Source organism: Megascapheus bottae, chromosome 27, assembly GCF_031878675.1.
Source record: "Megascapheus bottae isolate mThoBot1 chromosome 27, mThoBot2.hap1, whole genome shotgun sequence".
NCBI lineage: Eukaryota > Metazoa > Chordata > Mammalia > Rodentia > Geomyidae > Megascapheus > Megascapheus bottae.
This window is the reverse complement of record NC_143535.1, coordinates 10,795,735-11,047,770: the sequence shown is the minus strand read 5'-3', so window position 1 is coordinate 11,047,770 and position 252,036 is coordinate 10,795,735. Positions and strand designations below refer to the sequence as shown.

Sequence of the window (252,036 nt, the reverse complement as noted above, 5' to 3'; positions counted from 1 at the left end):
TGAATCACAGCTCTGCTTCTGACTTTTTTTTTTGGCTGGGTATTTGAAGATAAGAGCCTCATAGACTTCCCTGCCTGGGCTGGCTTTGAACTGTGATCCTCAGATCTCAGCCTTCTGAATAGCTAGGACTAGCATGAACCAGCAGTACTCGGCTATATTCCCCTCTTACATGACATAGATCACCACAGAGCTGGAGAGTTTGGATACAATGACCGGAGTGTATAGAAATAGTCTTCTGGGGCATATTTGTGGAGGTGTAAGTAAAATTATTGTTTATTTGTAATTTCTCAAGGACAATTGGTTATATGAGAAAAAGCTGCTTCTTTTTTCTCTTTTTTTCATATATTTTTTATTGTAATTAATAGAAGGGTTACATTATATTCACCAGATAGAATGTACATTACTTCACAAATATTGATACCCCTTTTCATGTCATGGTCCTCATTTCCCTCCTTCCCTCCCCCCGCTCATCTTGATTTCCCCTCTTCCCTATCTTATTTCAAATAACCAATTAAGCATATATAAAATATATCAGATAACAAGGTGAAATATTGTGACAATATGAGATAACCAAGGGACAGCAAAAGAGATGAGAGATAACATAGTACATTAAGGACAACAGTCACTCATTATATGGCTTTTGTTTCTATATCCTGGAGGTCCTTACATTTAGCATCATACTATATGGCCTTATGTATCTAGATTTTATTCTATTGTGAATCTCTGCTAGGAGAGCCCAAGATTTCTACTGCTATGACAAATGAGGGAAACCATTGAGCCTATGTTCCTTTGAGTCTGGCTTACTTCACTTAATCTGATTTTTTCTAAGTCTTTCCATTTCCTTACAAATGGGGCAATATCGTTCTTTCTGACAGCAGCATAGAATTCCATTGTGCAGGGGCCCGGGAGTTTGGCCTAGCGGTTAAAGTGCTTGCCTAGCATGCACAAGGACCCGGGTTCGATTCCTCGGTATCCCACATACACAACCAAGCAAGTGCCAGAGACGAGACTGCAACAAGCGACAGAGAGCGAAAGCAAGCAAGCGGAGCCCAACCGAGTGGTGGCCGGAGCGAGCGGGGCCAGGAGCGTGAGGGAGCGAGCCTGACCGGAGCGAGTGGGGCCAGAAAGAGAAGGGGGCCAAAAAAAAAAAAAAAGAATTCCATTGTGTACAAATACCACATCTTGTTGATCCACTCATCAACTGAGGGACATCTGGGTTGGTTCCATATCTTTGCTATGGTAAATAGTGCTGCCATGAACATCGCTGTGCTAGTGGATTTAGTATGTCCTTGTTTCTGGATGATTGGGTAAATGCCAAGTAGTGGAATTGCTGGGTCATAGGGGAGCTCTATGTTTAGTCTTATGAGGAACTGCCATACTGCTTTCCACAGTGGTTGAATGGGTTTGCAATCCCACCAACAGTGGAGTAGTGATCCCTCCTGGCTACATTCCCTCCAGCATCTGTTGTTATTAGATTTCTTGATCCTGGCCATTCTAACTGGAGTGAGGTGGAATCTTAGAGTTCTTTTGATTTGCATTTCTTTTATGACCAGAGATGTGGAGCATTTCTTCATGTGTCTATAGGCCATTTTTATTTCTTCTTCAGAGAATACTCTCGAAAAAGCTGCTTCTAACAGAGGGTTGTTTGAATACTTGAATGTTTAAGATAATTTCTACAAGGTACTAACAGAGGTCTGGCCTGTTAAAGGTGAGAAATACACTAAATCCTTCCCATGAAATGCATGCTGGTCACCAAATGTGTGGAAGGCACTTCGTGGAAAACCAAATTGCTAAATTCCCTGAGCTTATGTCTACTCAGAGGTTGAAAAGACAGGGAACATGATGGACACTCTCTCTCTCTCTCTCTCTCTCTCTCTCTCTCTCCTCTCTCTCTCTCTCTCTCTCTCTCTCTCTCTCTCTCTCTCTCTCTCTCTCTCTCTCTCTCGCCAGTCCTGGAGCTTGAACCCAGGTCTGAGCACTGTCCCTGAGCTTCTTTTTGCTCAAGGGTAGCCCTCTAGTACTTGACCCACTGTGCCCCTTCTGGCTTTTTCTGAGTATGTGGTACTGAGGAATTGAACCCAGGAGTTCTTGCATGCTATGCAAGCTCTCTACCATTAGGCCACATTCCCAGCCCCTCCTGTTTCTTTCTTGGTAAAACACAGGAAAAAGCTTTGCTTATTGACAATATTAATATGGTTCTGTGTTACTTTGTTACTATTCCAATCTTTTACCATTGTGATGAGTTTTTTTTAAATAAGTTATATTGCTTTAGAGATAATAATTCATATTATCTCAAGATCTCATAACCATGCCAATTATGCTAGGAGATGGCTTTTCTTTGGAAAAGTTGAACTGTCCCTCCTCACTTACAACAGCCCTTGACGATAATTTAGGATATGCCCAGCCCTGGGCCTTTGTTTTTGTTTACACGTTTTTTTCCTTCTTCTGTATGGTGGCATGGCTGCCTCTGATTTAACTGAGGAGCAAAACAGCCTGGATACTCACACTTAAAGACTGACTCCTGTGATTCATCATTCCCATTGTCCAGCAGCAGCCTCCTCAGAACTCTGTGATTCATCGCCTTCATGAAGCAGAAGGAGGTCTCCTGGTTTCTCCCAAGAGACTGTTCCCTGTGCTTGTGGTCAGCATCTGTCACCAGGACACATCAGCCAATCAGCACATTCCAGAGAAGAGGCTGGTGGACAGAAAAAGGAGGCCGGGTTGGAAATAGTACCGTTTCTTGTAATCCTTAACTATTAGGCCAGTGTCAGCCCAGTGCAATGCTCAATGTCATACTCTGACAAGCTGAGCCTGTCTCTGGTGCCTCATGCCTGTAATTCTAGCTCCTCAGGAGGCTGAGATTTGAGGATTCCAGTTTCAAGCCAGCTTGGGCAGGCAGGAGAGCCTTTGAGAGTGTGATCTATTAACTGGCAAAAAGACACACAAGGAGCTCAAGTGGTAGAATGCCAGCCTTGAATACAAAAAGTTAAGGGACAGCAAACAGGTCCTGAGTTCAAGCTCCAGTCCTGGCACAAACAAGCAAACAATAACAGCAGAGCTAGCAGAAGAGTAGAAAAAGTAAGGGTGCAGATAAATAAAATGGGCAAAGGCAAGAGGTTTAAATAAAACCCCTCTGAAACGGACTCTCAATGACTGACCTAAACCAGAAGGTGCTCCTACCTGGGACCAGAAATTCTCAGATAGTTCACAGGATTCCTGTATTTTATTTTGTTTGTTTTTGCCATTCCTCCTGGGGCTTGAACTCAGGGCATGGGCACTGTCCTTGAGCTTCTTTTGCTCACAGCTAGCTAGTATTCTACCACTTAAGCCACAGTGCTACTTCTAGCTTTTTTTCTGTTTATGTAGTACTGAGGAATTGAACCCAGGGCTTTAAGAATGCCAGACAAGCACTCTTACCACCAAGTCACATCCCAACCCTACTCCTGTATTTTAACATTGGACTAGATGCATAGTTCTATGAGAAACTTAGGAGTTTCTCAATTCTAAGAACCAATAGGCACTCTTTGAATTTTATATCTGTCCTTTGCAAATAAGACTTGAACTAGGGCTAGGCGTGGTGGCTCATGCCTGTAATCCTAGTTACTCAGGAGGCCAAGATCTGAGGATGGTGGTTCAAAGCCAGCCTAGGCAGTAAAAAGTCTGTGAGACTCTTATCTCCAATTAACTACCAGAAAAGCGGAAGTGGCACTGTGGCTGAAGGGGTAGGGTGGTATCCTTGAGCTGAAGAGCTCAGGGACAACACCCAAGCCCAGAATTCAAGTTCCACAACTGACCCCCCCCAAAAAAAAATAAGACTTGAACTAACAGAAAGATTCTATTAATATAATTATGATAGAAAGAAGACAAGTCCTTGTTGTCCAATATCCTTCTTCTCAATGCTCTTAACATATTCTTCATTCATAGAGCACCATTATGTTTGGGTATAGAGAAGCTGGGTTAGAGGAGAAGGGAAGTGGAAGAGTAGGATGACTTACGGATTGGTGATACTTTCATAGTTCCGAAGGAGATGCAAGCTTTACTTGTTCACTCATTAGTCTGGTGGGTGACGATGTTGCTAATGGAAATGAAAGGCTGAGTCACCTGCACAGATGAGGGAAGACCTTTTTCTATCTGCTCTGAATATCTTTTTTTTTTTTCTTTCTATTTTGTCAGTCGTAGGACTGGAACTCTGGGCCTGAGCATTGTCCCTGAGTTCTTCAGCTCAAACCTATCACCCTACCTCTTGAGCTACAGTGCCACTTCCAGTTTTCTGGTGGTTAATTGGAGATAAGAGTCTCATGAACTTCAGTGCCCAGGCTGGCTTTGAACCATGATCCCCAGATCTTAGCCTCCTGGGTAGCTAGGATTACAGGCATGAGGCATCATGCCCCGGCCAGCTCTATATACCTTCTGTTAACCTGTAGTTGTATATCAGAGCTCTACATCTGCTTAGAATCCTGCTGAGATTATATCTGCTTTCTGAAGACTTCATGCATGTGGCAGAATTTTGGGTAAATTGAAAAGGAGTGTCAGAGAAAGCAGAAGTTACACAAGCCTTCCGTACCATAAAAATGTACAAACATAAACTCAGGCGTAAACATCTGGTTCATGTAGCTTTATTAAACTACATGAACAATAAGCTGAAGTAAAGAGGAAACTAAAAAACAATAAGTTTATCAATATTCATAATAAAATGGATAGTATCACCTTTTGCTGAAAGAAAACAATGCTCCAAATTCTTTGTTTTTAAAGAAAAAAATCACAAAATCATTACTTTAATATCATATTAATTCATGTGAAGAAAGAAATAGCTTAAAGACATTTTTCCTTGTTTATTTACTACGGGGCATACACTGTTAAAAGCTTCCATGCACAAGGATGGATTTATGTTATACAGCTGTTCATTTATGATGTCTTTTATAGTATTTGCTCTGTGTGAGTCAGTTCAGTTCTTCTACCACTTGTCTCTGTTCCCACTACTTGTAAAACTTTCACTCACTTGTATATTAAGCCTTCACTTGGTTTCAACCCATCACTTGTGTATTATATTTACTTCTTGTAGATTCTGCCCCCTACCCCTGCCTTTTGGCCTAAATCAAAGTGGTTGATCACTCCATTGCATCATAGAGTGATTTTCATACAGATGAATGAAAATGAATCTTAATGGATTAAAATTTTATGGCATTAAAATAACCAGAGGTTTAAAAACAACACTAAAAACAAAAGTTAATCAAAATAGCAATAGACTTTTCAACAGAAATTACTAAATTGATAGATTAAAAGTTTCAAAAATGTCAACTTAAAATTCTGTCTCCAATTATACCACCATTCAATTGTGGGGGTAAAGTAAGGTCAAATAAACATTTTAAGACAGAATAGAGTTTACCTTTTTCAAGTCCTTGCTGAAAGAGCTATAAGTGACTTTAGGAAGGAATAATTGTAATAGAGAAGGAAGGAAAATGAAGAAGGAGCCAGGCATGATGGAGAAGATGGAGGAAATTTTTATCCTCTTGCTTTATTTCCCCCATTTGTTCATTCTTTTTTTTCCATTTCAGAAGGATTACTTTGTCTCTTTCTATTTTTAATTTTTTAATTGTAATGTATAGAGGGGTTACAGTTACATTAGCCAGATAGTAGGTGCATTACTTCTCACACATTGATGCCCTTCTCATGTTTTTTCCCCCCATTTCCCTCCCCTCACTCCCTCCCAATCATCTTATTTTCCCCCTTTCCCTTTCTTATTTCAAATAATCAAACATATATACAATATACCAGGTAACACAGTCCGGTATAGTAACAATATGAGATTAACCAAAGGGCAACAAAAGAGAAGAGAAATAACATAGCATATTAAGAAGAACAACCATGTAAGCTCTTGTTTCTATACCCTAGAGACCCTTTCATTTAGTCTCATCCAATATGACCTTATGAATCTAGGTTTTGTGCTATTGTAATCCTCTGCTAGGTGAGTCTTAGATGTGTACTAATTATTACAAATGATGGAAACCACTGAGCCTGTGTTCCTTTGGGTCTGGCTTAATTCACTTAATATGAGTTTTTCCAAGTCTTTCTATTTTTGTGACTTAGGGCTTTCCCTTTCCATGGAATTTCCATCCACCTTGTATTTTCTTCTTTCGGCTTTCCACTGAGCTTTGCATGATTTTTTTTTTGCCAGTCCTGGGGCTTGAACTCAGGACCTGCGCTTTCTCGAGGCTAGCACTCTACTACTTGAGCCACAGCACCACTTCCAGCCTTTTCTGTGTATGGGGTACCAAGGAATCGAACCCAGGGCTTCATGTATTCTAGGCAAGAACTCTACCACTAGGTCATACTCTTGGCCCCTGTCTGAATATGATTAATGAGGAGAATAAGAAATCACTTGCTTAATATTTTTCAATATTTTATCCTGTAATACTTACATTCAATCACTGGATAATTATAAAGGTGAAAATAAGAAATTTTAAAGTCTTATGTCCAATGATTCAAAACCAACTTGAAAGATCTGCTCCATAACCTTTGGCCTCTTCACTCTTGGTCTTTAGCAGTGGATTCATTTTTATTATGGTTGCAGGTTTGTCCCAACCCAGCAGGTCGACATATGTTCATTGTTTTGTCAAAATATTTTTCCTTTGAGGTGGGGCTTGTGTGTCAGAGACATGGTGTGGTGTCACTTGCATTACTGTTCAAGATATACTTGTCTAGAATTCTCCACAATGCTGGCCAGCAGGCTTTCTGGGTGCTGTGTTTATATTGGTGTGCTGATCTATGGGTGATTCTGTTTCCAGGCTCTTCCTTATTCAAAGCTAGCACTGTATCCACAGTGGATACAGCTCCACTTCCAGCTTTTTTGTTAGTTAACTGGAAATAAGAGACTTATGGATTTTTCCTGCCTGGGCTGGCTTCAAACTTATGATCCTCAGATCTCAACCCCCTGAATAGCTAGGATTACCAGTATGTGCCACTGGCACCTGGCTACAGCATGGTTCTTGTCGTGCCAGAGGATGATAAGTAAGCACAGAGAAGTAGGGGCAGCAGTAACAGTAATGGGAACAGTGTGGTATCTTTGAAAGGATCCCAGGTAAGAGCTATAATTTCTTTTCAGGTGGCCCTGCTTAGGTAGTAGAAAAGGTTACCTAGAAAGGGAAGACGGATTCACATTTCCTATGGTATGTGCAAAACCAGCTTGAGGATTACAGGAAGATATTAAGGGATTTTCTTAGTTAACTAAATATTTTGGTTGCTTCCATGAAACGTACTGTCTTCATAAAAATGACAGAGCACCCTGTTTAAAATACAAGGAGTTTTTAATCTACTCTTAATTAAAGAGTAGATTGAATACCTGCTTTTATCTGTACTTTTTCCTAAAATCCCCTTAAAATTATAGTTAAAAAAATTCACAAGGACAAAATAAAAAGAGAGAAAAAAGGTGTGTGGGTGGCTGGGGGAGGAAAACTGATGGAAAACAAACTGGCTTAAAGCAGTTATATATACACACACATACACATCTACACAAATAGATACATACACACAAATAGACATCCCTGCCTTCATGGTGTCTGCCTCATTGTAAGTGGAGGGAAGTGACTGAGTCAAATGCTGAACAATAAGAAGGGTAAATACGTTGATCACACAGTGTGTGGGAGACTCAGAAGGTAAAAAACACGATGGGAGATTTGGAGCTGGGAGTCAGAATTAGTTGCTGTAGGAGGCACTGCTGTTTTAAATACTGTGACCAGAAAGAGGCTGCATTTTGAGATCTTTGCATTTAAACAGATAGATGGGAAAGAGAAACAACCAGCATACAACATCCCTCGGCCAGTGGCATGCTTAATTGCATGTGTCTAGTTGACTGGGTCATGGTGCCCATCATATAGATGAGACCTGCATCTGCTCACAGCTATCTAGTCTCATACCACACATGTCACTAGCTGGGGAGAAGAGTGGAATTTGGAATGTGAATGTTGCTTTGTATTGCTGTGAAGTTGAAAAATCACGACCAAGTTATATCAAGTTGAGGGATACCCCCCCCCCCGCACTGTGTGTGTGTGTGTGTGTGTGTGTGTGTGTGTGTGTGTATGTGTGTGTTTCATCTCCCTCTCCCAACTTTCCTCAGTATTTTCAGTGGAAGCCATTGGGTTGCTCAGTCTATTACATTTTTTTCCTCCTCCACCATCTTTCCTCTTGCTATTGAAGCTTTGAATGGTGTTATTCCTCTTACTTTCAGTAAGCTAATTTCTGCCCCAGGAGGTAGGCCTACTCTGGTGACTCACTAAGTCTCATTTAGATTTGCCTCTTTTCTGGCCCTGTGACACCATGTTTTTAAATGGTTCAACCCAAGACGAAACCTCTGATGGGTGGAGATCTTTTCTCTAAGTTTTATGTCCATGATCTCTAGGAAAAGTCTGGCATACAGTACTGATTTACCAAATGCAAAATTACGGATTTACAAAATTACAGCAAATTTTCTCTGTGTTGGACTTTGGAGGAATTTGATGAGACTTGGACAGTCAAGAAATATGCTTTTATCTTCCAGTTTCAAGACAGACTTGAATGTACAATAAGGCAAGATGGAGTAACAATTCTTCCTCCTCTCCCTTTCTCTCTCCCTCTCCCCTATTGTTCTTTCTTCCTCTTCTTTCTTGTTCCTCCTCCTTTGCCTCCTTGCTGACTTTTCCCATTTAAATCTGTAGGAAATCCACCCTCAGAGGCACACCTGCCACACTAGAGCTACTTTGTCATTGACTAATGGTTCTTTCTTTTCTTTTCTTTTTTTAAATTTTAGTTTTTGCCAGTCCTGGGCTTAAGCACTGTCTTTGGACGTTCTCAAGGCTAGAGTTCTACCACTTGAGCCACAGCACCACTTCTGGCTTTCTTTCTACATATATGGTACCGAGGAATTGAACCCAGGTCTTCATACATTCTAGACAAGCACTGTACCACTAGGCCAAACTCCTGGCCAGGTTATTTCTTTTCTTGCTGCAAGTTTCTTCCAACATGTTCCAGCATCCAGAAAAGCCAACAAAGATTACCTGGTGATCATGATGTCATTTAGAGATCATTACTTCAACTCTAGGTGAGGTGGCTCACGCCTGTAATCCTAGCTACTGAAGAGGTTGAGATCTGAGGATTAAGGTACAAAGCCTGGCTGGAGCAACAAAAGGACCTAAGACCCTTACCTCTAATTAACCTCTAGAAAATGGGAAATGGGGCTTGGCTCAAGGGTAGGGCGGTGGCCTTGAGCTGAAGAGTTGAGGGACAGTGCCCAGGCAGAGTTCAAGCCCCATGACTCCCTCGCCCCCCCCAAAAGAAGAAACGAAAAAGAAATCATTACTTCAATTCACACATTTTATCATTAACTTATTATTTATTGACACTTCAACATTTTTTACTTCCCAACATAAGCCCATAAAAATTAATTCTTCCTGACTGTCCTTATTTACTTCTTACTTCCTGGCAAATCAAAGTGCTGAAATTATACCATTGACTTTATCTTCTATAGATGAGTTGATTTAGGCTTTATTTTAGTTTTGTTCCTGTTTGGTACCGCTTCCTTTTTTCCTTTCACCCTCTAGACCTGCATTACAGCCTGTCATTTTCATTGTTTGGCTGTGGAGTCTTCCATCTGTATTGACAGATGGCCCAGCCAGCTTCCTTTTCCCCATCCTCCCCCACTGCATGCTTCTATGGTTAGTACAATTAAAGTTCCAATGGCTTGCCAGGCTTGTGTGGCTCATGCCTTTTATCCAAGCTACTCAGTAGGCCAAATCCAACAAGTAAAGTGAAACTCTATATTGAACATAACCAACACACACAAAAAACTGGAAGCATCGATTAAATGAGAGAATGTCTGCTTATTAAGCATGAAGTCCTGAGTTCAAACCTCAGTACCACCAAATTTTAATTAATGAAGTAAACTAGTGATTGCTAACTTAGTAATGGTTTACATCTATTCAGAGCTTAGTAGGTGCCATGCATTGCTTTATAAACATCATGCAATTCATTTTCCATGTCATCAAACTAAAGTGCTGGGTTACCAGTCTTGCAAGTGACATTATTGTTATTCTGTCAGTTTGTGGAACTACAAAACATATATAATTTTGTTCTAGAAGACTGCTCATGTTTTTCTGCTCTATAGAGAATATGGATTTTCACAAATAGCAATTTATTTTCTATTGGAGCCGTTTGTATTGTTTCTAACATGAGACATGATATTGTGTTTATTGTTTGTTTATTGTTTTATTGTGGTACTGAGGTTTCAGTGTAGAACCTTTCATTTTCTAGGTAAGTACTCTACCACCTGAACCACTTCATCAAACATCTGAGAAACAAAGAGGAAAAAAACAAACACACTTTAATGGCTAGTGGAACAAGAATTAGATTTACCTTAGGAACTTTGTAAGCAAGAAGATGAAGTAACATAGTTAAAATGTTAAAAAGAAAATATTACACAAGCCAGAAAACATAAGCAGTCTTCAGTGATGAAAAATACCAACATGCTTTATGCCCAGACCAGCTTGTATTATGAACTTTCTTTTTTTTTTTTTTTTGCCAGTCCTGGGCTTGAGCTCAGGGCCTGAGCACTGTCCTTGGATTTTCTCAAGGTTAGAGCTCTACCACTTGAGCCTCAGCACCACTTCCGGCTTGTTTCTATGTATGTGGTACCAAGGAATCGAACCCGGGTCTTCATGCATGCTAGGCAAGCACTCTACCACTAGGCCAAACTCCCGGCCGTATTATGAACTTTCTATTTGTGCTTTTCTTTGTCACTGGAATGACAGGCTAGTGCCACTTTATCTAGCTGTTGATTGAGATGTAGTCTTTCAAACTTTTATGTTTGGGTTGGCCTTATACCATTTTTCCTAGCTCTCCACCTGGATTCCAGACTTGAGCCACCATGCTGAGTAGCAATCATTATTCACTAAAAAGATATGGGGAGAAATAATTTAGACACATTCCAGAGAATTTGAGGAATACTAATTATGAAACAAATCTAAAAGGCTCAAAGTTGTAAAGAGGTAGATAAACTAAACAGTAAACATGGGCTTGACAGCTATAAAAACCTTGGCTTAGTTCAATACCTAGGGCAAGGCAGTCTGTATTCCTATACTTCCACCTGCTGGCCTATTATGGAATTTAAAAATGTCCCGAAATTCCTAGTCTTACTAAGTCAAAATAGTGTAGAAACTAAGGTGACCCAAGATGTATGGTATTTCAAGGTTTTTTTTTTTTTTTTTTTTTTTTTTTTTTGTAAGTATAGGTCAGTATTTGCTAAATACAAATGAACTGATGATGACATCAAAAGAGTTAGTGTATCAGAAACTATAAATACTTCCTTAACTTTGGTATTGATGTTTTGCCTATATCACCTCGCGTATACTCCCCCTCCTTGTACTGAGAGGTTTGAATTTAGGACCAGTTCTTGGTAGGCAAATGCTCTACTGCTTAAGCCATGCCTATAATCCTTCCTAGTTTTTGTCTTTCTTTTTCTTTGGGTCACAGGGCTTGAGCTGGGCCTGGGTGCTATCCTTGAGCTCTTCAGCTCAAGGCTACCCCCCTATCCTTGAGCCACAGCCCCACTTCTTATTTTCCAGTGATTAATTGGAGATAAGAGTCTCAGGGTCTTTACTGCCTGGGCTGGCTTTGAACTGTGATCCTCAGATCTCAGCCTCCAGAGTATCTAAGATTACAGGTGTGAGCTACCATGCCCGGCTTTAGTTTTTAATACTTTATGAGTTGTATGAATTTGGGTTGGTAGTGGAGAATATAGAGCCTTAATGTTAAAAATTGTCAAAATTATTTAATGCCTTCAGTATCACAAGGAAACATCAAGAAGTCATTTGTACAGAAAACAAGATAACAGATGGAACAAATAAGCACAAAAAATAGCCATTGTAGTTGGGTGGGGTGGTGCATGTCTGTAATCCTAGCTACTCAGGAGGCTGAGATCTGAGGATCAAAGTTCAAAGCCAGGCCAGGCACAAAAGGACCTCAGAATCTTATTTCCAATTAATCTCTAGAAAATGGGAAGCCGAGCTTGGCTAAAGGGTAGGGCTGTAGACTTGAGCTGAAGAGTTCTGGGGACAGCACCCAGGCCTAGTTCAAGGCCCAGGCCTTGTTCAGGCTTAGTTCAAGCCCCACGACGCACAAAACAAAAACAAAAAACAACAACAAAAAAACCCCATCGTTCCATTCTCACACATATTTTGACCATGTTCACTCCATTTGTTCTCCCACCATTTTCTTTTCTTTTTCTCTTGGTACAGGTTTGAACTTGGTTTGGTGCTTTCCAGGCAGGTGCTCTATTCCATGAACCCATGCCTCAAGCCACCTTTTAAATGCTAGTCTCAGTGCTTGAAACTCAGAGCATAGGGCTCTGTCCATGAACGGCTTTTGCTCAAGGCTGGCTCTCTTACCACTTGAGCCCTGGCTCCACTTCCAGCTTTTTGGTGACTAGTTGGAGATAAGACTTTTCTGCCCAGACTGGCTTCGCACCATGAACCTCAGATCTCAGCCTCCTTAAGTAGCTAGGATTTCAAGCTTTTACTCCCTGGAGCCCAGCTCTCACATTTTCTTTTATTATTATTATTTTTTAATGATAACGCTTCGAACTAATTAGATTGTTTCAGTTCCCAAGTTGCTGCAGCTGGAGTCTGAAGGGCTGAGGAAAAGGAAAAATCTGGTGAGACATAATTCTAAAGAAATGCCCATTTTTTAGCTGGGTGCCAGTAATCCCAGCTACTCAAGAGGCTGAGATCTGAGGACAGAGATTCAAAGCCAGCTTGGGCAGGAAAATCGGTGTGGCTCTTATCTTCAATTATCCACCAGAATAATCGGAAGTGGCGCTGTGGCTCAAGTGGCAGAGCACTAGACTTGAGCCAAAAGAGCTCAGGACAGCACCCAGGCCCTGAGTTTCAAGCTCCACGACCCACCAAAGAAGAAATCCCCCGAAAGAATACCATTTTTATTTCCCTTTTGTCCACTGCAGTAGATTGAAATAAGTCAATATTTGATTCTGGACAAATCTTTTCTTTCCCTGGGATGAAAAAAGCAAATCGAGGATCACAAGTCCATGGCCCAGCCCGCGACAGTGGAAGCTCAGCAATCCCGAGCTCCAAGCGTTCACAGCCTCGCGTGACGTCACCAGAGCGACAGCCACGAGCGCGCATGCGTCCTGTTAAAGAGCCGGCAGCATGCTCCTCAGACCTCTTCCTGAGCTCTCAGCCCGCCCTCTCCGTCAGACCGCCCCGCCCTGCGGAAGCCAAAGCACCAATCACCATTCGCACCCATCTTACGTCATCTCTGCGCGCCCCAGCTTTAAAAGCTCAGGGTGGGCCGGGCTCCTAAGCGTGCGCATGCGCATCCCGGCGCTTTCCACTCCATGCCGGTTTGGCTACCTGAGACCCGGACCCTTAGAGAGGCGCTAGGTTTCTCGGGTCCCTCTCACCATGGGCAAAACTCCTAACTCCCTGGGCTCGGGAGCCCGACCCGACCCGGTGAAGAGCTTCAATCGCTGGAAGAAAAAACATAGCCACCGGCAGAACCAAAAGAAGCAGTTGAGGAAGCAGCTGAAGAAGCCCGAATGGCAGGTCGAGCGCGAGGGCATCAGCCGCCTGGTGCAGAGCTACGAGAAGGTGAGGGTGGGGTCGCCGCGGGTTCCCGGGAGGGCGGGCCGGGCCTGTCACGGGGCCCAGCCCGGGGTTGGGTGAGGAGGAGTCCCGGGAGCCTCGTCGAGGCCTAGCAGGTGGCCTGCTAGGGGTCATTCACAGCCCAGACCCTCTGCCGCTCACCACCATGCTCTGGGGTGGAAAAAAGAAGGAAGAGAAAAGAAATGGCAGTGGAAGTTAAGGGCAGGGAGCCTAACGCTGTAAGAGACCCCGATGGTAAGTTTAATGGCGTAACTGACGTACTGGGAGCTTGAAGGGAGAATAATGGAAATGATATCTATCTTTTAAAGTACTATCCTTGTGCTTGTACAGGATTTTCCTCCCTTCGCCCCCCCCCCCCGCCCTCTCCCTTTCTTCCTTCCCTGATCTGAGAAGCGGATCCTAATGTGCACATTTTATAGATGAGAAAATTAAGTTTGGAGAGGACAAGAAACGTGCCCCAGGCTCTCATATCTAATACGTGGTACGGGAATGGGACCTAGGCCTGTGTCTTCCCAATGAAAGCCAAACTGGATTCTTTCCTCAATCATCCTCTCCTGTGCCAGTCTCATTTTCTGCCTTCGCTTTTGTTCTTATCTAAAAATCAGTGAGGAAAAGCTCACTGGACTGTTCCTTTTGGTTGTCATCCCCACCAGTGCGCTGGAGGTATCCAGATGATTCTCGTTTGTAGTCACCTTTTTGACCTGCTGATTTCTTTTCCTACCTGGACTCCTTAGAAATGTCATTATCCTTTTTTTCTCTCCCATAAATCCCATATCCACTCTTCACATACATTACACTCAGTCTCTTTGTGTCCGCACTTTCTCTGTTTGGAGCATACTAGGAATTAAAGTCATCCCTTGTTCTCCTTGGTATAGTTTTCTTTGAAATGACATTGAACCCACAGTAAAGTTAGAGATTGGAGTTTAAAGGTTTGTTTGTCTTGAGTTCAGATTCCAAAAAGGCGTAATAATAGTACCTACCTTATAAGTTGTTCTGGATAAATAGACAGATAGTGCATGAGAGTATTCTGCACAATGCCATTCATGTGAAAATACTTTGTATATATACTTCATGTATTATTGAGCACTGTCCTTGGACTTTCTCAAGGATAGAACTCTACCACTTGAACTTCAGCACCACTTCTGGCTTTTCTCTATGTATGTGGTACTGAAGAATTGAACCTGGGTCTTTGTGCATGCTAGGCAAGCACTCTACCACTAGGCCAAACTCCCCGGCCCACACTTCATGTATTATTATTTCCACTATTATGTACAGAGCCCTTGAAGCCATCATTAAACAAATTAAATGTGGGTTTTGTTTTGGACTGTGCCTAGATTTGCTTAGGGAGTATAGAAGCAGCCCTTCCTTTGTTTTCGTCCTCATTTTTCTGAGTTTATATTCTTATTTTCTGAGTTTATATTCTTATCTTTACCCAATTGAATCATGAGATATCTTGAGAAATAAAGGAATCATGAGTTATACTGGAAGTCATTTTCTTTTCCATTATACCTCAGCAATTCTTCCTAAATTCATAATTCTCTTCATTTTCTGCTGCCATAGTAATAAATTGCCATAAACTTTGTGACCTAAACAGGAATTTATGCTTCCATAGTTTTCGAAGTTAGAAGTCTGAAATGTAGTTCATTGAGTCAAAAGCAAGGTGTCAGTAGGTCATGTGTCCTGTTGAACAGAGGCTCTTGGGGTCATTGTTCCATAGCTTCTCCAGTTTTTTTGTGACCACTGATATTTCTTGCCTTATGGCAATGTAACTAATTTCTACCTCCACATTCATGTTGCTTCCAACATGTCAAATAATCTACCTCATTAAAAAAAAATTTCTTTTTTAAGGCCAACTCAGGATAATGTTGCTTCTAAAGATCTTTCAAAACATCTGCAAAGCTTTTTTTTTTATCCCCCCCGTGGAAGGTAACATTCACAGGTTCTAGGGATTAAGACATGGTGGATATATTTGGAGACTGCTTTTTCTCATTCTCTATCTAAGCAAGTTACATGTTTGGACTGAGGAGTGATCCATAGTACTTTTCCTCTTACCTTCTTTTACATCCAGTTTGGTAATGCTTTTTATCTCTTTTGCTGCTCTTAAATTTCTCACATGCATCTCCATCGCTTACTGTAACACAAAAGCTGCCGTAGAAATACTTTTACAGACATAGGTATTATGCTCTAGTAAAACTTTAATGAGTGAAACAGGTGGCTGATGGACTCTGGCTCTTGTGTCTTATATTCTTGAAAGTATTTTCTATACTGCTGCTAAAATGTTTCTTTCCATGAGAAAAACTCCAAGCCTTCTAAAACTCTTTTAACTAAGACCCTTCTTTGCCTCACAGTTACTGGGTAGTGTGGTGAAAGAGTGTATAGTCAGAGACAACTGAAATTTTACTCAGCTTGGATTTTTAACAGATTTGAACCTGGTTTTTACATGTAGGGAACAGGTTAATAAGCAGTAGAAGGGATTTAAAGTTCAAATGAGATAATGTATATAAAACAAGCTATACATAATGGCCACACATGAAGGAACCACTTTCAATTCTATGAATTGGCTGTTTCTTGTCCTGGTTCTTGCAGTTTCCACTCCTTGCCAAAAGAATATACCTTCTTTCACATTACTACCTATGTTGGCCTTTCAAGATTTAGGCCAGACTTGTTTTTATTGACTCCATAGGTATGAATCATTAGCATTTTGAATATGCCTTCAGTATAGTATTTGTCATTTGGGTATGACTGGCTTCTTTAATTTTAATTTTGTAAATACTCCTTGTGCAACATGAACCTGAAAGGTTAGTGACCAATGATTAGATCAAATAAATATTAGTAAATTTAAGTTTTGTTTTTTGGCCAGTTCTGAGGCTTGAACTTAGGGCCTGGGCACTGTCCTTGTGTTTTCTCAAGGATAGAGCTCTACCACTTGAGCCACAGCACCCCTTCCAGCTTTTCTATGTATGTGGTTCCAAGGAATTGAACCTGGATCTTCATGCATACTAGGCAAGCGCTCTACCCCTAGGCCAAACTCCTGGTGACATTAGTAAATTTAATGAGATTTTTCTGCTATCACCGGTTAGGAATTCCCTATCCTATGGTAGTATTGTCACTGTCTCCCCCCCTTGCCTATGAGGAATTCACTGGAACAGGTGTTATATGAGGAGCTGAAGAGGGTGGTTAAGTGATAGCCACCCTGTTCTCCCCTCACAGCCCTCTAGCTTTTTCAGGCATATAGGTGTCTTTAATAAGGTATGTCTCTAAGCTATCTGTTGTCCAAAGTCCCGAGTTTTACAGAGTTTGTAGAGACTGTGAGGCTGGAAGTGGTTGTTTCTTTGTTCCCAAGGAAGGAATAAAGGCAGAGGCAAAGGGTGGTGTTTTATTTTAGTAACTGTAGCCATCTTCTGCTGTAGCTTTGAGGACTCTTTAAAACATATCTGAGAGTCTTCTAGAGTAGGTGTTGACAGACTTTGTGTGAGAGGCCAGCGTATTAGGCTTTGGGGGCCATTCAGTAGATAATGTCTGCATGAACTGTTGCTTCATTAACACACTACAACACCAGGCAGCCAACTGGACTTGACCAGTAGGCCATTGGTTGCAGATCCCAGTTGTAATGGGTCAGCAGAATGAAAACTTCTTTTCTTCCTTTGGTAACGTCTTTGAAGATGGTGGTACCCAGCTCTATGGCATAGTGACTGGCAGTAGCAAGCTGAACATCTTCACTTTCCCTGGAGTAGGAAATGTTTTTCTGCCACTGACTATGTATAACATAATTTGTGAACTATACACAATTATCAGTACAGGTAGATGGCCACGGGCAGCCAATGAGACTCATATGAGAAACATAGATGTTCATCTTGTTATATGTTTCTTGGGTCTCATATGGTCAGTAGGCTAGATGTCCCCTGTCTGTGAAGGGGATGTGCTGTCCTTTGAGTGACCAGCCCCCTAGCCTCAGTTGTGATTGGTAGATTGCAAGGGGGAGAGGGGACAGGATCCCTCTTGATGGCAGAGCAGCCATTCCCTGTGAGAAGGACTGAGTAGCTGATGGCTCCATAGCTGAAAGAAGGAATATGCATCATTTCAGTGTTCTGTTGGGAAGATTTCCTAATTGAGACTCCTTGCTGGGACTGTAGATTATCTGGATAAAGGATTCTTTAATGCTGTCTCCTTTCCAGTGGTATCTACCAAGACTTGCAAATATTAACAGTGTGTTAATCCCTACATTTCTCTTAATTTTAGAGCAGAGAGTAATCCTGCCTAGGCTACCTTAAGAACTGTGGGGAAATGGATGTGTAGACTCTAAATCCCTTTATTGCTTTGAGTGTCATTTAAATAAATGAACCTTCCAAACTTTTGTGAGTCATGAATAATTAGGCTGCATATTCCCAGATTTGAAGTCTCATTATCTGTAATGAAATAATTATAAATGTCTAAAATGAAATTCAGGAAATTAGTTTGATTCCACTGAAGAACAGCAGTGATGAACATTAGACTAATGTATAGTTAAAGGACAAAATGTTACTTACTGTGGCTCGGAGGCATAACCAGATTATTTTAATTCTATTGAAATAATGTCTCTTGTTCACTGTATCCTCAAATGAGTAGTAATTAGGTTGAATTTCATAGGTCACTTTTATGTGGATAAAGCTTTGAGGTGTCTTTGCTCTCAACTTATACTTCTATTAGCTACATCACTCTTTAATGTAAATAGAACTGTTCTCATCTTGGTCTCTGGTTTGTAGTCATTTTGCCTCTTATTTGTTAAACTGTCAGTCCTTAAGGATGACTAAATTAAGTTTTCCTCCTATAGTTGATATGGTGATAACTTAATGTATCAATATTTGGGAGATAAGGATGTTTGAGATAATGTGTCTGATGTGTTTTGAATGTTTTTTTGACCAGTTGGGATAAAATTTATATAAAATATACATTGATTCATGATAGCTTTCCCCAAAATATATTTCATATCAGAAGGAATGATGGCTTTTGTTTACAAGTGATGGTTGAATCTAGACTTGTAGGTACCAGGTATCAAAGTGAACTAGGCAGCACAATGTAGAGAAAAAAGTGGTTTATTATCCAGGAGGATATTTTGTCTTATCTGACATTCCTTTCTTTTTAAAATCTTTTTTCCAGATAAATGTAAATGATATTACAAGATTTTCAGATTTCCCTTTGTCGAAAAAGACATTGAAAGGTAAGTAGATGATTATTTTAAGATATGTTATTAATTTTCTTTTAAAGAAAATGGCTTGGACAAAGGTTAACCTGAAAAATTACACATTGACAAATAATTTTGATGTTTTGGAAACCTATAAACTTCTACTTTAAAATGATTCCTCTCAGGACTAGCAGTTTTGCCTAATGGTAGAGTGCTTGCCTAGCATGCATGAAGACCCAAGTTCCATTCCTGGTACCACATACACAGAAAAAGCCAGAAGTGATGTTGTGGCTCAAGTGGTAGTATGTTAGCCTAAGGACAGTGCTCAGGCCCTGAGTTCAAGTCCCAAGACTGGCAAAAAAAAAAATTCCTCTAGGTTCATCCACGTTGTCACCAATCATCACATTGTCACCTGTGCTGCGTCTTTGTACTTTAAGCCCTGCGCCTCTGCTTTGAACACTTAGAACAGTGCGTCTCCAGATTTGGAAACTTGGAATTATATGTTTCTACTTCTCAGGGCTTAGAGCTGAAAAACTCTGGGTTTAGAAGCTAAGCCTGGGAACGTATGGAAATGAAGGTTGTCACTACTGCTTGTTTATCTGTAATTTCTATCCAGCGACAGCAGAAGAATCCCCGGTCAGCCATTTGTGACGGGGGAACCAACATACAGGTCTCCTGTAGTAGCAGGCTATAGAAATTTTCTGAAGTGTCTTTCTTACCTTCACATTGCCAGGTTTGCAAGAAGCCCAGTACCGATTGGTAACAGAGATACAGAAGCAGACAATTGGGCTGGCTTTGCAAGGCAAAGATGTTCTTGGAGCTGCTAAAACTGGATCTGGCAAGACTTTGGCTTTCCTTGTTCCAGTAAGTATAGTTATGTAGAGTCAAATCTTCTGTTATATAGGTTTATAACACTCTGTGCCTTGCAACAAATGAATAATTATATAAAGATTTGTTTTCATGTTGCATTTCCCTGGCTTACAATATAATCTTCTGTTGGACAGAAAGTACCTCTGTCTTGTCCCTCTCCCTCCCTGGATCCTAACACAGTGCCTTGCATATAGCAGGCACTCAGCAAGTTCTCGTGAATAAGCCACTGTGCCTCCTCTGATTTCTACGTTCCTGAAGATGCAGTATTCTGGTGTGGCTCTTCAGAACTATTCTTTGCAATAGGACTGATGGGCAAACTTGTCTGTACTCCTCAGCCTTCCAAGGCACTACCCTTGGCATTTTATACTAATCACCATTTTCAATAAGGCTGAAATATATGTGCTTCAAGGAAAACTAGGCATTTGTTGATAATTTTCTGGACCTTGGTAGTGATGCTTTGTAGCAGTTGAACAGTAGAACTACTTATAAATTAATATGTTTACGTGTCAGTTACACAGTTTGGCTCCTAGTTTGATTTCTGCAAAATCACCAGCACAATGACAATTTTTATTTCAAGAAAAACCACACTAGTTCTGTATTTTTAAGCAATATCTTTCTGCACTTAGATAATTTAGTCACTATAAATATAGCAGCTATGTAGAAGATGCCAATCATATTGTAATCTGGTTTCTGTTAAGAAAATAAGTGACTTTTTAAAGCCTGTTTTCTTCTGTGGGTTACACCTATCTTTCTCTAATAGCCTTTCACCTGAGCAGGGGTCTGGCATCAGATGAAATACCCTGCAATTTCTTTTCTCTTCTCTCTGATTTGGGAATGAATGTGGTAGGTGGGAGAAAGTTTCTTTTGGGGTATCAGTGTGCGAGAAGTAATGCATCCACTACCTGATGAACGTGACTGTAACTCCTCTATATATTACCCCGACAATAAAATAAAATAAATTAAAAAACAAAAAGTTTCTTTCAGACTGGGTAGTTTTTGTGAGTTTTATACTTTCTGTTTGATGAGTATCTTTGATTTGGAGGGGAAAGGTGGAAACTCAGGTCAAAAATCTGACTTCTCTGAGGCATTGTCTTCATGGTGTTGATTTTTGTCTTTAAGGTGTTGGAAGCCTTATATCGTCTGCAGTGGACATCAACAGATGGCCTGGGTGTTCTGATAATATCACCTACCAGAGAGCTGGCCTATCAGACTTTTGAGGTTCTTCGAAAAGTAGGGAAGAATCATGATTTTTCAGCTGCTCTCATCATTGGTGGGAAGGTTTGTCCCTTTGTCCTGTCCATCCTTCTTTCCTTCAGTAACCTATATTGAAGAACCATGGTAGTTGCCATGAAGGCTTCAGCTGTGTACACTGGCCTCTTAGGCAGGGCCTCATGGGGTGGTGACACCATGGTGCAGTCACTCATCTAAGTGTGCTTGTCATTTTTGGAAGGTTGGGGAAAATCCATTTATGTCAGGCTATCTGTATTGATGAGGCTATGAGACAGGCCAACTAGAATAAAACCACTTGTTAATAAGGTTTGGGAGAGGTAACATTCCATTATACAGACCAAGTCTCTTTTCAAAAGTCTTTGTGGCTGATTAATTCAGATTTGCCGTGCAGAAGAAATCAAGCTGTGCATTTGTGGCTCATACCTGTAATCCTAGTTACTCAAGAGGCTAAGATCTGAGGATCATGGTTTGAAGCCAGCCCAGGCAGAAAAGTCATTGTGAAGCTCTTATCTCCAGTTAGCCATTCAAAAACTGGAAATGGTGCTGTGGCTCAAAGTGGTAGAGTGCTAATCTTGAGCACAAAAAGGCTCAGGGATCAGGCTGTGAGTTAAAGCCCCAGGACCAGCGAAAGAAATGAAACAGCATGAATCATTTTGAGGAAGGGTGATTATAGATCATGATAAAACCTGTTGCTCAAATTTTGCTCCCCCTTATAGTAAACCTACAGTGGTTGAATTTTATTTTCTTATTTATTTGTGTGTGTGTGTGTGTGTGTGTGTGTGTGTGTGTGTGTTATGGGGCTTGAATCTGGATCTGGGTGCTGTCCCTGAGCTCTTCAGCTAGAACTCTACCCCTTGAGCCACAGCACCGCTTCTGGTTTTCTGGTGGTTAGAGATAAGAGTCTCATGGACTTTAGTACCCGGGCTGGCTTTGAACTGTGATCCTCAGATCTGAGCCTCCTGGAATAGCTAGGATTACAGGCATGAGCCACCACACCCACCAGTGCTTGAAGTTTCTAGTCATTTTTAGACTGTAGGAATACATACTTGAATTCTTAAATATCTATGCAGTCATACAAAAAAGAAGAAAATACCATCATACATTGTCATGTACTTGTGTTCTTGTCACCCAGCTTTAATATTTAATAATAGTCTATGTTTTTTCTCTCAAGGAGAGAAAAATATGTAATACTCAGCTCTTTAGTCCAGTCCATGGAGTGTGGGGACTGGTGTGGGAGTCAGTTTGGTGCCCTTGAGTCTTGACTTCAAGAACAGAAGTAATTCAGTTTTTAGCAAACTTAATAGGAAATCAAGCATTGAAGACTTACTGAATAGTTTTTCTTGCACTGAAAATTTTGGTCATGATTAAGTTCCTTGAAGACATTAGGTCTTTGCTAATTTTATTTAGTCCAATGATGTGGGCAGGTTACAGAAATGAAATATCTGTTTATTTTTAAAAGTATCTAGACAGCTAGGTTGACATGCCACTCACAGATGGCTTGTACAGTTTTGGTATAGCTTGCTTTGAGACATGTATGTGTAATCAAAAGAAACCCTGTTTTCAGGATCTGAAACATGAAGCGGAGCGGATCAACAACATAAATATACTTGTTTGCACACCAGGTCGGCTTCTTCAACACATGGATGAAACAATATGTTTTCATGCCACCAATCTTCAAATGCTAGGTGAGTTTTATTTCTTCACTTAAGAGAGAGTTGGCTGGGGGGGCCGGGAGTTTGGCCTAGTGGTAGAGTGCTTGCCTAGCATGCAGGAAGACCCGGGTTTGATTCCTTGATACCACATACTTAGAAAAAGCCAGAAGTGGTGCTGAGGCTCAAGTGGTAGAGTTCTAGCCTTGAGAAAAATCCAAGGACAGTGCTCAGACCCTGAGCTTAAGCCTAGGACTGGCAAAAAAAAAAAAAAAGAGAGTTGGCTGGGCTCTAGTGACTCACACCTGTAATCCTAGCTACTCAGGAGACTGAGCTCTGAGGAAGGATAATGATTTGAAACCATCCTGGGCGTTAAAATCTATGAGACTCTTACTTCCAGTTAATCACCAAAAAACCAGAAGTAGAGCATGGGACAAAGTAGTAGGGCACTAGCCTTGCGCACAAAAGCTCAGGGATAGTGTCCAGGCCCTGAATTCAAGCCCTATGACTGACTAAGGTGGGTAAGTGGGGAGAGAGGAAGAGAGAGAGGGAGAGAGAGAAGCCTGGAAATGTTATATTGTTAAATGCAATGATGAAAATGATGTGATAATTTTTTGACATCTGGGTTCTAATCCTAGGCAATACATGGTAGGTTTTTTAAAAAAGAAACAAAAACTGGAATGAAGAATGTATGTACCCTTTTTACATGTGAAATTAAGCCCTTTGAAATTAGACAAGATTTTTTTTGGTAGTTGTTGGTTGTGTGGCTTGACTTCTGGGCCTGGATACTGTCTGAGCCCTTCAGCTCAACTAGCACTCTGCCACACTGGGCCATGATGCCACTTCTGGTTTTCTTCTGGTGGTTAACTGGAGATAAGAGTCTCAGGGACCTTGTGTCTGGATTGGCCTTGAACTGTGATACTCAGATCTTAGCCTCCTGAGTAGCTAGGATTATAGGCATAACCCGCTGATGTCCAGCTTCTTTTTTCTTTTCTTTTTTCTTTTTTGCCAGTCTTGGTCCTTGAACTCGGGGCCTGAGCACTGACTGTCCTTGGGCTTTCTCAAGGCTAGAGCTCTACCACTTGAGCCACAGCACTGCTTCCAGGTTTTTTTCTATGTATGTGGTACCAAGGAATCGAACCCGGGTCTTCATGAATGCTAGGCAAGCTCTCTACCACTAGGCCAAACTCCCGGCCCTTCTTTTTTCTTTTAAGTAACACTCATTTCTAATAACTTAAAAGATCAAATTGTCCTTTTTTTTTTTTTTAAAAAAAAATAAAGTTTATTTTTTAACATGGTAATAGAATCTAGTATGTATTTTAATAAATGTTATTTATTTTTATGTATTGTTCCTAGTTCTTGAATTCAGGGCCTAGATGCTGTTCTTAGTTTTTGTGCTCTTCCAGTTACTGGCTTTTTTTTTTTTTTGCTGGTTCAATTGGAGATAAGGCTCTCAGACTTTTCTGTCTACGCTGGCCTTGAGCCATGATTCTCAGATCACTGTCTTCTGAGTAGCTAGGATTATAGGCATGAATGCCATTAGCACCTGGCTAAATTTTTATTTTGAGTGCTTCGAGAAAAATTACAGTGACCACTTGGGTTCTGGTATACTGTGGTACCTTTATTAAAGATTAGATTAATATTGCTATGTTAATTAAATTAAACTCTGTAGTTACATTCAAGTTACATCAGTTTTCCCACTAATGTTTTCTCTCTTTTTGTAGTTGTGTGGCTGGAATTGTACAGAGCTTTTATATCCTCAGCCCAGCTAATGTCCTTTTTCTGCTCTACAATCTAATTCTGAGTATTTGCATTTAGCTTATTGTATATTGCAAACATTATAGTCCATCTTGTATTTTCCTTTTTTAGTTCTTGATGAAGCAGATAGAATCTTGGATATGGGCTTTGTTGATACTATGAATGCTATTATTGAAAATCTTCCTAAGAAACGCCAGACTTTACTTTTCTCAGCCACACAAACCAAATCTGTAAAAGACCTTGCACGCTTGAGTTTGAAAAACCCTGAGTATGTGTGGGTTCATGAAAAAGCAAAATACAGGTATGGCCTCTTTCCAATAAAAACAGTGTTCTTTTAGTTTTGCATTTGCTATTCTACATTTATATTGTCTAGGAAATAAAATACATTTTATTCAATGTGCAATGTATACTATGTGTATCAGTTAAAATGACACAGATTCTACATATATCTTTAAATGTTAGGATACTCTAGTATTTTTTTCACCCTTCCACTTCCATCATTCTTCCTCTGAGAGCTCATTTTTTTTTAAAGTACTGAACACTATTCCATTGTTTTATTTATTTATTTATTTAATTTTTTTGTGGGTCGTGGGACTTGAACTCTAGGCCTAGGCGTTGTCCTAGAGCTCTTCAGCTCAAGGCTTCTGCCCTACCCCTTGAGCCACAGCACCACTTCTGGTTTTCTGGTGGTTAATTGGAGATAAGAGTCTCACGGATTTTAGTGCCCAGGCTGGCTTTGAACCACGATCCTCAGATCTCAGCCTTCTGAGTAACTAGGCTTACAGGTGTGAGCCAATGTACCTGGCTTGTTTTATTTTCTGTTTTTATTTTTTGCCAGTCTTGGGCTTGAGTTCAGTGCCTGAGCCCTGTCCTTGGGCTTTCTCAAGGCTAGAGCTCTACCACTTAAGCCATAGCACCACTTCTTGCTTTTTCTGTGTATGTGGTACCGAGGAATGGCACCTGGATCTTCATTCATGCTAGGCAAGCACCCTACCACTAGGCCAAACTCCCAGCTCCTTTATTATTTTTCTTCTTATTTTTTTGTTTTTATTTTTTGCTAGTCCTGGGGCTTGAACTCAGGGCCTGAGCATTGTCCTTGGGCTTTCTCAGATCTAGAACTCTACCACTTGAACCACAGCACCATGTCCAGGTTGTTCTATGTACATAGTACCAAGGAATTGAACCAGGGTCTTTGTGCAAGCACTCTATCACTAGGCCAAACTCCTAGCCCTTTCTTTCTTTCTTTCTTTCTTTCTTTCTTTCTTTCTTTCTTTCTTTCTTCCTTTCTTCCTTTCTTCCTTTCTTCCTTTCTTCCTTTCTTCCTTTCTTTCCTGTGCTTGAACTCAGGGCTAGAGCTCTACCACTTGAGCCACAGCACCAGCCTTAGCACCACTTCCAGCTTTTTTTCTATATATGTGATATTGAGGAACCAAACCCAGGGCTTCATGCCTGCTAGGCAAGCACTCTACCACTAGGCCATACTCCCCGCCTAGCCCTTTCTTTTTTACTTTTTTTTTTGGCCAGTTCTGGGGCTTGAATTCAGGGTCTGGACACTATCCGTTGACACTCAAGGCTAGCTCTCTGCCACTTGAGCACCACTTTTGGCTTTTTCTGTGTATGTGGTATTGACGAATTGAACTTGGGGCTTTGTGCATGCTAGGTGAGCACTCTACCACTAGGCAACACTTCCAGTCACATTCCATTGTTAAACTAGCAGAGTGTCTGTAGAGGGCCTGCTCAGCAAGCATGAAGCTCTGTGTTCAAACTCCAGTACTATCTGCCCACTTCTTAACACCCTCCCCCAAACTAGTTGAATAGTATTCTATTGTCTGAAATAGCATTTTTATCCATTTACTTACTCTAGAATATCTCGATTGTTTCCAAGTATGGCAGTTATAAATAAAGCTGCTATAAACATCCATGTGCAGGTTTTTGCTATGGATATGTTTCAGTTCCTTATGGTAAACACCAAGGCATATAGAACAAAGGGGCTGTGATGTGTGTGATATGTGTTCTCCATTTTTTAAATGTAAATTTCAGTGACAAGAATGTGTCTGACTGTATGTGTGCATATATACGTATCTATGCATATGTGTGTGCGCCTATCTATCTATCTATCTATCTATCTATCTATCTATCTATCTAAATATCTATCTAAATACATTTTTTTCCTTTCAAGCACTCCAGCTACTTTGGAGCAGAACTACATAATTTGTGAGCTGCATCAAAAGATAAGTGTGCTCTATTCCTTTTTGAGAAGCCACCTGAAGAAGAAGAGTATTGTATTTTTCTCCAGTTGCAAAGAGGTACCAAATGTTTATCTTTTTCTTGAACTTACTCATGTTGAATCATCTACTTTGATCTATCAAATTGCTGTTAAACAAATAATTATATATGACATACAGTGCTGGCTAGGTGATAAATATACAAAGAGAATCCTGTGCCTTGTTATAAAAGAACCATTGATGACACTTTTAAGTTCTGTGCAAGCAGAAGTGATGTATTTTCTTTAGTACTGTGTTAGGTACTAGTGAATCTGGAATGTAGTACCTTCCAATAAGTAATAGAAGAAAGAAGAATTTCATGTCTGAATTTTATCCATAATCTGACAACTGCAAAATCTAAATCTCAAATCCTGGCTCCAGACTTGTATATCCCCTTGATTAACAGGTATTTCCCATTATGTCTAGAGGCATCTGAAATTTGACACGGGAAAAGCAATTTAAGAGCCGCTATTTCTTGATAGACTTTCCCAACTCATGACTGAAATCTCAGTTCCTGTTTGTTTTTACTCCATCATGATAAATGCCATTACTTCTTACCTCCCACGCTCCAGTACACTGTGGCCCATACCTAACCTTCTCTTAGCCTCCTATCTGGTCTCCTTCTTCATTCATGCACTTTCCTTACTTTAGCATTCCTGCTGCATAGCCTGACTGGCCTTTGGAAAGTGAACATTGAAATATACCATTGCTATACTTAAAACTGTCCAGTGATTTTTGGTGTGAATCAAATGTAAACTTCATGTTTTTTCCACTTGTATCTTCTGCCTCAGCTAGTTAAAAAGCAAAATTCAGGTTCAGTCTTATTTATGAGTCAGATTGTAGAAAGTTCATGAATTCAGTTTATACTTACTAAATATAAGAACAAATTTGCCGGGGGGAGGGTGGGAGGAAAATGGGGACCATGTCATGAGAAAGGGTATCAATGTTTGTGAAGTTATGCACCTTCTATCTGGTGAATGTAATGTAACCCTTCTATTAATCACAATAAAAAATTATTTTTTAAAAAAAGAACAAATTTGCCTTATTCCCCCCCAAAAAATTCTTTTAGACAATAAGTGAGCAGAAATATTTGAGGACTAGATTATACCATAGAGTACATTTCTGCTTTGTATTAAAGCACTTGCAACAGGTGAAATTTCTGTTTTTTAGCATTTTTGCTGTGTATCTCATGAGCTGCACTGTTGTCATTCAGAGGTTCCAAGATCTTTCTCTCCACTCCCAGGTGCAGTACCTATATCGAGTGTTCTGCCGCCTCCGTCCTGGAATTTCCATCCTTGCTCTCCACGGCCGACAACAACAGATGAGAAGAATGGAAGTCTACAATGAGTTTGTCCGCAAGAGAGCCGCGGTACTCTTTGCTACTGATATTGCAGCCAGAGGGCTAGGTGAGCAGATCTCCTGGGCTGAAATTTCTGTGGTCATGGGAAATAAAACTTCCTTAAAGAGTTCTTTTTGGGAAATTAATAGATTGGGAAATAAGGCTGGAGTCATGGATTAGGTGATAGAGTGCCTGCCTAGGCACCGATCCCCAAAAAAGAAACAAAAATAGACTCAAGTAATTGGACTTCCCTCAGAATAGGAAAACTAAGTACATTGATAACAGCTGACTACATTAAGGATTTGTCAGGGAAACATTCTGTTCTATTTTTGCTTTTTGTATTCTTCTGTTTCATGACAATGACATCATAGCATCCTGAGTAGCTACACAATCATGGAAGGCAGATTAAAGGCTTAAGATATGACAGACAGCTTCTTGTTTCATTGAAAATTAGGAAGTTGTTGAAGCTGTCACACATTAAAAAATTTATTTATTGGGGCTGTGAGTTTGGCCTAGTGGTAGAGTGCTTGCCTAGCATGTATGAAGACCCGGGTTTGATTCCTTGGTACCACATACATAGAAAAAGCCGGAAGTAGTGCTGAGGCTCAAGTGGTAGAGCTCTAGCCTTGAGAAAGTCCAAGGACAGTGCCCAGGCCCTGACTTCAAGGCCCAGGACTGGTCAGAAGAAGAATCATTTTAGTATTATCAGAATCTGAACTCAGATTTTTGTACTCCTTAGACTTCTTGAGTCTTACCCAAGCCTTGAATACTTTTTGGAACAATATCTCATGGTTATGCCTGGACTGGCCTGGACCATGAACCTACCATTTACACTGTGTAATGGGGACAACAAGCGTGCCCAGTGTGCCCAGGGCTTTCATGATATTTAATCTCATGAGTGAGAATTATGTAATGAGATAAGTATATGGCATAATTAATGGTAGGAAGAACGGAAAGGATCTAGAAAGACATAAATAGTTCAGTTGGAGGTAGGACTAACTGGAAAAGCAAACCTCATTTAAATTCAGAAACCAGTTTTATAGTTTTCTGGGACCTTGTAAATTATTTTGTAGGTTATTAAGCATCAGGGTATTTCATTACTGGTTTGACAAAGCAATCTGTCTCTTCTGTGTGTGTCTCTTCTATATTGGCTATGAAGAAATCCTCACATTCAAACATTGTCATTAATTTTAGTTCACTTTGTCAGTGTAGAGAAGTGTTTGTCATTTCTTAGTTTATGCAATTAATTTTATTTTTAATTGAGTTCACTGTTGATAGCTATCAGTTTGATGGGATAGAAAGTCCTGGCAAGTCATGGTGAAATAAAAATAGAACAATAGGGCAGAGTTTTGAAATTGATGTCATTCATTCCTTCTGTGTAGATTTCCCAGCTGTTAATTGGGTTCTTCAGTTTGATTGTCCAGAGGATGCCAACACATATATTCATAGAGCCGGTAGAACTGCCAGGTAAGTAACTACCCCACCCCTTTTGGTTTTGTCATAACTGTCTAGTAATAAAACATGTATTCCCAAGTGCATATAAACAAAAACGAGGCAGGTAGGTGCTAGTTTGGCTTTTTCCTCAATTCTTTTCTTTTTCTTTTACTTTTTTTTTTTTTTTGCCAGTCCTGGGCTTGAGCTCAGGGCCTGAGCACTGTCCTTGTACTCTCTCAAGGCTAGAGCTCTACTACTTGAGCCTCTAGCACTTCCAGCTTTTTTCTATGTATGTGGTACCAAGGAATCGAACCCGGGTCTTCATGCATGCTAGGCCAACACTTTAACCACTAGTCCAAACTCCCGGCCCCCTTTTTTTTTTTTTGAAACATGGCCTCACTAGGTAAGCCCAGGTTGGTCTTGAACTTGCAGTCTTTCTCAGCCTCTCAAGGCTTTAAAAATAAGTTTTATTCTACTATGATCCAAAAGCAAGGGTTTTTTTTTTTAAATTATTGTTTTTGAGGTGATATACAGCAGTGTTACCTTTACATGCTTCAGGTAATAAGTGCATTTCTTTCTTTTTGCTTCGTACCACCTGTTCTCTCATTCTCTGCCTTTTGCTTCTTCTCGTCTGAGCCCACAAGTTGCTTGGTTCACTTTTGTCAATGTCCAGTGCATCCAGTGGGTCCCGCTAAAAAGCAAGTCTTATGATCAGAGCTAAGAATACATTTCGCATGTGCAATAAGACTTGAGGTCATGTTCTAGTGTCACCGTGTATTCAGATAAACCAGTCTTTAGGATTTTGTTTTCTACTGAGATGTAATCAAAACAGGACGCTGGGAGAAGAGCAGTAACATGTTCCACTTCCTGCTTTAGGAAAGTGCATGGTATATGCGTGGTTTCTGACATACTGGATTACTTGTCACAGTGAGTTTCCTAAGAAGTCATTGGGTGGGACAAATTTTCTTATAGTTTAATCTGTCCCCAGCAAGCAGGTAGTGTGTATAAATTTGAACCTGTATCTTTGTGTAGGTGAGATTGGAGTGGTATCTCATAAGCATATTAGACCAGATTGTTACTTATAACCCAGTGTGCCAGTGGTGTATGGTTATGGACTGGGCAGGATGATTCCTTTATAGAATCCACGTAGCTGAAGTTCCAAATCTCCTTACGTGAAGATTAATAAACATTAGTACGTTTGGATAAGGTCTAGGTGGAACATACCTTAGGGGCTCTCAGTTCTTGAGAAGTTGTTGGAAATCTAATGTAGCTGAACATGCTGTAGCAAGCATTAAATTGAATCCTGATGGCTGTGGAGATGAAGGAAACTTGGAACAACAATATACTGTATCTGAAGAGTGCATACTAATTTTAAAGAATGTCAATGTAGGGAGGTGCGGTGGCTCACATTTGTAATCCCTAGCTACTCAGGAGGCTGAGATCTGAGGTTCATGGTTCAAAGCCAGCCCTGGCACTAAAGACTGTGAGTCTCTTTCCTCCAATTAACCACTGGGAAACTGGAAGTGGCATTGTGGCTCAAAAGATAGGGCAGTAGCCTTGAGCTGAAGAGCACTAGGACAATACCCAAGCCCAGAGTTCAAGTCTCCTGACCGACAGGAAAAAAAAAATCAATGTATTTCTAATCTGGCCATTAATTTTTGAAATTGAGGCATGACTCTTCATAACAAATACATTGTGAATTGACTGTTTTAGATGTGTATAGTTAATGGAAAGATTAGCACATACAATGCTTATTTTTTTCCTCTGGAAGTTTAAAGTTGCCATTTAGGGGCTTGGAGATAATTAGGAAGTTTTGGAGCCATGCATCTGAATAATTGAGTTGAATAAAGGCTAAATTAAAAATTGAAACTAATTGAAATCTTGTGTTAGGCTGTAATTAAAACCAGGTTGTCAGATAATGTTTGCTTTTGGAATTAAACTGTAATATATAAAAGTGAGTATTTTTAGCAAGTGGCTAAGATTAAGAGTTGAATGAACCTTTTGTTTTTTTCCTTCTGTTTGTTAGCCAAATAAAAATACTTGCCTTCAAGTATTTACTTCTTTCTTTTAACAAAAGGTCTCAGTAGCTGTCTAGAGCTGTTCTCAACTTTGCAATTCTCCTGTCTCAGCTTTCTGTATATTTCTACTCTGTCACCATGCCTGGCTTTTATTCTATTTTAATTGATTTATGTGTCTAAAACTCTTTGATCTATGGCAGCGGAGCTCTCTCTATTGTTTTAGCCATCCATATTCCCTTTAAAGCAAAATAATCTTTTAAGACAAATGAGTCAGAGACTGAATATAATTTTGTAATGTAGTACATTGTGCTACTTAAAAATCTTTATTCCAGTTTTTGGTACGAAACAAAAGGAAAGTTTTAAAATTGATTATAAAAACATGCAGTTGACAATAGAAAAAAGTTGGAATGGGAAGTAAATATACCTTTTTTGAGTAGAATGACTGTGGGAGTTTATATATGACCCATTTCTATTGTACAATATAGAAAGGAAGATCATTTCAGCAGTCATCCCATTCAACCTCATTTGACTTTTGGATCCTGTGGCTCCAGGGTTTTGTAATTTAGGGAACAAACTGTGCTTTCACTAGGGGGCAGCAAAGGCTACATCATTATGTTGCAACTTGGAGTATAAATCTTCATAGCAAATATGAACTTGTAAACTGGTTAAGTTTCCTGGCTTGGGGAAGGGTTCTTGATTTTTAGGAGATACTGGTATTTTAAAGAATCAGAGTTTTAAAAAAGTCTTGGGTTGATGTGTAACTTGAAATGATAGTGAAATGACAGTTTCCATGTACATTAAGTTTACTGTGAATTTCTTTTTAAACTTATTATAAAGGTGATGTGCAGAGGGGTTATAGTTACACAAGTAAGGTAATGACTTACTTCCTCCCTTCCTCCTCTCTCTCTTTCTCTCTCTCTCTCTCTCCCTCCCCCCTCTCCCTTTCTTTCTTTCTTTCTTTCTTTCTTTCTTTCTTTCTTTCTTTCTTTCTTTCTTTCTTTCTTTCTTTCTTTCCCTCCCTTCCTTCCTTCCTTCCTTCCTTCCTTCCTTCCTTCCTTCCTTCCTTCCTTCCTTCCTTCCTCCCTCCCTCCCTCCCTCCCTCCCTCCCTTCCTCCCTCCCTCTCTCCCTCCCCCCCCCCCCCTCTCTCTCTCTCTCTCTTTCTTTCTTCTTTCTTTCTTTCTGTTGTAGGGCTTGAATCTAGGGCCTGAGCTCTTGAGCTTTCTCAAGGCTATTACTCTTAAGACTTGAGCTAAAGTGCCACTTCTGGCTTTTTCTGTGTATGTGGTATCAAGGAATCAAATGCAGGGCTTCTTGCATACTAGATCACACTCCCAGTCCTATATATTTTAAATTACTACACCAGAGTTGGTCTCAATAGACCCTTGGGTAACCTGACTTGTAACTAGAGACTCAGGCTGGCATACTGAGGACAACAGGCAGTTGTAAACAGATTGTAGTAAGACAGCTGTTGTAGGTATGAGTGGGAAACTTATAATGGAGAGAAACTTAACTATAATAGAATGGATATGTTGGGGAATCTGAATTGGAGTAGTTAAGGATTAGAAGCTCTTGGCTAAAAGGTGAAGAAAAGCAGGGCTGTGTTTCTCTTTTTGTCTTTAGTGTAAAGATTATTGGAGGTGCATGAGAACCCATGTCTAATTATTTTATGTAGAACTAGGAGTGAGCTGTAGATAAGATATGAAGATAAGCTTTTTGGTCTGTCTGTCTCGAGTATCCTTCTTCCTGATATAATTGAAAAAGCAGCAGATTAGAAGTTTAGGTTTTTTTTTTTTTTTTTTTTTTTTGCCAGGCTTGAACTCAGGACCTGAGCACTGTCCTTGGGCTTTCTCAAGGCTAGAGCTCCGCCACTTGAACCACAGCACCAATTTGGCTTTTTCTATGTATGTCGTACTGAGGAATCAGACTCTGGTCTTCATGCATGTTAGGCAAGCACTCTACCACTAGGCCAGACTCCCAGCCCCGTATAGTTTTTGACATAAGCTCCAGCTGATTTTTAGGCCAACTTCTTGGTTTCAGTAATTTAATTTGTATTGGTTTCCTCTTTCAGAACCTTGTTTTTAAAACTGGCAAATATAAAATGAAGTTCTTCAAAAACTTTGAAAAGTTGTATAAATGCAGCCTATTAACACTGGTAGTAAAAATAACAATTTTGTTTCAGATGCAGAGCTTTTAATGTGGTGCCGGAAATGTCTCTTAAAATAAATTCTAAATATAAGAGATTTTAAACTGTAGGCCTTTTGAGGAACATTATGTTTCTTAGACTTGAGCTTAGGGTATTGCCTTTGAAATCTAAAAGTTACCTCATGGATAAATAGGCTTTATTCTTGTAAATATTAAATAAAGTGAAATGTGATTGTTTTCTTTTTAAAACTACTTTTATTCTTGAAATGAAAGCTTACTGGAAAGTTTTGCGTTTGAGCATGTGGTAGATAGTTTGAGCTTCACTATCTTTTGGGGCAAGTTCTATGTATAGATTTAGATAGATGCTTGGATGGGTAGGTAGGTAGATAGGTAAAGTGGCTATTGATGGCCTTTAATAAGTTCTTGCCACATGGGATTTAACTTTTTCTTTTCCTTAATTTATTTATTTGGTAATATTCTCTTAAATGGCATGGTAGCAGCCTGTATTAACTTGTGTTAACCTACTGTTATCTATAGATGTAAAGGATTTGGCTATGGCTCCTTCGATCTGACTCATTCTCCTAGGTTTTCTCTGGATGCATGGATGGGCAGACAAGACAGATGTAGGTGATGATCCCCATTCCCCATCATGAGTCAACTGGAAGATCACAGAACATTCAGTGGATGCCTTTGCTCTCCTAGAGATTTTTCCTACTCCACGATCACAGTTCTTGCACAGTATAGGTCTATGGGTCTATTTATTTAATCTTGCTCTCTGATTTTGAATATAGAAAGTTAAAAAAGGTTGTTAGTTCCTAAGCCACTTTCTCCCTCTTTCCCAACTATTCCTGTCTGGGCCACACAGAATACCAGAAATAGAAAAACTTACTTTGATAGCAGGAATCTGTTTACACAGACAGTGTTTTTGGTAAAAGCATTGCTTAGTAGTCAATGTTAATGTATCTTCTCCTATTTGATTCTTATGGTGTTCCTGGTGAGGCTGTAATGTCTGTCACCTTATTACTTTATATCCTACAACTTCGGCTTTCTTGCATGACTTAGTTGCATACTGCTAAGGTAGACTGTTTTAAATTCATATTTATTTGTAGTAAAAGAAGGTGAACAACTTTGAGTCATATAATTTGGCATTCATAATGAGGAAGGTATTTGTTACCAGATTTTTCATCTATAAAACGTAATTAAGACTAATTATATATTTAATTTTATGCTCTTCCTTTTGTTTACTAGAAAAGCAAATAATCAGAAAGGCAAAGTATTCACTGGGCTTTTAAAATGTTGCCTTTTCCCCATAAGAAACTGAATTCCCTACCCATGATCTGTGCCCCTAAAATATTAGAGTAATTGGTAATTCTTTAGGTATCAGATGTCATTTCCTCAGGGCAGTTTGTGATCCTAGACTATTACAGTTCTTTCTTGTTCTTACTGCTTCCTGAGGTCTTCTGTATTATTATTTTTATTTATTAATTTAAAAAACCTCACTATTTCATTGCCTGGCATATATTGGCCCTTTTATAAAAAAAATTATATAAAAGTTAATGAATTAACTAGAAGAAAACTTAACATTCTGACATGTTTTATTTAATGTTGCATACATGACTATTTGCTTCTTTCTTTTAGACTGAGATTTAAAAATTGTAGGTTGAGCTTTTAAGTTACCTTGAAAAGTAAAAATTACCCTTCAGTCTTCAAAATAAAATGCAATGCCATCTCTCAGTAAACTGTTAAAGGCAGTTTTCCTCTCCATCATCAGTGATAAAATTTTACTTGCAGACTGTTACTGAACCTCTGAAGAAGCATCCACTGTTCTCCAAAAAAGTCTCCAATGTACTTTTGAAATAATTTTTCCTGCTGTCCATTTTTGTATATTGGTTTGGAACACTTAGCTTTTTCCATCTTTTTTTTTTCCCCTTTTTTCATATTACCTTTTAGATACCTGCCTGAAATTCCATCTGCGGTGTCATCCATTTTCCCCCAATCTGGTCATTCCTCAGTAGTCTCTTTTCACTGTTGAGTTGGTGGCATTTACTGCCCATGCTGTCTTTCGGTACCAACTTAACATTGTTTGGACATTCTCCTGAAAATCTTACTTGGGTGCTTGTCCTCCCTAGTTAACTTGAGTTGTAGATCACTGAAAATGAGAATTTTCTTCCTTGGTTTATGGCCTTAAAGTGACTAAGAACTATACTATATGGAAAAAAAAAATTGGTAGAGTGTGGTCACATTGGTAGTTTTCTGTTGTCACAGAAGATTAATGAACTAAATTGCATGTTATGTACCTATTATGCTGTTAGAAATATAAACTGCATATTGTGTTGATTTTTTTTTTCGTTAGGTACAAGGAGGGTGGTGAGGCATTATTAATTCTGCTTCCTTCAGAAGAGCAAGGGATGGTGCAGCAGCTTCTCCAGAAGAAAGTACCTGTGAAGGAAATCAAGTATGAGCCAATAGTGTTTATGGTCTTGTTACTCCTGACAATAAGGCATGAAGCTGGGGTGCAGTGGATCATACCTATAATCCTAGCTACTCAGGAGGCTGAGATCTGAGGATCGAGGTTCAAAGCCAGCTCGGGCACTAAAGTCCATGAGACTCTTAGCTCCAGTGAACCTGTAAAAAATGGGAAGTGGCACTGTGCCCAGGCCCAGAGTTTGAGCCCCATTACCAACAACAAAAAAAAGGCATAAAATCATTTTGCCCTTTGTTGCCTTTGATGTTTCCTACCTTCCTTACAATACATTTAGCTTTCTGGTTTATGATTTTGAAGGGGAAAAAAGATTTTTTTTTTCTGCCTCTAGGACATTTAAGTTTGTGGCAAGATGGAGAGAAAGTACAGAGAGTTCTCCTATGTTCCCTGCTTTCACATACATAGCCTCTCCCAGTGTTGGTATCCCTCTACAGATGGGTGTCTTTATTACAGTTTATGACCCTCTGTGATGCTTCAGTGTCACTGACATCCATTGTGTATGGGTTTCTCTTGTATGTTGAGAGGTTTGTACAGATGTGTAATGACATGTGTCTCCTGTTATAGGATGATATTGTCAATGCCCTAAAAACTCACATATGTGTCCTACATCATCTTCTTTCCACTAACCCCTAGCAACCACTGATTTTTTTTTTTATTGCTTTCTTTCTTTTTTTTTTTTCTGACTGCACAGTGTACACTTTCCAGTTTGGCTTCTTTCACTTAGTAATAATATGCATGTAAAGTTTCTCCATGTCTTTTCATGTCTTAATTGCACATTTCTTTTAGTGCTGAGTAATGTTCCATTGTCTGGATGCAACAGTTTGATTATCTATTCACCTACTGTAAGACACCTTCTCCCACCCCAGCACTGAGATTTGAACTCAAGGTCTTGTGCTTGTTTTACAGGCATTCTATTGCTGAGCCATGCCTTCAGCCTTTTTTTGTAGTGGTTATTTTTTGAGATATGGGTCTCATTTCCTACCAGGCCCTATACTTGGACTGGATTATAAGCCCCTTATTTTATACTTTCTGCTGCATCTGGGATGACAGATGCATGTCATCACACCCAGCTTCTTTTGTTGAGATCAATTTGTGTAGCCTTTTCTGCCCAGACTGTCTTATAACCATGATCCTCCTGATTTCAGCATCCTGTGTAGTTGCATGGCCCTGTCCCCAGCTTTGGGTGGAGAAGGGCTCCTGCAAACTTTGTAAGAGAGAAAATGAAGTTGGTAACACCTGCCATTAACAAAAAAATGGCATTAGACTTTATTTTTTCCCCTATTTCATTGTTCTGTCTCCTGTGGGAGGCTGCATTTAAACTTTATATAAGTTTAAGAAGAAATCAGTACTGATTGAACATTAATCTGCATGTCCTTTTGCATAAGGTGTATTCAGAGAAATCACCAGCCCTGCCCTTCCTTTTCTCCTGTATTACTCATAATATGTAGGAATCAGATATATGTATTGTGTGATATTGATTCCCTAAAGAATGTTAGACATTTAAAAATATACTGAAAGAAACAGGAAAAGGCGGTGTGCTACTTATAATTTTTAAAATTGAGTTTAACTGTTCCTTTTTGTTGTTAAAAAAGAATCAATCCAGAAAAGCTTGTAGATGTCCAGAAAAAATTGGAATCCTTTCTAGCTCAAGATCAAGATTTGAAAGAAAGAGCTCAAAGGGTAAGTTATATTTAAATTGGATACTTTCATTTTGGAATGTGATACATGATAAATTTTATCTTTTTTTGCTTCTTTATTTTATGCTTCAAATATTCAAGCAGTGTAGTTTTAAAAATTGTATCTTAGAAGCTTTGAGAATAGTACATGCATTACAAAACATGCCTGAATTTTATGATATTGTGACTTAATTGATAATCAGAAGGTCATTCCATTATTACTCATGAAATAGATACCAGAAGAATGTTGGCTTATACATAATAGCACCTGAGGCTTTCAGAACAAAGATTCCAGAATATCACACTGAAATAAATGATGTGATTTAGTGGGTGTCACACATGATTTAGCAGAATGGCTGTGTTGCCAGCAGCAACAAGGTATCTAGTTTTACAGACGTGATTTCCTACCTTTGATTACAATCTGGAGAGAACACAATGATAAACAACGAGAATGAGTTCTTGTGGATAGATGTAGGGTAGAAAATATCTCTGACTTGGTGTTATTCATTGTTTGTCATGCCTAAGAAGTGAGAGAAAATGGCTTAGAGGTTACTTGATAGAAGGGATTAATGTAATGCTAGAAGAAAAGGCTAAGTTAAAGGGAAAGGAAAGAAATATTTTTCAAGTGATATTTTGTTACTTGTTTGTTATAAACTAACAAAAGATCAGGACTATACTTACAGTGAAATAAATAAATATAATTTTGTTTTGTTTAAACAAAAATGGAAGAAAAGAATTCCAAGTTGGTGATAAATGATTTTGATAAAATAGAAAAGCTACAGGAACCTTTTTTTGGTCACAATTTAGCTTCACCTAACATTTTGCTGGAAAAAAAAAAAGAACTATCAGAAGAAGTAGTAGTATTGTCTGTGAGTTTTCTCATTCTCATAGCATTGCACATTCCAGGTATGAATACTACCTTTTTAATAGCAAAAGAGAAGGTCATTTAGAGAAATAAGAAACTTGCTCAGCTAATAAGATATTTCAGTGTAAGTCTTCTGTATTATTATAATGTCTATATTTTCCTGTTATACTTTATTGCAATTAAACTTTTACAATCATGTTCTGTTGGGCTGGCTTAATGAAGCCAAATGCAAATAAAGTCTTTTCTAATATTCCAGTTGTAAAAGGTAGCTTTTCTTTTCGGGTATGTGATAAACAGGGATAAGCTGACCTATCTTATTTTTTCTCCCCCACTCCTATTGACCTCACTCCTTTGATTAGTTTTCTGTTTTGCTCAATTGCATTTTCCATATCTGTTACCATTTACTTTACAGTGTTTTGTCTCCTACATACGTTCCGTATATCTTATGAAGGATAAAAACGTATTTGATGTAAGCAAGTTACCTGTTCCTGAATATGCATTGTAAGTATTCATAACATACTGTAGTAATAAATCATCCAAGTCAGGGAAATTTGTTTTCAGCCTGATTCTCAGAATTCTTGGTTATACTACTTTACCTTAAAGATCTACAGAGAAAAAGATGAAATCAATTCTGTAGAAAATAGTTCTTGTCAGGAAAAGGTTCATTATTTGTATCCTCTGTTTATTCTTTCTAATGTGATTTTCTTTTCTTTCTGCTTTAAAATAATTTTACTGAAAAACCAACCAAATACAGAATTTTATATAACTTTTAAGTTAATTCTCAAAAGTTCAATTAATTTTCACAAAGTGAATATATCTGTAAATAGCATGAACATAGAGGATCAGGAAATCACCAGAGATGTAGCAGCTTCCTCTTTCCCTCCTCTTCCTTCCCTTCTTCCCTCCTTCTCTCTTTCTCTCCTTCCCTCATTCTGCCTTCCCAGTTATAATATTTTACTCTTCACATTTTACAAAGAGCAGTCACTCTTCTGCTTTCTAATATCATGGATTATTTTCACTATAACACCTTCGCTCCGGTTTCTTCATCATTCTAGTGGCCTTAGAGTTTATTAATGTAGAGGTCTTTTGCCCCCTTGGTTAGGTTTATTCCCATATATTTTATTATTATTTCTTTATTTTGGGGCCATAAAGAACAGGATCATTTTCTTGATTTCATTCTCATTATTTGCACTATTAGTATATATAAAGGCTACTGAATTTTGTATGCTGTTTTTAAATTCTGTTTTTGGTAGAGTCTTTAAGGCCTTTTAAGTATAGGATCATATTATGTGTAAATAGGGATAAGTTGACTACTTCCTTTTTTGTTTGTATTCCTTTTTCCTTCTTTTTCTTGTATAATTTTGCTTTGGCACTGGTGGTTCATGCTTGTAATCCTAGCTACTTAGGAGAATCACGGTTCAAAACCAGCTCAGGCACCAAAGTCCAAAAGACTCATCTTCAATTAACCACCTAAAAACAAAGTGGATGGAGCTGTGACTCAAGTGGTAGAGTACTACCCTTGAGCTGAAGAGCTCAGGGACAGTGCCCAGGCTCTTGAGTTCAAGCCCTAAGACTGACCAAAAAAAAAAAAAAAGGCTTTGATAATCTCTATCCTTGAGAAATGATTCCATTATGTCGTAAACATACATACCATTAGTGCAATGAGATAATTCTTTTTTTTTTTTTCCCTTTCTTTTTTTTCTTCCCCTATCTTTTAAGATCTCTTGGTCTTGCTGTGGCACCTCGGGTAAGATTTCTTCAGAAAATTCAGAACAAGCCCACCCAAGAGTCAGTAAGGAGCCAAGGTAGTGATGTCACCGAACCCAGAGCTCCGTCCCTCACCACTGATGAAGTAGAAGAATTTAGAGCCTATTTCAGTGAGAAAATGTCCATCCTTCAGAAAGGTGGAAAAAGTCTAGGAGGATCAGAGTGCAGAGTGGCTAGTGACAGTGATGATGAAGAAGAGGAAGAAGAAGATGAAGAGGAGGAGGAGGAAGAAGAGGATGATGTCCAAATGAAAGAGAAATTAAGAAAAACAAGAGAATCTCAGACTGAATCTGTTCCCAGTACTGATAAGGTAAAGAAGGTCAAGGAAGTTCCTGTGCAGTTCCTGAGTGGCAGAGATGAAGAGGAAGAAGATGAACCTGATGCTGATTTCCTTACTGTGAAGCGGCGTGATGTATTTGGGTTGGATCTTAAAGAGAATAAAGGACTATCGGTAAGTTTATTCTCAGTAGAGTCTTTTTTTAATGCTTTTTTTTTTTTTTTGTCAGTCCTGGGGCTTGAACTCTGGGCTTGGCTTCTGTCTCTGAGCTCTTCAGCTTGAGGCTATCACTCTATGTAAATATATTTCTCTCTCCCGTCCTTTACTTTCTTTCGTATGTGTGTCCTTTATATTTTTGATTATCTTTGAAAGATTTGAGAGAAAAATGCAGCCCGACTCATTCTTTATGCAATATTTTGAAAAATATCATGACTCTTAACAGAAATACTACATTTTGAACCATGAAACTTTAGAAAAGTTAATACTAATAATGATTTTTCATTCACTCTGTATATTGCTGAGGCATTCTCTCTCTGTCTCTCTCTGTCTCTCTGTCTCTCTCTGTGTCTCTGTCTCTGTCTCTCTGTCTCTCTGTCTCTCTCTCTCTCTCTCTCTCTCTCTCTCTCTCTCTCTCTCTCATCTCACTTTCTCTCTCTGCCAATCCCAGGCTTGAACTCAGGGCCTTGCTGCTATCCTTGATCATTTTTGCTCAAGCTTACTGCTCTATCCCTTGAACCACAGCTCCTTTTCCAGGTTTTTGAGTAGTTAATTCCAGACTGGTTTCACACTACGATCTTCAAAGCTCAGCCCTCTAGGTAGCTAGGATTACAGGTATGAACAACCGGGTGTCTGATGACATGTTATTTTTTTTTCTCTGTTGTAGAGTGTGTGTGGGAGGGTGTGTGTGTGTGTGTGTGTGTGTGTGTGTGTGTGTGTGTGTGTTTGTTTCTCCTGCATCTTCCTTCCTTTATGATAATTGGTTTCTTTCATGGTGGCTCTCAAGGTATTTTCAAACATTAAAATCATGGTCTCTGGCTTTAAATGTTCTTGGCTTTTTTGCCAGTCTTGTGGCTTGATCTCAGGGCTCTTTTGCTCAAAGCTCGTGTTCTACTACTTTGAGTCCCAGCTCAGGTTTTCTAATAGTTAATTGGAGATAAGAGTCTCACAGACTTTCTTGCACAGGCTGGCTTTGAAACATAATCCTTACATCTCAGCCTCCTGAGTAGCTAGGATTATAGGCATGAGCCACCGGTGTTTGGCTTAAACATTTTTTAAGTCTTTGTACTCTCAATATAATATCCTTGCTTTCTGCTTTACTTGCTGGGTTCCAAGTTTCCTGGAAGTGGTATTTCATTGGGATGTCTGTGTTCATCTCTTTGTGTTTGGGGTCTGGAACAGTGTCTGACATCAGGTGCACAATTTGCCAGTGTTTCAAAGAGAAAAATTTAGTTAAAATTTTTTGTTTGCTGTGACTTACATAGAACTCAATTGTAAAGTTTGTTCTGGGGAAATCTGTATCTGGAAGCTGTGGATTTATAGTGATTTAAAAGGTAATGTTGAACTTTGAATAAACATGAGCATGAATAACTTAGTACATGATGGACCCGTAATGCTTCATCGTTGTAATTTAGGCAGTAAATAGTAGCTGTGAATTAGACAATCTGATTAGAAAAATTCTGTTTACTAAATTTATATCATACTATTATAGTATCTATTAAATATCTACACTGTTTTTGACTGTAATAATTTTGACATGTATTTTTGTATTGGAATATATTGGAGTAGTTGATATGAGTCTGTAATGTTGGTGAAGGAATTTTTTGTTTCTTCCTGTGTACTGCCGACTATTATATAGAAATAATAGAGTTGAAATAGCTGACTCTTCAGCTGACATAGAAATAAACTATTTTTTTGCTGCCTCATCTTATTTTTTCAGCGTAACTGTTACTTGCCTTTGAATTTTTTTTTTTTTGTGGGTTGTGAGGCTCGAACTCTGGGCCTGGGCTCTGTTCCTGAGCTCTTCAGCTCAAGGCTACCGCCCTACCCCTTGAGCCACATCGCCACTTCCTGCCTTTGAATTTTTTTTCATATATTTTTTATTGTAATTAATAGAAGAGTTACATTATATTCACCAGATAGAAGGTGCATTACTTCACAAATATTGATACCCTTTTCTCATGTCTTGCTCCCCATCTCCCTCCCCGCACCCCACCCCTCATCTTGTTTGCCCCCCTTCCCTATCCTATTTCAAATAATCAAATAAGCATATATGCAGTATATCAAATAACAAGGTAAAATAGTGTAACAATATGAGATAACAAAGGGACAGCAAAAGAGATGAGAGATAACATAGTACATTAAGGACAACAGTCACTCATTATATGGCTTTTGTTTCTATATCCTGGAGGTCCTTTCATTTAGCATCATACTATGTGGCCTTATGTTTCTACTGCCTTTGAATTTTTAAGTTTGTTGTGTGGATTTCTTTAGATAGTTGGCTCGTGGGACTCCCTGGTTCTCTCTTTTTGTCAGAGAAAGCTAGGCAGCGTTCCTATTGTCTCGGCGCCATCTTCCTTCCAGGTGCCTTTGAATTTTTAAATCAATACTTGTATTTATGTTAAGGCATTTTTGATTTCTTACCATCTTCTGATGGTATGTGGTTTTGAATCTGATTCATTATCTCCACTCAGTCAGCTTTTCGCTTTATCCTTTGCTGCTGCATATTATATTTTTATTGTTGCTTTATAACTATCATTTACTAAAAACTATGTTTTTCTTTATTACCTATTTTTAAGTATAGATTTGATAAAGATCCAACCAAATAAACTATATACAGAATAGGAAATACTGCTACCATTTCTACACATAAATGAGTGTGTTCCTGTGGGAGACAGACACTGCTGCTTTGTTCAAGAATTTGTCTTGATCTTGTTTTAGAATTACCTTTATAGACACCATACTAGACACATAGAGAATTGATTTCATTACTGACAGTCTATCCTCTTTATCTTGATTGTCTTTTCCTTTTTTCTTTGTCTCCCTGGAAAAGGTAGAAAATTTGTTGAAGTAAATTGAAGCTTAGAGCCAGTGGAACACATTAAATTGTAGATTGCTTAATCATACAACTAATACCATAGGAATATTAGCTGACATTTAGCCATACACTAAATATTTTCCCTGGGAGTTCTGTTTTTTGTTTTTTTTAGATGGAATTTTACTACGTTGATTAGGCTGGGCTCAAACTTCTTGGCTCAAATGAATTTCCTGGCTTAGCACATGCTACCACACCTAGTCAAAGTCTCAGGTTTTCCTACAGTAAGATGCTGGTAATTAAACTTAGAGGAATAGTCTTTTTTTTTTTTTGCCAGTCCTGGGCTTGGGCTCAAGGCTTGAGCACTGTCCTTGGACTTTCTCAAGGCTAGAACTCTACCACTTGAGGCTCAGCACCACTTCCGGCTTTTTGCTATGTATGTGGGGTATCAAGGACTCGAACCCGGGTCTTCATGTATGGGCAAGCACTCTACCACTAGGCCAAACTCCCGGCCCCCAAGAATAGTCTTTAAAGGAACCTGTCTAAGGACCTACTGGGTGAGTTGCTCTTAAACCTGTCTGTTATGTCAAGTCCTACTTTCTTTTCTGTCTTTCTAGTCATTCTCATTTGTGTGTAGTTTGCTTTTTGATTACTGAAGAATGTTGGTGTGATAGAAAGCACTGTAAATAGTTTTAGGCTGTGCATGTGTGTCGTTAGACTATAAACTTGAGTATTTTGGTGTCTTTAGATTTAGGCTCAATGTAGAGGGCCAGGTGCAGTTGATGCCCTCTAGAAAGCTGCCCCATCACAGACCTTTCTGTTGGAACAGGAACAGTGCAATAAAGAGCACCAGATTCCTTGAGTAGTGGAGGAGCCGTGAGTGATGAGGCCACGAGGAGAGGGCACAGCTTGGGTGAACAGCCATGAGACAGTACGAGAAGGTTGGTGAACCTGCTACCGAGGAGGGAAAACTTGTTTTGGTTAGTTTTACTGACGGTTGTGTTCAGTTGGCCTCCAGCAAATCTGTGTTTGAGAACAGGTTTAATATATAACTAAAAGAACTAAAATTTGGGGGCCAGGAGTTTGGCCTAGTGGTTAAAGTGCTTGCCTAGCATGCATGAAGACCCGGGTTCGATTCCTCGGTACCACATACATAGAAAAAAGCCGGAAGTGGTGCTGAGGCTCAACTGGTAGAGCTCTAGCCTTGAGAAAGTCCAAGGACAGTGCTCAGGCCCTGAGCTCAAGCCCAGGACTGGCAAAAAAAAAAAAAAAAAAAAAAAAGAACTAAAATTTGGTTTAGAATATTCATTTTCTATCATAGGTTTCTGGTGAGAACATTGACAATGCAGGGAAGTAAGTGGGAAGATGTTATTTCTGTTATTTTTGTATTTATGTATTCCCTGTGGCATCTTCCACCTTCCCTCTTTCATGAGGATTAAATGCTTTTCGCATGGAATCATTTTGTGAACTTCTTTCATGGCATTTGTTGATATGTTTCATCTTTAATATCGAAGCAAACCCAAAACAAAATCGTTTTTCCTTGGTGCTTTATGATTTGAATTATATGATTTTAATTTGGTTAACTAATTTTTTTTTTGTTTTGGGTTTCTTTTAAATTAAATCCCAGGAGTGTTTTGTCATGGACAACGCAAGTTTCTCTTGTGTTGAGCAGGTAACAGATTATCAGTTTCTGGTGTCTCTCTCCTACCCCTAGAAGGCTGTGGCTGTTTTTTTGTTTCTTTCCTTCTTTTAGCCTTGCCTGCTGGCTGTTAGACTAGAGGTGACAGACGGTCTTGATATACTGTTGGGCAAAGAGTCTGCTGTATTTTATTTGGCATAACAAATAACTAAAAACAGAATGCTATTTTGTTACAGTTCTAATAAGCCAACCTGGTGGCAATTCTTATTGTGCATGGATTAAGCTTTAGAAGTAAGTTTATTGATAAACTTGGGACTGTAAATGGCTCAGGGATATAGGAAGACATTCCTAGAAGTTAGATATGAATGGATATAAATACTGCAACTTTGCTTAAAGCACATGACAAAACTTTTATTTCAGATAATTTTATTGTAATTAATAGAAGGGTTACATTATATTCACCAGATAGGAGGTGAATTACTTCATAAACATTTATACCCCTTCTCATGTATTGGTCCCCATTTCCCCCACCTCATCCTATCCCTCATCTTGTTTCACCCCTTCCCTATCCTATTTTAAATAACTAGATAAACATATATACAGTATATCAGGTAGCAAGGTAAAATGCTGTAACAATATGAGGTAACCCAGGGACAGCAAAAGAGATGAGAGGTAACATAGTACATTAAGGATAACCATCACTCATTTTGTTTCTATGTCCTGGAGGTCCTTTCATTTAGCATCATACTATATGGCCTTATGTATCTAGGTTTTGCTCTATTGTAAATCTCTGCTAGGAGAGTCCAAGGTTTCTACTGATTATGACAAATGAGGGAAACCATTCAGCCTGTGTTTCTTTGGGTCTGGCTTACTTCACTTAATACGATTTTTTCTGTCTTTCGATTTCCTTACAAATGGGGTGATGTCGTTCTTTCTGATGGCAGCATAGAATTCCATTGTGTATAAATACCACATCTTGTTGATCCACTCATCAACTGAGGGGCATCTGGGTTGGTTCCATGTCTTCGCTATGATAAATAGTGCTGCAGTGAACATGGTTGTCCTAGTGGATTTAGTATGTCCTTGTTTCTGGACAATTGGGTAAATGCCAAGTAGTGGAGTTGCTGAGTCATAGGGGAGCTCTATGTTTAGTCTTTTGAGGAACTGCTTTCCATAGTGGTTGAACGAGTCTATACTCCCAGGGTTGATCAGTTTGGTATGATTTTTCTTTATATTGGCCTATTCCTTCCTTACCGTTTACATTCAGTGAATTGATTTCTCAATTGCAGGTACTGTAATACCTTCCTGCAAATAATAACTCTTACATGTTTGTTGCCAAAATTAAAATAGCATGTTTTTTCCTACATCTTTGGGGTGATCAACAGAGAGTAGTTCTTTCACCTGCATAGATTTTCATATCTCCTTGGCTTTCTCATGGGAAACAATAGAACAGAAGAATATTTTCTTCCTTGCTAATTTGAAAGGTGCACTAATTTCAGAATGATTGTAGGAAATGGTTGCACACTCTAAAAAGAATAAGAATTTGCTATATTTGTTTTCTCTTGTGGTTTGGTTCAACACTACTTGATTTTGTTTGCATCTTTTGATCTATCTGAATTGCCTTCTTACTTGCTGACATAAATAGGATTTTGCAAATCAAAGAGGGTAAATACTCTTAGGTTGTTTAGCTCTATTTCATACCCATATCATCTGAGATATTTTTCCCCCTTCCACAAGAATTTAGGGAATAGTTATTACCCAAGAATATATTATAAGAACTTAGGGGGGCTAGCGGTAGAGTACTTGCTTAGCATGCACGAAAAGCTGGGTTCGATTCCTTGGTTACCACATACATAGAAAAATTTGGAAATGGTGCTGCAGCTCAAATGGTAGAGCTCTGTCATTGAGAAAGCCCAAGGACAGTGCTCAGGTGCTGAGTTCAGGTCAAAAAAAAAAAAAGGAAAAAAAAAGATTTACAGTGGAGCTGGGCACCGATGTCTCATGCCTATATTCCTAGCTACTCAGGAGGCTGAGATCTATGGATTGTGGTTCAAAGCCAGGCTGGGCACAAAAGGCTAGAAAACTCATCTCTAGAAAACCGCCACCAGAAAACCAGAAATGGTACGGTGGCTCAACATGGTAGAGAGGTAGCCTTGAGCTGAAGAGCTCAGGGACAGTGCCCAGGTCCAGAGTTCAAGACCCACAACTGACTCCTCCTCCCCCCAAAAAAGATTTATAATGGGTTATAGTTAACTGTATACTAGAGTACCACCATGTTTTTTTTATTCTCTCCATCTGTTTTTCGCCCTGCTTCTCACTCACTAACTGGGACTGTTTTATGGCAGAAATTATAGCTGGATCTTAGTCTTATTCCTTTATTGAGGAGAGGTTTTTTCCTAGGTTTTTATGAGGAATCTGAGATTTTCCCCCTACTTTGAGATTGACAAGTTACCCTGCCATACTTTTATATTTGTTATCAGCTAACTCAGCATGCAAATAGCATGTACTTAAGGTGTGCAGTGGTTCCTCTGCCTTCAGGCTCCAAGGGCTTATGCTTGCTGTGCTAGGGTTGGTTCTGGTGTCCCAGCTGAGAAAAATCTTAGAAAAGTCCCAGTTTTATAAGAGGCCTGATCATGATCTTGCTAATCTTTAAACTTGGGTTCAGTGTTAAATATTTAAGACCCTTCTTCCCAGCCACGGTAGACGAGATCAAAGAAAATTTGCATAGTGACTTCTGGTATGTTGGACTACATTCCTAACAGACCGATCCTTCTGCAGGTAAGATAAAATTTTGGACAAAGTACTTTAGGATGAGCAAAACTTAAGCCTTCCCAAGGAAAGATTGGCACAATGTAGATTTTATATATTAGAAGCTTTGCCTCTAAGGATGTGCTACAGTCATAATAAGCTAAGTGAGGACAAACTCCCTTAGGAAGTGTGCACTCTTCTTGGTCTGAAGAAATAGGTGGAGGGACTGTGGTCAAGTCTAATCAAGAATGAGGGAGACTTCTGGAAGATAGACAAGGAAAACTCCAAATCAATTCTTTTGGTAGCAGCTGATAAACTAAACTAAAAAAGAAATCAGTACATATATAAAAGCATTACAAAACTGGGCGTCACTGTCAATGTTGCCCTAGTTGTATTTTAGAATACTATATGTGACATTTGTAGAATGTTTCTTCTTTGGTTCACATGACATATTCATAGTGCACTCATTCTATACTAGGTTCTACAAGTTTCAAACCAGTTGAAAGTATTGAACTCACAAATGATATGTACTCTCAACTGGATTAAAATAGAACTCAATGGAACATCTAGAAAGACATTAGATATTGAGAAATCGAGGGTGTAGAAGGTCTGAAAGTAATGTCCTTGCTCATTACTTATTTTTGACTTCTTGTGTTGACAAAAATACTCATTATCTAAGTGAGGAGTAATTCTGAGGATGGGCTGCATGTTGGCTTTAGAAATTCATACCTAGAATTTTTGAGGGTTAGAATGGTGCTAAAAGAAAAATAGACCCACAGTTGGTAAAATATTTTGTTAGAGTATTATTAAAATTATCTCATAGGCATTTATGAATTGTTGAAGGGAGTCTTTTCCTACTGTTGCCAAAGTTAACTTCATTATTCAAGTGGGTTGCTAATTGAGGACACTGATTTATCAGGTTCAAATTTACAGCCCTTGATACTTAAAGGTCACAGATGAATTAGTTGTCTTTTGTTAACTTGAAAGAGAAATTGTATGCATTTCCCATTGAACACTTCCTTTAATTACTTGGCTTTCATTCTTCACACTTCTTGGAGGCGTCACTGCTAACTTTTTTCTGTAAATGTCAGTACCAGTAGCATGTATAAGACATTTGGATCACATTTAATGTGTAAAATTTTGTTAATGAAATTGAATTATTTGTCATGAAAGACATCATGCAAGAGTAAGTATTTTGCTGAGCAGTGGTGACTCATGCCTGTAATCCTAGCTACCCAAGAGGCTAAGATCTGAGGATCACGATTTGAAGCCATTCTGGGTTGGAAAGACCATGAGAGTCTTACCTCCAATTAAACACACACACATACACACACACCAAAACACCCCCAAAACAAATAAACATACAAAAAAGCTGGAAGTGTATTAAGACCAAGTGGTAGAGTGCTACCCTTGAGCATAAAAACTCAGGGACAGTGCCTAGGCCCCAGGTCTGGCACAAAAAAACAAAACAAAAAGTCATCTCAACTACATACATACATACATACATGCGTACATATACATACATACATACATACTTATTATTATTGTTTTTTTTTTTTTTTTGCCATTCCTGGGCTTGAGCTCATGGCCTGAGCACTGTCCTTGGACTTTCTCAAGGCTAGAGCTTTACCACTTGAGTCTCAGCACCACTTCCGGCCTTTTTCTATGTATGTGGTACTGAGGAATCGAACCTGGGTCTTCGTGCATGCTAGGCAAGCACTCTACCACTAGGCCAAACTCCTGGCCCTATTATCTTTATTTTTATTTATTATTATTATTATTATTATTTTTTTGGCCAGTCCTGGGGCATGAGCTCAGGGCCTGAGCACTGTCCTTGGGCTTCCTCAAGGTTAGAGCTCTACCACTTGAGCCACAGAACTATTTCCAGCTTTTTTATATATGTGGTACTGAGGAATTAAACCTGAACCCCGGTCTTCATGCTTGCTAGGCAAGCATTCTACCACTAGGCCATGTTTCTGGCCCCTCAACTATATTTTTAATGATTTAAGCAGAATTACTCTTAGTTGCAAGGTTTTTTTTTTTTGATGGTGGAGCTTGAACTCTGGGCCTGGGCGCTGTCTCTGGGCTCTTCAGCTCAAGGCTATCTCCCTACCACTTGAGCCACAGCACATTTCCGGTTTTCTGGAAGTTAATTGGAGATAAGAGTCTCATGGACTTTTTGTGCCCATGCTAGCTTGAACTGTGATCCTTAGATCTCAGCCTCTTGAGTAGCTAGGCTTAATAGGTGTGAGCCACCAGCATCCAGCTTCCCCCCTGCTGCCTTTTCCTTTTCCTTCCTTTATTTTCTTTTTTGTTTTTGCTATTTCTGGGGTTTGAACTTGGCCTAGGTGCTGTCCCTAGGCTCCTTTTGCTCAAGTCTAGTACTGTACCACTTTGAGCCACAGTACTACTTCTGGCTTCTTCTATGATTCATTAGAGATAGCAGTAGCACAGTCTTTACTGCCTGGCCTGGCTTTGAACCATAGTCTTCAGATCTTAGCCTCCCGAGTAGCTAGGATTACAGACATGGGCTACCAGTGTCCAAGAAGCGACATAATAATGCCTTTGTTTGTACTTGTGTTACCAAGTGCAAAGTTGGCAAGAAAATCAGAATAGTAGAATAGTAGGAGATGAGGAAGAGTGGAGTGAGTCTATCAAGACACTTTGAATATGTGAGAATGAAACACTCTGTACAATTAATTGATGATAATAAAAGTGTGGAAAAACATACCTAGAAAAAGCTGGAAGTGGTGCTGTGGCTCCAGGGTAGAGTGCTAGCCTTGAGAAAGCTCAAGGATACTACCTAGGCTCTGAGTTCAAGCCCCAGGACTGGCAAAATAAAAATAATAATAAGGGGCCTGGAGTATAGCCTAGTGGTAGAGTACTTACCTAGCATGCACGAAGTCCTGGGTTCAATTCCTTGGGATCATATACACAAAAAAAGGCAGAAGTGGCACTATGGCTCAAGTGGCACAGCTCTAGCCTTTAGCAAAAAGTGCCCAGGCCCAGCGTTCAAGCCCCAGGACTGGCAATAAATAAATAAGATAAAGATAACAAAAAAAGGGTGGAAAAATATAAAATCGAAACTGGTGAGAGAAAATTAGGTAGTAAGTGCTAGAAATTGTATTTTAATTTTATATGGTGTTTATTGGCACTTTATTTAGTAGGATGGGCAAGCCTATAAATACTAAAGACTGGTTCTAGAGTGTAGTGGTAAGTGAAGTTGAAATTAAGTTGCAAAATCTGTATGAGCTACAGCTGTTGCTTTGAAAGTTGTGGTTGATGGAAATTAGCCCTACTGAAATTCTTATTGTGAAAATTTCCATCTGAACTATCAGTTGTTGGAGTGTCATTGTTTTTTTCTTTGGGAAACAGTCAGAAAAGCTAATCTGAAAGATCTTTTGTTCAGTATTTTTAGCAGAAAGTGGTGGTATAGCACTGTCAGCTTAGTTTGTCTTTCATTTAGTACTGTAAGCAGATGTGGTTCGGACTGAAACTCATAATGGCCTTGAATTTAAGATTCTGTTTCTAACTATAATAACTGAAAATCAATGGCAGATGTGAATCTTAAGTTTTCTGCTGATTTGCTGAAAGAGATTGAACTACTAATACAGTTATGCTTTAGGTCACTTTCTCTGTTCTTGGGCGCCTAAATTGCTCTGTCTTTCTAACTTTGCTCATATTTCTTGCCAGGGATCCTTTTGGCAGTCTAAGAATGCCTATAGGCTCCTTCTCAGAGAAAGGTTTCAAATAACCTAAAATATATTAGATTTCAGTAGTAACTTCTTACTCGTGGTTTTGTCTTCCAGACCTTGGTTACATGAAGTCCTCTGTGATCTGAAAATATTAAAAGGAAAATTCCACAGAAATTCATGTATTTTGAATTGCTTGCCATTCTGATAATATGCTGAAATTGCCATTTTTTATGTCCTGCCTGGGCTATGATTCATCCTTTTTTCTGGTGTTATCACATCCACGCTCTATATGCCATCTGCCCATTAGTCACTTTGTAGCTGGCTTGGTTATCACATGCTCTGTTGCGGTCTCAGAGGGCTTATTTTCTGGTACCCTTTATTTGACTTCAGAGTAGCTTAGCCCTGAAGTGCAAACATTGCTGGTAAAAATTGTTGCTGATAATTGTATTAGTTTTAATTATTATGTTTTATTCTTAGTTAAATTAGCTGTGTCTAATTCATGCATTAAATAACTTTAGAATACATAAATTCACACATATGAGACTTGGTAATAACCACAGTTTCAGACATCCACTGGGGGCATTGGAACATTTCTCCTCATGGATAAGGGAGGGATCACTGTACTGATACCACAGCTGTGGGTCTCCAGCTTTTATCATGTGTTAACTATAGATTAAGAGCCTTAGTTAGAGAAGGAAGTAAATAGACTCTTTTATTTCTTAGTCTTTGATTCTAAACTTGTAGAAAGTTTTCAGGCCTACTGTCCTGTGAAGACACTTCAGCAGTTCTAATTGTAGTTTTCCTCCTTTAGTTTATGTAATAAGACACTTTAGCAGTTCTAATTGTAGTTTTTCTCCTTTAGTTTATGTATTGTTAGTCTTCTGCCACTTCGGGACAGAATAAGAACAGATCATCAGGTGGAAGAAAGGTCTTATAAAAGGTCAAGCTTACTGCAAATTTACTAATAGCATGAAGATCTATATCTTTTTTTTTTTTTTTTTTTTGGCAGTCCTGGAGCTTGAACTCAGGGCTTGGTTCCCTGAGCCTTTCTGTACACAAGGCTAGTGCTCTACCACTCAAGCCATAGCAATACTTCTGGCTTTTTTGGAGTAACTTATTGGAGATGAGTCTCATAGACTTTCCTGCCAAGGCTAGCTTTGAATCTCAGTCCTCACATCTCAGCCTCTTGAGTATCTAGGCTACTTAAAAATGTATGGAAGCCATGGAAAATGTACCATGAATGGAAAATAGGAGTACTAATTAAATAATTCATTAAGTAAATTTATACTTTTTTGTTGTTGTTATGGGGCTTGAGCTCTTCAGCTCAACACTACCTACCGCCCTACCCCTCGAGCCACAGTGCCACTTCTGGTTTTCTAGTGATTAATTGGAGATAAGAGTCTCATGAACTACCCAAGATAGCTTTGAACCACCATCCTCAGATCTCAGCCTACTAAGAAGCTAGGATTTATAGGCATGAGCCATGGCGCCTAGTTTATACATGTTTTCCTAATGGTAATATCTGAGAAAAAGAAAGCCTGAGTTACTCCTGTCATACGGAGTGTACAAGAAGTTGGGCATAGTTGCAGTTTGATCTATAAATCCTACTATTCTGCAGGAAAACATTGAGGTCAGTCTAGGCAAAAAGTTATTGGAATTCCATTTTAGGCAGTAAAAGGTGAGTAAGGTGGTAAGTGCCTTTCATTTCAGCTGTATTGAAAGCAAAAACAGGATTATGATCCAGATTTACCTTGTTAGAAATGTGAGATTGTACTTGAAAAATAGCTAAGAAGCGAGCATTGCCTGCGTTAGCAAGTTGCAAGGCTTGAGTTCACACTCTGGCTCTTGCCAAAATAAATAAGTAAATGAATAAGTTAACATGATTTTATTATTCTTAACCTCAATTCTGGCAATTGAATAATTGGATTAAACAACGACTTTTTTTGGGGATTTGAATTTGCTATTCTTGATTTTCTTAAATTATCTAACAAATGAACATTTTCATTTATTTGAATGAAAATTTATGAGCTAGTCATAGCCAAGTGTTTTTGGCTATCAATAGTGTTCATGGATAAAGGTTCATTTGCTCAATCTGGCTCATTTACTGTTGAGAACATTGATATTAATCTTAATGTTGTGAACATTAATATTATAGTTTATCTGGTATAGATCAGAGGTAACCTTTCTTTAACTCCTTGTTCCAAATCCCTCATGGTTTGCTATAATTACTTTACAGGGGCATGACAGAACTCGTGCTAGAGAGCAAACATTTTAACCTTATTTTAAGCATTAGGTATATTCAGCTGAAGTTGTACAAAGAGACATTTTGTGCATTAACAACATGTCCCTGTTAGCTTCTATTGTATGTGCTCTTCAAATAGGAAAAGTTTTTTTTTAACCTAGTGCCTAATAGAAACAAATCTTTATTATTTATTCAGTTTATGACTTTAACAGTATCAATTCATGACTTTTAACAGTATGTGGGCATTTAATTCTCCAGTAACTCTTGCAAGAAGTTATTCCAATTAATAGTGAGTCTTTATGAGCCTCCTATTAAAAATGTTCAAATATGTCACAAAAAGCTAATTATTAGTTCCTTGTGACTTGTATACTAAATAGTAAGCTGTGAGCCAATTTTAAATGAACTAAACTTTAAGCATTGAATTGACAAATTGTTCTAGATACAAGTCAAATATGGATTTCTTTTATTTATCTCCTTAATATCATCTGTTTATCTCTTCATCTCTCTACCTAAAAGGAAGGGTTAATGTTAGCATCATAGAACTGTTTGCTTGGTTTCTAGAGATTATTGTGGTAATATTCATTGTCACTGGGTAATTGAAAATTTCTTTCCTTCCTTTCTTTCTCTCTTTCTTCCTTCCTTTCTTTTTCTCTTTCTTCCTTCTTTTCTTTTCTTTTCTTTTCTTTTCTTTTCTTTTCTTTTCTTTTCTTTTCTTTTCTTTTCTTTTCTTTTCTTTTCTTTTCTTTTCTTTTCTTGCCAGTACTTGGCTTGAGCTCAGGGTCTAAGCCTGAGCTCTACCACTTGTGCCTTAGCACCACTTCCGGCTTTTTTCTATGTTTGTGGAATTGAACCAGGGTCTTCGTGTATGCTAGGCAAGCACTCTACCACTAGGACAAACTCCCAGCCCATAATTGAAAATTTCTGAAGAAGTGCTCAGAGTTAGGAAAAAAGAAAAAAAAAAAAGGAATCATTAAATGAGCAGATTTTAAACTGTAGGGGTAGGTTCTGGCAGAGAAAACGGGCAAGCTAATTTTGACCTTTGGCAAAAATTCTAGAGCTTAGAAAATAAATGTGAAAAGCACAGAGTGAAGAAAAAGAATCAATACCAAGACCCAGTATGAGTTATATTCACTGAATAGGACTGCCAGATTAATAAGACCAGGAGATGTTAGCTTGTGTTCTGTGTCCTTCTTATTATAGACGCTTTGAAAGCATTTTTTTTTGTTAGCAAGATGAAGAAACCAGGAATTCTCCAGTATCTGTTTGTTCTAAAACATAATATAAGTCATTTGACAGCTAAGAGTTCTATTGTTTTTAGACCTTGTGAAATTGTTTAAGTTTCTGAACTGGTAACTTCTGTTTTTATGTGATAACTAATAGCAGAAGGTTGGGCTAGGTCCTTCCTTTGCTCTGTAGTAAAGATGACTTGGGATCTCCTATTCCATATAGCTTGTTTGTTTCACTTGTGGGTTATTTTGGCCGGTCCTGGGCTTGAACTCTAGACCTGGGTGCTGTCCCTGAGGTCTTCAGCTCAAGGCTAGTGCTATACCATGTTGAGCCACAGTGCCGCTTCTGGATTTCTGGTGGTTAATTGGAGATGAGAGCCTCATGGGCTTTTGTGCCTGGGCTGGCTTTGATTCTTAATCCTTAGATCTCAGCCTCCTGAGTAGCTAAGATTATAGATGTAAGCCACCAGTACCTGGCTTTAGGCATCTATCTATCTATCTATCTATCTATCTATCTATCTATCTATCTTTCTTTCTTTCTTTCTTTCTTTCTTTCTTTCTTTCTTTCTCTTTCTCTTTCTCTTTCTCTCCCTCCCTCCTTCTCCCCCTCCTTCCCTCCCCCCCCCCCTCTCTCTCTCTCTTTCTTTCTTTCTTGCCAGTCTTGGGGCTTGAACTCAGGGTCTGAGCACTGTCCTTGGGTGTTCTACCACTTGAGCCACAGCACCACTCCCGGATCTTTTCTATGTATGTAGTACCAAGGAATCGAGTCCTGGTCTTCGTGCATGCTAGGCAAGCACTCTACCATTAGGCTAAACTCCCAGCCCCTAGGCATTTTTCTTTATGTTAAAAATTTTTTCCCCATATCTTTATGGACACCCTAGTCTATTTGTGTAATAGCACATGTTCCTATTCTTTTCTTTTTAGGACACTGATATTGTTTTGAGCATTTCATAAACTCTTGACAGTAGGTTCTGCTGGTTTGCTTTTCTTTATGAAGAATTATCTGATTCCCTTTGGTCAGAGAGACTCTTGAGTCTGTATCATGCCTAGAAGACATTCTAGTCACTAAATGACTGTGGGAAGGATCTCTTCTTTTTTTTTGTTGTTATGTGCTTTCACTGAGTTTTTCTTAATTAAAATTTTTAGTTTTTATATTTATTTTATTTTATTTTTTATGGGTCATTGGGCCTTGAACTTTAGCCTGGGCACTGTCCCTGAGCTCTTCATCTCAAGGCTACCATCCTACCCCTGAGCCAAGCCCCACTCCCTGTTTTCTAGAACCTTGATCCTCAGCCTCCTGAGTAGCTAGGATTACAGGCATGAGGCACCATGCCTGTCTGGATTTAAAATTTTTATTTTTAATTAACATGTCAATGGGACATTCATTGATTTTTGAACAGATTTCCCAGTAAGCAATCCATGCCTGCATGAAGAACAGGAGCTGGATGTCTTTGTCATCTGTCACCCTAACTTATAGAGTAGGTCATCACTGATCAGTTAATAGAAACAGAGAAGAGGCTGGTGTTTTCCTCCTATGGTTTTAGCTCCATGACTGTGGTCATGGTACTGAGACGATGATTCCTCTAGAGGGAAGTGCTAGAGGAATGTCAAACGCTTCCTGAAGGTCATCCTTACTTTGGGCTTATTTTTAAAATTAATTAATTTTTTTGTGGGTCGTGGGGCTTGAATTCGGCCTGGGCACTGTCCCTGAGCTCTTTAGCTTGAGGCTATTGCCCTACCCTTGAGCCAAGCCCCACTTCCCATTTTCTAGAGTTAATTGGAGATAAGAGTCTTAGGTCCTTTTGTGCCTGGGCTGGCTCTGAACCTTGATCCTCAGATCTCAGCCTCCTGAGTAGCTAGGATTGCAGCCATGAGCCACTGTGCCCGGCTGGCTTGGGCTTATTTTTTTACTTAGGCTATTTTCTGTTGATTTAGGAGAATCTACAGTAACATAAACATTTTAAAAAGTATTCAAAAATACTCTTAAAACTATCAGGTCAAGTCATCAGGTAGGCCATTTGCAGTTATAGAAATGTGTGGAATGCTCAGTACCCTAGAAAGCTTATATATAAAGGATGTTACATGTTTTTTTTTTTTTTTTGCCAGTCCTGGGGCTTGAGCTCATGGTCTGGGCACTGTCCTTGGACACTCAAGGCTCAAAGCTAGTCCTCTGCCACTTGAGCCACAGCACCACTTCTGGCTTTTTCTGTATATGTGGTACCAAGGAATCAAACCCAGGGCTTTGTGCATGCTAGGCGAGCATTCTACCAGTAGGCCATGCTTCTGACCCCCCCCCCCCATTTTTTTAAATTGAGTTAGAAAGCTTCCCTTTTTGAAGTGTTTTATAGTTTTGTTGTACTATAACCAAAATTGTATTTGTTGAAGGAAAGTGGAATGTGTTAGTTGAGAGTATGAGACTGTATTATTATTACTATTATTGTTTTACTAATATTACTACTTTGGAGGTACTGTAGTTTGCATTTATAGCCTTATGCTTGTCAGGTAGTCACTCTCTACCTGAACCATATACCCAGTCCTAGGAGGTTGTATTTTAATTGGTATTTAAGTTGGAGTGATCTTTGATTGGTTCTGTTCAAGTGTATGTTTTTGTTCTTAGTGAACATTCTAGAGTAAGCAAGTTGTGGTAGCTCATATCATAGCTAGTTGAGAGATAGATCTGGAAGATTTTTGGTGCAAGGCCAGCCTGGGTAAAAGTTGGTGAGACCTTACTTCTAGGTGTGGTGGCACATAGTTGACATTGTAGGTTCATGAGAAACGGAAGTAGGATGATCAAGATTTAATCTGACTTGGGCAAAAAGCCAGACTCTATCCAAAAAAGAGTGACAGCAAATGTGCTTCAGTGGGGCAAAGTTGTAGAGCACCTGCTTTGTAATTGCATGGCCCGATTTCAAAAGCTAGTACTACAGAAATAAAGGACCACCAACAAAAAACCCCATTAATACATTTCCTACCATTATTTTCCTTGACTTTGTCTCTAAGAATCCATAAGGACTTAAAAACTGAATAGCAGAACAAGGAAGTACTTCAGTATAATGACATTTGCATTGTTATCTGCTTAGTATAAATTACAACATAAAATTGTAACCAAGACCACTCCCTGTGGCTCATGCCTGTAATCCTAGCTACTCAGGAGGCTGAGATCTGAGAATCAAGGTTCAAAGCCATCCCAGGCACTAACGACTGAGACTCTTATCTCCAGTTAGCCATTAGAAAAGTGGCACTGTGGCTCAAGACGTAGCCTTCAGGGATAGTGCCCAGGCCCAGAGTTCAAGCCTCACAATTAACCTTCCTCCCCCCTCAAAAAAAGTTGTAACCAAGAAATAAAAAGTATTGGCGATCTTTTTATCTTTAATCTTTTTATCTTTAAGATACATTTTAAAATTTAAGACCTAATTGAAGTCATGCAAATGAAATCAAAATTTACTCAGATGACAATTTAAATTTAATTTCCCTGTATTTATTAAGATAATTACTTCTATATGAAACTTTAATGTGCCTTCAAACTAAAAAATGTACTGAAGGAGAAAATTTCTTCATAGACCTGAAACAGAGGTAGAGGAAACTGTATCATAACTGCTAATTCCCTAAGGTGAGCTTTCATTCTGAAGACTCTTGAGGATACAAGCATAGCAACTGTTAATTGCTTAAAATGAATTGAAGTGTCACACCAATGTAGTGGGACTGAGTTTAAAAATGGAGGCTGCTTTGGTTTATTTTAAATCTCTATCAGGTCTTCACTTGGATTCTTAAACCTATATAATTAATCATAGTATTTGAATAGGGATTAGAAAAGTATTAGTATTCAAATCATGTTTTATAGTATTGGAAGTATACTTGCCACTCTTTCAGACACATTTTAAGATGAGACAACTAGATGCTATTAGTTTTTTAAAATTAGGAGCTCAGTAGCTCTGTCTTTAAATTTGGCCTAGAAAAATATTTGTAGTCTTAGTTTCACTTCAATTGGTGAATTGAAATAAAATATTTTGACTGCAGTTTGAAAAATTTGACAGCCTCATATTAGATCCAAGAGTTATTTTGTAGTTAATACACGTCAGTTTATTTCTGTATTGCAAACATATTACTAACCATGATGTTTAACATTCATTCATGCACTTTTTATCATCTGAGTACCACAGAACAATTATCTGCATGTAAATAATGTGATTTTGACTTTTACACTTAAATTATAAGTTGTGTGTGTGTGTGTGTGTGTGTGTGTGTGTGTTGGTACTGTGGCTTGAACTGAGGGCCTGTGATCTTTCTTGGCTTTTTCATTCCTGACCGATGTCCTGTCACTTGAACCACACTTCTGTTTCTAGCATTTTGCTAATTAATTGGAGATAAGAGTCTACCAGAAAACCTTGTTTTATGTTTTGTCATCTATAAACATATATTCTCTATGATCTTAGATTGTTTTGCACTGTAGACTATTTCTCCTTGCCAAGAAGATACTTTGTGTGTGTGCTTTTTTTTAATGTTTATTTATTTATTTATTTTTTTATTGTAATTAGTAAAAGGGTTACATGATATTTGCCAGATAGAAGGTGCATTAATTCACATACATTGATACCCTTTCACATGTCTTGGTACCCATTTCCCCCTCCCCACACCCCCTACCCGTCTTGGTTTTCCCCCTTTCCCTATCAAATTTCCAATATCCAAATACAAGTAAATTCAATATATCAGATAACAAAGTGAGATACTATAACAATATGAGATAACCAAGGGACAGCAAAGGAGATGAGAGACAACATAGTACATTAAGGACAACAATCATTCATTATATGGCTTTTGTTTCAATATCCTAGAGGTCCTTTCAATTAGCTTCCCATTATATGGCCTTATGTATCAAGATTTTGCTCTATTGCAGATCTCTGCTAGTAGAGCCCAAGGTTTCTACTGATTATGACGAATGAGGGAAACCATTGAGCCTAAGTTCCCTTGAGTCTGGCTTACTTCACTTAATATGATTTTTTCTAAGTCTTTCCATTTCCTAACAAATGGGGCGATGTCATTCTTTCTGACAGCAGCATAGAATTCCATTGTGTACAAATACCACAACTTGTTGATCCACTCATCAACTGAGGGACATCTAGGTTGGTTCCATATCTTTGCTATGGTGAATAGTGCTGCAATGAACATTGTTGTGGTAGTGGATTTAGTATGTCCTTGTTTCTGGATGGTTGGGTAAATGCCAAGTAGTGGAATTGCTGGGTCATAGGGGAGTTCTATGTTTAGCCGTTTGAGGCACTGCCACACTGCTTTCCATAATGGTTGGACGAGTTTGCACTCCCACCAACAGTGTAGTAGTGATCCCTCCTGGCCACATCCCCTCCAGCATCTGTTATTATTCGTTTTCCTGATCCTGGCCATTCTAACTGGAGTGAGGTGGAATCTTAAAGTTGTTTTGATTTGCATTTCTTTTATGACCAGAGATGTGGAGCATTTCTTCATGTGTCTATAGGCCATTTTTGTTTCTTCTACAGAGAAGACTCTCTTTAAGTCTTTGGCCCATTTTTTAATGGGATGGTTTTGCTTTGGAGGTTAGTTTTGGAGTGATTCAATTTTTTGAGTTGTTGATATATTTTAGATATGAGGCCTTTGTCCGTTGTGTGGTTGGTGAAGATCTTCTCCCACTCTGTAGGCTTCCTAATTAATTTACTACCTATGTCCTTTGCCATACAAAAGCTCTGCAGTTTAATGCAGTCCCACTTATCCAGCCTTTCTCTGATTTGTTGTGATTCTTGGTCCTTATTAAGAAAGTTTCGACCTGTGCCAAGGAGGCCTAGTGTATCTCCTATTCCTTCCTCTAAAGTTTTCAGTGTGTCAGCTTTTACCTCCAGGTCTTTGATCCATTTGGAGTTAATTCTAGTGCAAGGTGACAAAGAAGGATCCAACTTTAGTTTTCTGCAGGTACTTAACCAGTTCTGCCAGCACAACTTGTTGAAGAGGCTGTCTTTCTTCCATTCTATTTTTTTGGCTCCCTTGTCAAAGATTAGGTGGCCATAGGTCTGTGGTTTAATATCGGGGTCCTCAGTTCTATTCCATTGGTCTTCAGGCATGTTCCTGTGCCAGTACCAAGCTGTTTTGATAATTATAGCTCTGTAATAGAGTCTAAAGTTTGGAATTGAAATTCCTCCGGCGCTGTTCTTTCTGCTAAGTGTTTTTGCTATACGGGGTCTTTTATTATTCCATATGAAATTTTGGATTGCCTCTTCTATTTCTTTAAAGAATGACATTGGGATATTGATGGGTATTGCATTGAATTTGTAGATAGCTCTTGGCAAGTATGGTTTATACTATGACAGAATATGGAGTCGCTAAATATATTGCTTTATATTGGTTTTTTTTTTGGTGTCATTTGAGACGGGATTTTGATATTCAGTCTCTTCTCCATTGAAAAATCAAATACTGCTCATTGTAAAGAGACTACTACCTGTTCCAGTGATATCTGTCTGACTTGACAAAAGATATATCATTTATATGACTAGATGCCCAGTAACATATAGCCCTTTGCTAAATAGAACTCTTCTTACCAGTCTGTACTTTATTGAGGTACCAAGTAGCTTTAGGTGTGACAGAGAGCATGGTGAAACATTTTCAAAACCTATTCAGGTTTAGATGTTGGTTCATTTAAATGGTTAGTATTGCCAAATACATCCAATTTAGAAAGAAATCAAATAAATGTGAAAGCTGTCTTTAATTCATTAGCGAAGTGAAGGAAACATTGTGACTCTGAGGGTTAGTTGTCACAGGAAATTAAATGGAAATGAAAAAGTTAATAATCTTAAATTGGTTTTGCTGTTCATACTGACTTTTGAATGTGACAGGGAACAATGACAGATGGATGTATGAAGACTTTGACCTTCACAAGGGAGCACACAGTTTCCTTGAGGATTGAATGAAAGCATAAACAAATGAGTGAGATAGTGTGTTTAATGCTGGAATTGGCCAGAAAGTGATTAATCAAAGTCATTCTCTTCTACTTAGATGATGTAAAAATGTGCTGTTTCTGTGAATTTCTCTTCTCTGTTTTCAAGTAGATTCTGCCTTTACTAACCTGTACCCAAACAGAATTTACTGTCTTTGGTTTGCTTAATGGCATTGCTGTTACCCAAACGATGCTCTCTTGGCTTTCTTAGACGTAGATCACCTTGGCCTTAATCAGTCACTGGAAGGCATTTCTTTGATTCACTTCAGTCACATTCTTACCAGAAACTTTTGGTTTTGACTCTAGAAATATCAGTTTAATAAATACATAAGTACACCGTGTTCTTCAATCTCTCTCCGTTGTAAAGTATTATCAGAATGCAATAAAAATCCAACATGGTAGATTGCTTTTTCTAGCATGAATCTTCCATATTATACATTATGCTTTATACTATAATATTAATATCCCTTCCATAAATGGGGTAGAGTACTATGTTTTTATATTACATTCTAGGCATGTTTGCCGCTAGAGGAAAAGATGCTAACATGACTTCTTAGAATATGTCACTCATCCCTCTTTGGATACCCTATACAGGGACAAAAGTCACCACAACGCTGTGAGAGAAAGCCCACTTGTACGTCAGCCTGTGGTCTCCGCTAAGCTCCCAGCTGATAGCCAGCCTCAGCTGCCAACAGAGTGGTCTTAGTGAATCCTGCAGCCCCCAGTGAAGCTGCTCACTTGATGGGGCGCCGTGGAGCAGGGATGAGCCATTCTTGCCAGATCCAGTCTAAACAGGAAAATAATGAGAAAAAGTCATTTTTCTTTCAAAAAAGTCAACTTAAATCACTAGTTTAAAAAATACAGTTGAGTTTTTTGACAAATAAATTTATGGCCTTTTCATGCTGCCGCATTTAAAATGATCATTTTTACCAGTGAACATTTTTCTACACGCTGTCTTGGACTGGAATGGAAGATGCATGTCACCACCTTCATCCTCTGGCATCTTTTTTGCTTTTTGTTACTCTGCTTTTCCTTTTTCTGGAATGGGAACCTAGAGTCTGTACTGGTTCTTGTCTAGAGCAAGTAGACATAACCTGAACATTCTTTTTGTGGAGATAGTTTTTCCATTTCTCTTGAATAAATGCTAAAGAGTGAAATTACTGGGTTCCTGGAATATTTATTAAAAAATTTAAAGGAACTGTCAAACCATTTTTCAAAGTGATTGTGACTTTTGCTTGGCTGGCAGAGTTTCATAGTTCCACCTCCCCTGAATTTCTAGCCAACTCTTTGTATTACCTTTTAAAAAATTAGTCATCATAGTGGACAGAGAGGCTTATCACATTGCTGGTTTTTTGTTGTTGTTGTTGTTTGTTTGTTTGTTTGTTTTTGCCAGTCCTGGGCTTGAGCTCAGGGCCTGAGCACTGTCCTTGGACTTTCTCAAGGCTAGAGCTCTACCACTTGAACCTCAGCACCACTTCTGGCTTTTTCCTATGTATGTGGTACCCAGGAATCGAACCCAGGTCTTTGTGCATGCTAGGCAGGCACTCTACCACTAGGCCAAACTCCTGGCCCCTGTTTTATATTTTTATATGTATCTTGATGTCTAATGGTGATGACACTCTCCTTGTGCTTATTTGCCATTTGTGTGTTGACTTGGGTGATGTGTTGATTCAAATCTTATGCTGCTTGAAAGAAATGGGTTGCTTACCTTTTTGTGGCTCATGTGGCTTGAACTCCCTGAGCTCTTCAGCTCAAGGCTACAGTCCTACCCTTGAGCTAAGCCCCACTTCCCATTTTCTGGAGGTAAATTGGAGATAAGATTTTCAGGTCCAAACAATTTTCAGGCACAAAAGTGCATGGGCTGGCTCTGAATCTTGATCCTCAGATCTCAGCATCCTGAGTAGTTAGGATTACAGGCATGAGCCACTGCCTGGCTTGCTTTCCTTTTTAATTATATGATTTAAAGATTATTTAAATATCTAAATGGAGTACAGATTTTCCAAGGCATCAAGCAGTTTTTAAAAAAATCAATTTCTCCAATTCTGTGTTTTCCTCTCACTGTTCTTTTTTTTTTTTTTTTTAATGGTGTCCTTTAAGCACTCAGTTTTACAATTTGACAAAAGTCAGTCTATCAATGTTCTATTTTATGGCTCAGATCTTTGTTATTCTTCTTTGTCCTCTACTCAAAGATGTTTCTCTTGTGTTTTCTTCTCAAAGCTTCCTATTTTTCAACTCTTACATTTAGGCCTACGTCCAATTTTGAGAAGTCTTTCTCCTAAGCTGCAATAGTGATGAATGGCAAGGAATCTACACCAAAATATAACAAATAAATGATTTCTATTACCAAAAGACCCATTCTAGGAGACAGAACTCTGTCAAGTAAATAGAGCTTGTCTAGTATATTGAACATGTGAGCAGAGTTTTTTATTTATAAAACCTTTCAGAGTCGAATTTACTGTTCAATTTGCAAGGAGAAGTATCTTTTTCATAGCAGGTAAAATTATGGAGCGTTCAGATACTCTCATTGGCCCATGGCAAGTGGATATTTGCTGAACATTGGAGAACCTTTTTCAAATGAGGAACGGCATAAATAAATACATTCTTTGGTTCCTGATAGATGTCCTTGAGCCTGAAGAGGAATTGAGAGGGCTTCATTTTGTACTTCTTGTGCTTGTCACTGTATCTGCTTGTTTATCCATTCCTCATTAATGAGCTTAAGGGAATAGAATGTGTAAGCTCTTCTTCCTTGTAGTCTCTTACCTTTAAAATTTTTTCTAATATTTCTTTACTCACGTTTTTTTTCACTCCCATCTTTTTTAATGCATTGCTGACATACTTCATATTGATTATGTAACTTAGCATTTCAATTATTTCTTTGTTCCCTCCTCCACCCACGTTTAAGGCTTACTATGTAAAAGATAAGGCTTACTGTACAAAAGACTTTAAACTCTCAGAAGAACCCTGGTCTTTAATAAGTGTTCTTTTGGTTTCACTGGATTCAGGCATGGACTGTATCCTGAATTATTCACCATTTCAATATCATTGAGTTTTTATTTTTTTAGTTGTTACTAATATTTTGTGTGCCATTTCTAGAGCTGAATTCAGGGCCTGGACATTGTCCCCAAGCTCTTTTGTTTGAGTCTAGTGCTTTACTACTCAGCACCATAGCTCTGTTTCTGGTTTTCTAGTGGTTAATTGGAGTTAAGAGTTTCATGCATGAGCCTTGCTGACTGGGATGGGTTTTTTTTTTTTTTTTTTGGCCAGTCCTGGGGCTTGAACTCAGGGCTTGAGCACCATCCTTGGGCTCTTTCAAGGCTGGAGCTCTACCGCTTGAGCTACAGCACCACTTCTGGCTTTTTCTTTGTATGTGGTACTGAGGAATTGAACCCAGCTCTTTGTGTATGCTTGGCAAGCATTGTACCGCTAGGCCAACTCCCTGCCCTGGGCTGACTTTGAACTGCAATCCTCATTAGCCTCCTGAGTAGCTAGGATTACAAGCATGAGCCACTAGTACCTGGCAAGAATTCTTTTCTTTTTAAGGTTGAATATCAAATTTCCTTTAAGAGCAGTTTTTTTTTTTGTTTGTTTGTTTTCCCTTTTTTGTGCTCGTTCTGGGCCTTGAACTCTGGGCCTGGTATTGTCCTTCAGCTTCTTTTGCTCAAGGCTCTACCACTTGAGCCAGATCTTCACTTCTGGTTTTATTTTACAGGGGAAGAGGATAGTTTATTGGAAATAAGAGTCTCACAGACCATTTTGCCTGGTGGCTTTGAACCATGATCCTCAGACCTCAATCTCCTAAGCTACCAAGTGGCATAACTATCAGTTCCCAGTAAGCAGCGTGTGTGTGTGTGTGTGTGTGTGTGTGTGTGTGTGTGTGTGTGTGTGTTAATGAGAAGGCTGTACATGTTAGAATATTAGATTTTGGAGAAGAAAAAGAAAAAGGGATTTAAGCCTTTTGAAGTTTTTACTTTCTATACTTTGTATTTCATAGGAATCTTTTTTTTTTTTTTTTTCTGTGGGTCATGGGACTTCTGAGCCTGGTCACTGTCCCTGAGCTCTTTAGCTCAAGGCTACCACTCCACTCCTGGGCCTAGGTGTTGTCTCTGAGCTCCTCTGCTCAAGGCTTCTGCCCTACCCTTTGAGCCACAGCGCCCCTTCCAGTTTTCTAGTGATTAATTGGAAATAAGTGTCTCATGGACTTTAGTGCCTGGGCTGGCTGAGAACCATGATCCTCAGATCTCAGCCTCTTCAGTAGCTAGGATTACAGGCATGAGCCACATCCCCCAGCTGATAATGTACTTTTATAAAAGGCTTGTTAAAACTGTAATGATGCCATCTTTTCTTGACTCCTGATAACGTGTTAACTCCTAATAATCTGGTAAGGTTTTTTTTTTTTTTTTTTTTTTTTTTTTTGCCAGTCCTGGGCTTGAGCTCATGGCCTGAGCACTGTCCTTGGACTTTCTCAAGGCTAGAGCTCTACCACTTGAGCCTCAGCACCACTTCCGGCCTTTTTCTATGTATGTGGTACCGAGGAATCAAACCCAGGTCTTCATGCATGCTAGGCAAGCACTTTAACCACTAGGCCAAACTCCCGGCCCCTCTGGTAAGGTTTTTTGAGAGTTAAACAAATGGTCAGAGATGTGATGACATAGTTTTTTTTGTCTCTCTCTCTCTATATACATATATATATATATATATATATATATATACACACACACACACACACACACACATATACATATGACATGACTTATACTCAATTTGGATAGAATGTTTATTTTATAATTACATATCCTGAGAGGGTCAGGCCTTAGCCTTTGTGTAGTGGGATTAACACAAGAATTTAAGAAATGTATACATTTTTTTGAATTAGCCTACATTGATAATACAAAGGGGTTTCTTCATGATAATTCCATATATACATGCAGTATATTTGGAACTTGTTTATCCTCCATTCTTTCTCTCCCTCCTTTTTGCTTTTTCAGTGTTTGGTGGGTTTCATTGTGTGGTTTTGTGTGTATGTGTATGTGTGACATTTGTGTGTGATATGCATGTGTGACATACTTGGATTCTTTTTTTACCCTTTCAGCATCCTTTCATTCCTCTTTTCTCTCCTCCTGCTGATATCTTCCCAGACAATACTTCTTTTATAGTAAGGTAATAAGGTGCTATTATCATTTTGTGAAAATTTGAGACATCTTGTACCAGACTTATTGTTAGTTAATGGACAACTATAGGGAAAATTTTGTGAGATGAGGCTCATGTCTAAGTTTATTGAGCAAAAAATAGGTTTGAACCACTTATTTGAGTATTGTTGTTTTTGTAATATTTATGATTCTACATTTCTCTTCATTTAGTTGATGGTTTTCACTTTACATTATACTTACCCTTTCAGCATCTGATCTGGTAATTGGTTTGTACTTATTTTCCCCATTCTTTTTGCATTGCTCTCTGTACAGTCTATAGAGATTTTTTTTTTTTTGCCAGTCTTGGGGCTTGAACTCAGGGCCTGGGCATTGTTCTTGAGCTTTCTCAAGGCTAGCGCTCTACCATGTGAGCCACAGCACCACTTCCAGCTTTTTCTGTGTATGTGGTACCGAGGAATTGAACCCAGGGCTTTGTGCATGCTAGGTACTCTACAACCAGGCTGCACTCCTGACCACATGCTTTGGTTGTTTTTGATATGCTGTTTTGACAGGTGTATACTGATGTTCATAACTGGTAACATTTGAAGTAGGCAGCAGCCTGGACTGTACTTAGGTACCACTTCCCATGTTGTCACACTCAGGAGGATGATAGAGTCCTGCCTGCACAGAGGAGACCTGTATAGTAGTTCTCAGATTATGCACTAGGATGTCAGAATGGCTGTTATGAATGGGGTGTCATAATGTGATTTCCTTCTCACTTTGTTGAGAGAATTTTTAGATCAAAGCTTTCTAACAGTAATTACGATAAAACAAAAGAATTTGTCTTCATCTTCACTTACTCGTCTACCCTGTGAAGAGAAATGACATATTTGGTAAAGAATCTGCCATGGAATCAGCAAGTAGGATTGTATTCTGTTAACTTGCTTTTCTCTCTTCCTTAAAGCGTGAGCTAAGTGTATGCTAAGTATTTAGAAACATGTTTGCAAAGTGTCTGAACTTGTGAAATTGTTAAACTATTTCAAGATTGGAAGTAGCTTGGTGTTTGTAGAGAAAATTCTGCTAGATTAAATGTCAGAAGACCTATGAATCTTGAATATGTTGTTTTCTCTTCATGAGCAAATTTCTTTCTTTCCCAACTCTAATTTTCTCATAAACCCACTTTTGAAAATCAGAATATAAAGTAAGTTTATAAATGGAAATATATAAAGGTATGGTGTAGTAGTGTTATGGTATTATTAAATCAGTTTCCATTTTCTTTTCCATGAAAAACTTTATACCCATAGTGTTCCGAATATTAAGTTTCCAGAATAGATCATATTATTAAAAAAATCTCCTTATACAAATACATATAGTTTTATTAAGAAAAATAGCAACAAATACAAATCTGAGATGGACATCTTGCCTTTCTGACAACTTAACTATACAAATCAGCCCTTAAGTCTAATGAGTTTTTCCAAAGGTATTCAAGTAGCTCATAATAGTGACTATTTTTTAGTCTACTGTAGGTTTTTGGTCTTTATTAGGAACTTTTGACACCTGTCATCCTAAATTTAAAAGTAATGAGGCGAACTCTGACTTTTGTAATATCATAACTCCAGACATAAGTGGAGAATGAATTGCATTTTAATAGAATTCCTATAGGTTCAACTGTTTACTTTATTTCATTAAAACTATGTCTTCAAAATTAGTTTGAAATAAATCACTTATATAGGACCATTGAGTTATTTAATGTTTCACTTGTTAACGAGTCAGCCAAATCTTTCAGAGTACTATATAATTTAAATAATTAAAGTGTTTAGAAAAGAACCAGTCTGGAATATGTTGTGACTAGTACTGCAAATGGTAGTATGTAAACTTGGAAGTGGCCACAGTAAATACCAAAGATTTGTTGTATGTTCTGATATACTCTTTCCTCTCCTCCCCTCTCTTCTTTTCTGGGTTACTGCTTCTAGGTTTGACTCTGAAGCATTATTATGGGAATAATATTTATGAGATGAATAGTAATTACTTTGCATTCTGCTGGTATCTGTTAAAGAAACTTTAGAAATTCCAGTGCTCAGGCCCTGAGTTCAAGCCTCAAGACTGGCAAAAAAAAAAAAAAATTAAATTCTGCAAGTTTCCTAACATAGGTTTCATTTACTTTTATATTTATTTATTTATTTTTTGGTGAGTCATGGGGCTTGAACTCAGCATGGGCATTCCCTGAGCTCTTCAGCTCACGGCTACCTACCACCCTACCCTTGAGCCTAGTCCAATTTCCCATTTTCTAAGAGGTTAATTGGAGATAAGAGTCTCAAGTCCTTTTGTGCCTGGGTTAGCTTTGAACCTTGATCCTCAGATCTTAGCCTACTGAGTAGCTAGGATTGCAAGTGTGAGCCACTGCGCCAGCTCATTTATTTTCTTGATCTAGAGTTGACATGTTGGAGTCTGTTACAGGGAAAATACAATTTGATGGAATGATGCAAAGTTTGTATTATGCATCACTACTCATGAGAAGAATTTGTTTTTACTGCATTTTTTCCTCTCCCTTGTTTCCTCCTTTCTTGTGACTAGTGCTTTCTATTGTCTCCTTTAATCATTATAACTGTCTTAACTTTGCACAACTGTCCTTTTCCCTGTCTTGTTCTGTACAGGTTATTGTTTGGCTCATAGTCATCCTGGAAGCTTGTCCCTGAACTCTTTTTTTTTTTTTTTTGCCAGTCCTGGGGCTTGAGCTCAGGTTCTGAGCATTGTCCTTGGACTTTCTCAAGGCTATGGCTCAATCACTTGAGCCACAGCACCACTTCTGGCTTTTTTCTATGTATTTGGTACCAAGGAATTGAACCTGGGTCTTTGTGCATGCTAGGCAAGCACTCTACCACTAGGCCACACTCCCAGCCCCGTCCCTGAACTCTTATTATCTCTCCCACCCCCAGCTTTTAGCTTATCACTCTACCACTTGAGCCATAGCACCACTTCTGGTTTTCTTGTGGTTAATTGGAGTCAAGAGTCTTATAGACTTTTGTGCCTGGCTGGCTTTGAACCACAATTCCCAGATCTCAGCCTCCTGAGTAGGTTGAATTACAGGTGTGAGCCACCAGCACCTGGCCTTTTTTTTTTTTTTTTTTTTTTTTTAATGTGCTAGTATAGACAAAGGTTAATAATGCGGGGCCGGGAGTTTGACCTAGCGTTCTTGCCAAGCATGCACGAAGACCCAGCATGCATGACCTAGAGTTCTTGCCAAGCATGCACGAAGACCCAGGTTTGATTCCTCGGTACCACATACATAGAAAAAAGCTGGAAGTGGTGCTGAGGCTCAAGTGGTAGAGCTCTAGCCTTGAGAAAGTCCAAGGACAGTGCTAGGTCCTGAGCTCAAACCCAGGACAGGCAAAAAAAAAAACCAAAAAAAAAAAAAAGGTTAATAATGGATCTTGGCTAAAACATTTAGAATGGGATTTTTGACCAGTACCAATACCCTTTTGTGTTGGAGATGACATGTTTACTAGTATTGTTATATTTTGTTTGGCAGACTTGTGTTTAGATCCTGATTCTGTCCCTTAAGGCTGAATAATTAAATGATAGTGAAATAATTAAAAGATAAATAAAATAATCTCTAAGGTTCAGGAATTACCTCAAAAGGATAGTTGGGATAAGTAAATAAACTGTAGAATATATAGCCTGGCACTTGACACACGGCATCTGTAATCTGCTATGGTTCTACAGAGTTTAGTAACCTCTTCATTTGTCAGCTAAGTAGGATCTAGATTGATGCTTGTCACCAGCACTTAGGACATTGCACAGGGTTATAGGCATGAACTTTACTGGGAAAAAGAGAGAAATTGGGTATCCAATTGGATACAGCATAGATTTTCACACTAGTTGAAGTATACCTGTTATTTCTTCTTTTTTTTTTTGCCAGTCCTGGGCTTGAGCTCAGGGCCTGAGCACTGTCCTTGGACTTTCTCAAGGCTAGAGCTCTACCACTTGAGCCTCAGCACCACTTCTGGCTTTTTTCTATGTATGTGGTACCAAGTAATCGAACCCGGGTCTTCATGCATGCTAGGCAAGCACTTTAACCACTAGGCCAAACTCCCAGCCCTATTTCTTCTTTTTTATAGAACAAGTGGAAGATCAATGTTATTCATGTGTAATTAACCACACAGGCCACTTGGGTACTAGACATGGTTGTGGGTTCCTGCAGTTATGTGAGAAATCTAGTTATGCTGTTGTGGGGAAGACATGGTTCTGTCTGATAATGGTTGTGTCATATCCTGCATGGAGAAGGACATGAAAAAGTGATTATTCAGTTGGGTTTACTCACTGTCCAGGTAATAGTAGACTGTTTCCTGAGGTCATTTTTAGACAGTTGTACTTTTCAAAATCACAATATTGTCCAGAGCCATTGAATTCATATATGAAATACTGTATTTATTTCTGTGTTACTTAGGGAAGTTGACATTAAAATAGATAAAATGGAATGGTTTTCAGACCTTGAATATTTTAAGAGAAAATTGATCATGATTAGCCCAGGCTCAACTCAGCTCAATAACTATTGATTTAGAGTGTAGATACTTGTAGGGAACTAAAAGGTAATAAATAAGACACAGTTTTTAACCCTTAGAGTTGATGTCTAGATGGATGAAATAGAAGAACCTCTTAAAATACAAGAAATAATATAATAAACATAACTGAAGGATAAGAAAAGTGTTGAATCTTATAAATCTCCTTTTTGGGGAAGAATTTCAAATTTGTTGACAGCTCCTAAATGAGACATTATGTAGGAATAGCAAAAGGGGGAGTAAATTTTTTTGTGTGTGTACTAGTTCTGGGGCTTGAACTCAGGGCCTGAGCACTGTCCTTGGGCTTTCCTCAAGGCTAGTGCTCTACCTCTTGAGCCACAGCACTACTTCTGGCTTTTTTTTTTCCTGTGTACATGGTACCGAGGAATCGAACCCGGGTCTTCGTGCATGCTAAGCAAGCACTCTACCAGTAAGCCTACCTCCTGGCCCTGAGAATAATTTTCTTTTTTTAAATAGACTGGTAATACAGAATTTGGGGACTAGGAAAATTTTCATGTAAATTCTTTGAGGATTGTATTTTTTAAGTAGATCTTGGTGGCAGTTGTATTTCCTCAAAATACTATATTTTAGTGTGACTAATTTACTAACAAACTAGTAAAGGTTCTTCTAAGGTAGGAGAAAAACTAATTGAATACAAAGCTGTCAACAGCTTCCAAATATTGTCAGACTTTTAAGAATAATTAAGTGCTATGGGAGACATATGGAAATTACATTATTTGCTGCAGGCTCAGCGTATAATTGATGATAGAGAAACACAAGAATGCATTGAAGGATGTCATCCTTTTCATTTCTTCCTTATATAAATACTATGCTTTGGGAAGTCAATAAAAACTCCAAAAAACAAAAAGGCTAGAATCATAGATTCCAGTCCTGGGCTTGGACTCAGGGTCTGAGCACTCTCCTTGGACTTTCTCAAGGCTAGCACTCTACCACTTGAGCCTCAGCACCACTTCCAGCTTTTTTCTATGTATGTGGTACTGAGGAATCGAACCCTGGTCTTTGTGCATGCTAGACAAGCACTCTATCATAGGCCAAACTCCCAGCCCCATCATATATTTTTTATTGTAATTAGTAGAGGGGTTATAGTCACCAGATAGAAGGTGTATTACTTTACAAACATTGATACCCTTTCTCATGTCTTGGTCCCCATTTCCTTCCCCTCACCCCCATCCTTCATCTTGTTTTCCCCCCTTCCCTATCCTATTTCAAATAACCAAATGTTTTTGTAAAGAATTCTTTACAAAAAAAATCTGCTATTGACCAGCTCTTAGCATTTAATTTTTTTTTTTGAGATCTTAGTATTAGTTCTTAGGTAGGAAAAGATTCTCAAGCTGGGTGCAGTGACTTCTGCCTGTAATCTTAGCTACTCAGTAGGCTGAGATCTGAGGATCATAGTTCAAAGTCAGCCCTGACACTAAAGTCCTAAAGTCCACGAGACTCTTATCTCCAATTATCTACCTAAAAAAGTTCTGTGGCTCAAGGGGTATGTTGGTGGCCTTGAGCTGAAGAGATCATGGACAATGGCCAGGACCCAAGTTCCATGACTGACATATACAGAAAAGAAAAGAAAAGACAAGAAAAGAAAAGAAAAAAGATTCTCAGAGGAAGGTCCAATATTGAGATGTTCCCATTTAAAATACTATGGTGTCAAGGAAGAATACAAAGTAGTTTCTGCCCCTAACTTTGCTGATACAAACTACATGATACTAAATTCTCTCTTAACTTCTCAAGGTATTATGTGTGTGTGTGCACGTGTGTGTGATAGTATATTTTGTTACAATGGTTTTTCATTTGGTGCTTTCTGCTTAGCTAACATTTGTCAGCTCCAACTCCATGTTAGAGCTTAGAAACTTTGTCACACACAGTACTTGTGTACTGTGTGTACATGGCTTGGCCATGTTTCTGTTCATTTAAGATGCATTCTGTATATGCCTGTGTTTTTAAAATGTCAGCCATTATAGACAAATGTCAGATATGGGAATTATAGATAACTATTAGAAGTGATTGCCTCATCTCTGGGCTCTGAGACAACTGTTCCAATGCCTCTTAATTTTTTTTTTTGGCCAGTCCTGGGGCTTGAACTCAGGGCTTGAGCGCTTTCCTTGGGTTTTCTCAAGGCTCTACCACTTGAGCTGCAGCACTATTTTTCTTTGTGTGTGGTACTAAGGAATTGAATCCCGGTCTTCGTCCATGCTAGGCAAGCACTCTACCTCTAGGCCAAATTCCCAGCCCAGACACCTCTTAAATGTTTTAAAAAATCATGTCAAAAGCAACTGGCTAATAACAGCTCAAGGCTTGCGCCACAGTGTCACCTCTCGTTTTCTGGTGGTTAATTGGAGATATGAGTCTCATAGGCCAGCTTTGAACAGAGATCCTCAGATCTCAGCCTCCTGAGTACCTAGGATAACAGATGTGAGCCATCAGTGTCCAGCTTAGTGTACAGTTCTTTATAAAGGATTTAAGTTTCTTGCTGATTTTTTTTTGTATGTAGTTTATGAAATCCTTCTAGAAGGATTCCAGAAGTTGTAGGAGTCAACAGAATAGCCAATTTGGACACAAGTTAGAAATGAAGTCAATATTGTCATTTTTTTAAAACCTTAAAAGAGGCAAAAGTGTATCAGGCTCTGTTTTTCTAAATTGCTTCCAGCCACCTGCTTCCTAATATAGAAATATTTATTAAAAGTGGCAGGTAAAAAATTAGATTCCTAAGGCAAAATATGACTGGTTCCATAATTGTGTTAAAGAATAGAAACTGAGATTTTTGTCCCTGCAGTAGCTCTGTTTTTTTTTTTTTTTTGTAGGGACATGATATGTAGCAAATACATAGTTACAGCCAGCAAATCAGAACACTATAGAGCCTAAGCAACTGCTAGAGAAAAACGAGATTCTAGTGTGTGAGAGACTCAGCTGCAAGGTGCTGTGAGGTGGAAGAGATCCAGAGTGACATTTATTGAGGATGGCTTTGAGGATGGTAGAAGCAGGGCCAATGAGCTCCTATAATTTAGGTCACGTGGAGGAACCTAAATGATGGTGAGGACAAAGTGCCTTCTTCCAATCTGGATTTTACCTTGTTTATATTTTTGAAGATATGAGGCACATTCTTGGGTCCATTAAAAAGCACTAAGGTCTTATCATAAATGTCCTCATACCTTTCTGTTTTTGTGTACATAAAGTATGCTGGGAAATTATTTTGGAACAGACAGGCCAGTGTTACAACTAGAAACTACATTGGAGATATATTTAAAAGTTATTTTTTGGTGTGTGTCAGTCATAGAGCATGAATTCAGGGCCTGGACATGGTCTCTGACCCCTGCTGCTCAAGGTTAGCGCTCTACCGCTTTAAGCCATAGCTCCACTTCTGATTTTCTGGTGGTTTGTTGGAAATAAGAGTCTCATAGACTTTCCTTTCTCTGCTAGCTTTGAACCATGATCCTCAAAATCTCACCCTCTTAAGTAGCTAGGTTGCAGATGTGAGCCACCAGTGCCCAGCTAAAAGTTACTTCTTTTTTACACATTAATTTGTTAAGATAGCAGGTATACAAACTTAAAAAGATAATTTATTAGGTTAAAAAGTTTCTGGCTAACACTTGTAATCCAAGCGACTCAGGAGGCTGATATGTGAGAATAGTGGTTTGAAGTTAACTGTAGCAGGAAGTCTGTGAGATTCTTATTTGCAGACAGCCACCAGAAAGCCTGAAGTGGAATTGTCATTCAAGTGGTACAGCACTAGTCCTGAACAAAAAAAGCTTAGGAACAGCATCCAGGCCATGAGTTCAAGCCCTAGGCCCAGCACAAGAAAAAAGAAAGAAAAGAAAGGCAGTTTCTGGAAAGTACTACAAGATAAGTCTTTGTGCTTAGGCACTAAAAATCTTACAAGAGGAGTCCAATAATTGAGAACATGGTGTAGAAGTTTCTGTTAGGAATGCCAACAGAGCCATTGCCTTATTCTCCTTAATGTAGAGGAAGGAAGCCGGGTGTCATGGCTGATACCTATAATCCTAGCTACTCAGGAGGCTGATTCTCAGGAGGTCTGAGGATTAAGGTTCAAAGCCAGCCTGGGCACTAAAGAATGTAAGACTCTTATCTCCAGTTAGTCACTAGAAAACGGGAAGTGTGGCTTTGGCTCCAGGGATAGGGTGGTAGCCTTGAGCTGAAGAGCTCAGGGACAGGGCCCAGGCCCAGAGTCCAAGCCCCATGACCCATAAAAAAAAAAAGGAAGGAAGCTGAGTTTGTTGTATGTCTGTGCATTGTAGGGGACAGTGTGAGAAAGTTACCTGATTTTTCATTCATGCTAACCTTTTAAAGATTATTTAAAAGTGAATCATGAATGTTTTATAATAAATACTTTCTCATTGTTACTCAATAACTGTAATATTTATTAAGTATTTTTACCAAATGACAAATTATATGGCCTCACTAACCATATAGGGATAGACAAATTAGTATTCACTGTGCTTTGCTTTACAATATAGTCAGGATTAATCATAGTGGGATAAAGGATTTACTAATTGTGAAATGTAGGCACATATATTATTTTGTGCTTAGAATAAATATAATACAAAATAAAGTTTTGTAATATAAAATTTAGAAGGATTTCTAGGCGGTCTTCTAGATATGTGTATAATCCATAAAGTATCTGTGTAATGTAACGAGTTTTTTTTTATTGCAACGTCATAGTTGCTGTGATAGTTTCCATACTAGAAGTAGATTTGGAGCCTTATAATTTGAAAAGCACATTGAATATTTAAAATTTATGCTTGGATGTGAAAACAGTTATTTTTGGAGTTAAAGTATACTTCAAAATAAAGTCTAAAAGTCAACTTAAAATAATTTTTTTTTAACAATACTGAACTCTTGTACTTGCTAGGTAGACATTTTACTCACTATGCCCCCAGAACTCTTTTTAGTATTTGAATGGAGTCGCACAGTTATTTCCAGGGCAGCCTTGGTTGTGATCCTTCCATTGATGCTTCCTGTGAGCAGAGGTAATGGGCATACTATCATGAGGTCTTGCTTTTTGCTCAGACTAGCTTCAAACTACTTCCCAATCTCTTCCTCCTGAGTAGGTAGTGTTATAGGCATCAGTCACCCTACCCAGCTATGAAAAAAATTTAAAAATTAATGATCTGAAAAAGTTGAAACCTATAAATGTTTCTCAAATTAGCAGTTCTTATATACATTCCCCCTGCATTGGTAGAACTGTGAAAAAGAAGTACCAAGTCAAAGGAGGACTGTTCACTCTTCTAAGGCAGTTTGAATAGAAATCCTATGAGGATTATAGATTATAAGCAACCCTAAACACTGGTTAAAATCATGCAACACTGAACAATTGCTGAATTAATCTGAGCTTCCAGTTTTAATTTAAAAGTAATCAGTAGGGATAAGATTTGACTTTGCTACGTGTAAAAAAAGAAGCTATGCATAATGTATTTACTTATTCTTCCTTCCAGAACTATTTATTGAATGTGTTTATATATGCTATCCTCTCTGTAATGCACTGGAAATACAAATACAGTGCAGATGGTTTTATCCTTCTTGGAGATTCTAGTCTATGACAGGAGGAGCAAAACAAGAAAATAAGTTATTGCAGTCAATTCACTCTTAATGGAACCTATCTAAAAGTGAAAAAAAAAAGGAAAAAAAATAAACTATGGAGAAGACTTTAGAGGTGATCTGTTATAGTCTCAGGAGCTCATGTCAAAGATGAGGGCATTCCTAACTAAATGCTATTTCTCAAAGTCTGGACATATTAAACTACAAATATTTTCACTGCCTAAAATAGTCAGGACCTAATCTAACTTATTCATAATTTTTTTTTTTTAACAGTCCTGGGCTTGAGCTCAGGGCCTGAGCACTGTCCTTGGACTTTCTCAAGGTTAGAGCTCTACCACTTGAGCCTCAGCACCACTTATGATAGGCATAGAATGTTGTTTCAAGATCTGATTTCTTTGGACTTTCTAATTCTATCTTGGATCTTTTTGTGAGTTCTGCTTTTCATCTAAAGTATTATGGCTTTCTTTCCCATTGATTTTATTTGGAATCTTCTTATAGCCCCTGTTAACCAATACTGCCTTTGTGATGCTTTGTGACTGATAGTAAAGGTGGTAGTTCTTTTATTTTCCAAGTTCCTTGAAACAACATTCTATGCCTATCGTAAGACCTTGAAGATGATTTGATGCTTTATCAGTTTTGTGTTTTATATTTTTCTCTTAGCCTTTAAATAGAAGCAAAAAGTACATTTTGAAATTTTGTGTTTGCAAATTTTGGCTGCTACAAATTTTATTCTTGCACAAATAATGTAGTCATGTAGTCACATATAACTCCCCCAACAATAGATATATTTATTTTTTATGCCTTACTGAATAGATCCTTTATATCCAAGAGCTATTGTTAAAAGTACTAAAGAAAATAATAAAACATGCCTTGTACGAAGTTAAATTTATTCCTAAGAAATCTTACAGTTGGAAAATTATTTGTAGAGCACAGCACAGACTAAGAAAGCATTTTAAGAAGTAATATTAAAATCTGGCAAAAGCCAAAATACAAGAAGATAGGAAAAAAATTACCTTGTGTCACGAAAAGTCTGAACATAAATGATGAATCGCAGCATATTTAATGAATGAAGAAATTTTGCAAATGAATGACTTTTAGAAATAGTACCACAGAATATAGATCATACCTAGAAAATGATGCCTTTGAGTAGATGGTCTCTCAGAAAAAGATACAAATTAATTTAGAACTTCCTTGAATTTTTTATTCTACCTGCTTGACTGACAAACACAAAGCATACTACTTTTCCTGGAATAAAAAGTGTGGAGAATCAATTTCCACTTGAAATTTTGGTGGGAATATAACTTTTCATAACCTCTTTATAGGGTTAGTTGGAAATACCTTTCAAAATCATTTAATGTTTTTGTGTTGGCTCTAGGCCTTGAACTGAGGATCAGAGCACTGTCCCTGAGCTTTTCTGTTCAAGGATAGTACTCTCCCACTTGAGCCACAGCTCTACTGTTTTTTTGTTTTGTTTTGAGTAGTTAGAGATTTGCCTGCCCAGGCTGCTTTGGAACTGTGATCCTGAGGTCTTAGCCCCCTGAGCAGCTAGGATTACAGGGATGAGCCACAGGTGCCTGGCTCTTCTTTTTTTCCCCTCTTAAGATGAATAGTATTTATTACTTTTCTTTCACAATTAATGTAATATCGGGAATGACATTTAGGTTTAAGTACATGATGTGTGATATTTATGTCTTACATCATTAAAATCAGTAATACCAGAAATATAAATATATGTTTCTAAATTAGTATATAGAATAAGGAAATAAACCTAAAATATATGTGTGTATTTATATATATATGATTTTATCAATATCTACATCTATATAATAGTGTGCTATATAGGGAAATAATTTCTTTTGAATTTGAATCAGCTAAAATATTGAGCACTGTACAGGCAGCCACTAAAATCATTTTATTGACCAGCTCTTTAAATTTTTAAATGTTATCATTAGCAAAATAAAAAAAGAATGTTGGACAAATCAAGTTGTAATATATCCATCCCCAAAGAGGAAGGAAGTTTTAGTACCTTGGATTTTTCTAGATTTATTATGAAGATTAAACATTCTGAGTGCAAAATATTCAAGGTGCCTGCCTCTTTTAAAATTTAAATATCATGCTTTTGGAGTCTTTTCTCTTTCACAAAATGATGCTACATGTGTATATGAATATGCATGAACAAGGCATTACAAGGGATAGCTTTTCTAATAACTTTATTTTTCATATATATTTGAAAAATCTCTGAGGCGAGGACACTTCTTGGAGGGAAACTGAGTTTGCTAAACAGGCCAAGAGAAATATTTTCAAAGTGAACATCCTTTGAAGAATACATGTGCATGTGTTACCTACAAAAATTAACATTTAATAAGTAGCACTGGCCAACAAACACACTAAGAGACATTCAATACCATTATCCAATGTGACATTCAGATTTCATCTTGTCTCAGACAGAATTCCATCCCTCCCTCCCTCTTTCCTTTTTTTCTTTCCTTTTTTCCTTCCTTCCTTCCTTCCTTCCTTCCTTCCTTCCTTCCTTCCTTCCTTCCTTCCTTCCTTCCTCCCTCCCTCCCTCCCTCCCTCTCTCCCTCCCTCCCTCCCTTCCTTCCCCTCTCTCTCCTTCCCTCCCCCTCTGTTATGGGGCTTTAACTTTGGGCCTGGGGACTGTCTCTGAGCTCTTCAGCTCAAGTCTAGCACTCCAACATTGAGTAACACTGCCACTTCTGGTTTAAACACTCTTCTCTCTCCCTCCCTCCCTCTCCCTCCCTCCTCTATCAGGGATCTGAACTCTAAGCCTGGGCTCTGTCTCTCAGCTCTTCAGCTCAAGGATAGCACTTTACTACGTTGAGCTATAGCATCACTTCCTCAGCCAGAATTTCTGTACTCAAGAAAATAAACAACAACAGGTTCCATTATGGTAAAGAATGTCTGTAATTCCAGTTTGGGAGGTGGAGATTGGAAAGTTTGCAGCTTGAGGCTATCCCATGCAAAAATCAACAAGACTTCCTCTTTAATAAGTCAGGAGTGATGGCGCATGTCTATAATCTCAGCTACACAGTGGGTGTATGTTGGAGGATTGCAGTCCAAAGCCAGCCTGAGCCATGAGTATCAAGAATGTCATCAGTTATTATGTCTAGTAGCTTAATTTTGTTGCTTCTCACTGCCAATGAATGTAGTAAGTGCATTCAATTTTGGGCTTATTATACCAGAGTTAAGTGAATATAAAGTAACTTTCTCAAATCATCTGTTTTTTGTTTATTCTCAAATAGAAGAAAGAACCTTCTAAATCCAGTGTCAAGAAAAAATTAACCAAAGTTGCTGAGGCAAAAAAAGTAATGAAGAGAAATTTTAAAGTGAATAAGAAGATAACCTTTACTGATGATGGAGAGGTAAGATGTTGTGAACACTTGATTTCTGAAATAAAAGATAGTAATTCTGAGGTTTGACCCTTCATCTAACTGGTCACTCATTATTGAGAAAATAAATGTTTCTTGAGGGCTTACCCAGCAGTTCCTCTCACTATTTCTGTGGGCATTTCATCGGCCTTGTGCTGGGGATAAAGGTTTCTCACTGTGAATTAACTCAGATACTTTCAGATGATCCTGACATAGGTGTTTTAGAACTTTCTAAATTCTGTTTTGTGGTTTGTGTGTTTTTTTTTCTTCCCCCAGGGCCTGGGTACTGTCCTTGAGCTTTCTCAAGACTAGCGCTTTACCATTCAAGCCACAGCACCACTTCCAGCTTTTACTGTGTATGTGGTACCGAGGAATTGAACCCAGGGCTTTGTGCATGCTAGGCAAGCACTCTACCACTAGGCCATGCTCCTGGTCCTATTGTGTTTGTTTTTGTGCCAGTATTATGTCCTGGACTCAGAGCCTTGTATTTCATTTTTTGTTCATTGCGAGTGCTCTACCACTGGAGCCATGCCTCCGAGCACAGTGCTTGCTTTGTAAATTTCACAGTCTGTTCATTGATTCCTGTCAATATTTTCTATTCCATTTTTCCATAAAGGAAGATATTTTGCTTACTTCTATTTCCAACATCTAGAATAGTGCTCAATGTATGTTAAATCCACAGAATAATGTATTGAGTGTTTTTTATTCTAACCATTATCACATTGTAGATTTCATTACATCATCACTTACCTAAGTGCTGTTAAGCAGTCTGTACCCAAATAACTATGCTTCATTTTTTTCTTTTTTTAAAATTTTGAAGTTACAAAGATTTGGGTGTTATTTGGGGCTGCAGAAAATAAGATGAAAGATAACAAAATCAATAGCATGCTTTAAAGTTGCTGGAAGTGGAAACCACTATTAATGATAAATAATAAATCTTTATGATAGTACTAAAAGAGAATTGAGCATGAGAGATGCAGGCTAAGCTAAAATATAGTCATATTGCCTCTGATGTTCCCTGCAAAATAAGATGAGTGCTGTTAGTGTAATGAGGTTTCTTAGTGTGCTGTTAACTGCATAGATTATACCAATTAGCTCCAGGATGATTGCAAATCTTTAACTATAAAATGTTTCGCTTATGCTTATTGCTAATAGGAGATGTTGATGGTTGTGAGCCACACTGAAACTTAGTTTGGGAGCTCAGGAAGAACTGCTTTTTGTTCAGTTTACAAAGGGTATACTTTTTTCTCTGTGATATACATTTGGACAGAGTCTGAATCACGGATGACTTTCTCTTTGTCACAAGTGATCCCTCTCACGGCTGCTTTGGGCTCAGTGATTGCTGGAATGGCCAGTCATGCAGTAATATCTTTTATCTTATTGGTTGCTAGAAGTTGAGAATACAGTAGTCCCATCTTGAGGAACAGCTGTGGTGGCTAAAAGCCTGAGAGGAGTCAGGGCCTTATGAAATAATGGGATGTTCCCATTTGCTTGTAGATCAGTTAGTGAGCTTTCAGAACAGTGGCACCTATTTAAATTCTTCTAGCAACTAATTATTTAATAAAAGAACCATTTTTTATGTAAATTGTCTATAAGCTTCAGTAGTTTTTGAGCTAGAAATTATGGAGTGAGCCCTTTACTTTTCTGGAGAGGACACAGGCATACAGAGAATAATTTATTCAGCATTTTGCAGTAGGCTATTGAAAAAGCCAGGGCTTTTCAGAGTCCCTCCCAGTTGAATGTCCTTGTCTGCCTGTCATCTCATTCCTATCTGTAAATGATACATTCAGAGTCATGTGGATTTGAGCAGCCCATGAAACCCATACTAATTTCACCTTTAGTTTTTCCAGTCCCTTTTCCTATAATATTGGCCAGTAGTGGAATACATTGATCAGTTTTAAGGCCCTGTTTACAATATCACATACTATTCTGGTGTCTGAGGATAAACAAGACATACAGCTGCTTTCAGAATTAATTCTGGTTGGAGAAACAGGAAAGCAAACTCAACATCACATCCTGATGGGCTATGTTAGGGGCATATAGAAAGATGCCTCCGTAGTCCACAGGAGGCACACACTAGACCTTTGCTGGGGTCCTGTTCTGATTGTGAGCTGAGTGATTTGAACAGGATGTTAAAAACACTGTTGGAAAGCATTTCTCTTCTACAGCCACTTTCTCCAAATAATTTTGTGAACTTGTGTCTGGCTTGCCTTAATTATGAAGTTTGTAAGAAAGTTCATGTCAAATTATAAGACAGATTTATAATGATTGCACAAGATTATGTGGTTTCTGTAAATGTTCTCTTTTTCCTACTGCATACTTACCTTTTTCTGGCTATAGTTGGTTCAGCAGTGGCCACAAGTACAGAAATCTACCACAAAGGATACAGAGGAAGAAGATGACGTTGGTGGTATCAACTTAGAGAAGGCAAAGGAAAGGCTTCAAGAAGAGGACAAATTTGACAAAGAAGAATACAGAAAGAGGATTAAGGCAAAGCATCGGGTAAGCATTCTATTTTGAATCAGTAGAGTGACATTCAGTATGTCCCTAAATGTGCCTAAATAATAATTTGCTATTTGTTAATTATGTAATTTTCTTCTCTGTTTTCTCAGACATCTATTCTGTGGATATTTTACCATGAATATTTGTTTTGTACTTTGGTGAGGGTAGTGTATAATACTTGATTCTTATGCAAATAGTGTTACTGACTTTTAAAAATAGCAATCATATACCTCTTAACACTTTGATCAATGATAAGACTGAACATAAATATAGGTGGTCCCAAATGACTTTTATCATGTAAGTGTGATGTAGCTGTCTTCATTTGTGTAAGTGTACACTCTGATGTTTGCATAATAATGAGGCCCAGAGTGTTACTGGAATTTCTGTTTTGAGGTAATTCTTGTTTCACATGTAATTGTGGAAGTAAATGCAGAGATTCTATGTTCTCTACTACTATAATTTTATCATCACAGTATTTTATATAGAAAGCTGAACAATACGTAGTCTTTTAAGATTAGTTTTTATCTAAAATTACTTTCTTGTGATTCACCCAACTTGTTGTATCAGCACTTTGTTTCTTTTAGTATTAAGTAGTACTCCACTGTAATAGTCCTAGTTCTTTTATCTTACAGTAGAAGCCCAGGGATGCTTACTAATGCATATCTATGGATCCTTTCACTACCTGCTACCTGTCACAAACCACCAAATATTGTCTTACAACAGGAGGCAAAAAATAAAAAGGTAGAAGTAATAATAGGAGAGGGTAATAATAATGAATATTGTAAATTATTCATCTTTCCAAGCAGTGTTATTGGCTTCAAAAAATTTTAAGAAGGGGATGGGAATGTGGCCTAGTGGTAGACTGCTTACGTGCCTAGGATGCACAAAGCCCTGGGTTCAATTCCTCAGTATCATATACACAGAAAAAGCTGAAAATGGTGCTGTGGCTCAAGTGGTAGAGCACTGGCCTTGAGAAAGCTCAAGTACAGTGCCCAGGCCCTGAGTTCAAGCCCCAGGACTGACAAAAATAAATAAATAAAATTTAAGGATAAAGCATTGTGCTTAGTAGTATAGTTTTAAAATTTCCTATTAATTTTCTTTTTCCACAATGTTAGGGCCAGGATGTGTCCCTGAGCTCTTCAGCTTAAGGCTACTGCCCTACCTCTTGAGACACAGTCCCACTTCCCCTTTTCTAGTGATTAATTGGGAATAAGAGTCTCAAGGTCTTTAGTGCCAGGGCTAGCTTTGAATCTCAATCCTCAAATCAGCCTCCTGAGTAGCTAGGATTATAGGCGTGAGCTTCTGTACCCAGCTTGGAATCATTTTTTTTTTTTCTTTTTTAGTAGCTATTGCCATTTAAAGTCTAAGGTAGCAGTCATAAGTAAGAGCCAGCTTACATAATTAGATGGACTTTTAGAAAGATTAGAAATATTGTCATTGAGCACAAGGGACTAATGTCATGTTGTTTCTAACTCTAAAATCTCATTATGAATAATGCTAACATATAGAAGAAAAAGACCCTCTTGTATTGTAGTTTATTGATTCTGTGTGACAAGTCTTTTTGCCATTGATAGCTTCCATTTTTACTTTTTGTTTATAGAATTTAAAAGCACATTATAGCGTTTGAAAAGTGGGTTGGTTGGACTGAGGGCTAGTAGTTGGAGGTAGATACCTGACAGGGTTAGGTGACAGATTATGTCCATTGTAATATATCCAAGGCCTACCATGTGGCCTGGTTAAAGCAGATCAGTAAATAGTCAAGGATATAAACTAATGAATGAATGTTTCCATGCCAGTTTGATTTTTCTTTCCTGTTTTCATATCCTTGTTTTAGTTGTTCCAGTTTTATAAATAAAAGACTTTTTCTTTAGTTGATAAAATGAAACTTTGTACAACAGCTAACAGATTCTAGATTTGGGTGTTCTTGAGAGGAATCTGGGTTCAGTGAGGGTTTGTTCTTAGAGAACAGGGGTTTTTAGGGCTTAAAAATTTTAAGACCATTCTTTCATGTATTTTCTTTAAGATCATTTTCTACTCTGAGAAAAAGGTGCTAGTAATACTGAAGATGTCCCCCTTTCTTATTTGATATGTGGGGCTGCTCTTCTTTACTAAATTATCAGCATTGCTTGAGAACCATTCAGACAGGTTGTTTCGATCACCTCCTGAAAAAATGAGTCGTATTTCCAAATCCACAAATTTCCAGGTATCACCAGAGAATGAAAAAGACTGAAATAAAATGTCCTGACTGCTGATGAAATTCATATTTCATAGTACTTTCATTTTCGGAAAGTAAGGACCTATATAATATGTGAGAAGCCAAAGGAAGTATAGCAGTTATGAAGGGAGTATTTTGTACCTTGAAATGTGGTTTGCTGTTTTCCGCTCCCTTGTGAATTTGATTTTTTTGTTATTGAATTTCATGCTCTTCTTATACTTAATCATTTGTAGCATGGTAGAACTAAAGATAAAATTTCACCTTTTTATGTGGCAGAAAATAGCTTTAGGTATTGGTATGCTCTTAAAAATGAAATGAAAAAACAAAGGATTTAAAACATTTGAACCATGCAAAATTAAGGTGAAGGGGACCTCAGTTACTGAATATAATAAAATGCAATTATGTGCTTCCCTCAAGTCATTGCATTCTAACCTTTTATCTTTGTCTCATCACAAACCTTGTTTTAAATTTTTTTCTATCTCAGCAGGAGAAAGTTGCTTTCCTCCCTGTATCTGTTTCCCAAGTCTTGCATTTGTTGTTGTTATGTTTTGTTCTTTTGTTCTTCAGTTTAAGAGCTTGTTTACTCTTACCTTTTTTCAAAGTACTGAGGTATCTTTTTATGATAAAGATAACTTTTTTTAATGATATCCTTCAAATGGTTTTCTCTTGTTTCACCCACGATTGAAAGAGGTTTTTTTTTCTTTCCCTTTTTCTTTTCCCTTTTTGCAAGGGCTTAACTTCAGGGCCTCATACTTACTTATCAGATATGCTATAAGCAAGTTGTCCCCAGCACTTTTTGCTTTACTTATTTTTCAGAGATGGTCTTGTTTTTACTCATGGTTAGCCTCCGACCACAGTTCTTCTGCCTATACCACCCATGTAGCTGAGATCACAGGCATGAGCCACCTCCACTAGTCTTATTGCTTGAGATGAGGGACTGTCTCGCTGGGCTGGCCTGCAAGCTTTGATTCTTGATCTTTGCCTCATAAGAAGCTGGATTATAGGCATGAGCCATGATACCCATGTCAAGCTTTTATGTTTTTTATGTACCACCCTTTCATGTCTACTTCTTATTACAAAAATATCTTTGGATCTTAGTCGGGCAAGGTGGCTCACACCTGTAATCATAGCTACTCAGGAAGAATCGTGGTTCAAAGCCAGCCGGGGGAACTAAAGTCCCTGAGACTCTTATCTCCAATTAATCACCAGAAAAACTGGAAGTGATGCTGTGGCTCAAGGAGTAGGGTGGTAGCCTTGAGTTGAAGAGCCCAAGGTATAGTGCCCAGGCCTTTGGCTCTCTCTCCCATTTGAGAATGGTAATAAAAAAATGTCAAAATTATTGCATTTACATGAGAGTGTTAATTTTGATAGCTACTTTAGACCAAAATCTAAAATATCCTTTAGTGGCTATAATGAACTAGCATTTGGCTTCAGTAGCAGTAGAAAATTGACAGTGTATTTTTCCTGACAGCATTAAGATGGTGAGATGAAAAGATTGTGTACTTGTGTAGAAAGGTTTTTGTCTGATGTGTCTAATGCAGACACATCAGGGTTATTTATTATTATTTTTTTGCAACTTTGAAGTGCCATTTTCAGATACCCTAATGTGTTAGGAGAAGGCCAGTTATTGCATAATTACAACACAAAATTTGTGTGACTATGAAAAATGGTCAGTTATCTGTTTCTTTTGCATAGGAGATTGGTAAAAGTTAATTAAGTGTTATAGAATGCTTTCAGGAAAAAGAATACTATTAGGATGAAAAGTCTCATATGGTAACAGACTATTTATTCATGATAAAAGGAATAGTGCCATTCCTAAGATTCAGAACACGGTCTATGAATTAATGTACAAAGCGGAAGAACAGTGTAAGTGGTTTGCTGCAGCTGATAGCAGCTGGAAGGACCCAGGTTAGTCCCTGGTCTATCAGTTACTGTATATGGCATTAACCAAGTGACTACTCCGTCACTTTCATCTTCCAGATTTTACCCATACAGTGGGAAAAGCAATTTCTTACATGTTCTGTTAGATAGATTTAGAAAAAGAAAAAAAGAAACCAAAACAATTTAATAAGAAGCAAAATGTCTTGAACATTGTTGATGTTTAAATAACCGAGAGCTATTATTGGTGGAAGAAATTTATTAATAGTAATAGTGTAATAATGGACAAATGATTTTGTTACTCCAGTTAATTTATTGCTTTATGTAGCTATAGTGTTTTGTTTTGTTTTCTTTTTCCTGAGCCTGGGTGCTGTCACTGAGCTCTTCAGCTCAAGCCTAGTGCTCTACTACCCGAGCTACAACTCCATTTATGGTTTTCTTTTGAGGTTAGTTGGAGATGAGTCTCCTGGACTTCTCTGTCCGGGCTGGCTTCAAACTGAGATCTTCAGATCTCAGCCTTCTGAGTAGCTAGGATTGTAGGTGTGCAATACCTGTGCTGTGCTGTAGCTATGGTTTTGAGATTAGTTTAAATAGTCAAATCATAAAAGTCAGAACTGGAGGTATGGTTCAAATGCTAGAGCATCAGCTAGGAGTGAAAAAGGCAAACAAAATCTTGGGAATCCTGTGGTGAAGCCCTAATACCACCATATACACAAAATGTTAAAAAAAATTGGTGGTTGGTTATTTTGATCCTGTAATATTTAATTTTAATGTCCAAAGTGGGAAAGCTTTAGGGATGCTTGACAGGATTAAAGTATTATATTATGCAGAGAAAAACAGATAAAACTACAAGTATATAGATTTGTAAGTTAGCCTAGCTCTCAAACTAAGCAAAATTAGGATTCATAAATATTCCTGAAATAATTTGTTTTTATATATTATGTATTTTATAGCCTACTATATCAAAGAAAATTAGTAATTGGTGTGCTAATGATGAAAAATTATGCCACAAATTATTTGGAAACTGCCCTCTATTATCTTATTTTTTCCCTACCAATCAAAGAGACACTCAGATTATTTTAGTGGCAGAACATTTTTCTTTTTTTAAAAAAATTTTTAAATTTTTATATTTTTTATTGTAATTACTAGAAGGATTACAGTTATATTCGCCAGATAGAGGGTGCATTACTTCACACACATTGATACCCCTTCTCATGTTGTTGCCCCTTGTTTCCTCCCCCACTCCCTCCCCTCATCTTGTTTTCCTCCTTCCCTTTCCTATTTTAAATAAACAAATAAACATATATACAATATACCCTTTAACAAGGTAAGATACTGTAACAGTGTGAATAACCAAGGGACTACAAAAGAGATGAGAAATAACATAGTACATTAAGAACAACAATCACATATTATATAGCTCTTGTTTCCATATGCTAGTGGCAGAACATTTTTCATAAAATCATTGGAGAACCAATTTAGGCATTTATATTGTGGTTTGTTACTTTTTTTTGAGGTGTATGTTCTATATATTTGTATATATGTATGCATATATATATGAATATTACAATCTGTACTCCAATTTGTAGTCTTCCTGCCTCTGATTCTTCAGTATTGAGATTATAGGCATCTACCACCATGCCTACCTAGTTCCAGGGTAGTGTTTGATAATAGCTGTTGCGTTGATTAGCTGCTCACTAAGATAAAGTACTTATTACTAAAGTCATATCTGTTAATACTTAACATTCATACTAGAATCTATTGAAAAGACAGTAGTCTTGGTTCAAAAAGATCCAGCTTTAACATGTCTTTTTATAATTATACAAGCTCTTTGACAAATAAGCAAATCAAAACCTTCTTATTTGTTTCTTCATCTTTCTTTTTTCCCTTAGACCTCAATTTCTGAAACTTCTGATTAATTTTTAGATATTCATATCTAATTTTCCAACAGCCTCTGCTGTATATTTTATGTGGAAGTTAGAATATTACTTCTCCAAAGCTGTATAAGAAAATCACAAAGAATAATTCAACATATAAGTATTAGGGTTATGACAACATACCTAGTAGCTATTTGAATTTGAAGATTTGTTTGCCAAGAATTTATATTTCCTACTGTACCATCTGAAGCAGTAAAACTGAATCTAACTCTGTGGATTCCTGTCTTTGTACTGTTTTGTGTTTAAATCCCTTTGAGGTTTTTACCATTCATGTTCTTAATTTATCATAAAGGTATATATGAGATTCTGTCATCAGAGTATGGATTGAGTGTTTTTTGAATTTAAAGTCATATATGCATATGAAACACAGTGGAGATAAATGAGTGCCTTACAGAGCTGTTGTTTCCTCACATCAGTAATGGATTCATTGGAATTATCATTGTTTCATCCTCTTACAATCTGACAAGAAATCAACTTGTGGTCAATTCACTTTTTATTAACCTAGTTGTTCATTAAAATAAACTATACATAATATTAGCTAGGAATTAGGGATTAAAAATAACCTTTTATTGATAGATTATTTTGAAGAAAGTGATAGTTTAAAACATAATTTAAAACTGCATTTTAATTTTAGCTATATTTTTCATTTAAAATTTTAATATTATACACTGAACTTTTTCTTACTTAAATAATCTTAGTGTTTCTAATTGTGGTGGTTCATAACCGGAAGTCCTTACCCTTGGGAGGCTGAGGCTTGAGGATAGTAAGTTTAAGGTCATCCTGGACTACAGGACAAAGTTTGCAACCAGCTAAGAAGACTCTCCCTCTGATAAACCAAAATCTTATTTTTGGATTTTAACATATTTCATGATCAGTGGAAAAACCTAATGAAGAATTAGAGAGCAACTTAATAAAATAATGTTTCATAAGAAGGTCTTTCAGTGTTTTTTCAGACAGTATTAATAATCTATCAAAAATCTAGGATGAGGATTTCATATTTTTTAGTAAGTTCTGTTTCAAAGGATAAAGAACATGGTTATGAGTGAATTGTCCCCCCTTATTCAAATATAGCTGCAGTTGAGTGTGTACCAGTCTTGGGGAAACCACTTAATTATATAATTTTATATAATTGTATCCATTTTTACAACATGTATTTTCCTATTGTTTCCATTTTAGGTTGAGTTAGGATAAATACATAAAAAATGCATAGCAAATAAGAGATATAGTTGGGAGGTGATTCCAGATCCGATTGACATACACTTAACGATTCTGGGTAAATAGTATATATTGTGAAAACAGTTATTGAAAAATGGGGACCAAGACATGTGAAAGGGTATCAATATATGTGAATTAATGCACCTTCTATCTGGCAAATATCATGTAACCCTTTTATTAATTACAATAAAAAATAAAGAAAAATGAATGTCAAATGTCATTATAAGTTGGCTTTAAAAAGTTAAACTATTGATTGTATAGTTAACTTTATACCTAATAAATAGAATGTCACTAATTTTCCCTTTCTTCCTATAGGAGAAAAGACTGAAAGAAAAAGAAGCCAGAAGAGAAGCCAATAAGAGACAAGCAAAGGTAAGTAGTTTTATCTTTATACATAATAGATATTTCTAAGTAGTTTTTAAACAATTCTATTAAAGTGTTAGACAAAAGAGGATTTATATTTTAATAAGGGAGATATTTATAATGTTGAAATAGATATTAAGTTGCTATCTTTCCAAAATACATTTTATGTTTATGTATATGATTGGATATTCAGATTGGGTTTAAGCTCTTGTGGCCTATGTATGTTTTGGTTCTTTTGTTTCCTCTGATACAGAAGGAAGAGAATCTAAGATACTTCGTTGGGCTTTGTCCTGCTCCCCCTATCATCTTTTTCCATTGTTATGTTTGTCTATTAAGCACAGAAGATGATTGGTTTTGGGCTAGGCTCAATCAGATTTTTTATTATAAAGGTGATGCACAAATGGGCAAGGTGGCTTGCACCTGTGATCCTAGCAATTCAAGAGGCTGAGATCTGAGGATCAAGGTTCAAAGCCAGCCTGGGCACTACACTAAAGTCCATGAGACTCTTATCTCCAGTTAACCTCTAGAAAAGGGAAGTGGGCCTTGGTAGGGGGGTAGCTTTGATCTGAAGAGGCCCCCCCCCCACACACACGGAAAAGGTGATACACAGTCAGATAGTGAGTACCTTTCTTTTTGGACAATGTGACTGCTTCCCTTGCCCTCTCTTAGTTTTTCTTTTTATCTGTCATGTTTAGATTTGTGGCCTGTTTGAACCCAATTACATAGTAGGGAACCCTGTTGTAATTGAATTCATGGAATCTAGATGAATCCACTCTGTATCTTCTACTATAATTTTACCCTGTAAACAATGTTTAGCAAATGCTGATGCATGGTTTTCCTGAAATGTCTGTGTCTCTGTCTGTCTGCCTGTCTATCTACACATGCCTACACAATTAAAAGCCCATCCATGAACACCTATGAATTTCCTTTGTTATGTCTGGCACTAAAAGTAATCTAGCTTCTGCATTTATTATTATTATTATTATTATTATTATTATTATTATTATTATTATTGCCAGTTCTGGGTCATGAACTCAGGGACTGACCATTGTCCTTGGGCTTTCTCAAGACTTGAGCTCTACCACTTGAGCCACAGCACCATTTCTGGCTTTTTCTATGTATATGTGGTACCAAGGAATAGAACCTGGGTCTTCGTGAATTCTAGCTTCTGCATTCTGAAATCTGTACTTAGCCTTCAGCCAGGGCCAAGTAATATATGTCATTTCTCATGTAGAATCTTACTATGCTATGCCTGACCAGTCATGATTTCTTCTCAGGAAGTTAGCAAAGATTTCATTCCCTTGAGTAAATCCATAATCTTCTTTTGTCATTTTTTTCCATACTGGCTTATAGCACTTCCAGGACAAGTCAGAGATGAGAACTTATGCTATAGTTCTGAAGTGGGAGGCAATGAAAAATCTGCATAATTTATTATTAAATGTCATTCTGTCTTCAGTGGTACCTGAAAATGAAATCTCTAGAATGTGTACCCTACTTCTGAAGCTGGAGGAGATTTCTGCATATGCGTTGACAGTACAGGGGTTGAAGTGTCATGGCAAGGAAATTGGATATTACGGGCTGCAGAGGAAAAAAAATTGAGCTAAAAAAGAAAATCTTAACCCCTAATGAGTGTTTACATAGAAATAAGCCTTTTTTGTTGTTACTTTTCACTAAGAATCTCACTTCTAGATATAAAAGAAAGAAAAGCTATAATGAAGAGACCAAAGAAAGCCCTGTCATTATGTTTCCTTTGTATGTATTCATTCAGATTTGTATGCACAGTTTACCTTCTTTATCTGTGGGGTCTGTGTAAAAGCTCAACTAAGGACAGGTCAAAAGTTAGGTTGGTGATTGCATTGATAACTGAATAAGTACAGATTTTGGTATAGCCATTATTTACTTACATTGTATTGGTTATTATAAATAATCTGGAATTTAAAAGTATAAAAAAGTAATCTGGGCTAAAAGTATATGGTAGAGAGGTGAGGGGAGCATTGTAGCTTCCTTCTTATGTAGAATTTGATCCCCAGTACCGCCCCCGCAACACGAATAATACATGAAAGCAATGCATAGGGTTTAAGCTTTTTGCATATCTTTATGGTATTCTTTGGATGTCCTGAAACCAGTTTCTCTTGGATTTTGAGGGAAGACTGTTCGCTGTGGTTTGTTTTTTATTCTTGTTGATGCTATATGCCAGGTATTTTTTTAAATAATGGTTTGAGAGGTGAAAAATTACTCTCAACCTTGAGAATACTTTCTGAATTTCTCTTTAATTCCCCTCTAAAATAGTGGGAGCATTTGGTTTTAATATTATGTCACCTAGGGAGATAACCTGATGGGCATCAGTATCAGGGTTTTGCATTTGCAAAGGCCCTTCTTCCTCCTTCCACTCCCATGTTTGTCCTTAGGTGTGCAGGAAAGGGGAACTCATTTCTGAATAAACTACTGAGAGCTGTTCTGATAATGAAAAGATGAGGCTCTGCAGATGCCATGGCTTTGCAGCTCAGCCTGGAGCTTTAAATAGACAGAGTCGATAGTTTATAATTGTTCTGAATAGTTGAGCTACTTCCATCTCCCAGTGTGCAGAGAAGGGAGTCCTGTAGTCAGAGTCGTATTACCAGAGGACTGAGTGACCATTTTATAGTCAGGATTCAAATATTCCTCAAGATTCTGTGGGCTAGCAGCAGTGATAGGTTTGTGCTTACAGAAAGACCTCAAGGAATAAGCTTAATCTGGCCTTTCATTACCTGACTTCTTTCCAAATGGAAGTAACAGCAGATGAAGGCTTTCATGGCTTTTCAGATGCTCCTTTGAAACAAACCCAGAGGATACTGTTTGGAACGGTTTGATCTGTGATAGCTAAGAAGAAATAGATGGTATGAATTAGCAGGTTTCCCTACAGTGATTTTGTTTTTAAAGGGTTGATGTGACTTAATTTCAGAGAAAACTATTAACTATTTTTTCTTTAATCTCCTTTCTTAAATATAATTGTTCTGTGGCTTGAAGATGTTGCTTTGTGAGGCACTTTGTTCAGATACAATGTAGATTTTGTTTCTGATTCCCTAAAATGACAAGATGACCAGAAGGTATTTGAATGATAAAAGAAAGTAATGTTTGCAGACTTCATAAGCCAATAAGTAGTCTTGCTTGTTTAAAGCTATTTTAAAGAGTAAGCAAATACTTTCCATCTTGTTTCTTGCATCATGCAGCAGATATCATGTTATGTGAGAAGAAATAGTTTTCTATAAAATTTGGGAGAAACATTTCAATGAAAGCTAATGAAATTATTTTTGTTTTCCAAAGTGAAGGATTAATGATAATGTGAATTTTTAGCTTTAGAAGTGATGAATATTGCTTTTCCCTTCCTTGACATATTTAGAACATTTCTAAGAAAAATTGCTTTAGGGTAAAGTGGGAATGGGTCTCTCAGGAACCCAATACAGCATTTTGTTAAAAAGTGTATCAAAGATTTGTCTAGAATATGTTATGTATATTATCAGAAGTGTGAAGGAATCAGAAGTGGAAGGGAATCATGAAGCTGCAACTTAAATGAAGGTTTCCTGGGTATCTAATAATTAGTGGTTTGGGAGTTCTTAAGATAAAAATGTTTGTAAACGATATAGTAATGATTCTGAACAAGATGCATTATACAGGCTGGGGGTTTGGCCTAGTGGTTAAAGTGCCTGCCTAGCATGCACAAAGACCCGGGTTTGATTCCTTGGTACCACATATATAGAAAAAGCCGGAAGTGATGCTGAGGCTCAAGTGGTAGAGCTCTAGCCTTGAGAAAGTCCAAGGACAATGCTCAGGCCCTGACCTCAAGCCCAGGACTGGCAAAAAAAAAAAAAAAAAAAAAAAAAAAAGATGCATTATACATATAAATGGTCGTGTTAAATTGAAATACCTTTGTATAGCTGTGAAAATAATAATGCAGTGAGTTTTTAAAAAGATACATTTGGACTGCACAATAGAACTGCCTATAGAATGTTATATATTGTTATAACTTAGAGATTGTAAACTGAGATCTGAAAAACTAGTTTATGGTGGTCAATAGACCACATTGTCTTCTGGGTTCAGAGAGGTTACATAATCCTAGAAATACAACTTTGTTTCATTATTCAGCTGGATTTCCTGTGGCTTTGATGGTCAGAAGTGCTTGTACTAATCTCTGGTGGCTGGAAGGATTTTTTGCAGCAATGTAATGAAAGGAACAACAATGTGGAAACTTGAGGAATTAGATTCTTAGAATTATCTAAGGGCTCTGCTACTTTTGAAAAGGAAGTAGGATTTATTAAACTGAAGTATAATGTTGAAGCTGAATAATGTGTGAATGAGTGGAGAGCAGGCGATAGTTCAGAGTTACTTAAACCTTCAGAAGTACAGCATTGTGTTGCCCTGAATATGTTTAGGTGATGCTTATAGTTTTTTTTTGTTGTTGTTGTTTGTTTCTTTGTTTGATTTTTTTGTGGGACATGGGGCTTGAACTCTGGGCCTGGGCACTGTCCCTGAGCTCTTCAACTCAAGGCTAATGCCCTACCCAGGAGCCAAGCCCCACTTCCCATTTTCTAGAGCCAGCCTGGGCTGGCTTTGAACCTTGATCCTCAGATCTCAGCCTTCTGAGTAGCTAGGATTACAGATGTGAGCTACTACACCTGGTCGATTTTTTAATTGTATGGAAAACTTAAAATATGAAATGATTCATATATATTGAATTATTTTTTATACACAATGGATATCTTCTAGTTTTAAAAATCCTTCTAGATTTTTTTTTTTTTGCCAGTCCTGGGCTTGAGCTTAGGGCCTGAGGACTGTCCTTGGATTTTTTTCTCAAGGCTAGAACTCTACCACTTGAGCCTCAGCACCATTTCTGGCTTTTTCTAAGTATGTGGTACCAAGGAATTGAACCTCGGTCTTCGTGTATGCTAGGCAAGCACTCTACCAGTAGGCCAAACTCCCGGCCCCTCCTTCTAGATTTTACTTATAGGTTATTTTCTTTACCTAACAACAGTGGTCTTAGGAAACAATTCTTAGGTACTAGGGTAATTTTATTACAAATAGATATATAGTTTTGAAGTTCATTCTCTTAAAATGAAAAGTCTGAAGTAGAAGTTACGTTATATAATCAGATTTTGGATAGTGCTTTCAACTGATTTTCTAGCTTATTGAACTTTAATGACCGTTTTTATATGTGGCAAACTAATAAGCATGAAACAAAACTAAATACATTCATTTTGATGTTTTGTTTTTCCAATGTGTAAGGGTGTTCCTTCAGTTATAAAATAACTTTCAAAGTCATTATTACTTGATAAAGTGAAAAATCTCTCATCTGTCCTTAAAAATACTTTTGAACTTTTTCTGGTGGTAGAGTGATTATGACCTTCACTTACCTGTTCTACTGATTTTCAAGACTGTATTGAGTGACTTCATGGTTTCTCAGAGGTGCCTGGTTCCTCCCAGGAGAAAGAAAAGAGGGTTCTGAGTGGAGAGCTCTAGGTTTTCCCTTTATCTGTAGCCAGAGCAGCAGCTTCTTTTCCTCCCTCTTCTACCTATGGAACTTCAAGGGGAGCTTTTCCTTGAGCAGGGTGAGGTGTGGGGGGGGTGAGAATGATCTACTTCAATATGTACATTTCTCATATTTGAATAAATTTCCTTACATTTTTACTGGATGCTTATCTGTTGGATGATGATCTTACATTAATAACGTAAACATTAATAATTTGTTCTACCAATAATTACTTTGTATTTTAGTGAATTACTTTGTGTATTAGTACAAGGCTTTATAATAAGTCATTTTTGGTATCACTTTATTGCTAAACACAAGTTAATTTTTTTTTTCATGTTTTGAAACAGAAATGCTTCATTCTAACAGTCACTTACTGGAAAGGTCCTTGAATAGACTTACTTGGTTTCTGAGTGAGTTGGTCAAGATAAATTCATCATTTCAATCATCTTTAGTGTTCTGTTGAGCTACGTTAAGCACATTCATACTGCTGTATAGCTTCAAGCACTACCCATGCTTAGAGCTTTTCCTTCATTCCTAAGAGAAACTGTGGGACTGGGAGTTTGGCCTGGTGGTATAGTGCTTGCCTAGCAGGCACGAAGACCCAGGTTTGATTCCTCAGTACCACATACATAGAAAAAGCCAGTGGTGTTGTCGCTCTAGTGGTAGGTAGAGTGCTAGCCTTGTGAAAACCCAAGGACAGTGTTCAGGCCCTGAACAAAACAAAAAGAGCATACATCTCCTAGTAGAAACTCTGTACCACTGCTAGAGCTCTAGAGCCTTCTAAAGAGAAAGTTTTGTTAACTTTTGTCATTATAAATCATGATCCAGCCAATGAGAAAATGAAGTCTTGACTAACAAGCCATTCTTCTAAAGTCCTGCAGTTAAAGAATCACAAAATTAGGATAGAACATGGGTCCCTGTGTACTTATGTTTATACTTACATGTAAGCTTTTCATCTGATATTACACTTTCCTACAGTAATATAGTAAATACCAAATAGCATTGGAGGAGCTTAGAGTTTCACTAAATATCTTTCATTTATAGGACCATATATAAAAGTACAATAAATTATCAATACTTGTATGTTGTAATCTGAACATTAAAGCTTGTAATACTGAATCCAAGTAATACTGAAAGTTCTAGTAGTATCAATATTAAATTTACTCAATGATTTAACAGTGAGTATAATTCTTTTTTTTCCCCTAGAATAAATAAGAGTTGTAATAGTAATGTTAGGTTGGGATATAGCTTTGGGGAAAAATTTTGCCTCTCTGTTGTATTATATGTGCTTATGGAGTAACAATGCTTTATTACCTGCTCCACTTAAGCCATAAAAACTTCTCTTGGAGGGCACCCGTAATCTATTACTCTAAAGAATCTAAAAGTTACTACTGGCTTAGAGGAATTTGTCCTCAATAGAAATAACAACTCCTGAGATGTGACTGAGAAAAACTTGCTTTTCTTCTGGCATCTTTTTCTTCCTGTAAGGAATTACAGATGAAAATGTTTTATAACTAACACATTCCATTTAGATAATCTTAGTACTGTGATTATTATCATTGACATTAAATCTCTGCTATATTTTCTTGTTCTGAGGAAACCTGTTGCTAAGTTCTGTGATGTTTTATATAGAACAATTTTTTCCCTTTGCTTGAGTCTTTATTACTTGTGTATTTCAGGATTCAAAGACTTCTTGATGAGAACTCTTGAGTATGTAGTTTGTACAGTGTGTTGATGTAGAAGTTCTGTAACATGTAGTGTTTTGTTCTTTAAGAGCATTTTCATCAAGATTATGCTGCTTGAGCAGTAAGTTTGTGAAACAAATGTAAGTATTGTAGTCATACACCATTTGAAAAGTTTAGGCTCAGGAAAGCTAGAGGGATATGTTGTGGCTATGTTTTGAATTGTTCAAGAGTGCTGGACTAAGGAACTTGTCCATAATCTAGTAAACAGAAATCCCTTGAGAGGAAAATAATAGAGATATTTGTTGCCTTTATGCATGTGAAGAAATAGAGGTTTAAGGAGTCAGAAATCCTTTGTCTTAAATTTGTAACTATAGGTAGCAAATAAGGTCTATTCTTCTTATTGCTAGATCAATGAGTAGGAGAAAAGGCTCAGCTGGCTTTCAAAATCTGAGCAAGAGGCAGAGATAGTGGTGGGAATGGAAAGGAGAGGTTAGATGCAGAATTGCAACTAAACCCAAGTACTTATATATTGAAAGCCATGCACGTATACCCTCACCTCTGATTCATTGTTTTTTGAGATTCTTTGTTTGTTTTGGTGATGTTGTAAAATTCCAGCTCATTTACCCAGCAAGGCCAGGTTATAAAATTGCCATTTTGCTGTCCGGACCTGTGATAGTTTTCATCACTCATCTTCCATTTGGAAGGAACTGAATTGAGAAAGCATTTTTCATGGTTTCATGTTTAAATCTGAAAATACTGATATTTAAACTTCAGAACCACATCATTTAGAATATGACATGTCAGCAGGTCTTTCACCAAGTTTGAATTGGTGAAGAATGTGCTTGAGCCTTCCTTGTTGGTATAGATCGTTCTGTATTTTCACAGATAAGGTTTCATTAGCATCTTTATTTTGAGTCATTTCTTACTATTTTGAAAGTTATTCCATGTATATGTTGTCTCCAAATATCACTGAACTGACTATGGATTATCATTGGCCTACAAGACCATAGAAATGAGCAGTTAAGTTATAAAAATCTCCTTTCTGTGCTTTTTGATCCCTTGTAAGTTTGCCAAAAGGATTTCTTATTCTACCAAAAAAGTGGTAAGTGGTGTTGTAAAATAACACTCTGTAAAGTGGAATAGCCTTTAAAACGATATTGACTGACACTGTGGCAGTTGACATTTTTACCCTCATTATCCAAAATTTTGGCAAAAGATGGTATTTATTAGGAAAAAGCTGAAATTGAGGAAATACTAGCATCATTTATGTGCTTTCCTTACCTAAAATCCTGAGAATCATGTTCACTATCTCAGTATTCAAGCCAGGTTACTGATCAAATTCTTGTGATTCTATATTTAAAACTCTTTCTTAAGTGAACTATATAGTCCAGACTTCTTTGAACTATTTATTCATATAGCTAACTACCTTTTGGATATATTCTCCTGGGTTTTTAGTGGGAAAGTCAACATATCCAAATTCAGATTTGAGATTTTAGTCTCCTATATATACCCTTGACTGTCTCAGAAAGTGATAACCAATTCTTTCAGTTTCTACCTCCATTCTTTGAGTTTCTCAGGAGAAATCTTAGAGATACTTTTGACTCTCATTTTTGTATTCTGTTATAGTTATCAGAAATTGCTATTGATGTTGCCTTAAAAATAGATCCAGAGGACTTGGTGTAGTTAAAGTCTGAAGTTAACAGTGATGTGCCAAAGTTGCTTTCTCATTTTTAATAAACATATTACAAAGTATTAACAATAAGAAAAATCTCTTTGAGTACATGGTAATGCTGGAGTATCTTGGAAATTTGCTGTACATCTATTCAAATACAAAACTATTAAAAATAGATTCAGGATCCACTCATTTTAAAATATCTCTACAATTATCACTTTGGTCCAAGTCACCATCATCTCTAACGTGGACTATTCTAGTATGTGAATATCCTTTCTTTTATCTGCTTTTCCCCATTATTCGTAGTAAAGTATCCAGAATGAACCTTTAAAAGTAAGTAAAAGTAAGCAGTTCTGTGCTTAGAACACAACCAAGGACTTCTCTAGTTCACATCATAATAAGATTCCCATCTGATTTCATTTACTACAGTTTACCAGTTCACTTCACTTCAGATTCTTTGATTATTCCCAGATATACCAAGTAATTTCTGGCTTTTGCTTTTGATATGCCACCAGATAGCTGTGTGATAGGCTTCCTTACTCTCTTTAGATTTCTACTAAAATATCACTGCAGTAGAGAGCCTTTCAGTGATCACCTGATGCAAAGTATCAGTTTTCTCTTACCCCTTTGCCTTGATATACTTTTCTTCTCAGTATCTCTCTCTACCAGATAATGTATAAGTACATATTAATTTCTTGTTGCCTGCCTTGCCCCCACCAAGATGGGAACCCCATGAAAGGTCTCCTGGGAATGCTTTGTTTAGTGTTATATCACTGTTGCCCAGATTGATAGCTAGCAGATAGTAATGATTCAGCATTGGAATGGATGAAGCTACATTACTTACATTAAGCAGTTCTTATGCTTAATGTAGTTAACTTGTTTTCTCTGTGACATTTCTAAAACATGGAAAGCATAACATGCTGTTTATTAGAAAGTATAATAATATTGAGGATATTTCAGGCCTATTTTGGAGAAGTAGTAAGATAAAGATGGGGAGATAAAAAAGCAGTGATACTGGGCTCAGATAGGAATAATATTTACAGGCAATTCTCTAAAATATAAGCTGAAATATGCCTCCTCCTCCTCTAGAAAAGATGTTATGTACTGTAGTTGATCTCCATTATGAATTAGGGTAACCGTATTACCATTTATACGGGCCTTTTGAAGATTGAAAGGATAGGCCTTAAAAAGTTACACAGAATCAGGGCTGGGAGTTTGGCCTAGTGATAAGAGTGCTTGCCTAGCATGCACGAAGACCCGGGTTCGATTCCTCAGTACCACATACATAGCAAAAAGCTGAAAGTGGTGGTGTGGCTCAAGTGGTAGAGTTCTAGTCTTGAGAAAGCCCAAGGACAGTGTTCAGGCCCTGAGTTCAGTTCCCACAACTGGCCAAAAAAAAGAAAAAAAAGTTACACACAATCAATTGATATGGTTTTTGTTTTTTGTTTTTGTTCATCCCCTTTCCCACATTTTCTTTACTGGTCACACAGCACTGAGAAGGTATCTTTCCTCCACTATTTTAGAACTTGTAAGAAATTTTTGGTTTCTCTTTACTTATTAATAACCATTTTCTCCTATCCCTACTCTAGCTTCCTTCTTATCTGTTACATAAATTAATAAAAGATAAAACTGTTGAGCTTTGATAGGATGGTCTTTTATGTGTGTAAAAGGGGTTTTTGTGAAGTACTAAGAAACTTAAGCTCACAAATGGTTATGATGTTAGCAATGGCTTATTAAAATAACTAACATCCATGGTGACATTTTGAATTTGTCCTGTAAGTTAACTATTCTGCAATTATTCTGATTCTTTTAAAGAACTGCTTATTCTTTGAAACTTAAATTGTCAAATGTTCCACGTGAATATCAACACTGATCCAATGTTAGATCAACAATGTAAATCACAAATGACTAACATTGATGATTAATTACAATCAAAGTCAACTTAATTTTACATGATTTTCCCATTAAGTGGTTATATGAATTGAATATTCTTTAAGATCATTGTGTTCTGTTTTAGTGTCTGTAAAACAAGCAGATTGTTTTCAGCTCTTAGGGAAAAGCAAATTGGCCTAAGCATAAAATACATAGGAAAACATCCTTCAGTCCCTTAAAATTACCATTTATGTAAATAAGTTAGCGTAGGGGTAAAAGGATGGAGGCATAGCACACAAAAAGTATTTTGGTTGTACAAAACTGGTAACACTTTGGGATAATATTCTCCCCAGGTTTAGACAGTTTTGGTTTGCAAAACAGACTTGTTTTGACAGCAAAAATATGAGTACAGTTTGCTTCAATGTGCTAGCTTCTGAAGTAACTTCTATTATTTCTGGCACCATTACCATTCTGTTTCTGTTAGAACTTGAAGTCAATTTGGTATCTATTATGCATATTTGTATATGTTTGAATTTGAGAACTTATTTGTCAGTATTTCTCGCATTTGTACAATATGTTTGTTTGTTCTTTTGTTTGGTTGGTCATGGGGCTTGAACTCTGCGCCTGGGTGCTGTCCCTGAGCTCTTCAGCTCAAGGCTACTGCTCTATCCCTTGAGCCACAGTGCCACTTCCAGTTTTTTAGTGGTTAATTGGAGATATGAGTCTCATGTACTTTAGTGTCTTTGAGCCTCCATCCTCAGATGTCAGCTTTCTGAGTAGCTAGGATTACAGGCAAGAGCCACCACACCTGGTTTACAAGTATGTTTTTTAAGATGCTAATTTATCTATGCTCTTCCTATTTCTATTTGCTTTGTAATCATTTACCTTTCTCTTCACACTTTCTTCCTTTCCCCTACCAATCCTGTCTGTTTTTATATTAGAAATTGCCATATTAAATGTGCGTCGTGATATGATTTGAGAACAGGAACCACTACTCAGAAGAAAGCCCAAAATGAAATCTAGGAATAAACATAAAATAAATACCATAGTTATAATTCATAGTTTAGTCATCCTAAGTACTTAATAGATGTTAGTTGCATAGTTATTGCTGTTGTTTTTGCTAGTTATAATTCTTATAGTATTTTTTGGAAAAATTTCATTTTTTTAGGATGGAAAGTTGACTTATTGTGTATTTTTTTTTTAGGGGTATGGGGATCAGTCATGGGGCTTAGCTTAGGGCCTAGGTACTACCCCTGAACTTTTTTGCTCAAGGCTTGTGCTCTACCACTTTGAGCCACAGCACCAGTTATTAATTATAGATAGGAGTTTCATAGACTTTCCTGCTCAGCCTGGCTTTGAAGTGCAGTCCTTAGATCTCAGCCTCCTGAGTAGCCAAGGTTGTAAACATGAGTCACTGACACCCAGCCTATTGTGTATTCTTTTAAAAAGGCAAAACAAAAATGCCTTAACTGTCTATCAAATTTTAGGGAAACTTGACACTTGTTTTTTTTTTTTTTTGCCAGTCCTGGGCTTGAGCTCAGGGCTTGAGCACTGTCCTTGGAGTTTCTCAAGGCTAGCACTCTACCACTTGAGCCTCAGCACCACTTCCGGCTTTTTTTTTTTTTTTTTTGCTATGTATGTAGGGTACCGAGGAATCAAACCTGGGTCTTCGTGCATGCTAGGCAAGCTCTCTACCACTAGGCCAAACTTCCGGCCCCGACACTTGGTTTTTAAATGACTTGATACTGATCAAGAATGAGGGAGTACTCGTTTCTTGGTGTCTCAATGGGAAGAAAAGGTGCAGTTTCTTACCTTCTTTTTTGCTGCCAACTTTAGATCTTTAAACTTTTCTATTCCAGATAGGTCAGAGAAATGTCTGTCTGTCTATCTAAAATTTTCCTTACCGAACATCCTCTTTATGAAGGAGTACACCATTCATGGGACTGCTTTTGCACTCAGTCTGTGATTGCCTTTGTCTTATGACATTGTGTTGGGTTTTTCAACCAGGGAGCCTTTTGTTCTCCCAAGAACATTCTGTTTTTGACAAATTCTTTTGTGCTCTCAGTCGTTTTTTTCTCTTATGAAAAATCTTGAATTCCTTTCATGAAACCTCTTCTCAGAGTGGTTGAATGATGGGTCATTTAAATAGAACTTATACTTAAGGCCCTAATAAAATTTTATTTGTCCTAGAATATCTATCCTTTACATGTTTTGTTCGTGATACCAAGTTGTCTTGTGAGAAAGTGTTTTTATGTTCTTTTATTTCTAATAAACAGAATGTAGGGCATCAGTTCTAAGTAAATATCATTATTAGTCTTTCATACTTGTAGATCTTAGACTAAATTAGATTAAGCAGTATCTTATGAGTCTGTTTCATTCACGTAACCCAAAGGACTTGTTTTTATGAGGTCTTTTACCTAGGCCCAAGTGGAATGCTTATTTGACTGGATGAAGGATATACTGTATTCTGATCCACAAGATAGCTGAGAGTCACAGAGATATTGCTTTTCATGATCGTGTTTTCATAAAAGTAGGAAGAAAATTTCCAGAGCATTTTACAGCCACAGGATATACAGTGGAATCAGTGGTTTACCCAAATAGCAGTTTACCTGGGATTTATGAGGGAAAGTGCCATGTGTGATGAAGATGAAAAGTTGGCTAGTGGGGAAACTCATGACAGTCAGAACCACTGAGAAATGAGATGAGCTTTCTCTTGTGGGAACTATGCTAGGCTTCACTTTTTTGATGCTACCCAATTTTCACTAGGAGGGAATTTTTGTACCCACTGGGTCTTTAGATGAGACAGATTGTAAGGACTTTTAAGATACTTAAAAGCTCATAATTCGGTTGATATTTACTTTGAAAGTAATCAAAGGAAGAAAAAAAAACCCCAAACATATTACCTAGCAGAAAGCTATCTGTTAGCATGACAGCTGCTTTGAAAATAGATACTCTGAAATGTTGGGATAGTTTTATCTCTTTTGTAATTGGAACCTCCCTAACATCCTGACAAATTGAGCCTTATTTGATAATTTGAAGGTTTATTTCAGCCAGATTCCCTTTCCAACCCCTCAACCCACCCCACTCCCTGCTCCGGTCCTAGGACTTGAATTCAGGGCCTAGACCCTACCCCTGAGCTTTTGTGCCCCAAACTAGCACTCTACCATAGCACCAGTGATGGTTTGCTAATGGTTAATTGAAAATAAGAGTCTCAGGGGCTTTCCTGCCTGTGCCGTTTTTTAACTGATCTCAGCCTCCCAAATAGTTAGGTTCGAGCAAGGGCACCCATCTGTCATAGCTACCTTTTAGTTCTAGTGCATGTGTTTTTAAAATTGGACTTCATGACTTTAGGCCTTAGTCTGTAGTGAGAATGAAATGAGTCATGGCTTGAAAGTGCAGATGTAGGTAGAGGGGCCAGTGGGTCACAAGTGGTTGAAAGATTGCAGGTCCTTCGAATCCCATTTTCCCATAGTCCTTTTCTTGTCATCATGGAAGAACAGTTTTAGGGGCTGTAAACTCAGAAAGGTCTCTCAGCAAGAGATTTGTTGTTCTAATGTTAAGCTGTCATCTCTCTGCCTCACAGCTGCGGCTGTGCTCAGTGTACAGATGCATAGTAGTGCTAGTGACATTGTGGTGGTCATCCAGAGTAAATAACAGGTAGTGTCTAAGGGAACAATTTTAAAAAAGGGGAAGGTCTCTATTTACATGGTGAGAATGTACAACTCACATCCTGCCAGATGTTGTTATTAACTACAATAACAACTGTGAAGTTTCTTGCTGCTTCATTGCATGAAGGTGGCTGTTGTATTTGTAGGAATTGGGGGTAGACAGTGAGTGTGGTGGGGCTAAGTGATTAATTTCTGGGAGATACTTTTCTTATTTATTATCCTATAATTGTCTGAGGCTCCTTAGCCTCAGAGATGCTGACTTAGCACAGCTAAAGCTGATAGGTGCCTCTGGATTGTGTAATATCAATAAACCCATGTTATTCAATTCTGTAGGTTTTGTGGAGGAAGGAAACAGAGCCTCTGAATAGTTAAATATTAGATAGAGTCATAAAGAGATACTAATACCTAACAATTTCTTACTGATGTAAACAGTTAAAGTGTATGTTAATTTTGTTTCACTCTTTTTCTTCTGTGCTTGAGATTGAACCCAGGGCCCTGTGTAGGCTTGGTATATAGTCTCCCTTTTGACCTCAGCTTCTCTACTCAGTACATGGTAGAATCAATTTAATAATCTGCCCTGAATGTGTTAGTGTTTCCGTCACTGTGCCAAGTATCTGAGAAGATCTGAGAAGAGAGGAAAGGGGTATTTTGTAGATTTAAAATATTTTTAGAGATTTCAGTCCATGGTTGCTTGATTCTTGCTTTGGGTTTGTGGTGGTACAAGTGTATTATGGCTGTGGTGTGACAGGAAAGCCTGTTTATCTCATAGTGGCTGGGATGAAGACAAAAAGAGGGGCCAGGGTCCCAGTGTCCCTGGTACAGGCATTGCTGTTAGGCCCTATCTGGTAAAGTTTCTACCACCTCCTAATAGTGCTATTGCCACACCTTTCATATGCGAGACTTGAGGAACTCCACATCTAACACACATCAGCACTAAAAAGGTATAATTGTGGATTTTGATCCATTTTAGACTGCTTTTGATGATTTGACCCTTTGAGAAGTCTTCATACTCTTTTTTTAGTTCCTTTTTCTTGTCACTCTGTTATATGTGATAGTTGTTATTTTCTTCCCCCAAATAAGGAATCTGAAGTTCCACATCAGTAGGAGCAATGGTGAGAGGACTGTGGCACCATGAAACATGAGGAATAGTTATAGAGAAATGGGTATTTTATTTGGCTTGGAAAAGGCTTAGGAATGGAAAACATCACTGCCCTTAAAGTCATTCCGTCCTGGATTAAAAGCCATTTACTAACTATATGGATCAAGTACACTTTTCTTAAACTATCTGAGCCTAAGTTGTTGTCATCTCCTCCTCCTCCTCCTCCTCCTCCTCCTCCTCCTCCTCCTCCTCCTCCTCCTCCTCCTCGTCCTCCTCCTCCTCTTCCCCTTCCTCTTCCTCCTCTTATTCCTCCTCCTCCTCCTCTTTCCTTAATATGGAGCTAGTAATACTTAAGTCATAGAATTATTAAGAAAAATAAGTGAGATAGCTGTTTTAGAGTACATTGACGCTTGATAAAGAAGAGCTTTTCCACAAATTAGTTACTTTTCATATCACTCTTCTTCAGAAGAAAAGAATTCCACTCTTGTCTTGATTTTATTATAGAAATTATACCAGTAACAAGAATCCAGATGTTAAAATATGGCAGACCTCCTTCTTGTTTTTTTGGGGAGAGATTTTAGTTTGTATTGCCATCATTGTTTTTTGTGCCCAAATAAAAATAAAAAATGTTCTTTATGAAGGAGATTCCTAGTTCATTAATGGTTAGTCCAGTAACCTCACAATACTTCGTCATCTTTTAGGCTCTTTGAAGAGGTACCTATAAAGACAGAGGAAAAAGTATGTCAAAACCTATCATATGTTTTCATAAACTATCAAAATATTTTGGGAAAATAACTTTAATACTTTTTTATTAAAGAATTTATTAACATTGAGTTTTACATCATATTTCAAATGATGTGTTTAACAAACAAGTATTCAAGAAGGGAATCTCTATATACAGTCACTGGCAGTTAGATTTTAGAACATAATTAAAATTAGGCTGAGGGTTTGTTTGTCATATATACAGATTAATCTATGTAATAAAACATTATGTCTATAGAGTCATAAATTTTTATGTCTATGTAGTTGTGTTTATATTTCCAGTACCATGTCCATAGCATTGAGTACACAAATATTGAGTCCTCTCTCTTGTCCTGTTTGGATCTAATAACCACATATTAAGGATACCATGCGCCTTTTGTTCCTTTGGTCTTGACTTGTCTCACTCCACATGATTCGCTCTAGATTCATCCACTTCCCTGCAAATGCCATTATTTTATCTTGTCTGTTGGCTATGTAGAATTCCATTGTGTATATATACCACATTTTTTGTATCTCTTCATCTGCAGTAGGGCATCTGGATTGTTTCCATTGCCTGGCTATTGCGAATAGTGCAGAGATGAACATAGCTGAGCAGGTATCCTTATCATATCTTGGGTTATGATGTTTAGGATAGATGCCCAGGAGTGGTATGGCGGGATGGTAGGGAAGGTCAATTTTTACTTCTTTTTTTTTTTTTTTTTTGCCAGTCCTGGGCTTGAGCTCAGGGCCTGAGCACTGTCCTTGGACTTTCTCAAGGCTAGAGCTCTACCACTTGAGCCTCAGCACCACTTCCAGCTTTTTTCTATGTATGTGGTACCAAGGAATCGAACCCGGGTCTTCATGCATGCTAGGCAAGCACTTTAACCACTAGGCCAAACTCCCGGCCCGAATTTTTACTTCTTTAAGAAACCTCCACACTGCTTTCCAGGGCGGCTGAATTAGTTTACAATCCCACCAGCAGTGCAGTAGGGTTCCTTTTTCTCCACAACCCTGCCAGCATCTGTCATTGTCTGAGTTCAAAATCTTGGTCATTCTTGTTGGGGTAAGGTGGTATCTTAGGGTTGTTTTTATTTGCATTTCCTTTATGACCATGGATGATGAGCATTCTCTCATATGCTTTTCTGCCATTTTAACCTCTTCTTTTGATAAGTCTCTCTTTAGTTCCCTTGCCCATTTAGTGAATGGTTTGTTGGGTTTGGCAGTAGGGATTTATTTCTTGAGTTCCCTGTAGATACTGGATATTAAGCATTTGTCAGCTGTATTATTGGTAAATATCTTTTCCCAGTTGGTTGACTGTCTCTCTACTTTTGTGGCTATGCTTTTATCTGTGCAGAAACATTTTATTTTTAGGTAGTCCCATTTATCGAGTCTCTCTTCAATCTGTTGTGACCCTGGGATTCTGTTCAGGAATCTTTTGGCTGTGTCTATGAGTTCCAATGTCTCTCCAACTCTATCGTGTAGCAGTTTCAAGGTTTCCTGTCTGGCATTGAGGTCTTTGATCCATTTTGAGTTAATGCTTGTGCATGGTGATAGCCAGGGTCAATTTTTAGTTTTCTGCACCCAGTTTTGCCAGCACCAATAATTGAATAGGCTGTGTTTGTTCCACTATATATCTTTGGCTCCTTTGTCAAATATAAGTTGCCTATAGGTATGTGGTTCTATTTCTGGGTCTTCTATTCTGTTCCATTGATCTTCTGGTCTATTTTTGTGCCAATACCATGCTGTTTTTGTTGTTATGGCTCTATAGTAGAGTTTGAAGTCTGGTATTGTAATACCACCTGCATTGTTCTTTTTGCTTAGAATTGTTTTGGCTATTCTAGGTCTTTTCTTGTTCCATATGAACCTTTGGATTGTATCTTCAATTTCAGTAAAGAATGTCTTTGGGATTTTGATGGGGATTGCATTGAATTTGTATATAATTTTGTCAGTATGGCCAATTTCACTATATTGGTTCTCCCTACCCATGAGCATGGGATGTCTTTCCATTTCCTGGTATCCTCTTTAATTTCTTTCATTAGGCTTTTATAGTTTTCATTAAATAATTCCTTTACATCTTTGGTTAATTCTTAAGTATTTTATTCTTTTGGGGGCTATTGCAGATGGGATCATTTTCTTGATTTGGCCTTATGTTTGCATATTGTTGGCCTACAAGAAGGCTACTGACTTTTGCAGGTTAATTTTGTATCCTGCCACTTTGCTAAAGTGGTTTATTAATTCTAGGAGTTTGGGAGTGGAGCTTATTGGGTCACTCAGGCAGAACTTTAATACTTTTAAAAGGTTGCTTTTTCCCAAAACTGAAATACACAGTTTTTGTTATGGAAAGTTGCTGCTTGTAACTTTGCTTTTTTTTCTTTGTTGGTCATGGGGCTTGAACTCTGGGCCTGGGCACTGTCCCTGAGCTCTTCAGCTCAAGGTTGCTGCCCTACCCATTGAGCCACAATGCCACTTCTGGTTTTCTAGTGGTTAGTTGGAGATAAGAGTCTCATGGACTTTAGTGCCCGGGCTGGCTTGAACTGTGATCCTAAGATCTTAGCTTCCTGAGTAGTTGGGTTACAGGCGTGAGCCACTGCGTCCGACTTTGTGGCTCTTTTTTATATACTGCACTTTTCAAAAGACTTTTCAGAGTAAAGCATGATGCAAATTTGAATATATATTATGTGGTGGCTTTATGTTTATTTTTTGATTCTTTGGAAGTCATCAGCATGGCCTAACTCTAGACATTGTTCTGGACCAATAAAGTATATTAAATTACATGTATTTATAGTTTCAAAACTGATGTCAAGCTGGGTACCAGTGGCTCATGCCTGTGATCTTAGCTCCTCAGTAGGGTGAAATCTAAGGATTGCGGTTTGAATCCAACCCAGGCAGAAAAGTCCCCCTGAGACTATTGTTTCCAATTAACCACTCAAAAACCTGAGTTAAGCTGTGGCTTCAAGTGGTAGAGTGTTAGCCTTGAGCAGTGTCCATGCCCTTAGTTCAAGCCCCATGACTGACCAACAAGAACAGCAACAACAAACCTCATGTAATGTGTTATTTTTTTTTTGGCCAGTTCTGGGGCTTGAACTCATGGCCTGGACACTGTACTTGGATTTTCTCAAGACTAGTGCACTACCACTTGAGCCATAGCACCACTTCTGCTTTTTTCTGTATATATGGTACCTGGTACCAAGGAATTGAACCCAGAGCTTTGTGTGTGCTAGGCAAGCACTCTACTATTAGGCTAGGCTCCCAGCCTTCCTAAGTCTTAGCATTGAGATTTATCAATGAGTTGTATTCTTCTAAAGATAGTTTAGTTTGGCGTATAATCTGTTTTTTTCAAATGTCTGAATTGGAACTGCATTCAGAAATAGTAATACAACCTTTCTGAAATTACACTTTTGAATTGCTCTTAATGATCCCAAAACAAGTCACAGACCAAGATCACAGTAGGTTTGGGGAGTTTTTACAGATCATTTAGTTTAGTTATTCTGCTATAGGCACAATATCCTAAGTATTGAAAAGACCCAGGTCTATTATTTTCAATTGTTATTACCTAATTATGATGATCTAATATAAGTAGTTTTGGCCTGAATCTATCCATTCTCACAAGCTGTGGATAGGTGACAGTCAGGAATAGAATAAGTATTGCCTTTGCATATAATTCTTGGTAGTGAAAGAATTGATTTTGCATTCCCATAATGTCATTCTGACATGATTTCTTCGAATTATTAGCCTTTTCAAAATGTCCCTCATTTCAAGGTGCCCATGTCAAAACGTTCTGCAGCTGCACAGATTTACCAAGACCAGATTCATAATATAATTGTGTTTTCAACCCAAAGATAATTTTTTTAAAGCATGCTAGCTATTGAAGGCAATTTCTTAACTAGTGGAATTTTTGAGATTACCCAGCTGAAGTTCTTTCTTTGCATTTTCATTAGTCCACATAAGCTGCCATAACTAATTACTACATCCTCCTTTTGTTCCATATGTTTTGGCAATCTTGAGTCTTTTATTCATACATACAAATTTTTGGATTTTATTTTTCTGCTTCCATGGAGAATGACATTGAGGGTTTGATGGGGTTATGTTTAATCTGTAGGTTACTTTTACTATTGTGAGCATTTTTAGTGGTTAATTCTGTTAATTCATTGGTTAATTACAGTATTAATTCCTTGGATCCATGACTATGGGAGGTTGTTTCATCCTGTAAGATATCTTTCAGTTTCCTTCTTCAGTACTTCATAGTTTTTATTGTAGAGGTCTTTTTTGAAAAAAAATTTATTTTGAATGGGATTGTTTTTCTGATTTTTTTTCTCAATCTGTTTATTTTTGGCTTATAGGAAAACTAATGATTCTGTATGTTGTTTTTTGTTTATCAGATTTAAGAGTGTCTTGGTGGAGTCTTTAGGGTCTGTTAGATGCCCGATCATGTTATCTACAAATAGGGATAATTTGATTTCCACTGTATCCCTTTTAATTCTTTCTCTTGTCATATTGCTCTGGCTAGGAAGTCAAACAGTATATTGAAGAGGAATAGACACAATAGATACCTTTGTCTTTTTCCTGACTTACAGAAGAAATGTTTTTAGTTTTCCTCTATTTCATATAATGTTGGTTCTATAAAGCTAAAGAATTTTAAAGGTACTGTAAAGTACTGGCCTAGACACTTGACTGATACAGAATCAATTTTTAAAGCACTTAAAGCTATTTCCAATTTAGTATTTCTAGGAGGAGCTTTTATTTTTCTGTGTTATTTTGAAGTCTTACTAATACTGATCTAAAACTTTTTCCCCCTCTAAAGTATCTTTTACATGATTTTCTCCATTGATATGCAACAAAACCTTAATCTTACTTTTTGTTGCTACCCTGTGTTTGTAGATGGGCTTTTATGTATCTTCTTGTTTTCTTTTAACTAAAGCATACATATGCATTAGCTGATTTAAATTTTCCTTAATTTAAGACTTTTAAAGTTTAAATTAAAATTAAAAATTTAATTTAAGACAAACCCGGGGATTTGTACCACGTGCATTGTGAACACAGAACTTGATAGCATCAGTGATAGGTTTAATATTGTAATGATTTAGAAAGAAAGTTCTGTGAATAGTTGTGAGTTAGTGGTTCAAAGGTATTTTCCTCCTTTAAACTCTGTTATCCTAAGTTAATCAACTTTGTACAAGTTGTTCTCATAGACTAGTTCAGTGATTAGGAACCCCTAGATTAAAATGAAAGATGAGTAATCACTGTGTAATTATGACAAGCCTGATACCGGAGACAAAGCAGTCTAAGAAAATCTCAACAGAGGTAGTGTTGATCCCCTGAGCTTTCTTGCTCAAGTCTATGCTCTATCACTTGAACCACAGCTCCATTTCCTGCCTTTTTTTTTTTTAAGTGCTTAATTGGAGATGCATCTTGCCAGCTTTCCTGCTGGCTGTAATCCTCAGATCTTGCTCTCCTACATTGCTAGGCTTACAGGCATGAGACACTGATGCCCTAGGACTTACCTTTAATTAAGTTTGTGCAGACTACACATGTTGATTTGTCTTATGGTAGACTATCCTTCAAGATCAAACTATTAACTTTTCTAACAAGTGGCTGAATAATCAGTTGCTTTTATATATTAACATTGTGCAGCCATCATCATCACTATCTCATTTTTGGAAGTGTTTGTGTGTGTGTGTGTGGGGGGGGTCATATCCCCAGAAGAAAGCAGGGTTCACTAACTCTTCTGAGTTCTAATGACATATTTTTTTGGTAGTCACTATTCTGTCTTCTATCTATATTATCTGCCTATTATGGAAGTTTCATATAAGTGGTTCATCTAATAGGTGGTCCTTTTTTTAGCTTGTTAACTTAATGTATGAATATTGGGGTTCACCCATGCTGTAACATTTGCCATTTCTTTATTTATTGTCTTTTTTTCATTACTTCATTAAAAAAATTTCCAAGACATGTGAAAGGGTATCAATGTATGTGAATTAATGCACCTTCTATCTGGCAAATATCATGTAACCCTTTTACTAATTACAATAAAAAATTAAAAAAAAATTTTTTATTTTCTGTCAGTCGTGGGGCTTGAACTTTGGGCCTGGGCGCTGTCCCTGAGCTCTTCAGCTCAAGACTATAGCCCTATCACTAAGCCATAGTGCCACTTCCAATTTTCTAGTGGTTAATTGGAGATAAGAGTCTGACGGTCTTTTAGTGCCTGGTCTGGCTCTGAACCTTGATCCTCAGAACTCAGCCTCCTGAGTAGCTAGGATAACAGGCATGAGCCACCACTCCCAGCTTCATTACTTCATTTCTTGGATTGATGAATAATACTCCATTGTATGGATATTTCATATTTTATCTGTATGCTTATTTGTAGGACATTTGAGGTTTTTTCCCCCTAACATTTGGCTAATACAAATTATGCTTTTGTATGTATTTTTCTGTGGGTATGTCTTCACTTCTCTTGGACATATAACTTGTCATCTTTGGGTTGCCTGATGACTATGATGAACTTTGTGAAGAACTGATTATTGTTTTCTACAGGCAAATAGTCTTTAATGTGGAAGTACTTTATTCACTCCATTTCTCTTCAGTCATTGTTAAGCAAAAGGATGGTCAGGAATAAGAAAAAATATTTTATTATTTTTTTTAAGATAATTTACTTAAAATTAGCCAGCTAGAATCAATCCTATTCAGGAGGCTGGCTGTAAGGGCAGAATGATCCCTGCAGAATCCCTGCCTGTCTAAAAATGTTTTATAGTTTGAAATGTTCAGTCAGTGGTATTTCATTCAGTGATACTGACGTAGCATATTTCCTTGGAAGGTATCTTGTCATGTAGTTTTAAAATTTGTGGAATATTTTTCCTTTATTTGATATTTCTGCCTTTTTATATCCATGTAGTTAATGGATTTTCATATTTTACTAGATTAATTTGTATGCATTTGTTAAAGCTTGAGTTCATTTCTGATTTTAAATTGCTATTTGTTTATTTTACCAAACAAGAGCCAATTTCATTCTGCAAAGAGCAATTTTCAGTATCTGAGAGAGATTGGACTTGGGCTCCCACCTGGAGAAATAATGAATTAGTGGACCCAACCATAAAAAATGTTGTAAAACCAAACATGGTGGTGACTAACAATCCATCTTGTCAGTGTTTTATTATTCCAAAGCTAGATCTCAACTAACTCTGTAATGTTTTTTTTTTTCTCCTCCTAAGTAAGATATAACAGTTGTGGGCTAGGATTGAAAATATAGCCACGTATTAGAGAGATACATAATTTTTTTCTCATTCTAAGACTACTTTATGAATTATTGAAATGCTAGTAATTCTTACCTTTAGAAATATTACTTTTAGGATTGAGAACGTGGCTTAGTGGTAGAATGCTTGCCTAGCATGCATGAAGCCCTGGGTATACCATATAAACAGAAAATGCTGAAATGGTGCTGTGGCTCAAGTGGTTGAGTGGTAGAGTCTTGAGAAAGCTCAAGGATAGGTCCTGAGTTCAAGCCCTAGGACTGGCAAAACAAAAACAACAACAACAAAAGAACAGGATAATTCTGTTATGTCAACTAGCCTAGCAATACTGATCTGTTTTCTGTCTTTAAAACTTTACTTTTCCAGAATTTCACTTAAAATGACATACAATATGTAGCCTTTTGGGTCTGACTTTCATTTAGCAAGGTGAATGGTTATAGATACTTATGTTGTTATATAGATCAGTCCTTTTCATTGTTGAGTAATATTCCAGTTATGAAACTAAAAATTTAGGACTTGGTTTAAAAGTATTTTTAAATCTACCTTTCCCAAGTGCTGTGGTACATTCTTTTAATCTTTAAGCCATTATGTCTTTACTTCTTTCAATCATATTTGTTTTGTGTATAATATTTTACTTTTTTCTAATATTCATAAACTGCTTTCTGAGAATTAAATCTGTTTCATGTTCTAGCTTACACTAGAATTACATTTAGAAAGGCAGCAAGGACCCTTGAGAGCTACAAGATTACCAAATTGATTATTTTCAACAACCTTGAACAGTAGACATCAGCATTCACATTATGAGGTGACGATGAAGCTGTTCCTGAGCTTTTTCTTGCTCAGGGCCAACACTTAACCACTTGAACCACACCTCTGCTTCCAGGTTTTGGGGTGGTTAATTGGAGATAAGAGTGCCCTGGACTTTTCTTTCTGAACCACAATCCTCACATTTTCGGTAGGGTTACAGATAAGAACCACTGGAGCCCAGTTTAGACTTGTATTTTTTTTTCTAACTTTTTTTAAAATTGTAATTAGTAAAAGGGTTACATGATATTTGCCAGGTAGAAGGTGCATTAATTCACATACATTGATACCCTTTCACATGTCTTGGTACCCATTTCCCTCCCCCCCGCACACCCCCCACCCGTCTTTGTTTTCCCCCCTTCCCTATCAAATTTCAAATATCCAGATACAAATAAATTCAATATATCAGATAACAAAGTGTATTTTTATAATTTTATTTAGTCTATTAGTTAGTGTACCTTACAAGATGATAAAAAGCAAAGATGACTAGTAAAGCAATGTACCACTATTAGCTTGCTATAAAATTGTAGTATTATCAATATTCTGTAGAAGTCAGTGAGATTTTTCTATATTAAGTAAGCATATGAGTAAGCAATTTAAGAAGAACAATGAATTTTATGCATGGTGGTCTTAGGAGAAATTTCATTTTGGTCAAAGTCTTAATGTTTAAATGCTGAATCAGAGTCCTTCTCTGCATGTTGTATTTCAGATTACATTCTTCAGGCCAAAGTCAGAGTGCATTATACATTTGTCAAATTAATATTCTAAATGGTGAAGATCCTTCCAAATGTGGAATTTGTTCTTTGATGCTTTGAATATTCATATGCTAGCCCTTTGCCTATTGCTCTTAACTGTGTTCACTGCATGTATTATTTATATAGCTTTTCTCAGTCTTTCAATCAAATGCTCTCATTGTTTGAGAATATCTAGAGAGGAATTTGGGTAAGCACTGCTAGCTTTGAGGGACTAATTCTGTAAGTAGGTGGCCTTATATGGATTCTTCTTCCTCCCCTTGAGTATGGATCTCATCATTCTGCATTTCCTCATATTTCTTGGATTCTCATGTGGATAATGCTGCAATATGTTGCCTATTAGAAATATGTATTTGCATATCAGAAATGCATATGTATATACAGTATATACATGTGTGTATATATATACACACATATACATTGTTGGATGTTAAGAACAATGGATTATTTTTTTTTGAGCTGGTTGTTCATAATTGTAGACTCTACCCCCCCAAACAGTGCAATCCAGCTGACTATGTCTTAGAGGTACACCAAATTCAATCTAACCAAATGTTGAAGAACCAAGTATATATAGTACTATACTGCTAATATTCTACTTGCAGTTACCAAACACTTAGTTAAAAGGCCTTTTTAGTGCCTTTGTACAGTATTAACCATTAGGATTTTCAAAAGGGTTGTGTAATAGGCAAAAATATGCCAGTATCTGTGGATCATAGAAAGAGAATCTGCCTTGTTCCACCCAGACTTTCCCAAGTGACCATAGCCTGATGTTCCAAACTCACTCACTGATTGAAGACTTCTGCTGCAGATAACAGATTTTAATATAAGTATAAAAAAACCCCAGTTATCTGAAAAGGTTTCATAGTAATTTTGCTCTTTTTCAACTACTTGTTTGTGAGGGGCTAGATTTTCTTTTATTTCAAGCAGAACAACCTATTGCAACAAATGGCATAAAGAAGCAGATTTGAGAGTTCAGCTTTCTTTTAAGAGAGACAGTTAACATTTGGAATAATATAAAACAAACTATAGTTTTAGCATGGACAGCTTTTTTTTTCAACAAAATGTTTAAGATGTTAACATATAATGAGGTTATTATTAAATTCATTTACAAGTTAATATTTTAAAAATTCTTTCAGTATAATTTGTTTTACTATTTCCTGTCAATAGACTCTCTTTACATTAACAGAAGTTGTTTGGACTCTTCCAAGACAGAAATGTGGGAATTGCTTGGGAGCCTGCTGTGTGTTGCTTCTAATGGCAACTTTTCATTCCTTCCTCTGTTGTGTTTCTAGACAACATGTAGTTACTTAGAAGTTTCCTGGGGAAGGCACTAGTGATTCTTTGCAGTGGTGACTAATGCTTCTTTACTTCTTCATTTGTTATGTTTAGAGTTTATCTGGAGAGAGCTATTCAAAACTGTTTGAGGGTTTTGGTAGTGGCCCGTGCAGTTTATTATTGTGCTATTCTGAGTTGTGAATTAGTTTCTGAGAAGAACATTCATCTTCTGAAATCAAAGAATCATTGAAGTACTTCTTTCCTGGTTGGGAGAAGAATCAAAGATTGTAACTGAGAGAAACCCATATTTTTATATTTCTTACTTAGATTTGTTAAGTGTATGTAGCATTACATGAATTCATCTACTAGGTACCAAAACGAATCTTCTAACATAATGTATACTATTTACTTCTGCATTCATGACTTTATCCTTTGACAAAAATAAACTTACTAAAGAACAAAAACAAAAAAATAGCTCATTTACTTACTTGCACAAAGCAAGATAAATCCTGCCTCTTTACCCACTATCTTCCATGCATTATTATTTCTGTTTTTTTTGTTGTTGTTGTTTTCTATTTTTCCCTTTTTCCTAGGGTTCTTCTCGAATTTATATTTGAATTCAGAACATTGTTCACAGTGAATAAGCTTGTTGCAGATTTTTTGTTTTTAATTTTTGAGATTTAGACTACTGTGGTCCTAAATTCAGAGGTTTCCTTTCTGAATCTTACCTTGTTTCAATTTTGAAATGATGCAGATTTCTTTCCTTTTGCAAATGCTTATAATTCTGAGAAAGTCACACAGGTCTTCACCAGAATAGAAGTATTCTAATTGAGAATATCAGTTAGGAAGACTATTTTTATGTCTGCAATAAAAATTACTATCAGCTGACTTTTTAAATTGTAAATTTCTTTGTATTTTCTAAGGGTAAAGATGAAGAAGAAGAAGCCTTTCTGGATTGGAGTGATGATGATGATACTGGATTTGATCCAAGCACCCTTCCAGATCCAGATAAATACAGAAGTTCTGAAGAATCAGATAGTGAATATATGGAAAACAATATAAGGTATGTTGTTACCATTGGTGTTGTTAAGCATATACTAAATATTCATCTGAGTTACCTTTTAATGAACCCGAGTAATAATATTAAAAATTACTGAGTTTTCTTGTTTTCAGTATAAAAATCCTGCTACTAATATCTCTTCTGATCATTTTACAGATTAAATGTTTTTCTTTTGTAATCCCATGTTAGGTTATGAGAGTTGCATTTTATTTTTCTTTATTCACTTTTTCTCATCTCTTTTATTCTGAGTTTGTGTTGCTTAAGTATTTCATGAATTAGGAGTACATATATAACTGGCACCAGTCACTCATACCTGTAATCCTAGCTACTCAGTATTAGGGTACAAGCCTCCCCCACACTTCCCCAATGTTAGGTCCATGATCAAAGGAACGAGTCTGACACAAAAGCAGAAGTTAGAGTTTTATTCTGCGCTTAGAATGGAGAATCATACTGACTGGTCAGGTCTGTCTCTAAAATGTGAGGGGGGTAGTGAGGGAGAGAGAGAGAACACTTGTGAGCAACCATGCTGTCTCACAGACTACTTTTTTTTTTCTTTTTTTTTTTTTGCCAGTCCTGGGCTTGAGTTCAGGGCTTGAGCACTGTCCTTGGATTTTTTCAAGGCTAGAGCTCTACCACTTGAGCCTCAGCACCACTTCCAGCTTTTTTCTATGTATGTGGTACCAAGGAATCGAACCCGGGTCTTCATGCATGCTAGGCAAGCACTTTAACCACTAGGCCAAACTCCTGGCCCTCACAGACTACTTTTATAGGTTACCAGCCATGTGGTTGGGCTTGGCCATACACAGGTGGCCAACAGAATCTCAACATACTTGAGTGATGGCTGAGGCAACCACTGACACCTTTGCTGTTTGAGCCAACCTATCATCTTGTCCTGAGCACTGCTCTGATGACAAAACGAAAGGGAAAGGGGCTTTCCCTACCTGGCAGACAAAGGGGGTGGGGTGGGGGAGGAGCTCTGGAAGCTCCACCTGGTCAGGTTGCTCCTGTAATCTGAGCTCTATTATCAGGGAATTTACAGCCCTCAGCTTGATGTTTTGCAAGTCATGTATTCATTTGTCTTGAGAATGGCCAGTGCCTATAGGGGATGGAAATCTAGAGAAGGGGTCCCTTCACTTAGGAGTTGAGATCTGAGGACTGTGACTTGAACCCAGCTAGGTGAGGAGAATTCATGAGACTTATTTCCAGTTAATCACCAAAAAAACCCAGAAAGTACAGCTGTTGCTTAAGTGGTAGAGTGCTAGCCTTGAGCAACAAAAGCCCAAGGATTGCTCAGACTCTTTGAGTTCAAGACCAACACACACACACACACACACACACACAGTACATATTAAAAGGGGCAGGATTAATCTTGAATCACTGTTACTGGGCTGAGCTGAGAATGTTGTTAAAAAATCATCTGCAAATTTCAGAAGAAAGAAGTTATGGTTTCATTTTAATGTAATAACAGGAAACTTTTATATAAATAACCTTTAACAGATTCTTTCAGTTTAAAGCCTGTTCCTTTTCTATCCATTATCTATTTTTTTTTTTGCCAAAAATAAGTGAAATGTGATGAATTTGAATAATGGTATGAGTTTCTAAGCTTTTCCCAGAGTACTCTGTGTTAGATTACATTAACATTGAGTTCATTTAAAAGATGTGAATGTTAAATCTCATGGAGCTTCTAAACAATTGAGCAAAAGTTAAATACTAATGGTAGGTAAAGTTAGTATACCTGAAGGGGAGATCAAATTCGGGACCCCTCAGGTGTGAACCCAGGAAGCTTGAGGTTGCAAAAATAAGCCACAGCTAAAATTTGTTTTAAAATAGAACACACACACACACACACACACGTATATATATACACACACATACATATATATATATATATATAATCAGAATGATTAGTCTGTTGGGAGAAAATGTTATAGGATGACATTGAGTTAATCTTTTAAGTCATTTAAATGATTTAAATAATTGATTCCTGATTTAAGCAAAAGATGGTTTAGTATTAGAGAAGCTTCACTTATTCAAAAAATGTAGTCTTACCAGGTGATGCTTGGTACTGGCACTAGACAGCTATACAGTGAACACATTGGCTTTGTAGTGTTTTCAAATGCTAGTTACTAGACTTTACTACTGCCAAAGGAACATGATAAAAATAAATTTATTAGGTTTTAGAAAAATACATAGATTGTACCATTTGAACTAAAAAATTTAGGTTCAGGTCATATCCTAATATGTAGAAACTGAACTTTTGTTTTGTTTTGGTGGGTCATGGGGCTTGATCTCGGCCTAGGCTACCACCCTTCCCCTGGGCCTGGGCATTGTCCCTGAGCTTATCAGCTCAAGGCTACTGCCCTACCTTTGAGCCAAGCTCCACTTCCCATTTTTCTCGAGGTTAATTGGAGATAAGAGTCCCAGGTTCCTTTGTGCCTGGGCTGGTTTTGAACCTGATCATCAGATCTCTGCCTCCTGAGTAGCTAGGATTACAGGCGTGAGCCATCATGCCTGCACCCAGCTTAGAAACTGATTTCTAAGAGTAAATATATACATACTGCTTCAGAAAGCTTGTTGGTACATATACCTGAGACTTATATGAATTACTAGGATGATTTAGTTTGCTGCCCCTTTATTTCTATATAAATATACTTTTAGAGTGGTCTATAGGAGTTTTATTTTGATAGATATGATTTAACTTAATGTATGACTTTAAGTCACTTTTTCTGTGTAATCTGACTCTGGAGGGAATAATAACTAGTCATTACTATTGGTTCTCCATGTTTTATGGATCTGTCTAATAGCGCTTTAAAGGTAAACCAGCCTTTGAAACCATTGGTATGCTGTCAGCCATCCTGCATCGATGTATGTGATGTTTTTCCCTAACATTTTTAAAAATGAATTTCTGAGTCATCAAGTCATGTTTTATCTATGGATGGTAGGCATTCTTATTCGCATGATGACAATCTTATATCATACCTAGTCAGTGTAACATGTTCTAATAGCTTCCTGTGGTTCATTCTCTTAAGAAAACAGCAAGTATTTTGTAGCTTTAAATTCTGTCTTTTGGTACCATCACTTCATAGCTTTAGCCTCTAATTCCCACTTTCAGTCTTCATTGTGGACACAATGAAGGTTTACAAGGCCAGAAAGAAATCATATGCAGTTAGTACTAGTAGTTTGAATAATGTAAGAGATGACGGAAGGAAGGGGTAAGTAGGGGAAGGATGGGTGAGAATGTTGAAAGGGGTGACGTTGATCAAGATATATTGTATTCATGACTACTTTGTTAAATGACATCTTTTTTGTACAACTACTAAAAGATTTAAACAAAAAACACAGAATATAGGTGGTAGGAATAAGCCACGAACAGACTGTGTAATGGAGATGAGCTAAGAGTTAAAGATACTCTGAAAGATTCCAGAGCAACTTCACCTAAAGATGAGGGCACAGATGGAAAAGTTAAACATTATACATTTTAAAATTTCAGTCACAGCTAGCAACTCTGCATTAGTAGATTAACATTTGTCAAACTTAAAAAAAATATTCTTTGTTGAATGGACTATCCATTCTTACAACTGATATTGCTTTTATTACTAATGTGAGACTTCATCTTTTTACTGTATTTACAGATTTCTTGGGCAGTTTTGTCTTTTGTGTGGTCCTTCCTTCTTATAGATGAAGAAACTAAAAACTTTAAGGAATGAGTTGTATGTCCAGGATCACAAAATTAGGGAGAGAGACACATGCCCTATGTGGATAAGGCTGACTCCCTAGGTCTACCACACCAATCTTGTGACCTAGAACTGCTGTGGCTCTAGGAGAGGTATGTCAGGAAAACCTCTTGAGGAAAAATTCTTCGTGTTACTAAGAATCTGGATCCCATGGGGTGGATATGGCTAGACCATGATTCATATTTTTAAGATTATTAATATTCTGGCCCAGATGTGTGGGGCATGGAGAGGCTATAGACTATTTGACATCATCCCTGGCCACCAACAGTAGTAGCAACCAACCCCCCACCCCAACCTGGGTTGAGACATTTAAGAATGTCTATAGACATTGCTGATCGTTGTTGAGAACCATTCTAGCTGTAGATACATCTTCCTGGAACTTAATGTCCCCTGACCTTCATACAGGGTAGGGTTTGCCTATATTCCTTTCTGTGTAACTGAAACAGTCCTTCCTAATAAAGCCTTTGTTGGTCAAGTGAAGTTTGCACATAAGATAAAACCTATTTGTTATTCTCAACTAGATTTATGGTAAGCTACAAGTAGTGATTTATATGTTTTAGATCAAGGAAGAGTGTCCAAAAGGGTTCATGTAGTAGTAATTTTAACAGTAGTAATTGCTCCAAGCTACTATTTACAGAAACAACTCCACTAAGTTTTCTCTTTTAGTTCCAATGCAGCTACATTGTTTCTTTGCTGCTTCTATACATGACACTATGTTAAAAGTTCTGTGATACCAGCTTGAGAGTTTCCCTGTAGCATGTGTATAGATTTATCTGCTATGTTCTTAGTAGCCTTCACTAAGTGTTTGTAGCAACAGCTCTCACTCCAGCTTTAGTCAATATCACTCTCTTAGAATGTCATCTCTAGAATATATAAACTTAGTGTTTTTAAAGATGAATTCCTTCTTAAGGGAATAGTCACTCACACCAGTTTGAGAGTAGCTTTTAGTGCTGAATTTTCATGAGCTAGTTTTATTTAAAGTTTCCTCTGCGTGTCTCATTTTTCTTAACTTATTGGCATTCATAAATATTCAGCATGAGTAACGCTTTTGTCTCTGTACATGGAAAGACACTTTGTCAGTAAGAAAACAGGCAACAGAAAGACAGATTTAGTGGTGAATGACTGAATCTGGGGTCATTGGTTCCAGGGTGTGACTTTGCCCTACTCAGCTGCCTGCAAGCTGAAGGGGAATTTAAACCACGTTCAATCCTCCCTGGAATTACAGTGTCACTGTCAAGTGCTGAGGATCCAAAGGGATTCTGTTGTGCAAGATTCAACTCTTTTAAGTTAGCATTCGATCCCAGTAACAAGCAAATGATGAGTTTCTTTTAAGGATTAAAAAGTACTACCATGCTCAGCTAATTTTATCTGTAAAACAATCTAGGCAAAGAGGGTGCTAGACTAGGTAATCTACCTATAATACACAAGTAGTTGGAGCCAGATATGCAGACTCCCATCTGAGAATCTAGGATTTGATGTGTTGTTTTTCACAGAAGGTGCAGAAGGAGAGCTTGCTTTGTTCTCTACTTCTTTCTTCATCTTACCTAAAATTTTGGAGCTGGGTAGATTTTACTTTATGGCTTTTACCTCCTTCCTGTTTTTTTGGACTGTGGAATTAATATAGGTAGTTTTATACATGATGCTAGCATTTGTTTTGTAATTATTATTACTAAAACAGAAATAAAATAATTTGACAAGACCCCTAGTTCTTTGTGACATCAGTGTAATTTGTTTGCTTAGAACCACCCAGAATCATGTGTTCCTGCTTCCCTTGCTCGTCAAGACTCATTTACTTTGTGGAGGGAAAATACTACTAAAATTGTCATTGCTTTTGGGTTGATAAATGATTTTTATTCAGAGAGTCAAATGGTTATATTGCTTGAATGCTTAAAAAATGTTTAAAGATCTCCTCCATATGGTGCTTAGAACCCGAAAGATGAACTTTCTGCATTATGTAAGTCATGTCCTACTTTTTTAGAATTAGAGATACTCGTCCAGAACTTGAGGCTGAAGTTGGAGGATTGAGAGTGTGAGGCCAGCCTGGACTACACAATGAAACCTTTTTCTTGTTATTTGATTTGTTTTGCTTTTTTCATTATAAGTAATTCTTTAATGAGCAACTTGGATGAAGACTGGGTTTTCTCACTTTAGAAGTCATTTGAAAGGCTAATGAAGAGTAATACTAAACTAGAAAACTTAATTCCAGAGAACTGCAATACTGGGGACATGCTTGGATAGGTGATGATCTTGAATATTGAAAACTAATCAGCGAAAGTAGTTTGAGAGAGAAGCTGATGTGATTCTGGGGAGCATAAAATGTTCTCCATACAGATTAAGCAGCAAGAAAAAAGTGTAGTCTTAATTCTACTTAGGTATTTATTTTTTTTTAAAATCTGTGCAAAGGAGACAGAGTCATGTCTTTTAAATTGCTGTATATCAGGAATTTCTAACCCAAGACTCTGTGGGTGAATTGTAGGGGAATCTCACATTATCTTTAAACTATATGTAAAGTTACAGTATTTCTTTCTAGAAGGGAGTCCTGAGTTCTCATCAAATTTTAAAGAGGCGTATGACAAAAATTTTGAAGACTTTTGTTCTAATCCTAAATGATGGGTCTGCATTTCACATTTTATAGGAAAAAGAATAGCATCAGAGAGTTTGATGAGATGTATAGCTTTGTGCCTTCTCCTTCTTTTTCACTGTCCTCACTGTTTTCTGATTAGAATTCTGATCTAAGAGGATTCCTCTTCCCCCCAGTATCTCTAGCAGTTATGTTTCTAATGAACTTTGAGCCAATCAGTCTTTTCTAGGGCTAAATTGTTTTTTATGAATCTGTTTTTAGTTCTGAGCAGCTAGAAAAGAGACTTTAAGAGTGTGATAATTCTCATTATTGCTTCTATATGTAGTCATCTTCACCACAAGAAACAACAGAATGGAAGGTACTGCAGTAATTAATCTTTATTAGGATGGTTGTCATGGTCTTGTAAGTTAAAATTTCGAAAGGAAAAAACCTGACGAAATGTATTTGAGTACCTAACTGCCAGTGCTTAATGATAGGTAAAAAGATTCCTGAGCATTTTATAAATAATCACAAGCTCATTTGTTGTTAGCTTTAAACCAAATGGAAAATGTCCAAACTATATCTCTTTATACAAATACAAGGGAAATTTCATACAAATTGAACTCCAAACTGGGCAGTCTGTTGTAGGAAGATACCCTAGGGTTTCTGGGTAAGGGAATATTTGCTATTTCCTGCCTTCAGGCACCTACCCTCAGGTTCCTTAGGCTAAATTTGCTTATAGTTTCACAAGACTTATTTTCTTGTCAAAAGATAGAGGAATCTAAAAAGGCAACTAGGAGGTGTAAAATCTGCACAAGCCATATACTAAAGAGATGTGTTTTCATCAAGCAGCCCCTTGATGTGGATTTTGTTAGATTTTTCAGTAGATTGTACAATGACATTGATTCCTCCCTACCCTCCGCCCCCTTTATTTTAACACATACAAACTCACTCAGCCCTACTAGGGTTAGGAGCTCTAACATGAAGCACCATGAGACTGACTGTACAGTGTCATTTTCCAAATTAAGCTTAGACAATCTTCCATTATTTCACTTGGTATTTTATTACTTCATTATGAAACTCCTTGCCCTAGTGTCTTTGGAAGTTTATTATTCAGCACGTTGTGTTTCTGTAGAGCACTGTATGCAGCAAAAGTTGACAGGTTTTCCCAGCAGCTCCTTTACTTCTGCAATGCCTTGACACATACCATTTGAAACATTCACCAGGTTCAGAGTAGTGCTTCTTGCTGCAGTTCCCTTACAGCCTAGGAAGTTTGGTTTTTAGGTTACAGATGACATTGTGATCTGTTTTTTACTGGATTTAACTCACACATTATTTACTTAAAATAGGCTGTTTAATAGTAAGCAAATTCCTACTCATGACAAGTTTCAGTATTATCTTGTGACACATCATTTATACCACGTCATTTCCAGACCTGTAAGTCTAATAGCTAAAACTTTCTAAGAGTCAGAGAGGGAATAAATTCACCAAGTAGAAAGACCTAGGAATTTCCTCCATTGTAGCAATATATATGAGAGTCCATTTGTCTCCTCTGACTTTCTCCACAATACATAGAAATTTAAATGATGTCTGGTTCTGCAAGATGGTCTTAGAAGCATCTGAATTATAAATAGCTATTCTAGCAGATGTAAAGAAATAATATGAATTGCATGAGCTAGATTCTGTGAATCAAGAAACTACTGAATGCCTTGCTTACATGCATCACTCTATGCAGTTTTGGAATATTTTATCAGTATTAGAAACTTTGTAACATGAGAACTAGGAGTTTTATGAAATTAAGGTAGGCTCATGATTGTGGGGGAAATTATAGGGTTTAGAGTCAGACCTGAAGTTGAACTTAATTTCTTTTACAAGTTGCACACCTTAAACAAATACTTTTATCTGTCTCTTGCTTTTCTTTTCTGTTCTTCTCTCCCCCCCCCCCCTATTTTTCATTTTGTTTTTTGCTGGGTGGAGTGGTCAGTTGTGGGGCTTCAACTCTGGGCCTGGGGGCTATCCCTGAGCCCTTCAGATCTAGGCTAGTGCTCTCCCACTTGAACCACAGCATCACTTCTGGTTTTCTACTGGTTAATTGGAGATAAAGAGTTTCAGGGACTTTCATGACTGGGACTGGCTTTGAACCTCAGTCCTCAGATCTCAGCCTCCTGAGTAGCTAGGATTACAGGCATGAGCCACTAGTGCCCAGCTCTCTCACTTTCCTAATTTATTCAAATGAAAATATCTCTCACAGTTATTGTCAAGATATCATGAGAATAATGATCACAACAGGGTCATTACTGTATAACAGTCACTTTACTTACTAAAAGTGAAACTGATAGAAGATTTTACTTGGGTAAAAACTTTAATGTTGTTTATAGTAACCATGTAGTAGCTCATTTTTAATTTTTAACTTAATCCTTAATAGTTGAACTTTTGCAGTTTCCAGCTTTTTTTATTTTTATTTTATTTATTTTTTTTGCCAGTCCTGGGCTTGAGCTCAGGGCCTGAGCACTGCCCTTGGACTTTGGGCTAGAGCTCTACCACTTGAGCCTCAGCACCACTTCCGGCTTTTTTTTTTTTTCCTATGTATGTGGTACCGAGGAATCGAACCTGGGTCTTCATGCATGCTAGGCAAGCACTTTAACCACTAGGCCAAACTCCCGGCCCCGCTTTTTTTATTTTTACAAATAGTTTTTTCTTTGATTTCCTTCTTACTAAATCTTTGAACATTTCCCTAATTATTATTTCTTTGGGGAAAATTACCAGACAAGAAATTGCTGACTATGCTTCCTTTAAAATTTGAAAGTGTGCTGTCAAATTTTATATAGGTAATAAAAATCACATTAGTGTCAGGTAGTAGAAGTTTTGCGGGCTAAATTAGTAATAAACCATTTTAAGATACATGATTTCAGAGGTGAAAGGTCCCTCCTAATAAAAGGCAGATTAGATATCTTTACTGGAAGATGAGGGATTGGAGATGGATTTTGAAGCACAAGACAGATCCAGATGGAAGGAGATTCTTTAGTGGTGCATGCTCACCTGTCTTTGTTGTTCATAGATTCAACATAGATGACATTGAAACTACAAATATCTAAAAAAATTAAAATGCTGAAACCAGGAAGATAAAAATATTGAAAACTTAGTTTTTCAGAGATTTGGGCTTAGTGTTTAGAGAATATATTCTATTTAAAATCATTTTTTTTTCAGTCCTGGGGCTTGAACTCAGGGCCTTGAGCTTTCTCAAAGTTAGTACTTTGCCATTTGAGCTACAGCACCACTTCCCAGTTTTTTCTGTGTATGTGGTACCAAGGAATTGAACCAAGGGCTTTGTGCATGCTGCCACTAGGCCACACTCCTGGCCCCCAAATCAATTATTTAAATTAAAAAAATTATCTTTAGTTGCACAAAAGAGTCATCATTTAACAGAGCAGTTAATGAATACAATATATCTTTAAAATTCAGTTCCTAAAAAATAAGTCCTTTTAGGTTTAGGTACACAAATCTAGTGACATGTACATGTGTATGTTATACCTACATATATAATTATATGTATGAATAAACATAGAACATGAATTTTAAAGGGGCTATTTAGTATGAGAAGGGGAATGGGAAAAGGAACAAGGTAAGTTATTTTGAGATACATTCAAATTATATATGAGAACAGCATAAATTGCCTCAGTGAAAGCTGTTGATCAGAAAGACTTTTGGGAGTTGTGCAGTAATGGGAGGGGGCTTGACTAATGAGGATGAAAGAATGAATTTAGCTGAAGGAATATAGAATATGGTTGAAGCATGAATGAAAGCAGAACAGTGAAGGCTGTTAGAATTATTCTGGAAAGGGAGATTTTTAGAGGAGGCTGAAATTGATTAGAATACAATTGCAAATGTGGATGGGAATCAGATGAGACAGTGAAATCCCTCCCATAAATAATGTATGCCGATAAAAGAAGAAAACAAAACTAAAAATGATTTTTGATACATTAAGACCTTAAAATTTAATCCACATCTCAGTGTTATCCACATGATGATGTTTTTTCTTGTACTTTGTTCTATGATCGCTTTTGAAATAAATCATATCAGACATTGCTAAAGAGGTCTGTCATTCTGATTATTGAAAGATGAGTATTTCTCTGTGGTTCTGTTTGTTTTCACAGTGGTAGGATGGCTTTCAAGGCTCTGAGCAAAGCCTTTGCCTTTTAAGATGTGCTTTATCAACTGATACACTGTACTCTCTACACTGAGCCATGAATCTTGTCCTTCTAGGCACTTGGCCTCATACATTGGAAAAATCTAGGAAAAGTTTAGTATTTTACATCCCATAGGAGTGTTGGTATGAAGATGAAATGTGGAACCTCAGGCTCAGAGGCTACCTCATCTTTCTGGCCACTAACTAGTTGTCCAACTGAGGTCACCTCACCCCCTTCAGTTCAGTAGGGATGCTTACTCATGAAGGGAGCTTACAGTTGTTACGCCAGTATCAGGGCAGAGTTGGATTTTCAGCCTTTCATTGTACCCATTATCTTCAGAGTATTCCTTTACTGGTGAACAGCACCAATGATGCGCTGCTGTGAGGCACCTAACCGGAGTCTTGCTTGCAAGTTGCATGACTCTCTTTTAGAACACGCAGAAATGAATTTAAGATCAAGAGACTACTAATTGATGATGATGTCCCGGTTGTTGATTGGATCCAGTGAGCTCCCAGTGATGACCAAGTCAGTGGGGAGTCAGAACCTCTCTGCCTAACCTAGCAGTGTATGAATACGGGAGAGGCTTTCCAGCACCACACCATTGGGAAGAAGCCTTTTCAGAAAAGACCAGATCAAGGCTTTCCTGAAGCTTACTGCTTTCTAGGTTCATTGCATCATCTTCTTCATGATGAACTATACAGATTACATACATATTCTGTTGTTTGGTAATTTGTTAAAGGGACTACCAATTATTTGGTATAAAGGTAGTGTAAAATGTTCTATAATTTTAACTCATTCACATTTTGATAATGTTTGGGCTATATTAATTCCCCAGCTTAAAAAAAAAACTGAGCCATCTATTTCCTGCCAAGAATATAGTGTTTATGAGCACATTAGCAAAGGATGCATTAGTGGAGCCCACTAATTAAGGCCTTTTCTGTTGAACCTCTCAGATTTACTTGATGTATAAGCAAGCCAAAAATCAGTGATACATTGTATCAAATGATGACTGCACTGTAGCCCAGCGGAATTGTCACAGAATTGGCCATACTCATAAGTAGATTAGGACTCAGTACTTTCTTAAAAGCCTTCTTTTTTTTTTTTAAGCTAAGAATTACTTCTTTTTTTGACTGGATTCTCATCATAGGAAACTTTTTCATATTCATCTCTCCAGGTGCACTTTCAAAATGCTGTAATTTGTGGTTTTAAATAAGCTCACTGTGTCATATAGTTTGTCTCCCAGTTGTGAAAGAGAATGATTCAGATTATGGGCACTTCTGATAGGTAAATAAAATAATTATCTACAGTTTTGCTTCCAGCTGATCATATATGGATATGTCTATCAGGCAATTCACTATGATATCCAGGCTATTTTCTAAACAGTAATGAAGTCCATAGGGACTTGGAATATAGAGTAATATTTGTGACTTTTTAAAAAAAAACTGATTACTATATAGAACCAATGTAAGAATTTACATTGAGAGGGACTAAGCAGGAAGTAAACTAATAAGCAGTACTCTGTGCTCTCATATGCTTTTATTCAACTCTCACAGTTCCAAATTCCTTATCTTGATGTTTAAAAAGAAGCTGAGGTTCAGAGATGTTAAGTTGATTGGCTGAGTTCTGACTACATTGCTGTTGAGCCCGTAGTCTTTCTGTAGCTTCTTCTTTCAGTGATTTTCATCTAAGTGGTGACTGAAGCGAGTAAGCTCTAATTAATTTCAATAGCCTGTGTTGTTGGGGTTAGATTCAGAATCATTTATAGCTTGGCTTGAGTCCCTATGTGTAAACTGAGTCTGGTCATTAAGCTGTCTTTGTGCTTTTATCTCTCTGACTTGTTTCTGTCTCTCTATCTCCTTGCTAAATTCTACTCTTTATGTTTATCTTTGTGATAATTACCTCCTTGTCTCTTGTTTACTACTTTTTGACCTGAACTTTATGTCCTCAGTCTTGGCATGGCTACTTCTGTGTTCTTTCCATTTCCATTTGTGTGGAATATCTTATTATATTACCATTCATTTTCAGTCCTTGTGTGTCCTTAGAGATGAAGTGATTATCTTATAAGCAACATATAGTTGATTTAAAAAAAAATCTTTCTTCGTCATTCTGTCTCTTAATTGGGTCCAGACTATTCCTTGCTTATATAGTTTGGATTTGTCCAGTCATAATTTTTTTTTGTCATATAGTTATTGCCAGGCTTATAAAAAAAAGGAACCCTCTGTTTACTATAATGAGCTATTTTGAAATGATAGCTGATTTCCTTAGCATTTGTGGTAGTACTTTGGTACATATGTGGGCCAGGATTGCTGGAGAATCTACCACTTCTCTTCATCCCCCCCCAGTTGGGTCATTTTAAGCACAATAATATCTCAAGCTTCTTACAGGATGTTGGTTTTTTTTTTTAATTTCTCGACTGATTTCTTCACCTTTCAGAAAATAGCTTTGTTCTTATGGTCTTTGTCCTGGACATGTGCCAAATCCTACAAAAAATATTGTATTTTGAGGGATTAGGGCTGGCTCAAGTGGTAGAGTACCTGCTTAGCAAGCACAAGACCCTGAACAAAAAGCATTTTAGCCTGGGGAACTTTTTTTTTTTTAGTTTTGATTTGTTTGTTTTATTTATTTTTTTATTGTAATTAGTAAAAGGGTTACATGATATTTGCCAGATAGAAGGTGCATTAATTCACATACATTGATACTCTTTCACATGTCTTGGTACCCATTTCCTTCCCCCCCCCCACACCCCCCACCCATCTTGGTTTTCCCCCCTTCCCTATCAAATTTCAAATATCCAAATACAAATAAATTCAATATATCAGATAACAAAGTGAGATACTATACCAATATGAGATAACCAAGGGACAGCAAAGGAGATGAGAGACAACATAGTACATTAAGGACAACAATCATTCATTATATGGCTTTTGTTTCAATATCCTGGAGATCCTTTCAATTAGCTTCACATTATATTAGCCTGGGGAATTTTATGTGGTGTTTTAAGTCATCTGTGATTTAACATTTCAGGCTCTGCTTTACTCTTTATTAAGAGTCAATACAGTGGACATTAGAATTAGTAATTAAAGGCTAGTAGAACTTAAACCACGCACTGCTTTTTAAAAGCAGCTCACGGTGTTCAATTGTGGATAACATATCCAGAGCTTTCTGCAATGATTTTATCATAGCAGGAATTGAATGGGACAGAGTTGAAAGATACTTAAGGATGATACAGGTGTCCTGTTCCTTTCCTTCTTAGATAATATCACTTTAAAAGCTATTCTTGATTATTTTGTCCAATGACACATTTGATTTCATAGTAATGAGTTTATGTATGAATTACATCATTGGATTTGTTCCCACCAGTGATACCAAGAAACAGCAAGGAATGAAGAAAAGGAACAACAAAGAGGCAGAAGACATGGGGCCAACAAGTCATCCTAGAAAGAAGGCCAAGTGGGAAGCTGACTCAGAACCTTTGGATACAGGCCTTTCCTTAGCAGAAGATGAAGAACTGGTTTTGCATCTACTCAAAAATCAAAGTTAAATATTTCCAGTGCTGTGTGCACCTCAATACCTCTGGACATCACTGTGTTGGCACAAAGTTGAAAACAGCTTTGGGACACTTAAGATGTCCCATTCGCAAAGGGCACATTCTCCACGCAGAAGGATTCCACAGAAGGAGACCTCTGAGCCCCGTTTATAGGTTCCGTTTTGCACCGTCAAGGAACATGCTCAGAATAAGGGTGGGTTATAAAAGTTCCTATGCCCATTTTTCAGCATGTGCTGTGTTAGAATTTCTTTGTAGGTTCTCACCCCATGTCGTTGGAGCTGCTTTGTTTGTTTGGCTTTGTTTGTAGAATATTGAGGACTGTTTCCAAGATCTTGGGCATGTTGAGCAAGTGATCTGCCACTAAGCTACATCCTCAGTCCATTGCCTTTGTTTTAGTGGCAGGGTCCTAGAGCCCTTGTGTTTCATTGTTGGAATTCCTGTTTTGCTTACAATACTAAAATTTTTATGTTATTGTCAAATGGCTAATTTTCATGTTTATTTTATATCTCTAAAGAGACTGGTATGATGGACCAGCCCCAAGAAAGAATGAATATTTTTTAATATAAACAACAAATAATAAATGTACTTCCTATAAAACAAAGTATTACTGTTTTCTTCTCTTTAGTGGTATGAAAACACCTTTGAGAAGCATCCTGAGATTAGAATGTGTGTTCAGTTCCTAAAAGAGGAAAATTTTCATGTGTACCTCCTCAAAAATAGTATCCTTGCTACCAAAGCCTTAGGAAATCTGCAGACTGAATCTCAGGACTATCAACTAGACATGGACTCTTACTGGGTGCCTAGGGCCTCGTGAGCTCTGAGCATGCTCCATTAGCAGCTGCTATAAGTACCTACCCAGACCCCAGATAACAATGAGGAACAAAACAAAGCAAGATGGAGCTTCTTTTTGTGACAAATAACCCTCAGATTCTGCAGAGGGAAATAGGTGATGCTGAAGAAATTTGGACCTTGACACAAAACAACTGGGGTTAACACATTTGTGATGCTCTTTTATCATTCTTCCCTTTTTGACTTCCCTACCTCATGAACAAACAAAAAGAGTTTTCAGCAGCATGAATTTCATTCTTGACTCCAAGGAAGAGTACTGATAAGCATTGTACTTGGATATCTTCTGAGTTAATCTGTATCAACCTCTGAAAAATGCTTGCTATTCAGTGCTTATAAATAAGTGACATTAATATCTACAAAGATCAAAAGGAGAAACTTGATAATAACTTCTTCCTTTTCACACTGCCATACTAGTTCTATTTGTTCTTCCTCTCCTATTTTTTGTTTTATTTTATTTTATTTATTAATTTTTGTCAGTTGTGGGGCTTGGACTCTGGGCCTGGGTATTGTCCCTGAGCTCTTCAGCTCAAGGCTGTCACCCTATCCTTGAACTACAGCACCGCTTCCGGTTTTCTAGTGGTTAATTGGAGATAAGAGTCTCAAGGTTTTTAGTGCCTGGGTTAGCTTTGAACCTCAATCCTCAGATCTTAGCCTCCTGAGTAGCTAGGGTTACCGGCGTGAGCCACCACGCCCAGCCTATTATTTTTTTTTCTTATAACTTCCACCTTCAGTCAAGAGTTTAGATTCTAATTGGGACTTACATAGACTGCTAAAGATCTCCTGACTGGTCCCAGTGTGTCTCCTGCCACATTCCTTAACTAGTGTTCACAGTGAATTTCTTCTGTTCTACTGCTTGTTATGTAATATTACAGACATGTTCTTTTTAGGCCTATTCCCCATTATATATGATGATTTCCGTGAGTAGTTATCCTGTTATTCCCAGAGCCAGATGTAACAACTGCCCTATAATTGTCTTAGTGAATGAATAAGTAAACAGGAATAAATCAAGTGAGATATATATATATGTACATATATATATATGTATGTATGTATATAAATTGGTCTTCTGTCAATCCTGGGGCTTCAATTCAGGGCCTGGCCACTGTCCCTGCGCTTCTTTTGCTCAAGGCTAGTGCTTTGCCACTTGAGCCCCAGCACCACTCCCAGTGTTTTCTGTGTATGTGGTACTGAGAAACTGAACCCAAGGGTTTGTACATCGTAGGCAAGCACTCTACAAATAGGGCATACTTGTGGCCCAAATCAAGATTTTTTATTTTTTATTTTTTGGCCAGTCCTGGACTCAGGACCTGAGCATTGTCCTTGGGGATTCCTCAAGGTTAGCGCTCTACCACTTGAGCCACAGTACCACTTCTGGCTTTTTCTATGTATGTGGTACCAAGGAATCAAACCGGGGTCTTTGTGCATGTTAAGCAAGCACTCTACCTCTAGGCCACACTCCTGACCCCAATCAAGAGAATTTTAAAGGTGCATTGCAGCACGTTCTTTTTTTTGGAGGGGGGGCGTCACTTTTGTAAATGAGTAATAGACATGAATACTAGATGTTTTTATTGGGGGGGGCAGTCCTGGGCTTGAGCTCAGGGCCTGAGCACTGTCCTTGGACTTTCTCAAGGCTAGAGCTCTATCACTTGAGCATCAGCACCATTTCAGGCTTTTTTCTATGTATGTGGTACCGAGAGATCGAATCTGGGTCTTTGTGCATGCTAGGCAAGCACTCTACCACTAGGCCAAACTCCTGGCCCCTAGATGAAATTTTGTATACATTTGGAGTGTAAATCAGAAGAGTGAAATTTTCTCATTAGGCTGTTGACCTTGAATACATTCAAAGATCATAAAGTTAAAAGAATATGTGAATTAAAAACTTACCATTGAATTTACTCTGTGCAGTTCTTTTTTAATATGATTTTTTTTATTGTCGAGGTAATATATAGAGGGGTTACAGTTACATTTGCTAGGTAGTAGATGTATTATTTCTCACCCATTGATGCCCCTTCTCATGCTTTTGCCCCCATTTTCCTCCCCCACCCCTCCCAGTCATCTTGTTTTCCCCCTTCTCTTTCTTATTTCAAATAAATAAACATATATATAATATACCAGGTAACAAAGTCAGTAACAATATAAGATTAACCAAAGGGCAACAAAAGAGAAATAACATAGTACATTAAGAACAATCACACAAGATAAAGCTCTTATTTCCATATCCTAGTGATTCTTTCACTTATTCTCATCCTACATGACCCTATGTAGCTGGTTTTTTTTTGTTTTGTTTTTGCCAGTCCTGGGCTTGAGCTCAGGGCCTGAGCACTGTCCTTGGACTTTCTCAAGGCTAAAGCTCTACCATTTGAGCCTCAGCACCACTTCCAGCTTTTTTCTACGTATGTGGTACCGAGGAATCAAACCCGGGTCTTCATGCATGCTAGGCAAGCACTCTACCACTAGGCCAAACTCCCGGCCCTGTAGCTAGGTTTTGAGCCACTGTAATCCTCTACTAGGAGAGTCCTAGATGTGATTGTGCAGTTATTTTTGATACTAATACCCAACTCCCTCTATATAAAACTGAATAAACGTATTCAAAGGCTTCTGGTTCATAAGCTAATTTGAATTATATTTTGTATTAACTGAATGTATTCTATCTGTGTTGTAAGAGATTTTGATTAGCTGACTTTGAAATCCCGATAGAAAACATTGGTAATAATAATGTATAATAGATTGTACTTTTTTCAACATATATTTATTAGAGCTCATTCCTTTCCTGTAAGAATTATAGTTTCAACACCCCACTGATGTTGTGATGTTAATGCAAATAGTGATGCTGTGTTTTATAGGAACAGGTTTATTATTTGTCATCTCAATTCAAAAATACTCCTTTCTCAGGGCTGGTCCATCATACTCTGTCTCTTTGGAGACAGGATATGCCTTTTGATAGCTCATGGAATTTAGTGCTGGTTATAAGCAGAGGTTATCTATCAGCTCTCCTCCTTTTTCCCTTCTTCCATTTTAGACCGGTGTGGACCAGAGAGAAGGCATTCCTTCAGTCTGGGCCCAAGGTGAGAAGACAGAAAGGTAACTTAGGCTCCTCAGTCAACCTCTGAAGCCTGTAGGACAAGAAACCCACTTTATCACAGTAACAACATACAAGGTGAGAGAAGTGTAGAACCAATGAGAAGCCATTGTTTGTTTAATAAGTTGTTAAATACTAGGTCCCATACTTGCTCCATAGTTCAAGTTTACCATAGAACGAGGAAAGCAGCTATTTGAGGGAATTTGTTGTATACATGCAGAAAAAAGGGAGGACACAGGTAGTCTCTGGGACCCAGAGAGTAATTTTTTGCTGCTTCACTGAGGCTGGGAGGCCATTCATCAGATTTTCTGGTGTAAAAATCTCTGAAATTACATAATTCTCTGATAGATAGGCCCTGCAGTAGAAGCCTTTGGAGAACTGCCATCTCATAAGCTTCATATGGCATTTAGATTTGTTTTGGGGCTATAAAAAATGGATGTTTAATTAAATGTAATTAATTTTGTTATACAACATTTGAAAAACCCTGAACATGAAAACTCATCTCTGAGACTATCAGCAGATACAGATGTTCCTGGGAGCTGGTAGTAGAGGAAAGAAGAGAGAGCCGGCAACCAGGATTTAAAACCCATGTTTCAAATCTTTTAAAATCATTTTAACTAGGCGTGTAATCACAGTATGATTTTCTTTCCACAGTTCCTGCTGATCAGACAGCCCAGGGCAGATTCATTTTAGACCATATTACCTTCTTCTTGCTGAATCAGGAATTGCCACTTAGCCCTTTATTTAGCCTCTGCAGGACACTAGTGCAAAAAGCTCTGTCCAAACAGGGACCAATAGCCTTCTTATTCTCAGGAGCCAAAATGCAGGTAGTGAAAAAAACAGATTGTGAGACAGACCATAGGGGTATAATGATGAATAAAATCTCAGCAGATAGAAATTGGACAGAACCATAGGGAACAGGATGCAAGGGGAAAGGCTGGAAGTGCTTAGGGACCAACCAGTTCAGGGGATGTGCAACAGTGTGTGGAATAATGACTTGTGTGATGAGGGATGGCTAAACACATCTTTGTGATCCAGAGTTCTAAAGTCCAGGAGGCATTAGAGAAAAATTTTGGGTTGTTCTAAATTTGATAACAAGGGGCTAAGGAAGGTGATATGGAGAGAGGCCGAAAAGAAGGAAAAGTCATTTCACATTCTTGAAGAGATGTTAACGCCATTACTAGCTTTGTAGGTGCCATTGCATCCTGTTTACATCCCCCAACAACCCAGAAGCAAAAATTACTTCTCCACAGGACTGTCATATCCTAAAGCTTTCTCTTCACATAGCCCTTCTCTTATCTATAAGCCAGTTTCCATGCATACAGCTTATGGCTTCCTTCTACAGATTTTTGAGTGAAAAAAATCCTCAGATCTGGTCCAGTGAACATTTTTTCCATCTGTTAGCTTGTCTTGTGATTGAGAATCGCAGAAACTTGTCTCAAGACTAGTCATTTTTGTGACTAGCTAGCATCTGTAATGGCCCAATGATCCTTTTTATTTTAGGGATCCTTTGATTTGAGAGTTTAACAGCCTTAACTTTCTCATGTCTTATTCTTAGATTTCTGGGTGAGATTGTGTTTTTCAATACCTCAGCTGTAAAATCTCTTCATTTGAGCTAGTCCTAGGTTCTTATTATATTCCCAAAAGCTTCGGTAAAACTCAGACTATTTTAATCAGTACTTCCTGGAGTTTAGCTTACATAGGAGTCACCAGGAGATCTTTAAAAATGCCAAGCTGGGCACTGGTGACTCACACCTATAATTCTAGCTACTCAGAGGCTGAGATCTGAGGATCACAGTTGAAAGCCAGGCTGGGTAGGAACAACTGTGAGACTCATCCTCAGTTAACCACCAGAAAACGGGAAGTGGTGCTTGTGGCTCAAAGTGGTAGTGCACTAGCCTTGAAGAAAAATGCTCAGAGGTCAGTGCCCAGGCTCAGAGTTTAAGCCCCACAACTGACCAAAACAAAAAAACAAAAGCCACATTTCCTTCCAGGAGGTCTGATATGGGACCTGAATTGTGCATTTGTACTAAGCTGTCAGGAGATGGTGATGCCGTTGGCCCATGGCCATACTTGAGTGTTGAGGCTCTAATGGAATTCAGAGAGTTATTAAAATCATTATTCACAGATAGGGATTCACTTCACAGGAAACAGATGGTGCACACAAATTAGGATAATTCTAAGGGGAGGGAGTTAATCAGAGCATTATTTACATGCAGGAAGGTAGGGTTAATAGAATTATAACGGATTGTCTAACTTGAGGCTAGAAATGAAAGAATGATCACTCCTCACCCTGAGAGAATAAGAGGTTAATCTTGGTGACCAAAACCCAGGAGAGGAGTACACAAAGCTGCTTTGTGACCTTCACTTGAAGTAGACAGCTAGCCTACAGTGACACACGGAATAGCTGAGAGAATGAACATCCAGACCTTGTTCTGTCACTAGACTGCAGGTGGCCCTCTGTCGACCCCATTCCAACCAAAGCCAGATAGCAAATTGCCTGGACATCAGCCAATGAACAAGAAATACTGTCAGGTGGGCTAAGTGCCTGTGATGGATCCTGCTGCCAGGAGCCTTCCAGTATAGTAAGTGTTCTTGTAAGTCCATCCGTTGTCCCCAGCATAGCAGCTTGAGAGCTGCTACCATAGATGAAGGGGTGGAGGCAAGACATAATAGAAGATAGTTCTTTTTGAGTACACAAAGATGACCATGTAGGATGATCCTAGGCACTGTGGGATGCCTGGATAGATGGCAGCTGTCACTGAAGAGATGTAGGGCAAGACTAGACTGAGATGGTTGAAGGGCGGGAAACTGGTGGGAATGGAAGTGCTATTGTAATACATGTAATGTCAGTCAGTGCCCTCACTGATCTAGCAGCTAAGGTCATCGAGTTTTGAAGTCACCTGAGCTCTTCATTATTGAAGCTGTTCAGAAGAATTGTTTCACTCATCCCACACAAATCTTCCAAAGCTCTTCAAAGCTCTTACATTCTGTATCTCTCTTCTCTGTTAATGTTAGTAAGAGCATTAGGTTCAGAGACGTTCCTTCATTTAAATTTACTTCCCATTGGGGCTCCTGGTGGAGCCTTTAAGAGGTGATTAGGTTATGCTTGATCTTTTTGAATGGACTAACCCACTTGTGGATTCGTGGATTGACGGGTTAATGAGTTATCTCAAAAGTGCATCTGTTATGAGTCAGGACGGGCTGTCTCTTAGATGTCTCTCTCCTCCCCCACCTTATGCCCCTTCCCACGCCACTTGATGCTCTCCACTGCCTCTGGGGATCTTCAGTCCTCACCTAGAAAAGGGGCCTTTGCTGGATATTGGTCTCCAAAACGGTGTGCCAAGTAAGTAAACATTTGTTGTTCATAAATAACCCAGCCTATAGTATTTAGTTTTAGCAACAGCAAATGGAGTAAAAAACTAGGGAGCGGGTTGTCAAGTGACCCGCCTGAAATCATAGAGCAGGGTGTGATAAAATTGGAGGAACTGGGATGAGTCATTTCACCCCAGTCTCACTGTGGCAGTGCATCTGACTCCTGACTGCACATTAAAATCACCAGAGGGGCCTTCAAAAATGTTTTAGCAGTCTCTATACTCAGAGATCTGAATTAATCAGTCTGAGGCGGGACCCACACATTACTATTTTTTTTTTAAAGCTCTTGGGTGAGTTTTTCCTCCCAGTTAACTTCCTCTTTCTTACCTATTAAAACTTTTCATTTTGAAATATTTTTCAGACTTCAAAAAAGACTCAGAATCATACAAAGTAGCCCTGTAAGTCCCACTCCCAGCTTTCCCACCTGGAAACATCTTTCATAACCACAGTGATCAAAGCCAAGAGATTTAGCAGCCATACAATACTACTCAATGACTTGCAGATCTTACTCAACCTGTATCTCCTGGAATTCCTGAACAATGCTTGGTCATTTTTGAATAATGTTGGAAGTGTTTTGCTCTTAGTTGTGCCATTTCCTTAGTGTACTTTGGTCAATCTCACAATGCATGCAAGATTGAGAACTGCTGGACTGCTGGATGTTAGAAGCCTAAAGTTGCTCTTCTAAATGGAGACTTAATTGGCTATGCACTACATTTTTTTTTTTTTTGCTTTCCATTCTCTGAAAATGTGGTGTATTGCTCTGCTATTGTTATGATGCAGATGAGATGATTCATTTGAAGATTCTGACTATTTGTAGGAAGTGTCAGTTCTATCTGCTGGGCGGAGAGATGAGACTTGGTGATGATGATCATCATCACAAGGTGAGACTTTCACCTAGGTAGAAATGGAAAATGAGGCACAGGAGAGGGACGAGTAAAAGAGCTTTTAAATATCACCTCACGATTCACTAGGCTATGTCTTTGCCAGGCAGCATGGCATTCTTTGAATGTGAGTCTTGAATGCAATTTAGATTTTAATTAGAGATGTGCTACACCTTATTGCAGAAACATTTATTCAGGGAGGCCAGACACCAACCTGAAAAACGTGTGTCTGTTACAGATGGTTTATTAAATTAAAATGTGTCTCTTAACCTCTAGTCTTGACCCTTTGCCTTACGAAGAAAGATGAGTCGCTGAGTATTAGCCTGCCAGCCATTGTGCCTGCTAGGCTGAGCTTTCTAGCTAGGTGCCACCCTTCAGAAATATGTTCAGTTTTGCCGTTCATTGTGTTTTTATTTTCCCTTTCAATCGAAGTAACTTTATCCAATTAGAATTTCGAGTCTCATCTATTTATTATCTTCTGCTCTGAGTAAAAACAAACCCTGGTATCTCTGCTGTGTGTAAATTAGCAAGGTTTTGAGGGCCTCGGGGCTGAACAGAAACTCTCCTCAAGTGAGTAAAATAGTTGTGAAATGGGGAAGTGTCTTCTGTCACCAGTCCTGAATTCCTCTAGGCGTTGGATGTTCGCTGTCAGCGAGTACTTCCTCCACAAAACAGCAGCGGCCTTTGAACCAAAGTGCATCACCTGTGCGTTTGTATCGGACATGGTTGTATGCACAGATTTGTCAATGGTCCTCACATCTGCATGGAGCAAACAGTTGGTTCCTATGGTTCCCAGACTGGAGATTTGTTGGGGCCATGCAAATTCCCTCACTCTGTTTTCCCACCTCGCCTCTTTTCTCTTTTTCTCTCCCTTGAGTGCCACTTCTTCTAAGAGTCTTTCCTGGATTTCTTTGGACGTTTCTATTTATTTGCACAATACTGAGTGCTTATATGTGTTGTGTTTTCTTGTCTGATTTCTCCATATTCTAGCATGTGGTCCAGTGCCAGGTATAGAGAAAATACTCAAGATGGTTCTGTTTGAATCAATGGATGACCAGGGAGAGCTACTTATTCAGCCTAACTAGTGCATCTATTATCTCCTTTCATTCAGGCAATCATTCTGAAAGGGGGTGATTGTTTTTCCTGATTCTACAGATAAGAGAACAGACTTAGAGGTTTAGTAGCTTACTCCTACATCACCTTGAGTCATGATTTAAACCTGGCCTAACCAAGTGTGAAGCTGAGCCTTTTTACCAGCTCATCCCTGCCTTAGCTGCATTTAGCTGAATGACTGATGATGGACCTCAGTGGGACAGAAGGTTTTTGCACAGGTCACCATGCTGTGGGATTCTGAGGGCTATTCTTGTGGGCTTTGGCTCACTTTGGAAGGCTTTATTGATACAGAGGTGACATCCTTGGCCCTGGGAATAAGTCCTCTCTTGATAAAGCTGTAGACCAATTCCAGTTGTGCACTGTTTGGTAGAAGGTGACCTGGAGATGGCCCATAAGGACAGGACAGCCACCTGACCCTGTGGTTTGGACCTCAGAACTGCATGCAGCCTGGCTTTCTTTGGTGTGCTGTGATATCCAAAGAATAGTCCAGCTACCCAGAAAGGGTTTTGACCTTCAATCCATGCCTGGCTCCTTCACCTTTAATGGCCAACACATGCCCCCCAACTCAGCCTGGAGGAAAGGGAAACCTGCTGCTCTGCCATAGAAGAAACCAGGGCATGGGGAAAAGATGGGGGCCGGTATGCTCAGATTGTCTCTCTTAACAGCAAGTGCTCCTGTGGACTTGAAGCCTAGCCAGACCTGGGGGCTGCTGCCTACACAGGGAAACCTTGCCAATGGGCTTGCCCCCACGCATACCTCTGGATGTTCTAGAAGACAGTGCAAGGGACAGGTAAGGGAAGAGACTCTTTGTGTCTGCAGCTTCCCTGTGGGGAGCCTGCCCCTGTGTCCTGGCTTTTCATATAAGCAGGAGATTCAATGTGGAAATAGTCCAGACACTTCAATATTTCAAAAACTCAGTGTCAGAACTTACCACTGGAGAAGGTCCTTATTGCCTTCCAACTCATTTCCAGTTTTTCTTTCTTGCTCCTGGTCCACCTGGCAAATAGAAGTTGGCCAGGTGTGTCCGAGGTTAGCATGGATTATTTGGGTTATTCATCTTTCTTTTTCTCTCCTTCCTGTTAGAATACAAAGACACCTTTCTGTAGGACGGAGAAGTCAGCCAGGGGTGACTCTGCAGTGAGTACCACTTTCTCTGATGTCCCCATAGGCACATAAGACAGATAGAAACTGGCTGCTTTGACCTAGAAACAAGGGTGTGAGACCAAGGTGGGTGTGCTGATGACACATGGTCAAGGGTCAAATCGTTGTGGCCTTTCCTCTCCCCACCTCCCCACTCATAGCTATGCAGAGGATAGCTTCTGGAAAGCTAAGGGCTTGGAAGGACTATTAGGGCTCTGTAGTTCTATTATGAAAAGGAGCTGGGAGAATGGGGAAGAGAAAAGGCCAAGAGGAAACTTAACATTCAAAACTGTGATTTCTGGGCTCCAGAATGACTACATTCACACAGTTTAAAGTACAAATGCAAACACAGAAAAATCATCAGTAATGTGTAATAACTCCTTCAGTAATGAGGAGTGCCAGTAGCATTATGGGGTATTGGATAGAGCTGTTTTGATTCAACTTTGTGACGGTGTGAACAACCTCGGGGGCTAAAAGAAAAAAAAAATGCAAAGCAACAGAAGAGCCCCTGTGTGTTTGGACAGACACAATTGATTCAGTGCTTCACAGGAGGCAAAGGCCTGGATAGCCATATGCTTTAAGCCTGGAAGAAGTCTCCACTCTGCCATTAAATCGCTGCAGCCATGTGAGCAGAATCCCCCAGGGAGCTTGTATTTTGGTTTGGTTTGCTCTCTATTGGAGAGGTTTATTGAGTTCTCAGAAAATGGAAATTAGCATTGTTCAGAGAATCCCAGAATCTGCCTTAAAAACAAAACAAAACAAAACAAAAAAACACAGAAATTATGGTTTTCTCCTGCTTTACACATCTTTCCTCCCTATCAGCAATGGCAGCTGCAGGAATAGAATCTTGGCCAGGATACCTGGGAGGAAAGAGGGAGGCTCTGCATCCATTGATAGGGGCCTGATGGCTCTAAGTACAGTGTGGGCCCGGGGATTTGTGGTTTGGGGAGTTGTGTTTTATTTCTGGCATGTATTATTGCATAGTAATAATTTTAAACACTACATTGTAGTATAGCCATACATTGAAAATCAACATGTTTTATGTTGTCCTACCATATCTTGAAAATTGGTCGAGTTGGTGGTTGAGTTGGTGTGAATGATGTGTCTTATGCACTCAGCAAGTCTATATTCAGTCCTTTGTGCTAAGGAAATAGTGGAAAGCATGGAAGGATCTTCATTTCAGCTTTGTTTACAACAGTACAGTGTTCCCAACAGTGGAACAGTGGACAAATATGTGATGGCAGATTCAGTAGACTACTGTGCATCCGTCAAAAATTCTGTTGTCAAAGACACACAGAGATAATCCAATAGATAGGTAGACAGAGATAGGTAAGTGTATGATTTTGTGTGTGTGTGTGGTAGCAACCAGCCCGAGGGCTTCCCTCATGGTAGACATTTTCTCTATCACTGAGCTACTTCCTCCACCCCTGGCAGGGTTTTGAGTGTGAAGAGCCTATGTATCTGGGCCTTGCTGTTCTCTGTGTCTTCAATACTTCTTAATGAGTGCTCCTCATGTTTCAGGATCTTTTGAGTGAGAGGGGAGTCTTCATGGGGGAAGGGCTACCAGCCCCAGCAGGGAAGCTTCCCATAGCAAACATTAAAGGTGTGCCTAGCATTCTCTGGCCTCGAGGGGGACCCCATTTTGGATACTGATGAAGCAAACCTACATAGGAAAGGGCAGAAAAATGAACATGTCTGACCTTGGTCTTCAGTGCATCTTGACCTCTGGGATATATATATTTATGGGCAGATGTAATTTCCTATTTATAAATTAGCCCACAGAGGTCGTGGATAGGTGATGGGCGTGAAGGACAATGACAAGCCAGCCTGTGAGGGTGAGAGAATAGAAGGCAAAGAATAGAACAAACAAATCTGATATTCAATCCTCTTTCGTTCTTTTTTTTTTTTTTTTGCAATAGTCGGATTGTGAACTCAGGGTCTTTCACTTGCTAAGGAGGTGCTCTGCTACTTCATTTTGTGTTTCAGTTTTTGACTGGATGGCCTCAGAAGGTGATCCTGCTCACCTGTGCATCCTGCTTAGCTGAGGTAACAACTGTGCAGCATCAAACCATCTTGTTTGTCTATTCAGCTTGACAGAAAGTAACTGTTACATCCAAATCAGTATTTTCTTCTTTGGAGCAAAGACAGATTTCCTGTTTCAAAGAGAAACAGAGGTGCAGATAAGACCCAGGTGCTTGGGTCATGAAGGTACAGGTAGAGATTGGATTGATGCTTCTATAAGCCCAGGAATCCATAGAGTGCTAACAACCACCAGAAGCCGGAAGAGGCAGGGAGGACTCCCACAGAGCCCACAAGGAGACCGTGGCTCTGTCCATACCTTGACTGGTTTCTGTCCTCCCGATGGGTGAGAGAATACATTTCTACTATTTCAAGCCATTGATTTGTTGAAACTAATCCATCAGAGAAGCTGCAAAAACAGAACCCACTTGCCTGGGGTGTTAAAGTTCACCACCAGTTTTTGAGGTTAACCAGGCCAAGATGGCATGATTGAAGGCATGGAATCTCCTTTCCATCACCTATTCTCTGGATGAGGGTAAGCAAATAACTCAATTGCCTTTTTTATTTATTTATTTTTGTGGGTCATGGGGCTTGAAATTGGCCTGGGTGTTGTCCCTGAGCTCTTCAGCTCAATGCTACCACTCTACCCGTGAGCAAAGCTCCACTTCCTATTTTCTAGAGGTTAATTGGAGATAAGCGCCTCAGGTTCTTTTGTGCTGGGCTGGCTTTGAACCTTAGTTTTCAGATCTCAGCCTCCTGAGTAGCTAGGATTACAGACGAGAGCCGCTACACCTGGCTTAAGCGAGTAACTCGATTTCTTACCTCAGGATTGTTTGGAAGACTGAGTTGATAATGCTTGAATATTTAATATAGTGGTTACTATCACTGTCTTTACTGCTGATGGCATCATCACTTGGGCTTGGGACAAGAAACAAGATGCCCTAAATCATCAGTATAAACTAACGCCCTAACCAGACTTGACCCCTGCCTCAGTGTGTTACAAACCCAGCACTCTACACCCAGGCTGCCAAGTGTATGGTCTTGGTGATGGTGACTACAGGGGCTTTTTGCCTAGATTGGGGATGGTTCAGGTCTGCAAGTGCCAGTTCAGGGCTCTCTACTCCTCAGAGCCATCTGTGATTCCGATGTCTCACTGTTCCCAGATCTGTGCACCAGGTCTGCTGCAAGGTTGTTTGCTTGAGAAAAGGTGGTACAGGTTGCCAAGCAATGTAGAGAGGCCGCAGCTGTTAGATCCCAGGAACCACACCTCCAGATCCCATAAGGCCCATTTCAAATACAAGGGTCTGGGAAGAACTCCAAGAGCATTATTTGGAATTTCTTTCCCAGTCCCTGCTTTTCCCACAGGCCTCAGGATAGCAACTGCTGAGCACACCAAACCTGAGTTTCATGCAGGCAGTGGAAACATTTAGAAGGAGCTGGAAGTGTACTCTGGGGTTCTTAGCCTTACTCACTTGCTCTGGTTTCTTAGGACTGTTGCCTTGTTCTAAATCCAGGTTTCTTTTTTTCTTTTTTTGCTAGTCCTAGGCTTTATCTCAGGGCCTGAGCACTGTCCTTGGGCTTACCTCAAGGGTAGTGCTCTACCACTTGAGCCACAGCACCATTTCTGGCTTTTCTATATATGTGGTACTGAGGAATTGGACCTGGGTCTTCGTGCATGCTGGGCAAGCATTCTAGTACTAGACCAAACTCCCGGCCCCATAAATCCAGGTTCCTTTTAATTGGTGGCAGCAATTATTCCTTTTATGCATCAGCATTCTGCCTTTTATCAAAGAACTGAGTCAAGCAGGGGTCCACAGGACACTTTCACTTACCACTATGAGAGCTCTTAGTACACTGTGTAGATGAGGCCACATAGAACGTGGTGTATCCCCCCCCCCCCATGAAATCAGATTCCCCATGATGGCAGATTTAGGTGGCTACAAGTCAGAATCCTTCGACTTTTCTTCCATTACAAGTCAGATCTATGGCCTCTCTTCCTGAATCACTTGGAATCTCTGATTGCTCTCACCAATAATCTACTCACAGATGTGACATTGTGGCCAGTGGTACTTAGTTCCTTTTTATTGCCAAAGAAGATTTGACTGTAGAATTTTGTGTATTTGCTCATTAGTTGATGGAAGTCTGGGTTGTTTCTGTTCTTTGGTCATTAAGAGCAATGGTGCTATCTGTTCTTTGGTTATTAAGAACAATGGTTCTATCAACATTTCTCTGCAACTATTGATGTGGATGTGTTTTCATTTCTCTGTAGGTGCAGATAGAATGGCTAGATCTTATGATAACTGTGTTTAATGTCATAGCTCAGAAATTTGCTGGTTTAAAAGTAGACAAGAGAGGCTGCTCTGAATGTCAGTGTGAGTATTTAGGCACGTATTATTAAGACAGGAGTCACTTTTGAATTCAAAATAATTCCTGACCAATCAAGCCCTGTGACTTGGAAATTTAGCTTTCTCTAAATGTTGCCCCTAAAGCTGGATTACAGGTATGAGCTAGCTACCTGTAATCCTAGCTACCCGGGAGGCTGAGATCTAAGGATCAATGTTAAAAGCTATCCTGGGAAAGAAAGTCCATGAGCTCTTACTTTTAGTTAAGCACTGAAAAAACAAAACCCAAAACTGTAAGTGTAGCTATGGCTCAAGCGGTAGAGCACCTGGACCAAAAAAGCTCAGAGACAGTGCCCAGGCCCCGTGTACAAGGACGCGCGCACACACACACACAAAGTTGCCTGAATGGAGTGGTGGCCATTGGACAGCTCTTTAGTCAGTTAGAAAACCAGCAAAAATCAACAAGAGTGCACTGTAAAAATCAATTAGCTGAGTGACATTTACCATTAAGAGAATTTTAAATGTTATCAGTTGTCACTTGTGAGATACTTGCTTTTTAGGCCTGTAAACTTTATAATAAGCCTGTGACACAAATGTGCAAACATTTGTGCTCTGTGGAGAGCAGTGTGAGACAAGAACAGACCCATACTTATCTGCTAGTGTCACCCACCGAGCACTTGGACTGGAGGCTCTGGAAGAAGGTGAGACAGAGATAAGGTTTAAACTTAGCAGGACAAGACAAGTTATTGCCAAGTACTGACTAACCTTTCTAGACCTGCTCTTCTATAACAAACCTTTTAGGACCTCCTCAAGACTCTTTTGGATTGAGTTTGCCCAACTCAGAACCCCCTCCTCCTTCATTAATTCACTTCCTTACCCTGGCTGGAGCTCTGAGGACAAGTCCATGCTGGGCTTTTTTTTTTTATTGTTATAGCCTTGCTTGGACCATCGGTGAGTGTGAGTGCTGAAATGTCCAGTGTGCAGTGTGTTGATTTTGAGAGTGACTATCTTGTTATTAAATGTATACAGAGTTTTGCAGACCTGGCAGGGCTCACCACATGATTAGTGCCATAAACAACAAATCGGCAGAAATCTATTAATTCAGAGGCTCCTATCACACTTGTCGATAGATTTCATAATGTACTCGATGAGCTTGGTGAATTCTTCCTTGGGTATTGTGTTGACACCTTTATTGGCATATTCCGTATGCTCATTGTAAGTCACAGGACTGCTCCTGAAGAATGACTTTTTTTGTTTTCATAGGCCAGAAATTGAGAAGTTGTGGTGATATTTCTCAAAAGTGATTAAAAATCAGAGACATGTGTTATCAGTTGGTAAACACCTCTGGCCTTTTAGATGTGCAGAAGTTTGCATAAGTGTCCTTCCCCCAACAGCCCATAGATTAAATGGAGCATCTGTAGCTTATGGTGTTCTTAGGAAGAGTTAGAACCTTTAAAGTGAGGCCTGGTAAGAGAGTTAGACTCGACTCCACTTTTGTGTGTGTGTGTATGTGTGTGTGTGTATGTGTGTGTGTGTGTGTGTGTGTGTGTGTGTGTGTGTGTGTGTGTCTATTGGGGCCTGCACAGTTTTGCCAGCTGCCATATCACCACTTTCTCTGCCTAGTTTGCTTTCTTGGTGTCATTGGGGAGATGTGGAACTTTCTAGGATGCTGGAAACTGGGGCAGCCCCACTTCCCCCTGGAGGCTCATTTCTAGACAGTTCTGACAGCGTTCAGTTCACCATGCCCCAGGAGTGAAATGGCTGGCTGGCAGACCTTCCCAATTTCCCATCTCTCTCTACTGAGACTGTTCAAATCTTGCCCAAATATTTGCAGGCACAAATCCTGAACAAATAATTGTCCACCACATCAAATGTTTTGTCGTGTTTAGTATTCTGTGTTGCTGGCATCTCTCTTACACTATGATTTTTGATGCAAACAGCAGCAGGTTTGTTTGGAAAGGTATGTGTAGTAGAAATGCAGAGCCAGCGTGTGTGTGTGTGTGTGTGTGTGTGTGTGTGTGTGTGTGTGTGTGTGTGTGTGTGTTACCTTAAGGCCTACATTCCCCCTCACTCCCCAACCTAGCACCTGATGTCATTATTCTATGATAAAAATAGAAGTGTCATCACAGCTCTTGGGCAGGTGGGAAGTGTGCAAGGAGACTGTCTTTGGGTTGTTTTTTTTTTTTTCTGGTTTCCTTGCCAAGTCCTTGGTGCAGATAACAGAGACACTTTCACTATCATGTGTGTTCAGAGTGGCTGGGGCAGAAAGAGAGCCTTGAGCTGCTTGGGCTTATGGTTAGAGGCTAGGCCAGTTCAGTAGGAATTTCTCAGCTCTCTGTCTACTCCTATTTTATCTCTAGGCCGCAGCATTAAAACCAGTTGTAAATGTTTAAAAAAATTATCTCAAGAAATTTGCAAATTTGCTTTTTCTCTCTCTCTCTCCTCTCCCCCCACCCCCAGGATACGTTTTGTTCAAAGCTAGCGCCCTGCCACCTGACCCACAGCGCCACTTCTGGCTTTTTCTGTGTATGTGGTACTGAGGAATGGAGCCCAGGGCTTCATGCATGCCAGGCAAGCACTCTATCACTAGGCTATGCTCCCAGCCCCAATCTTTCTTTTTTTTAAATTAACATACTTGGGGTGATATTTAAAGAACAGGAGGGGAACTAGAGAATATTAAATATATAAATACTAAGTATGGACTTAGTTCCCATGTCATGTAAAGGAAGGACCACTGGAATCATCCAATAATGAGGATTTTCAGTGACATCAAGGAGCTTACAGTGTGGGTCAGGGGTCAAGTCATAACAAAGATGATAGTAATATAAGTAATATATTTTTTTTCAATAGCAAATGCTTTAAAACATACAGGTAATGTTCTCTTGTTTCTCTAGTATACTTAGGAACGTAGCTATGGCACTTACTATACGAATGTACCCAACAAACTCATAGCTTCTGTCCTGGGAGGTCGGGGTGGGGATAGTAGTGACTTAGGGAAAAGAAGTGCAGTAAATAATGTGGGATTTTCCATGAGGGAAAAAGAGGGAAGTATTAAAAACAGCTCTACCTTCAGCCACACAGATGTTTCCCAACATATAATGGTTTGATTTACAATTTTAATTTTAGATGAGGTGAAATTGATATGCTTTCAGTAGGAACACTACTTTGAGCTTAACATTCTTATATTGAAATCCTAAGTACTTGGGATGTGGAGATTGGGAAACAGAGTTCCATCCCAGCCCTGGGCAGAAAGTTACCAAGATTCATGTCAACAAATAAGCCAGGCAAGGTGGTGATGTTTGTAACCCCGACTATAGAAGAGGAATAAGTAAAAGGATTGTGGTCTGATACTGGCTTAGACAAAAAGATGAGACCTTTTGGACAATAACAAATTCAAATAGGGTTTGTGTAGATATCTCAAATGGTAGAGTGCTGGTGAGGCCCTAAGTTCAAAACTCCAGGTCTGTCCTCAAAAAACATTTTTTTTTAAGAATTGTGGCCGAATAAGTAATAATAGGCTGTCTGTCTGTCTGTCTGTCTGTCTGTCTGTCTTTCTGTCTCATCAAGGGAAAAGAGCAGATTTTAAACAGTGTACTATGTACTTTGTCTCAGTGTGCTGTGTTGCTAGATTGTGATGGTCTGTAGATCCGATTGTGTCAAGTATATTTTTGATTTATGCCATTTTCAACGTATGATGGGTTTATCAGGACTGAACCCAATCACAAGTCTCAGTGCAGGGTCTTTCTTTGAGGGACTTCATTGAGGATCTCAGGGACTAAAAGAAGGTCACTGGGAAAGCTGAAGCAAGGTGAAGCCAGTACAAGTATGGGTTATGAGGTGGGAAATGGAGATGCCATGCCACTGGGGCCCTTCTCAGTTACTGTATGTGCATTTATGAGGCCTGCTATGAGAAAGTACTGTACATGAATAGTTCAATCAGCAGACATTCATTGTTGTACAGTTCTGGGAGTCCAGCATCAACGTGTTGGTAGGGCTCTTTCCTCCTGGGCACTGTTAGGGAGAATCTGTCTCATTTTCACTTAACTTCTGGGTTTTTGCTGGTAGTCTGCTTTGTAGTTCCATAGTGTGTGCATCATCTTTCTGATCTCTGTTTCCATTTTCCTATGATAATACTTTCCTCACGGGCATATCTTCCTTCAGTTTTCCCCTTTAAAAAAAATAGGGATACCAGTCACATGGCTAGTGCCCACTCTAATCGCCTCATTTTAACTGGGTTATCCTTCAGGATTCTATTTCCAAATAAAGTCACAGTCATGGTCCTGGGACTTGACTGTCTTTCCCAGGAGCACAGTTCACCTCATTAGCCAGCTATATAGATGTTGCTCAGTACTGCCTGCTTCAGGGACCTGACCTCCATTGTTGGCACCACATGGGGTGTCAATTCCATTGCTCTTCCAGAATAAGTTGATGTGAAAGGAGCCTGCCAGGGCTCCATACTGCCCAACAGAAAGTGAAGAGGAGGGAGGAATGTCTCTTAGGAGAACCTACGGGAAGCTTCCAGAGTAGAAGTTGGCACAGAAGATGTGAGGCAAGGCCAATAATGGATCTGATACTTGTGTCATGATAGGATGTACATTTGTCTTACCTACTGGACTGGGGAGGCCCAGGAGGGGCCAGTTCATGCTTCATGCTGAATCTTTTCACAGTTATGTCCCTGTTCCTTAGCAGAGTACCCCAGTCCACTCGAGGAATTTAATTCATGCAGAAAGAATAAAGATGGTGCTTTCAGTCTATCTCAGTCATGAGTTGGTAATAGGGGGCTGGATGTAGCCACCAGAAGTCCCTGAAAGGACCTGGGAAATAAGATTCTCCTCTTGGTTCCTCTTTCAGATACTTCCACACTTGGATGAAATTACAAAGTATGGCCTTCCTTCTTCTTTGCACACCCACTGCCTTCTCACTTAGGAGAGGGAGATTTTTTTTCTTTCTTTCTTTCTTTCCTTTTTTTTTTTGAGAGGCAAGTTTTCTTAAAAAATCTGATTTAGTCTAATTCTTTCTTCAATGACATCAGCTTAAAACATATACCTGAGGTATTTTCATAACCAAGTCTCTTTGGAATTGATCTGGAATGGAGCCTCCGGAGAATGGATCGTCCTGTAACAAGGTTATTGCTCATTGTCATTATCATTGTCATCTTTATTTCAACATGGCTTACAGAGGGAGAAGACAGGTCATCTGTAAAATGCTCATTTAAAAGTAATTTCTAAGCATCTGTCTGCACTGATCGCTGCATTAGGCACTAAGTGGATGGGGCATGTCCAATTGAGATCCTAACAAGGTCATTTGAAAGCCCTTGCCCACTTCCCTCACACAGGATGGATGGGGCTCTGTGACCTGACTCTAGGAGTCATTCATTAAGAAACAAAAGCTCTTTGGTTCTGACCTCAAAGCACTTGTCACTTAAAAATGTATTCCCTACTCATCCCCTCTATTTTCCCCACTTACCCTTCTACTCTCCCATGCCCTACTGCCATCCAAATGGCATTGGATTTAGAACATGTTTTTCAAGAAATATGCAGAGACTTAGAATTTCAAGCTGTGGAGAAACTCATAAAATATCAGCAATCCTAATAATGATGATCCAGCTCTTTTGAATCAATAGTTTTAGTTTCTAATACACAGATCTAGTTATTGACAGAGGCAGTAGTTAGGATTTGTCAAATGTTTTCTATGTTAGGTGCTTCTAAATACTTCTAACTTTCAGAGCCACCCTATAGAATAAGTATTATTATTGTTCTCATTTTCTATAGAGACTCAAAGGGTTTAGAGAGATTAGTTTGTCTAGCATGACATGGCTGTGTTGAGTTCAAATCCATGTCTACTGTGACACCAGTCATGCCTTACTTTATTCTGGTGATATGAATTTTAGGACTCTTTGACCCTTGACCTGCTGGTACTTCCTTTGTATGACTTGTCTAACAAAAGACTCAAGGCTTTCTTGCATGCTCTATGTAGAATTCTCTGCGGACTTCAGATCAGGCCCAAAGACTTTGTATATGCTGATCTCACTTATGCTTTGCCAAGCGTAGCATCTCTGAGTTCTCGGCCCTTCATTGATAAGGCCCTGGTCCCAAGCAGAAGCCAGCATTGGCAAGGACACTGAAACACAAAGATGGGAAATGACAGGCTCCTTTGGGCCAGTGGTGTCAAGCAGACAGAGACAGTAAGAAAGATGATTAGGAGGTGCAACTGACAGGATCCATTTATCACCTTGTGTGTGAGGCAGGGGAGGGTCATGGGAGAGTCAAAGCTGTTCTCAGGTTTGTCCTAGAGTTGTTCATGGGACAGTCTATATTGGAGAAGATCTAAAAGCAAAGGAAGCTTGCATTCCTATACAATTTCCATGCATCACCATTTCTGACAATGCGACACAACTTTATGTGGATTTTTCTGGGGCCACATTATCAGGAAACAGTTTGAAGTGGCCCTCAGGACACTTTTCTGAATTTTAGTCAAGTGTAACATAAACACTAGAGGACGGTCCCATTCGTTTTCATTTCACACACTGCTCATTGATAGCAGTCTGTTAGTTAGCCTCCATGGGTGATTTTGCAAATATTGTTTCTTTACATGGTTATGTTTATTACACTTAACCACTCATCTAAGGTGTTTCCTCAAATAGTTTTCAAAGGGGACTTAGACAATGTGAAATGACATTTAGGTGGATTTGTTTTATTTCATGCTTTTTATGCAGTGGACAGATTTTTTTTCCTGCAGCTCCAATTGTCTAAACTAGTGGTTCCTGCTCAGACCAGCTTGTTGTGATCCCCTGGAATGCTTTTAATAGATAGAGTTTCTTATCATGACCTCCTCCTCCAAGAAGTTATAGTTCAGTAGGTTTGAGGCATCCGAATTTTAAGTTCATCAGAAAATTCTGATGACTAGCCAGGTATGAGAATCATCCAGCTGAGTCACAGTCTCCAGAGATTTATAATCCCAGATTTGGTTACACCAGCATTTTTATTTCCTTTGAAGAAAATATGGGTAGTTTGGGACAGGAGCAAATGGAGTTTTACTAGCAAAAGCTAATATTAAATTCATAAGCACTTGCTATTGCCAGGCACTGGGATGGGTACTTGTTAAAAGAATTATCTCACTGTAATCCTCAGTGATGAGTTATGAGCATCCTCATGTTGCAGAGCTAAGGAAACAGAAGCTAAAAGAGGTCAAAGGAATTCTTTGACTACCTAGTGCAAGTGGAGGAATATGGCTAGAGCCCAGTCTAAGTATCTCTTAACTCTGGAACAAAGCAAGTCTTGGAATCACTACCCTTCCCTTCCAGCTTATGAGATTAGTGATCTTTTTGTCCTTTTCAGATACGATCTAGTCCTCTGTTATTAATGGGAAGGCACTTAGTCAAGGCTAGAGTATTCCTACCGCTGCTGAGTGTGTGGTTAAGAACACTCCCAAAAGAATGGGAAAGAAGGGCTGGGAGTTTGGCCTAGTGGCCAAGGCCTAGGCAAGCACTCTTGCTTGCCTAGCATGCATGAAGACCTGGGTTCGATTCCTTGATAGCACATACTTAGAAAAAGCCAGAAGTGGTGCTGAGTCTCAAGTGGTAGAGTTTTAACCTTGAGAAAATCCAAGGACAGTGCTCAGGCCCTGAGCTTAAGCCCAGGACTGGCAAAAAAAAAAAAAAAAAAAAAAAAAAAGAAAAGAAAAGAAGAGAAAAGAAAAGGATGGGAAAGAAGAGCCTTGTTAGGAAAAAAAATGATGGCCAGGAGCATAGCTCAGTGGTAGAGTGCTCGCTTAGTATGCCCAAAGCCCTAGGTTCAATTATTCGATACCACATACACAGAAAAAGCCTGAAGTGATGCTATGGCTCAGGTGGCAGAGCACTAGCCTTCAGCAAAAAGTGTCCAAGGACAGTGTCCAGGCTCTGAGTTTAAGCCCTAGGACTGGCAAAAAAAAATGAATAAGCAAACCGAAACAGAAAGACAAAAACCGTCAATTTCAGTTGATCCCACTGAGATCTTTTATGATTATCTGTTTTGTAAAGAGTCATGATTGATTTAAGTTTATTACTTAGGATGTAGTCATACCTTTTATTGCACAGTTAATGCATCTGGTTAACTATACCCGTAACATGCTGCTGCTTCTGTTTGTGCTAACATAAATCAGTGAGAGACTGTTAATAGTAACACTGGCTTAATCACTCGGATGCCTCTTGTTGCTAATAGGGACAGTAAAAATAGATGGAGGTGTGAAGAAATGCTTTCTGGAACTTACCAAGCCTGAAAGGAATGAGGCCAGGGCCTGGAAAGCAAGGCCCTTTCACAAGGCTTCTTGGCTGAGGATGATTGACAGCTCCATCACGTGGCTTTTGCATGGCTCTTCATTAACATTTTCTTTAGCTTTCTCAGAACTCCACAAAGTAGGCCTTTTGGTCTGTCCACTCTTCAAGTATGCAAACCTGGAGACAATCCTAGTCTGGACTTTGCGTATTATAGCCCACAACCTGGCCTGGGTCCATTTATACTTGTTCCTTGCAGGCACAGATGCAACCCCAAAGACCTCTTGAGTATGTTATTATTCCATGTGCTGGAGTTTAATTGAGATAGGCTGAGACTCAGGGGCAGCTTTAGCTTGCATGAATATGCTTCAGTCATCAGAAAAAGGTGACTGAGAAGCAGAACTGGTCATTGAGCACTTTAGAGGAGAACTCCACTTAAGTTTCCAGCCTTTTCAAGAGTTCAACTTTATTAGAGGATGACATGAGCTGGTGATACTTTCCTCATTTCCTAACTTAGTGCTCATGTGAGTAGTAATTGCTGTGTGTGTAATATTTAGGTTTTTTTTTCATTAAATGAAAATCAAGGAGGACCAGGGAGGAAACGTCTCTTCTTCTGCCCTCCCTTCATGGCCCAGTTTCCTGTATTTAATGGACACAATGACAAACACAAAAATTGACCCACATACTGAGGCCTCTATAGCCTAAGGCAGGCCTTACAAAAAGGGTTTCTTAAACCGGCCTGCTCTTTTATCCCTAGCAGGCCCGTGTAGCAGGTATCCGTGTGATTTTCTTGCTGGAATCTAGATTAAGGGCATGAGAGAGACATGCAAAATAGTTTTGTTTTTTTTTTTTAGGTTTTGTTAACTGGTAAGTTAGCTTTTTCATATTCCAGTTCCAATTTGTTTCTGTCTCTGAAAGAAGTTGGAACTGATGTGTTCTCGGCTCCCATCAGGCCTTAGGGTCTGTGGAGGGAGAGCATGCAAAACTAGATGCAGATTTGGGAAGAATGTGGGGACTGCCCTCTGTGGGGTGGGGACTCAGATCTCAGGAAGGAAGATGATACTAGCCTGTAGATACTTCCTGTTCTCCAATACCAAAGAACTAGAGAGATGCACCAAGGGCCTTGGATGCTAATGGTGTGGGAGCAGCATCATTTTCTTCCTGAGGATTCCAAACCTGCCTGCTTCTGTGCTGCCAGCCCTTAGAGGAAGAAATGCCTTCCACCTACTAGCAACTAGCCTAGCTTCCACAGAACCAGAAGAAGAGATGAAACATTCAGCCAGAGATGCAAAGATGAGTCAGATCCAAGAGAACATGATCTCAGTAAATTGGAGTTGTTGGAGGCAATGGGAAAAAAGTAATAAGAAACCTAAAACATTTAAAAAGACTTCCTAAAAGAAAAAAATGTCAACAATCAATTTTGTAGATTGATTGAAAGAGTTAGGAGTCACTAATGAAATACATTTTGGTAGCTTGGAAGATCAAGGCACAGAAAAAATTACAAGGAGACCAACATAAGCTAGCTATAATTGGAGAGATAGATATAGGAAATTTACATGGGATAGGATTTACAGAGGATTAGAAGAAACAACTGAAGAAGAATCAATAATTAAACACATAATAGAAGAAAGTTTTCTAGAAAGATTTTTTTTTCATGTATGTCAAGTTCCAGATCAGACTGAAGAGAAAAGTGACATTTGACAATCTCGAAAAAAGAAATTCTTGAACTTTAGGAATAAAGAGAACATCTTGCAAGCATTTAGATAGGAAGAATAAATTACTTTCAAGGAATCAGAGAAAGATTGACACCAGACTTCTCATCTGGAAACTAGAAGATTTGGAACAAAAATCTGCAGAAAATATAAGAGTACTCTCCCTATTTAATAATCAACTATCAGGGCAAGCACAAAATGTGATTTGAAGATACACTCTTTCCCAGATTATTCCACTCCCATTCATTATGTCAGCAAATTATTTGAAAAGGATCAAAGCAAACAACAAAACTAGAAGAAGAAGAAAATAAGGAGGAGAAACAGTATTGGGTGAAGAAACTTTCTCCCTATAGCTCTGAAAGACTAGGTAGTAGACAAGTGGTAAAGTGGCTGCCTCACAAGTATAAGATCCTAAGTTCAATTCCCAGTACCTCTCTCCTTTTCAAAAAAAAAAAAAGGTATGGTATTTGTTTAAGGAAAGGTAATTGTAAAGTTACCCGATCTTTCTATTACACAGAAAAGTGAAACATATTTGAATTCACCTAATGAATCCAATCTAATTTTGACACTCAACTATAGTAAAGGGAGGATAATTGAGAAAAGTTTAACTATTAGCTAACCTAACTTACAAATGTTGATGCAAAACTAAACAAATACAACACTATCTGGTGTGATTTATGTAAGAATAGATGGAAAAGGATATAACTCATCATATTAGCAAATTTCCAAAGCAAATCATATGATTTATTAAAAGAGTTTCAAAAAATATTTTATATAATTCTTACAAATGAGAGCTAAATAATACAGATAGGAAATATAGACTGTTGCAGTACTAGTTGCCCACCCTTGGTGATCTTGTTCCAAAGACTATTTTTATGAAAACTTTAAAGGGTTTAAAAATTTTCCTTGTGTTTCAAGATAAATTGCATCACTCTTTCCCTTTGTTTTTTTTTTTTGTTGTTGTTGTTGTTACTTTTGTTTTCTTTTCTTTTTACATCTCCATGTACTGGCCTCCTGCTGTCTTCCCCATAATACAGTACTTGACATTTCCAAACAAGGCATTTGTTTAAGTCTCCATGAGATCTTTACTTCTGTTCTAGTAATTGACATCCCAGAGCTAAGTCCCGGAGACAAAATAAATTCTTACATTTTGCAGTGTTTTTGATTAGATGTTGAAAGAATCTTTTCACCAAAGCCAACTTAGGGCTTGGGGAATTGTAAATTTTATTTGAAGAGGTAGCAAGACTATTTGATTGATACCAATCTGGATGGAAGGAAAGAGAGGAAGAAAGGGCAATGTCTTCAGGATAAACTACTTTTATTTTTCCAGGCTATAAATTGGAACACAAATTCTAGCCAAAATATTTGTGATAATGGAATTAATAAAGCAAACTATTTTATGTTCAACTATACCAGAACTTAGAAAGAAGGCTATTAGAGCTCTATTTAAGTATATAGAACAAGGAAGCATGTCAAGTAAAGCTCAAGGGAAACAAAATGTCAATGACATTGCTCGCTGTCTCTGAATTTACATTGGTTTGGGAGAATTGCAAATGTAAAAGCCCCATTTAGCTAAATAATTATTTAGGGGAGTTACATACATCATATGACCTCTACTTCCTTCCCAAGTAAATGATTAGAAAATGATGTGGAGTGATTTCTGGCTTGTTTTATGAACCTGACCTCCAGATTGTTAATGTTGGAAGGATCCTGGGAAAGAAGTAATTAAGAACACTTGCTGAAGGTTACTGTACAGAGTCTTGCTTCTGGGCACACTCAGCACTTGAAAATGAAATTGGAATTTAAAAACACAATCAACATCACCTCTGTTCTTTTCTAGCTTCTGCCCAGATTCCTGGGTTTCTGCATTTAGTAGGCTGGGAAATGAAAATGGACTCTGAGATTATCCATGGCCTCCAGTTGCTGTCTATGCTTCTACTCAGGAGAATGTTAATAGCCCACAGAGAACAGAACTGTGAGCCTTTAGGAGTCCTCCATATAGGGCCAAATTGTCCTTCAAAGATTTCTCAAAGTCATTTCTAATGGACTGAAACAATCCAGTTTGAATTTGGAATATGGGGAGCAGTTGTTTTCATGGATTGAATTTCCTTTTTTTTTTCTTTTTCCATATATTTTATTATAATTAATAGAAGGGTTACATTATATTCACCAGATAGAAGGTACATTACTTCACAAACATTGATACCCTTTCTCATGTCTTAGCCCTCATTTCCCTCTCCCCACCCCCTCCCCTCATCTTGTTTTCCCCCCTTTCCTATCCGATTTCAAATAACCAAAAACACATATATCCAATATATCAGATAACAAGGTGAAATACTGTAACAATATGAGATAACTGAGGGACAGCAAAAGGGATGAGAGATAACATAGTACATTAAGGACAACAATCACTCATTTTATGGCTTTTGTTTCTATATCCTGGAGGTCCTTTCATTTAGTGTCATACTATATGGCCTTAATTTTTTTCTTTTCTTTTTTTTATTGTAATTAGTAAAAGGGTTACATGATATTTGCCAGATAGAAGGTGCATTAATTCACATACATTGATACCCTTTCACATGTCTTGGTACCCATTACCCTTCCCCCCACACCCCCCACCCGTCTTGGTTTTCCCCCCTTCCCTATCAAATTTCAAATAATCAAATACAAATAAATTCAGTATATCAGATAACAAAGTGAGATACTATACCAATATGAGATAACCAAGGGACAGCAAAGGAGATGAGAGATAACATAGTATATTAGTTATATACATATACATAGTTATATACATATACATAGTTATATACATAGTACATTCGTTATATGGCTTTTGTTTGAATATCCTGGAGGTCCTTTCAATTGAATTTCCTTTTTCTCCGATACTTTTCATTTTATTTTATTGAGTTGAATTCTTTCCAAGATTTGAAGTACCAGTCAAAGTGGTCCTCATCAAGAAAACAAATGAACTGCCAAAAAAAAAAAAAAAAAGGATGCTGTGCAATAGGAACCTTTACTCACTGCTGGTGGCAATGTGTATTAATCCATGACTATAGAAATCAGTTCAAAGGTTCTTCAAAAAATAGGAGTTTCAAGTTATCCATGCATTTTACTTTTGGGCCTATACTTGACACAATGAAAGACTTCTGTATACCCATGTTTAATGCACAGCCATGCACTCTAGCCAGGTTACACAGTCAGCCCTGGCGCCCATCCACAAATGAATGAAGAAAGAAAGCCTGGGTGGCTATACAAAGGAAAATGGATAGAACCGAAGATCAAGATGTTAAGTGAAATACATCAGTCCATAAAAACACATATCTCACACTTTATGTGGAATCTAAGAGAAGTAAATGAGGACCTAAAGTAAAATGAGGACTACTAGAAAGATAGAGTAAAAGAGGAGGAGGGAGCATAAGAAAGTAACAGAAGGTAAACATGATTAATGTGTATTATATATGTATATAGAAATATCATAATGTAACACCTTACAGAGACCTTTCTTTTTTATGGTGGTGGAGTTTGAACTAAGGACCTTATGCTTACTAGTCAAGCACTCTTCCACTTGAACCACTCACCCCTAACCTTCGTTGCGTCAGTTATTTTTTAGATAGGTTTTCAGGCCTTTTCACAGACTGAAAACACATAGGTAGGAAGACCATGATTTTGCAACATAGACACCATACTAAGCCTGTCAATTGAGCTGGGAGTCTTACTATCATTTGGCCAGGGCTGGCTTCAAATTAGTCTCCATTTCCAAAGTAGTTAGGTTTACAGGAATATGTTACCCTGCTCAACTCTTCTTTGTGACTAATCCAGAAGAGTACTTTCCAGACAGAAAGAAGTAATATTGACTACAGAGTGACATATTTTACCAGATGTATAGTACAGAGTATATAGACTATTTTCAGTCCCTCGTTCCATAAAAAGCACAGCTGGGCCCTTGTGATATTGTAATCCACAGTATTCTGCAAAGCAGTCTTTGACTTGAAAACACTTGAGACACTTGAAGATGCCATTAGAAGGTTTCTTGGTGCAGGAGAATTTATAATTTTTAAAGAAAACTGGTTTTATAGATGTCGGAAATATAAACATGGCCTTTACGAGCTTTTTTTTCCTAGTGCAAGTTACTTGGTAAATTTCATTTCCTGCTGGATTATGAGTTAGTTGCATTTTAAAATCTTACAAGCAAACTTGGAATCTATCACTGAAAGTTTTCACAGGAGAAACTGAAATTCTGGGAGGCAGCTCTCATTTGTCTCTATATAATCTCTAATTTGTGTTGTGCTACTTTAGTCTAGGGCTAATGACATGAAGTAGAAAGTGTCCTTTAGTAGACAGATGAAGGTAATTACAGTGATTATAATAGATGCTGGCAAATACTGCAATGAATTGACTAATTTAGTTCACATTACAGAAACTATTAAAACTGAAGTATTAAATTGTAACTGTGCAGTATTTATTAAAAATAACATAGCACAAATAGCTTTCAATTGGTAATTTTATAGCAGCCATTTTCCATCTTTGCTGACTTAAATTCATGATGGATGTTCAAAAATCAATACTTTCCAAAAGTGAGAGCCCAGTAACAGGCCCTTCCCTCCTCTCTCTTCTCTTCTCCTCCCCCTCTCCTCCTCCTCCTCCTCCTCCTCCTTTCTTCTCCTTCTTCTTCCTTCTTCTTCCTCTTCCTCCTCCTCCCCTTCCTCCTCCTCCTTTCTTCTCCTTCTTCTTCCTTCTTCTTCTTCCTCCTTCTCCTTTCTTCTCCTTCTTCTTCCTTCTTCCTCTTCCTCCTCCTCCTTTCTTCTCCTTCTTCCTTCCTTCCTCCTCCTCCTCCTCCCCCTCCTCCTCCTCCTCTTCCTCCTCCTCCTCCTCCTCTTCTTCTTCTTCTTCTTCTTCTTCTTCTTCTTCTTCTTCTTCTTCTTCTTCTTCTTCTTCTTCTTTTTATTCTTATTCTTATTCTTATTCTTCTTTCATTGAGGCCTTCAAAAGGTTACCACTTTCTCCCTGGATATTGATGCCTGAGGAGTTACCCAAATCCTTTGTTTGTACAGGAATAGATTCTCTATGAAACTGCCAATTGGTCAGAAGTGAGATATCAAGGAGGAAGAAAAGTCTTCATATTCTCCATCCCTCTTCTTATATTGCTCTGTTTCCTGGAGGTCAATGACATTACAGAATGATGATGAATCAGACAGATTGTGTCTGAGTCAGGTCATCCTGTTTACTTGCTGTCTATTCCCTCCTTGCAGGATTTCTTTCTGGATATTTTGGGTTAGTTGACCTGGTCCTGGATGGCTCTGGAGCTCTGGGCTGGTTCAGCTTCTGAATCCTTTCCTATTTTCTTCTCAGAAGTGATGCTACTTTTCAGCAACCCTTGCAAATGCTAAAAATGTTCTCAGCAAAACCAGAATCTTAATTATCCTTTCTGAAGCAGAGGCCACCTGTTCCCCTTCTCATCTTCTTTTCCAAAATAAATTCTCCTCTTGACCAAACTCCCTTGATTTTGCATTGCCATTTTGTAGCAGTGTGCAAACTAGGCAGCACTTAAATCACACCTAATTGCCATCTCTGCCAGCAGGGCTTGCTACCCAGAATGGCAATGGGAGAAACCAAGTGACAGCAAAGCAGCAGTAACCATTTTCAAGGGGAAGGCAAGTAAATGCACTTGGCCATCTTCCAAGGAAAGACTCAGACCCCAGATGATCAATTCTGAACCCACCCACAACCTAGTGAGTAATTCAAAAAGCCTTATTCTGACTGGGTTGCTGAGGCAATAGTATGTGCCTCTGTCTGGCAAGAGCAGCTCTTTAATTCAAGGGAAAGATATGTGGAAGCAAGCAAGCTGGGTCTATGGAGGTGCCTGGGGCAGGGGAGATGACAGGAATGGTCTTGCAGCTCCTTCTACTTAGTGGGTGGAACTGATGAGTTAATTCAGAAATGTACAGTATCTATTTTTTTGGAAAAAAAATCTTTTCACAAAACTGCCCAACTTTTCCTTTGTCTTACTTTTATTCCTCAATGGTTTTGAACTAGCTTTTTTTTCCCTTTAATTTTCAGAATGCTCAGGACATACAAAGTAATTTTTGATTGATGTAAGTCAATGTAAACTAATTTTAAGGATTGATCTAAGTATAATTAGATATGAACTCTTACAAAACAAACTGTAAGTAACTTTAATATAACATGTACATCCTAAATTCCAGTAACACCAGGGGCCTACAATAAAGGGTAAGTTGGTACACATACACACACATACACACACATACACACACACACACACACACATTTTTTGTAGTACTGTAGGTTGTTTTTGTTTGTTTTTAAATTTTATTTTATGTTGTTATAAAGGTGGTATACAGTTACATTCACACTCCAGAAATCTCTAGTTACACATATTTTCTTTTTTGATCTCACAAACATTGTAATATATTGTATATTATATCTATAGTACTGTAGTTTGAACTCAGGGTTTTTTTTTCAGCTAGTGTTATATGATTTAAGTTATATAGCTCCAGTCTTGCTTTTTGCTGATTAATTTAGGGATGGAATCTAAAAGTCTTTTCTACCTCCATCTTCCAGATCTCAGTCTCTTGAGTAGCTAGGGTTACAGCTGTAAGCCACTGTCTCTTAGTACAAAAGTGAGTGGGTACATTCGTAAACGTCTCAAAATTCTTGGTGTCCTGTGCAGATAACACCCTCTTCTTGTTCCCACACTTGAAAATATATAACGGGATTTGAGGACAGTCTAAAAATTCAGTGCATCTACTTAGCAATCTACTTCATGTCTTATGCCTTTGCATTCATGTCCTTTCTGAGAAATGTCTTTCCCTCTCACCTTTGGGAACTGTTCCTAATTCATCATCTGCCATTCTACCTACAACTTAAAAGTTCAGTTTTCCCTCACCAGGGCTGCTCTGTTTCTTTGACATGTTGCCCTTATGTTTGTTTGCTTGTCCACGTAGGAAGGGAGAACCTCCACGCAGGCATGTTTTTGTCTTAGTTATCCTAGAGTTCCTTCAGTGCCCAGCAAAGCACTGAACATACAGAAGGTACCAAGTACATTGCACTAAGTTGAGAATAGCAAATTTGCCCCTCATCTCCCTGACACTGTGTTTCGTTATTCTTTTCCAAGGAAAGCATCCCCTTATGACAGTTGAATAGGAGGTGTGCTTTTAAGCAAAAGGTGTTACACTGGTTAGCTGTGGGTCACTGTGACCAGTTGGTAACCAATCTCTTAAAGATGCTGAAAAAGGTCTAACACAGAGCAATTTCTTTTTACACCCAGGAGAAGGTGGAGTGTGTTGCCATTAACTAAGCCAGCACTTTTTGTTCTCTACATGAATAGAAAAGGCAATAGTTGCTGAAATATTGGTGAAATGTAGCACAAAAGTAAAAACAAAAAAAATAAGTAAAAGAAATGGCTAACATGTCACCAAAGACTAACAAAACTCTGAAATGGTTATTTCACATTCTATGCTCTTAAAACATAAAGTATATAATAAAACAGATCAGCAAATTAAACAGCATAAACTCATCACCTAGTGAGACAGGTAGTACATCAAAAGTTTAGCTCCTTCTACTTATGTGGATGCCAGGGCCCTGTCTTTACCTCTGAGAAAAGTGATTTCTTGGGCTTGGGATTTATTGACCCCATTTGTCTGAATTTTAAATGGCAAGAAGAAATGTCAGAATATGAGTTGTATTCCTATTTGTTGGAACCAGAGTGGGCCTACATAATTTCTGCAAATGTTCAATTGTACTTCTTTGTTTGTATGGCTCATTGTAAATCCACTCACATTTTATATACATTTGGATGATTTCTGTGAGCCAAGCCTGTGCTCAGTACTGCCTGAACTGATTGTAACAAAGGACTATGAATACACTACAGAGCTAGCTCTCCCTGAGTGCCCCAAGCAGAAGACAAAGCAGCCAAACTGTTAATTGTAGGGCATATTGAAGGTTGCTAAGGGGTCTCTGAGATCAGCTGAGGTGGTAAACAGGGTAAGAACTAGCCAGAAAGCACAGTATGGCGGGAAGCCATGTGCGTAAGGTCTAGGAACATTTCGGGGCTTTATGTGGAACTTTCTACAAGTGAACTGTAAAGTCTGAGTCTGGGAGTGGGGATGAGGAATCAGCTCAAAAGGAAATCTGTGGGTCTTTCTTTGTTACTTTCTTTGTTTCTTTCTTTCCTTTCTCTCTTTCCTTTTTCTTTCTCTCTCTTTCTCTCTCTCTTTCTCTCTCTTGTGGGTTTCAAACTTAGGACCTAGGTGCCATCCCAAGTTTCTTCACTCAAGGCTACCACTCTGAACCACAGCGCTACTTCCAGTTTTCTGGTGGTTAATTGGAGATAAGAGTCTCATGGACTTTCCTGTTCAGGCTGGTGTTGAGTCATGATCCTCAGATCTCAGTCTCCTGCATAGCTAGTACTACAGGTGTGAGCCACCTGTACCCAGCTTGTGGCGCATTCTTAATACTAGGTTTTTTGCACTTATTCTATGTACAGTGCAGTGGGTTTGGTAGTGATGATAAAAGATTTAAAGGAATAAATGCCTGTATTTAAGGACAGTAACATCTTGAGAAATGGGATGTGGATTTAGGATTGTACTTCCACACAAAGAGCACCAACATGTTGCTGGTCATACAGAGATGGCTAGGGTTACCAACAGCTGAGTGAAACCCTGGAGAAATATTTAAGATAGAAGCTGTTAACTATCACATGGTATAAATTTTGTCTTCCTCATGGTGTTTGTGTAGGTGTTTTGTTGATGAAGTAAAGAATATTCACACAAGCCGGGTACTGGTGGCTCATGCGTATAATCCTAACTACTCAGGAGGCTGAGATCTGAGGATCATGGTTCAAAGCCAGCCCAGGCACAAAAATCTGTGAGACTCTTATCTCTAGTTAACCACCAGAAAACTAGAAATGGCACTGTGTCTCAAGTAGTTGAGCTGAAGAGCTCAGGGACAGTAGCTAGGCCCAGAGTTCAAGACCCATGACCAAAAAAACAAAAACAAAAATCAAAACAAAACAAAACAAAAACAACAAAACACATACACAAAAAATAACTGTCATGCTTCTGATTTCTAACTTTAGTAAACAACAGTTATGGAATTGCTTTGTTCCAAACCTGTCAATAGCCACCAGCTCTCTTAAGTATCCTTAAAGATAATACTATCCAATAAAACTTTCGGCAGTGACGAATTATGTTCTAGGAGGCGTTCAATGGCTAGTTCAGTGGCAGATAGGAAAGCACACAGTCAGACTAAAGGTGGGAGCAGAATGCATAGGGGAAGACAGATAAACTTGGTGCTTATGTCATGTGCAGAGGCCTTTCCCTAGTACAGAAGCTCCATTCATAGAGGTGGGCTTTTGGGGTTCAGTCTCTTTTCTCAACACTCCCTGTAATAGATTGCTTTGTCACTCCTAGCATTTTCATGGCCTGTTCCCTCTCCTTATGATGAAGGTCTTTTATTTTAATTAACAAATTTTACTAACTGATTTTTTAGTAACTGATTCACTGATTTCATATTTCAAAGGTCAAGTTTAACAAACAAATATTCAAGAATGGAATCTCTGTATGCAATCACTGGCACATAAATTTAAGAACAAAATTAAAATTAAGTTGAGAGTTTGTATGTCATAGATACATATTGATCTATATACTAGATTAATATGTCTATAGAATATATATCCCATCATAGATTTAGATGTCTATGTAGTTATATTTATATCTCCAAGTTCATGTCCATGACCTTGAGTACCTGAGTACTGAGTCATGGCTCTTGTGTGTTTGGATCTAATATCCACATATCAAGGAGACCATGCGCCTTTTGTTCCTTTGGTCTTGGCTTATTTCACTGAACATGGTTTGCTCTAGTTTCATCCACTTCCCAGTGAATGCCATTATTTTTTTATTTATTTTTTAATTTTTTAAATATTTTTATTGTGTAATGTCATTATTTTTATCTTGTCTGGTGGCTATGTAGAATTCCATTGTGGTGTGTATATATATATACATATATATATATCATATTTTTTGTATCCATTCATCTGTAGTGGGGTTGCATCCATTCATCTGGGTTGATTCCATCACTTGGCTATTGTGAACAGTTATGCTGAAGGTCTTTATACTCATGTTGCTACTCGTCTACCACATTGCCTTCCTCCATAGCTAGGTACAACCATCACTTCTTCACTTCCTCCCAAGCAGCGAGGATGTACGTCACCCAGCACTGGTTGAGTCTTGTTATCATTCATTGTGACAGCTGTTTGTCTCACAGTTCTCTGACTTTCCCTGAGGGATTTGCTTGTTTATTTGATATATCTTTTCTATTTCCCTCTGAGCAGTGATTTCTTTTTTCTTTCGTTCTTTTTCTCCTTTTGGTTTATTCCCTGATGACACTGTTTTTGATTGCTGTACCCTCTGTCTTGTGTATAAGTTTATCTGATTTGGGGAAGGAAAGGGGAATCACTGAACAGGTGGAATAAAGGGTAAACCCATTCACCAGTGATACTCACTGGACACTATGTTGGAAATGAACTTTACAACTTGGGAGGAGAAAAAAGTGGGAGAAAATGAGGGAGGGGGCAACACTGTGCAAATAGAAATGTAGTCATTATCTGACTGATGTAACGGTAATCCCTCTGTACATCACCTTGACAATAAAATCTAGATAAAAAAGGAAAGAAATAGTCTTTAATAGCAGTGGAGCACCCCATTTCTGAGATGAAAGGGAAGGACTCCATTGAGGCTAGCATAGTATGGAGCTGGCACCTTCAAACAGCAAGCTCTCAGTATGTTCACCAGTGCAAAAATGTTCCCTGCCTTTATATGTTCCTTCTTGTCAAGTATTTGCAGCAGATCTAGGGTCTTCTTTAACAAGCAAGCTAATTAGCTATAGAAAAGGCTAAATAGGCTTGGAAAAGAAGAGTTACTTGAAGAGCTGGAGGATTAATATAAACTTTTCTCCCTAGCCTTTAGTGAGAAGAAAAACAAAGGGAGAAATTCCTTGAATTTGCCTGTAAATGTAACCTCTACAAAAGGGCTTCCAAATGGATGCAAATTCATTCCATGAAAGCGAAGTTCTCAATACCCAGGAGCTTCAGTTGAAAGAGCAACCTAGCCCCAGCTTCTAGAAAGGGGATCAGTGTTTTCACACTCCCCCCCTCCCCCACCAGCCAGATTTGTGGCTGGCATGTTATGGTCCAATGGATTCAAAGGTAAAGTTAAATGTTTATTGGTTTGGGGATCAGTAACACTCTGTGTGTGTGTGTGTGTGTGTGTGTGTGTGTGTGTGTGTGTGTGTGTGTGTGTGTGTGTGTGTGTGTTGATCATGGGGCTTGAACTCTGGGCCTGGGCTCTGTCCCTGAGCTCTTCAGCTCAAGGCTAGTGCTCTACCACTTGAGCCACAGTACCACTTCCAGTTTTCTGGTGGTTAATTGGAAATAAAAGTCTCACTGGAGTGCCTGGGCTGGCTTTGAACCATGATCTTCAGATCTTAGCCTCCTGAGTAGGATTACAGGCATGAGCCACTAGCACCTGGCCAAACTTCTTTAATTCTCAAAGAAATGTTATGCCATAGGACTTAGATATTATAATCACCCTAGGTCACCACTATGTGTAACCTCCTCCTTCTCTTTCTTCTCCTCCACCTCCTCCTCCTCCTCCTTTGTTTATGCTAATCCTGGGGCTTGAACTCAGGGCCTGGGGACTGTCCCTCAGCTTCTTTGGCTCAAGGCTAGTGCTCTACCATAGCTCCATTCCTGGCTTTTTTTTTTTTTTTTGCCAGTCCTGGGCTAGAGCTCAGGGTCTGAGCACTGTCCTTGGACTTTCTCATGGCTAGAGCTCTACCACTTGAGCCTCAGCACCACTTCTGGCTTTTTTCTATGTATGTGGTACCGAGGAATCGAACCCGGGTCTTCATGCATGCTAGGCAAGCACTTTAACCACTAGGCCAAACTCCCGGCCCCCATTCCTGGCTTTTTTGGGTGCTTAACTGGAAATAAAAGCCCCACAGACATTTTTTTGTGGCTTTGAACCACAATCCTCAGATCTCAGCCTCCTGAGCAACTAGGATTAGAGGCATGAGCCACTGGTGCCAAGCTTATAACATGACTTGTGTTTGTAGATAGGGTCCTTTATATATGATGCAGGCAGTTTTTATTGAAACAAACAGCATTGTCCAATCTTAGCTGTAAAAGAAAAGGTCAGGAATAGAACAAAACCCAGATATGAACAAAAAGAAATTAGCTATTTTTTAAATGATTCTGAAAGACAGCCAACCTGAAAGTCCAGATTTTAGAAAGTAAAGATATTAGAAAGGGATGAATTTTAAAAATAAAGGATCCAGGTGCCAGTAGCTCATGTTTCTAACCTTAGCTGTCTAACCTCCAGACTAAGATCTGGAGAATTGCTGTCAGTCAGGTCTGGAAGAAAAACCTATGAGATTCTATCTCCATTAATAACCAACAAAAAAAAAATGGGCTGAAGGCATGGTTCAAGAGTCAGAGTGGCAGCTTAGCAAGCAAGCTGAGCAAATGCAAGGCCTTGAGTTCATATCCCAGGATCAGTAAAAATCTATTAAAACAAAACAAACAAATAAAATAAGGAACTGGAGATATGACATAGTAGGTAGAACAGTGGCAGTGAGCAAGAGCATGAGACTGAGGTCAAACTCCAGTACCAGCATACAACAAACGAAAACATAGATAGGATCTTTAAAGATGTAATTAATTTGAAATGAAGTCATGAAAGTGGCTCCTAAGCCAATAGAACTAGAGTCAGTTACCTACATGTTTAAGAGCAGGCTTCAGAGAAATCTTGACCTGGACCTACATCGTGACCTTGAACCTATAGCCTCTAGCACTGTGGGAAAATAAATTTCTCTTGTTTAAGCCTCCAATCTCAGATAGTTTTCATGGTAGCCCAAACTAGGATAATAGTCAAAGGTGGTCAATGATCTGTATACTCTGCTGTGTATAAGGAGCCAGTCATCTGTGTGCATTTGGTCTAGGCTTTGGGTAAGGGATTCCTGAGGCCATGGATCTTTGTTGGGTGGCATCTAGTCATTAGAGCCCTCTGCCTTCCTGGACCAGTGACTTCTGGCTGTGGCTGGATTTGTAGATCCTTGTTAATTCATCACCAAGTGTGACAAAGTGAACTGCAGTAAGCTCATCAAGAGATGCTTTGCCCAAGCCTCATGAGCTTTCTTTCATAACTCATGGTTTGTGGAGACTGGCACAGACTTGGGCCAGTACTGGCTGGGCAACTCCCTAGGTGATTGAAAGTCATAATAAATTCTTCCTTCCTCTCTAAAATGGCAACTCAAGGAGAAGGAAGTTCTTGGATCATCTTGCTAGAGGCTGTATCCTAAACATTGGAGACTCCGCCCATTCCAAGCTCATTAGAATATATGGAAGAAACAGAAAATCCAATTAAAACAAGATCCCACAAGACATTCTCTTAATGTGTCTGCATTTGATTATCAGGTAGGCCTGTAGAGATGGGATCTAACTTATATTCTGCTTGCATTCTTATATAAACATTACTATTTTATTTCACAGACCAAAATACTTTTTTTTCTCAAAATATTTTTTGAATGGGATTCTAGCATGGAAAACTGCTCATAAAATGGAGACAATTTCTAGTCACTCTCCAGCCATTCACTCTCTGTCTCTCTGTCTCTTGGTCTGTCTGTCTATCTCTCTCTGTTGAGGCAGTCTCTTTAAGCTACACAGAGGCTTAAAGGGATCATTCTCCCTTCTTGGTTCTGACTCTGCAGCAGAACAGATAATTCAGCTGTATGCTTTTTCTGAATGCTAGCCTTAGTGTGTTTGTGCCGTGTTATTACCTTGTGATGTGAACTGGCACTTCTGTGAGGCAATTGGATAACAGGCACTCAAAGCCTCTGCTGCACTGTCAATATTATTAACATCATAGAAACATGGATATTTTATGGCATCATTTTTAATGGTCTCATTATACTGCTTCATAAAGGAATATACCTTTAGGTATTTCTCTAGTCCCAATTATAAATAAGACCAGCCATGTTTATAAAAGATTCCTTGTACACAGTAATTTCTAAAGAAAACAATATGTTCAAAAACTAGATTAGTCCATGGTAAAACTATAGTATAGTCTACTAAAATAAGCTAGTGATGTTTATCAGGTTATATGAGAATGCCTATACCAATAATAAATAAAAGAACCCATTTCCCCAAGTCCTTGCCAGCCTCTGTATAGACTTTTGTGAAAACAAACCTACTTTGAACATTTGTTAGTTGTTAATTTGGCCAAGTTTCTTAGCTTCTTAAGTAAAGAAATGCAAATCCCTCTTAGGTTGTTATTGCAAAGGTCAAATAAGACCATTTGTACATGATACTCAGCACTGTCCTTGGCACATGGAAAACATTCAGTAGATGTTTACTCTTCTAGATGAGATAAAGGAGAAAAATGGTCAAGAGCAAGGCTCTGGAGGCCAACAATCTAACTTAAAATTCTGTCTTCACTACAGAATTTAATTTTATGTCATCTGGGTATAGAATGTAGCCTCTCTGCGCCTCCTTCTCTGGTGTGGGAAATAGAAATAGATTTCCTCATAGGTGTCTTTTGAGGACTGAGAGAATGAATTTAGGTAAAGGAATCCTGGTTCATGCAAACATTCAATACATATTAGATGTTGGTTATTTCACATTTGCACTTTCATTTTCTGTCTGATGTAATGCTTAATTTCATTTATTTGGATACTAGAAAAATCACATACAGTTTTTGTTTTTGCAAAATACCTGTTCATGTTCATTGACTATATTTCTTTTTCATGTACTGAATTTTGGATTTAAGAAATCATATATATATATATATATAACTTATATCTGTTATATTTTTGCTATGCTTTTTGATTTATCTCTCTTTTATTTTTTGCTTATTTCTAGCTTGCTATGGAACTGAGCCATGGTGTGACTCAACAGAAAAAGGTACAAAACTTCTGCATTTGCAAAATTTCCTTTATGAAAATTGTAATTCAGTAAATAAAATGAGTCATATGCAAATGGGAAGCTAACAATTAGGGAAAGGCAACAGAATAAATACTAAAGTAGTACCAATAGTAATGGCATGAACTGTCTGCTTTGCGAGTAGCTTGTTTCATTGCGAAGTTCAGATGAGCTATTTTTGCATCTTGGACTTGGTGAGTCATTTACCATTGAAGTGCTTGTTGTGAAATGACGTTTACCCTTGAAGTGTGAAGGTTGGATTGAAAGATGATTTGAACTCCTGAGAATGCTGCCATAATCTGAGAATGAGGAACTGGCTTAGGATATAACCTTGCTATCTTAATGGGAAAGGAATCCGTACAATATAGTTCTGAGTCCTCTGATCTTTTGGTATTGATGAGAGCACACTCTAGCATGGAATAGTCTTGCCATTGTTATCCTAATTATCTCTCACTTACTCCTTTCAGAATTTATCTGTACTAACCAGGCACCAGCAGTTTAGGCCTATAATCCTAGCTACTCAGGAGGCTGAGCTCTGAGGATTGTGGTTTAAAGCCAGCCTGCGCAGGAAAGTCTGTGAGACTCTTTATCTGCAGTTAACCACTAGAAAACTGGAAGTGGTGCTGTGGCTCAAAATGGTAGAGTGCTAGTCTTGAGTGAAAAAGCTCAGGGACAGTGCCCAAGCCCTGATTTCAAGCCCCACAACTGAAAAAAAAGAAAAGGATATATATATACTTCATTTTTCTGTTTCTTCCCTGTAGATTGACGAGTGGTGTGGAGGCTGGGCCATCTGGATATATTTGTGAGCCCAGGCAGAGGGAGCAGGAGGAGGGGTGTGAGGTCACTATAGCCATCATAGTTATAGGGATTGGGAGGAGAGACTGTATGGCAAAAGAAGCCCCAGCACACCCTGCAGCTCTTGGAGACATCAGGAGGGAGGTGTTTGTTGGGTACTTGGTTCAGTGTAGATGGAATCCGTTACTGAGTGATCTACCAAAACAACTTGGTAGACAGAGCATGAGCCTGAGTTCCTAAGACCTAGGCTACCTGACACCTGCTTCATCCACCTATACTAGCCAACAGGCTGTGACTGACTGCAAGAGGAAGCATGTAATGGTGTTTGGTAGCCCAAGAGCTCAGCCATTTTAGAACAGGGAATAGAGAGCTGTGGGTCTGTCAGATGTGAATGTATGCACACAGAGCCTCATCTGCTAGCACGCTGTTTGCTTATTTTTATTTTATTTTATTTTTTATTTATTTATTTTTTTGCCAGTCCTGGGCTTGAGCTCAGGGCCTGAGCACTGTCCTTGGACTTCCTCAAGGCTAGAGCTCTACCACTTGAGCCTCAGCACCACTTCCGGCTTTTTTCTATGTATGTGGTACTGAGAAATTGAACCCTGGTCTTTGTGCATGCTAGGCAAGCACGCTATCACTAGGCCAAACTCCAGGCCTAAATAGACTTTTTTTTTTTTTTTTTTTTTTTTGGTCAATCATGGGCCTTGAACTCTAGGCCTGGGTGCTGTCCCTGAGCTCTTTAGGTCAAGGCTACAGCCCTGCCCCTTGGTGTGGGTGTTGTCCCTTGAGCCACAGTGCCACTTCCAGTTTTCTAGTGGTTAATTGGGATAAGAGTCTCAGGGACTTTTTAGTACCTGGGCTGGCTTTGAACTGTGATCCTCAGATTTCAGCCTCCTGAATAGCTATGATTACAGGCATGAGCCTCCGTGCCGGGCTTTAGATGTTATTTTTGAGTTGATTTTTAGAACAGTTTTAGATTCATAGCAACACTGAGTTGGAGGCATGAAGATTTCTTACATTTGTTTTTTTTTCTATCCAAACCCATGCATATTACATTATCAAAAGTCTCCATCAGAGGCGTGCATTTGTTACAATGGGTGAGAAGCCTACACCAAGTAGACTCTTGGTGTTACAGTTCCTATGATATATTTGAGCAAATGTAAAATGATGTGTATCTGCCATTACAGTATTATTTTTATTGTTCTAAGCTGTTCCAGCATTCTAACTCATCATCTCTCTTTCACAGTTGCAAACTGAGCTTTGTAGGTGCCATAGTTCTTTTCCTAGAATGTCATTTGTCTGGAATCATGAAGTATATAGCAGTCTTGTTTCATAATTTTCAGCAATCCTGGATGGAAAGGTCTTGTAATCCCCTTTCTCTAGAATGGAATGTTAAGGGTCTGAGATGTGCAGCAAGAGAAGGTGGAAGTGTCATCTGATGCCGAGTTTTGGGCCATTCTTCCTAATAAACAGGGAGAGATACTCACTGGTGTCCTGTTTTTGCAAGGCTTTTCTCCGTGGCTCTGCCTAATTTCCTTTTTGTCAAAGGAAAAATGTATTTCAAATGTTTTTTTTTCTTCTGTTACTGCTTCAGTCAGGGATCTAATTTTCTATTTGTTCTAAAGTCCCAGTTGAAATATTGCTATCTGTTTTTCTGCTAAATCTATCCTGAAAGATACAGTCCTGCTTTCTGATTCCTCCTGCCTCTCCCTCCCTCCCCTCCCCCCAGCCAGACATTCCCCCACCTCATCTCTGTCAGTGATGGGGATTGTCATAGCAGCCACAGCTCACAGCCTTCCCAGGAGAGCTATGCTCTTTGTCCTACCATTCCCTCTCATCCCTAACTCCTTTCCGATGAATTACCTTGGGATAGCTAGGCTGTTTCATACATACATTCTCTAATGGGACACACAGGTCCCGCATTACAAGCCTGCTTCTATGCAGGAGAGCAGTTAGTGTGTGCTTTGGAGCCAGGCTTCTTCTCTGGTTTCATTGTCCCTGAGTGACCAGAGATCAGGACCTGCCTGTAGCAAAAGGACAACAGAAGTGCATTTCAACTCCTGTCTTCTCCCCCAGAGAAGCCTACCTGCTTCAGAGGTAAATGACCACTCTGTGCCCTAGAGGAGGTTTGACCAGAACACAAAGAGCTCCAGACTCTGCACAGTTTCCACAGAGCAAACACTGGGTCTTTCAGTAATATCCTGGGTGGATGAATGACCCGAATCCTAGGGTCTTCAACCCCAAGGAAAAAGCTCCACAGTCAACTAAGGTGAAATTTTTGTTGAAGAGGATCTCAGCATTGAATTTAAGTTGTTTTAAAAATATGTGTATTAATGTGGTTTCTCCTTTATCTGAATATGCAGACTGAGATGAATTCCTGTTACATCTTAAACTTGAACAGAAAACACTCCAGGGGCTGAGTCATTTTCATGCATAGATGTTTTCTGTTCTGACTGTACTTTCCCACCTGGCCAAGCAGCTTGCTATTCCAAGAGCTGCTGCATTTCTACCTTAGTGCTTTCGCTTGAGGGTGCTGGAGAAGATGCATCAGAATAAAGCATTTATGTGTACATTAGTGTGCTTTGAACTGTGTGACCTAGCTGCTCTGGGTACTGATACCTCAACCAGGAATGAGCATCTGACACACACACACACAGCTGCACACCACCTACAGTTTGGACGTAGCCTGGCACTAAAACTCTGCTCAGCTAGGCTGTTCTACATTGTGGGGTGGGGGTGGGGGAGTGGAGAGAGGAGACTGATCAACATATTTCTTCCCTTGGTGACTTTAAGTACAATAAACAGCAATCAGCATACTGTAGGATGAGAAGAAGCCAAACACACAAGGAAAACGTGGTAGGCAGAAGTTCAGTAGCAATCAATACCACACGTAAGACAGAAGCTGCCTGGTGGGTCACTTGATTGAATAACAGGTAAACAGGTAATGGATTTATATCTAAGAGAACCCAGGATGACACTGCTGAGAATTGTGTTGCTTCCTCAATATCTCATGTGAGATCTCATTATCCTGATGTAGATGATTTCCTGTCTCTCATTTCCTTGTGTGTCTTTATCCACATATTAAGTTCTCATTACCTACATATGGAGTTCTCTTCTTTCTGCCTTTTAGTCTGAATAAACTTGGTTCAATTCTAGAGTCTACCTTGCCTCATTTGCACTCTGCCCCTCCTTTATCCCACCTTCACTCTCTCGCTCTCTTTCTCTTTCTTCTATCCATGACTAATTTCAAATATTACCTTTCAATTCAGTTAAGATACTCTATCCATTCTTAGTATTCCTGTCTTCAGTTTGTGTAAATTGTTAAACAAAATATAATAAACCACATATCTCATTGACAACAGCAATCTATTTCTTGCTGTTCTGGAGACTGAGAAGTTCACAGTCAAGACAGCAACAGATTGGACATCTGCTTTCTCTGGTTCATAGATACCAGATTGTTGCTGTGTCTTCATGTAGTAGAAGGGCTAGCTACCAGTCAGTGGTCTCTTTTATAAAAATCACTGATCCCAATCATCATCTAAGCAACCAGGGCTCAACTTCCTAACAAGATCACCGTGGAGGTTAGGGTTCAGTGCATGGGTTTGGAATGGTACAAACATTCAGACCATTAATATTTTCTTTCTTCTCCTCAGGCCTCCATTCTCTGTGTTCCCCAAGATTGGATCTCTCCATCCCTGTGCTAGTCTCAGTGCACTGTAATCACCCACCATTTCTATTAGTTGTGTGTCTGTTAATGCTAGAGATTGTATCTTATTCATTAAAAAAAAAATCCATCCAGCCAATGTCAGGACTTGAAATTGAACTCAGATTTTCACTACTAACCTCTTTACTTCTACATTATTCTGTCTCTCAGCAGATTTTTTTGTGGAGAGTGGGGAGGGCAGGAGATTTTTTTCCTAGCACCTTTAAACTCATACAAATTTAGGCTTCTATATTTGCTGCGGGTGTCTACACCTCTTGTTTACTCACTCATTTCTTACCCCCAAAAGCATAATACATGGCGATTTCTTTCTTACTGAAGAGTATTAAGGCTGAAACATTTATGGTTAAGCAAATCCTTCAGATCACACACCAACCATATAAAAAATAGTGGGTAGTGAGATCACAAAAAAAGTCTCAAGAGTTTACAAATGAACTGATTCTGGAATTTGCTGCAGAAAACTGAACCTGGCCAGAAAGAGAATGCTATTGCCAGGTGTGGGAGGTTGGGACTGAGGTAAAATGCAAGGCTCCACTGAGAAACCAAGGCCGCTGATGATTTACTTTACCTTAATCTTGTCCTTGCCTATCGATGTGTTATTCCAGAACCTAAAGTGATTAAAAAATACCTGTGACTCAAGCATTTTGAGAGATGGAGTTGCATCTGTCTTGGCCTCTGCCATGAGTTCAACCTCTAACACTATGCCTGGGTAACCACTGAGCATTTTTGGTTCTTAGGGAGATTTGGAGAAACTAAAGTGAATCAAACAATAACCATTTTATCTTTTAGAGCAGACAAAGATTAAAAACAACATTTTAAAGTGGTTGACTTGGGTGAGATGAGCAATAGATCATTATATCTCCAAAACAAGGGTGGGTTATTATTTTCTTCTTTACTGGATTTTTTTTTTTTTTTTTTTTGCCAGTCCGGGCCTTGAGCTCAGGGCCTGAGCACTGTCCTTGGACTTTCTCAAGGCTAGAGTTCTACCACTTGAGCCTCAGCACCACTTCTGGCTTTTTTCTATGTATGTGGTACCGAGGAATCGAACCCGGGTCTTCATGCATGCTAGGCAAGCACTCAACCACTAGGCCAAACTCCCGGCCCATCTTCACTGGATTTTTATAAAAATAATCTAATATTTAAGAGAACTAGATAAAGATGATGATAGGCTACCAGATGTGAGGCACTTTGGAAGATGTTCTGACTTTTGTTGTTGTTGGTCATATGGCTTGAACTTAAGGTCTGGGTGCTGTCTCTGAACTTTTGTCCTCAAGGGTTAGGGCTTTACCACTTTGAGCCACTGCTCTCCTTCTGGTTTTCTGGTGGTTCACTAGTGATTAGAGTCTCCTGGGCAGGTTGGCTTTGAAGCATGATCCTTAGATCCTTTGAAGCATGATCCTCAGCCTCCTGAGTAGCTAGAGTTGCAGCTAGAGTTGCACCAGTGCCTGGATACAATGGTTTATTCTGTTGTTATTTGTAACTCATTCTTCTGCCAGTGATTTATTGAATATTGACTTGATGTTGTAATCGACATGACCTTCATGCTGTGGCCTAATTGAAGGTTTCAATCTGAGAACCCTCTTTGTCTAGCTGTAGAATTTTAAGGAAAGTGGTGGAATAATCTGAGGGCGACCAGCTACATAGTTTTAGAAATGTATGTTTTTCCATTCATATTGCTTAGTTTCTAATATATGAATACATAAACATATACTTATACATTATGAAGTATGCTTATTTATTCTGCATGTCATATATTATAGATTTACTTAATAAATAAACATATAATCTATACTTACCTGTTATATAACATATATTATGCATAATTTATAGCACATATTTTAATTATAATATAATTTATAACATGTATTTTATATAATACATGTGTTACATATTTATTTAATTTTTTTTTTGAGCTGGAGTCTTGTTATACAGCTTAGGCTAGCCTGGAACTGCCTATGTAGCCCAGACTTGCCTTAAACTCACAGACTTCTTACTTTAACCTCTGAATGCTGGTATTACCAGTGTGTACCACCATGCTGGGCTGTAAGAGGTATTATGAAATGTGTATGTTTTGTGTAAGATAAAGGTGGTTTACCTAGGAGAAGTGCTGTTGGCTGAGAATGAGCTACTGGCTTAGCCACCATGTTCTGGGCTGTGGTCAACAGCCTGTGTTTTATTGGACAATGTCCATCAATAGAGTTTGGTTAAGAAAAATATCTATGAAAATCTAGATTGAATTCCAAGTTCCAGGATTTGAGCTTCTGCTTCAAATGGCTAGAAACTCACTCTTACTTGGGACAGAAGGTCATATGACTTCAGATACTGATTCAGATCAAATATATCTACAAGGCCTAAGCACTATGGCAGTTCACTCATACTTCCTTGGCAATGAATGATGGACCCAGACAATGGGAAGATTTCATAATGAGCATATTCTATGTTATCTCTGCCCTCTTACTTCTATTTTTTTATAATGTAACTTGTCAAAGTGTGTAATTATTTTAATGCCTTCTCATATGGTAATTGGGATGGAGGTTGAATGAGGACTTAGTTAGATAGATAGGCTTCATTTTTTTTTAAGAACAGTTTCAGATTTACAGCAAAACTGAGTAAAAAGTACCTAGAGATTTCATTTTTCAGCCCTCCATATATACAGCCTGCTCTGTATCAATGTCTCCCACCAAAGTAGTCTATGTGCCATAGTTAATCAACTTACACTGACACATGATTATAAAAGCCCAAAGACTATAGTTTCTATTAGGGTTCCCCCTTGATGTTGTACCTTCTGTGGAATTGGCTGAATGTATAACAACGTTATGCACTTTGACAGTCTGGCCATCTGTTTCTCTCACTTTTGCTCTTTTGACCTTGTGCATTCTGCCATGGCATAATGCTCATGAAGCCCCTCAGTGGATGCAGCCCCTCAGTTTGGTGCTTGCTAGCCTCTAGAGACAAATAAGCTTTGTTCTTTATGAATTACTCAAGCTTATGGATTTTGTCATAGCAGCAGAAAAATGGACTAAGCTGGGTTATAGTTGAGTTGAAACTATAAACAAATGTTTTGTTGACAGACTTGTATGCCAGTCTTCATTCTTCCTTTTATAGGAAGTTGTATGGTTCAGGTTCCCTTATAGGATTCAGGATATATGGGAGAACACAAAATTCTCAAAAGAGCTTGAATGCCTTGGAAAAGCCCAAGAAGGCAAGAGGAGAAAGAACCCCGGAGCTGTGTTTCTAACATCCGTAGCTATTAAGGAACTTTCAGGTTTCTTATTAAGAGTTTGAATAAGGATTATTTAGGCCAAGACCAGGGATTGGTTTTTAACCCCTTGGTAGACTCTTTGGTTAAACACAGAGAAATTAATCCAAGAAAGGCCTGCTTGAAAATGACTTAGTAAGCACTGGTGGTTTGCCTTCAGTGTTCCCTTTCCCCCCGCACCCCCCAGGAATCTTGTCCCCATTCTTTATTATTAACTACTGTGCCTCTTTAAACTTATGCAGCACTCCATACTCTCTAAAGCCTTTTTCATGTGTGATCTCCATTTCCCACACTATCCATGAAGAATAGAAAGGCAGGACATGGTAAGTAATTCATAGAGGACTCTAATGATTTTTTCAAGACACACCAGAGTGAAGTGGCATAACAAGGACTGAAACATAGCCATATAGCTGCAAAACCTTTTTATGCTTTTTTTATGGTCTTTTTATGTGATTTCCCAAACTCCATCTGCTCTGTCTTCCATTGCCTCAGGGCCTGAAAGTTCTCAAGCTTATGTGGTACTTCTTTCAGGATGTATTAGGAAGGTTCTGGCAACAGAGATGCTTAAAAGCCAGTGGAAATTCCTGGGGACAGATGTTGGAAAAGCACTGGAAACTTTTTCGTGTTCCTCAAGTTACATCCACCTTCACCCACTTTTCTGCTGCCATGGACTGACTTGTCTCTTATATTATCAACATTGTATTATATAGTCTGTCACATGAGCAGACACACATGCTTCATGCAAATACATGCTCTCCACTCTGCCAGACGTACATACTGCCACTGGTGAAACAAAGGCTGCACATTCTTATAACATATGGGGCCCCATTTTTATTTGTTTGTTTCAATTTTGAAGAAACACCTTTTTGTAGCAGAATGGCTGTACTTACTCTTCATGAGTGAATAAGCTAGCCAAGGGAAAAGACTTTGAGAGTGCTAAGAATATATTAATAACTAACTCAGCAATTTGTACAGTTGGGAAGAGCCATAGAGACTTTTGTCTAACCCTCATGTTCCACAGACATATGTGTCAATTGATATACCTTATTTAGTTGCAAGTAACAGAAAACCCACTATTCATGTCTTACAATGTATAAGGACATACATGTTTGCTTAACATGGAGTCTGGTGGAGTTGTGGGCTAGGTTAGTTCACTGGCTTGTTGGTACTATTTCCCAAAGATATTATGAGTTCCTATGATTTTTCTTCTCTTCTATATACAGATATGGCAATGTTTAAGCATTACCCATAGGAAAAGATCTGAAAGAGGAACCAATGGTGTTTCTGGGGTGATAAGAGAGTAGTTTCCTCTCATGTCATGTTTTTTTAAGGCTTCCTCCTGCTTTCTTTGCCATACATTTTACAGATCCTTGACCACAAAGCAAGTCAGAAAATAGAGAATTCAGCATTTGTGACCTCTGTCATGAGGAAGATTATAGATATGTACTGGGTAGCCATGCATTGGCATCTCCTCATTGTAATCTTGAGAAACAATAGGGACTTTCCTTGTTATAACATAACCCATGGGAGGTAGGACTAGAATTAAGATGTTTTTTTTCAGTTTATTATCTGAAATGGGCAACTGGGTTTGCAGCAAGAGCCTCTGCCCCATAGCATCAGTTCCTCCATTGATCCACAGATGTCAAATAGCCTGAGGTTGGCTGATCAAGGCACTAGAGCTATAAGTTGGAATCTGACTCTTGATGAGCAAGATAGCCTTGATGGCTAAGGGAGGTGGACAGGTTTTTCTTTCTGTCTCTTAGGTCAGTGCTTATGTCCCCCCCACCCCGCCACCCCAAGGTGGCCTATTTTAGAAATTCACAGAAAGTCAGGTAGAGAAAGATCACAGCCTAGATCAATAACTTCCTCCTGGAATGAGAGCAGGAGATGGTTTATTTATGTGCTTGGGTTGCTCTTGAGCACATGTTCAATACCCAAATCCCTGGTCACATGGACATAGATAACACCAAGGAGTAAATTATGAAAACCAAGAGTGATGTCCTTGATTCACATTTTCTTCTGTGTTGATGTAGCGAAAGACAACTTCTATACTTGGCTTCCTTGAAAAACTTCCCAGAGCTATGATTTGGAATTACTTTGATCAACAAATCTCAAGTTCAATATAGGTCAAACCCATCACCTATAATTCCAGGGAGACTAAGTATAAATGGTGTTTGGGGGGGGGGGGAAATCCCATCATATTTTAATGGTGCTGGAGAAACCTGATGCTTTTCAAAGAGAAAGACTTACTTTATAGTGTTATTTGTAATGCTAATAGGTTTTACAAATCTGTTCAGTATATGATATTCTAACGCCTTTTCTTCCTCCTCCCCTTCCTCCTCCTCCTCCTCCTCCTCTTCTTCTTCTTCTTCTTCTTCTTCTTCTTCTTCTTCTTCTTCTTCTTCTTCTTCTTCTTCTTCTTCTTCTGCAGAGATATTTATTTTTTTCTCATGATTCTGGAGGTTTAGTGAATTTGGTTTGACATGCCTCCCTCTAGTAAGAGAGATACACACTGGAAAAAGCACAGTTGGATGGAGTTGGATACTAGGTGGCAGGTGCTCTGGCCTCCAGCCAAGAAGCAGAGAAAGGGAGGGTGCATGTAGTGTTCTGCAGTCCTTTGAGGGCACACCATCAATGATCTAAAGACCTCCCACCAAACTCCACCTGTTAAAGGTCCATTGTGTCTCCCAGCACGGGGGACCTAGGGACCAAGACTTAAAGTGGGGATGCTCAGATAACCCATATGATTTTCTTAGTTTTTTTAAAAAATTATCTTTAAGTAGTTGTACCAAGAAGTTTCCCTTTTAACAAAGCACTGTTTGATATTACCTCGTAGTTTTCTTTATTATTCTACCCCTCTCCTCACCCCAGAAAGGTGCTTGTTATACTAAAAACACACTAAAGTGACTTTCAACTAAATAATGAATTCGTAGCTCAGAAACTTCAAACTGATCCCCCACCCCCAAATCCAAGTGCAAGATTGATTGCTTATCACCTACTAGTTTCTGCCCCAAATCCAAGTGCAAGATTGATTGCTTATCACCTACTAGTTTCTGCTTCTGCATTGCTAATCTTTGATCTTTGTGGATTTGTTTCCTTTTTACATAGTAGAAGACATTAGACTTCCATGAAACTATCCCACAGTTACCTGGAGAAATCTCTGATACTCTCTGTCCCGAATTCTTACAACTTCATTGGTGTTATCATCATTCTCTTTGTTCCTTGTGCCTCCATGTGTCTAGCCTATAGAAATCATCATATTTTTCACTGTTTTGTTCTCATATTCCTATCTTAGAAGTGTTTAAACTCCTGGGGAGAAGAGATGGACTCTGAATTCAGAGTAGGCTTCCTGAGTGAACTGTTCAATGCATGAGTAGTGACTGAGAAAACGGTTTAGGAAAGAGGGAGTTTGGAAGCCTCTGTTTCTTCTAAGGCTTATGCCAGGTGAGGGGAACTCTGTGTGGCTCCATGTATCGTTATGAACAACCCAGCATCTCTTTAAGACAGGGCTAACTTCCGTGGACATGTGTACTATTTGAACAAGGATTAGAATGATTAGCCTGTTGTTCCCTGGGTCTATCTCCCAATAGCCCCAGTGAGGAATGCTTCATGGGTCATCTTTATTACACAAAAGATGAGTCAGATCATTAGTTTGGTGGCTTTATTAAATCTTTTGTTTTCCTCCCCCATGAGGGGATTAATACTGAGGAAACTATTGCCTGTTTCCCTTCCCCATCTGGCTTCTATTCATGACACTCGCCAAGGGGCCTAGAATCCAGTTTTTCAATTTATTTAAGAAAAATAAGTAAAGTTTGCTCCAAACACTCTTTGAATGAGTCACAGAACAATGATCAATATCCAGTTCTGGTTTAAATGAATTTTTTTAAATTAGAAAGTTTCTTAAAAGTATTTAGCCAGGGCTTGTTATGCTTGTCAAGATTGACTCATGGTTCTTTTGGGTTCGTGAGTGAATACTATTGTTAGTTTCCAATTTTCAACAAAACATAATTGGCACCCAACGGCCCCATGATTTTCCATTTTCCTCTGAGCCAATCTTGAGTAGTGGAAGGCAGGTCTGTGCTTTTGTTGTCCTGATGGCTCTCATAAGGCATTGGTTTTTGGCCTTTCTTGTTGGGTTGTTTCTGTCATACTCTAGGCTTGAGGTATTTGGTTGCCAAAGCTTCTACATTTGCATTTTGAGAAGAAAATTAGTAGAAGGTTTGCTTGGAATAATTCCTTTCTCCTACCCTACCATCTTTTTTGAGGGGAGGGCCGGAGAGGAGAGGCTGATTCAAACAATGACAATGTTGGTTTGCAGAGGGTTTTTCTCTACTAAGATGACTTACGTTTCCTTGTCTGTAAAATGAGGAAAATCAAGAACGTATTTCAGTCATTGAAAGGATGCATATGAAAATATATGGAAAGTGCATGTTCACTGTTATCATGACATAGAGTCAGGAGTCTTTCCTCTTGTTATTCCTCTCCCTGGTTTGCTCAGTCCAGTCAGAAGTCACCCATAATGGCTCAAGCCACCAGAACCAACCAGTCTCCTAGCCTCCAAACCAAAAGTGCTTTTTCCTTAAACTGGTTATCTAAAAAGAATGCACGTCCTCTGTAGGTATGCGTTTTCTTAGCTCCTTGCCAGTGAGGATTTACTCTCATTTATCTCTCACTTAAAGTGATCATTCATGTTCAACAGTGAGCAATTGTTTTAAAAAAAGAAGAGTTAAGAAATCTGAATTCTAATTAACTTTATCACTAATTGTTACATAGCTATGAATTACTTTTTGTTGGTAAACAAGACTAAGAGCTACAGAGATTAATGGAGGTTGTCAAGACTGGTGGGAGAACAAAACTGAAAATTTCCATAATGATATGCTACAAACCCAACATTTTGCTTCATTTGATTACATAAAGACAAGCAAAGGTAGAATAGTATTTTCTGTCTTGCCATGTGAGAAGGATGGGAAGGTGAGTCTCTGTGTGTGTGTGTGTGTGTGTGTGTGTGTGTGTGTGTGTGTGTGTGTGTTTTGCCAGTCCTGGTGCTTGAACTCAGGGTGAGGGTACTGTCCCTGAGCTTCTTTTGCTCAAGGCTAGCACTCTGTCACTTAAGCCATAGCACCACTTCCAGCTTTTGCTGTTTAAGTGGTGCTGAGGAACTGAACCCAGGGCTTCGTACATGCTAGACACTCTACCACTAAGCTACATTCCCAGCCCTGCATGGTTTGGTTTTGACATTACTTGTCTATGTTCCAGCCTTCAGAGAGCCCTCCTTAGCTTGCATTCATTGTTTTCTTGTACATTTCTCCAACTAGAAGGAGGTCTAAGTGGAGGCATAATCTCATATGGTTCACTATTAGGTTTATAGTGTCTATTTCAAGACCAGGTACATAGTGTATATATCAAAGTTTGTAGAATGAAAGAAAGAATGAATGAATAGGAAGAGAGCCTAAGGCCAAAGACTGGCTCTTTGAAGGTTCAGCATCTTTTTCTTTATTCCTTTGACCTTGTTTCACTCCAGAGCTACCATGAAGTTACCAGAGGAAAAAGATCTATGACTTGACATGATCCTCCATTCTCTAGTTTCATTGACCATTGTGTAGCCATTGACCAAGTGTGACCTGTGAAGGTAAGTGTGCAAGGTCACTGTCATGTCCTTGAAAAGAAGGTCTTTGGATTCTCCTTCTTTCTTTCCCCTTATCAATGGTGAGATTGTTCCACCCACATCGATAAGGTCATCATTTTTAGGACAGCAGGGGAGAAGAAATGGGAGCAGAGTTTCCTATATTCCTAAATTGGCTTCCAGTCCAGATCTTTATAGGAAAAGATTTAACTTACTGTTATTTGACTTCAAATAAAGCAGAAACACCAAGCCTCTAAAAATAAAACAACCAAACACAAGTTAAATAAAGCTTTGTATCCAGAATATTTATGAGTTCAATTTGCTGATAGGATGGTAGGTCATTTTTTCTTTTATATAAAGCATTAAATAGAGTGAGACAAGTTCAATCTTAACACCACTGACATCAGATTGGTATACAAAGCAACTAGCCTGAAATATAAAGCTGAATTGTAAAGACTACAAGTGCTTGTAGAATTTAAATGGATCTGACACTGACTAAAACTCCTTCCTTGTTTTGTATGGTCCTGGTCAAGCCAAGAACCCTAATATGGCTGCCCTGGAGGAGAGGCAAGGGGGCTGAGGACAGGTGCATTCTCTGGTTGTTTTGGAGTATAGTGATGTGTAGAGCTGAGATTGGTGGTGCTTCTATATTGAGGAGTTTCTTTTATCATTTAATCTGCCCTACCTGTACTTTATAGGTGAGGAACCTACAGCTGAAAGAGATTAAATGACTTCATTCCACTAAGTGATAGAATAAGAATTTATACCCATTACTGTTGGGTATGAAGTCCTTGCTTCTTTCTGTTGCCTGATGTACTGTTGCTTCCTTTGCAGGAAACTGAAAGTCATTGTTTATTATATCTGGGAAGACAGGGAGGAAAAATAAAACTGAGATCTCTAGTTAGCATAATCAGAACTGCTTGAGATAAATTCATCAGTAAGACATTCAAAGCAAGAGAGGAAAAGGGGGAGGGGGAAGAGATACTTTATTTTTCTTTAAGTTTAATCACATTCAATAAGCTTAGAAGTAACAAATGTTGTTTGGAGAATCATTTGCTTGAGATTCCTACAATGCAGTTTGATCTGTGAGAAGAGAGGCTCATTAAACAGGAAGATTATCTGCTTATTTGGAAATGACAAATCTATCCTTATAATCATGGTTGCAAATATATGGGAGCCTGATTATCAGCACATTTTCATAATCTTTGAAGAGATTAATGAGTGATAATTACGTTATTCAGTGGCAAAAGCCTGGGTTTGGAGTATATATATCATAGTAAAATTTTTGCCATTCACATTCTAAAAATGAATCTACCTAATGCAGTACTTTATAATCCCCTGCTTCCTGCTCTTTCCTTTCAGATTCACTAGGAGATTCTTTCTTCATAGTATAGTACAAAGTAATTCACTATTTGGTGACTGTCAGTTACTGCTTTAAAAAATCACACTTGGAGTTTTAGTTCTCTGCTGAGCTAGGATCATTACTCAATATCTGTTGACATTGAAGCTGCAGCAGCCTCTGTTTTCTTCAAGGAAAATGAACTACCTTTTCCATATTGAAGTTTCAGTAGCACCAAAAGGCAGTCAGGAAATTGCACAGTTGATGGTCTTAATTGCCAGATAGGGGCCTTGAGGCCATCGCTGGGTTGCAAATTAATAAAATCCTTCTGAAGCGGAAAGGTCATATTGAAAGAGACTGTAAGGTTTACACTATGAAAACTTAGGATGGCACCCACATGTGCATGAGAAAAATGTTTCCTGATGCAGTCACCATCGTTACTCAGGAATGAAAGCGAGCGCCATAACACTCAGGAGGCTTGCCACTGCGGAGACCCGAGGTCGGAGGTGCCCCACAGAAATATGGGGAAGAAATCTCCTGCTACTGCTATTGCATTTCTTCTCTCCATGTACTATGATGACAAACAGGAGCTTCTTTCAGGTGTAACTGTGTAGATTTCTCTAATAAATCATATAAAAGTCATCTAAGACTCCTTCCAGAAGTGGAAGCCAGGGGTTAGGAATTGGGTTTTCTGCTCAACTCTTCAATTACCTTTGAATTTCTCTATTTTTTTGAGCTTGCAGACATTTTCCTGCAGATCATTTACTTGGGTTTACAGAAGTTATTTGGTTTGATGTAATCCCCCTGGTTGATTCTTGCTTTGATTCCTGTGCTTTGAGATCCTATCCAAAAGCTTAGGGTGCGTGTCTTTGTTTTGATGCTTGTCTTTGCTTTCTTCACTGCTAAGTCTCTGATTAGCTACCCTGAATTCCAGCTTCCATTTTCTTTCAGGTTCTTGGCTCACAGGGCCTGAAATTCTTCCTTCTTTTTCCCCTCCTGGTTTTTCTACTGTTCTATGATGAGTTGTTTCAAAATTTCTGCTTCACAGGGATGCAATGTGGTAGGATTGTGAATCTTCATTCATTTATTCAATTGGCCTTTTTCATTTGTGTTTTCTCTTTTGAATGTTTTATTAGTATAATTAATTTTACAAAAGTTGCATTGTTATTTACATACATGGATATAATGTATTTTGACCCAATTCACCTCTTCTATATTATTCTTTCTTAGTCTTCCTTCCCTGTCCCTCCCATCCCTCCTGTCCCCCTCCTCTTTCGCTTTCTCTCTCGCTCTCACTATCCATACGCATGCACATATGCACACATGCACACATTTGGACACATTTGGAATATATAATCTACTTCCCCACCATCACTCTCTTCTCTCCCCTCCCTCACAAAAGCTGCTTTTTACAATCATGACTATTATTATTTTTTTTAAAGTCTAGATTCTCAAGAATGAAAACATTCAATATCATTCTGAGCTTGGTTTTCTCTCACTTACCATGACTCCTTAGCTAAGGTCTCTGGCTTTTTTCCCCATGCAGATCTGGCTTTGCTTTCTGTTTTCCATTCTTCTCCATCTGATGCTTGGTGTGTCCTATTCCATCTCTTCATCACACACGCTAGTTTTCTTTGCTCTTCTTAGTGAAATCTAGTGCCCAGCCCAGTATCCTTGCCATGAGTCAGATTCTTGATTTGGATGAGAGGGGTTTCGCCTATTGCTTTTTGAGACAGCTTTTTTCTTACATAATTTTCTGTATCTTCATATCATTGCCATAAAATGAAGTTATTCATGTAGGGTGGCTGAGACAAGGGAAGGAAATAACAAACAGTGGGAATTCAGCACAGTCTAGCTTATTATGGTCATTGAATGGAATCCGGTTATTCAAGCTTTATCTCGGCTCTCTGGATGTACTGGCCTTCTCCCCTACAACACTTGAAGCTGAGTTTTCTGAGGCCGTTCCCAGCTTGGGCTGAAGTCCCAGTGGGCAAATGCTTCATCTTATTCATCCTTGGCTTTCCATTGCCTGCTGCAGTATCCAGCACAGAATGCTGCACTGTTACTGTTTATTGAACAATTGAACCTCTTTGGCCTGGGGAGCTTCTGGTAAATTCTTAAAAATAAGCAAACCCAAACTAAAGAAGCACTACATGTAGAGAAAAAGAGAGACCTGGGGAGGAAAGAAAATCAAGGTCCCCTGACATACCATGTTCACAGTTTTGGTTGTGGAGGAGCAGCTAAAGCAGGTAAAGCACTGTGCAGGGAGTGGCAGGCCGGGCTCTTATTCCTACACCCCAGGTACTAAAGTGGGCACACTGGTCTTGGGTTGGTTCCCTTCATCTTCTTTGTTATCAGTTTGATGCTTAAGCTGATGTTGGCATAGAAGGGACTGAGTGTTGGAACTGATTTTCGTAAGCCATAGCAAAACTGAATAAAGAAACTCTAGGCTTTCACCAAGTTGACACTTGTTCACTTCTAGTTCTCTGGCTGTGAATAGAAGGAGGGAAAAAAAAAATCTCCTGTCTTCCTTAAATAAAATTATATACCATTAGGTTTCTTCTCAATTATACTCTACTTCTTTTAAACCCAAGAAGAGTCATGAGGGAGGCCTGGGCTCAGACATGGGAGGTACCCCACGAATGTGCTAATGATCGGGTACCCAACATTAATTCACTGGAGGCTGGGAACCAGCTCAGGAGGAGAGGATGCAAACTGAAGAGCTCAGTTTCTTTTTACTGTTCTGAGTAATTCCTGTCAGCTCCAAAAGTGTGTCCCCAAGGTAGAAGAGAGAAATCACCGGAGTAACCCAACCAACTGTCTCATGAACGTTGTGCCCATCTGGTGTCACTTGAATGGAGGAGGAACCCATTCCTGCTTATGTGGTTTCTCAACATCTTCTCTCAGCCTCATACACAAGCATCCTGAAAATAGTTCTTACAAGTGCTTTTTCTCTCCCATCTTATCAAATTTCCAGAGATGTCTTAGTACATAGTTGATTGATACTCTGGCTGGTGTTACCTTAGTATTGATCTTCATTCAGCTCCACCACAGGAGTGGAAATTGACAAATACAAAATTCACTACTTCTTCCTTTCTGTACTCTTGGTATTTCCACAGGGTATCCCCGCTAGCATCTGTTGTTATTAGGTTTCTTGATCATGGCCATTCTAACTGGAGTGAGATGGAATCTTAGAGTTGTTTTGATTTGCATTTCTTTTATATATATATATATATATATTTTATTGTAATTAATAGAAGGGTTACATGATGACCAGAGATGTCGAGCATTTCTTCACGTGTCTATAGGCCATTCTTATTTTCTCTTCATTGACCACTATACATTCTTAGATAGGCACTTAAAAAAATTTCAGCTACTGATGACTGTCTGTGGGGTTCTGAAACGCTATTCTAGATTTTGTGTCTTTGACACGAAGGTGCTCTGGAATAGTACTCTGGAGCATTTCTCACAAAAGTGACCCTGGTGTGTATGGTATGATTGGCCAAAGAAATTCATGAACCAAGCCCTATTTATTTTATTGCAAAACCTCAAACCCTTGCTTTTATTGTGAGCTCTCTTATCTTATCCTGCTACTTCAATGGGCACAACTAGGATATCATGTTTTACCAATGATTTCGCCATCTTTTTGGCCAATTAAGTTGACATGGCATCTGTATTTTGCCAAACCTGCAAAAATTCAGTGTGTATCCCTGGAGAGTTTTCATAGAATATTCCCTGGAGTTGGGGTGGGGAGAGTCATGTGACTCCAGTAGGACTCCATGGAGCAAGTCTTATGCCTGCTGTGACCATGGCTTTTTCAATTGGAAAATACATCATGGAGCTTAAATGCCTTTGGCCTCTGAATCCCTAAGGGCCTCTTTGTACATGGGAGGTAAGAATCTGTGAAAACTCAAATGTAAACATCAAATCCTCCAAAATTCTCATAAGGGCACAAGGTCAGGGCAACTGTTCTCTTGCTGTCCTCTTCTTAAACGGTTGGTCCCCCTTTGCTCTTTTTCTATTTGTTTCTTCTTGACTTTTTATCTTTTCTGTGTATCAAACTTTTTTTTTTCTGCACTTCAAGCTAGTATGTTGCTTTTCAATTTCAGTTGGATTTTTTTTACAGTAAGTCATAAACCTTCGAAAATAAGATTTATAATGGAAATGCTGATCCAGCCCAGCCAACCTGGTCAGATAGATATTCTAATAATACTGGATAGTAACATTCCCCAAAATCTAATACACTATAGATTTTTTTCCCTGTGACCCAAATCTTTTCTAACCTTTTCAGTGTCAACCTTTGTGGCTTGCCACATCCATGACTGATAAAGTAAAATGCCTTGGATATGTCTGGGTCACATTGGTATCTGACAGTACAGGACACAGGCTTAGAATTTGAGGTGCGGACCCTCAGTGGTAAAGTCCTAGGACAGGGAAGAGGCCTTGGAGTTTGTTGGAGCAAGGCAGGCTTGGGATGGGTGGGGTAGGTGAATTCAGATGGGATCTGAGACAAGACTACTCCATCAGGTACAAGAGCAGGAGGGAGTTTCCAGGTAGGCAGGTACAAAAACTCAGTGATGACAATAGCCAGGTGATGGAAACAATCCAGATGTCCTACTGCAGATGAATGGATACAGAAAATGTGGCATATATATACAATGGAATTCTACATAGCCAACAGACAAGATAAAATAATGGCATTCGCAGGGAAGTGGATGAATCTAGAGCCAATCATGTTGAGTGAGACAAGTCAAGACCTAAGGAACAAAAGGCGCATGGTATCCTTAATATGCGACTATTAAGTCCAAAGAGTACAAGAGCGAGGGCTCAATAACTGCATACCCAAAGCTGTGGACATGGTAATGGAAATATAAACATAACTATATAGACATAAAAACCTATGAATCTATAGACATAATGTTTTATTTCATAAATTAATATGTTTCTATGACATACAAACCCTTATCCTAATTTTGATTACATTCTAAATACTAAGTCCCAGTGATTGTAAATAGAGATTCCCTCCTTGAACACTTGTTTGTTAAACTTGTCATTTAAAATATGATGTAAAAATCAATGTTAATAAATTCTCTAATAAAAAAATAAAAAAACAACAAAAAAAAACCCTCAGTGATGAGGAATCAGGAAGCAGTTACAGAACTTCAGGCAGAGAGTGGCCTTCTGACATTTGATAGCAGGTCACAGGCCGCTCATGCTTGGTTGTGGTTCCCTGGAGAGTTATGGTTAAACTACTAACATACATATCACACATATCTAAGCACACAGATGAGGTATGTTACATGTTTCTGGCTTAGATCTTAATAAATGGAAATTTCCTGAAGAGATAGAAGTAGCTTATGTTTTTCTTAAGGAGTCCAAACAATGTTAGAAGCAAAATATCCTCTTTGTCAGACAATCAAGCTTGCTGGTTCCTTGATCCTGAAGCTTCCCAGCCTGCAGAGTCTTAAGAAATAGATTAATCTTCTGTATATGTCTCATATTCTTCGTTAAAGCAGCACAAACAATAAGACAAATCCTACATATAATTACTTGTATATGACATCTGGTCATCTGGATTCAAATTTCCTCGCTTAGTTAAGGACATTATCTGCCACACAAGGTTGTGAGGATAATTTGACAATGTACTAGCACATACCAATACATAGAAGCTCATCAATATATCATTTTATGTTATGTACTGCTGTCTTATTATTAACCTTTGTGAGAGAACTAAGTCTTTTACGTGAGATGAGACTGTTAGCAAAAAACAGGCATAGTAATTCCATAAGCATCCTTAGCAGTTCCCAGGAAATCAAGAGTTTTGAAAGGAAGACACAAAGAGCAGAGGTCACCCTGGACTGGCTCCAGTTCTTCCCAGGATGAATGGAAAATTTTAAAGGTAGAGCCCAACACATCTACAACAGCTTCCCATTGTTCATTCTGTCTTCTCACAGCTTGAAATCACTGTTTCTTTCTTTTGTGCCTTTGTCCTTTTTCTGCTTGGCAAGCTGTAGACAGCCTTGCCCCCAGGTTGAAGTACTGGCCAAGGAACCCAGAGCCTTGTTAACTCTTGTTTGAACATGAAGGGTGAAGGGCTTTCCACAATGCCAGTCTGGGCTGAGGTGCGAGAAGAGGAGGCCTTTGCTTTTTGCTTGTCCTTTGGGAGAAACTCAGAGGCAGGTTTCATTGAGCTTAGAAGAAGGGGAGGAGAAAATTGCTTTTGCTCAAAAGATCCTCACACAGTGAGGGGCAGTAGATTTGTTTAACTCTTCACAGGCAGTTTGATGCTTGCTGTTTAGGAAAGGATGCTGAATGTGGTCTTTGTAAAGCAAGTATAAAGGAGACTGCATGTCTGATCTGCAGGCGTGTGATCTGCTTCATGTTTGCCCTCATCAGATATGAGCAATGGTAGGCTTTGTATAGCTTAGCATGGAAAAGATGTTGATAGAACTGGAGGGCCCTCTGGTAGCACTAAGAGCCTAATCTACTCCCTGAGTGTAGGTAAGCCACTTGAGGCCTAGAGGAGGGACTTCTCTGAGGTCACCTGGCTCATTAAAGCTAGTTTATAGTTTGCTAATGTGAGGTTACAACCTATTATCTTCCTATAGCTTCTATTGACAAGTTTGATTCATTATGTTTGAGCAGACAAGATCACAGGTGGTCTTCTGTGGGCAGAGAATAGCCCACAATGTGACACCCAGACACCCAGGTTCCGGGAAGAAGCTCATTTCCTTTTGGAAGAGAAGGGTAGGCAGGCTGCCAAAAGGCACCCTGGGAAAAAGCACATATTTGTATTGATTGGTTACTCTGATGAGGCCTTTCTTTTTTTTTTCTTTCATATATTTTTTATTGTAATTAATAGAAAGGTTACATTATATTCGATGAGGCCTTTCTTATTGGGGCCTTTTAATAGAATTCACAGGAACACTCGTGTGTGTGTGTGTGTGTGTGTGTGTGTGTGTGTGTGTGTGTGTGTGTTTGGTTTCCCTTTTCTTTCAAAGCTTTAGTTAAGCAAGGGCCATAGTTGAAGGCTAGATCTTCTCCTTGTTCAGCCTGAGGGCCATGGATAGTTCTGGCAGTAAACCTCATAAATTAAGGCCTTTAAAGAAAAACATGGCTGTCTTTGTCCAACTTGGCAGTCCTTGAGATTCAGTGTTTTCCTGGGGAGGTTTTATTCAATATAGAATGAGAGAGATAGAGGCCGGGGCGCATTCTGTTCCTGCTCCTCATGGTGATTTATTTTGACCTCCAGATGAGGTGAGCTGTCACATACAGCATACAGCTCTCAGGCAGGCTTTGTGCTGCACATCTCAAGGCTCAAATGAAGCTCTGGTGTGCAGTGCTGTGAGTCTGGTCTTGTCACCGCGGTGATTCAGTTTTATCATTGGTGAAGTTTGCCAATGGCTAGGCTGCTTTACTCTTAGGGGATTTTTTAGTTCCCAACATGTCTTGTTTTCGTAAGCCCAGGTTGTCTTTTGATTTTAGGGAACCCCAAACCTAGAGCCAATCATTCTGGGTAGCGCATACAAGCTGAACTCTACTCCTTTATCCTCTTGAAATGTTCCTGTTCCAGAATTCCATACCAGGAATATTGGAATATGTATGGGCACATCTGGAGGCAGATTGATAACCCAAAGGCCAAGTTTTCTGTGGTGTTGGGAGCAGGGGCCCCCTGGGAGCAGAAGTGCTCACATCATCCCAACTATGGTTGTACATTTTCCTCTCTTCCAGGCCTTTCCCAGCCATAGGCTTTAACTGTGGGAGGGGCAGTTGCCTAGTGACTCCTCCATTACTTTTTGTTGTCTTTTCACCCTTCCACTTGAGAGCAAAACCTCTCCTTTATTCCTGAAACTCTCTAATTTTGGGGTGGACCCTATTTCTCTCTCATGAAACCCAGTGATCTTTTGAAAAACAGAAAAACTTTCTATGGTATTTGTGCTGGTTAGTGATACACACTACAGGTACCTTACCACTTTATTTATTTATTTACTTTGCCCGTCCTGCGGCTTGAACTCAGGGCCTGAACACTGTCATAGGGCTTTCTCAAGGCTAGAACTATACCACTTGAGCCACAGCAACACTTCTGGCTTTTTCTATGTATGTGGTACCGAGGAATTGAACCCTAGTCTTTGTGCATGCTGGGTGAACACTCTACACTAGGCCAAATACCCTGCCACCACTTTATTTATTTTTCACTTTATTTTTAATAAGCATTATTATGCTTTATTATGACATTTTTGTACACACACACACACACACACAGTATACTTGGATAATGTTCTCCTGTTTTCTCTCCTGCCGGCTCTCCTCTTTTTAACAGTCATTCTTTTCCCTTTTACATTTTTACATTTTTTGTCTTTTTTTTTAAGTATGAGTGGATATTTGTTTTCTTTCTTTCTTTTTTTCTTCCTTTCTTTCTTTCTTTCTTTTTTTTTTTGGTGGGTCATAGGGCTTGAACTCTGGGCCTGGGCGCTGTCCCTGAGCTCTTCAGCTCAAGACAGTTACTGCCCTCCCCCTTGAGTCATAGCCCCACTTCCCATTTTCTAGTGATTAACTGGAGATAAAAGTCTCATATTCTTTAGTGCCCAGACTGGCTTTGAATTACGATCCTCAGGATCCTAAGATCTCAGCCTTTGGAGTAGCTAGGATTACAGGCATGAACCACCATGCCAGGCGCAGGATATTTGTTTTCTTAAACAGGAAAAAGAATAAGAGATGATGAAAACAGTTGACCAGGATCTATAAAAAGTAGCCCAAACAAATAACAAAGCAATCAACAGCCAAGTAATGAGCTTTCTTAGCAAGAGAGGAGGTGCCATGTTGTGACTGGAGGGAGAATACTTATTTGTTTGGAAAGGAAAAAAATTCCCCTAATTTGGTTGGAAAATACATCTAATGGGATGTGGTTTTGAAAACATTTTTATGTGATTATTTTTTATTATAATGTATATTCACCAGGTAGTAAGTACATTACTTCTCATACATTGATACCACCTCTCATGTTTTTGTCCCCATTTCTCTCCCCTCATCCCCTCCCAATCAACTTTTTTTCCTCTCTTCCCTTTCCTATTTCAAATAAACATATATACAGTATGCCAGGTAACAAAATCAGATATAGTAACAATATGAGATTAACCAAAGGGCAAAAAAAAAAAGAAGAGAAATAACATAGTACATTAAGTCATGTGATTTTTTTTCCCTTGCCAAGTTCATGGTTTTATTTATTTATTTATTTTTCACTCAGGTAAGGATATTCATCTGCCTGCAGGTATGTTAGAAATTTTACAGAAGAAATGCAAATAAAGTGTTCAGGGTAATATTCAGTTTCAGACTCGTAAAATAGGTTTCAGTAAGTTAATTGGCTTGAACAAAAGGCATTTTAATACAATAAAGGTTTTACTGAATTAATCTAAGTCTCATCTAATCTAGCAAATCAAGGAATAAGCTTGTAGGATTCTAATTTGTAGAAAAAGCATCTTGTTCAAAAACGATATTAAAGTCTGCTTTTAGTGTGTACTTAAAAATCCCTTTGCATTGGGCTGGGAGTTTGGCCTGTGGTAAAGTGCTTGCCTAGCATGCACAAAGGCCTGAGTTCGATTCCTCAGAATCATATATATAGAAAAAAAGTCGAAAGTGGTGCTGTAGCTCAAATGGTAGAGCTCTTTATCCTTAAGAAAGTCCAAGGACAGCAATCAGGCCCTGAGTTCAAGCCCAGGACTGGCAAAAGAAAAAAAAAATCCCTTTGCTTGCACTGCGTTTTAAGCCACAAACTTGAGGAAGATAAAGGCTCAGTGATGCTTCCCCTGGCCAGCAGGGTCAGGATCACATGGAGACTTGATCAATGCAGATTCCTAGTTCTGTCCCCGACTTGCTAATTGTGAGAATAGGGCTCAGCCATCTGTCTTCTTAAGAAAGCATTTTAGGTGAGTCTGATGTGTCCTGAAATTTGAGAAGCACTTATGTAGTGAAAATATCATACCTTCCAATCCAGAGCCTGTGAGAAGATGGAAGAAAGAGATAGAAGAGGAAAGAGGCTCAAAAGCTATCTATCTCCATTTCCTTGTTTTCCAAGCTTCAGCCCAGGAAGAGGAACATTTTAAAGAAGCTAAGGGAATAAAGGGAGAGTGAGGGAGTTTTCTCATTCAGACTTCTTATTTGGAAGTCTTTTTATTAAGAATTGAGAGGATTGCCAAACCTTAGAAGATTTAGTAAAACTGTTTGGTCAGGATGAAGTTAGAATTTTCCATTTCTCTAAATATTCTTTAAGTTCTACATAATATAGACAAGCCCAAGATGTGGCTGAGAGTTCAGCTAGAAAGCATTTCCTCACAGAAATGGCTCAGTCATAGCGGATAGAATGGGCAAGCATTGTAAAGTGGGGTTTCCTGACTACAGTCAAAGGAGGGTACTGTGGCAGAAGAGCCCCCATTTAATAAGCTGGCACAGAGTGCTTTCCAAGCACAAAGAAAATGATACCAGTTGTGTGAAGGAATATTGCTCTAGGACCCAGTAGAGCTTGAGCGTGCTGTGCTTCCCTTAACCAAAAGTTTCTGTGAACCACATGCTTCATTCTATGCAATGAGGGTGCTGTCTTTGTTGTTGTTATGATTTTATTTCATTTATTATAAAGTTAATGCACAGAGGGGTTACAGTTATATAGGTCAGGTAATGACCTATTTGTTTTTGGACAGAGGAAGTGCTATCTTTGAAAAGAGGTAGAGCTAATGAATGTGTTATTTTCCCCTAAAAACAGGCTTGAACTCAGGGCCTGGGCACTGTCCTTGGGCTTTCTCAAGACTAATGTTCTACCTCTTGAGCCACAGCACCACTTTCAGCTTTTTCTGTGTATGTGGTACCAAGGAATTGAACGCGGGGCTTTGTGCATGCTAGCTAAGTACTTTACCACTAGGCCACACTCCCAACCCAGAAGAGCCTTTTAAAAAGTACTTTTTGAAATATCTATATGGGTTGTTTTAGCCAAATAGGACTAATAGTCAACATCTCTCCTCTTTTCTTCTCTACATCTTTCCTCTATTCTCTCTCTCCAGAAAGTGGATAGTAGAAGGCTCGATCTGTGAGGCCCACATAGAACTTAATATCCAATGACACGGCGTTTGGTACTAGCTTCACTTAACCTCTCTTCTCCCCTAAATTACTCTCCCCTGTAATATGCAGTTGGTTATATCTCTTTTTATATATTGTTATGATGATTCCACACAGAAAGAGAAAATACAGAAAGAGCTTCATAAGTGGTAAAGAATGTTTGTAATATTAATAATCAAAACTGTTATAATAAAAGAATATGCAACCATTTAGAAAAGTACACAATGATAGTATTTTGAATAAATGTCCATCTAGCATTCTATATCTAAGTATTAGTTCTTGCATTCAGTTGCTTATTGCATACTGTCATTGGTGTGACCTGCCTTCCAATTCTTTGGAAGGAGTATTCCTTTTTGATCACAGTTGTCTTGACTATTCAGAGTCAAAGAATGTGACACATTCTGGGCCCATCAGAGGCTTTACCCATAATATTGTTCTAATGGGTTGGTAAAGAGGTTACTTTTTCCTTCTCTGATGGATAGGCTTTAAATCAGTGTAGCTAGAGCCCATTTCCAATAGGAGACAGTGAAGCCAACCCAGAGAAGTATGCAAAAAGACAGCGATCTTTAGAAAGTTTATGTCTGTAGCGCCAGTTATTCCCAGGACCAACCAAGTCACCCTTCTCTTTCCCAGTTACATGCATGAATACAATTCCATAGTTGGTCTGATTAATTTGAAAAAGGTTTCTGTCATTTGCAATGGAAAAGTTGTATTTCAACCTGACTAGGTGCAAAAGGAGACTCATTTTCCCATAACCCAGTTCTGTTTTTTTTTAAATTTCATTTCTATTGATAATGCTACCTGTCACCCCATTTTCAAGGACAGATGCTTAATTTTTTTTCATTGACTTTGTCTTTGAAGAAGTGACACTCTTCCTGGAATCTGATCATTTTTCATTTCTCCATCTGGTTCAGGCCACTGTTATCTGACCTTTGGGTACTGCAGTGGTTCCACTGTGACTGCTAGCCTTCTCTCCCTGACACTTTGCCCTTATTAAGCACTGTAGTCTTTGGGAAGTTTTATTAGACACAACATTTTCCAAAGAGATCGGGCCACCAAACAATATTTGTGAAGTATTATTTCATGGTGGTAATATTCTGCTGAACATAATTTGGGAAACCATATTTTAGAAGATTTTTTTTAAGGGCTACAGTCACAAATTCTTGTCTCTACTGTTAAAAAAATCCAATAGGTTCTTTAGAATGTACCATTAAAATAATAAAAATATCTTGGGTTTATTGAATTCTTAAGATCGGCCAGGCAGTGCTAAGTATTTTACTAATATTACCTTATATAACCTCTGAAACCGCAACTGAGAAGACTCTTGTTGTCTGCATTTTGTGGATGAGAAATAGAAGATTAAATCAGGTTGCACAAAGGCCCCCAGGCACTGAATGGGTGCTTTGGAATTGGGATTTCTTGATTCTGAAGTCTGTGCAATTAAATACTAGCTGATACTTTTAAAATCATGTTTAATATAGCCCTAAGATTCTGTAGGTAAGCAAACAGGGATAACATGGGAAGAGAGGGAGATAAACTGCAAAGTTGTAGAACTTTTGAGAACCACTTCAACTAGTACATGTGCACTTTTATCTCTTTTACAATGGACAATTGTAAAATTTCTTTTTCATACAGTTGAAACATGTCAGAAATGATTACATTGCTCAAAACTGATAATTTAAGGGAAGTTTTCTCTGTCAAGAATCCTTTTCTCCTCATTGATTTCAATTCTTAAGGCTCATTTCCACAAAGACACTGTTGAAGGCATTGATTGACATGTGGAACTTGCACATTGCACTTGCATCAGTGGCAGATCTTGTTTTGGAAGTCAAAGGCTGTATAAAGTTTACTTAGCTGTCTTCTGAACTGCCTGAAATAGAGTGGGCTACTCTAAAAGAGTACTCCATCTAAACCTCTTTGTTCCTTATCTCAGAGATTAGATTTGGGAATAGCAATCTATTGAGGGGAAAGCTGGTATAGGATATTGAAGGATAGTCAATATACAGATAGAAGTCTGAGGAATGTGCAAAAAATAAAAGATCAACAAAAAGAAAATACAACCATTCATTTCATGAAGTGGGGTTAATTAATTAGTTGAGAATTTGATTCAGCTCAAAATCCATTTCACCTCCAATATCCTGGAGCTTCAGAGTGTTTGGCACAGATCCCTGCCATCTGGCTTGCTTCCTTCCCTTCCTATCCTTCTCCCAACTTAGACACCATCTTGTTTCCTGTCACTCAGGAGCAATCTGCCTAACCATGTATTTATGTTCTGGCTTTAGCACTTTCCTCTCCCTGCTATAAACCTCCGGTGCTGCTGGGAATCCTGCTGCGTTGTCGTGGTGGCTGGGGGGTGCTGGGCTTAATCTGAGACTTACTGCCTTAATCAGGGTGAGTAAGATTTGGGGGCTTGGGTGAACACTCAACTACACTCTTTTCAGGTTTTCTTGGTGTTTATGAGTTCCAAACCTTTAACTATGGTCTTCAGGAAACCATTTGATTTGGATATTTTAGCTGGTTGTTTAATTATTGTTCTTGAGGAAATTCAGTATCTTTGGTTGGAAGAGTTTTGTATGTAAGTCTGCTTAAATGTGGGTAGATTTTAAACACTGGAAAATAATATTAAGTGTCTTCTGAACTGTTGTCTTTTGAATGTATGCATTTCAAACCAAATTACAAGGTCACTCTTTGGTAGACTTCAGTTCAGAGACCAACTGAAACTCCAAATTAAGAATAGCCATAGCTTATGTTATGAATTCCAATAGGCTGGGACGGATGGGGAAAGGCGGTAGATGGGAGGGATGTTCCCGGGACACCTCGCCCACCATGGATTTGTAAATGCCATAACTTTTATCATTATGATAAAGCTATCTAGGTATGTTGCCGCTTAGCAGATCCAGTTCTGTTGGTAGAAACTACTTATTATAATTATTATTTAGGTATTATTAAAAAGAAAAGTTTCTCTAATGCCCCAAAGGTATCTGAGGACCAAGAGTGGCTAATGAGTGGTGGTAATGTCTATAATCCTGGTGCTTTCTTGGCCAAGATAAAATTGAAGAATGTCATATTCTCAAGAGCATGACATGAAATTAATAAAACTTAGCACCTCTTTTCTTCAGGGATTTCTAAATCCTTGATTTCAGCTTTTTAAAAAGTTACTGCAAAGTTCATCAGGGATAAAAATGGTCTTTATTGCAACCTAAGGAAGAATATTAATTTAAATTATGATAATTTGACCTATTAAAGAAATGCACTCTGGTCTCCCACCAGACCATTCTAAAATGAGCCTATCTATTTTTGTAAAGAAAATGGAAGTTGCTTACACCAGTGGTAGAAAAATAAAAAAAAACATTATCTTTCCGTCCTCTATAATGGTGTTTACACACAATGAAATAGCTCTGTCATTATTTAGGCCTGCTGTTCCTCTTTGAGCTCCATACTTGAGTGAAAATTAATCAAAAGCAGTTCAAATTTAAAGAAACACCAAGGATATTCCTGCCCCATGCTAGAAGGATCATTCAGAACTCCAAATAGGCATTGATGGCTGGCTCTTGGGTTCAGTGTATACTAGTTGAAGTAGCATCTTGCCCATGGGAGCTAATAGAACCAGACATGTGTTCCATGGAAACGTAGATATGAACAACACACACTCCATCTTCTTACCTATGAGACCATTTTCTTTTGTTTATTTTTTTTAATTGTTGGGGTAATGTATAGAGGGGTTACATTTACATTTGTCAGGTAGTGGGTATATTACTTCTCACATAATGACATGCCTTCCCATGCTTTTGTCTCCTTTCCCTCCCCCAAACTCTCTCAATCATCTTGTTTTCCCCTCTTCCATTCCCTATTTCAAATAAACAAATAAGCATATATGCAGCATACCAGGTAATAACGTTAGTAATCACATGAAATTAACCATAAGGGGAAAAAGAGAAAAGAAATAATATAGCACATTAAAAACAACAATCACAAAGATAAACCTCTTGTTTCCATATCCTAGAGCTCATTTTGTTTAGTCTCATCCTGTATGACCTTATGTGCATAGCTTTTGAACTGTTGTGATCCTCTACTAGGTGGTCCTAGATGTGTTTTATTTATTACAAATGAGGGGAACCATGGAACCTATGTTCCTTGAGTCTGGTTTACTTCACTTAATAAGATTTTTTCCAAGTCTTTCCATTTCTTTACAAATGGGGCAATGTCATTCTTTCTGATGGCAGCATAGAATTCCATTGTGTACAAGTGCCACATCTTCTTGACCTATTCATCTCCTGAGGGGCATCTAGGTTGATTCCACTTCGCTATGGTAAATAATGCTGCAATAAGCAACTTTACTAGTAAGTTTAGTATGCCCTTGTTTCTGGACAGTGGGGTAAATGCCAAGTAGTGTGATTGCTGAGTCATAGGGGAGCTCTATGTTTAGTTTTTTGAGGAGTCGCCATACTGTTTTCTATAGTGGTTGAGTGAGTTTACACTTCCACCAGCAGTGTGGTAGGGTTCCCTTCTGGTCTCATCCCTGCCAGCATCTGTTATTAGATTTCTTGATAATGGCCATTGTAACTGGAGTGAGGTGGAATCTCAAAGTTGTTTTGGTTTGCATTTCTTTTATGGCTAGAGATGTCAAGTGTTTCTTCATGTGTCTATAGGCCATTTTCTTTCCTCTTCAGAGAAGTCTCTCTGTACGTTTTTAGGCCACTTTTTAATGGGATTGTTGTTTCTATGAGGATTTGTTTTTGAGAGATTCAATTCTGATCTGTAGGTATATTTTAGATATGAGGACCTTGTCTGACTAGTGGAGATCTTGTCCCATTCTGTGGGCTTTCTATTTAACTTGCTAGCTATGTCCTTTGCCATACAGAAGCTCTTCAGTTTAATGTAGTCCCATTTGTCCAAACTTTCTTTAATTTGTTGTGTTTCTGGGTCTTTATTAAGGAAGTTTCAACCTGTGCTAAGGAATCATAGTGTATATCCTGTTCTTTCTTGTAAAGTTTTCAGAGTATCTGCTTTTAACTTGAGAGGCCATTTTCTTTTCTCCCACTTTTTGATTAGCTTCATTGTGTATTTTTATACATAGAGTACCATTGTAAAAGAAATACAGCTCCCTTCCAGATATCTTCTATTTTACCTTCACAGGCAAATCCATGGTATTCCACGGATCAGCTTTCTCTATCACCTTCAACAAAATTTCAAGATGTCAAATGGCTTAGGTAGAGTTGGAAGCAAAAACTATCTTAATGGTTGTGATGAAAGTAGACACTAGAGGATGAATGAATTATCCCTTGGCACTAAAATCACAGCACTATCTTTGAAATAATTTATGACACCATATAATTATAATATATAGAGAGAGGTGTCTTAATGAATTGGTATACTAATGTAAAAATTATTTGTTTCCAATCATTGATTTTAGCTTAATTCTCATTCTTTTATTTTACTATTTCATTCAGTAAATATTTATTGAGAACTCATTACGTACTAAAACCTAAGACTATAGTGAACAATAAAAGAAACTCTTTAGGCCAGGAGCTAGTGGCTTACACCTGTAATCCTAGCTACTCACAAGACTGAGATCTGAGGATTGTGGCTCAAAGCCAGCCTGAGCAGAAAAGTCCTTGAGACTCTTATCTCCAATTAATCACTGGAAAATGGAAGACTGGAAGTGGGGCTATAGCTTAAGTGGTACGGCACTACTCTTTACCTGAAGAGCTCAAGGACAATGCCCAGAACCAGAATCAAGCCCCATGACTAACAACGAAAGAAAAGAAAAGAAAGGAAAAGCAACTCTTTGCTCTTACAGAGTTGATACTCTTAGATACCAGCTTATAGATTCCATACTTTAGAAGATACTTTTATTTATTTAAAAGCGGTTATGGCCTTCATGATGGTCTTTATATGTTGTACCTGATGTTAGGTACAGACTGTAATATACAAGTTAGATTATACTAAGAAACACAGATAGAAGCAAATTTTTGTCCTCAGAATGTAGATAGCAGAATAAGTATCCTAAATGTAGATATAGGGTGAGACCCATACTAGGAAAGATTTGGACTGATACCAGGAGCTGGTAGCTGGAACCACATGAGACATCTAGATTGGGTTGTGGGAGGTTTGATGTTGATGGCTTATTAAGGAGCCTCTTAGCCAAAACCATGTAGAGAAGTTGAAGGAAAGACAAATAGTGAATGAAACTGAGGTATACGTGTCAGCAGTGGGTCAGAGTGAACACCAGGAAAAAGAGCAAGCAAAAATATCTTGGGACAGCAGAGCCAGAGATTAGTTGAAACTGAAAGAGCAGAGTAAATCCAATGGCAGGTTCAGAGACAGCTAGACCAAGCAGGCTATAGTGGGGGTTAGGGACAAGATAGGACTAGTAAGATAAAGAACTGATAATATAGAAAGATGTTGCAGATTCAGTGTTATGGAAACTTAAGTTGAGGCTAGCAGATGATTACGCCAACAGATGACTTTGAGACTGAGAAATCTGAAACAAAGAAGGAGCTTGTAGAATGTGAGGGAAGGAGTCTGAATAAGGATCTGATTATGAAGTTCGAAGGCCTTTAGTTTGAGATAGGAAGGATGGAAAACTGGATTGCCTGGGCTTAGAAAACCTTGTTTAAACCTGGAAGTTGGAGATATTACAGAATATTTTTGGCAAAGTTGGGATTTGAAATCAGGGCCTCATGTTTCCTAGACAAGCACTTTATCCCCTCAGTCTCAGAGAGTGATGGCTCATGCCTGTAATCCTAGCTACTTATGAGGCTGAGATCTGAGAATAGCGGTTCAAAGCCAGCCAGGGTACTAAAGTTCATGAGACTCTTATCTCCAATTAATTACCAGAAAACCGGAAGTGGTGCTGTGTCTCAAGTGGTAGAGCACTAGCCTTGAGCTGAAGAGCTAAGGGATAATGCCCAGGCCTAGTTGTAGGGTGGTAGCATGGTAGCCTTGAGCTGAAGAGCTCAGGGGCAATGCCCAGATTTCATGACCAAAAAAAAGCACTGGGCACCTTGATGGACACAATTGTAGCCCCTGTCATACCACCTTTTGAAGTTCATAAAAAGAAAAAGGAAACTGACAAGCAAGAGACTTGTAGAGAGAACTGCAGGGGCTCTCACTAGTGGACAATTCTTGCAAAGGATTCCAGTCCCTAAGAAAGGAAGCTAACATCTGTGAGCACTATAGTGCATCTTCATGTTATTAAAGATTCTGCATGTATAAGTAGGAATGATGGGTATTTTATATCTGGGATTACAGCTTCTACTCTGCTGCTTTTTTCTAGACAACAGGGGAAATCATTCTTTTCAATTATCAATCAGGGTTGGAAATTCTGGACTGTAGTACAGATGTGATGAGCTAGGACATGATTGACTGTATTCTTGACCAGTGGGTCATGCTGGATGACCCTGAAGCCCCTCCTCCTTTTCTGCTTTCCTCTGTGGGTTCCTGACTCTGATCCCTACAAAACTCTCTAGCTTTTGTTTTCTTTGCTGGCTTTAGAGTTTTTCACTTAACCTCTTAGTACTTCTAATTCCAGATAGTCTTAAAACCGAATGGTCATCCAAGAATAAGGTTTGGTTTTCATTCACTGAGCAAAGATAGATCATGTCATTCCCACTTTCATATGAAACAACCGAGGCATGCCTGGGTGAAGGGAGTGAAGTTTTCTGTCCAGGTCTCACCTGAAAGTCTTGTGCCTTCCAGCCCTCCGAGCTGCCTCCCAGTTCCTACACTGTTTCCATAAGGATCAAACAAAGCAACTATTATTTGAAACTTGATTATGTTAATGGAAATGCAAATTCTCCATAGTTTTCTCATCTTAATGGCACTCACCAGAGCTAGATTATTGCACATATAATAAGGAGAACTGGGATGAGATAGCAGTTATGGGGGTGGACTGGCTTATTGGGAAAGGCAGGCCTTTGGCTGTGCCCTTAAAGAACCTTGTCCAAGCTCTGCTTGGATAAACAAAACTAGGTAATAACAGAGGAGCCTTTGTTGGCATCACTTCCTCCATGATGACAAAGCCAAGGACAGTGTGTTCAATTTCAGAGTAGAAAGCAAGCTGTGCATTAGGAGGTAAATCTCTGGCTTGCAAAGGTTGAATAAGATGCTTTTTTAAAAAAGTTCACCAGTTTGCTAAATTTAGAATGGTATATGCCATCCAAGCCAAGAATATTCTTTGGCCTTGGGCCCATGGCATTTTCATTTGACTGGGAATTGGATCCATTTTAATTTCCTTTAAGCTTTTCTCTTGACTCTCAATCCTTTGTCTTTGAAGGCAAGAGATTATGCACTAATAATTGGGCAGGGCCCTGTGGCTGGTTCACACCTCTGTTAATGACAAAGATGGCTCTGCTTTTGGGGAGCCATTTTCAGTGGGTGATTGGGTATACTCTGTGATGTTTTCATGTACTTTGGTTTCACTAGTCATCTTTCTAGAGGTGCCTTGTTCTTTTCTTTGAAGCTGTTTTCAAAGACAAAACAACTTTTGGAAATGTGAACCCTTTATAGACCACTTTATAGGCCTTTATAGATAATGGATCTGAGAGCCTTTCCATCTATTCAGTCATTCAGGGTCACCCCTCTATGTTAAATGTCATGACCCAGCTTCTTAGCCAGAACCTTGTTTCCCAGAATATGGAAATAATATCCAAAATGTGTAGAAGTTTGAGAAGCTCTTACACAGAATGAAAAAAATATAATTGTGGGCTTTGACAACAACAAATCCAGGTTTGAATGCTAACTTGGCTACTTCCTTGACATATAAACCTCATTCTTTTCCTCATTTGTAAGAAAGCTTATATGATGGGCTGGGAGTATGGCCTAGAGGTAGAGTGCTTGCTAGCTTGCACAAAGCCCTGGGTTCAATTCCTTGGTACCACATACACAGAAAGAGCCAGAAGTGGTGCTGTAGCTCAAGTGATAGAACAGTGTCTTTGAGAAAGCTCAAGGACAGTGTCTAGGCCCTGAGTTCAAGCCCCAGGACTGGCAGAAAAAATTAATTTTATGTGAGAGAAACACCTTGGAAGTTTGTTTTCTTGCCTTAATTGGTATATTGATCTATAAATGGTTGTTTCCTTCCCTGTTTTGGTCTTACTTTCTTTCCATTGCTCTCTGACAGTGTCCATTCAATGGCATCAATCTCTGCCTCTTCAAGCCGTCTAGCTGGTTCACTGTGAATGCTAGGGTATCCTTTTTTCAGGTTTAGGTACTTCTGCTCCTTTCTCACCAGGTTTATTGTTTTCTCAGTTGACATGAGTAGTTATTTCTCCTAACCATTGGTCTGGTTTAGATTCATTCATTCATTCATTCATTCATTCATGTATTTAACTAATATTTATTTGAGAACTGCTATGTGCCCATAATGTCTTAAGGGCTGGAGAAAAAGCCTCTATCAGAGTCCAAAGTTCTAGACTGTGGTCAAGGAATCCACCATTCTGCAAAGAAGGCAGACAAGTGAACACATAGTGGCAGTGGAGCCAGCTAATGATGTCTAGCTGAAGTTATTGGGCTGTGCCAAGCAATTCTGGGTGCAGGGTACACTATGGACTCATCTCAGGAAAAGTGAACTGGTCAGGCTGAAGCACTGGTGCAGTGGAGTGGGTATGGAGGATGGGGGAAGTGTACACAGAATGCAACAGTGCAGCATGGAATGGGCTGGGACTTTGTGGAGACTGAGCTGATTTGGTGCAGTTTACATGAAGCTCTGAGAGATTGCTTGGCCCGGAGGTTTTTCAGAGAGCCAGATCATCATTAAGGATCACTTATAAGAATTGTTGTTTTTGTGAAACGTTTTTTGGAAACACTTTCTTGCTTTTTCAGATACTATTCTGAAATAGTCCCAGTGTGACATTTCTGTTTGCTAATGGGTAGATGTTTATGTGTGGAGAAGTACAAAGTGTAGGAGAAAGTCACTCCTCTCTCAAGTTTTATGATGTTGAATGTGTTTGATGTCATTCTTGAGGCCCAGGCCCTTAGAAGAACAGACTGTGACACCTTTAGCCTACATAGGCCTTTCTTCCTATCTACCATGAGTTGTTTAAGTCGTCCCCATTGACCGAATGAGACAGTACAGCTTTAATTGAGGCTTAGGCTGGGCAATGGGGGGAGGTGCGCATAACATCTGCAATAGGGCTATGGACTTCTCTGCAGATGTGAGCAAGTAAAACTATGTGTATAGGCTCCATACTTCCAAGGCTGGCTGCTAACTTTTCACCTTTCTTCTCCAATGCCACTAGCCTGCCTGTCTAATCCACTGGCACTGGGAAATAATAGATGTTCCATTGAAGAGTTGGATCTGGATTAACCTGTTAGGGTCCAAGTATCTCATTGCTCAAGGTTTTTTGTTTTTTGTTTTAAATTAAGGGCAGGATGCTCTTTTGTTTGGATCTTGTAAGCCAATTTCAGAGGAGGAAATCTGCCTCTTTTCTTGTCCTCTCCCTGTGTGAATCCTACAATAGTCTTTGAGTATGCTATAACAAAGTTGTTCTTTTTGATCTCAGAATCTTTAGGCCCCATGATAGTAAGAGATTCTGGCCCCATTGAGTAATTCTAGTGACCAGAAGGCCCACCATATCTGTACCTTAGACATGGTCCTTTTCTTCTAGCATATTTTTCCCCATCTTCTGACTCTTTTGAATCCTCTTTTTGCCAGAGGACATTTCAGAAGTTTCTTAGTCTACGTCCCTGTGATAAGAAACCAGGTGATTTGCTCAAGGTATACACAGTTGGTTGGGATGAGAGGCAGATCAGAATGATCACTTTAGTATTCTTTTTATTTCCTATCTGCAGTATTATATGCCTTCACTATATACAGTTACTAAAATTGATGTCAGGAATGTAGGAGAGAGAGGTAAAGTATGCCTAAGGGATTTATGCAAATTTACCTATTTGATCCATCATCTTAACCCTTCAAATAGAGCCACTGACATTGACAACAGAGGAAAGGACCAGACTCAGAGAGTGAAGCAACTTATTGTAGATGGTTTGGAACAAGATCCAAAGCCTGTGCTCTTTCTTCTGGAAACTGGGCTACAACCTGCTGCATTTGAGCCTAAGAACAAAAGGGCTTTTGACTTGAATCATGAGTTACTGCATCAACACTAGCAGAATTTCAAAAATAGTTCTAACTCTATTTTTTTCTTTTGTATTATGTCTTTGGACTGAGTTTTTCCATTAGAAATCCTTTTACCACAATCCTGATTGAGTTCAGTGTCTGCCCTCACTAGTTCCTGGAGAGTACTTCTCTTTATTTATTTTTTTTCTTATTCCCATATTTTAATTCTTCTATTTATGCTTGGCTTTTGAACTGGTTAAAGAATATTTGCTGGCTGTGGGAAGAATGATTTTAAAATATAAAGCTCACTCATGTCAGAGGTAGATCTCAAATTCTTTCATTATGCCTTATTGAAAAGAACTCTTGCCTTGGAAGGTCACAGATAACATATTTAATTGCCACTTGGAGTCTTGCTTGTATTACTAGTGTTGTATGGAGGCCATGTTACTTTGACCCAGTCTTCTTACTTCACTAGCGGAGGTATTTAGAAAAGATGGATGTGACTGAAAGTTTCATTTCTCTTTTTGTTTTTTAAATGTATAGAACACTGCCTCTCTGGTTTCTGAATTAACCACAGCTGATTTTTGGAATGTTTGTAGCAATGTGTTAAAAATCTTTTAATATTCATGGAAGATTCATAGAAAGTGAAGAACCTCAAGCTGGCTAACTCTGATTTGTTTTTGACTCTTGGGTGTTAGAGAATTGGAAGACAGTTATCTGAAGGGACCAGGATCACAGCATCAAAGCTTTTACGTTTTTCCTTACAGGTAGAAGCTAGACTTAAAGCTTATATATTTAGAAACAAATACGTTGGGTGGTATGCAAATGTATACAAATGTATTAACTGAAATACAGTAGATCCAAGGGGAGAATTCAAATTGTGTAATTCATTAGGAAGGCAAAAATCAAAGTTTTACAAAATAAATACCAGGAAGAGGTTACTCAAAAGGTGTGGGATGGGGTCAAGGGGAAAAGGCTAGGCAAAGGAAGAAGAATCCTGTGTGTATCCAGTAAAGTTAAGGAGAATGAGGGAATAGGGGAGGAAGGATGGCTGAGAATGTTGAAAGAGGTGACATTGTTCAAAAAACATTATGTTCATAAACTGCTTTGTTAAATGGCAACTCCACTGTACACTACTTAAAGGTAAAAATGAAAGATAAAGGGTCCAGGATAGTGTTTGGACAGCACATTTAGCACAATAGATTCAGAATATTTATGTCATATTTCAGAGCCCTTCTTGAGATTTAAAGTGGGTGTGCTCTGTCTGTGATTACTTGAGTATTCTCTGTTCTCTGCCACGTCCCTTACTTTACTGTCCTAAGCCCAGCATTTCTTCACTCAGCGCTTTCACAGTCCACTCTCCTTCTTCCTGCTTTCCTGCTTTCATTGAAAGGACATTCCAAACCTGAGTATCTTTCTATCTTGGTGCTCAGTATACCTGGCCAGGCAACTCCCAGGTTCCAGCTTGTGTTTTAAACCTTTCAAGTGTATCAGGGGAAGACATCTGAGTGTGTCGCGTCTTGCCTGCTGACCAAACATATCTGGCATGCCTTGCTAGCTGATCCCTAGTAAGTTCTCATAGGTTTATAAGTTCTCTCCCAGAACAGCTACATATTGATCCCCCCTTTCCTAAGAAAGGACTCAAAGGAGAAGGGGAAAGAACACTGCTTGTTTGTCCACATCATCCCTAATCATTGGTTCTTGCAGTGTGAATCAAAGCCAAGGCCTCACACGTGCTAGGAAGCACTCTTCCGCTGAGCTACCCATGCCCCACACCCCTTTGTCTGTTCTTCTCCAGTGGGTTGAGAGATGGCGTGCATGGTTTGCTTAGGAAGATGGGGAAGAAGACAGGATTACTTGTCACCATCAACCCTTCTTTTTACAGAATAAACATGTTTTCAGGTGACTTTTGAACCTTTTGTGGAAATCTGGAGAGTTTCAGAAAGAGTCTGTGATCATCTTAGCAAGAGAAGAGTGAGAGTTTTCGATGTATGCATATGTTCTGTCATACATGATCTTCATGGAGGTAGCTTTCTATTTCCTCTCGCCAAGATGCCCTTTTCTTCCTTCCACCATATCGGCTTTATTTACTTATTTTAATTATTATTATTTTTTTGTGGATCATGGGCTTGAACTCAACCTGGACATTGTCCCTGAGCTCTTCAGCTCAAGGCTACCACCCTACCCTTCAGCCAAGCCCCACTTCCCATTTTCTAGAGGTTAACTGGAGATAAGAGTCTTGGGTCCTTTTGTGCCGGGCTGGCTTTGAACCTTGATCCTCAGATCTCTGCCTCCTGAGTAGCTAGGATTACAGGTGTGAGCCACCATGCATGCCCGACCATACTGGCTTTATTGAGTCTCTCTTCCTGAGTTCTTGCCTTCATCTGAAGGTGCTTGCTAGGTTCTACGATAATTTTCAACTGTGATCTTCTGAGTATTTCACAGTGACATTGTTTTCCAGGATCCGAGTGTCTGACAAGCACAATTCCATTGGGTCTAGGGATTGAATCAAACCTATGAATGTTGCTGTCATCATTTAAGCATCATGCAAACCCACAAGGAAGCAGGGGCAGCCATCTTTGTGCAGCTCTAAGAATGTGTGGAGTGTTCTGAGGGGTGTGCATTGTACTGAGAGAGTTTGAGTTCATTGCCAAATACAAGTGAACACCAACCTAGTACAAAAGGCTGAGGAAGGGGTGAGTGGGTTCCCCAGGTGAGCTGAGCTGACAAAGATCCTCTCTGTCTGCTGGCAACAGCCTAAATGATTGCGATGGGCAGGCTATTAAGGCTGGCTAAGTATTCTCTTCAGTCTTGTCTCTTGCAGCTGCTCAGTAAATGGCAAGAGCCAGAAAAAAATGGTATAGCTTCTGCTCTCTGAAACCTGTTTATTTAGAAGAAAGGATTCTAGAATTAGGTGGTTTTTTTTTCTTCTTCATTTTTCTAAACACATTTTCTCTCCCTGTTCTATTGTAAGATTGATTTCTATCTTTAAAATGTGCTCATAAGCATGAGGACTTTCTCAGTGAAAGCACTAAAAATCACCCACACACCTCAGGCGTTTTTTTGGGAGAAGCAAGGCTGTTTCTATAATGCTCATTTTTCATGGAGAACAGTACCACCTGCCATCTTCCTGTACTTCCAATTTCAGATTGTCCTTGTCTGATGAAGCTGGGGAAAGTGAATTCCAGATGCACTTGTGCTGGCTCTTAAAATCTACGTAGCTTGAGAAGAAGGTACAGTGACAGCTGATTGACACAGAAAGGCTGTGAAGAAGCCAGCCCCCAAACGAAGCCCTGATTCCAATGAAATCTCCATCTTGCTGAAGGCTGGCTTGTCACCCAGTGAGACCATATTTCAAAGTGATTTCACAGGTATTAGTTTACTGACTCCTCCCAGGGTGCTGTGAAAGATGCAAGAGAGGAAGATTAAGTCCACTTGATGGAAGAGGAAGCTGAGTGCTTGGATTTTTCTTGTGATATAGTCATACCCCATGGCAGCTTAACAGCAAAGCTAGTACATAAGATCTTTATTCTGCTTCCTCTGTTGCTGGAAGGTCCAAGGCTGGGGGACAGACCTTAGTCCACAATGAGATCTTTACATTGTTTAACAGCAAGTAGCTTATATAGAATCAGAAAAATTTACCTAAAAATTCCTGGAGTTTTAACTTGTAACAAATGTGTCTTTATCTCAAATTCTTAGTGTAATAGTTGCCTTACTGTAGGTACTCAGTAAATGTGTGTTGAAGTTGTGAGTAAGGTCTTATACTGAAACTCCAAACTCTGAGGAAACAGATGCAGAAATGAGAGGATGTACCTTCAAAGATACAGACTAGCGGCTCCATGATTAAAAAAAAATAAAATTATACAAAATCAGCTCTTGATCTCTGAACTCACCCACAGATTTCCTATCCTTTTAACCTCACAGATTTTGAACTGACTTTATAGGGTCTGATTTTCTATATCTTTTTTTGCATAATCATTTAGATTCTGGAAAATTTCTTGTTGGGAAATGGAAGCTGACACGTTTATTTCTATTTGTAGTGCTGGGATGGGATCCGAAGCCTTGTATGTGCCAGGAAAATGCTCTACTGTTCTCTCTACTACATCCTCAGCCCCTGCATGGCATTCTGTCAGATATGTCCACATTGTGATCATTGAGAAATATGACTTAAGTATTTAGAGTTGTTGGGATTTGATTTTCTTCTTGGTGTCTTGAGAGATACCTTTTCATTGGCTTTGACGGATTATTCATATTTGGAGATAAAGTATATGTATTTGAATGCACTCAGTCTCTCAGATACAATTTTTTGTTCTCATAATTAGGCCATGGCTACCCTTTCTCTGAGTATCTGGATCTAATCATTGGACTTGGAGCCTCTGAAGCCTGAACACTTATCTGACATCAGAATCCTTACTCCATCTATGGCTTTAGCTTGTGATTCTGTCACCATTTTTTATTTCTAAGTCTTGATATGTTTTTTTTTTGTTCTTTCATCTGACAACTCTTATTGACAATTATTTTGTAAATTAAGAGCAGAAAAAAAATTATCGAGGGGCTGGGAGCGTGGCCTAGTGGTAGAGTGCTTGCCTAGCATTCATGAGGCCCTGAGTTCCCTTCCTCAGTATCACATACACAGAAAAAGCTGGAAGTGATGGTGTGGCTCTAGTGGTAGAGCGCTAGCCTTGAAAAAGCCCAAAGACAGTGCCCAGGCTTTTGAGTTCAAGTTCCAGTATTGGTAAAAAAAAAAAAAAAAAACCAGAAATACAAATAATAAAAAAATCAAGATACTAAAAAGTAAGGAAGTTTGAAAAATGTGATTTGGGCCAAACTTTTCAGTTTGAAGAAACAGGCCCTGGAATAGTTTTGTGAGTGATGGGAATTCAGAGAGAGTTGGGGACTGACTTGCTTGTAGAATGTAAGTCTCTTGATTTACAGCTCAATGAACTATCTTTGGTTTCTGAAACTTGCCTTTGGTAAATAAAATTGTATATACTTATCACATACAACATGCCATGGATATTTTGAACTATGTATTCTTGCTCCAAACTAATTAATGCAATGCATTCCATGTTTTTTTTTTGTGGTGAGGACTCTTAGAACTTATTCTCATATTGATTTTTAAGAACACACTACCTTATCATTAGCAATACTTGAAGCTGTAGGGTAGATCTCTTAAATCTATTCCTCTTATCCACCTTAGCTTTCGTGTTCTTTGACTAATACACCTTCTGTTTTCTTCCCTCGTGCTGACCTTCTGGTGCCTTCTGTCTTTCTTACATTTGTACAAACACATCTAAGCTCCATTAGTAAAGTAATATAGCCTGTGGAAAGCTCCTTTATATAGGAGGGGGTGCATTCTCTACTTCTCCGTCTCTTATTCTTTGCAAATATTTAAGTGTCTAAGAAAGGAGAAGAATTTGAAATACAAGGGCTTTCATTGCCTAATTCTTCTAGAGCCCCAGGAGTCAAGGCCATGGACCATTAGCAAAAACATTATAGTTAGTTCCTACAAAGAACCATCAGGTGATCTCAATGGTAACATGACCAGAGTGAAATGACAGTTTGCATTACATCTGGGAGCTAATTGTTAGCTATAGAAGACCACAGCCCAGAGACATAATGGGCTTTATGGGACTAATAGTCTCAGACTGGTGATGCTGGCTGGCAGCCAGTTTGTAAGTGAATGAGGCTGAGCAAACTTCATTTGTTAAGCTATAGAGATGAGAATCAAAACTAGAGAAATTCACCTTTAAGATTTTGTGTAGGGGGCTTATTGTTTATTCTGGCCTTAGTAAAATTTTAAGTTATTTATCAAATATTGTAGTATGTGTGATATGAAGCCCATTTCCTTTCTGTGGTGAATACTTACTGCTTTTATGTTCAGTATTTGCTTCATTTGGGAGTGACAACTCCTATCTCTATCATTTCTGCCAGAATGACCACTTTCTTTCATGACCTCATTCCTTGGCCAGCAGTTGATTAGGACAAAGCTAGATATCTAATCCATTTTTCTCCAAAAGAGTCTATTATCTTGCTATAGTTGTTAGTCCCAAGTTTTGGGGATGTAACTAAATGTGGAGCATGAGGTTGACCTTCCATGTAGTTTAAATGGAATCAAGGAAAGAAACAAGTCAGTCTCTGAGGGCTGAAGCTTTATGGTTTACCACTCTAAGACTTGAGTTGGCTGTCCTTTCCTCTGTATGCTCTCACATGAGAGAAGAATGAAATTGATGTGGAGACTCAGTGGAACCTCAGGGAAGGTGTCTGCAATGAGTGGTTATTAATGTCCAATGGTCTTGGCTTAATTCCATGAAACAGACACCTCAGTATTCTTCCCTTCCCTCCCTTTCTCCTTCTCTTTCCTCCCCTCCCCTCCTCTGTCCTCCCTTCCCCTCCTTTCCCCTTTCTTTCTTTTGCCTAAGCTATTTTTGGATTGAGTAACTCTTTTACTTTCTGAATAACTCTAATAATGGGATGAATCAGACCCCAGTTATGTTAACAATGCCAAAAGTTGCCCACTAATGAGACTCTATAGTAATATTTAAGAAGCAATTCACCACTACCTTTGATCACATAACATCTTTCTTTTTTATTGTAATGTATAGAGGGTTTACAGTTATATTCGCCGGAAAGTAGGTACAATATTTCTCACACATTGATACCCCTTCTCATGTTTTTGTCCCCAGTTCCCTCTCCCCACCCCTCCCAATCATCTGTTTTCCCCTCTTCCCTTCCCTATTTCAAATAAACAAATAAATTATATACAGTATGCCAGGAACAAAGTCAGATACAGTAACAATATGAGATTAACCAAAGGGCAAAAAAAAAGGAAGAGAAATAACATAGTGCATTAAGAACAACAATTACACAAAATGAAGCTCTTGCTTCCATATCCTGGAGATCCTTTCATTTAGTCTCATCCTATATGACCTTATGTATCTAGGTTTTGAGCTATTGTAATCCTCTGCTAGGAGAGTCCTAGGTGTGTACTAATTATCACATAATATTTTTCTGAGAAAAGCAGCCTCTGTTTATGTTCAGATGACTTCAGTTAGCCGTAAACTCTTCTAGATAAAAATACAGATTGCAAAGAATGATAAGACACTCCTTTTCCCAGTGGTTTTTCTGGTGCCACCTAGAACTCCTCTTTCAAATTGTTTTACCTAAATTATATTTTCAGTTTTTGTTTATTTATTTTAATCTATTGACATTAGTTTGAAGGAAAAAAACATTTTTAGCCATGGAACTTGAAAATAAATAGCTGATCATTTCTGATTGATGTCTTAGGTACTACGGGGATAGAAGCGCAACAGAGTAAGGAGATTGGCCACAGAGCTTCATGGACACCCAACTGGTGTGGGCCTCAACTGTTCCGTAAAATATGTGCCGGATGAGTAGAGATAGTAAGAGCAGCATTTGAATATTGCCGTGCTTCAACAATTAGGGATGTGGCATTGTTCTTTCTCCAGCGATGTTTCTAACCCTCCAGGCATACCCATGGCACCTCCTGGTGTGGGCTCAAGGTTTCGGGGGTTTGCTGCATGCTCTGGGCCCATGTGTGCTTTTTCTACCTGACTGCTGATATCCCTCCATCTTTGGAAGTTCATTATAATGTAGTTCCAGTGGCTGCTATTTTCTAGTGATCAGTGCAGGAGCATGTGGGGAGGAGGAGCAGGTCTATCTAGGAATCTGGGATGACATGATCTGCCTGCATTTTGTGTGGTGCCCTTTATTGGTTGAATAGCAAATAAAAGTTGATATGAGCCAAGATCTCCAGTCCTTGTGAGGGTGATCTGGCACACACTCTCTGCCCTCCCATGAAACCATTTCTTACCATCATTATTAGGTGGCAGACACTAGTGGTTATCCATATGTTGCTCTTGAGTTTATATAGAACCTGCTTAATGTTTCTTCACTTCAAGTGTTGTCATCATGTTGTGAGATAAGTCAGATGGAGAGAGCCAATTATGTTCTCTCATATGCAGAATTGAGACCTAAGGGTACAAAGAATGGTGAAAATGTAAAACAAGCTGTTGGGGGAACCAGTGGGGAAAGTTAATATACCTAAAGTATTTCATATGCATGTCTGAGAGTAGAACATTGAAATGTGTTTAATGTTGTTTTAAAAAGAGAGGATAAGAAAGTGTAATAGAGGGGATGAATTTGATCAAAGTACATTATATGCATGTATGGAAATATTACAATGAAACTTCTTTATACAATTAATCTACAGTAAGAAAAATAGAAAATAAATAATATATTTTCTTTATGTTTTTGGTAGGTTAATGAAAGTGCCAAGTCACACTTCACATTTCTGAAGAGGTATTAAATTTATTTGCGTGATTTTTCTTTATCTACTGAGATAATAAAATATTTTTTTCCCTTTTACTCTGTTGATGTGGTAAATTATATTATTAGATGTTAAGGAAAATTTATATTCCTGGAATGGACTAGAACTGGCCACAGTGCTTATTTTAATACATTGTTGGATTCAGTTTGTGGTATTTTTATATGTTTACGAAAGAGATTTGTCTATCCTTTACTTTATTTCTATTTTCTTTTTCTGATTGTGGTACCAAGATTATATATTCTCATTCATTAGTTGAGAATATTATGAAGTTACCAACTTCTTTCTTCCTACATGGAAGGCTTTTTTTAATTGACAAAACTTATGAATTATATGTTTATTGAACACATGGTGATTTTTTCATATATCTACACATTATGGAGTGATTAAATCAAGATAATTTGCATAGCTAATCATTTTATATTGTAAGTAATTAAACCTTTACTAATTTAATTACTTTAATGATTATAGAACCCTTCAGGATTTCTATTTCCTCATGAATCATTTGTAGTAAATTGTATTTCCCTCTAGAAATCTGTCAGTTGTATATGTTTAAAAGCCTATTGGCTGAAATTACCATTTTTTTTTCTGTCAGGGCCTGGGCACTGTCCTTGAATTTTTCACTCAAGGCTAGCACTCTATCACTTTGAGCCACAGTGCCACTTCTTTTCTGATGGTTAATTAGAGATAGGAGTCTCATGGACTTTCCTGCTTGGGCTGGCTTTGAGCCATGACCCTCCAGTATCAGCCTTCTGAGTAGCTGGGATTATAGGTGTAAGTCACCAGCACCTTACCTGAAATTATCTTTTAAATTTTCTCACCTATCTGTAATATGATTGTCCTTTCATTTTTTGTATTATTATATATCAAGTTATGCCTTTGCTTTTTTCTTGATTTTTTGCACAAGATGTGCCATTTTATTAGTATTATTGTTGATACCTTTTGTCATTGTTGATATTTCCCTGCATCTGTTTTTCCATATTTTCTACATTATTCATTTTCTTTTTTTTTTTTTTTTTTTTTTTTTTTTGTGGGTCATTGGGCTTGAACTCTGGGCCTGGTGCTGTCCCTGATCTCTTCAGTGCAAAGCTACCACTCTACCCTTGAACCACAGCCCTGCTTCCTGTTTTCGAGTAGTTAATTGGAGATAAAGAGTCTCACAGTCTTTAGTGCCCAGGCTGGCTTTCAACCACGATCGTCAGCTCTCAGCCTCCTGATTAGCTAGGATTATGAGCCACTGTGCCTTGCTACATTATTCATTGCTTTTACATTTCTTCCCCCGTGTCTCCCATTCTCCCTCTTCCTCTCCCTCTCCCTCATGCCAACCCTTGAGCTTTTGTCCTCAAGGCTAGCAAGCTACAGCTCTACTTTTGGCTTTTTTTTGGTGATTGATTGGAGTTAACAGTCATATGGACTTTCCTATCTGGGGTAGCTTTGAACTAGGATCCTCAGATCTCAGCCTCTTGAGTAGTTTACAATCGCATGTGTGAGCCACTTGTACTAAATCATGGCTATATTTTTAAATATACTTAAAAAAAGAATCCAAGTTTCTCTGACATTCCATGATAGTTTATAAATATGTAAACTACTTCATGTGTTTATTAGGTACTAGAATATTTCACCTAGAAAATTTTTATATTTTAGACATTCACCTTTAAAACACAAGCAAAATTATAATTTTAAGTTTTTACTTGAGTATTCCACATACGTGTCATTTAATCCTGTTTATCTCAGTTATAGTGTTTCAAATTTTAAGTTATGATTTTTATACCTAAAATTTATATTTGCTGTCATTTGCAAATTGGTCACTTCTGGTAATTCTGTTGTTTTATGTTATTGCTTCCTCCTCTTCCTCCTCCACTTCCTCCTCTTCCATCCTCCTCTTTCTCCTCTGCTTCTTCTACCTCCTCCTCCTCCTCCTCTTCCTCTTCTTCCTCCTCCCCTCCTCTTACCTCCTCTTTCTCCTCCTCTTCCTCGTCCTCCACTTCCTTTTCTGCCTCCTTCTTCCTCCCCCACTCCTTCTCCCCCTCCTTCATTTCATCTTCCTCCTCCTCTTCTTCCTCCTTCCTTTTCCACCTCCTTCTTACTCCCCCACCCCTCCTCCTCCTCTTTCTTTTCAGTGCTGAGGATCAGACTCAAGGCTTTATGCATGCTAGGCAAGCACTCTTCCAGCTGAGCTACATTCCAGAACTTCTTCACTTTCTTGTTCCATTTAAATTTTTTCTTCACATGTTCTTTGCAGATATATATTCTGAAGTACTTCAAGTTATTGGGGTTGGTAGTGCTAAGACTTCTTTTTCTCTTCTGACTTGTTTATGTGTATTTCTTTTTATGTACTTAAAAGTTTTATTTTGAACTCATTAATTTTTCAACGTTCTCTGTGGGAAGCCTTAAGCGCTACTTCTGGATGGCTTAACCCAGAAAGAAAGGACATTTGTTTGTGTCACATAGTTTGGAGTACTTTGATTTAGATATACTGTGATTTACTTTCAGAATTAAGGGTTTCTCTGATTATTCCCATATAATTGTAGATTGTAAACTCTTAAGGGCTGGCTATCATCAATGGAAACATTCTTTTATTTTTTCCTACCATAGTTATAGCCAAAAGAGGTAGGTAACCCTGCTAAGATTAAGTTATTGGAAGACATCTGTGCATATGTGTGCACGTGTGTGTGTGTGATTCTTTTAGTAATGCTGAAATTTGGATTTCTCTGGTAGTCTACTGGAGCAAATATACCCTTCTCAGACTAATTTTGAGTACATAAAATGAAACAGGATTACAAATTATGATTACTCTAAGCTAAAGTATAGTTATCAAACTACTGAAAGTCAACTGTGGGATATAATATATATGACTTCATTATTCATGCACTCGCTAGTAAGATGATTATTCAGTGATTTGCCTAGTAATTTACCAAAATTTCAAAATGCTAGTCATGAGCAAAAATGTACCTTCAATACCAAAATATATGAAATACATGATTTCTTCTGGGGAGACAATGAGAAAACATAACATCTGTGACTTCTTTTTTTTTTTTAACATTTTTTCAATCAAGAAAAAATAATTAGGAGATATAAGAAGATAAAAAATTTACTTTAAGTGTATAGAATTTCTTATACATACCTGGAAAATTCTCAGACTCCTCTCTGAGAATCTGCTGGAAGGACTAATTTCTTGTTACCTTTCCTTTTGTTGTTGTTGGTTGTGGTTCTTGAACTCAGGAACTGGGCACTGACCCTGAGCTCTTTCATGCAAGGCTATTGCTCTATCTCTTTGAGTCACAGCACTACTTCTGGTTTTCTAGTGGTTTAGTGAAGATAAGAGTCTCGAAGACTTATTTCTGGGCTGTCTTAGAACAACGATCCTCAGATCTCAGCCTCTTGAGTAACTGTGCCTGACCTCTTGTTACCTCTTAGCCATCTTAAACTCTTGCTATTTGCCTTTTACCTATTACCCTTGGCTTCTGCCTTCTAGACCACTCTCTGGTTTATATACTGTGTAGCTGTCTACTCTACTAGTCTCTTAATTTCTTAGAGATCAGCAATAGGCATCAGAGTTTGCTTTTTCTGCAATCTGTTTATTATAGATTTGGTATTTCTCTCTCTTTTTTGCATAAGTTCTCTGATCACAGAGGCCTTTCCTTTTTGCAGTTGTTATACTCATGGCAACAGACATTAGTTTCTGTCTATGTGTCATAGACATTCAGTAAATACGTGTTGAGCACTTAAGGAAATAAATACAGGGCGTGGGACACAGGTTTTACTTCTCACTTGTCATCTCCCGGGCAGGTTCTGTGAACTAGTAAAAGAATTTTGTAGCAATCCTCTCGTGGATACAGTATGACCTAAGCACCACGAATGTGCTACCTGCAGATCTATATATAGAGATAATGAGTAGAAGAGAGACCAGAATGGCAATCTAGAGATTTATTTAGCTCTGAAGAGCAAGGGAGAGTAGAACAGAATGCTTACATAACGCGAGAAAGATGAGGCCATTTTCTATGCTTTAATTACTCTAATAATCATTTTTAAAGGGAAGCATTGTACAAGATCACTTCTGAAAATTTTACATGTTAAGCATCACACTTCTAGCTCAAGATAGGTTCATTTTCATTTTTATTTAATATCTTAACTTCAAGGGCAAAAGCTGCCAGATTCCCACTATGGCTGCTTCCTCAAGGTGCTGCCACATGGAAGATGATTGACTATAAATCAAACTTTGGGATAACTTTAGTACAAATGTAAGTTTCCCCAACTGTCACTATTTCAATCCACTATTAAGAACAAGGAAGGGGGAGGACCCTTACCTAGATGTGTGAGTGACATTTTGTGTTATGAAAGTTTAAAATTGGATTCTGGCTATGTTTGGCTCCCACTCTAATGAGTCTTGCCTTTATAAAACATCATTGCTCTAATACTCCTCTGCCATTTGTTAAAAGCAAATTATATATTACTTTTAGCATTTCATTCACCATTTATCTACCGAAAATGTGGTTCTCAATAGGGAAAAGGACATTTTGTTCAGAGTATTCAGTGTTCTAGAACACTGAGTCTCTATATAAAAAAATTAAAATGGGAGTGCAAATAAAGAGACCACAACAGAGCTATTTAAGGTTTATGACGTTCAAACCCAGCACACTTGGGTAACTTATGCAACATGTGCTTCAGTTTAAAGTGGAAAAGAGTAGAGAGCTCACACATCCCTTAAAAGGTCAGAAAAGAAGTGCTTTTCCCAATTGTCAGCTGTCACTGACATGGGTATATTCATGATGAGAAATAGTGTCCAGAGGTTTACAATTCCATAGGTCAGAGAAATGAGTTTTTTCTTAGAAAATGTCTTCCCTTCCTTTGCTTTCCCTCAGGTTTCCTCTCATATCCCTGCCTACAAGTTGCACAGTTCATTTTTTACCCCATGTAGATTGATGTCATGAATGCATTTGTTATCTTTAAAAATGCCAGGTAAGATGAGGTCATACTAGAGTTGAGTGGTGGTCAATGATTGGCGGTCCTTATAAGATGAGGAAAATTTAGCCCCTGAAGTAACACATAGGAGAATACACTGTGAAGCCAGTGGCAGAAATAGAGCAATGCAACTCCAAGCCAAGAGTTGCCAGCAGAAGCTGGAGACAAGCATGGAACAGATTCTCACTCATAGCTTCCAAAATAGGAGCCAGTCCTGCTGACCTAATCCCTGATGTCTGGCCCAGACCTATGAGGAATAAATGGCTGTGTTGTAAGTCATGTAATGTGTGGCATTGTGTTAAAACTGTCCTAGAGGACCGATCATTGAATTGATCACTAAAGAGCCTTCTGGTTTCAATGATTTTTTTTGGTCTCACAATATTATCTTTAAGTAGTTGTACATAGTAGTTGCCATTTAACAGAGCAGTTTATGAATACAATGCATCTTGATTAGTTTCAACAATCTCATCCTTCTTCAACCCACCCCTTCCCATACTTTTCTTAATTTTGTAGTAAATACAATGAATTCTTGACTTCCTTCATCTCCCTGTCTCTCCTTGGCTCCACTTATTTCCTTTACTTGTTCATTGTGAAATAAGAAAGTCTGACTACTAGGTCTTGAGGCTCACTAGGTTTTTGAGGCTGTAGCTATATTCACTTTCTTCTTGTTCTTAGTATTTAAAATAAACTTTCCAGAAATAGCTATCACGACAAATCAAAATCCTCTCTCCCATTGCTTCTGCTACCTCTCCTCTCATTGTGGACTTTTAAATTCTTCCCCAGTGATCATACAAAGAGGCCCACACATTCCTGGGAACAAGGCTGTGAACTCAGAAGGAGAAAAATTTCTGGGTCTCAAATAGCATTAAATAAAAGTAATGGTCAAAGCCAGCTCTGATTGGAAAGTCCCTGGGGCTATCTCCAATTAACCACCAGAAAACTGAAAGTGGCATGGTGACTCAAAGTGATAGAGCACTAACCTGAGCAAAAGGAGCTCAGGGACAGTGTCCTGGCCTCAAGTTCTAGCTCCACAGCTAACAAGCTAACAACAACAACAACAACAAAATGGGCACACTTTCTAAGTTTTTTTTAATATATTTTAATTGTAATTAATAGAAGGGTTACATTATACTCACCGGATAGAAAGTGCATTACTTCCCATACATTGATACCCTTTCTCATGTCTTGGTCCCCATTTCCCTCCTTCTACCCCCATTTCTGAGTTTTTAAGGAGAGGGCTTTTGGGTAATCCATACAGAAGCCTGAACTCTGTGAGAAGTCTTTTCCTGGCTAGCCATGTTTCTGTCCTAGAATATTATGGGTTTTCTTTTTTCAAAGTACCATGTGTTACCACAATGGTCATGTCTCCAACTTACTTTCTCTAGCTTTCTTTCTCCCACTCTATTTGAGGGTTCTGGCAGCGGGGGGGGGGGGTACACAATTTGCCTTCCATCTTTATCTTTGTTTTCTCTCTTGTCAGCATTCTGTCTGACAACAAGCAGGCTTTCAGTCTTGGAAGAACAAGTCTGTGGCCTCGAGGGGCCCCATCCTGCAAGCTGGCACCTCTTCTCAAAGCAACCTTGACAAATGGCATTGGCTTTATATTTGAGCTCCCATTTGTTAATGCTGCTTTTAACAAGCAATGCCTTCATGCTCTACTGGCACATATACCAGCATAAAAATAAAATCACCTACACAAAACAAGGATTATCCTGGGATTAGGCCATACAGCTGGGAGCAAAGGCAAAGAGAAAGAGAGTAGAATATTTACAGATACATTGAAGATCTTAGAATATTCTCTAATTTCTGGTTATTTATATTTCTACCCAAGTCTCTCTATAGCAGCAGCTTTAGTTAACTGTGAACATGCTGGCTTTAAATTAGTTATGCTGTGGATCTGGACATTGGGGGAAGAAATCTAAGTGATTTCCTATTTTAACTAGACTGGCAAGCATAGCAGGGTGGCTGCAAATTAATCCAATTCCCCTCACCCCATCCTCCTATCATACTGACCCAGGATTTACTGGCTGTGACTGTTCCATGTTGACACATTTCTTGGAGTGGTCTGTCCCCGTGATGAGTGTTTATGTTCAGGAGATGGCTTTCTTGCAGGAGCCCATCCGTCCCCATGTCAGCCCAGCCTTGTTCACCAGCTGCTGCAGCCACCGTGGGCATCTTGCCAGCCAAGAACTGCAGCCTGAGAGTGACGCTCTCTCTGCCTTCTCTAATCCCCCTTCCCCTTCCCTGCCATGTGTATTTCCATGACAAATCACCCAAGAAAGATTTCCAATGCGTTTTGACAGGATGAAACTGTGTGATTCAGCTTGATCTCATTAAGAGCCCCATCGCCAAATCCCCCACAGCACACAAGACAAGGAAAGCTTGCAAACTGTTCATGGCTTGTCTCTCTAGCTGAGGGAGAGAGACTTGACTGGCAGGCTGTTGACTTTATGTCCTTGACCTAAACGAGGGAGGGAATCTTTATGTTTTTATTTGCAAAGTCTCCGTGGAAGTTTAGCTAAGACATTTGTATAAGGTGCTAAACCTCTAGGCTTCTAAAAGAAAATGTATTGGCCCTGTTCTCTACCTCCTTCCCTCCTTCCTATTCATATCCCTATATTGATATGTAGAATGCAATAGAATTAAGAGTCAGGAGCCAGTGGCTCATTCTTATAATCCTACCTACTCAGGAGGCTGAGATCTGAGGATGGCAGTTTGAAGCCAGCCCAAGCAGAAAAGTCTGTAAGACTTTTATATCCAATAAACTATTCAGAAAAAGCCAGAAGTGGCATTGTGGCTCAAGTGGTAGAGCACGATTAGCCTTGAGCACAAGGAGGCTCAGGGACAGTGACTGGCCTTGAGTTCAAGTCCCAAGACTGCCCTCCCCGCAAAAGCACCATAAATTACAACGAGCAGGGATATAGACTATAGAGTGGGAGAGGTGATGGTGAGGATTGACTTTCTGGTAAAAGTGATGCCTAGAATGACTTTGGAGACCGAACAGAGTACAAGTGGTAGGCTTGGGGTGCAAGTCTTAGAGGTGGCCTATCTTAGGCAGAAGGACTTCAATGGGCAAAGGCCCCCTGGTGGAACTTGGTTGATGCAGTAGTTTGGAAAGTGCCATTATTCATGATAACAGCAACAAACCACTTCCATTTGCACAGCACTTTAATCTCAAGTTTTGCTCAAGGATTGCGATTTTCATGTGTGCATGCATTTGTGTTCTATATCCCCCTGTATGTGCTTGCTGATTGTGACTCTGGCATGTTCTCTTAAGTAGATTTTATTGCGTGGACCATGATTTTAGTGTCCTGTTTAACTGTTTTGCCATCTTTTGCCCTTGATGGTGGACTCATTAGTCTCCTCTCAACATTGTCAGCTTGTGGTGATTTTGATGGACTATTCAGCCAGTTTTAAAAAACAAAAAAGTATCAACAACGAAACATTCCTTGGAAACAAGATGGCAATGCCCACCATCCAGGTTGGCAGGAAATTCAAATTTACCTTCTCTGTTCTTTCCCCCCACTAAACAAAAGAGAGGCCCGTTGTGGTTACAAATGAGTGAACAAATGTGTGACTCCACAAATAAGTAGTCCTGTATTCATTCTCTCTTGCTATTCTGTCTCCTCAGTAAGTAGAAAATAATGGCACCTAATCTACTGGTTCTGAAAAATTCAAGTTATCGGCACAGTTAGAAGGAGCCTGTGAGATTTGGTATAGCTAACATCAGATGACTATTGATAAGTGTGATGTGGAAACCAAACACAGAAAGTCGAGAGCCCAATAAATACTAGGAAAATCAGACAGGAAGTCTTTATCTTGGCCATCATGGTTCACATTTAAGACTCAGCTTTGTCAAGACAGGTAAAAACTTTTATTCTGCATATGAGAGAAAAGTGAATGCTTTTTCCAGGCAATTAGCTTAGAAAAGAATGTGGTTCCTTGGCTTTACTGAAATGCCAGAAAAGATTACAAAATCTCTAAAGACTAGAAAAAAAAAGCCAGGATGGTAACTGACATTTTATTCATTAGGATCGACACCTAAGTATTTTGTGCCTCTAAAAATGTTTTGTCCTTTGTACACAGGGAAGAGGTCTGTGGAGTACCATTAGTCACAATAACAGCAATAAAACCCTCTTATATTTGCATTGTACTTTGCAGTCACAATGTACTTTTTTTTTGCAATGTGCTTTTTATGTATGTAATTCAAATCACAGAAGAAACTTCTCCTTGGGGGAAAATGAAAAGAAAAGGTGTCCAAGGGAAGATGGTTTCTATTGTTGAAAAAAAAAAAACATCAATCATGTTACTTGCTATGACAAAATACTTGAGTAGAATACGTTGAAGGTAGAATTTGGTTTTTTTTGCTTGTGGTTTTCAGAGCTTTTAGTTGGTACTCATCTGTCTCTATTACTTTTAGGCCTAAAGCAAGGCAGATTTTATGGAATCAGGGAAGAGTGAAGAAAAGCAAGGGAAGAGAAAGAGTGGGGGAGGGAGAGGAGTGAAGAGAAAGGAGAGAGGAGAGAGGAGGAGGAGGAAGGAGAGAGAGAGAGAGAGAGAGAGAGAGACAGAGACAGAGACAGAGACAGAGAGAGAGACAGAGAGAGACAGAGAGAGAGAGAGACAGAGAGAGACAGAGAGAGACAGAGACAGAGAGAGACAGACAGAGAGAGACAGAGAGAGACAGAGAGAGAGACAGAGAGAGAGAGAGAGAGGGAGAAAGAGATATCCAGGGACAAAGTTAAGTCCTCAAAGGACGTCTACTTTGTCTAACTAGGATCTACTTTGTCTAACTAGCCTCCACTTCCTCCTCTCATTTGTAATAAAAACCAACTCAGAATGGGTCTAAAGAGCCATTATATAAGACCTGAAAAGCTGAAACTACTACAGGAAAGCACTTTAAGAGATAGGCATTGGCAGGAACTTCCTGATGAGGACTTCAGTAGCTCAAGAAATAAGAACAAATATTGATACAAGGGATTTCATCAAATTTAAAGCTTTTGTGTAGTGAAGGAAATGATCAGAATGAAGAGACTGTCCATGGAATGAGGGGAAAATTCTTTGCTAGCAATTCATCTGATAGGGGACTGATGTCCAGACTATATAAAGAATTTTAAAAAGCACCAAAAGATGAAATAACCATAACAATAAATGAATTAAATGGATTTCCCAAAAGAAGTACAAATGACTAGTAAATACATGAAGAAAATGTTAGATATTCTTAGTAATAAAGGAGGTACAAATCAAGACTACACTGAGGTTTTTATGTCCCTCCAGGTAGTATCGAGTAAACAAACAACAAATGTTGGTAAGTTTGCGTGCGTGCGTGCCTGCGTGCGTGCGTGTGTGCGTGTGTGTGTGTGTGTGTGCGTGTGTGTGTGTGATCCTTCTTCTACACTGAGTTTCTCTTCAGGTTAACCATCACAAATCTCCTCACTGTTTTGAGTCTCCATTCTGCCTTCATCCATCTCTGGAAAGAATCCTTGTCCAGCATAGTAGTTGATAAGACTTTCCTGGGCTATGTTCAACTTGAGGATATCCAGCCTTGCCCAGGTAGAAAGATCAAAGAAATATACTGACTAGCTTCCTTAAAACTTTCCAAAGCCTCTAAAACTGAAGTCAACAATTCAATAATGAAACTAGGTTGTGGGCTGAAAGAAGAGAACATATTTGATTAGCATTGAATGACCCCCTTCATGGGAGACAGTGTTCAGTGAAGGCCTCAGCCTCACCAGAAAGCAAGGGGGGCTGGAGACCCAGTTAAAATGTGAGCGGAGGCAGTAGAAGACTAGGAGAGCTGGAGCTGTGAATTGCAGGTGGCCTGAGCAGAATTCTCAGGATGGAATACATCTCTAGTTCTACTCTTTAGTTTTTTCAGACCCACCAATTCTTCATTTACTCCATTTTGGGGCAGTTTCCTGGAAGGTAGAGTATTTTAGTCACTGCCTAGAAAACTTATCAGAGTCACTCAAAGACTTGGAAATACTTTGTGTCAAATATGATTCAACACATGATCAAAAGCAAACCTTCTCTGCAAGCTAGGTTTGAACTTGCTGAGAAGCCTGGTGGTTTTCTTTCCTGGATGCCTCTATCTGAGCCTTTTCTGCTTTTTTCTTCTCTCTCCTGTCTCTGTCGCTTTCTCTCTCTGTATGTCTCTGTCTCTGTCTGTCTGTCTGTCTGTCTGTCTCTCTCTCTGTCTCTCTCTGTCTCTGTCTCTCTCTCTGTCTCTCTGTCTCTCTGTCTCTCTCTCTCTCTTAAGAAGCACTTCTCAAACCTCATTGTGAAAAGTAATCTTGACAAAAGACAGTTTCTGAGTCAGTGGGCTTGGAGTCAGGTCCTAGACTGCTCCACTGCAGGCCACGGCCATGGTGGGATTGATTGTAGGAACTTAGGGAACACTGTATTAAGCTGCAGGTGAAACTCTGTGTACCTCTGAGATCTGGGAGACCTTTTATTTTATTAGCTTGACTCAAAGTTGTCAACATTGAAGAACAGAATAGCAGAGCCAGACCCAGACACTGGCCCAGAGCTCTCTGTGGTCCTCACTAAGCCACCTTGTCCAGGCTGTTGCTCTTATTATTTCTGAGATCTCTGGCCAGAGGGAAGGCTGACTATAGAAATTCTTGCCTTGCCTTCCTATAAAGAGAGAGCTACATGCCAGTTCCAAAATGTGCCATGAATATAAAGAGATAGCATTGGTAAAGTTGTGCTCATTAAGTTGCTCTGACATTCAGGTTCAATATTGACTGATTTGATTATTTTTCAACAGAGTCACACTGTTTTTGTTAGATTTTTTTTTCACCTTGAAATTTATTTTCCCATGTCTATTACTTGACCATAATTGGCAAAGTTTGCCCAGAAGGTGATAACTATGGGGCAGACCCTTGAGAAGAGGTTAATTGCTGTGTAAATGTGGTTTTAACCATATTATCTGAAGTGAACAAGTGACTCCTTTGGGCTCTGTCTTCCTTGGCCTCTTTATAGTCAGCTCATGAGTGCATCAATTCTGTCCTTAACATTTACGTGCCCTTGAAATTTTTTGTTTTTATATAGTAGGGAACCAAATTATTTCTTTTAAATGTAAATATAAGGGATACTAGTCTTCTCCCTGAAAGCTGAAGGATGTTTAAACTCTGTGATGAAGTATTCTTTTTATTGTGGCTTTTGAAAATTATTATCTTTCAATCGTATACAAAGGAGGTGTCATTTAAGAAAGAAGTTTATAAATATAGTGCATCTTGATCTGTGTCAACCCCTTCAACTATCTCCTTCCCTTCGATCCATTTCTTCCTTTACTCTTCATTTTGTGGTCTATACAATGAATTGACTGAATTCTGATGAAGCTGTAATGAGATTGCATAGGTTGTAGTGTATATAGTGTTGTTAGAGGTGAGGGATTGTAATGGTGATGGTTGTCATGGTCTCTCTGATCTAACTTCCGCACTACCAGAGATGGCAGAAGACCTGATTCCTTTGAATTGATCATAGGTCTTTGGAGAGGTGGACAGGGAGCTGGCTTGATGTGGCTCAGGGGCTGTCTTTAGACACTTCAAGGGTAAAGGCAGGAACAGGAGGGGACAGAACTACATGCCATGAAGAAGCTGGGGTTCCTGGAAACCTGTAGCATCTGATGGTCCTCCTCCCATACTCTCTTTCAACAGTACCAGCGACTCTTTGCTGCCTTCTCTTTGCCACAGCTCAATGGTTTAGGAGTAGACACGAGCCAAGACTGAGAACACACACAGACTGATGAGATTTTTTTTTCTTTTTAAATAATGTGTTCTAGGTGAGTAATAATTTTTTGCCACTCTTAGTGGACTTCTTATCCAGGTCTACCAAGATGCCTAAGTTCTACTCCTTCTGAGTATGTATGTTTGTATTTTCCAATGCTCTAAGTTGTGAGTTGTCAATGTCAAGCCTAAGTAGTGTTTTATTGAACAGACTGCCTCAAGTTTCATGAACTGAATTGCAGGGTCGGGGTGGGGGGAAGAGGGGAAAGTGGAGGGGGCAATCTCTGATCTTCTTTGCCTGGAGAGTGAGTCCTCTAACCCTGAGAGGACTCATATAGACATTTGTTTTGGACTTGGTTTGGTTTCTTTCAAGAACTACATTGGACTAGACTAAGGGCAAACACGGTTTTGCTGTTGTCATTGATCTGTTTTGCTTTTTGTTTTTTGGCTTTTGTTTTGCTTTGCTTTTGAAATGTCCACAGGAAATTGAAGGGAGAAAGCAGGTGAAGAGAAGGAAAGGAGGAAGGACGTAAAGGGGTTGCTATGGAGGCCCCCTTTCCACATGGGTCATAGGGATTTTGGCAGTTGAATAGGCTACACTGTTTGTCTGAAGCATGGAAGCTAGGGCTATTTAATGGCTGACTCCAGCTCTCCAGGGGTGACGGGCAGCTCCTTTGTTCTTTGGTGCAGGGCCTTCTGAAGTCTTGGAGAGAGAGTTGAAGCTTAGAGGCTTTGGGGAGTGCTGGAGAAGGGGCCCAAGGGGCGTGCTAGAGCTGTCCACCTCCACTGTGCTGAAATCAAATGGATGGAGGGGATGTCTGTCACAAACCCCTCAGGACTCTGCTGTGATCAGTTAGTTACAGAAATGGACTGTGACTTGGATTTCTGAGATACATGAAATAGTAGCAAGAAAAAACAAACACAGAAAGCCCTTGTTATGCAGAGACGATGCCAACAAAAAGAGCTAAAATATTCCTTGATGGAATGATTTCTGATTACTAAGGTTAAATGGGTTTTGGTGTAGAATTCCCAGTTTCTAGAAATCAAATTAACTCAGGAAATCAGGGAGGAATAAAAGTAGTTTCGAGCTACTATCAGAACAGAAGCAAGGGAGAATGTATGGTTAAGCTGTAATAAAAGAGATTTCCTTAGGAGACATGTTGCAGTCTAGAGACCAAACCAGAAGATATGAAATAGAAAATTAGACATTGAAGAGCAGATATAGAACCGGAAATGAGATGCCTAGATATAATTGCTCTTAAACAGGGCTTTAGAAAGGAGGGAATGGATCATGTTACTAAGTTGGAAATAGTGAGTGGGGTCCCACACAGGTGAGAGAAGTAATATCTTAGGGGAGGGAAGAAAGCTAGAATGGCTTCTCAAAAAGATGCCAGGCCATTATTTAAAACATTGTCTTAGGAAAGCAAATGCACACTTTCTACTAAGAGCAATAGAAAACCACCCTTGTAAACAAGAGCAAGTCTACGGAGAGATAGAGGGATTCAAAGGGCAAATATTTGAAAAAGAGATGGTTTGGAAACTAACATGTCACTGGTATCACTGGTATCTTGGGGAAACATAATCATAGACTATCTGGACATAGATCAAGAAAAATGGGAATATTAAATCAAAGGAGTCAGATGAAAATAGATGAGGTCCAGATCTGGGTTCACTGATGAAGACCAATGTCACAAAAGGAATTAGCTGTCATGAGGTGTTGAAGAAGGGAACATTGGTTTGTAGAGTGGATCAATGTGGTGGACTCAACTTGTTTTGATTTTATATTGCTTGTTAGAGAAGAACGTGTAAAACAAAATTTGATATTTTCAAAAAAAAATCACCTGCCCGAGCCAGAAATCAAAGGGAAAGTGGAAGCAAAGAAAATAGGCAGAATCTAGGCATGGCTCAGCACTCACTGTGCTCTTGCAGAGCAACTCAACAGAAATGCTCGTTTCTCCAGATTTACTGTGTGTCTTTCCAAGCCCTGCTCTGTGCCTCTGGAGGCGGATCCATCTCACTCAGGCTGCTTTGCTGTCTAGATCTGGTTGAGTAAGGCCAATGGAAGGCTCAGCTGGGACCTGAGTAGGAAGAGAGAGAGAGGTGCACAACCTGCCAAGCTACAGTTTGGAAGTGGCTGCATTCCCCCTTGGCTAGTCATTCTCCTCTAGCTACGACTCATTCCCCTCATCCCTCTATCCAGGGTTGGCAGTAGCTTCCCTCCCCATCTCTGGGGTGCTGTCCTATAAATCACCTTAACCTGCCCACAACTCTTCAAACACAGTGCTCTAAGGAAAAAGGAAAATTGAGCAGTTTTAAATTATGCAGAAAAGCCAGGAAAGGCACCACTAATAAGACCTAGGGGCTGATCAAATCTCTCAACTTGGCACTCCAGAATTATTCCTCCCAAAATACCGCAAATGGTTCTCTGAATACAAAGGTGTATTTCCTCTCAGGTATAATAAATAGTGTCAAATGCTTATCTGGCACCAACTTATAGGCACAGTGGCATGGCAGACACTCTGTTATGTACTCATAAGGCCAAACCAAGAAGTCTTTGTCTTTGTCTTCTCCTTATGCTACCTTATTTTGCACTAATAGTAAGTACTCAGTACTAAGAACTCAGAGAGGAGGACAGAGGAATGCAGGGTTGCTATTTGGTTAGCATATGATTTATACTGTAATTATTTTAGGTTTTATTAACTCTTTACCCCACGGCCAGCAAAGAGTGAATATGTCTTGCAGCAGCACAATTCAAAAAAAGAAATAGAAGGTAGATGTTATTTCCATTTTCCTATCTCCTTGGCTGCAACTTTGTTCTCCTTGTATAGGGGGAAGAGTGGGAGGTCTGAAGCCAAAATCTCTATTTAAATAAATGTGTCCAAGATCTATGTAAGGTAATAGGACACACTTATGCTTTTTCTAAAATAATCATTATTACTTCTCATTTTCTGCCCCAAATTACTTGTGTTGTGATCATTTTATGTGTCCTATGAACTCTTTATTCATTCACAGTGAGAGACATGCAAAGTTTTTCCATACACTTACTTTCCAATGTAACTTAATGTTGTAATCTATTTGGTTTAGCTTACTAAATAAGCATAGAAATAATTTATATAGACATACTTGCTAAGTCCTGTTCAAAATATATGGGTTTTTTTGCCAGTCCTGGGCTTGACCTCAGGGCCTGAACACTGTCCTTAGACTTTCTCAAGGCTAGAGCTTTACCACTTGAGCTTCAGCATCACTTCTGGCTTTTTTTTCTATGTATGTGCTACCGAGGAATCACACCTGGGTCTTCGTGCGTGCTAGGCAAGCACTCTACCACTAGGCCAACTCTAGGCTTTTGTTCAAAATATTTTAAGGTAATGTTTTGTGCTATATATGTAGGCAAAAAAATCCCATTTTCTTTTTCTTTATTTTATTTAGAAGACAGACAGTAGAATAAAATACTCATTTGCATGTCAGCTCTACATCATGCCAAAATTAGATTACTAATTGCCCATTATCAGGTTACTGTGATTATGTCATAATATGAATATATACCTTATGAAAGTAGGCAACACCAATGAAGAATTCCTTTTTTTTTTTTTTTTTGACAGATTGAACTCTGGGCCTGTGCTCTATCTCTGGGCTTTTGAGGCTCAAGTCTAGTGCTCTATCACTTGAGCCATAGCGCCACTTCCAGCTTTTTCTGAGTAGTTTATTGGGAATAAGAGTCTTAAAGACTTTCTTGCCCAGACTGGTTTTGAACTGTGATCATTAGATCTCAGTGCATGATCCACTGGCACCAAACTGAAGAATACCTTATGTTTGCTTGAAGGTACCACCCATCCTTATGTGAGCTGGGTCAATGTTCATTTTGACCATGATATAGCTTTGTACTTTTCTAGCTCATTCCTTCATCAGGGACTGCTCAAGGTGCAAGAAGAGAGACTGTTATGCAGTGTGTCAGAGAGGCCAGGAGTGCTGGGATTATTCAGTAGAGGAGCAAGTTCTGTTAGAGGTTTCTGGTTTTAGGAGCTAGAGCGCATATACATGCCGTGTGTGTGTGTGTGTGTGTGTGTGTGTGTGTGTGTGTGTGTGTGTGTGTGTAAGTGCCAGTACTGGAAATTGAACCTAGGTCTGTGTACTGTCTCGTAGCTTTTTTGCTCAAGCCACAGCTTCATTTCTGGCTTTTGGCTGGTTAATTGGAGACAATGGTGATTCTTGGATCTCAGCCTCCTGAGTAGCTAGGTGTGAGCCTCTGGTGTCCAGCACACACGCCTTTTTAAATCAGAGATTGCAATGTCTTGGCAAATAGAAAGATATAGGATGGATGCTGACAATAAGATGTTTGTATAAATATAATTTTTAACTTTACAATATTAGTAAAATATCATGTATCTAGGATTCTCAGATCAAATCAGTACAAAGTGCAAGTAAAATATTTCCCATCACTGAGACTTTAATGAAGTAAATAAACACTATTGGCATGTACGGCGCATCACTTTTATTAAATTAATTGTATTATATAAATGTGTTATTGAAAAACTTTATTAACATATGAATGACTTTACTGACAATAAAAGTCATCTTTTATGCCAGCTTCCTCCCATGAAAATTGAAAAAATTTTTTTTATTTTTATGTTCAAAATTGCCTAGACTATTTTATGTGTTCTGTGAACCCCTCATTCTTCAAAAGAAAAGAACTTAAAAAGCATGCGTTAATACATGTTTTATGCATAGTCCTCATAGTTTTATAACTAGTCAAAAAAGACTATTCATAACAATAATTATTAGGAACAGAAACACTGGAATATTTGGCTCATTTAAGATTTACATGAATTAACATAATCTCTTAGACTTCATAACAAAACCCATCACCTCTCTTTTACCTTGTCTCTAGTCAGCTACAAAAGATATCATCAGCTCTTTATACATCATAGATCAGGCCCCTGGCTTACCTGTAGGTAACGATGTGGTCTTTTCGCAATCTACACTTTTCTTTGTAGTGATGTTTGTGTTGCTCTATTCATTAGTGGCACTGTACAACTTACCTTCTTTTTCAGACTTGGAAGAGCCAAGAGGCACACATTACATCTTCATATTTAATGATGATATAAATTAGGAACTTGACTCTTACAAAAATTAAAGATCATGTCAATTTCATCTTCACAGCTTTAGCATAAATTTTAAAAGCTAGCATCTAACCAGGAGCTGGTGGCTCACATCTGTAATCCTAGTTACTCATGAGGCTGAGATCTGAGAGTAATCATTCAAAGCCAGCCAGAGGAGGAAAGTCTGTAAGACTCCTGTCTTTAGTTATTACCACAAAATGGGAAGTGGAGCTGCGGCTCAAAGTGTTAAAGTGCTAGCCTTGAGCAAGAGAGCTCAAAGACAGTTCCCAGGCCCTGAGTTCAAGCCCAATGACCAGCAAAAATAAATACATACGTAAGAAAATAAATCAAGTTAGCATATATTTAATGAATGCTTATTGAATAAATGAATTTCTACCTATCGACATGTTCCATTGGAACATGGTAGGATTTCCAAGAAATATAGCTTATTAGAAAGCTTTCAGCTTCCATCTTTTTCACAATGTTGCATCCAATCATTTGTGCTCTGGCATTCTTTAGAAAGGCTCTGCAAATTTGATGAAAGTCTATCATCATTTTCGATGTGACTACTGTATAGATAAGCAATGGAAAACAAAACTTAGTGTAATTGGCGGAGACTTCACTTTGTTTAGCGAGTGAGCTTCTTAGTCATTAGAGGTTGACAGTAATGTGATAGAATATTTGGATATATGGAAAGACACTTGGCAGATCTCATCTGGCTTACATGCTACAAGTTTGACAAGTTTAGTGAAGAGCAATTAATGATAAATCTTATGAGAGGGAACAGGAAACATGAATACTTACATTTGTTATGATTAGATTTTTTTCTCCACCCTGATTTTATGGACTGGGTTAATTTCTCAGCATCTGTCTTCAAGTTTTCTAATCTTTCCTTCCTGTCGCTTTTAATCTGTTGTTCAGACATTGACTATTTCATTTCAGATGCTGTAGTTTAGAATTCTAGAATTTGTTTTACTTATTTTTCTAAGTTGATTTTTTTTTGCAAATCATCTCTATCTGTTTACAGATGACGATCATGTTTTCTTTAAGCCCTGGTACATGATTTTGACAGCTATTTTTTTTCTAGTCCTGGGACTTGAACTCAGGACCTGGGTGCTGCAATCTCTAAGTTTCTTTTTTGCTCAAGTCTAATGCTCCACCACTTGAGCTATGATGCCACTTCTACCTATGACAGCTATTTTTAACTCCTTGGAGATTCCAACATCTGGATTGTTTAAGAGTCTGTTTCCATTTGTTTATTTTCATCTTGATTACAGACCATTTTCCTGCTTCTCTTTGTGTTTAGATTTATTATATGCAGGTAATATAGTAAGAGATCGTGGTATGCTATTTTTCCTTAAAGAGTATTGAGAAAAATCTGACTGCTAGGATTCATGCCTGTAGTTCTACACACAGGAGGCCGAGATAGGAAGGATAGTGGTTTGCAGCCAACTCATGTAGAAATGACTGAGAGATTGTCTCTAAGATAGGTGGAAAAAAGTAAGGTTGAAGGTGTGGCTTGAGTGGCAGTGTCAGCTGAGTGAGCAAAATGGAGCAGATGACAGATCCTGAGTACAAACCCCAATACTGCCATAAAAGAACAGTGTTGAGGTGGATAAGTTTTTTAGTAGTTCTGTGTTGCTGCTTCATCTTTTAGGTTCTATTTTTAGCTTTATTAGAGCAGAGATATCCAATAAACCTTCTTTGCGACTGATTGAAGTGTTGTGTGTGGTAGTATGGCTACCATTAGTCAGCTAGCTATTTGAGCATTTGAAATATGGCCATTGACAATGACCAAATGAATTTAATGTGAGTTTATTTTTTAAAATTTCCTTTTATTGTTAAGGTGATGTACAGAGCGGTTACAGTTACATGAGTAAGTAATGATACAGTTCTTGTCATTATTATCCCCTCTCTTATTTCCCACTACCCTACCACTTCCTCCCACCCCTGAAAATGAATTTTAAATTTCATTTTAATTAATTTAAATTTAAGTTACTACAAATGGTCAGTGCTACTGACTCAAGGGAAAACTAGGAAAGAGAAAACAAGAGCAAGGACCTCAAAAGGATTACCTGCCTTTCTGCCTGCTCTAATGAACTGTTATCAATAAATGATTCAGAGCAGGGATAATCCTAAGAATGAGAATGGGTCCATCACTCAGTTACTATTATCCTTTGATAATTAAGACTTCTACAGTTTCTCAAATGAAGCCACTGGGCTGCCTATCCTGGGGAAACGGCCACTAAATGGGTCCAGGGGTCCAGAACATTTTCATTATTGGACCATTGCAAAGAGAGCTTACTTTTCTTCTGTGAAGTCCTTTGGAGCACAGTGGCTGACTTTGGTCACTAAGTAGGCCATGCTGAGTTTTCTGAGTCTACTCATGGCTTAGCCATAAGTGTCTCTATGATCATACTCTTTATCAATACTTTGTTAAAGTACAGTCAATACTTTCCCTGTTTGATTACCTGATCACCATATCTATTTCCTGATGCGTCTGGTGGGAAGGAGTTCTGGTATTCTTTGAAGAGTTGGAGCTCCCTTGGCTCAGGTCACATGGGTACAGGCAAGTGCTATACATCTTTGGTCTCAGTTTACCCATCTGTCAGATGTCCTTCCCTTCCTACTTCCAATTGGCCAATCCTGAGTAACTTCTAGATGTGGTCACTTTAAATGACCTGGTGGATGAGGTGAGAGACATTACAGACACAGTGAGCTTTTTCCTCAGATGGGTTTTCTGACTCTGTTGGTGGAAGTACTCATTTTAATGGCCACTCTCAGTTTTCCTCTTGGCAGTCAGACTCTTGAGAGGGCCATCAATCTTTTTACTGAGTACAGAGGTTGGGAGAAGAAACAGAGTGTCCAAACACTCTAATGAATGACTCTCAAACACAGCCCTCCATGGGCTCTGAGTGGATCAAATGCATGGGCACTGGCTGGTTTTCTAAAGTTTAGGGTCCAGGGATTAGGAGATAAAGTTTTCTAGACAAAAATCACTGACAGCTCCTGAAAACAGCAGTGCTACCAGCAGCTTTAACAAATAATAAGCAGGATGCAGAGACCTACCACGGTTGACTTTTAAACTTTGTGAGCATGTGTCTAATATTTCAATTATTTGTCCTAAAAACTTTGTGAGGAAAGCAGGCCCAATAGTTTTTTCTTTCCATTTATTCATTCAGTGGCCATTTGTCAAGCACTCACTCCATCTCAAGCAAAATTTAATCTCTGTCTCAGATGCATGTTATCTCATTTAATCCTTAAGGCAAATATGAAAAAAATGTCTGAATTTGCATGTTGCCACCTAGGGTATTTATTTGAATAAATAACAAACTTATTCCAGGTCTCCAGATTAGGAACTATAGAAATGGAGCTGCCATTCAGCAACTGTGTACTGGTATGACCACATCTTTTATTAAAACTGCAAACTATTTCTAATCCTTTAATAAATAGTCACCGCTCAGCACCCATAAAGCAGTCCCCATTCCCTTTCTTTACATTTTTGCCCCTCATCTCTTAGGAATCTTTCCATTGCTTAACAGCCAGTTGGCAAGTACCCAGTTACTGTGAGATCCTCTGCTCCAGCACCAAAGACATTCTTGATTTTCACCATTCATCTTGATTATCTATGGATTTGGGGAAATTCAAATTCAGAGAGCTTAACACGGATCCCTCCAGGATTCCTTTTAGTATTCATATTCAGAGTTTTGGTTGGTGCTCTCCCTCTCCCCCACCCCCCACCCTCAGGAGAGGACCCTATCTTTCAGGGAAAGAAATACGAAATAGTGGATTTGTAAAACTGACCTTACCCTCTGTAACTAATTTATTGTAGACTCCCAGCTATAGTGGTTTAAACCATCATGCCGTTATCAGAGAGCAGCGTATAAGGGAAGAGTCATATCCAGACATTTTGCTTGATAGTCTTGGAGCATGTGTTAGGATGGGAAGCAGTGCATACTTACGTAAGAAGGGTGTACGCTGTCGTCATCCATACCTCACAGGACCCTCACAACCATCTTCAGAACCAAAACTTCCACTGGGTCCTTGGAATTCCTAAGCATTCGCTGTGGCATTGCAACCACTAGAGCAGGACATTTTCTGAATGTTGATTTTAGGACTGGAGGAAAGAATTCCAGATCTGGCTGAAGGTAGCACCCAAATAAGATGCTTCATGTTTGCAGAGCTTCAGTCTGAAAATGCTTCCTCCTTCCCTCCCTCTATTCTTCCTTTCCTCCTTGCCCTCCCTGCCACCATCCTTCCTCTTTCCCTCCCCTCCCTCCCTCTCTCCCTCCCTCCCTCTCTTTTCTCCCCTTCATTTCTCTTTCTCTCATTCAGTGGTACTGGCATGTCAACTCAGGCCCTACAGCTGGTTAGTTGGCACCCTACCACTGAGCCACACCTCCAGCCTTGATTTTCACGTTATTTTTAGGGTAGAGTTTCACTTCCTGTCAGAGGTATGCCTCAGCTTTTAGCCTTCAACTGAGGGGTGATGACGGAGTCGTGACTGTTAGAGGTTGAGAGTGTTGCGGGTATAGCAAGGTGATGTGGGTGTCATGGTAATTGGATTGAGGAGCACTTAGTAGGTAATAAAGAATATCCCTGGTGTGTTATGAGGGCGTTTCCAGAAAGAATTAAGTGAGGAAAACCTGTCTGGAATATAGGCAGCATCATCTCATTTCTTTGTGGATTTGAAGCCCATATTATCTTTTTTTTTTTTTTTGCCAGTCCTGGGCTTAAGCTCAGGGCCTGAGCACTGTCCTTGGACTTTCTCAAGGTTAGAGCTCTACCACTTGAGCCTCAGCACAATTTTCGGCTTTTTTTTCTATGTATGTGGTACCGAGGAATCGAACCAGGGTCTTCATGCATGCTAGTCAAGCACGCTACCACTAGGCCAAATTCCTGGCCCTGAAGTCCATATTATCTTACAGAATGATGATTGTAATTCTCTTTCATGTCTTAAGGCCTCTCTCAGTTTCTTACCATCTTCAAGTCAGCAATGAACCCATCAACCCTACTTTGTGCTGTAAAGTTCTCATTTCTTTACTTCAATCAGCAGAGAAAATTTTTCTTTTAGAGGGCTCAGGTGATAAGGCCAGGCCCGTAGGAATACTTTCTTCTGATGGATTCACAGACGACTAACTGATCAGCAAAAAATTCCTTTGCCATGTAATGGGATATATTCATAGTGGTGGCATCTCATGATCCACACTGCCGAGGTCATTGTAGAATTCTGTTCTGGATACATAGAGTGAGCACTTCATTTGGGGCTTAAAATTGAAACAGTCAAAAAGTCTTATGTACATAACATGTACTGTACATGTTATGGACATGTGTGGAATGGAACATTGAAGTTTCTTTAAAAGAAGATAAGGGAGAATGAAGAAAGTATGTAGTGTGACCAATGTACATTGTATGCCTATATGGACACATCACAGTGAATCTCCCTTGTACAACTCATTGATATGGATAAAAACAGGGAAAAAATAGAATGGATCACAAAACATCAATTAAAAATTAACCAAGAATAGAAGGGTAGATGGAGAAGAGAAAGGCTTCCATCCAATGTGGTAGGGATGATATTTGACATCCATCAATGTTGTTTTTTGTTTCATTACTTCGTTTCTGCACTGAAACCTTCCATTTGGTTTGTGCTTTAAACTTTATTTTTATTCCTGATGATACCCTCTGTATTGTAACCCATTCACTATTTCAGGTGGCAGCTAGGGCCGCCTGAGTTCATAACTTCAAGAAAGAGATGGGTCAATATTCAGCTCCTGTTTTCCCAAGTAGACATTTAAAACTCTTGGTAGACTTGGCAGATAACAAAAAATTTTTCCCCTTTCAAAAGTTTACCCTAAAAGACTCACACACACAAGTTTGAATTGTGAGACTACAAATCTGTCAGAACCATTTTTTCCCTCCTAGTATGAACAGGGAGAAATTCTTTCTGGGCAAAGAGAGGAAACGGAGGAGAATGATAGAATAGACTGTCCAGTCCCCGTTCACTCACACTGTCTGGAGGCTCACTTCTGGGAGGACAATGGAATCTCTACAGGAAGGAGTGAAAGGAACCGGCCTATGCCCTCTAAAAGTCTGATAATTAAGCGTCTGAAATAAAATAGATGAATTAGGGAGAGAATTGGTATTCATATTTATTTATGTCCATGAGGACATTACAAGAATGAAAAGTGAGTACCCAGTAAACCTAGGTGAATCAGACTTATATACCCTCTACATAAGGGAAATAAGATAAGATAGAGCAGTAGATACTAGGTCTGTTTGTAAAGCCAGAGTATGTGGGGCCAGAGGGATAGGAGAGAAAGAGAAAGAGAAGAAGAGAGAGAGAGGGAGAGAGAAAGAGACAGAGACAGAGAGGCAGAGACAGAGAGATAGAGACAAAGGGATAGAGATAGAGGGCTAGAGACAGAGAGATAGAGAGACAATGAGACAAAGAGAGACAGAGAGACAGAGAAGGAGATACAGAGAGAGTACAGTACTAAGATTCTCTGGTCTGCTTCATCTGCAGCTCAGCCTAAGCATAGAATGTACATGCAACCTTGGAAGAAGAGAAAGCCAAAGCTGATTGAGAAAACTGCTCTGAATAAGAGAAACCTAATGTGAACTAAGGTTTGATGATGATATCTAGTTGGGGAGAGGGCTTGTGATAGAAATAATACCCAATTACCTGACATCTGAGATGGTGACCTATGACATCTGTATCCAGAATAGTTCAGAAATGGAAAAACATGACTAAGGAGGGTGCAAAGGGGGGGAGTCTTCAGCTGGATTCTAAAGGTTTTGCTATTTTACCTGAGCAGGAAGGCCTACAATAGATGGATTGGGGTTCAAAGAGAAGTGAACATAGACCATGAGCAGAAAAGAGGTGGAAATGAGGGGAAACTGAGGATGGAGCCTTGCTGGAGCTTAGAATTCATTTAGGAGACACAGGATTGGCCATGGAGGGCCCTGATTTATCAAGAAAAGGTATTGGATAGTTTTATAAGGTCTTAAGCTTGATGAGAGAAATTAAGCACTATTTATTGAGTGCTTTGTGAGGTCTAGACATTTTGCAAATTGGATACTCTTTAATTTATAATAATCTTTGAGGTCTGAAAAATGGGAACCATTGATGCTCAGAGAGATTAAATCAGTTATTCATACTTATAACATGTGCCATATAATGGCATTTTGGTCCATGATAGATGAGATAATTATAGAGTCCCATAAAATTACAACAGAGTCTAGGTGCATGGTACATTAGGCTGTATCATCTAAGTTTGTGGAGGTACACTGTATGATATTTACACAATGATGAAACTGACTAATGATGCCTTGCTTAGAATGTATCCCCATCATTAAGCCACGCAGACTAGAAGTTCAGATGGTTAGTGAAGGAAAATTTAGGCTCTTGTCCTTGGCTCCAATGATCAGACATTTCACACTCTATACCAGTCTCCATGTGGTGACTTTTGGAACAAGGGAGTGGCCTGAAAAAAAAAACACATCACTTTTGAAAAATTGTTTTGGCCTAATGTGAATAATAGATTGGGATGGAAAAGGAATAGTCTAGAGAATAGAAATTAGAACTAGTATGTGGGGAGCAGGTGATAAGGGCAGGATAAGGACATGATGATGGGAAAAGCAGGAATGATTGATCTAAGAAATATTTGGAAGAAGGAAGCTACTTTACATGGATTTGATAGTTTTTTTGCCTTTGTAATGGTTTCAATAGCATTCCTCATAAACCTGCAGCCATTAAAAAACTCATAAAACATTAGAACAGAATAGCCTACAGGTTTTTTTTTTTTTAACTTTGGGCAGGTTTATTCAAGGACACCTGGTTATCATAATTAGTTTCCAGAAGGTGCGAGTTCTTCCTGCAGTGTTTCAAAGCAATAATTTAACTTTCCCTACACTTTTTGATAGGAAAATTCACTTAGTGACTGTTGGAACTTCCATATCCAAGGCTACACAGACTGTTCTTTTGTAACATATGGAGAAGGAACAATGGAAGCCAATCCTCTGCAATATCTGAATTATGCAATTTTTTTTGCCCACATTTTCATGGAATTTCTGGTAACATGACATCTGGAACTTTTCTATCTACAGTCTGCCACAAGCAACTGGTCCCTATTTCCTAGGTAGATTGAAACAGGGTTTTGTGAAGAGGAATTAATTTTCTCTTTCTAAGGCCTTGCCATCACCTGCAGTGATACTGATGAATAGAAAGTTCCAGATTCTCGGTAAGACTTCGAGTTTGTTGATTGTAAGCAATGAAAATAGATGTTGGCTCAAAGCTGGTGGAATTGGGCAGCTTTGAGGATCTCAGCTGCAGAACTTAGTAGATCTGGCTAGGGTGGTAAAAGTAAACAAAATAGAAATAAGAAGGAAATATTACTAAGACTTTAATGCCAATAAGTTCAGTTCTCATTTACTGTTGTGTCTCACCCTGTCCTCTATCAGCTCTGAGGACTTGAGCCTCTCTCTTAATTCACATTTTAAATCCCAGGAGAGATTTTGGTTGGATTTGAATTTCACTCAAGTTCTGCAACTAAGAATGGCAAAGCAGTGATTTCATAAAGGAAATTAGATTATGAAGGAAATCTGATGCTCCCAGAAGGAGAGAAATAGAGGCTAAATTACAAACAACAGATGCTTCCTACCAGGGGTTTAATTTATGTTCCATGATAAATAATGATGGTGAACAATTTTCATATGTTTATTGGCCCTTTTGTGTGAAGTGACTTTTCATTCTTTTGCTTATTTTGAAAAATGGTGTTTCATTTTCTCTCTGTTGATTAGTGAGAGTTCTTTTTGTATTTTATTTATTTGTTTGTTTGTTTGTTTATTTATTTATTTATTTTTGTGAGTCATGGGGCTTGAACTTGGCCTGAGGCTGACCTTGAGCTCTTCAGCTCAAGGCTAGTGCCCTACCCCTGGGCCTGGGCATTGTCTCTGAGCTCTTTAGCTCAAGGCTACCACCCTACCCTTGAGCCAAGCTTCACTTCCCATTTTCTAGAAGTTAATTGGAGATAAGAGTCTCAGGTCCTTTAGTGCCGGGGCTGGCTTTGAACCTTGATCCTCTGATCTCAGCCTCTTGCTAAGCTAGAATTATAGGCATGAGCCTCTGTGCCCAGCTTGTATTTTAAATATGAAAATTTTTGCCAAGGATATGTGTTGGAAAAAATCTTTGGTCATTTGTGGCTTTGCCTTTTCACTGTCTTAATGGAATCCTCTGTTAAACGTAAGTGCTCAGGGATTGAGCACTGTCCTTGGACTGTCTCAAGGCCAGAGCTCTACCACTTGAGCCTCAGCACCACTTCTGGCTTTTTTCTATGTATGTAGTACCGAGGAATGGAACTGGGTCTTCGTGCATGCTAGGCAAAGCACTCTACCACTAGGCCAAACTCCTGGCCCCTAAGCATAAGTTTTTAATTTAATGAAATCCAAATTATCAGTTATCCTTAGGCTTGGTACATTTATGTCCGAATTAAGAATTATTTGCTACCTCAGTTGATGAGAGGATCAACAAGATGTGGTATTTATACACAATGGAATTCTATGCTGCTGTCAGAAAGAGTGACATCGCCCCATTTGTAAAGAAATAAAAAGACTTACAAAAATTCATGTTAAATGAAGTAAGCCAGACTCAAAGGAACATAGGCTCAGTGGTTTCCCTTATTTTTCATAATCAGTAGAAACCTTGGGCTCTCCTAGCAGAGATTTACAATAGAACAAAACCTAGATACTTAAGGCCATGTAGAGTGACTCTAAATGAAAGGACCTCCAGGATATAGAAACAAAAGCCATATAATGAATGATTGTTGTCCTTAATGTACTGTTATCTCTCATCCCTTTTACTGTCCCTTGGTTATCTCATATTGTTACAGTATTTCACCTGGTTATCTGATATATTGTATATATGCGTATTTGGTTATTTGAAGTCAGATAGGGAAGGGAGGAAAACAAGATGAGGGGCGGGGGTGGGAGGAGGGAAATGGGGACCAAGCCATGAGAAAGGGTATCAATGTATGTGAAGTAATGTACCTTCTGTCTGGTGAATATAATGTAACCCTTCTATTAATTACAATAAAAATATATGAAAAAATGTTAGAAAACTTAAAAAAAGAATTATTTGCTAGCCACAATATGTCCTATGATGTTAGTTTTATTATAGTTCCTTGTATGTTTGGATCTACAATCCTTATGGAATTGAATGTACTGTGTGACATCACTTAGATCCGGAATTTTCTGAGTAAAGTTTTCATGTACAAATTTAGTATCTGAACGATATTCACAGTTGTTGCTCTTTTGTACCACTTTTTTAAGTTGTGTTTTTCCAGAGATGTCTTTTTTTTTTCTTGTGAAGGGGATGTACAGAGGGGTTATAGATACATTAAGTCAGGTATTGAGAACTTTTTTTTTTTTTTTTTTGCCAGGCCTGGGCTTGAGCTCAGGGCCTGAGCACTGTCCTTGGACTTTCTCAAGGCTAGAGCTCTACCACTTGAGCCTCACCACCACTTCCAGCCCTTTTCTATGTGGTACCAATGAATTGAACCCGGGTTTTCGTGCATGCTAGGGAAGAACTCTACCATTAGGCCAAACTCCCAGCCCTGGGGTTAGTAAATATTTTTTTTTTTATAAAATACCAGACAATAAATCTTTCAAGTTTAAGCAGCCTTACAATGCCAATCATAAGCACTCAGCTCCACTACAATGGTATAAAAACATCCATGGGTAGTATGTAAATGAGTAAACATGGCTGTATCATTGACCTTAACATTCAAATTTTATATGATTTTCATGGATCCTAAAGCATTAGTACTGTTTTCATTTTTTCTCAGTTATTTCAAAGTATGAAAAAGTAGACCCTACTCTGTTTATAGTTGTGCAGAAAGAGATGGTAGGGCTGGAAGTATGTATCCATTCAGTCCTATCACTTACACCTTCAAGTATTTTGAAACTGTCTTAAGTAGGGACATTGCCACCCCTTTTGAGAAATATTTGAGGATTGAGAAATGTTCCTCTTCATTGTGTATTAAATGCTGGCAGCATTATTCATGATAGCCAAAAGGTAGCAGCAACTCAGGTATGCACTGGCAGGCGAGGAAAACACAGAATGTGGCATGTCAATGATTCTGACACATGTGTGACATGGGTGAACCTTGAGGACATGCTAAGTGAGGAATGGCAGTCACAAAAGGACACAATGTCTTATAGCATGAGCTAGCTCTCAGCAGCAGTGCAAGTCATAGGAAAGATACCAAAACATGTTCTTAGGGTGGGGGGCAACAAGAATCTGAAAGCTGTAGAGTTTCAGCAGAGGAGGATGTTAGATGTGATGATTGTACAACAGAGGAGACGTACTTAATACCATAGACACAAACACTTAAAAAGAGTCAAAATGACAAATGTTAGATTTTGTTTTACCACAATATATAAAAACCTATGCATTCTACAGTAATATTTTCTATTTCTTCACTCTCTTATTGCCACGGATTTCACTTCGACATCTACTATAAATTTTATGTAATATAGTGTTATTATTTTTGCTTTACAAAATATTGAAAGAAGAAGCTGTAACTTTGTCTTCCTCACATATTTTTCTATTTGTGTTATTTCTCTTTGGGTGGGAGACTATACCTTTTTTTGTAGTATAAATGCATTGGCAATAGATTCAGTTTTCATTTGTTTGAAACTTTCTTACTTTTTTATGGAGTTTTTTTTGTAATGAAGCTCCTAATTAACTTTTTTTTTGCAGTGTTATTGATCAAAACCATGGCCTCATACATACTAATCAATAAGCTTTTTTTTTTAGCACTTTAAAGAAATCATTTCATTTTACTCCCCTCCTGTAGGGTTTCTTTTTTTCTCATTTTCTTATTGTTTCAGCACTGGAACTCAGGGTCCTGTGTTTTTGCTTAGTTTTTGTTGTTGTGTTGTTGTTTTAGAATTTTACCACTTGAGCCACACCTTAACGTCCAGCTCTTCTTGGTTAATTGGAGATAAGAATCTATGGGATTCATCTACCTTGGCTACCTTCAAACCTCTAGCCTCAGATCTCAGATCTCAGCCTCCTTAGTAACTAGGATGGTATCAGTGAGCCACTGGCACCTATTTTTGGTTTTTAATAGCTTGGATATGATATATCCAGCTATTTTCTTCCCTTTTTGAATTTGTAGGTCAACTTATTTTTAATCAGATTTATAATGTTTCTAACAATAATTTCTTCAAATATCTCTTCTACCCCACACCGTTTCTCTTCTACTTCTGAGAGTCCACTGACATGTATATTAGACCACTTGATGCTTTTTTTTAGTGTAATTTTAGGCTGTGTCCATTAAAAAGATGATTTTGTATCACTTTGTAGGGAACTTCATGAGGTTTATAAATATTTCTTTTGCGTGAAGGTAACACATGAAGATTATTTCCCATAGCCAGCATCTTTTTTTTTTTTGCCAGTCCTGGGCTTGAGCTCAGGGCCTGAGCACTGTCCTTAGGCTTTCTCAAGGCTAGAGCTCTATCACTTGAGCCTCAGCACCACTTCTGGCTTTTTTTTATGTATGTGGTACTGAGGAATCGAATCCAGGTCTTTGTGCATGATAAGCAAGCACTCAACCACTAGGCCAAACTCCCGGCACTATTATGTTATTTCTATAGCATATTTCTATAGCATAGTGAATTTTTTTTCCTTTGGACTCTTCTGGGCAAGTTATTCTTCCTTGTTATATGTCTAAATCTGGATCTACCTTGTTTGAAATATAGAAACACTGCGTTTGTTTGTATTGATCCAGCTTAGTGATGAAACAGGCATAGATATAGCTTTCTGGAATCTCTTGAATAATGAAAGTCATTACCTTGATAATAAAAAATAAAAGAAAAGAAAAGAAAGCAAGTGATTAAGAAAAAAGAAAAGATGGGAATATGTTGATGACACAAGGGCTAACTAAGAGCTTACAATAGCCCAAAGTTGAACACTGTAACAAAATAAATAGAAATAGCATTGGATTATAACCTGGAGTATAAAATGAACATTTAAAAGCATACTGATGATTGAGTAAAGAAATAAAGTGGCAGTTCTTTCTTACCAATTTTTAAAAAATTAATCCATGTAGAAAGACTGATATATAAAATGGACATGTAAAAATTACCATTGAATTCTACAGTAATTGCTGTAGTAAATTCCACTGATGGAAACTAAGATCAGAGAAAAAAAAAACATGATGTTCCTATAATGTTTATTCAGGAAAAATAGAAAATGCTAGTATTTTAATTATTAATTAAGTTTTTATAAAAATGGACAATTTAGGTATACATCATCCTAACAAATGGGGAATTGGCTGGAAAAGAATCAGGATGAGAAGGGAGAGGGTGCTGGAGAGTGAATAAGACTAAAGTATCTCTCTCTGTGTCTCTATCTCTCTCTCTCTCTCTCTCACACACACACACACACACACTAGGATAGCATAATAAATTTTTCTATAAAATAAAATGAAATCTTATTAATGTGCACTAGTAATAAGAAAGCAGATTGAAATTAATGTTTTTAATAGGAATATCTCAAGTCAATATAGAGTAGAAGGCAGTGTTTTGGACGAGGAAGAAAGTTTTACAAATTATTTTAAGAGCCCAATTAATACTATGAAGTCAAATGAGAATCCCAAAGAGAATCAGAAAACTCAAGAACACTTAAATTGTTGGTTACTTTTTGAGGAACTGTTGTTAAACATTAGGAAAACATGGATAATGGATGAAGCTAGCCAGTGTTGGTTGGCTTGGTTACCTTTATTATCTATTAAAAAAATCTGTGTGATATATCTTTAAACTGATATATCAGAGAATGGAGAAGTTTCCTACTGAGCTTGCTTCAAAAGGTACCTCATGAGTATGCTTTAGTAATGAGATCAAGAAGCCGCATGAGAAATAATCTACATCTAAGTACAGCTGGTGGTAAATTATTGTTAATAAACTACCTGCCTTTAGGAGCCTTACTCACTGTCATGTGTGTGTTCTGTGCTCTCCATGATGCTTGTGTAGGTAGTATTACATTAAATTAAATCCATCAAACATTTATTGAGGGCCTACTGTGCACAAGGCATACAGTCTGTGGGATACGAAATAGATATGGAAAACTGGCTGCCTGAATAATGCATCTGGGGTTGTTATCACCCAGTCAGGGGACTTAACAATTCATATGCACAGAGCCTCAGAGAAAAACATTTAGATTTCTGGCTGTTACATGTAGCTAGTTAAAAATGTATTCGTATCTTAACAAGTGGCTTCAACATTTCTTTGAAGGAAAAAAAAATGGTTTAGGGAAATACCTTAATCAGAGATCTGAAGGAGAAGTGAAGCACTGCTAGGGTGGTTTCCTATCGGGCAAAACAACACAAGGTATAAAAACTTGTCATTAGATATGATGGGGTGGGGAACCCCAGAAACGAGGAACATTGTGGTGATGTTCCTGGGTCTGGATGTCTAATTTCAATGGTAAGTTTTTGCGTGGTGGTGAAGTAAATACTTTATAGTCTTCCCATAAGCTTTCAGTAAACTCTGATACACATATTAAGGCTGTGTGTGTGTGTGTGTGTGTGTGTGTGTGTGTGTGTGAGTGTGAGAGAGACAGAGACAGAGACAGAGACAGAGACAGACAGAAACAGAGAGACAGATAGAAAGAAGCTATCATGCAAAGGGATTGTATCCATGTTTTTATTGACATTTGCAAATTTGTATTAAAGATGACCAAGAGACTGCCTACTCTTTCTTCAAGTGTGACTTTAGAGATGCCTTTGGCAAACAACTGAATATGGCTCAGTCTTATCAAGATCCTTTGATCTCTTTTTTTTATGACTTCATAGCCCTTGATACTCCCTCAAAATGGTTATTTTTATCTTTCCTTTTATTATTTCTCTCTGTTGATTTTATATCCTTCCCATCTTCCCTCATCCCTCTGTTGATTTTGAGCTCTCAGGCATGTGGGCTTGCCAGTTTTCTACAGTGTGGCAATCACAGAGACTGCCAAGGGACCTGGGGCCACAGCATCCTTAGTATAAATGTATTGAATTGAAGGATCTTCACATGTCCTTGATTATGTACAGTTGACAATGATGGTCTTAAAATAATGTTACCCCTTGTGTGGCCAGTAACACAATTTTGACTCTAGACTATGTTTCAGGTGATGATGTCTGTTTTCAAGTGACTATGTCTTAGATCTAGTAGATTTTATTTTTTTTTTTGTGGGGGCCAATCCAGGGACTTGAACTCAGGGCAAGGGCATTGTCCTTGGACACTTTTTGCTCAAGGCTAGCACTCTGCCACTTGAGTCACAGGGCCACTTCTGGTCTTTTCTATCTATGTATGTGTTTCCAAGGAATCGAACCCTGGGTTTTGTGTGTGCTAGGTGAGTACACTACTACTAGGCCATGTTCCTGGCCCAATCCAGTGTGTTTTTAAGTAGGATGAGATACAGATTTGTTAATTTTTTAAAATTAGGAAATGCTTTTTCTGACCTTCTTTATCCCTTAAGACTACTTCTATCAAATCATCTTGTGAATTTTTGTTTCCACCAACATAATGGGAGAGTTGGAATAGTGACTTATCTACATCAATAGCCATGTCACCTCGAAAAGAATCAGTAGGTGAAATGAGATGGGTGTGGGAATTGAGTTGAGCTCAAGAGAGTGTTGTCCACTCTCTTGAAAAAAAAATCCTTATTTGTTAATTATTGATTGAAAGGAAAAGATTCTTAATAAAGGAAACTAAAGTCCTGGCACGAGGATCAGCTCCCTGTAGGAATGGCTTGATTTGGGGGTGAAGGCTTGGAGAGAATTCATGTAAGCATCTGCCCTCTTCCACCCCCTGCCCTGGGTTCTAACATTGTCTAGTTGGAGATCTGTTTTTTTTTTTCATGTTGCAAACACAATATACATTTTTTAATTAAAGAATTTATTAACATTGATTTTTACACCATATTTCAAATGACGTCTTTAACAAACAAATATTCAAGAAGGGAATCTCTGTATACAATCACTGGCATTTAGATTTTAGAACATAATTAAAATTAGGCTGAGGGTTGTATGTCATAAATACATATTAATCTATGTAATAAAGGAGATCTCTATTCTTTTGTATGAAGTTTTCTCTCTCAGTTTTTGAATCTACATTTTGGCAGTCTCTCCTCAATATGACTTGCATTAAAGATCTCCCTTATCAGGTAAAATACAGGACATTAGGTTAAATTTGATATACAACAAACAACTTGCAGTGTAAGTATATTCCATGCATATGATCACATCAAAATTACTTATGGTGTATTTCAAATTCAAATTTTCTTTGCTAGCTCTTGCAACATTACTTAAGAAGAAAAGTCATCTGGGAACGAGATGCTGGAATTCCCACTTCAGACACCTGTGTGGGAGGAGCCAATACAAACTTGTCTCATGCTGGAAAGAACATGAAGTCTCTGCAGTCTTTCACCTGGGTAAGACTTTAACTTCTTTTCTAACATTTTTCTTTTCAAGACACGTGCCATGGCAATTTCCTAGATTGGGGCAATAAATTTCAGATCTTTTAATACCATGTACTGTAATTAGCTAGATAATAATCTGTAATTATCCAGGGAAAATGAGTCTATGTATAAATTATTGAAGTTATAAACTATGCTCTTTCCACCGAGGAACTTTTGGCCTTTGCTAATCAGTTGTGGCATTCACAGCCCTCTGGTGAGCCATCTGGCTCTCTCTGCTGGCCCAGAAGCCTCCTGGCACCACCATTCTCCTCCACTTCTCTCAAATGTCTTTGCTGAGGCCTGGCAGGTGATGCTGGATCTGCCGTGCCTCTTGATGGCACAGAGCCCAGACCAGGTACATAGAAAGCCACGTGAGTTCTACGAAGCAGAAGGCCAACTAGGCTTTTTCACAATAGTTGAGGATGTAGATGCTCAGAGCCTGCATGTAGCCTGGACACTGGGAAGC

General features: G+C 38.6%; 1 protein-coding gene across 3 annotated transcripts; it reads left to right on the top strand.

The window, feature by feature from the left end:
• Nucleotides 1-13,373: 13,373 nt before the first annotated feature.
• Nucleotides 13,374-185,348, top strand: Ddx10 (DEAD-box helicase 10). 3 transcript variants are annotated; one of them, XM_090319567.1, is made up of 19 exons: nucleotides 13,374-13,631; nucleotides 18,783-18,843; nucleotides 19,541-19,671; nucleotides 20,797-20,955; nucleotides 22,472-22,592; nucleotides 24,426-24,615; nucleotides 26,494-26,620; nucleotides 27,822-27,984; nucleotides 29,300-29,384; nucleotides 35,866-35,967; nucleotides 37,587-37,674; nucleotides 38,948-39,036; nucleotides 40,255-40,753; nucleotides 80,638-80,757; nucleotides 83,104-83,265; nucleotides 90,826-90,882; nucleotides 118,112-118,251; nucleotides 171,973-172,014; nucleotides 185,329-185,348. In XM_090319567.1, exons 1-18 carry the CDS (start codon nucleotides 13,446-13,448, stop codon nucleotides 171,986-171,988), a joined length of 2,496 nt encoding a protein of 831 aa, XP_090175693.1. In that variant the 5' UTR covers nucleotides 13,374-13,445; the 3' UTR covers nucleotides 171,989-172,014; nucleotides 185,329-185,348. The 3 variants fall into 3 exon arrangements, with proteins under 3 accessions (XP_090175693.1, XP_090175692.1, XP_090175691.1); XM_090319566.1 differs by lacking the exons at nucleotides 171,973-172,014; nucleotides 185,329-185,348 and adding an exon at nucleotides 136,145-136,250; XM_090319565.1 differs by lacking the exons at nucleotides 171,973-172,014; nucleotides 185,329-185,348 and adding an exon at nucleotides 132,090-132,877.
• Nucleotides 185,349-252,036: the final 66,688 nt, after the last annotated feature.

What these genes read in the sequence shown, in the direction of transcription:
- Ddx10 (XM_090319565.1), top strand. Translation starts at nt 13,446, where the DNA reads ATGGGCAAAACTCCTAACTCCCTGGGCTCGGGAGCCCGACCCGACCCG. An exon ending in CACCAATCTTCAAATGCTAG is followed by an intron (nt 22,593 to 24,425) that starts GTGAGTTTTATT and finishes TTCCTTTTTTAG; the next exon opens with TTCTTGATGAAGCAGATAGA. An exon ending in AGAGCCGGTAGAACTGCCAG is followed by an intron (nt 29,385 to 35,865) that starts GTAAGTAACTAC and finishes TTTTTTCGTTAG; the next exon opens with GTACAAGGAGGGTGGTGAGG.